The sequence below is a fragment of the Ammospiza caudacuta genome, chromosome 16 (assembly GCF_027887145.1).
Source record: "Ammospiza caudacuta isolate bAmmCau1 chromosome 16, bAmmCau1.pri, whole genome shotgun sequence".
NCBI lineage: Eukaryota > Metazoa > Chordata > Aves > Passeriformes > Passerellidae > Ammospiza > Ammospiza caudacuta.
Genome location: NC_080608.1, coordinates 15243311 through 15473787, shown reverse-complemented (window position 1 = coordinate 15473787; position 230477 = coordinate 15243311). Strand labels below are relative to the sequence as shown.

The window sequence follows — 230477 nt, the reverse complement described above, 5'->3', positions numbered from 1 at the left end:
CCAGGGCCATGGCAGAGCTGGGCCAGCCCTGGGCTCCAGTGCCACCCTGACTGGCAGCGAGGGGCAGTGCCAGGAGCTTGTTTACCCAGCGCTGCTGGTGGAGCAGGGGAAGCTGCAGGGCCGGCATGGCCAAGGACTTCAGCCCCAACCCTGTCAATGAGTGACAGCCAGAGCTGCCAGGGCCTCACTGGGTTAATGATTGTGGGGGCAGCTGGCCAAGAGCCCCTGGGCACGGGGCAAGTGCGGACACCAGGGACACCAGCCCCCGGCACACCGGCTGCACCCCTGGGCAGAAGGGTCCCCAGGCCCTGCGGAGGCAGGACACGTCCCCTGCTGTGCCACCTCCCGGGCATCCAGCTCCATCAGCCTGTGACGCAGTGCAGGTGGCTCAGTGATGCTCCAGCAGTGGCACAGGTGTCCCCAGGCTGTCCCTGAGTGCCCTGCAGTACCCAAGGGATCTTTCCTTTCATTTGCACCTGGCTCATCATGGTAATGAGTTCTGGCAGTGCTTCATCCTGGAGAAACGGAGATGTGGCAACTGAACACCCCTTTGTGCCCACTCCCACGGGCACAGGGCTGGAGGAGCCTTTGGCCACTGTCTGTCCCCTGTGGACATGAGCTTGCTGTGTGTCCTGTGGGTGGATGGAAACTTGGCTGGAGGTGTGTAAGCGGCAGGTAATGATAAACAGGGCCAAGGAGGTGGTGACGGCAGCGCTGGCCTCGCTCCTCTCCTGCTCACCCACTGCACATGCTGGGAGATGTGGTGCCAGGGAAGATGTGGTGCCAGGGAAGATGTGGTGCCAGGGGGATGCAGGCCCTGCCCCACACAGTCCTCAGCCCCACACTGAGCCCGGCTGTGTGCCACCATCACCACCAGTGGCAGAACACGGAGATCAATCACAGTGCTGTTGGCATCAGCCATCTCCAAGGCTCTGGGAGTGAGGCCATTGTGCCCTGGGCAGAGCTGATCCCTCACGACTGATGCTGTGGTGGCACTGAGGTGAGCATGGCCTCACCTCTGGTTTGTGACACCCCAGCAGCACCAGCACCAAGCCCTTCTCCTCCTCCTCCTCCTCCTCTCATGCAGTGGATGAATCACCTGGCACCAAATGATGGAGAGCTGAGGCTCCTCCAGCATCACCTCCTGGGCTCTGGGCCCCAGCAGTGCCTGGCTCTGCTCATCCCCATGGCAGCTGAGCTCACCCCGAGCCCAGGAGTGCCCCGGTACCCCGGGGGCACGTGCCCCATCCCGCCCTGGCTGACCAGGATGTGGTGGGGGTTACCCATTAACTGCAGGAATTTCTGGGGAGGAGGTGAGCAGCCAGCGGAGGCGAGGGGCGACACGGGGCTCCTTAGACTTTGCTCTTGGCCTGTGTATAAAGGGCCGTGGTGCCCCACAGGCCACTTCGCTGGAGGGACGCGTGGATGTGGCATGTGGAAGTGGCACTGCCCTGAGTGCCCGGCCAGCCCCAGGTGAGCCGGGGCCTGGGCAGGAGGAGTCCCCTTCCTGCCTGCCCCGCCTGCCCTGCCTGCCCTGCCTGCCCTTGGGGTGGCACGGCAGCAGCTGGCGGCCCAACTGATGATGGCGTGGTGCTACTCAGCAGTGCCAGCACTGCAGGGATCTGGGGGGACGTGCCAGCTGGTGCAGCACGGCTGTGGTGACACGCAGCCACCTCTGCTCAGCCTCAGCAGGAGCCATGCTGCCCTACCGGACCGAGAGCCCCGTCCTGCCCGGGCGCTGCCCAGTGCGGGGAGGAAGGGTTGTGCACGGGCCACAGTTTGCCTATTGCCCCAGCCCCCAAGGTAGGTGCCCCCAGCCCTCCTCCTCCTCCTCTTCCTCCTCCTCCTCTTCCTCCTCCTCCTCTTCCTCAGCTCTGCTTCTGACCAGGCGCTGTCCCAGGCAGTGCTGGGCCCTGCTCTGCAGGGAGGTAACTGTGCTGTAACACAGCTGCTGTCTCTCCCCAGCCCTGCACCGGCTGCCGGGTGCCCACGGCTGCCCCTTCACGGTCAGCGCCGTGCCCTGCCCTGAGCACGGCTTCCCCTGCCCCGGCTCTCCCGGGCGCCTGCGCGAGGGCCGCGAGCGCTTCGAGCTGGACGCGCTCCCCTGGCAGGGACACTGCCTGGGCTTGGACGAGCTGCAGAGGCCAGGTGAGACCCCAGGGGCATGGGGGTCTCACAGCACCTGGGCTGGGGAACACCCCAGAGATCTGACAGAGGCGCCTGGGGTGCCAGGACTGTGGGGTGCCAGGTTGGGAGGGGAGTGCTGATGGAGACCCTCAGTGTCCTGGGAGGATGTGGGAAGAGCTGAGGGACAATGGGGCAGCTGGCACAAGGCACTCCAGGGTGGGAGGAGATGGAGGGGACCCTGGGCCAGGTGGCATAGCTGGGGACATGAGCCCTGGGCTGCCAGGAGCCATGAGAGTGGCACAAGGCTGTAGGAGCCATGCCACAGCAGGAGTTTAACACTCTCTCTTGTCTTGCACAGAGCTCGGGTGCTGGGCCAGGGTCCAGTCCTTCTGTGTCTCCCTTCTAAAGGTGCCCCTGATGTTTGGGTTCCTGTATCTCTTCGTGTGCTCTCTGGACGTGCTCAGCTCTGCCTTCCAGCTGGCTGGAGGTAGTAGGGTGGCAGGGATGCCCGGGAACCTGGTGCCACTGGCAGAGCCAGCAGCCTGCACTCACATTCCCTTACAGGTAAAGTGGCAGGGGACATCTTCAAGGACAACGCCATCCTCTCCAATCCAGTGGCTGGGCTGGTGGTGGGCATCCTGGTGACCGTGCTGGTGCAGAGCTCCTCCACCTCCACCTCCATCATCGTCAGCATGGTCTCCTCAGGGTGTGAGTGTGCCCACGAGGCTGCTGGGGACCAGAGGCTGAGGGAGAGGATGGCTGGCTGGGCTCACCCTGAGCCGGGCCGTGCAAAGCTAGCAGGTCTGTCTGTCTGTCCGCAGTGCTGGAGGTGCGCTCTGCCATCCCCATCATCATGGGCTCCAACATCGGCACCTCGGTCACCAACACCATCGTGGCCCTCATGCAGGCTGGCGACCGCAGCGAGTTTGAACGGTGAGAGCTGCATGGCTCAGGGGACACTGCTGGGGCTGGGGGCAGCTCCTCAGCACCACCTCACACCCACGAGCCCCGTCATGCTGCACAGGGCCTTCGCTGGTGCCACGGTGCACGACTGCTTCAACTGGCTGTCAGTGCTGGTGCTGCTGCCGCTGGAGGTGGTCAGTGGGTACCTGCACCACGTCACCCGCCTGGTTGTGGCCACCTTCAACATCCGCAGCGGGAAAGATGCCCCTGACCTGCTGAAGATCATCACAGAGCCCTTCACCAAGCTCATCATCCAGGTCTCCTCAGCTGTTATGTATGCCCCAGGCTGGTGGTGATGTCCCCCAGCACTGGTGTCCCTTTGATGGCGGTTGTATCCCAGTGTCCCCAGGCTGGCAGTGGTGTCCCCATGCCAGTGAAGATGTCCCCAGCCTGAGGGTGCTGTTAGCCCCCAGGTGGCCTCTCCAACACGTGTGTTGTTGCAGCTGGACAAGTCTGTGATCACGGGCATCGCCACAGGGGACGAGAGCCTGCGCAACCGGAGCCTCATCCGCGTCTGGTGTGGCCCTGCAACCCCACAGGTGAGGGGCCCGTGGCCTTGCTGGGGCCACCAAACACTCCCACAGATGGATTGGCAAGGGCTGGCAGAGGACACTGTGGAGCCAGCTGTAGCCCACCTTCTCCCTGCAGATGGCCTCTGTGGGGCTTGGGACGCCCCCAAACTGCACATCCCCCGGGCACTGCAGCACTAAGGGCATTGAGGTCCTTCACAACGTCACCAGGAAGAAGTGTGAGTGGCTGTGGAGGGCTTGGGCAGGGCTGGGGCACAGGGCATGGGGCTGGAGAGGTGCAAGTGGGGCTGGGGGTTGTATGTGTGATGGAGAAGTATTGGAGAGGGCTGGGAGATGTTGCACTGGGGTCCAGGTGTGGGGCTGTCTGCGGGGGCAGGTTGTGAGCGGGGCCGGGCCAGCCCCAGCCCCTTGTCCAGCCGTGCTGTGGGGCAGGTGAGCACCTCTTCACCGACACACCACTGCCCGACCTGGCCGTGGGGCTGGTGCTGCTGGCCGGGTCCCTTGTCGTGCTCTGCACCTGCCTCATCCTCCTGGTCAAACTCCTCAACTCCCTGCTCAAGGGGCAGGTGGCCAAAGCCATCCAGAAGGTCATCAACACTGGTGAGTAGGATGGGGACCACATGCCACCCATGGGCCACCCATGCCCATCTCCACCTGCCATCCTCAGACCCGTCCCTGGCTGCCCCTGGCCCCCAGGCCTGATGTGGCCGTGGCCATGTCCCTGTTTGTGTCCATGCCCTGGCCATACCCTGGCAGACCTGCCACACCCGCTCAGCTGGCTCACCGGGTACTTCGCCATGGTGGTGGGTGCTGGGATGACCTTCGTGGTGCAGAGCAGCTCTGTCTTCACCTCGGCCATCACACCCCTGATCGGTGAGTCCCAGACACTCCTCATGCCCTGCCATGTGCCATCCTCTGGCCTGTGGGTGCTAAAGCACTCAGAGGGACAAAAGGAGCTGGGCCTACCTGGGAGAGCATGGGGATGGCACTGCCAGGAGTGACAGGGTGCCTCTCCCACAGGCCTGGGCGTGATCAGCATTGAGCGTGCCTACCCACTGACCCTGGGCTCAAACATTGGCACCACCACCACTGCCATCCTGGCTGCCCTGGCCAGCCCTGGGGACAAGCTGGCCAGCTCCTTCCAGGTACAGTCAGTCCAGGGCTGTGGATGGGCTGGATGGGGCCAGCAGGCAGGGGAGAGGCTGGGGGATGCCCACGTGCCCCACCTGATGGGGATGCCATCCTTGCAGATTGCTCTGTGCCACTTCTTCTTCAACATCTCGGGCATCCTGCTGTGGTACCCGCTGCCCTTCACCCGCCTGCCCATCCGCATGGCCAAGGCGCTGGGCGAGCGCACGGCCAAGTACCGCTGGTTTGCCGTGCTCTACCTCATCATCTGCTTCCTCCTGCTGCCCTCCCTCATCTTCGGCATCTCTATGGCGGGCTGGCGGGCGCTGGTGGGGGTGGGCGCGCCCTTCCTCGCCCTCCTCTTCTTCGTGGGGCTGGTGAACGCGCTGCAGGCGCACAGCCCCGGGCGCCTGCCCAAGTGGCTGCAGACCTGGGACTTCCTCCCGGCCTGGATGCACTCGCTGCAGCCGCTGGACCGTGTCATCACCCAGGCCACGCTGTGCTGCACCGACCGCTGCCGCAGCCCCGAAGGCTGGGAGGAGCCCGAGGGCGCTCCCCGCGACAAGGCCAGGCTGGGGCTGGACAACCCTGCCCTCTCCTACCCCGAGGAGATGCCCAGCCCCAGCACGCGGGTGGGCTCCCCTCGCCCGCTCCCGCACGGTGCCACACGGCTCTAGCTGGCTGTGCTCACCCGGGCTGCTGCTCCTGTGGCCGCTGGTGTCCCCTGTCCCTGCTCAGCTGTGTCTAATAAAGGGGGAGTGCTGACACCCCTGTGTGTGTCTCTTTGGGTCCTCCCTCTGTCACAGGTACCCCTCACACTATCACTGCTCAGCCCAGCTCGTGCTGGGGACACACCAAACACTCATTCTGTGGGGCACATGGTGATGATTCCACAGCTAAACCCCGAGCTCTGTAGCCACCTGTACTGAGCTGTCACAAGCAGCATCTTCTTTCCCCCCACCTTGTCCCCAAAGGGCTGAGCTGGCAGGGTCCAAAGCGCCCCACTCTGTGCCACAGCAGCATATCAGTGATTGAGGCACAGCACGGGACAGCCAAGCAAGGTCCTGGGCTGCTTGGTGCTGCTGAGCTGGGATCAGCAGGATGATGATTCAGGATGGTTGGGTTGCAGTGCCCTTGCACCACCGGGCACCCTGGCACGCGTGGCTGGAGCTCTCCTGCCGTGGTGACCCTGAAGGGAGCCCTTTAAATGGCAATAACAGCTTCTCCCACTGCCCACAGATGTTTGGGTTCCTGCCAGTGATATCGGCCCACCCTTCCCTCCCTCCCTCCTTCCCGCCCGCCCTCCTCCGGACTGGGACCAGCAGAGCCAGTAGCGCTGCCGTGGGAGCCTCTCGGTGCTCCTGACCCCGCCGCTGTCCTGCATGCCCAGCCGGGCAACCACCGGGCCAGGACGACCTCGCCACCAGACCGGGTCAGTGCAGGAGTGGTGGCAGCCAGGAGAACCCCCAGGGACTCAGCGATTCTGGGACTGCGCCCACAGCCGCTCCGGGACCGGTGAGCAGGGTGGGGGAAAGCCCCATGGGGCTTCATCTGCGTGAGGGGCCGGGCCAGCATGGAGCCGGGCAGCGCCCTTCCCAACTCCTCTGGTAACGGCAGCGGCGCCGGCAGTGCCCCACACTCACCTGCAGCCACGGGGCTCATCTTGCTGGCAGCCCTGGCCATCCTGCTGGCCACGCTGCTGGGCAACGCTCTGGTGGTGGTGGCCATCTCCACCAGCCGGGCCCTGCAAGCCCCACAGAACCTCTTCCTCGTGTCCCTGGCCTCGGCAGACATCCTGGTGGCCGTCCTCGTGCTGCCCTTCTCGCTGGCCAACGAGGTGATGGGCTACTGGTACTTTGGCGGGCTGTGGTGCAGCCTGTACCTGGCGCTGGACGTGCTGCTGTGCACGGCATCCATCGGGCACCTCTGCGCCATCAGCCTCGACCGCTACTGGGCCGTGACACGGGCGGCGCGGCTCAACCTGCGCCGGAACCCGCGGCGGGTCAGGGCCATGATCGGGGCGGTGTGGGCGGCAGCGGCCCTGGTGGCACTGCCACCCCTCCTGCGGCCGCGGCCGGGTGGGCGGGAGTGCCAGCTGAGCCAGGAGACCTGGTACGTGCTGGCCTCCTGCGCCGCCTCCTTCTTCGTGCCCTGCCTCGTCATGGTGGCCGTGTACTGCCGCATCTACCGCCTGACCGCCGGGCGCACGGCCGCCCGGCTCGCTGCCCGCTCCCCGTGCCCTGCCAGCGGTGACAGAAAGGTGTCGGGTGTGGGGATGCTGAGATGGCGCCGTCGGAGCCAGCACCAGAGCATGCTGCTGTGCCGCCGGCGGCTGGTGAGGGCGAGGGAGCGGCGCTTCACTGTGGTGCTGGCTGTGGTGATGGGCGCCTTCGTGCTGTGCTGGTTCCCCTTCTTCTTCACCTACAGCCTGGGGGCTCTCTGTGGGCAGGGCTGCCGTGTCTCCAAGCCCCTCTTCAACTTCTTCTTCTGGATCGGCTACTGCAACAGCAGCGTCAACCCTCTCATCTACACCCTCTTCAACCGGGACTTCCGAGCTGCCTTCCGCCGGCTCCTGGCCGTCCCACACCGGCACCGCTCTTAGGGACCCGCTGGGACACTGGGGACGTGGCCCCCAGCCCTGCTCAGCATTCACAGCACCCAGCCACACCACAGGCCCTGGATGGCAGTGCCAGTGTGCAGCTCGAGGTGCTTCTGGAACTGCAGGATTGAATAAAACGGGACCAAATCCTGTGCCTGGGGTTGGCGTCTGCCTGCAGGGAGCCCAGAAAGCAGCACTGACCGCCAGCACCTTTTGTCACCCGCATCACCCCACACAGCAGTGTGGTGACAACTTGCTGAGTGAGCCCTCCCCACTCTCAGATGAATGTCTGTGCCCCCCAGCACTCTCCTTGTGTGGGGGATGGACTCCACAGCTGCTGCGAGGAGACAAAACCTCTCCGTGGCAGTGTCACCGGCTCTGGGCTGAACTGGCTGTGCCACCACAGCAGCCCAGCCCGAGCCCTGTGCCTCTCTGTCCCCTCTGGGACAGCTGTGCTATGCCATGGGGGCTCTGTGAGGGCACACACGTACAGGGTACAAGAACTGCAGGTCTGGCATGGAACACTCCACATCCTGCTCGGGGACTGTTGTGGGATCTTGTTGCAGGAGGGAAAGCAGGAATGACATCCCAGAGCCAGAAAGGCCGTTCTCCCCTGGGAGAGTTTCAGAGATGGGATCGCATGGGAACAGGCTCCAGCACAGCCCGACGTGCAAGAGGCCACAGAGGCAGCTGTGGGGGGAAGACCCAGGGACAACCACATCCCCCTTGGGGGGCAAAAAGCGCCCCACACCCACCCTGCCTGGCTGCCTGCCTCGCTCTGCACAGACACCCGGAGGTCAGGGGCTGCTCCACTTCTTCAGCTTTGCTGCTTAAAATAGAAAATCTCAAAACATTGGACTTTCTCTGGGCTAAAAACAGCTGCTGGCGCCTGGGAGCTGGAGCTCAAGGAACACTGGCCCCTGCCAGCCCTCCCAGCCCCTGTCAGGGTGGGTGCAGCTTAGCTGGGCTCTGCGGGGGCGGGATGGGATGGGATGGGATGGGATGGGATGGGACGGGACGGGATGGGACGGGGGCACTCTCAGCACTGAGGATCCCTGGGCCATCACTGGCCCCATGTGGGGAGGCTCATGGTGTGAGCTTTGGAGTCAGCAGAGGTTCCCAGTGGGATCGGGATGAGATGGGATGGGATGGGATGGGATGGGATGGGATGGGATGGGATGGGATGGGATGGGATGGGATGGGTTCCAGTGCTGACCCTCAGAGGGGTCTGGCCCCGGTGGCTGGAGCTGCTCAGGCACTGCCCACGGAAGGAGCTGCCCTATCACAGCCACCCAGCTTCCCCTCCCGCAGCCGCCCTCCTCCTTCTCACAACCAAACAACATTTTGCTGCTAAAAATACCCAGACGAGGGCAACTAGTGGGGACACGGCCAGGTCAGTTCTCCCGGGGGCACCAGCCCTCTGGCAGCACCCACAGTGCCCTGGCCACACACCCTGGTGCCAAGAGGGTACCAGGCACTGCCCATCCTCCTGGGCGTGAGCACACAGCTCCCCTCCACAGAGCTGAAAAGTAGAGTGGCAGTGCCACACCTGAGCTGCTGCTGGGTCTCTTGGGGACATCAGGATCCTCTGGACACTGGTGCTGCTCCAGCAGCCTCCCATTGTCCATGGGCCTTGTCAGTGATGGGAACGGTACTACAGAATGCCAGGTGGGAGGAAACAGAAAATAGCAACCCAAGGGTTAATGCTGGAAATGGATGGAAACAGAGTCATCTCATTTTAAGTTCAAAATAAACATGCTTTGTAAGGAAAGCAGCTCTAAAAGAGGAGCTCTCACACCATGAGCTCATCCCTCCAGGCAGTGACAGAGAGATTACCCCCAAGGTGTGGCAGGGCAAAGCATCCTCCTCCTCCTAATCGCTGCAGATTCATACCCTGAAGATGTGACATCTGATTCCCAGTGGATGCTGAAGGGCACAGCAGTACTGACTGCAGGGACAGTGAGTGCTTGGAGTAATTTGTGTTATTATCATCCTCACTACAGCTTGAGGACATGAACCCAAATCCTCTCCTGCTGTGGGCCCAGGCTGCCGCTGACAGACACCAGGGGAGGGACGTGCCCATCATCTCCTCCCTGCCCTGGCCAGCACCAGCCCCACACCTGCTGGGAAGGAGACATCTCCTGTGGGCTGGAGCAAGGGACAGAAGCCATGGGAAGGCAGAGGTGATGTCCTCACCTCAAAGCCAGGAGCAGCACAAAGCAGGGCAGACACCACTTGGTGTAAGAAGATTAAGGAGTGGTTTTGTGCTCAGAACAGGCAGGGAGATGGGCAGGTGAGTGACAGGTCATCGAGGGATGCTCGAGCACAGGCCAGCTCTGCAGGGAAACCAGGTGTGTGGGGAATCAGGTGGGAAGAGGTTCCCATAGCACAGCTTTTCTTCAGACAAGGTAACGCTGCTGCTAATTTTGGTATAAGTTTTAAAAAATGGCTTTTAGAGAGAATAATTGGTGTAAAGAATTTGGCGGGAGTTCAAACACCAGAACGGCACATGGGTCAGCTGCGCTGGGGGATGAGAACACCCAAGCCTCCAGGGCAGCGGTGACTGCAGAAACGGGGCACAGCACCGGAGCACATCCCGTGACCGGGATGGACCGAGACACCGGGAAACACGCGAGGCCGCTCGGGCTTTATTGAGGCTGCGAAGGTGGGGAGGCTCCCCTAAACATGTCACTGGTTCGAACAGGACAGACACCGCGGAGACAGCCCCGCCCGAGGGACCGGGACCGGGACCGGGACCGGGACCGGGACCGGGACCGGGACCGGGACCGGGACCGGGACCGGGACCGGGACCTCCCACAAAGTCCAGGAAACCCTCTCGGCTTCCACTGAGCCCCGACGCTTATTTATATTCAACAAATCGGCCCCACCCCATAGATTGACCTATCACGACTCGTCTTGCGGCTGAGTGGCAGCTCCACGCCCAATCAGATGATGTGGAAGGCGGAGCTTCCCGTGTGGGCGTACTTGACTCTCTCCCAATCCGTTCGCGGCGCGCCCTGAGTGACATCTCACCCTCCAATCAGCGCCCGTCCCCTCGTCCCGGCAGCCCTCCGTCGGTGGCCGCCGGATGACGTCACTACTCTAGCCCCGCCCCGTCCGCAGCACCTCGCGGGACCTACTGGAGGGCCGTGGTGGTGCGGAGGGGGCGGGGCTTAATGAAGGGGCGGACCAATGGGAGCGCGGCGCGGGAGGAGCGAGGGCAGGCATTGGCCGGGCGGGGCACCGGGGGCGGGGCGCGGCGGCGGCGGCGGGGGGCGGCGGGCGCGGGCCGAGCGCGGGGAGCGGAGCCGGCGGGAGGCGGCGGCGCCCGCGGGCCCATGGAGCTGGAGAACATCGTCGCCAACACCGTCCTGCTCAAGGCCCGCGAAGGTGAGCGGCGCCGGGCACCGGAGCTGGCGGGGCGGCAGGCCCGGGCTGCGGGCCCCGGTGGTGCCGCCCCGGGGCTCGGCCGGGGCGGTCCCTCCCGGGGCATCGCGGCCTTGGCGGGGAGCGGGGAGGTGGCGGCGCGGGCTGGGCACAGGCATTCGGCTCGCCCGTCCGGTGCTGTGCTCGCTCCGGGGGTGCTGCGCTCCGTCCCGGGCGGCCTCGCCGCCTCCCCGGTGCAGATCGCCCCATCCGCGTCCCGCCGTGCCCGCTCCGGGGCTGCTCCAGCTCCCCCGGCACAGCGGACAGGCAACTTTGGGTGCCGTAGGAGGAAAAAAAAAGTTAATTTCAGTCCGGTAAATGCTGCTTCCCACACACGGGCCGATCCCGAAACTTCGGCGGGGAGCCCCGCCCGTCCCGTCCCGTCCGCCGCCTTCACAGCAGCCCCGGCCCCATTGCGGGGCTCCCGGAGCTCTGCTCAGCCCCAGCGCTCCCGCTGCTCCGGGCCACGCTGAATTCCAGCCCTCCGTGTGGGATGTCCTGAAGATGCAGGGGAGCAGGCCCAGGAGGGGATGGGATGTCTCACACAGGAACCCGGTCCATTGCACAGAAGATCCGCTCCGGCCGGGCATTGATGAGTTCATTAAATCCCATTTATGCCGGAGAAACACGGTCCCCCCTGCCCCGTGGGGTGCAATTGGCCAGACCGAGCCATGCTAGAGCCTGAGAGAGCCGCTGAAATCCAGTTAGAGCGCTTTGGAGATTAGATTTGTGGGAGCAAAAAGCAGCGAAATTAAATTTGCATGGGCAGAAGCACTTCCAAGCTGCTTTAGAACCAGGCTAAGTGTAAGTACTCCTGGCACAGTGACCGTGGTGGACCGTGACGTTCGGGTTCATCATGGCGAGGTTTGGTTCATAACCAAGCAGCAGGGTTTGGTTCAAAACCAGGGCAGGGTTTGGTTCAGGAAGCAGCAGGGTTTGTGACCTCCAGGCATGGGGCCAGCTCCATACGGAGTGACCCAGAGAGAGACCGGCTCCTGTGGTGCCCTTGGGGAGTGGAGTTTTGGCACTGATGCAGCACGAGGTGCTGGCCGGCTGCTGCTCCTGTTTGCAGTCTGCAGGCAGGAACAGCCCAGTGTCACCCTTGTGCCAGGTGGTTCTGGGGCCGTGAGAGCCACAGGTGGCCGTGCTGCCTGTCCGTGGTGGCCACTGGGGTAAGCTCAGACAGCTCCTGTCACAGGACAGAGCTGCTTTGCAGGCCAGAACCAACAGGGCTGGGTTCTTAGCTCCAGCCCAGCCTTTTTGGAGCTTCCTAGGTTGGTGTGGGAGTGCAGAGCTGAGCTGGAGTGTGCTATGGGGCTGCTGACAACCGACCACGGCATGACCGTGCCCTGTGTTTGGTGTTGCCCAGGGAATTGGAGGATCCCTGTCCCCCTTGCCCTGACAGAGGGACAACAGACCAGTTCTCATCCACCACCCAGCCCTGAAGCTTGCTCCTGCTGAGCTCTGGGTGGAAGCAGCTCACTCCTTGCCCCATCCCCAGGCCAGGGGTGCTGGAGGTGGCTGTGCAGGAGCCCAGCTCCCCTCTGCAGTGCTGGGAGGGCGGGGGAGAACCACTGGAGCCTCCTTTCAAAGCAAACAACTCAAGGAAAGGCAACCTCCGGGTGCCGTGGGGCTCTGCTCTGCCTTTCCTTGAGCTCTCTTGGGGTGAGGATGGCCTGTCCTCCCCTGCCCTGGTTTCGCTGCCCCCATCCGCCGCATTGTGGCTGACACCAAGGTGTCTGCGCCGCTGGTTTCTTCCAGCCCTGCTCACCCTTGAGTCACTTCCTTCCTGAGTTTGTACAATTGTGCAGCCCAGCTGCTGCTGCTGCTGCTGCTGCTGCTGCGGGGCAGATGCAGTGCAGGGACCCTCGGCGTGCCAGGGGCTCGGACCTGGGGCTGGAACCACCTGGCAATGACCAGGACGGCCCCATCCCACCTGGTTCTCCGTGTCGTGTCTAGGGTTTGGGGCTGAACTGCATCTGCAGTGGAGGAAAGTGTTATGAGTGTGTTTCTCAAGAGCTGATAAATTATGTTCAACCCCCGTGTAATTTCAGAAGGCCGGGCCTTGAGCCCAACTCTTGGCCCGACCATTTTGGCAGGGTGATTTAATGAATTTCCAAACAGAGGTGGGAAATTGTGTGTGTTGGCACTGGGAGAGCAATCCCTGGAGGTTGGCTGATCCCAGCAATCGGTACTGAGTGCTTGCTATGATGTAAATTTTTTGGTCTATCTAGAAGCTTTCCCACCACTGGGCATTGACTCCAGCAGCTGAAGCTGAGGTAATACCTGGTTCTTGGATCTGGATTTTCTGAGGCTGGCTTATCTCTGGAGAGAGGTGGGAGTGTCCCCACTTCAGAGGTGGGAAACTGAAGCGATGAGCCCCAGGCAATGTAGCGAGTTGTCTGTGGAGGCAGGATTAGAGCAGGAATTCCTGTCTCCCAGCTTCATGTCCTCCATGTGAGAGCCCCTCCCTGGAGTAGGCAATCAGTCTGGAATGAGTAGGTGGCCTTACAGCAGCACGAAGAGTTTCACACCAAGCAAGGCATGGCCTGGAGGGGTGATTGGCTATGCAGAGGTGCTGGGGACAGGCCTGGGAGCCAGGAACTGCTGTGGCTGTGGACACTGGTGGGATTGTCCCATCATGAAAAGTCTTCAGGTTCTTGTTTGGGATTTGTTCAGCAGCCAGAGGTTGGTCTGTCCATTTCCAACCGAGGCTCCAACACTTTGGTCCCACGAGGAGATGGTGTCACCACGTCATTCTTGTTTTCCTTGCCTGGACTTGGAGGCAAGGCTAGGGTGCAGCCAGACACCTTTGCTTCCTGACTCATGGTATTGATTTTGTGTGCCCTGCAGGTGGTGGAGGAAACAGGAAAGGCAAGAGCAAGAAATGGCGCCAGATGCTGCAGTTCCCCCACATCAGCCTCTGCGAGGACCTTCGGCAGAGCCTGGGTGAGATGCAGGGCTGGGTGGGAGGTGTGCACCCCAAGCTGAGTGTCAGGGACGTACAACAGGGCAAATCCCAGCCAGGATTACTTGGAGTGCAGAGTGTAGGGAGGAAATAATGGTTGGGTAAGTGGCTGATGATGTAGCCATACATCTGCAAGGCTGCGATGAGCTTCTCTAGGGGAACATCACCTTCTGTGTCAAACAGACCTGTTCCATGCTGCAGGGTTTTGGAGTGTCACTCTGGGGTGCCTTTGCAAAAATAACAAAAGTCCTGCTAACATTCTCTGTTCTCCCTGGCTGGATTCAGCTCAGCTCCATAGACCTCAGCTTCTAACGTTCAAGCAGTAAACATGGGTTCTTGCTGTGTGGAGTGGATGAGAACTGGCGTTGAGCAGGGCTTGGCCTGTCATTTTCAGTCTGTACTTTGTACTCTTCATGGTTTTAATGTTGTTTGTGCAGCAGGCTTGGTCCTGAGATCATGTGAAATTGTTTTGGGGCACAGAGGGTGCAAGCTGGAGAGTGGCACAGCGCTGGCCTTGTTTCAGAGCCAGTGCCACTGAAACAAATGGGTTTGGGAGGTTTCTGCAGCTCAAATTCCCAGTTCTACCCTGCCCAGGTTTTCCAGTCCTGGCAGTCCTTTGGGCCCCATGGAACTGTGGTGCTTGGAGAACCTCAACCTCACTCATCCACACTGTAACCCTCAAGTTCACAGCAGCCCAGTGCAGGCTGTCCCCACCTCCCTCTGCCACACAACCTGTGCACCATCTCTTGGAGCTGGCTTCACGGTCAGAGTGACTGTGTGGTGACTCCAGCCTTGGATTTGCTGCCTCTCTGGAGCAAGGTCTCAGTTCTGAACAGGGCTCAGGCTTGGGCTCTCCTTGCAGCTCCCATCTTGACCATCCAAATCCCTTCTTTGACTTGCAGAACTTTCCCTGAGCTTTGGTGCACCCTGTGCCTGCAGCCACCCTTCCTGTGGCTGTCACGATGTTTTCCAGCCTTGAACTTAACCCATTTGCCAGCGCTGAGTGCTGGTGGTCTGTGTGTGCTGTCCTGCTATCTGGGACAGTGACCTTGTGAAAATTTGGGAAGCAAGTCCCTCTCAGCCAGTGGCTGTCACCACCAGTGTCTCACTTCCCCTCAGAGAGGCACGTGAGAAGTGCTCTGACCCAGGTGCCAGCAGTTTCTCTTGGTTTTCCCATGGTAGAGATGACCCTCTTCCTTGTGCTTGGGCACTCTTTGGCTGGGGTGTCATTCTTTCCACCTCACAGTCTCTGGAAAGGCGTTTCTTTCCTATTCCGGAGTCTTGGCAGGACTGTGGGCACAGTGGGCTGGTTGCCCATTGCAGAATTAAGCTTTTTGTGCCCTGACCACAGGGAGTAACCTCGTGTGAGCCTGGGCAGCGAGCAGGGCAGCTGAAAGCTTCTGATCTCGCCGACAGCAGATTCAGGTCCTCCCCAGCTGAGGGGAACTCCTTCCCCTGCAGACACAAGGAAACCGGCTGGTGCTGTGGAGCTGGTGAGGCCACCTCCTCCCCCAGCACAGCCTGCCTGGCTCTGCACTCTCCTGCACCCTCAGGAAGCTGCAGCTTCCTCGGGAGAAACTGCTGCACAGGGAGGGGAGGGCTGGGAGTACCCAGCGCTGGGATCCCCTGGGCAGCTGCACATCTGCTCTGCAGGCAGCCCTGGTGGCAGTGGCTGTCACAGAAATGAGTTCTGGCCTGGGATCAGACGTCTCTTGAGTGGAAGGAGAGGAAGAAAGCAGAGAACTGGAAGTGCTCTGGATAGTCAAAGGCATTTATGCGTGGGCTGCCAGAGTTCAGAGAGGGGTAGGAGGAATCCTCCAGAGTTGATGTACGAGCAAGTGGCTGTCCCATGGAGAGGGGAGTTCTGACTGCTGTGTGCACATCAGCAAGGCATCTGTGGGAATGGTGCCTCCCATTTTGATGCTGCTGCTTCCAGCAGGGCCTTTGGGAACACAAGTGGTTTGAAGGAGCCATCAGAACAACTCTTGGCTTGGAAGATCCGCCTTGAGATAAGCTTGGTGTGCTCTTCATGTTCCAAGGAAAGTTGTGTGGCTGGAGTAGTTGGTTGATCTCTATGGAGAGAGGAGAGAGCTGATCAGCTGATCAGAGGCAAGCAGCTGATATGGAGGTCCTTTGGTAGGAACAAGAGGTTCAGGCTGAACAGAGCACAAGGTCAATCCTCTTTCAGGGAAGAGCATCTTCCATAGGGGAACATAAAACCTCAGCAGTGTCCCTTGTCCCACTGGATGCGCTTCACTCTCCTGGGAGTCTCAGGCTGGTGGCACCTGTCAGCAGCCCAGCTGAGGAGTCACAGTACCCCCAGCACTGCCTGGGCTGGGACTGCTCCTTTGGGGTTTGTTGGGGTAACCTTGCCCTCGTTTGCAGAGCGGGACTACCAGAGCCTGTGCGAGAAGCAGCCCATCGGGCACATGCTGTTCCGGCAGTTCTGCGAGACGCGCCCCGAGCTCGCGCGCTGCGTCAAGTTCCTGGATGCTGTGGTAAGAGCAGAGCCCATCAGGCTTCACTGGGGGAGGCAGGGATGTTCCTGACACCCTGGGCATGAACTGGTTGGCTGGGTACTCCTGGGCAGTAGGATTTTCTTGTAAGAAGAGCCCATGAGTCAGAGCCCAGATAGGGCTGGGCCTTTTGCTTTGAGAGATGTTTGCTAGAGATCTGGTTTTCAAGGAAAGTATGGGAAACTTTGAGCAGAGAGTGTAGCTGCTCCACAGCTGTTGCCCAGTAGCAAGGCTGGAACTGCCCCTCACACTGCTCTCTCCAGGCAGGGTACGAAGTGGCTCCAGATGAGAAGAGGAAGGAATGTGGGCAGCACCTGATTGAAAAGTACTTGAAGCCGAACGTGAGTAAGAGGGTTGTGTTTGCTGCCTGTGAGGGTAGAACAGTTGGAAAGCCAACAGCTGACATTGCCCATGTCCTGCCACAGCCAGCGTGCTGAGCCACCCCACCACCTCAGAAGCTGCCACACTGCTTTGCCCACTGACCCTTAAGCAGGACCCTTGTGCTCTGCTCCCTATGTCTGACTCCATCCCTTTGTCCCCAGAGTGAGGACCACGTGCCTGAAGTTCCCTCACAACTGGTGGATGCCTGTTGTGAGAGGCTGGAGCAGGAACCTTCCAAGGAGCTCTTCAAGGAATGCACTAAGTAAGTTGGAGGGCTGGGCTGTGCCTGCAGGTCACACATGGCACGGGGATGATCTGCAGCTGACTCACCTTGTGCCCCTGGTCCCTTGCTCCTGGAGAGTGAGAGCTGCTGCTGAGGCTGGGGCCTGGGGAGTTTTGGACCAGCAGTTTGCAGCCCAGCTCCAGGAAAGCAAGCACAAGGATATCTTGTGCTCTGGGAATCACAAGCTGCTGCAGAAACCTCTGTCAGTCTTCCCAGCTGGAGCTGCCATTTGGGAAGACCCTGTACCAATGCTATGCCCAGTGTTGTGCCAGAATCTTGTAGGCTCCTGCTGAGCTGAGCCCATAGCTGCAGTGTGAGCCAGCTGTCCTGTCCTGCCTGTGCAGCAGTGGCTGGTGTGGTTGGGTCACTCTGGCTCTTCTGCAGGGCTCTAAGGTCACCTCTGTTCCCATCACAGAGGCAGTGGCCGAGGTCCCGGCTCCGGGTGTGAAGCGGAAGCTCTTGGGCAAGCCAGGCTTGCAGCTCACCCCTCCCTGCACAGTAGCTGGAGTTGTTGCCTCACTGAGAGCAGGGCTGTGGCAACACGTTTGCTGCAGTCTTCTGGGGAGCGTTAGCTCGGTGTGTGGTAACCAGTGCCGTGTCTGAATGCAGAGCCTCCGGGCTGGGCCCTGCCTGCTCTTGGCAGGCTCTGAAAGGGGAGAGCCCATCCGCTCTCCTTGATGCGTGCTCCCAGGCTAGACACTGTGTCTAAGGCTCCTCACTCCGCTGGGCAGCCCTGGCACAGCTCTCCAAGGCAGTTAGCTCGTTGGAGCAGGATCCCCTGTGGCCTTTTGTGCTGGATACTCACTGATAGTGAACAGCTCAGCGCCTGCTGCTGAATGTTGCTGGCAGCTGATTACAGCCGGTGTGCACGTTTGCCCTGTGAGCAGGGGGGCAGTGCCAGGGTCCCGTTGTACCCCTTTGTCCTGCAGCCCTGGCTGATGCCAAGAGGCCACAATTAGCAGTGCCAGCAGGGTCCCAGGGTGCTGCATTTGTCACAGTGGTACCTCCCACGCACCTCCCTTTGCACCAGGCTCGGCATGGAGCGGGGCTGTGTGGGTGATTCTGCACCAGGCTGGGTGAGGGATGGCAGAGTCTTTTGGGGCTGTTCACCTCCTCTTTCCTGGGGCTGCTGGCTGTTTCGAGGGCTGTGACCAGCTCTCAGGAACCATGCTGGCTCTGCTCTCTCCTAGGCTTATCCACGACTACCTGAGCGTGGCTCCCTTTGCCGACTACCTCGACAGCTTGTACTTCAACCGCTTCCTGCAGTGGAAATGGCTGGAAAGGTAACGCTGCCCTCCCCTCTGGGGAACCTGCACCCTCCTCACACAGCCTCCCTGAGGGCTCCCTAGGGCTCCTTCCCATGCTGGGCCCTGGCAGGAGCCAAGAGCCTGGCCTTTACTGGCACCAGCAGCAGCCCCAGCCTCGTGGGGAGGCAAGGCTGGGTTGGGCAGGGGTTTGGGGTGAGACACAGTCTGTCAGGCCAGGGCATGGAGCCCTCTCACTGCCACATCTCACTCTGGTTTCCTTTCCCTCACAGGCAGCCAGTGACCAAAAACACTTTCCGCCAGTACCGCGTGCTGGGTAAGGGCGGTTTTGGGGAGGTGAGTAACCACTGCTTCCTCTGCACTCAGGGCACCAGGCAGCCCCATTGCCTGATCCAGAGGCACATCTGGGCTGGCCATCAGGGTGCCACCAGCTGCTCCAGCACCTGGAGGCAGCTGCTGCTGGCTGTGGGGCTCTGTGCTGGGCTGTGTTTTGGGCCTTGTGTGACCTGTCAGCCCTCTCTGAGAAGCAGGAGCTCACCTCTGTCCAGCTGCTGGAGGTGTGGGAGGTGCTGGGTGGGGTTGATAGCACAAGCCCTGTGGTGCCTACTGCTAACTGGGCAGTCAGGTAGGTCAGTTCCCTGTGTCTCAATAGGGCAAACTGCACTCCTGAAAACTTCCTGCAGGCTTCCTTCTGTTTATGGAGTGGCCTTCTGCCTTCCTATGCACCAGCCATGGTGCTGCTAAAGGTGTTTGAGGCATTAGAGCTGGCTCTTGCTTCTCTGTAACATCTGGAGCAGCTGTCACTGTCACTTTGCTTTGACAATGAGCTTCTTTGCCTTCCTGTGCCCCTTCCTGAGAGCAGAACCTCTGGAAAAGGGAGGATGCTGAGCCTTGTCCTCCCTCCAGGTGTGTGCCTGCCAGGTGCGTGCCACAGGGAAGATGTATGCCTGCAAGAAACTGGAGAAGAAAAGGATCAAAAAGAGGAAGGGAGAAGCCATGGCCCTGAATGAAAAACAGATCCTGGAAAAAGTGAACAGTAGGTTTGTAGTAAGTACATAGGAATTGCTCTCACTTCGCTGCAATGCTGGATTCTTCCTCCAACCAGCCGGCCTGGCCCCTCTGTGCTCCTCACCTGCTGTGGAGAGGCAGGAGCAGGCTCTGCCCACGGTGCAGGGTCCTGGTGGCTGCACATCTCTCACAAGGCTGGGGTGTGGCAGGACCTTTACTGCCTCCATAACATGCTGTGAATGCCCCCACAGTCAGCCCCAAACACCCATCTGGGTTACAGGCACCTTTGTGACTTTTGGGGCACAAGTAAACAGTGAGAACTGCCTCTCCAGACAGTGATCTGGGGAGAAGCCCAGCCCTGAGCTGTGTGATTGGGAGCTCTGCCTTGGTGCACTGAGGTGTGGAAAGCTGAGCCTCCCTTTGCAGAGGGTTCATCAGATGAACACCAGTGTTGCTGTTGAGTGCTGCCTGCCCATGGGGAAAAGCAGCTTTGTCTTGGGGAAAGTGTCCTACCTGAGGAGAGCTGGGGGTGTGCTGGGACTGCTGGGTGCTGCCATGTCCTCCCTGGGTTTGCACAGTTCCTCCTCTGCTGGCAAAGGCCCAGCCCTGAGCCTGTGAGTGGCTGCTTGGGTGGCAAAGTGTCTGTGGCAGTGTGGGCACCTCCCTGTTCCAGCTGTGTCTTCTAACAGCCTTTCTGCCCTGAATTGCAGGTGAGCTTAGCCTATGCATATGAAACTAAAGATGCTCTCTGCCTAGTGCTGACCCTCATGAATGGAGGGGACCTCAAGTTCCATATCTACCACATGGGAGAGGCTGGTTTCGAGGAGCCCAGGGCAGCTTTCTATGCTGCTGAGATCTGCTGTGGCCTGGAGGACTTGCACCAGGAGAGGATTGTGTACAGGTGCGTGCTGCCTGCCCCTGCTGGGAGAGCTTGTAGGGCCTGCAGCAGCAAGAGGGTTCCTGCTGCTCTCACCAGCCCAGTTGGGTCAACAAAATAACCTCAGGCTTGAAAGCAGCACAGAACTGAGTGAGAGGAATCGGGAACAGAAAGCTAATCTTATGGGAGAAAGGGAGACCTTAGCTTGGCTTCCTTGTGCTGGTAAATGATCGCCAAGAACAGGATGTGATCGTGCTGTGAATGGCTCAGGGCAGGCACTGAGCTCCCTGGGCAGTATTGACACTAGAACAAAGGAGGGTAGGCTGCCCCAACGTGCTCAAGAGCTGGGGAGGAGGGAAAACAAGTGGACTCACAGGGGCGTGATGCAGTGTTAGGATAGCATGGCTAAACACGGCCAGGAAGTCCCTTCTGGTCCTTCCTTGCCCTGGGGCAGGATAAGCAGAGAAGCCTCTGCTCCATACTGAGTTCTGCACCTGCAAAGAGGGAACCATCCTCAGGCTCAGTGCAGAGGGTTGAAGGTTGTTGTGTTCCACCTCTCTGGCCAGGAGGGGAGAGCTTGCAGGGTCAGCTCTGGGACAGAGGGTGAGGGGAAGGTTATCTGTGTGCCTGAGGCAGGGGCATTGCATCCTGAAGTTGCTTATCCTTATCTGTGACTTGTTGAGATGTGGCTGTTGCTCGTGTCCTTTGCTTTGACAACAGGCTTCTTGCTAATCAAGTCCCTTCCGTCCTAGGGACCTGAAGCCAGAGAACATATTACTGGATGACCATGGTGAGTGCAGGGGCAAGAGGAGCTGTGAGCCTGAGGTTTTCTTACTCTGCTTGAACCAGGGTTTCCCTGTGTTTTTGGCAGCTTCAAACACTGCCCCATGGCTTTCTCCTGTTAACTTGTCCCCTCCTCTGTGCAGGGCACATCCGTATCTCAGACCTGGGACTGGCTGTGCATGTGCCAGAGGGCCAAACAATCAAGGGCCGGGTGGGGACAGTTGGCTACATGGGTAAGTGACGCTGCTTTAACCAAAAAGTGGTTCCAAAGCTGTGCTGTCCCTGCCCTCACCCATCCCTCACCCATCCCGCACCCATCCCTCACCCATCCCTCACCCTGCTCCACAGCTCCGGAGGTGGTGAAGAACGAGCGCTACACGTTCAGCCCGGACTGGTGGGCTCTGGGCTGCCTGGTGTACGAGATGATCGAGGGCCAGTCCCCCTTCCAGCAGCGCAAGAAAAAGATCAAGAGGGAGGAGGTGGAGCGCCTGGTGAAGGAGGTGCAGGAGGAGTACTCGGAGAAGTTCTCGCCCTGCGCCCGCTCCCTCTGCACCATGGTATGTATGGCTGTGCAGCCCTGTCCCCTTCCCTCTGCACCATGGTATGTATGGCTGTGCAGCCCTGTCCCTTCACTGCACCATGGTGTGGCTGTGCAGCCCTGTCCCTTCACTGCACCATGGTGTGGCTGTGCAGCCCTGTCCCTTCACTGCACCATGGTGTGGCTGTGCAGCCCTGTCCCTTCCTTCTGCACCATGGTATGTATGGCTGTGCAGCCCTGTCCCTTCCTTCTGCACCATGGTGTGGCTGTGCAGCCCTGTTCCTTCACTCCCTCTGCACCATGGTGTTTCTGTGCAGCCCTGTCCCTTCACCCTGCACCATGTATGGCTGTGCAGCCCTGTCACTCCTTTTGCATCATGGTGTGGCTGTGCAGCTCTGTCCCTTCCTTCTGCACCATGCAGCCCTGTCACTCCCTCTGCACCATGGTATGGCTGTGCAGCCCTGTCCCTTCACTCCCACCACTCCTGTGCATGCAGCAGCAAGACATTGGGGCTTCTCCCTCCAGCAGCTTCCCTTGGTTCTGATGAGGCAGCACAGGAGGATTCAAAGTGCCTTCGTTCCTTGCCCAGCTGCCAGGCAGGCCTGTGCTCTCCCTAGAGCACACTGCAGGAACCCAGGGCTGCTCCTGCACAGAGCACCCTTCACCCTGAACAATGATTTCCTTTGTGTCACAGCTCCTGTGCAAGGACCCCTTGGAGCGCCTGGGGTGCCGAGGAGCTGGGGCCAAGGAGGTGAAGGAACACCCTCTCTTCAAGCACCTCAACTTCAGGAGGCTGGAAGCTGGCATGCTGGACCCTCCCTTCAAGCCAGATGTAAGTGCCCATCTGTTCCTGACCTTGTCAAGGGAGGAGGGAGCCCTGGCATGGGGAGATGGGGCCCATCCCCTTCCCTGGAGCTGGCAGAACAGGGGTCCAGCAAGCTCTGGGCTGCAGGGAGAGGTGGCCTTGGCTTAGCCATGAGCAGCAGTTGGAGGTGGTGGCATCAAGGTGGAGCCTGGCATTAGAGCAATCTTTGTGCTGCATAGCCCCAGGCCATCTACTGCAAGGATGTGCTGGACATCGAGCAGTTCTCCACGGTGAAAGGGGTGGAGCTGGAGCCCACAGACAACGACTTTTACCAGAAGTTTGCTACAGGGAGTGTGCCCATTCCTTGGCAGAACGAGGTGGGTCTTTGCTCCTGCTTGCGCCCACCATGGCCAAGGACAGTGTCCCTGTGCTGTCCCCACTGCTCTCATGCTCTTCTGGGCCCTCGGTGATGGGCTCCATGTGGCAGTTGCTGCAGCCTCCTTTTCCCTCTTCCAGATGATCGAGACAGAGTGTTTTAAGGAGCTGAATGTCTTTAGCACAGATGGCACAGTGCCCCCAGACCTGGACTGGAAAGGACAGCCTTCTCCACAGCCCAAAAAAGGGTTACTCCAGCGCTTGTTCAGCAGACAGGTAAGGGTTTGCCCAGCATTTCCTCCCCAGCCAGTATCTCAGCAACAGTGATCCTGCTCCTGCCTGTGCCAGGCAGGGCTGGCAGGGAGGTGGGCATGAGAGGGCAGTGAGCAGTCTCCCCTAGTGCTGGGTGGCCAGAGCCCAGAGCTTTCAGGGGCACCTGTGCAAGGAGCCCTTGTCTGGCTGGCACTCCCTGTGCTGGGGGAGTCAAGGGGGCTGGAAAGGAGTGTGCTGGCTAAACATGCTGGAGTCACCTAGGCAGAGAGATGCTGAAGACTATAAAATATTTAATCATCTCCCTTCTGACATGAATAATACCATCCCTGAACAAGTCCTTGCTCTTGGAATGGGCTGTCTGGGCTCCCCAGAGCACTTTGCCAGATCTTGAGCCAGGCAGAGAGCAGCTCTTTTGAGGGATGAGGAGAACAGAAACATCTTGCAGCTGCTGTGGGCTTGTTTGTCTGCCTGGGACAGTCTTTGCCTTCTTTCCAGGCCTGGCAAAGCCTGGGCTGCTGCCTCAGCAGCTGTGTGCAGCTGTAGGACTCCAGCATGGTTGGCTCTGGATGCACTCAGCCACCTGGTGCTGACTCCTGCTCCTTGGCAAGCTCCGAGTTGTGCTTTGCAGTTCAGTGGGCTGCCCTAGCCGGAGCCAGCTCTGGGGATACCCAGCCCTTCCCCAGGCAGCCAGGACCTGCTAGAGGATGGGCAGCTGTTTGTAGAAGGGGTTGAGCTGTGATTTCCCACGTGTTTTCTCTTTCCAGAGGTGAGCAGTCACTCCTGGCTGCTCTGCTCAGGGAAATACCCGGTGGCCCACGGACATGGCAAGATCTGGGAAAGAGGAGTGTTATCCTTCAGTGCCTTTTCCCTTCCCCTGGCAGAGCACAACCTGCTTGTTGTTGTAACTGCCCCCTGAGCCACTAATCCAGCATCCCTGCTCCTGCTGCCTTTGTGGGGGAGGCCTTGCCCTCAGCTTGAGCCAGAGTTGCCCCCGCACTGCCCCTGCACTGCTCTGCTGGGAGTTCTGCTCCCAGGGGGCTCTGGGAAGTTCCCTTCACTCCTCTCCGGATGTCTGGGACACACAGAAGGGTTGAGAAACTGTGAAGGGTTTGGCATTGCCCCGTGCTCAGACTCCCATTTCAGCAAAAAGGGCTTCAGCTGCTCTCGTGGCCAGCTGAGCCCTGAGCGGGGCCGAGCGTCTGTGCTGGCACTGAGCTTGTGTCCCTGGGTGGCTGCAGTCCCTGGAGCCCAGCTTCTCACAGCTTCTGAGCTAGCCAGCTGTGTGCTCACCGGTCTGCCTGCCAGGGGCTGAACCTCCAGATGCAGCTGGACTGTTCTCTGCAGTCTGGGGGTCCCCTCCTGCCCCTTGCCTCCATGTAACCCTCCTGCACACAGGCTGGGAGGGAACCTGGCCCATCCCTGCCAGAGGGCAGCTGTAGGCTGGGTTGTGTGACCATGCTCACCCTCTGCTTGCTGTGCTCCTCTCTCCCTCCCTCCTCCCTCCCCTTGCCCTTGTGACTTCAGGACTGTTGTGGAAACTGCAGCGACAGCGAGGAAGAGCCCACCCGGCTGTAGAGCACAGCTCATTCTCCAGCCCCCGGGACCCCCCGGCCTCTCCCGAGTGCCCAGCCTGAAGGACACGGTTGCAGTGGCCCCACAAGGTGGATTTGTTTACAGTTTTATACGTCTGCATGTGAAGACTGTGAGGATGATTCCAAGGCTGGCAGCCGCACACGACTCGGGGTTGAGGCGCCTCTGACCGCGGGCGAGCCCCGAGACAAACCCGGACGCTTCCAAATCTGCCCCTTGGGATGGTGCTGGTGCTGCTGCTGCTGCTGCCCCGGGCCCAGGGAGGAGGGAGGGGTGGTGCCAGCGTGGGCCGAGGCCAGGCTGGAGCAGCTCTGCTGACACATTCCACAGTGCCCGAGTGGCACTGCAGGTTGGATGTATATTTATATATGTTGGTCTGTACATATCACATGTTGGTTTTTAGTCTATGGGTGGGGGCCTGCACTGCCCCCACCCTGTCACAGGCACAAATGTCCTCCTATGGGAGGAGTGACTGTCCCAGCTTTGTTCCAGGGAGTCCTGGACAGAGGCCTTCTGTGCCTTGAGGTGTCTAAATCATCTTTCCTGGACCTTTCTGGCCGTGCTGAGGTGTCCTGGCTCCAGCGGAGTCCATTGCTCAGCCTCGAGGCACAGGAAAGGGCTGTGCCAAAGCGTCCCCCATTGTGTCCTGGCAGCGGAGTGTCACTGCCTTGTCCTCGTGTCCCTGTCTGCTGGAGCCTGCTGCCTCCTGCCTTGTCTCACACGTGCTGCCAGCTCCAGGGAGCTGATCCCGAGCCCCTCTCCAGACCACTGGCACAGCTGGACACAGCCACTCCCAGCACCTGCTGCTGCTGTGGCCACAGGGTTGGTCTGATCCTGGCACACTGCAGGGCGGTGGCAGCACTGTTCTACCAGCTCTGTGCATTCCAGAGGTGTGGCCGTCCCCAGGCCCAGCTCAGTGGTGGAGGAGCAGACACATTAAGCACTCTGCTCTCAGGGAGCAAAGCTGTGATAAAGGGAATGTCCCTCCCGGGGTCATGTGAAGCTGTGACCCAACAGTGAGTGGGCTGGGACCAGCTTAGTGTGTGTCCCCAGGGGCTCTGGGCAGCCAGCACAGCTCCTGCACCCACGGGCAGGAGCCCTGTGTGGGGAGCAGCGTGGGGATCAGCCCACCTCTCCATTCAGCTTGTCCTGTCCCCTCTTGTGTACACTTGTCCCAGCTGTGTCCTGAGCAATAACTTGTCCCCTCTGTGTGTGTGTGTGCACACGTGTGTGCGTGTGCTGCTGCCTCTGCTCATTCTGAGCCAGGCCCCCCAGGGGGGCTGAGCACCTACTTGGACCTGTGGTATCATTTGCTTGCCTTGCACTAAAGTTGGAGAGTATTTAAATTTTTAACCTTTTGTTAAGTGTAAAGATTTGCTGTGCCTTGTATTGCTCTCATGTCATGGGGAGGTTGCTCTGGGCCATACAGGGTTGGTGGCTGTAAGAAGGGGAGTGGGGACCTTGTTTCTGGGCTGCCATGGGCTCTGCTGGTTCCAGTCCTGCAGGGAAGGGCTGGAATTGCTCTCCAGGGCAAAAAGGCTGATGCTGGCTGAGCCCTGAGTCGCACAGATGACCCTCAGTGTCTTTGCTGCATATTTTGAGTCAGTGTCAGGGCACGACAGGTATGAGGCCTTGTGCTCTTGGGATGCTGTGGTCCCCTCTGGGACATGTCCATCCCCAGCGCAGCCCCTCCTGGGCTGTCCCAGGTGTGCTGTGGGGCCAGCACAGAGTCCTGCTGCCCTCTGGTCATGCTGAATTACTGCTTCAGGGGGGCCACCATGAATGGGAACGGAGTGCTTCTCCTCAGCCCAAGGAACAGCCCCTCCAAGGGGACACCATGCATGGTGACATGGGGTGAGGGTCACGACGGTCACCAAGGGTGAGGCAGTCAAAGGGGGCAGCCTGGTGGGGGACACAGGGTGGGTTTGGGGTCCGGGGCCGGTGGCAGCGGTGACAGCCTCGTGCGCAGCGCGGGGGGGCCGCACGCAGCTGCACCGGGATGAGAATAGCAAGTGAGGCTGGGTAACCAGGGAACAGTTGCCATGGGAGCGGGCCGAGGAGGAGTTCTCACACTCAGAGGGGGCATCTTGGGGTAAAATCCAGGCATTTGCTGCAGCCGTGGAAGGAAGGAAGGAAGGCAGGCAGGGGGGTGGGAATGCTTGGGATTGCTGTTCCCAACGCACCAGGCAGGATGCTGATGCTGCCCTCCTGGCACAGCCTGGGTCATGGCACCCTGGCACCAAGGTCCTGGGGCCACCAGCGTGTTCGTGTGTCTGTCACATGTTCAGGGTGGCTCTGGGGCAGAGCTGAAGTGTGAACAGAGCTGTGGCGAGCCCTGAGCAGGACAGGGAAGTGGCTCTGCATCTTTCCACCTGCCCAGTGGTGCTCCAGCACTTGGGGGGTGTCTCATCCCCATCCCTGTCCTTGATGGGTGTAGCAGCACGCCGGTGAGGGGATGCTGGTGTGTGTCCAGAGCTGGAGTGGGTGCATCTGGACCCTGTGGACACAGGAGAGCTGTGAGGGTCCTGAGCACTGCCCCGCGCTGTGGGGCTGTGGCAGCAGCTCCGCACACCATTTTCAGGGGTGAAGGATGCTCTCAGCTGTTGCCTGGGCAACGGCTCCTCCTCCAGCCCACCATGTGGCTCGGGGAGCGCTCCCCCGCCTGCCTCCCCCCGCTGCCGAGGGGAGAAGGGAAAGGGGAAGGGGAAGGCAGCTCCCGGCCCCCGGCGCTGGCGGGGCCGGAGGCCCGGCTCCCTTCGCCCGCCCCTGCCCTGCCCTGAGGATGCTCGTGGGCCCCGCCGTGCCCCCCGTCCCTGCGGTCCCCATGCCTGAAGGGACCACCCCGGCCCCCCCGTATGGCCGCAGCCCCCTGCCCGCCCTGGATGCTGCTGGGGCACCCGCACAAGCACCGAGCCGGCAGAGCCCGGCTGCCGTGGCCGCGCTGTGAGGTCGGATCGCAGGAGCTGAGTTCCAGCAAGGTGAGTCGGGGCCAGAGCCGAGGGGCCGGGGGACGCTGCGGCCCTGCTGCGGGCGGGGCGCTCGGGCCGAGCCGGACACCGGAGCCGCCGTGCCCAGCTGCGGTGGAGAGGGCTGCCAGCGCCCGGAGTGCCCGGGTCACCCTGGCCGGGATGGAGGAAATCCTTGCGGGCGGCCCCCGGCGGAACAATGCGCCGTGTGTGCCGCCGCAGCGGGCGCCTGCCACCCTGCCCACGGGAGGAAACGGCGCCGGGGTCACGGCCTGCAGGGGCACCCACACCCATCACCCACCCGCAGCTGGCACATCTCCCCCAAAACCGCTCTGCCTCGCTCCTGGCACGGCCCAGGGCACAGCGAAGGGACGGCGGGACTCGACCCCAAGTTCGGTGCAGCCCGAAGGAGCCAGAGCGGTGTCCCATGGGGGCCACGACCACCGGCCGCAGTTACAGCAGAGAAGAGCTGTGACAAACACCCGATGGCAGTGCCTGGGGGAGCCCTAGCTCAGGGACAATTGCCAGTCCAGGCTGACGAGGGGTCTGCCTGGGGGTATGGCACCCAAGGGTGCGGGGTGACCCCAGGACACCCAGTGCCATTTCGGTCCCTCGCTGTTCTGGGGCCAGGCTGGCGCCGCTGCCCTGCAGAGCCCCGAGTGTCACTGCAGTGCCCAGCTGGGCTGTGCAGGGGCCGTTCAGCTCTTGCCAGCAGCCGTGCTGCCCTCCCCTGCCTGTGGCCCTGCTGTGCTGGCCGTCACCCCGGGAGCACGCCATTGTCACCCCTTGAGGAGGCTGGGGATGGCACTGCGGAAACGGGTGGCAGCACCTCCAGGGCACCTCCAGGGCGAGTGCAGGGCCACCGACCGTGGGAGCCCGTGGCACCACCCCAGCGGGCATCGCAGGGCCCTCACCCCGCCCAGACCAGGAGCCGCTACCCGGGAATCCCCGGCCCGCGCCCGGTGGGGCTCCCGCGGCCACCCCCGGGGATGCCCCGGCCCTCTCGGCACCGGGATCCCGCCGCCGTTCCCCCGGGGCCGGAGCGGGGGGATTCCCTTGGCAGTACGGGAGCCCAGCCGGTGGCCCCCGAGCGGCGGCGGGTCCCGGGGCGGGGGGTGCGGGGAGCCCGCGGATCCCTCCCCGAGCCGAGGGCGGGGCGGAGCGGCGGGGCGGGAGCCCGGGCGGGCGGGGCGGCGCGCGGCGGCGGCGCGGGAGCGCTCACCGGAGACAAAGGCAGCGCCGGGAGGCGGCGGCGGCGCCGCGCACCGGGCGCGCACCGGGCCCCCTCCCCCGCCGCCCGATGGAGCCGCCGCCCGCCGCCTGAGCCACGTGCGCCGCCGCCGCCGGTAACGGGAGCCGCGGAGGGAGCGGGCGCGGCGCCTCCGCCTGTTGCGCGGTGCGGGGGCAGCGGGGCCGGGGCGGGGGCGCGCGGGGCCGTCGCCACCGGGGGCCGCGGCGGGGGCGCGCGGCGCGTACCGGGGCGCGCCTCTCCGGTCCGGCCCCGGCGGGCGCGCGCCCCGGGGGAGGAGGAGGATGATGAGGATGAGGAAGGGGTGCCGCGCCCCGCGCGGGGAGCGGGGAGGTTCCCCGCCGGGGTGTCACCCTCTCCGCGGAGGCAGCGGGCAGCGATGCGGCGCGGGCAGCGGGGCCCAGGCCGCGGCCGGGGGCAGCGGGGCGGCCCGGGGCTACCGGCGGGGCCCGGCTCGGCGGCCGCTCCGCTCTCCGCCCGGCGTGAGTGTCTCCAGCCCGGCCCCGCTCCTCCCCCAGCCCGCACGTCCTCGGCAGCCCCGCTCCCCCCGCACGCCCCAGCTGCGAACGCCCCCGGTCCGCGGCGCCGCCAGCCCGCCCTGCACCGCTTCCCGGTGTTCCCCGGCCGTCATCCCGGGGCTCGACCCGCGGCCCTTCCCGCACGGTACCTCTCCTCCCCGGGGATGCCCGGGCTGCCGGCGCGTAGCCTGTTGCAGCCGATGTGGCGAGCGCTGCTCGAGCCGAGCTGGCCCCAGCCAGGGCACCCCCTCCCCACAGCCCCACATCCCGGCGCTGCCTCAGCCCACGCGTTTGTCTGCTTGATGGAGCAGCCCCCGCTGCCCGCCGGAGCGCGGTCAGGGCCCCCGGCTCCTTCCTTCCCCATCGTTTCTTCCTTCCGCCGGGCTCGGCCCTCCGGCCCCGCCGGCACCCTCAGCCTCGGTGGCCCTGCCGTGATCCCTGGCCGGCAGCGCGGCCCTGCGGGGTGATGGATGGAGCTGCCCACGCCCCTTCGCCCTGCTCCGAGGGAGCGGTGGTGTCACCGTGATCACCCAGCCCTGGACGCTCCTCCAGGCTCACCCTCCTCCCTGCAGCCGAGCCCGTTTTCTCCCACACCCCGATAATGAGAATCCTGACGGGCGCTTATGTGCCTGCCTGTGAGCACCCATGGGTGCTGCTCGCCGCTCGCTGAGGAGCAGACCTGCCCCTGGCCAACACCCTGGACATTTGATGCTTGGCTGGATGTGAGCGAGCTGTCACCCTGCCTAAAGGGCAAAGGTGATGGTTCCCATCGCCACCACGCCTGGCCCTGCATTGCTGTGTTGGGGTGCCGCCATCCCCAGTGCCTGCGAGGCCAGCGATGGCTTCGGTGCACGTGTTCCTGCCAGCGCCACGTGCCGCAGGCACCCGGCACCGCTGCTCGTCCCTCCTGCTCCCCAGGGCACCACCATGTGTGCCAGCACAGGGATGAGCTGCCTGGCTCAGCAGCAATCTAGGGTGCACCGGGTGGGCAGGAGAAGGGGATCCATGGTGGCCCCCCTGAAGCAGTAATTCACCCGTGATCTTCAGATCATGATCTTCAGATGATGCTGTGGTACCACAGCATCCGTCTCCCACCCCAGGGTCCCAGCAGTGCCGTGGGTGATTCTGGGGGTTTGCTTCCATGGGGGTGATGGATGGCGGGGGGTGCACGGGGTGCCAGGCACGGTTCCCCCTGGCTGCGGGCGCTGCGGCGCATGTGGAGCGAGTCACCATGGGAACAGGGCGTCCACGTTTCCGTGTCGCTCACGCTCGCGTCTGTCTCGTTGCAGGGCCCCCACCCCGGCGGTCCCCCCCCAGCGATGGGCAGCGGGACCCCGGCAGCCCCGTCCCCCCGCCGCCCGCCCCGCCGGCCCCCCGCCCCGCCGCCCGCCCGGCGCACCCAGGCCTGACCCGCCCGCTCCGGCCCCCCCCAGCTCCATGGCGAGGACGGACCCCTGACGGCAGGCTCGCCCGCGGGCCACAGGAGACGGCGCCGGGCACGGCCCGGGGAGATGCCCTCGGCGGCCCTGACAGCTTCGGGTCCTCCCTGACCCTGCCGCCGCCCTGAGCATCCCGTCCCCCATCCCGAGGGCAGGGAGAGAGGCGGGGGCCTTCCCCCCGGGGCCGGCTGCCAAGATGGTGATGTCCCAGGGCACCTACACCTTCCTCACCTGCTTCGCGGGCTTCTGGCTCATCTGGGGCCTCATCGTGCTGCTGTGCTGCTTCTGCAGCTACCTGCGGCGGCGGGTGAAGCGGCAGCAGGAGGAGCGGCTGCGGGAGCAGAGCCTGCGCGCGCTGGAGATGGAGCCGCTGCACTACGAGGGTTACGGGGGCAGCCCCCCCGGCATCGCCATTCCCCACCGCCTCCGCCTCGAGCCCCACCATCACCATCACCACCCCCACCACATCCCGCCCCCCCGGCCCTGGAGCTGCCGGCACGGTAAGGAGCAGGGAGGGGCTCTCGCATCCCCGGAGCACGGGCCTCCCCCGGTGTTGGGGGGGATACGACGCGAGAGCCGGGGCGCAGCGCTGACGGCAGCAGGGGTCCGGGGGGGGCTTTGCCTTGCAGAGTCAGACCTGTCAAAGCCGCCGTGCTATGAGGAGGCGCTGCTGATGGCGGAGCCCCCCCCGCCATACAGCGAGGTGCTGATGGACACGCGGGGGCTCTACCGCAAAATCAACGCCCCTTTCCTGAGCCATGAGCGGCTGGAGAAGCAGGAGCAGCCTCCCAGCTACAAACCCCTTTTCCTGGACGCCGGCTACGGGTCAGCGCTGCACCTGCCCCGCTCGGCCAGCCCCGGCCCTGCCTGCCCGGACCTCTACCTGCAGCAGGAATGCTCCCCACGCATGTTTCCCAGCTGGACGGACTCGGAGCTCAGCAGCAGGGACACCTACGAGACGGGACCCTGGCACCTGCCGGTCTCCATGCCCCTCTTCGGCAGGACTACCGCTGTCTAACGGCGGCCGCGGGGGATGCCCGGACCTTGCCGTGCGCCTGGGGGGCGGGGGGGTCTCGGTTGCTCGTGTCACCCCAGGGACACCCGCCCCGGCGCGGGCCATCGCCGCCGGCGCGGAAGGGGCTGGTTCCCCGTCTGGCCCCCGCCGGCCCCCCCATGGCCGGGGGCGCTGGGGACCCGGACTCTGCTCTTGTTTCTTAAATTTTTTGTTTGTTACAGTTTGAGAATAAAAGTTTGTGGCTCGGGTTTGCCTCCTGGCGGGCTGGCATGGTGGGACCGCCCCCTCCCCAACCAAGGCAGCCGTAGCCACCCCCCCCCCCAGCCCCATTCCCAGCCCTCCGTGCCGCCCCAGCAGGCTGCAGCCCCCGTGGGAGACGCTTTATTTATTAACAGACATGAGCACACCGCCGGTACAGAACTTGTGCTTTCCAAAAAGTTTCCGGGGGGAATGGGGGGAGAGGGGCCAAGCAGGGGCCAAGCAGGGGAGGACGGGGCTCCCAGCAAAGAAGGAGTGGGGAAGGGGTAAAAGCCCCCACATCAGCTCCCTGCCGGGGTTTGGGGTGGGGGGGACGCCGCTGGCCGCAGCCTTGCCTCGCTCGGGTCACTTTATTGCCATATTCATTTATTATTATTATTATTTCTTTTTTTTTTTTTTTTTTCCTTGAACTCGTGCAAAGTACTGGGGGGGCTCCCGGGGGGGGCACGAAGAGAACGAGGACCCTGTCCCACAGCCGGGCAGGGGATGCGAGCGTGTGTCGTCCCCCCCAAAAGGGGCGCTGGGGGGGTATCGGGGGGGGGCTGCTAAGGGAGGGCTGGGGGGCTGACACGGCTCCTACCGACAACTTAAAAAAGAGAGGAGGACAAGGGGGGGCTGTAAAAGGCGCCCCGGGGCGGGGCTGCAGCGGGGCGGCCGCCACCTGGAGGCCTCATCCTGCGGGGCCCCGAGGGGTGAGGGGGGCCCGGCCCCCGGCTGCAGCCCCCCCGTGCCCCGCCGGGCCGGGCTGCCCGTGCCGGCAGCGGGGCCCCGCCTTACAGGGCCCCCCCAAAGCTCTCCTCCTCCTCGGGCAGAGGGTCTGCGTCCCAGCACGTGATGTCGATCTCTGCAGGACAGCGAGAGGGGTCAGCACGGCTCGGGGCGCCCCAGAGAGGGACAGGCGCCCCCTCCTCGCTGCCCTCACTCACCTGGGGGCTTGTTGTAGAAGACGGGCTGGGGGGCTTTGGCCGACAGCTCCTCGGTGGGGGGCACCTCCTCCTCCTGGGACTGGCTGAAGTAGCCCTCGCTGGCCTGGGGGGGTGGGGGCAGGTTGTCAGGACCCCCCCAGCCCCCATCACCCCCTGAGCTCTCCCCACAAGTGATGCTCACCTGCTCCCCACGGCCCGGTGTCCCATCCTTGGGGGCCATCTCCCCATTGGTGATGGGGGGCGTCTCTCGGCCCGGGGTGTCCTCTTGGGTGTCTTCCTGGGGCGTGTGCTGGCAGCCCAGATCCTGGGACTGGGGCTCCCCCTCGCCAGCTGCCTCTTCCTCATCCTCCTCCTCCTGCTCCGCGTCGCAGAAGGTGGCAGGGGGCTCGGGCAGCTCGTCCAGGCTCAGCAAGGTCCCCTCCTCGGGCAGCATGGCCGGGGGTGTCTCGGGGACGGGGGCAGCAGGCAGGGGCCAGGCAGCTGGGGGAGCCACCCCGTCGCTGTCGCTCTGCCACAGGTCGATGAGGCTCTCGGGGTTGGGGGCTTCGGGGGCTTCCCCAGTTTGGGGCTCGTCAGCCACGGGTGGCAGGGAGGGCTCGGTGGGCTCCAGGGTCACCAGGTCCCCCAGGGCATCACCCCCCTCTGTCCACACTGGCCTGGGGCTGGGCTCGTCCCCGGGGGGCTCGGTGGCCTTGTCCTCGGGCCCCGGGAAGGGCCAGTGCTGCTCGGGCGTGGCTGGCCCGGGCTCCTGTGCGCTGGGGCTGGGGGACTCTGCAAGGAGGGGACACGAGTCAGTGGGGACAGAAAACCTCGTCCAGGGCTGGGGGTCACCCGGGGACAGGGATGCAGCTCAGGGGGATTTGGAGTCCTTTGGACTGGGCACAGTACGGGGAATGCTGCAGGGATGGGTGGGGTTGGCTGGGCAGGGAGGGGATTGTGGCGTGCACTGGGGAGTGAGGGGACATGGGGAGGGACAAGGTGATCCCCTGGGGAGTGGCAGGGAGGCAGAAAGGGAGGGAACAGGAGAGGTGCCCTGGGAAGATGCAGAAGGGAAAGTGGGATGCACCAGAGGATGCCAAGGGGCCAGTGGGAACGCAACAGGGACACACAGCGACAGCAGCAGAGCTGGCTGGGGTTTCCTGGGGACGCAGTGGGGCAGAGGGGACATCCAGAGGGATTCAGCAGCCCTGGAAAGGGCATAGGGCAGGACGGCGCAGTTTGGGCAGCATCGCCGTGGGGGACCCAGCAGAGACAGCAGGGCTGCACTGGGGGGTGCAGCAGGGGGAATGCACTGGAAGTGGGGGAATGCATGGTGTGGGGTGCAGCAGAGATGCACTGGCATTAGAGAATGCATTGGAGGCGGTGGGGATACAGCAATGATGGTGGGGCTGCGCTGGGGGATGCAGCAGAGGCGGCGGGGATGCAGCGGGGATGCAGCGGCACGGAGCAGCAGGGACGGCGGGGATGAGCTGGGGGCGCAACAGAGGCAGGCGGGATGCGCCGAGGGAGGCAGATGGGGCAGCACAGATGCACCGAGCCATGCAAGGGCAGCTGCGGGTGCTGCAGTAGGGATGCATCCTTGAGCCATGCAAGGGCAGCTGAGGGGCTGCAGCTTAGCCGAGGGGGCTGCAGCAGGGATGGACTGTGGGACACGGCAAGGGCAGGCGGGATGTGCCAAGGGATGTGGGCAGGACAGCGCGGATGCACTGAGCCATGGATGCACCAAGCCATGGATGCACTGAGCCATGGATGCACCAAGCCATGGATGCACCGAGCCAGGGATGCACCAGGCCATGGATGCACCAGGCCATGGATGCAGCGAGCCAGGGATGCAGCGAGCCAGGGATGCAGCGAGCCATGGATGCACCAAGCCAGGGATGCACCGAGCCATGGATGCACCGAGCCATGGATGCACCGAGCCAGGGATGCACCGAGCCAGGGATGCACTGAGCCATGGATGCAGCGAGCTAGGGATGCACCAAGCCAGGGATGCAGCGAGCTAGGGATGCACCAAGCCAGGGATGCAGCGAGCCATGCAAGCACGACTGGCGGGGCTGCAGCAGAGCCCAGGGGCTGCAGTGGGGCTGCTCCCGGCAGCCCAGGCAGGGGGGCAGTGCCAGCCCTGCGCCCACCTTTGGGCGTTGCCGGCGTCGGTTCCGCGGGCGCGCGGGGCCCCGGGGGCGAGGCGGCCGGGCTGGGCTCGCAGGGGCTGCAGCCCGCGGCCGAGGCCTTGCGGAAGGCGTCCGACTGGCTGCCTGCAGACAAGGAGATGGGCTGGCGTGGGGGTCTGCCCGCACTGAGGGGGGAACCAGAGCCCCAGCGCTGCTCCTGCCCCTCACGGACCCAGCCGTGCGCTGCAGAGTGCACGTCACGGTGCACATCGCTGTGTACCTGCCACCACCTCGTCCCCTCTGCGTGGTGGGGTGGAGGCTCCTATGGGTGCAGCAAGCACCATGTGCCCTACAGGTGTCCCCACCATCCCCGTGAGTTTCAGCCCCCACATCTGCTGGGCAAGGGGACAGGCAGCCCCACACCTGCCGTGCTGCACACTGGCTCTGCCCACGTGTCACTCAGCTGCGCCCTGGCACAGCTTTTGTGGGCACAGCTCTGTGCCCTGTCAGCTGTGCCTGTGGGGGCACAGCCCTGCAACCGCCTGGCCCCTTCTGCCCCATTGGCACAGCCGCATACATTCCTGGGCTCAGCCTTTTCCATTCCACGCTGTTTTGTGGACAATCTTGCAGTCCTGCCCATGGCACAGCTGTTCCATGCCCTTCTGCCCCACTGGCACAGCCTCACATGATCCTGGGCACTGCCTTTTCCACACTGCCTAATGCTGCCCCATGGGCACAGACCTGCTTGGTGCAGGGCAGCAGAGGTGTCCCTTTCCCTTCTGCCCCATCAGCACGTGATTCTGGCACGCTGCCTGACCCTGCCCATGAGCACTGCATGGATACAGGGCACAGCTGTCCTACCCTCTGCCGTTCCATGGGCAGAGCTGCCCTGTGCCCACTCTACTCCATAGGCATAGTGCCTCCCATCCCAGTGTGGACCATCACCTCCCCAGGCACAGCTCTACCCTGTCCCCATCTGCCCCATGGGCACAGCCTGCCCTATGTCCCCCCTCCCAGGGGCACAGGGACCAGCATGGGGTCAGCCCCAGCAGGGGCACGGTCCCCTCGGGGTGCCCATTTCCCTCGGGGTGCCCATTCCCCTGGGGGTGCCCATTCCCCTGGGATGCCTGTTCCCCTGGGGTGCCCGTGCTGCCTCCGCTGCCGCTCCGGTGTGCCGTGGGGTGCGTGGGCTGTGGGGCCCCCGGCTCGACCCCCGGAGCTGCGCCCGGGAGCTCCCAGCTACCTACATGGGAAGAAAGAGGAGAGATTTGGAGTGCGGTGGCAGGAGATATAGGGGAAGGGGGTCCGTGGGGGGGAGGAGGAGGAGGAGGAGGAAGATGGTGGCCCACTGTCAGCTGTCTTTATGAAAGGACAGTGCAGACGACCTGTGAGAGAGAGACAGACAGACAGACGGACGGACGGAGAAAGAGAGAGAGAGAGAGCAAAGAGATGGGTCAGTCCCTGCTCAGCGCGGTCGTGGCGGGGCTGGAGCACCAGGGCACCGGGATGGGAGCACAGCAGGGTGGAAGGCAGCATGGTGGGAGAGTGGCAGGACAAGAGGATGGAAAGGCAGCAGGACAGAAGGACGTGAGGCAGCACTGCCTGGCCAGGTGGGGAGAAAGGCCAGGACACGGCTGTGGGACCAACTATCTGCTCAGCCACAGCACAGCCCCACAGCGTGAACCTGTGCACAACCACGGCACAGCCAGAACACACAGACCACAGCACGACCCACAGCACTGCCCCATGGCACAGCACCATGGCACAACCCACAGCACATCCCCATGGCACAGCCCACGGCACAACCCATGGTACAACCCATGGCATGGCACACAAGAACACACGGCACAGGCTCCCTCCCAGCACAGCTCATGGCACAGCTCCCCAGCACAGCACCATGACACGGCCCCATGGCTGGAGGCACCCCCAGGACAGACAGTCCTTCCCTGGATGCACAAAAGGAGTCTCAGCGCTGGATCTCACACTGTGCGCAGCCCAGCTGCTCCATGGGGCTCTCCTTGCCAGCTGGCAGCATGCTGAGCACCCTCATCTCCCTCACTCTCTCCTGTCCTTTTTGGCTGTCACCATGGGATGTATTCCCAAGTCGTCCCCAGACCTCCAGTTGCCCACCCGTACACACCAACCACACTTCCAGCTTGGCTGTGGGCACAGTGCTGTGACAGGCGAGTGGACAACACCCAGCAGGGAGCAGGGTGAGCCCTGTTTTGCTGAAGACAAACCTGACATCCAGCCCCTGACAAGCTGCCCCAGCTGCAGGGGCCACGTGAGGTGCAGTGGCAGTGGCGGTGATGGTGGCAGTGATGGTGGCACAGCAGAGCAGGATGTCCCCTGCCATCCTCATACCCTTGGCACCCAGAACCACAGTGCCAGTGATGGCAGAGGGTACACCCCCTCCCCACATTGCATCCCTGGTCTTTCCATATCCCACTGCAATCTGAGCTGTTGCAGTTCACTCACCTGTGCCCTGGTGTCCTGGTGCCCACCCCTGCGCCCACAGCCCCCCACAGCCCCTCACCTGTCCTGTGGCTGCCTGGTGACACAGCATCACTGCTGCCTGATGCCACCCGCTCCTGCTGCTTGAAGAACTCCCGGGGGTTGTCAGGCCGCTGAGCGATGATGGCAGCAGCCTCCTGTGGGGACAGGGGAGGCTGAGCCCCATTGCTCCGGGGCTGTGGGGCTGTGGGACCACCCTCCCTGCATCCCACAGCTTCATTCATTCCCATCTAGCTGTGGGCACTGCTGAATGGGGAGGGAGGACAGCACCGGGCACGGCCATCGCCACACTCACCTCCACCTCTGACTCCGATTTCCGAAACTGCTGCCTGTCGTCCTCGTCTTGCTGGTCCCCCTGGGAAGAGACACAGCATCACCTCCCAGCCTGGGCACCCAGCTGGGGAAAGCCCTTCCCTGGGGTAATGCCAGTGGCAGCCCTGCCCCTGATCCTGGCACCGGGGGCACTCACAAAGATGGACTGCTCCTTCAGGCGCTGCCGGGCCTCCTCCGCCTCCAAGCTCTGCTGCTTCCTCCTGCAACGGGGAAACGGGAGAGGCGCTGGGCATCGGCTCCTGCCAGCCCCTGTCCCAACCCCAGCCTGTGAGGGACACCCATGTGCCCAGCCAGCCACTCACAGCACAGCAGCCATCCTGTGCCCACATCCCACCCGAACCCAGGTGTGCAGCCATCCCATACCCACATCCCACCCGATCCCAGGTGTGCAGCCATCCCGTACCACATCCTCCTACCTGACCCTAGCTGTGCAGCCATCCCATACCACATCCCACCCAATCCCAGATGTGCAGCCATCCTGTACCACATCCCACCCAACCCCAGCTGTGCATCCACCCCATACCCACATCCCACCCGCCCCCAGCCGTGCCTGTGCTCCTCGATCTGCTCCTCGCGCTCCCGGTAGCGCCGTTCCCGCTCCTCCTGCTCCAGCCGCTCCTGCTCCATCCGCTCCTGCTCGAACCGCAGCCGGGCATCCAGGGCCTTTTTCCTCTCCTCCTCCTTACGCAATTCCTCCTCTTTCTGGTGTGGGGGATCAATGAGGGGGCTGCCCATCAGCAGCTCACCCCTCTCCCTGGGGTGTCCCTCCGTACCCACCTTTGCCTGCTCCCAGAACTGCTCCCGGTTGAGCCGCTTCATCTCCACGGTGGCGTCGGTTTTCTGGTAAGTGGTGCCCTGGATGGAGGAGAGGCGAGGGGATGGAGGGGCTGGGATCAGTGATGGGGATAACAGTAAAGGGGAACATGGGGCTGTGGCACACAGGAGCCCTGGGCAGGAGGGACGCCCCAGCCCCAGCAGCATCCCCAGCGCTGCCGTGGGGACGTTACCACGGGCTCGGCGTTCTCGTCCTCGCGCAGCCGCAGGCGGTGCAGCACCGGGCTGGAGACACGGGCCAGCCCGTTGGAGAGACGCTGCCCGATGGCCCCGGGGTCAATGTCCTCCACGCTGCTGGCATTGACTATGACATCGACACCCTGGGGGGTGCAAGCAGCCATCAGGGTTCAGCATCAGTGCCCTGGCAACATCTTCCCCCTCCCCAGCGTCACCCACCTGGAAGAACTCAGCGATCTTGGCTACGTGGCTGGCGCAGGCGCATTTGCGGGCGTCCGGCACGTCCTCACCCACCTGTGGCAGCCAGGGAGGGACTGAGCTGAGAGGAGCAGCAGGGTGATCCCCACCCCACTGACCTCAGCAGGGCAGCAGGACCGTGGGGCACCCACAGCCCCTGGGCACTGCCAGCTCCCTCACACCCAGCCATGTCCCTGTGGGCACAGCACAGCCCCCCTCAGCAGGGTCCCCAGACTCACCCAGTTGACGAGGACATATTTGGGGAGCACGGCCTGCGGGTCCTTGACGCTGCAGAAGCCATACATCACCTTCTGGATCTCAAAGTGGCCAGAAAGCTCCAGCAAACCTCCACCTGGCACAGCACCATCAGCCCACGTGCACCCAGCACCAGGAACAGGTGACGGGGAAAACACCAGCACAGGTGAGCTGGCAGAGGGGACAGAGGACCTTACCTCCTGATGCTGCCAGCTTCAGGTCATCAGAGCCATCCTCATATGTGTAGAGGGCCCTGGGGAGACACCATGGGTGAGCCAAAGCCAGGAGGAGTGTGGGGCAGCCCCCAGCCTCCCCATCCTGCTTACATTGAGGTCAGAGTATGTGCTGGGACATGGTTGCTTGTCCCAAAACCAGCACACAGCCACAGCAACCCTTGTCCATCATCAGCACCAAGAGCCAGACTGCCAGGCAAGGCAGACAGGATGTGGGGCAGGGCCTATTCCCCAGCCCTTGGTGGCAGCTGTGGGGAAGGGTCCCAGGTTTGGGGACAGAAAGTCACTTGGGCACAGGGCCCCACTGACTGCTGTGCTGCAAGCCAACACAGTCCCACAGCAACTTGCTCACTCATCCCTGTCCCCTCACGACCCTTCCAGCTACTGACCAGGTCTGGGGACAACCCTGTGCCCCAGTAAGGACCCAGGCCCACTCACGTGCCCGGCTGCGTGAGCCACCAGCCCAGCAGGCACCAGGCTGGGGGAGGACGCCGGAGCACCAGCAGCAGCAAATCAATGAGCCGCCAGAGTGTGATGGGGCCGTCATGGAGACTGTTCCTTGGAAACCATTCCCAGCTGATGGGAAACCCCCTGTCGCTCCCAGCGTGCCCTGGCCAGCCCCTCTGGGGGCTCCGCGGGGACCCCCAGCAGCCAGCACCTCCCCAGAGGCACACAGCCAGCCACGGAGGGGGGACCACGCATGCCAAATTGGTCCAGGGCGGGTGGGCGAGGGGATGGATGTCGCTAGGCAACCAGCATCCTCCGTCACCATGGCAACCCCCCCATCCCAGCTGGGATGCAGCTCGCCCCGATGACGAGGTGATTAGTGGAGGGGAGCGGGGGAGGCAGGCAGGCAGCGGGGACCTGCGGGGCCTGGCAGGCACCCAACCCTGCCCGCCACCGTCACGCGCTGCGCCCGGAGCGCCGGGGCCGCCCGTGCTGGATCCCCACGGCCCCGCTCGCCGCGGGTGGGCGGCTCTGCCCAGCAGCTCTCGGCTGCTGCTGCCCGCACGGCGCTTCCCAGAGCCCCAAATCCCCGCTGAGCCGAGCAAAGCCCTCCTCGCTCCAGCCTGCAGCTTCAATCCACAGCCCGGGGAACAGGAATTGAGGGTCCCTGCGGGCAGAGCCGCCCCCTAAACAGGGCCTGGATGGAGCTAAAAAGCAAAGGGAAGGCAGGCAGGTGCCTAAGAGAGAGAGGGCCTCCCTCTGCCTCCCCGAGCCCCTGGCAGGGAGCCGCAGATAATTGCACCAACAAGATTGACTTTAATCCGCACATCCCGATCCCGCTAATCGGCCGCCCCAGCCGGCGCCAACTTCCAGGCCTGGAACAGCTGCAAAGTGCTGCCTGAGATGGCTGTGACAGGGAAGGGTGGCAAATGCAGCCCCTGAGCCCCCCGGAACGGGGGAGGACGGCAGCAGTTTGGGGGAGCCCAGGGCAGCAAGCAGGGAGCTGGCAGGGTGGGATGCAGCTGGCAGCAGGCAGGAGAAAAGAAGTAGGGCAAAGCCACAGCATCAGTGCCTGGGGAGCCCTGTGGGTGCTGGGGGCACCCACTGCCTGCTTTTCCTCCCCAGAACACGGCCATGCCCGGTGGTATCTGGGCACAAGGCTGCTGCTAGGTGCTCCCAGGGCAGATGGGGCTTGCTGTGGACACAGCTCAGCAGCACAGCCTGACTCCATGCCAGGATGGAGGTTTCCATTCCAGGAGACAGGGAAGCCGTGCTGGGGCCAGCAGCGTCCCCAGGGGTGCTCCCAGGGACCCAGAGCCCAACAGCAGCACCACAACCCCTGGCAGTGGGGACCAGCTGTGTCACAGCGGGTGCTGTCAGCATCACGCATTGCTTACCTCACTTCCATGGGTTTTAATCCCTCCACCCAAACCATTCAGCCCTTTCCCACCCCCGGGCTCCAGGTATGTGGGTCACCCGTGGGTGGAGATGCCCCGTGCAGCCCGGGGGGGGCTCCCTGCAGCCGGGGGGCTCCACCGAGGATCCCTCATCACCCCAGCCACAGAGCCCTCAGCCCAGTGCCCTGGCGTGGCCCCGCTGCTCACCGGAGCAGGCGGAGCAGCGTCCCCGGGTGCCAGAGCGGGGCTCCCGCGGCAGCCCACCCCCCATGCCAGGCCAGGGAGGGGTCACATCGCCCCAGCCTCCCGCCCCAGCCCCGGCACATGTGTTTCCAATGTGGCTGGGAGCTCCAGGGAGTCGGCGTGCTCAGAAAGCAGCACCGAATTCCTTTCCGATCGAGTAATGGGCCCCAGCAGCCTTAGCGGGGCCGGGCAGGGGGAGGGGATGCTCGGACCCTCCAAGACCGGGCTGGAGCAGGGGAAATCCCAGACTAAACAGAGGGATCCCGTCCGGACATGAGCGCGGCATTCCCCGGTTCCGGCCCAGGGCCAGGCTCTGGCACAGTGTCCTCCCTAGGTCGGCCAGGCCGGGCCCTCCTCCCCGTGGCACTGTCCCCATCACCTTGCAGCCCCAGCAGCATCACCCCTCGTCCCGCACCCCGCAGCGGGGAGGCTGCTCCCGCAGGCACTGAGTGCCAGGCGCTCCGGTGACAATGGGGCACCGGCTGGGCACGGTGGAGCAGCTGGGGACGATGGAGCAAAGTCAGCCCCACGGGTAGGATTGGCAGGGGATCGCTGCCCGGCCGGGATCAGCGTTGGAGGTGTGCGTGGGGGAGCCGCCACCGGCACTCGCCTTCCCGGGAACCGATTCTGCTGCTCTCAGCAGCTTTGGCAGGGACGGCTCCTTTGCAGCGGATGCCGGGAAGCGAGATGTACCCGGGGCTGACAGCTGCCGCCTGGCCGGCAGCGCACACGGCGCCTGCCCACAGCGCCCCTGGGCTGACAGCGGGACTGTGGGGCCCTCCGGAGACCCCAGGGACTGGCGGGGACCTGCACCTGCCCGGGCCCACACAGCCCTGTCCTGAGAGCAGGGACCTGGTTAGAGATAGACGCGTGACGGGCTGGGCTGTGGGTGCAGCCCAGCTGGGAGGTGGGAGTCCCCGGATGGGTGGTGGGTGTATCCCGGAGGGGCGGCGGATGCCCTGACTGGGTGGTGGGCGCACAGAGCTCCCCTCCGTCCGCCCCCCACCAAAAGCATCATGCACAGCATGCACCCAGCCCTGCCCAGCGCCCCGGCTGTGCCCAGCGCGATGCGCCCCGGCGCGCCGGTAGCGCTCCCACCCAGCACAGAGGCGCCCTGGAGGGCAGGGAGGGGATGGCGGGGCAGATGGTCCCCGCCAGCCTCCGGCACCCGGCTGGGCTGGGAGAGGCGGCTGGGCTGGCAGCGGGTGATGCTCCCTGCAGCGGGCCCGGATCCGGCCGGCCTCGACACCGGGTGCCCCGCAGCGGGGCGCGGGCAGCGCGAGAAGCCGGGGATCCCAGCGGGGAGCGCCGCTCCCCTCCCCGGCTCAACAGCAACCCCGGCCCGGCCCGGCAATCCCGGGCCGACACCACGACCCCCCGGGATGTGGCAGCCCCGGAGCTTGGGGGAATCGGAGGGTAGCGGGAGCGGCGGGAGATGCTCGGTGCCCCCGCGGCTTCAGGCCTCGCTCCGCCGGGCAGAGGGACCGCCCGCTGCCGGGGTACCGGCGGAGCCGGTCGGGAGCAGCACCGGCCGGGAGCGGGGCCGTGCTGCGGGGCCCCGATCCCCTCCCCATCCCCCGTTCCCCGGGCGCCCCTGCCCGCGGCTCCTGCTCCAGACAATGGCGAGGACCCGGTGCCGGGCCCAGCACCGGGGAGCCCCACGGGGCGGGCCCTCCCCGCCGTGCGCGAATTGCCCCGCTCCCCGCTCTCGCTGCCCGGCCGGGGTCGGACCGGGCCGTGCCGGGAGTCCCGGCGCTCGCACGTGCCGGCCCGGCGCAGACAAAGCGGGGACCGCGCCCCGGCCCGGTGCGGCGGGCAGGTGCGGGCACCGGGGGCGGCGAGCCGGGCACACCCCCCGCCGCCCCGCCCGCCTTTGTGTGCCGGGGCTCCCGGGGACGGCGGGGGGCGCAGCTAGGGGAGCGGCCGGTGTTACCGGGCGGCTCCGTGCACAAAGGGCGGCGGCGGCGGCGGGGACAAAGGGGCGGCGGCGGCGGGCGCGCTCACCAGTCGGTGGGGCTGTCCTCGCCGATCACGTCCTGGTAGGAGGCGAGCAGCTCCAGGCGGTGCGCCGCGAAGCCGACGCCAGCCATGGCGGGGCCGGGATGCTGCCGGGGGACCGGAGGGACCGGCCGCCTGCCCGCCTCCGAGACACTGCCGCAGCGGCCGGGCGGAGGGGCGAGCGGCGGGGAGGCTCCGCCCGCCGCCGCGCCCGGTCCTAGCGCCGCGAACGGCGGCCCCCCTCCCCTCCCCTCCGCCCCCCCGCCCGGCCCCCGCCCCCGCCGCGCCCCCAGGGCATCCCGCCGGCCGCGCCGCCCGGCCCGGGCCGGGACCCCGGGGGTGCGGGCAGCAGCATCACCCCCGCCCCGCCGCCCCCGCGCACGGCTCGCCCCCGGGATCCCGCAGCCCGGGCTCCGCTCTGCCCCCGCAGCACCGCGCCCCGGGCCAGCCCCCGCCCCAGGGACACCGAACCCCGGCTCGGCTCCTCCCGGGAACCTGCACGCCGGGGGATTTCGCATCCCGGGCTCTCCTCCGCCCTGGGGTCCCCGCATCCTGTGCTGCCCCTCCTGGGAACTTGCACTCTGGATACCCTCCTGCTGGGTGGTCCTCTCCGTTCCCATATTCTCCCCTTTCCCATGTCCTCTACACCCAGAGGACGTGGCACACCTGGCTTCTGTGCCCTCCGCTACCACACCGGGCCCCCGTGTCCAAGGTTTCCTCTCCAAGGACACGGACACCGCAGGCTTTGCCCTACACACCCTGCCATGCCCTCGCTGCTTGCACAAGGGCTCGGTGGACAGAGCCTCTTTGGGGCCTCTTTGCTGCCCATCTGCTCCTCTATCCCCACCACTCCCAAGCCCCCCGGTCCTTTCAGAGCACCTTTTCCAGGAGTTTTGTCTCAGTGTGAGCCCACAGCTGGTTTTGCACTGACCCGCGCAGGGCTCTGCAGGGGCTCCCAGCCACGTCCTGCAGCGATTCCCTGTCCCCAGCACTGTCCCCAGCCCGGACCAGCCCCGCGCTGGAGGGGTCTCTGTGCCAGAGCAGCAATGGAGAGCGCGCAGGGCCTGATTCCTGCAGGATGGGGATATTGGTGGAGTGGCCCGTCCCAAGACAAGCCCTTCAGGCCCCTGGATGACCCCCGAGGGACACGGGACAGGGGCCGCGGGCCCTGGCGGTGCCGCCCGCTCCCCCCACGCCCTCCTTACACCAGCATTTCCGAGCGAGGCCGGAGCCGGAGCCGCCCTTAGAGGCTCTGAGAGTTTGGGAGCAGCTGTGGAGCAGCTGCCGGGGCCAGCGCGGGGGCTGGGGCCGCGGCAGGCGCCCCACAAGCGGCTCAGATGGCTTTGGGGGTGGATGTGGTGGGACACTGCTCGGGGATGTGGTGGGAGCTCCGAGCCTACCGCCGCCAGGCTTTGTTCTCGGAGCAGCGAGGCTGCAGCCCCTCCCCACGCTCCACCTCCGCAGCCCACCCGAGACCCTCCTTCCGCTGCCTGAGCACAAGCTCCTCACATGGTGCGCAGAGCTGGTGGGCAAGAGATGCCCTTGGCAAGGCTCAGAGGCACCTTGGGTGGTAGAGCCATTGTCAGGATGGCCCAGAGGCAACAGGGAACCAAGCAGAGCCAAGAGCACAGACCTTGCAGCGGCACAGGGGGATGCTTGGCCCTCCCCAGGGCAGAGGCAGGTTGGCTGCAGCACCCTGGCCCTGCTGGACACCTCGGGGCTGATCTGGCAGAACCTGTTCCCAGAGCAGGCTCCGTCCCGCACCACTGCCCGCCCCTGCCCCTTTCCCACCCCCCACTCATGGATTGCTGTCCATCCAAGCCAGGGTTGGATCAGGGGCTGCCCACGTGGGGCCACAGCCGCCTCACCTTCCCCTGTGCTTCCTCTGACCTTGGCTGCCCAGCTGGGACTCACACGGGGCACTCAGCCCTGCTCCTGCCAGCCCTGCCAGGCAGGCACCAGCTGTTTCTGTCCTTTGCTGCACCCGTGTCCTGCTGCTTCTCAGCGTGACCATCCCACTGCTCTCCTGTGCCCCAGCCTGAGCGCCTGGCCCAGCCCCAGCCTGTCTTTATCCCTCGACTTTCCTCACCCCATCTTTGATGTGCTTTTGCACTCCTGGAACTGGCAATGAGAAGACACGGCACCGTAGCCCAGATCTGGGTGATGCCAGGAGGCATTTGGCTCCCCACAGCCGGCTCCTGCCCCCGGCAGAACCTTCCAGTAGATGAGCAAGACAATTTTCCTTACAATTGCTCATCATGGCAAGAGCTGCAATTATTAATGACCGTTCCAGCTGTCAGAGTGGAGAGGGAGGAGAACAGCCACTTCCCCACAGCCGCTGCCCTCTGGCCCGTTCCAGCTGGAGGTGCTGCTGTGGCCTCAGCCCTATCCTTTGGGACAGCAGCTGCAGCACATGAGTGAACGCTTGGCTGCTCCACACTGGAGAACGCCCAGAGCTGGTGCACGTGGCCCATGCGTGCCCCATGGCTCCTCAACCCCTCTACAGTGCTCAGGCACAAGGACACTGCCCCACAAGGGCCCCCAATAAGGTCTGACCCCTTCCCCATCTCTCCTTGCTGCATTTTGCACCCCCAGATTTATTACTGCCTCCATTAGCGGCCCTGCCTGTGACAAGAGGGATGACCCAGCCAACACATGGGGTCAAGCCTGGGCTGACGCGGGCAGAGGAGGAGAAATGTGAGGCAAAGAGTTTCCCTGGAAAGCTGGAGGGAGCTGAGTCAGGCCCCAGAGGGAGCGGGATGAGGGCAGAGCATGACCTTCCCAGCCGGCCGCACCTCGCTCGGCAGAACCACGGCCGGGACACAGGCAGCACTTGCAGAAATGTGTTTATTAAAGGCACTAAAAGCACCGTGGCTACATCAGGGCAGCCCGACCAGAGGGTGTGGTGTGGGGGGAGGACTCGGTGGCCCCAGGATGGCAGTGGCAGAGAGCTCTTTGGTAGGAAGCTGTGCCCAAGCCTTGCAGGAGCAGTCACCTGGCTGGGCTGGCATCAGCACACGCTGCCAGCCCATGGCTGGGGGTGATGCCAGCCCCAGGGGATGCCAGCAGAGTGGGGGGCATGAGGGACAGACACCCCTGGAATGCAGCTGGGGCAGGAAACCACCGCAGCAGTGTGAGGGGTGCCTGGTGGGTTGGCATGGGCAGGGCCCCAGCAGAGGAGCAGGGCTGGGTCTCCAGCCCCAAGCACACAGCAGGGAAGGCTGGGGAGAGTGAGACAGGAGCTGGTCCTCACCCACTCGGGGAGGGATGTGGAAGGAGTGTCCCTGCCCCAGCAATGAGCTACCAGGCAGCAAGGGAGCAGCCCAGCTGTGGCAGACCCTCTCCAATTCCAGCCTCAGCATGGTTGTGCCCACCATGCTGCGTGGCTCAGGGGCAGGAGATCCATGCAGCATCCCATTCCCAGGGCTCCTAGGGCCAGCTGAAAAGCATATAAGAAGCCACCCAGCTATCAAAGGCTGGACCCAGCACTCTATCTGGCTGGAGTTGAGCCAGGAGCTGCTAGGAAGGGGGCAGGAGCAAGGGAAAGGGCCAAGGGCCCAGCCTGGCTCCCTAGGGCCAGCAGGGCAGGGGGAGAGGAGCATGCAGGGCCAGGGGCATGTGTAGACACAGCTGGATTTCCACCCCTCACACATGGGAGAAAGCATGGCTCTTGCACAGAGGCTTGTCCTTCTTGGAGTAGAACGTCTTCCCTTCCAGGTTGGTCTGGCAGATCTGGGGAGGAGAGTGCAGGTGGTCAGGCTGAGGGGCCGAGTCAGCCTCTGGATCCCCCACAGCCGAGCATGGTGTCACACAGGGACCTCCACGTGGGTCTGGGACACTGCCAGGGACCAGAAGGCTCAGAGCAGAATCCCAAGCTCCCAGAATGGAGGCAAGTGGGAAAAATCTTGTGGCAGCAGGTCCCCAGTGCTGCTGGTGTACCCCACCCAGGGCAGGACTGCCAGGGAGAGGCACAGGCCCTGCAGCAGTCGGGGAGGGAGGCACACTGCTCACCGCACAGACAAAGCAAGTGTCGTGCCAGCTGAAGCCCAGCGCCTCCAGGAACCGGTCCCCAGCATCGATCTTGAAGTCACAGCCGCGGCACTTGGTGCCAAACATCTTCTCATAGTCTGTGAGAAAGGCAGAGCACAGGTCAGCACTTCCATGCACTACAGCTGCTCATCCCAGAGGAGCAGGGCTGCAGCTCAGCCAGGATCCCACAGGCACAGCCTGGGGACAGCCCTGCCAGCCCCCATCCAGGTGAGATTATACCCTGAAAGGTGCAGGGTGGTTCGGCCACCACAGGGCTCCAGGGGGAGGAGGAGAACCTCAGCTCCCAGGATGCAGCAGTAGCTTTGATGTACATCCTCCCTCATTGCCATGGCAACACAGGAGCATGGCACTACCCTGCAGCTAGGGAGAACCAGGATGGAGCGCTCAGGGCTGTGGGATTGGGGTCTCTCTGCCCCCCACAGCCCAGGGGGAGCCCCGAGGAGCAGGGCAGCTCACGTCCCCAGTCCTGTGTGCAGCTGCTGAGTCCCAGTGGTGCCCCAGGGCCACATGAGGTGACACATGGGGTCCCCTGGCTCCTACCTCTCTCGCAGTAGGGCTGTCCCTCCTCCATGTAGAAGGCTCGGTTGCGGATGGGAGTTTTGCAGGCGTTGCAGGTGAAGCACTGCACGTGCCAGGTCATCTTCAGTGCGTGCATCACCTCCTGGAGGGGAGCCACTGTCAGCCAGGGGCAGGAGCAGCAAGGGCAGGAAGGGACAAGGAATCCCTTGAGCTGGACCAAGGTGGGCAGGGACAGAGCCAGGCACCCACAGCAGAAGGCAAGGAGGAGATGGAGGGCAGCTGAGGGACACTCACCCCAGTGATCTTCTTCTTGCACTTGGCGCAGGTGGGCGCGTAGCGCGTGTCGTAGCACTTGGGGCAGAAGATGGAGCCTTTCTCCTCAAAGAAGCCGCCCTCATCCAGCACCTTCCTGCACTGGCAGCAGACGAACTCCTCGGGGTGGTAATAATGTCCCAGCGCCACGAGGTACCGTCCCCTGCGGCAGGACAGAGCCACGTCAGCCATGTCCAGGGCCCAGGGCTCAGGACATGCCGTGGCAGTGGTGGCAGCCGGGGCTCACCTGATGACTTTGTTGCATTTGTAGCACAGGGGGGTGCGGCCGGGCCCCTCGGGGGCCTGCTGGGCTGCCTGCACGATGGAGCTGCGGTTCTGCATGGGGGTGGGCGTGGCTGGCTGGCTGTGCTTGCTCACCACCGTGCTCGTCTTGTCCGGGGCGTAGCGCTCGGCAAACGAGGGGTCCACAGCCCAGGGCGGGCGGCTGGTGGGGCTAGGGGTGGCACTGGGGGTCCTGGGGGCTGCACACACACACAAGCCTTAAGGAGAGCGCTCCTGATCCCTCGGCAGCCCCTCCCCAAAACGCCCAGAGATGTTTTGCTCACCCAGTCCTGGCTCCGTCTTCATCGTTGCTCCTGGGGACGGGTCCGGCATGGAGACCTGGCTACAGAACAAGCAGTTAATCCAGCCTGCCCTGCTCGCCCCCACTGCCCAGGGGGTGCAGGCAGGGCTCCCCACCCCAACAAGCAGGAGGGAGCTGGCCAAGCCCCCATGGCCAGCAGTAAGTGGTTTAGTGATGAGGCACTGAGCCAAGGGCCTTCAGTCCTGCCAAGACACAGCACTCCCAGGGTCTCTGGTACCCACTGTGGTGGTCTGGGGAGAGGCAGGAGGGAAGGTTCTGGGCTTCTCCACACTGACCAGGGACCCCAGGGAACACACAGACTTTGGCTGCCTACTAATATGTGATGATCACCCCCAGTCTCATTGGGGTGCAGGGGGACCTGGACGTGGCCTGACACAGGGAGCCCCAGGGTCCAGCTCAGCAGTGCTGGGAACAGGCAGGGCAAGCCAGGGCTAAAGAGGCACAGCCCAATGAAAGAGGGGGGACAGGGAAAGAGGGAGAGCCAGCGGCTCTGTGCTTCTCCAAGACAAATTCAAAAAGGAGATGGCAACAAACCCAACTTTTATTTGAGTCAGAGCAAACTGCGCAGAGCTGGTACTCAAGGGCCACAGCACCAAGGCAGGAGGTTTTACAGACAGGTAAAGGCAAAAAATGGGGTGCTGTCCACCCCCCCGCCTGGCTGCACAGAACAAAGAACAACCCTGACAAACTGGTGACATCCATGACCTCAGCTGCCCCACAGCCCCACGCCAGGCTTGCAGGACACTGTGCCCCAGGTCCAGATGCCACCCAAACATTACAACAACCCGGTGAGATTGGCCAGTGCCATCAGCCACTCCCAACCCGACGTTTCTGGGCCACCACAGCGCAGCTCAGCATTCCCAGCTGAGGGGCAGCAATGCCCAAGGGGTTCTGCCCAGGATGTGCAGCCCCCCAGCTCCTGCTGCCACACACTCCCCTTACCTGGGCTTCCTAACAAACACATCATCATGATCCTCCACTGAGCGCAGCAGGAGAGAAAGGAGGAAACAGTCAGTCCTCACAGACAGAGGCCCCGGAACAACAAGAGGGGAAAGGGGGAAAAGAAGAAAACCAATCTCTCCTCCCACCAGCCTCTGCCCCAAAACAAAGCCCTGCCCAGCCACAGGGCAGACCAAGACCCCAGACCTGTATCACCACCACGAGACCGCGCACAGCCCCACCAGCTCCCCTGACTCAGCCACCCCACAGGGACCACACAGGGCCAAAACCAACACTCCAGTGCCAGTCCAGATTCTGCCGGACCCTGGCAGCCCATGGAGAGCCCAGCAGCCCCAGGCAGTGCCAGGCCCTGTGGGGACTCACTCTCATCTGTGCCCGTCAGCTGGGCCAGCTTGCGGAAGGAGCGGGACTGCGAGGTGCCGGTGCGGGGCTGCCAGTCCTCAGCATCCTCCAACATCCTCAGCTTCCCAGGATTGCATCCGGGGGTGCTGGGGGGCTCCAGAGGCTGTGGGGGCTGTCTGTGAGTGACAGAGGGCAGGAGCTCAGCCAGCACCAAGCACAGACCCTGCTCTGGAACAGGGAAGCACTCCAAAAGGTGCTCTGGCACAGGGCAGCATCTCTGCCACACCCTGGCACTCACCGCTGCTCCACCGTGCCCCAGCTGGACCCACGGGCATCCCTGTGGCAGCAGAAAAAACGGTGGCACAGCAGTCAGTGGCTGATCCATGGCTCAGCCCATGCTTTCCATATGCACCCACAATGTCAGAGATACGAGAACCTCGTGGAAATGCCAACACCATTCACTCCTGGCCAGCCTTGCAGCCATTCCATGACCCCACATGATATCGTGCCCCAGGTACAGTGCCTGCCCTGTGACTCCAAAAATGCCCAGCAAAGTGTTGTGCCACCAGCCATTCCTACACACTCTGCTGCATATTAACCTCCCCAGCTTGGTGCCAGCAGTGCCCAGTGACTTTGCCTGCACACCCATTTGGGGACAAACTGTCTGGCCAGGGGGTGTCCAGGCAGGAACCTCCCAAGGTGAAGGTCAAAGCAGTGGCTGAGCACTGGCAGTGCCTGGTGTGGACTGAGTACAAGGTGGGCTCTGCAGCTCCACCACCACCTCAGCTCTGGCAGAGGACAAAGAGGGAGAGAAGAATCCACAACAGGGCAAAGAGTTTGCCCTGAGTCATGAGAAGTAGTGATGCTGAGGGGAAATGAGCCAGCAGCACTCACCCAGCTCTGCCACACCAGGCTCACAGGAAAATGTGCCCCAGGTGCAGGCACTCCCAGCACCTCCCAACATCCCATAGCCAGGTTTTCCCAGTGCCATCAGCCTCCTCCACTCCTTGTATGCTCAAAAGGCTAAGGTGCAGCTCAGCATCTCCAGCTCAGAGCCAGCAGTGCCCAGACACCTGGGACATGCAGCCTCAGCACATGCTCCCCTTACCTGGGCTTTTTAACAATCTCATCCTCACCATCCTCCACTGCAGCAGGAGAGAAAGGGGGAGATGGCATCAGTCTGCAGTGAATGATGCCCAGGAAAAGCAGGAAAGGAGGAAAACCAACTTCCCCACCCACCATCCCGTCCCTTCTCAGCCCTGCTTGGCCGTGGGGCAGGGCATGGCCCCATGAGGACCACCATGAGCCCACACACAGCCCCGGGCAGCTCCTGCTGGCTCAGCTGCCCCCAAGGGGTGACTTAGGACCAAAATCAAACTCCTGATGCCACATCATCCCACTGCCTCTCCCAGCTTCTGGCTGTGCCAAAACAGCCCCACACCCCCGGGCAGTGCCAGGCCCTGTGGGGACTCACTCTCATCTGTGCCCGTCAGCTGGGCCAGCTTGCGGAAGGAGCGGGACTGCGAGGTGCCGGTGCGGGGCTGCCAGTCCTCAGCATCCTCCAACATCCTCAGCTTCCCAGGATTGCATCCGGGGGTGCTGGGGGGCTCCAGAGGCTGTGGGGGCTGTCTGTGAGTGACAGAGGGCAGGAGCTCAGCCAGCACCAAGCACAGACCCTGCTCTGGAACAGGGAAGCACTCCAAAAGGTGCTCTGGCACAGGGCAGCATCTCTGCCACACCCTGGCACTCACCGCTGCTCCACCGTGCCCCAGCTGGACCCACGGGCATCCCTGTGGCAGCAGAAAAAACGGTGGCACAGCAGTCAGTGGCTGATCCATGGCTCAGCCCATGCTTTCCATATGCACCCACAATGTCAGAGATACGAGAACCTCATGGAAATGCCAACAGCATTCACTCCTGGCCAGCCTTGCAGCCATTCCATGACCCCACATGATATCGTGCCCCAGGTACAGTGCCTGCCCTGTGACTCCAAAAATGCCCAGCAAAGTGTTGTGCCACCAGCCATCCCTACACACTCTGCTGCATATTAACCTCCCCAGCTTGGTGCCAGCAGTGCCCAGTGACTTTGCCTGCACACCCATTTGGGGACAAACTGTCTGGCCAGGGGGTGTCCAGGCAGGAACCTCCCAAGGTGAAGGTCAAAGCAGTGGCTGAGCACTGGCAGTGCCTGGTGTGGACTGAGTACAAGGTGGGCTCTGCAGCTCCACCACCACCTCAGCTCTGGCAGAGGACAAAGAGGGAGAGAAGAATCCACAACAGGGCAAAGAGTTTGCCCTGAGTCATGAGAAGTAGTGATGCTGAGGGGAAATGAGCCAGCAGCACTCACCCAGCTCTGCCACACCAGGCTCACAGGAAAATGTGCCCCAGGTGCAGGCACTCCCAGCACCTCCCAACATCCCATAGCCAGGTTTTCCCAGGGCCATCAGCCCCCTCCACTCCTTGTATGCTCAAAAGGCTAAGGTGCAGCTCAGCATCTCCAGCTCAGAGCCAGCAGTGCCCAGACACCTGGGATATTCAGCCTCAGCACATGCTCCCCTTACCTGGGCTTTTTAACAATCTCATCCTCACTATCCTCCACTGCAGCAGGAGAGAAAGGGGGAGATGGCATCAGTCCGCAGTGACTGATGCCCAGGAAAAGCAGGACAGGAAAAGAGGAAAACCCACCATCCCCTCAGCCCATCACACAGCCCTGCTTGGCCATGAGGCAGAGCATGGCCCTATGAGCACCCGGGCAGCTCCTGCTGGCTCAGCTGCCCTCAAGGGGTGACTTAGGGCCAAAGTCAAATTTCTGATTCCACATCACCCTACTGCCAGAACAGTCCCACACCCCCGGGCAGTGCCAGGCCCTGTGGGGACTCACTCTCATCTGTGCCCGTCAGCTGGGCCAGCTTGCGGAAGGAGCGGGACTGCGAGGTGCCGGTGCGGGGCTGCCAGCCCTCCGCGTCCTCCATCAGCCGCAGCTTCCCAGGGTCACACCCGGGGGTGCTGGGGGGCTCCAGAGGCTCCCTGTGAGTGTCAGAGGGCAGGAGCTCAGCCAGCACAGAGCACAGACCCTGCCCAACACTGCAACACAGGGCAGTGCTGAAAAACGTGACCTGGAACATGGCAACACCTCTGCTGGACCGTGGCACTCACCGCTGCTCCACTATGCCCCAGATGGACCCATGGGAATCCCTGTGACATTGGAAGAAACAGCAGCACAACAGTCACTGTTTGACCATGCCTGCCATATGCACCCACAGCCCCGTGGAGGCACGAACCACAGGGAAATACTGACCAGCAGCCTTGCAGCTGCTCCACAGCTGCTCAGGATGCAAAGCACCAAGAACAGCTGCTGCCCAGCACCTCCCAACATCTCCAGCAAGGTGTTGTGATTGCCACCAGCCACCCCTACCCAGGTGGGTGCTTGAGGCAGACCCTCCTGAGGTGATGGTCAGAGCGGTGGCTGAGTGCTGGCAGTGCCCATTGTGCAGCTCTGAAAACACCTCAAGTCTGGGAGAGGGGACAGAGAGGGAGGGGAGAACCCCCAGCAGTGCAAAGAGCACCCCCAGAGTGACTGCAAGCAGCAAGGGTGAAGTGGCTGTGGGGACAGAGCCTGGCATGGGCACCTTGTGGCTCCTGCTGCTGCCCCTTACCTGGGCTTTTTAACGGGCTCATCGTCACCTTCATCCACTGAGGACACCAGGAGAGAGAGGGGGAGATGGAGTCAGTCTGTGACAACTGAGGCCAGAGACAGCAGGAAGGAAGGGGAAGGGAAAGGAAGGAAAAATGTCCTTTCCTCCCACAGCCCCCCTGCCCCAACACACAGCCCTGCCTGGCCACGGGGCAGAGCACAGCTCCAGCTCAGTGACACCACCACGAGCCCACACAGCCCTGGGCAGCTCCTGCTGGTTCAGCTGCCACAGAGGGCCCAAATGGGCCAAAACCAATGCCCTGCTGTATCAACACACCACAGCCTTTAGCAGCTGCCCCAGCACAGCTGGGCACAGCTGGGCAGCCAGGCAGTGCCAGGCCCTGCAGAACTCACTGCTGCTGGCTCCCACCAGCCGGGCCAGTTTGCGGAAGGAGCGGGACTGGGAGGTCCAGGTGTGGGGCTTTGTGTCCACAATGTCCTCTAACATCTTCAGCTTCACAGGGTCACATACACTGTCACTGGGGGGCTCCAGGGGCTGGGGGGGCTGCCTGTGAGTGACAGAGGGCAGGAGCTCAGCACCAGGACTGGACCCTGCTGTGGAACAGGGACGCATCCCCAAAGATGCCCTGGCACATGCCAACACCTCTGCCAGACCCTGGCACTCACCGATGCTGCCCCGTGCCCCAGTTGGACCCATGGGCATCCCTGTGGTATCAGAAAGAATGGTGGCACAGCAGTCAGTGTTTGACCAGCCCATCCCTCCCCATACACATCCACAGCCCCAGAGACGCACGAGCCTTGTGGAAATGCTGACAGTGTTCACTCCTGATCAGCCTTGCAGCCATTCCCTGGCCCCACATGACACTGTGCCCCAGTCTGGTCCCATTTCCTACCCTGCAACTCCCAACACCCCCAGCAAGGTGCTGTCAGTGCCAGCAGCCACCCCTGCCCACTGTGCCCAGCACACTGTGCTGCATCTTGGCCTCCCCAGCTTGGTGCCAGCAGTGCCAAGCATGTCCTGCCTGCACACCCAGCATGAGGACATTCATCTGGGCACAGCCTGCCTGGCTGGTGGGTGTCTGGGCAGGACCCTCCTGAGGTGACAGAGCAGTGGCTGAGCACTGGCAGTGCCTGTTGTGGCGTGAGCCTGTGGCTCTGCCAACAGCTTGGCTCTAGGAAGAAGGAAAGGATAGGACAGAGGGTGGAGGATAAGGAGAGGAAAGAAGAAACAGCAACAGGCAAAGAGCTTCCCCTGAGTGACTGCAAGCAGTGAGAGAGAACAAGCCTTGTGGGCTGAACCCAGGGTGGGCACCCTGTGGCTCCTGCTGTTGCCCTGGCACACGATCCCCTTACCTGGGTTTTTTAATAAATTCATCCTCACCATCCTCCACTGAGTGCAGCAGGAGAGAAAGGGGGAGATGGAGTCAGTCTGCAGCAACCAAGGTCCAGGAAAAGCAGGAAGGCAAAGGAGGAAAACCAACCTCTCCACTCACCTGGCCCCATTGCACAGCCCTGTCTGGCCACAGGGCAGAGCACAACCCCAGACCAGCAGCACCACCATGAGCCCACACACAGCCCTGGGCAGCTCCCGCTGGCTCAGCTGCCCTCAGGGAGTTAACTGGGGCCAAAACCAACACTCCCGGGTGCTACATCACCCCACTGCTCCTCCCAGCTTCTGATTACCCCAAAACAGCCCCACATCCCCAGGCAGTGCCAGGCCCTGTGGGAACTCACTGCCACCTGTGCCTGTCAGCTGGGCCAGCTTGCAGAAGGAGCGGGACTGCGAGGTGCCGGTGCGGGGCTGCCAGCCCTCAGCGTCCTCCAACATCCTCAGCTTCCCAGGGTCACACCCGGGGGTGCTGGGGGGCTGCAGAGGCTGCGGGGGCTGCCTGTGAGCAAAAGAGGGCAGGAACTTCAGCCAGCACCAAGCACAGACCCTGCTTCAGCACAGGGCAGTGCTGCCAAATGTGCCCTCACCAGACCCTGGCACTCACCACTGCTCCACTGTGCCCCAGCTGGACCCATGGGCATCCCTGTGATATTGAAGAGAAGGGTAGCACAACACTCAGTATTTGACCACGGCACAGCCCATCCCTCATAAATGCACTCCAGCAGCAGGAGAAGTCAGAGACACTCAGCCAGCCCTGCCCTGCCACCCCACAGCCCCATGCCAGGCTCACAGCACACTGTCCAGCTGCTGCCTAGCACCTCCCAATACCCCCAAGCAAGGTGTTCTCAGTGCACCAGCCTTCTCCAGATCCCTCTTCCTCAAGGATCAATGGCAGAGCTTGGCCTCCCCAGCTTGGTGCCAGCAGTGCCCAGCAGGTCCTACCCAGCACAGGACACCTTGTCTGGCTGGTGTGTCCTGGCAGGACCCTCCCAAGGTGATGGCCAGAGCAGTGGCTGAGCTCTGGCAGTGCCCACTGTGGGGTGAGTGCAGAACGAGCTCTGCAGCTCCACCAACAGCTCGACTCTTGAAGACAGAGAGAAAAAATAGCCACAGAGCAAAGAGCTTCCCCTGAGTGACTGCAAGCAGCAAGAGAGAACCAGGTGTATAGGCTGAGCCTGGGGTGGGCACATTGTGGCTCCTGCTGCTGCTCCAGCACACACTCCCCTTACCTGGGCTTTTTAACTAGCTCGTCCTCACCATCCTCCACTGAGCACAGCAGGAGAGAAAGGGGGAGATGGAGTCAGTCTGCAGCAACTGAGGCCCAGAGACAGCAGGAAGGGAAAGGAACAGAAAAGGGAAAAGGCCCTCTCCTCCCACTGCCCACCTGTCCCAACACACAGCCCTGGCCACGGGGCAGAGCACGGCCCCAGCCCAGCGGCACCAGCACGAGCCCACACAGCCCGAGGCAGCTCTGCCTGGCCTAACTGCCCCAAATGGGGCCAAAACCAACACTCCACGAGGCACCAGAGCCTTTATCCAGCTCCAGTTTCCCCAGCAAAGCTGGGCAGTGCCAGGCCCTGCAGAACTCACTGGCGTCGGCGCCCACCAGGCGGGACAGTTTGCGGAAGGAGCGGGACTGGGAGGTCCAGCTGGGGGGCTTTGAGTCATCAATGTCCTCTAACATCCTCAGCTTCACAGGGTCACACACAGGGGTGCTGGGGGGCTCCAGCAGCTGGGGGGGCTGCCTGTGAGTGACAGAGCCATCTGTCAAATCTGACAGATCTCCTGGGGCTGTCCCCCCCCTTCCCCAGCACACAATCACAGCACACCGGTACCAGAGACGTCGCACTTTGTCTTCCTCCCCACCCCACAACTGCTCCCTCACAAAGGCTGGGCCTGTGAAGGACTGACTCTGGAATGACCACCACCATTCCTGGCAATTTGAAACTGGCCCCAAGGACCAGAAAGAGAAAGGACAGAGCAAGAATAAGCCAAGGTCAAAAAACACCATCAGGGAAGCTGCACCACAGCCGTCTATGGCAGTGCCACCTGGCCATGGGCCCAGCACAGCCCATCAGCTCTTGCCCAGTACAGCCACATTTTGGGAAACAGGGAATGGATCACACACAAGGACACTCCAGGGCCCCAGCAGCTGGCAGAGACAGGCAGCTGTCCCCTCTACACTGGGGACAGCTTGGTGCCAGCAGTGACCCACCCACATGGGCAGAGTAGTGCCTGGTGCCCATCCCCAGGCTGGCCCTGCCCTGAAGGACAGGGCACTGGCAGGGAAGAGGCATGCAGGGAGAATAGAGAGAGCAGGTAAAAGGCTTACTGACTTGTCAAGGCTCAGCACCTGTAGGGAGAGGGAAAGAGAAAGGGAGGAGAGAAAGAAAGAAAAAGGAAGGTGAAATTAGACCCACAGCACCCAAGAAGTTTCCAGAGCTCACCTATGGCCTGCATTAGCCCCCTATCCCTGAATCACACACCCAGCTCATCCAGGGCTGAGAGCACACTGGGGCACAGGGGCAGATGCCAGTGCACCAGACTGTGCTCCCTCAGCCCCCAGAACAGGCCTGGATGCCCAGAGCAGTCAATGCCACATCCTGCCCCACTGCCCGGCTCCTGGGCACTACAGCAGCTCTGGCCCGAGGAGCAGTGACCAGCAGCTGCTGCACACATGCAGCAGAGCCAGGGAACAGAGTGGCGGGGCTGGAGACCATCACTCTGTCCAGCCCCTTCCAGCAGCCAGGGGAACGGCAGGACTTCCCCAGGCAGGGACCGGCCAGTGGTCACAGCCAGCCACCATTTCCCTGCCACTGCAGATGCCAGCCAGTGTCCTGCTACAGCCACCGTGTCAAGCCTGGCAGGAGCCCCCACAGGCTGACACATCCCTGAGCAAGGGCCTGGCACGAGTGTGGCTGTACCAGTGTGGCTGTGTGTCCCTGTGTGAGACAGCTCTGTTGTGCCAGCCCCCATTTGCTCGGCATGGGCACTGCCACCCGCTCCCACCCAGGGTGCCTGGCATGCAAGGCGCAGCAGGGCGGGGCAGCAGGCTCCCCCCGATGCTCGGGGAGCAGGAGGGACAGCAACGTACCCGTTGTGCTGGGGGGTGCAGGCGGGCGCCAGGGGCGCGTACGTCACGGGTTTCGTCACCAGCCCGGGCCGCGGGTTCGGAGGTGAGCCGGCCCCGAAGGGCCGGGCTGTTTTGTTGAGGGCGGTGCTGGGAGCGAAGTTATATTTCAGGGGTTCAGAGCAGGGGAGTGAGTCCTGAGCGAGACAAAACACACAGACACGGGCTCACACGTCAAGCAGCATGCAAGGGGCAGCCCTGGGCCAGGCAGCGCAGCAGGCAGCCAGGGAGGGAAGCCGGACAGCACGTGCACCTTGGAGACCAGGCTCTGCCAGGCTGGCACTCGCTCCACCGGGCACCTGGCCAGCGACAGCAGGTCACAAACCCAGCCTGAGGGTCATTTGGAGATTAGTAGGTGCCCCGGACACTCGCTGCTGCCTGTGGCAGGGCGGTGCATGCACACACGCCGACTGCAACCGTCCCACGGCACAAAGCTGAACACATGCAGGTGGCCTCTGCCCAGGAGCCACCAGTCACCAGCCCCAGCCCTGCCTCCCTGTGCCAGGGCACTCCCCAGCACTAGCAAACATGGTGCTGCACCTGCCCAGCCTCCTCCCCTGCGCTGGCCCCTCTGCATCCCTGCCCACACCCAGCACCAGCAGGGGCACAGACACTCTGGGCCCAGGCACCTACTGTGCAGATCGTCCACAGTGCCAGAGCTCAGAGCTGCTCCTCCAGCTGGGCTTTCTAGACCCTCAAACACACCCCAGCCCCCTAAAAGCCCCAAGAGCAAAGTCCATTTGCTTCACTACACTGAGATTCCCTTGCCCTGAGATGAGGCTGAGCTGCCACTGTGGCATCAGGAGCAACACGTACCTTCTGCGGCTTCCCCAGCTGGTTCTGGGCTCTGCAAAAGAGGAGACAGATGGGCAGGTACTGGAGTTGGTCCAGACACCACCAGCATGCTGGTACCCCAGGGATGCGGCACCCAGCCGAGGGGAAACATGGCCAGCTGGCACTGCCCTGTGGCTTGCAGTCAGGTTAAGCCTTATCCAGGCAAGCAGAGCCCTTGGACACAGCCAGGGACTTCCAGGCTCTAAGTAAGGAGCAGTGATGCTGGGAGATGGAGATACCAGGAGGTGGCACTGGGCAGAGGGCCCTGATTACACTCCAGTCATACCAGAACCCCATGTTTGAGGGACCCATGATTCCTACCTGCTCAAGGTGAGGCAGAGCCTGTCCCCACAGGCACGGATCCTGTTCTGGGCCTCGATGTGTGTCATGGCACTGGTGCTCTCCCCGTCGATGTACAGCACCCAGTCGCCCACTCCCACGCCGGCCTGGGCTGCCTTCCCACCCAGAGTCAGCTGCAGGACAGACAGAGTTAGGGACAGCTGGAACAGCCAAGCAGTGACGTGGGAGCAGAGGGACATCCTCATGAGGGCAGGGGCCTTCCAAGGCCCAGGATCCCCAGCCCAGCACAGGAAAAGTGGCAACCCCCAGATTATTCCTCATTTCCCAGTGCGTGAGCCCAGAGCAGCGTCTTCCCCTTGGCAGCAGCAGAAGGCAAAGCACTTCTCCAGGGCACTGCCCAGCCCTTGCCCTGTGGCATGCCTGGGGACCCTGCCAGCACCCCAGGGCCTCATTTCCACGACACCAAACACGGAGGCAGCGCTGCCTCAGCCTCGAAGCCCAGCCACCCCCTGGAGTCACCCCTGTGGTCCCAGGGCAGGAAGAGAGCACAGTGAGTCAGGGCCTGCCGGGCAGCCCTCATCTCACTGCAAACCACAGGCACGTCCAGCCCTTTGCTGGGGCGGGGAAGGACAGGGGAGGCACCCCTGGGGCACTCCCCCAGCCGCCGGCGCTGCCGGCCCGTTCCCACCAGGCACAGACATTACCTCATTCCCACAGAGGAGCAGGAGCCCTGCCGGGGCACGGAGACACCCGCCCCCTCCCTGTCATCCCGCTGGGACAGCCGGGAGCACAGCCACAAGCTTCCCTTCCCCTGGCCACGGTGCCAGGGATGCGCCTTGGCCCTGCTTGGCTCCGTGGCACGGCTGAACGTCAACACCAGGCTGGGAAGTGGAGGCTGCCCTGCACTCCCACCAGGGATGCACAGCCAGAGCAGGGCCCAGAGCACTGCACACAGCTCCCAGGCACTGACAGACAGACAGACAGACGTGGGCAGGCTGCAGCCATTCCTGCTCCTCCAGCATGGAAGAACTCGAGGCGCTTGGACCCAGACCAAGTATTTCCTCAAGTCCTGTCCGACATGAACATAAAAGGAGCGAGCCAGATTCCCAGCACTGTCAGAGGGCTGAAAAATCCTTACCACAGAGTCCTGGCCCCTCCTTACAGAACCCGGCTCACCCTGGAGTCACACATCCCTCCTCTAGGCCAACACCAGCCCTCCATGCAGGCCAAACACCACATATGGACTGGATGTGGCCCAGTTCCACCTGTATCCCACTGCTATTCCCAGCAGGACATGGGTACTCCCACACTGCCCTCCTGTTCCTGCAGCCTGGCACACGACGGTGCCCTCACAGCAGTGATGCCCCCAGCTCCTGGCCACGCTGCTTCAAGCCCCAGCTTGCTGCCCTGGAGGGCTGGGGAAGGCATGGGGTAGCTGCGTGGGCTTGGAGGCAGGAGCAGGAGTTGGGAGAGGTTTTCACACGACTGCCCAGGAAGGGGAGAGCACGTCAGGCTGCGTCACAAAGCCTCACCCAGCCTGGTCAGCACTTCCCGTTCCCCTCCATGCCAATGTGCAGGAAACCCCTGTGACAGGTGCCAGCACAGCCAGGAGCCATGGCAGTGCCAGCCCTCCCACTTCCCACCCTGACTCGCTAACCAGGGCTTCCTTCCTCCCCTCTCCACCCAGCCTTTTGTTCCCTGCACCTCCGTTACCACATCCAGAGGTGCTCACCCACTGCCCTGTCCAGACAGAGCCCCCCTCAGTGCTTTCCTGCCAGTAACACCCAAGTGTCTCTCTTCTTTCCCAGCTGGCAGATGCCAGGATGTGCCACACAGCATCCAGCCATCCAGACTGCAGTCCTTATCCCAGCTCCAGCAGAGCCCCATGCCACAGGAGGTACATGTCACAGGGCCATGGTGGCACCTCTTCTGTGTGATCAGTGAGCTGAAACTGCCTCACTGCTCACCCAGGAGTGCCACAGCAATGGACACAGCTGAAAGCCAAGCCAATGGACACACCAGTGTTGTCCTGTGCTGCCCACCCCTGCAGACCTGCAGAGCAGGGCCCCACTGCAGCCCACAAAGCTGGGGCAGGATGCTTCCTTCCAGCTGCTGTGGCAGGCACAGCTCACAGGAAGCAGTGGCAAGGACAGCAGCATGTTCTGGGTCTGGGGATGCCTCTGGAGTGCAGAGCAGCACAGCCTCACGCTTTCCCATCAGAGCACACCGCCCTGCCATGCAGCCCAGCCTCACCAGAGAGCCCCCAAAGCTGGCTGCATCCCCTGGGAACGTCCCTGCTGCTCCTCCTGCCCTGCCCAGGACTGCAGCACTGCCCAAGCCTCACCAAGAACTGCTTCACGAGGCCCCTGCCCCAGGCTCTGGGAGGCTCCTCCATCCAACCAGACCCTTTGTTAAAAACTGGCTCACAGCCAAGAGAAACATTTTTTAGAGAATAAACTGGCTGAATCTGTCTCTGCGTGCTCAGCAGAGATCAGCAGGCCCCGGGGCAGCGGCACAGGCGACTCCAGCCTCACTCAGTGCCCCAGGGCCCGTGCTCTGTGCTGGGATGCTGTGCACATCTGTGCCCTCTGGGGCAGGTGTGCAGTGCCCGGCTCGTGCCAGGGGCAGGTCCCCACACAGCACTCGATGCCACAAAGCAAAGCTGTCCTTTGAGAAGCAGCGTACATGCCAGCTGCCCCAGCGCCAGCGGCGCAGGCGATGCAGGCACATTCCAAGGCTTATAAGGCAATTGCGTGGCCAAAGCTGTGGCCAGCACCCGCCCAGGGACGGGGACCTGCACACAGCCGGGGTCAAACCCGGGAACATTGCAACGGGAGAGGCTCAAACTAACGGGCACAACCAGCTCTCACTGGAGGAACGGGAGAGTTTAGTGGAGGGAGTCACATCCCTGTGCACGCAGCAGCGCAGCTTCCTCCTCTCCATGCCCATTTCAGGAGTGACCTCAGGCACAGAGCTGGGAGCTGTGCTGTGGAACGGAGGGCAGAAGGGCACTGGCTCAGTCCTGGGATGCCAAGCCCAGTGCTGGGGTGCAGACCAGGAAGCCAGTCCCACATCTCAGAGAGCAGATCCCCTCCTGCTGCGGTGGGAACAGTCCGGAAGGGGCCTCCCCTGCCCCCCTCGGCAGAGGCTGTGCAGAATTTCACGTTTCTGCCTGCAGCTCTCTGCCCGGAACACCCCCGTGCTGGGCTGCAGCTGATAAGGGACCAAGGAGGCTACGTGGAGCCAGGCAGGGCAGGATGCTGCATTCCCGGGGCCCCAGCTCATCTACATCCCCCGTACGGCTCTGCCTCAGCCACTGCGGCCTCCCTCCCACAGAGGCAGGAGGAAGGATGGGTGTCACCAGCCTTGGTTTCTCTTACCCTGGAGATGGAGAGCGGCATGCTGAAATCCTTCCCTCCCTGCAGCCTGAAGCCCCAGGGTGCTGGCCCGTTCAGCATCACCTTGTAGGACTCCATGTCGCCCATCTCTGCAAGGGAAGAGGGTGTGATCCCAGTGTTAGGGAATGTGGAAACAATGCAGGCAGAGCAGGAGAGGAGAGGGCTCAGTGCCTGGCAGGGTAGGACAGGAGGCAGGTCCCGTTTCCAGCTGTAACTCCACCCTGACCATCCTACACTGTGGTTAGAGACGCACCCCAAATCCATCAGCATCTCCTCCAGCAACGTCAGAGCTGAGGGGCCCAGGCTAACACTGACTAGCACCAGGGAGCCAGGCACAGCCCTGCTGCCACCCACAGTGGAGTGTCTGTGGGCTCTGCCCTCTTCCCCAACCTGGGATGTGCTCTCCTTTGCAGCACCCCAGGAACTTCTGCTGCTGAGAGCCAAGGCTGTTCAGAGCACAGAGGAGCAACAGCAGGTACAGAAGGATAGGAACCAGAAGCATTTTTGCCGGATGAATTAGCAGCAGCAGCACAGGAGCTGCGTGATGCCACCCGAGGCGCTGGCACAGCAGCCAGGCTGGCGCTCCGGCAGCCGGCCGAGCAGATGCTCCCTGGGAGCGAGCCCATCTCCGGGGCTTGGGCAGGAGGGAATCCCGGCGCTCCCCTGCCTGACAGCTGTCAGCCGGCCAAGGCTCGGGACAGACGGGCCAGCGCCAGCCTCCTGTCACCTTTTACCTGGAAGGAGCCGCCAGACCCCTGCGAACGGCCCCAGGACCTTCCCCCCGAGGGCGGGCAGGGCCGGCTGCGGGGCTCCCCACGCCTCGCACGGCCCGGCCGCAGGGCCGGGGGCCAGCGTGCCCCCGCTCTCCCCGGGCCGGTGCGGTCTATATAAGGCGTGTAAGACGACACCAGCCCGCTCCCCGCTCGGGAGGGCCGGGGGAAGAGCTGCGTGTCAGGCATTCCCGGCGCCCGGGAGCCGCGCAAGCCCCAGCGAGGCGCCGGGACGGGGCGGCCCGGAGCGGGCGATACCCCCCACCCCTCCCCGGCGGGACGGGGCCCGAGTGCACCGGGGGTCCCCAGCGTGCACAGGCTGGGCAGCAGCTCTGCTTACTGCTGGGAAGCCCCACCCTGACCCGCGGGGGCCACGGGACCCCTCCCCATCCCACACCGCCGCCCCCCTCCAGGGGTCGGAGACGCCGGCTCTGCCCCGCATGGGCCCGACCCTGATCACCCACCTTCCCCTTACGCCAGGCCTCAGCCCTCCACCCCTCACGCCCCCGTGCCCCCCGGCAGAGGACGGAGTCCCCCGCCTCGGCGCGGCTCCCCGGACTCACCCGCGGCCAGCGGGGCCCGGCGGAGCGGGCGCGAGCGGAGCGGTGCGGGCCGACGCGGGACTCGAACCCGGGCACCGCCCCCGCCCGGCACGGCCCCACCATATATAGGATCAGGCGGGGGCGGAGCCAGCGGACGTTTCGGCCAATCACCGTGCGCGCCTCTGCCTGCCGGGGTGGGCACGGCGGCGCCCTCTAGCGGGGAGGCTCGAGCTGCCCCGCCCGCCCCATCACTCCTCACAGCGGCGGCGGAACCGAGTCCGGGAAGGGCCTTTATTGACCGAACGGCACCGACCGGCACCGGCCACATCAAGCCCAGTCCCGCGCTCCGGGACTCTCTCTGCTCAGCAGCCGCACCAGCTTGGCCCGAAGGGTGCTGTGCGGCTTGTGCCCGGAGCGCCCTGACAGCGCCTCCTGCCCTCCGCGCCCCCAGCCCGCGGCGCGGGGGGTCGGTGCCATGGCGGCCCGGTTGTCATAGACGGGCCCCCCCTCACTGCTGTGGCCCTCGGGGGCCTGTCGGCACCCCAGCTCCCACTGCCCTTCCTCCTCCTCTTCCTGGGCCCCGGCTGGACGTGGTTCTGCAGTGAAGATGTTCTCGTAGAGATGCTCAGGGAGCGGCTTCCCCACGGCCCAGGGCTCCCCAGAGCCTGGCTGCCCTGACACAAAGAGGGGCTGCTGGCCCCGGGCGATGGAGGCATAGACGATGGGGCATGAGGCCTCTGGCTCAGGTGGGGTGAAGCAGAGGAGGTTTGCAGGGGGGTGGGAGGCAGGCTGTGTCCCCCCCAGCGCTGAGCTGGGCTGGGGTTCATCATTCCCAGGCCCCCAGGGCTGGGGCTCAAGGCTCTGTGCAAAGAGCTGGGGCTCTGAGACACAGAAGAGTCTGGGCTCCAGAGTGTCCTTGCCCTGCTGCTGGCAGGCAATGGCAGCAGCCACAGCCCGGCAGAGCTCAGGGGCCCGTGGGGTGCTGAAGGTGAAGGTGCCCTCGCCGGAGTCACTGCGGCGGCCAGCCTCGAAGGAGAAGACAGCCTGCAGGGTCAGATGGGAGAGTGAGGGGCTGCCACCCACCCTGGGCAGGCAACAGCCCCAAAAAGGGAGTGGGGGACTCACCTGATCCTGGCCAAACTTGCGAAGGAAGGGGTAGGGCCAGGTGAGCAGGGGCTGGCGGGATTGGGGGTCCTTCAGCGTCAGGCTCTGGGGAAGGGCTGAAAGCAGGTAGTGCCCATGCAGCCCACAGCGGGTGGCCGCGTCTGTCTGAACCACCAGCACCAAGAATTCAGTCACTGTGGGAGCCAAACAAGCCAGGGGTCAGCACTGCAGCACTGAGCTGCAGCCCACCCCAGCCCTCTTCACCACCCATGCACGTACGGTCCTGCCAGGACGAGTAGAGAGAGTTCTCCTCCATGGGGACAGCGGGACTGAGCTGGGTCCTGGCACTACTCGGCACTGTCTCTTTTCCACCCTGAAACAAAGGGATGTGAGTATGACCTGGGACAAGACAGGGGGGAGCACAAATCCCCTGCCTGCCCTGGAGCTTCCCAGCTCACCCAAGTGGGGCTCTTGGCTCTGCCAGACCCCTTGGTACCTGGAAGGCCAGCTGGCAGAGCTGGGTGATCCATTCATCGCGCCGTTCGGCTGCCAGCACATAGCTCTTCTCCGTGGTGGTGAGGTAGAAGGCAGCAGTGGCTTTGGGGCAGCTCTGGGTGCCCGCCGGGCCCACGGAGACGCAGTCAGAGAGGCGGATCACGCGGCGGGCACAGCGCTGCAGGGACACCTTCTCTGGGACTGTGCCATCATCCCGCACGTCAAACTTCTCCATGCGGGCCACGCCGGACGGGCTGGCAGCGAACAGCTGGGCTCGCATCTTCCTCCAGGACCTCTATGCATGGAAAGGGCAAAGGCAGGGAAAAAACAGGTCAGCAGAGCTGGCTGCTGCATCTGGCAGCACTGCCCTCCATACAGGGCATGAGGGGCACAGGGGAGTCCCAGCCCACACCTGCCAGGTGTTGTTGGAGGGCACAGAGAACAGGGACCAGCACAGACCCCTGAACTGTGGGGCAGGGCAGGCCTGAAGCTGGGCTGAGGGGGCCTTGCCCCGAGCGGGCCTGGCATGGCTCAGGGGGTGAGTCACACTCACTCCTGGCTCCCTGAGCACCAGGTCCTGCTCTTTGTTCCCTGCTGCAAGTGCTGGCCTGCCGACCTGCAGCTGAGCTCTCGAGCTGTTCTCAGGACAGACCCTGATGCAAATTAAAGCCATTTTGAGCTGCAAAGGCTCCTGCTGGCAGCTTCACATCTGCTGAGCAGCCTGCTTCCTCCCAGGGGAGCCTCTGCAGCACCGGCACCTTCCCAGTCCGTCATGGGATAGCGGGGGCGCGTGCCACCATGTACCTCAAAAGTGCACAGAGCCTCCGCCCTGCAGGAACCAGATGCAGCCAAGCACCCAAAATACCCACCACCCCCAGTCCACTTGCCTCCTCCATGGCAGGGCACCAGCTGCTCACACACAGCATTGCCTGCTGAGCTTCCAGGGCTTGGTTCTTGTTCAGCAGGGAGGTCAGAGTGAGATTGCAGCCCCACACATCCACTGAGACCCCCACAGGACATGGCCACCCTGCCATGGCGTGACCAGCAGGACCTACTTCGCCAACACCCGACAGCTCTCTGGAGCTGGCCCGACCCCAGGTACTCTCACCGTGTCACCCATACCCTGTGCCAAGGGCTGTGGCACTCAGTGCCCCCTCCAAGGGCATGAAGGAGCAGCCCAAGCCACGAAAGTGTCACTGGATGGTGCTGGCCCCACAGGGCCGGGCGATGGAGGGCACAAGGACATGTCCCACGTGCTGGCCCAGGGCCCCACTCACACACACACCAACGCTGGAGCTGCGCCATATTAACGCGTGTTTATTCTTCCATTGAGACTCACACGGTGACCAAGCAAGAAGAACCCAACACATGGGCGAGCCAGAGTGGGTGCCCACACAGAGTCCCCTCAGCCCCATGGGAAAGCCCCACTTACAGAGCTGCTGAGCCCAGGGCTCCCCCAAGGATAGCTCCAATGGGTCTGGCTCCAGACACCCCTTCCTAGGCTGCTGAGGGCCCAGCCTCATGGCAAATCAAGGAAAACCTTCTACCAACCCCAAATCCACCCTTTACCTTTCCAAATTTGGTGTGCTGCACATAAAGGATCCCATCCTTCACTGGTCTCTCCATAGGCCCAGTTCACCCTGGCAGCCAGCGCAAGGATGAGGGACTCGGGCTACCCGCAACGCAGAAAATGTGACTGCTGCAGTCAAAGGAAAGGCATGGGGCAGACTTCCGTCTCACAGAGACTTCCCCTTTTTGGGGTGTGGGATGGGGGGCAGAGGCTGGGCCACAGGAGGTGTCCGTGTGCCCGCCCTCCCCCTCAGAGCAGGGCAGTGGGGCAGAACGCGGGGGCAGAGCACAGGAAGCACCTCGGGGAGCGCCTGACATGAGCATGGCATGCTCCACCTCACCCTGCCTGCATCCTCCCAGCACGGCTGGGGAGACAGAACAGCCACCAGAGAATGCACAAATCCAGGTGAGGGAGATGGGCCCAGAGAAACTGGGTGGATTTGTGAGGAGCAACACAAGACCTGACCTCACCACTGCACCAGGCTGGCAGAGGCAGCAGAGCAGTCGCCCCACCTGGGGCTTTCTCTTGCCCTGAGGCACTGCTACCTGCTTGCCCAACACACCCTGATGTAATGGGCTGTTGCAGCACAGCTCCATACATTTCCTTCCGGGACAGGAGCTTCATCAGGCTGAGCTGGCAACAGTCCCAGTGACCAAAATTCTGGAAAAGGGCCCACACAAAGCAGTGCAAGACAGGCCCCTGGGCTGACAGGAAACCCAGGCCCATCCAGGGGCAGCACACTGTCCAGGCTAGAAGTCCATAGAGCTGTGGGCCAGGTAGTCCTTGCGGCCGATGTTGCTGACTTGCTTGGTCTGCATGGCCTCCAGCTTGGGGCAGTCGGTGATGCGATGGCCCAGGCCACCACAGAAGGCACAGCCCCGCTCACCTGCAATGAGAGGGATGGGGTCAAAGCCAGGACAGCACAGTGACATGCCAGAACAGTACAGTGCCACACCAGGACAGCAGCTCCCACCCCAGAGCAAAGGGGCTACATCCCCAGTGTCTCCCCAGTGTTGTGGCACTGGGAGCTGGAGGGTCCCTTCCAGAGCCCAGGTTTTGCAGCAGCCCCACAGGGGTCCCTGTGTGAGCCTGGGGTCTCTCACCATTGATGTCCAGCATGGTCTCATCCCCACAGTGCAGCACCTGGAGCACAGGTGGCACCTTCTGCTTCGCCTCCAGGAGCAGAGCCTTCAGGTCCATCAGCACCGACTCATCTGGGGACAGAGACATAGGTCAGGCAAAGCCATCCTACTTGCTCAGGACACCCCCTTAGCACTGCCCAGCTGCCCCCAGCCCCGTGCTGTTCCTCACCACAAGCCTTGTTGATGAAGGTGGTGGCAATGCCAGTGTTGCCTGAACGGCCCGTACGCCCGATGCGGTGAACTGCGGAGACAGGGACAGGATCAGCCCCGGGTGAGCACAGTGTGACAGCCCATCCCTGCCCCAGGACACCGCAGGGACAGGCACAGAGCCTTGCTGGCCTCAGACCCCTCCCACGAGGCCCAGTGCCCACCATAGTTCTCAATCTCCTCTGGCATGTCGTAGTTGATGACGTGCTGGATGGCTGGGAAGTCCAGGCCTTTGGAAGCGACATCAGTGGCAACCAGGACATCCTTCTTCCCATCCCGGAAGGCCTCAATGGCCTTCGTCCGCTCTTCCTGATCTGCAAAGGCCCAGCAGAGAAGATCAGTGAGGGCAGAGCTCCCAGCCCCACCTACTGCAGCAAACACTGTGGCCTCAGAGTCAAGCATTGCTTCCTTGGGCAGCCTTTCTCCCAATGAGGGAGCAGAGGGGTCTCTACATCCCATAGGGAGCTGCTGTGTACAACACGGAGCTCACTCCTCACACGGTCACAGCCCTTCCTCACACCATCAACAACTGCTCCAGGCTGGCACCTCCCATGGCCACACACATTCCTGGCAGGAGTGGGGTCACACAGGAGCCCAGGCCTCTCTGGGACCCTCACTGACCTTTCCCTCCATGGATGGCCACAGCTTCCACACCCTTGAGCAGCAGGTACTCGTGGATTGCATCGACATCTGCCTTCTTCTCTGCGAAGATCAGCACCTGGGGCAGCACAGGCATCATATCAGAGCCCTTTACTGCAGGATGGCACTGCTGGCACCAGCACAGCCCCTGGGGAAGCCCATTCCCTCTTGCTGAGCAGAGCACACAGCACTGCTGATCCCCAGCATGGCTCAGTCACGTGTCCATTCCGCACAGGGGTCCCTCCTCCCAACTCCCCCATGCCCCAGGGTGACCACAATGTCCCCAGCATACTCACAGGTGGAGGGGTCTTCTGCAGGCACTCCAGCAGGTACACCATCTTGGCCTCCTCTTTCACATACTCCACCTCCTAGGAACAAGCAGAGACATGGGTCAGGCAGCAGAGGAATTGCCACTGCTTGGTATCCCTCAGCTGGGAAGGAGGGCCATGAACCCCAGCCCCTGGCAGAGAAAGGAATTAAGTGCCCTCAGGAATGTTTCTGGCCTCCCACACAGGCACAAGGAAGCACCTAAACACCTCACCTGCACAACATCCAGGCTGGCAGCACCCGCTCGCCCAACGTTAATGGTGATGGGCTTCACCAGAGCACTCTTGGCAAAGTTCTGGATCTTCTTGGGCATTGTGGCACTGAAGAGAAGGGTTTGCCGCTGGCCCTGCACAGGGAGGAAGCCTTCAGCACTCACCCAACCTGGCATATGCAGGACTGAGCTTGAGGGTGCTCCTACTGTGGCAGCTCAGTACCTTGAAGTAGGAGAAGATGGTGCGGATGTCCCCCTCAAAGCCCATGTCGATCATCCTGTCAGCCTCATCCAGGGCCAGGTACCTGCAGATGTCCAGGCTCACCATCTTCTTCTGCAGCAGGTCCATCAGGCGCCCGGGGGTTGCCACCATCATGTGCACCCCACTGTGGGGTGAGAGGAGGCTGCATCAGGCCCTTGGCATTCCTGCCCCGTGCAGGACACCTCCCTGGCATACAACTTTCACCCCACGCTCTCCTCAAGCCAGGATGCCACTCCTTAACTCCCTGCCAGTAAAACAGAGCAGCTCCAGCCCCATGGACTCCCCCAGGAGGTCTTACTGTTTGATGGTCTCCATCTGCTCCTTGACAGACATGCCCCCGATGCAGAGGGCGCAGCGCAGCGGGGGCAGCCCATCCTCCTGCAGCAGGCGGCAGTAGTACTCCAGGATGCCGTGGGTCTGCCGGGCCAGCTCCCGCTGCAGAGACAAAACCAGCCTGTTCCTACACCTCTGAGCAGGCAGAACTCAGAACTGCCACTGCAGGTCAATCCCAGCCTCCTCCTGGCACTCACCGAGGGACAGATGATGAGTCCATAGGGTCCCTCTCGCTTAGAGAATGGCAGCCTCTTCTCCTGCTCCAGGCAGAACATGATCACAGGGAGGGTAAACACCAAGGTCTTCCCAGAGCCAGTGAATGCAATGCCAATCATGTCCCTTCCTGAGAGTCTGCCAGAGAAACAGGACTGATGGAGAGGAGGAACACCATGGAACAGCTCAAACCTCCAGGGCTGAGCAGGGTGACAGGGTGCATCTGTCACCCCTGAGTGGGAACAACTGCTCACTACTCTGGGATGGGGACAGAGCACTCACATTGTGGGGATGCCTTGGATCTGTATGGGTGTTGGCTGCTGGATTCCTTTTTTCTTCAAGCCTCTCAGGATAGCTGTCAGAGAACAAGGTTGGCACGTTCATGACCTGAACCATTTCCTCTCTTTTCCCACTCAGGTCCCAGCAGCAGCTCCTCCACCAGTGCCAAACACCCCTCAGGCCAAGAGCCAGGAAAAAGGTGGGATCCCTTCCAGGCTCCACTCTTGACCTACCTGCTGGGAACTTCATCTCCTTGAAGCTCTTGATGGGGGGTGGGATGCCCTCCCCCTCCACCAGGATGTGGTACTTCTTGCGCACGCGCTCGTGCCGCGCCTCCGACATGCCCAGGATGTACCTAGGGGCCCTCCAGCTGTGGAAGCAACACAAACAGGTGCACCATGAGGCCAGGGCTCCAGAACCAGCAGCTCCCATGGAGGAGTTCAGGGGAACTCCCTGTTGGGCTCCAATATCCTCCCAGATAAAAGGGGCAGCCCCAAGAGGCTCCATGGAGTGAGCACAGGAGCAGATCTGAGCCAGTTCCATGAATAACAGCTGAGAACAGCCTGTGGATGGTGGATGGAACATGCCAAAAACACCTGGACACACCTCAACTACCTCTCTGACACTGCCTCGGAATCACTGAAGTTGGAAAAGATCTCTGAGATCAATGAGTCCAATCTTTGATCAATGACCACCTCGACACTGCTGTCTCCAGAGCTGTGTCCCCAGAGCTCCAAAGGCTCCTCCAGACTCTTTCTCTGGCTTGGTGACCTCCCAGACCTGAATACCAACCCTCAGAACTTCTAGTTTAACACAAATGTCCTTTATCAAACCTTATTCTATACAAAACAACACAGTCACATCCAATGTGACTCAAAAGCTGTTTGATTTTACAGATAATAACACAAACCCAGTCACTCAGGCAAGAGGCTGCAGAGCTGCACTGCTCCTGCAAGACTCTGCGGGTTTCAGTCCTCTTCAGCCACCATGAAGTGATGTTTTCAGAAGGACAACTTCTGAGCTGTGCTATGAACTTACCTGGTTTTGATTGGGTCATCATAAGTGATGCCCTTGGCCATCTCCTTCACTGACATCAGAGCTGCAGGAACAAAGAGCATCAGTCAGAGCAAACTCTCCTCATCCACGTCAGCCTCACTGGGCAAACAGCTTGGGAGATCATGTCTGGAGACAGAAGAGGAGGAGCAGCAGCACAGACAGCCCCTCTGGCACAGGAACACTCAGTGCTGCCATGCCCAGAGCCCTGTCACAGCCATGTCTCAGCTAAGGCAGGCAGTGCCAGCTGAGGGCACCCATTGTCACCTCTTGTCACCTCCAGCCCCACCCCTGAGTATGAGCACTCCCAAGGCAGGGAACAGCTCTCCTGCTGCCCTGGGAGCTCTGGGGACACATCTGAGACACAGAGCTCCCACTCACCTCGGCCCTCTGCCACGCTCTCCAGGATCTTCTCTTCCTCCTTCAGCTGCTTCTCCTTGGCTGACTCCTTCCGAGCTGGGGAAATACAAGAAACAATGAGGGAGGGGTTTGCTGTCCCCTGAAAGCCACCCAGTGCCGCCACCAGCCCCTCCCTTACCTTCCGCCTTCTCCTTGAGGTGCTGGTGCTGGTCCAGCAGGCTGATGTTGGACTGGGGTCCCAGCGGGATGTCATCCTCGTCCCCGCGCTGCTCGCTCCCGCTGTCCCGCTGCTCCTCCTCGGACACCACCTTCCGCCGCATCTGCAGCAGCTTCTGCAGCTGGAAGGACGCGGACGGAGGCGGAGTGAGCAGCCCGGCGGCGGGAGGGCCGCTCGGAGCCCTCCCCGGGCAGCCCCGTTACCCCATTACCATCTGCTGCTTGCGCTGCTTGACGGGCACGTAGGGCACGTAGTCCTCATCATCCTCTCCGGACAGGTCGGACGTGTCCGCCGGCTCCTCGCGCTGCCTCTGTGGGGAGACAGGCGGTGAGGGGAGCCCGGGGCGGCACCGGGAGCGCGGAGCGGGCGGTACCGGGGGCCGGACCCGCTCCCACCTTCCGCTCCGCCACGGCCTCCATGGCTCCTTCCCGGAAGGGATACAGGAAGTGACGTCATCGCGCACAGCGCCATCGCCTAGCAACGCGCAGGGGGCGCCACTGGGCGGGAGCGGCGACTCGGCACGACGGGTCCCCGCGGCGGCCAAACTTGCGCATAATGCGTTTTACATCTCTTTCCTGCCCCCCGATTTCCCCGGCGCGGCAGAAAGCAGCAGACACCGGGGTTTAAATAAAATAAAAAATTAAAAAGATCTTTATTGGGTCCAGCACGGTCCTTCCCCGCGGCACAGGGAGCCGCGTGCGCGCGGAGAGGGGGACGGGACGGCCGGGATCACCCCGCGGGGAGGGGCAGGAGGATGGAGGGAGCCCCGGGGGTCCCCGCGGGGCAGGAGAGCACCGGGGCCCCCCGCGAAGGAGGGGATCCCACCAAGGTGAGGCGGGGGGCACAGTGAGGAGAGGCGAGCGGCCGTGGGTGGGTGGGGGTGGCCCCTCCACACCTCACTGGGCTGCGCTGGAAGTGGTTTTCTTCAGGGTGAAGTTGGTCCAGTTCACGGCCACCTTCTGCCGCGTCTGCTTGGCCGAGTCTAGGCAGAACCTGGCAGGGAGAGGACAGCCCCGGTCAGCCTCCAGCCCAGCGGGACCCTCAGCCCCTCTGTGACCCCAGCCCCAGCCAGCTCCCAGCCCCTTCATGCGTAAAGCCCTGCTGGCAGAGCTCAGCCCCACGTAGTTCTCCCCTCACCTTTTGAAATACTCCACTTCTCTGTCAGTCTCATCCATCTCTGCCCCATCCAGGTCCTTGGGCAGGAACACATCATCTGGGAAAGCAGAGCAGAGGGTCAGCACTGCAGGGCAGGGAGGGGCTGCCAGCTGGGCAAGGGGCCACAGAGAGAATGGTGGCGCACAGAAGTGTTCCCAGCACTCACCGATCGAGGTATTGGATTTCTCCACTTTGTTTCGGCTCTTCCTGCTCTTGCCCTTGGGCTGGGGGGAGCCCCCCAGGGTGAGGTGGGTGGCCAGGGCAGGTGGCTGCTGCGGGGCCAGCTCTGGCAGCTCCGCTTTGCCCTCTCCCCTCCGGCCTTTCCACTCGCTGGGTCTCTCCTTGTCCCCCCTGGCAGCGCTGCCGCAGGCCCAGGGCTGCCCCTTGCCGCTCTCCCCGGGCTCGGCGCAGCCGCTGGCCCGCGCTGGCTCTGGGGCACTGGCCTTGGAAGGGTGCTTGGTTCCCAGCACCTGCCCCTTCCCAGCAGGGCTCTCCAGCCGGGCCTGGCCGCTGGGCACGGCCGTGCTTCCCTCTCCTTTCTTTGCCTGCCCGTTCTGCCGCTTGTTCTTCCTCTGCCGGCTCCCCGCGGGCGGCGGCTCCGGCGGCTCCGGCCCCTTGGGCTGTGGCCCCTCCTGGGGCTCCAGGCCCGGCGCGGGGCCCTCCACAGCCGAGTCGGCAGCCTTGGACTGCACCCAGATCATGCGGGACAGGCTGGGCACGGCGCTCAGGCGTTTCACCACGCCGTTCTCGGCCGCCGGGGCTGGCGGGGGCTCCCCGGGCCCCTCGGCCCATCGGGGGCCCGGCTCGCCCCGCAGCAGCGTGTGGTTCTTGGCAGGGCCCAGGCTGAGCGGGGCCAGAGCCAGGTCTATGTCCTGCAGGTCAGAAGACCCGTTGAGGTTGGAGAGCAGGTTCTTCTGCTCCAGGACAGCTGCCTTCTTGGGGAAGTCGTTGACATCCAGGTTGAGGTCGTAGACGCTGAAACTGGCCCGGATGGAGTCCTTGATGGTGTTCTTGATCTCCTGCAGCCGGCTGCTGAGGAAGCTGTTCACCCGCTCCAGCTCCAGCTCCGGCCACTCCAGCAGCTTCTCCTCGGCCGGCTCCCTGGCCTGGCTGGCTGCAGGGGCACACTCTGCCCGCTTCTGGGCCTCTGCCTCCAGCTGGGCTTTCTCCTTCTCCTGCAACACAGGTGCCACGAGGATCATTTGGGCTGGGCCACAGAACCATGGGTGCAGGACACAGAGCTTTGCTCCAGCTTTGACTGACAGCAAACTCAAGTGCAAGTGCTCAGCACAGCTACACCACATCTTCCACAGTCCCTAAACTGTCACATTTCCCCCATGGACACCGCAACAGCTGGACACTGCACACCTGACTATGCTCTGGGCACCAGGCACCAGAAAGAGCCATCATGGCACTGCCTTTTCCTACCAGAGATGCACAGTGTCACAATGTGGCATGGGGCAGACTGGAGAGTGCAGCCCAAAGCACCCAGGAGGGCTGGGCAACCTTCTACAGGAACAGAGGCAGGAAGAGCCCTACATAGGGACAGGGACTGCTGCCACCTTGGGTGAGAGTGACACAGAATTCAAGAACCCAAATGGATGCAAGGGAGAGAAGGAAAAGCCCTGCGAGCAGCACAGCCCTGCCCAGCCCTCCTTCTGCAGCCCCAGCCCCCGCCCAGTCTCACCTTCTTCTTCTGCTTGTGCCGTGCCCGCTTGGCTGCCTTGGCACTGTTCAAGGGCTTGGGTTCTGTGCTGTTGATGTAGTCCAGCAGCTCATCCACATTGCGGTGGTCCACAGCGGGCTCCCCTGAGCTGCTGTTGTGCCCCAGTTTCTGTGGCAGCTCCTCTTTTCTCTTGGTGAGGCGAGAGCGCAACTTCTCTCGGATCTCAGCGTAGTTGCGGCTTGTGGGCGCGGCCGGGGGCTGTGGAAGGGGAATGCTGTCAGCCAGACATGAGGGGCAGGCAGCCCCAGCTCCCCCAACAGCCCCCTGTGACCTTCCAGCCACTCCCTTCCCTGCAGTCTCAGTAAGACAAGTCAGCACAGCCCTACTGAGCTCTTCCACCGTGAAGCCACAGGGCTTGGCCGGCTGCTCCGAGCCCTGGGGCCGGGCAGGTGGCTGCGAGTCGGGAGCAAGGGACCAGCAGGCTGATGAGCAGGGTGGAAAGGAAGTGGGGGATGTACGTGCCTACAGGGAACAGCTGTGGCCAGACCTGCCCACCTCCCACTCTGGGCACAGGGGCCGAGTGATGTCTCCCCATCAAAGCAAGGACCAGGAGTGGCTGCGGACCAGCACCTCACTCACCGCGTTGTGGCCGAAGAACTCACAGTAGCAGCAGTCACAGAACTTCCCATCTTTCTGGTTGGTGGAGGAGGAGGTGCAGGAACTGCGCTCGGAGCTGCTGTCCTCATCCTCCCCGAGCCCCTCGTCTGCCTCGCAGGGCTGTGGTGGGTGGCAGCTGGTACCGTTTGGGAATTTGTGCCCTTTGCAAGAGGGGTCCCTGAGGAGAAGGGGAGAAGGGTGAGAGGTGAGCAGGTTCCAGGATATCTCAAAAATTGCCCCATGCTATGCATGAAGGAACAGCCCTCCTGGGGAAGCTTGTGCCCAAGCAGAAGGATTTGCAGGACAAACCCCCTCCCCTGCATTCTCCTCTTCTGGAGAAGATGCCCAAGGAGCCCAGAGGAGCAGCATCTGTCTCTCCCAGCCCTCAGGGCCTCTGGCCAGCAGGAGGCTGGTGCAGCAGAGCCCCAGTGAGCCAGGCCCTGGGCTGGGAGCAAAGCAGAGCACAGTACTCACTGGGGGTATTGGGTAGCACAGGTGAGGAACACTGGGACTGTGCAGCTGCCAGACATCTCCATGTGAGGCTGGCCCAGTTCACAAAGGCACAGGCTACCCAACTCAGAGACAGGGAGGTCAGGGCACAGCCCACAGTGTCATTCCTCAAGATCCAGCTCAGGACCCAAGTGGCTCTCCACAGAGAGAGCTAATTAGCAGAGAGAAAGCAATGTGCTCTCTTCCAGGGCACAGGCAGCCCAGAGAGGGCTGGAGGAACAGGTGAGCAGAACAAGTCCACAGGCTTCATCTTCTCAAGGACCTTTGCTCAGTGCCACAGCTGCCTGACAGGCCTCACTGACATAGATCCTGTTGGCCAACTGCAGGTTGATCAGGGTGTTCCTTTGGGTATTTAGCTGGAGGAGAAGCACAGCCTCTTCTGCACCACAGACCCAAAGGACAACAGCAGGAGGAACACACGCTGGGAAAGAGCTTCGCCTTCGGCCTGCAGCAGTGGAACTGGCCCACAAAGACAGCAGCTTCCTGCACCACCGTGCCAGGGTGGTCAGTCCCTCCACAGGGAGAAGTGCATGGTCAGGGATGGGAGAAAAGGCCCGTGGCCCCACAAGGAGAGGATGGAAGCAGACAAGGCTCCCCTACTCACCTGTTCGTGCTGGGCAGCTGGTGGGAGGCAGGAGGAGGGATGAGTGCAGTGCTGCAGTGCCCGTTGCAGGGATGAGCACAGCCCGACAGCGGCGGCGGCATCTTCAGCAGGGGCACGTTGGCGGGGGGCAGGTGAGGGCTCTTGCACGGCCCTGGGCTGTGGGAGGCCGCGCTGGCCGGAGGGGACTCGGACACCGGCTTGGGGGCGGCCGCCTGCGCGCTGGGCACGGGGAAGAGCCCGGCCTGCGACGAGGGGCCCAGCGGGATGTGCGGCGCGGAGCTGAAGGGCCCCGCGTGGGGAGGCGTCTGCTTGGAGGGGATCAGCGCCGGGGGCTGCGAGGGGAGGCCCGTGGGACTGTTGGGAGGAGCAGTGAGGTCGGAGTGCTGATGATGCTCTGAGGAGTGGAAGGCCTCACCTGCAGAGAGACAATCAGACAATGGCTGTGCTGCACGGACCAAGGCCATGCTCAGAGCCACCCACCACCTTTGCACTGGCTGTTTCTCCTCACAGCTTGGGATAGAAGCCATCTCTGCTCACACAGGGCCTTGGGGTCAGTGTGGCCCCCACAGGATGCAGCCCTGCCCCACGGAGAACAGGGCAAGAGGAAAGGCTCTGGAGCAGCAGGGAGGGAGGGGATGGCTGGTGCCGTCCCTGGGCAGGTACCTGGCGGGGTGGCCCTCCGGCACAAGCTTTTGAACTGCTTCGGCAGCGTCTTGCAGAAGTCGAGTGAGGTAGGCAGAGGCGAGCCCGGCGTGGCAGTGCTGGAGGTGGCAGAGGCCGTGTGGCTGTAGGGACAGGCCTTCAGCCCCGGCGCCATGGCCGACAGCTGGCTGGCGCACTCCGGAGACAGAGCAAGGCTGGGGTGCTTGTCACCTGGAAGAAGACCAGAGCTGGGGCTGAATCCCAGCACCATCTGCCTTTTTCACCCAATGTGCTGCTGGTACTGAGATTCAGAGGCCCAGCCCTACCCAGCCCTGCCCACGAGGAAACCAGCTAAGCCAAGAACTGACCAGAAAGCTCTGCTCAACCCCACAGCCAGCTTCAGCTCACCTAGTGCAGCTGGGGGAGTCCCAAGGGGGCTGCCCTGCACGGTCCCGTTGGTGTGCTGCGAGTTCCAGAGGCCCGAGAGCTTGTGAGCAGACAAAAACGAGCTGGGGTCCCAGTCCCCTGAGTTCCCGTGGCACGAGGAGGAAGAAGATGAGGAGGAGGAGGAAGAGGAGTGTGAGCCACCCCCACAAGACTGCGACTTGCAGGATGTGTGGGATAAGGAGACCTATCAAAGGAAACACAGAATGAAGTGGCTGAGGGGACACCTTGGCCCCCAGGTGTCAGCACTGACCCTCTCCATTGCAGCAGGGGCTCAGCTCGTGAACCATTTTTATTACTGTCTTGGGAGTGACAAACACCCCCTCCATCCACACCAACACAGCCTGGCTCACAGAGGCTGGGCCATGCCAAGGGCCACACACCTGTGCTGTGTCCCTGTGCTGGTCCCACTCACACCAGGGCAGAGTTAAATAAAGCCAGTCAGGAGCCAGCTCCTCTACCCAAACCCCACGCACAGGCAGGCACTTGCCCTGGCAGCCACTGCCTCTCTCTGCGTCATGAAGGGAGCAGCCCCGGGGCTAGGGGACGCGGCACAACGTGCAGCAGAGGAAAGCAGTGGCACTGCCAGCCTTGCCAGCCTGGCACTCCAAGCTGCTGGATGAGCCTCCACAGCACCACACACTGCCCCAACAGGGCCTGTCCCTGCTGAGCCAGAGGCAGCCCTGGCAGGGAAGTGAAGGCTGGGATGTCTGAGACACTCAGCTCAGAGTGAGGATGGGACCCACACACGCAGTCAGTGCCACAGGGTGGTCAGTGCCCTGTCCCTACAGCCACAGCCCTGCCTTCCAAACCCCAGCCCCGTGAGCGCGTACCGCCAGGGCCTGCTCCTGCACCGCCCGCCGCTCTTCCTCCTCCACACTCTTGCGGCAGCTCTGGCAGATCCACAGGGGCATTTCTCCCAGGAGGTTCTGCACGAGCGTTGGCACGAAGTCGGGTGGCAGCCTCTCGCCCGGGGAAACCAGCCCATTGTGGGACGGCCCTCCCCAGTCCTTGCGCTCCCGGTGACAGAGCAGGCAGCAGGTCTGCACGGACTGGTTGGCGGTGGGCAGCACCTGGGGAAGGACACACAGACCGTGAGTCACCCAGGTGTGATCTGGCGCAGATGTGGGGCAGTGAAGGAGGCCTCAGGACGCTGACACCAAACCAAGGAAATTCTTACAGGCTACATGTGGTATTGCACCTTCTCCCAGTGGAGCAGAGCAGCCTCAGGCTGACCAGCTGCTGCCAACCTGCCATGTGCCAGCTTGGGAGTGTTTGGACTTCTGGGAAGATCACAGCCTGCCAAAGAGCCAGCCTTGCCACCAGCGAGGCTGGGAAGCCATCAGCAACTCCCATCATCACCTCTGGTACAGTGAGACTGAGGGTACTTGCATGGCAAAGCAAGACCCACAGAAATCCCACACAGGGATATGAAGGGTGGGTCTGACAGCCTCAGCTCTCCCTCCTCGCCCATCAAAGATGCCCCCACTGTGTCACCCAAGAGCCCCAAGCCCTCTCTCCTGCCTCTTTGTTCTGCACAGCCAGCGGTGCTGATGCGCCAGGGTGGGGTGCAGCCCCCCGTGCTTCTTCACGCTCTCCCTGCACAGGCACAGCCAGGTTGGGGCTTCCCTGCAGGAGCCGGGCTGCATCCCTCGGGCTTGCCGGAGCCCTGACAGCCGTGACGAGCCCGGCGTGGCGCGGGCGAGGGGGCCCCCATTGTCTGCCGGCGCAGCGGGGCCCTGCCACAATGAGCCGTGCATTGAACTGCTGCTGCCAAACAGATGGCGTCTGCAGGCTCAAGGTGAAGCAAAGGTCAGAGGCCAAGGAGAGCAGAGTGGGGGCACAGCCCCCCTGCCCACCCACGGCGAGGGGGGAGCAACGGGGCCACCCCGTGTCCCAGCTGACACCGCCACCATGGCGGGTGACACCACGGCTGGTGACACCGCGGCTGTCCCTAATGCACCCAGCACATCCACACCCGGCGCCGAGCCCCGCCTCGCTGCCCACAGCCCGGAGCAGGTGGCGGCAGCCAGGTGTGTCCAGCAGGGAGAAGCGCGCTGAATGAGGATGCTGGAGCCACCTGCCATCGCCCAGCGTCGGGGCTGCGCGGGGCCGTGCGGGGCCGTGCCGGGCTGGGCCCGCCCGCGGGGCGCTCTGGGAGCGCTCCCGGCCCCATCCGCAGGGATGCTCCGAGCCGGGGGTCGGGGCGGGGATGGGCAGGGCCCGGGGGGGATGGGGTGCGAGGGGCAGGGCCCCGTCCCCGCCCAGGCGGAACCCCCCTCGGAGCCAGCCCCGTGCCCGCCGCAGCGCTACCCCGGTACCTGCGCGCTGCCTCTGCCCGACTCCCCGCCGCTGCCCGCCGCCGCCGCCACCTCAGGCGGGGCGGGCGGTTCCGGTGGTGGTGGCGGCGGGGGAGGCCCGACGTCGGGACCCGCCATCCTGTCACGGCGAGGCCCGGAGCCACCTGCCGCCGCTGCCGTCGCCGTTGCCGCCGTTGCCGCCTTGTTCCGCCGGCGAGTCATGGCGAGCCCGCCGCAGCCAGGACAACAGCCAATATGGCGGCGCGGCCCGTCCGGCCCCTGCCCGCGGGAAGGAGGGAGGGAGGGAGGGGGGAAACGCTCGGGGACGTGAAGCCGCCGCCGCCATCTTGGGTGAGGGCAGCGTTGCGCCCTCTGGCGGGCAGGGGGAGCGGCGGCAGCTCCGCGGGTTCGAATCCGCCCCGAGGCTCCCGCGGGTCATAAAGGGAAACCGGGGGTGCATCGCGATCGAGTCCCCAGGTGCATCATCAGAGTGCAGATCCTCGGGTTCCAACTGAAAGAGAGCAGGATTAGGTTAGATATTAGGAAAAAATTCTTCCCTGCGAGGGTGGGGAGACACCCAGGCTGCCCAGAGAAGCTGTGGCTGCCCAATGTCTGGAGGTGTTCAAGGCCGGGCTGGACGGGGTTTGGAGCGACCTGGGATAGTGAAAGGTGTCCCTGCTATGGCTGTGGGATGGAACGAGATGATCTTTAAGGTAATTTCCAAACTTCTCTATGATTCTGTGATTCCTGGCCCTGCACAGCACCCATGAATCTCACCCTGTGCCTGAGAGCATTGTCCAAATGCTCCGGGAGCTCTGTCAGCCTTGGGGCCATGATCACTTCCCTGGGGAGCTTGTTCAGTGCCTGCCCACCCTCTGGGCAAAGAACCTTTTCCTAATATCCAAATTAATCTTCCCCTGACACAGCTCTAGCCATTCCCTGGGTCCTGTTACTACCACAGAGAGCAGAGATTGGAGCTGCCCTCGGCTGCCCCTCCTGAGGCAGCTGCAGCCCATAATGAGGTCTCTCCTCAGTCTCCTCTCCTCCAGACTGAACAGACCAAGGGACTTCAGCAGCTTTTTATGTGACTTCCCCTCTAGACTCTTTGCAGCCTCCTTTGGACACTCTCTAATAGCTTTATTCTTCTTTTATTGTGGTTCCCAGATTTGTGAGGACCTGTAGGACAAGCAGGGCTCCAATCTCACTGTGTGCTCAGGGATCCCCATCCAGGGGAACCAGGACATGGCTGAAAACAGAGCCGGGGTCTGAGGGGTACACAGGGAGCCCCAAGAGCAGGGCCAGTCCCACACCTGCACCCATCCAGCACAGCCGGGGCTCTGCCATGACTCAGGGACTTTCTGAAGCCGAGGAGGTGCCACTGCCGTGTTTGTTCAACCATCCTCCACGGATTCTTTACCCATGATTCCACCCCATTAGGCTTCCAGCCACCTGAATTATCGGCACCCACATCCTGTGGTCAGCAGTGCCAGGTCTGGAGCAAACACGTCCTTTGGCACAGCCGGGGTGGTTGGCTGTGGTCAACACCCCGAATATCCCCCGGCACCTCTTCTTGGCCACTTGGTTCCTCTTTGTCCCACCGAGGGGCCACTTTACCCCCTTCCCACTGCATTACCCCGCTCCGCACCCCGTGGTGCCTGCGGGTGCTTCTCCCGGTGCTCCCCATCACCCCGGGAATGCTGTGGGAAGCGCTGAGGTGTCCCTGTCCCCAGATTGTTGGGCTGCGTGGAGAGAGGAACCGGGGGAGGATAGCCGGGGCTGCAGTCGGGAATTTGAGACGGGAACCAAGACCGGGAAGGAAAGCCGGCGGTGAAACCCATCCCGCCCCACGGCAGACGCGCCCTCACCCTTCCCATCACAGAGAACCGGTTCGTCGAGGAGCGGACGGGTCGTCCCGGTGCCGGGACTGGGCGGACCCGCTCCGATCCGCCCCGCGGGCGGTGCCCGGTGCCGACCCGCCCCGTCGGCGAGCGGCGGGCGCGGGGAGCCGGGCGGCGGTAGAGCTGCGGGACGCGCCATGCTGCCCGCTGTCCTCCGCCGATGGCTCCGCCGACCCAAGGTGAGACCGGGGGGGTCGGACCGGGCCGCCCTCCCTGCGCCCGGGACCGGCGGAGCCCCCGAACGAGCCCGTCGGGGCGATCCCGGAGCTGCGGGGATCCCGGGAGCAGCGGGGGCGGCCGGGGTCCCTCGTGGTGGAGGAGGAGGAGGAAGCGGGGGGACTCCGGGGGGCCTTTCCCGGTGTTTACAGGCACGCACGGATCGGTGCCAAAGCTGCCGGGATGCGGCTGAGCTTGTTCATCCTGCTCTGCCCCCGGGGAAACTGAGGCACGGGTGGGTGGGGAGGGCGGCGCTCCCCGGGAGGAGCCTGAGCTGCCGTGGGAGGTCCCACGTACCTGCCCCGATAGGTGTTTGTGGATCCGAGGGGTCCGATCCCCCCGCGAGTGTGGGAACGGGAGTTTGGGATCCCGCTGGAGCAGCACATGGAGATGTGGGGTGTCCCCGCCATCAATCACCGCTCTGCCCTTCCCGCAGCGCTCCGACCCACGCCTGCTCTCCCAGTTCTTCTTTGCCGACGAGAGGGTGGCCCGCGTGGTGGCCGAGATCAACGGGCTGGACGCCGAGCTGGACCCGCAGCAGTACCTGGTGCTCCTCAACCAGCTCCACCTCAGCCAGGTACGGGGCCAGCCCGGAGCCCGCTGTCACTCGGTCCCCCCGAGGCCGCGGTGACACCCCTGCCGTCCCCAGGCTCACCTGCTGGCCGTCCTGGAGCGCATCATGGACGAGTGCATCCCCACGCAGCGCCACAGCCGGGACTACCTGGTCAAGTTCCCCGAGGAGCTCTTGGTGGACAACCTGGGGAACCACATGCTGTTTGCTGCCGAGGTGAGCCCGGGGCCATGGACACCCCACCGGGAGCTGACCCTGGGGTCAGGCATTGACAGTCCCTGTCCCGGCAGTGTCTCCTGGCTGGGACCTTCCTGGAGATGGAGGAGTCAGACGGGGCCCAGCTGCGGCCCCAGGCCAGGAATCTGCTCTGCAGCCTGGAGCTGGTCCGGACAGTGCTGCGGGAGCAGAGCCTGAGCCAGCCCAACTCCTACCCAGAGCCTGTCCGGGCTGTGCTCATCCAATTCGACCGGCTCTTTGCAGAGTTTGAGCTGAGGTAAGGGGCAGGGTTAGGCTGCTGGGGTCCTGGTGGGCTGTGCCAGGGCTGTAGGGGCCTCACAGTCTCCCCATCTCTCCAGCTACGTGTCCTCGCTGGTGGCAGTGAAGTCTCCTGATGAGATCTACAGGCAGCAGGAGATCATTGTGCTCTTCTGTGAGACCGTGGAGAGGTGAGTGAGGGTTGCTATGTGTGGGGTCTGCAGGGACTCCAGCCCCAAGGATGGGCACCATCCCTAGGCTCAGATCTCTGTAAGGGTGTCTGTGTGTCCCCAGAGCCCTGCACCTGGGCTACCTGACCCAGGAGATGATTGATGGCTATGAGCCACTGCTGATGTTCACCATCCCTCGCCTGGCCATTATCAGGTGGGTGCAGCAGCCCCTGGAGAAGGGGGTATGTTCCCTGCCCTGTACCAGCCCCTTCTCTTCATGGGGACTTGGGCTCCCAGGCAACTCCTGACATGAGCTGGGCTCTGTTCCCTCACAGTGGTCTCCTCATCTACCCCGAGGGACCCCTCAGCCTAGAGCGGAGCCCTGAGGAGATGTCCCGGGTCTTCAGCCCCTTCTACAACCTCCTGAAGAAGATCAGGTGTGCAATGGGGGGGCACTGGGCAGGGCTGTGGGGCAGCAGTGGGGCCTGACATGGGGCTGATGCCAACCCCTCGCTGCAGGGACCTGTTGCGGGTGCTGTCAGCAGAGGAGCTCTGCGTGCTGGAGAGGAGCCTGTGCACAGCTGAACAGGAGGAGCCCTGCAGTCCAGAGACCCCCCCAGTCTGGGGGGCAGCTGTGCCCAGTGTGGACCCTCCTGCTCCCTTCAGTCTTCTGGAGGTCCCTAATGCCACCCAACCACTCCCCACCTGCATGACACAAGTGGGACCCCCCAGTGCAGTGGATGATCTGGGCACTGACTGGCAGCAGGGGTGTGCAGAGGGCCAAGATGGCAAATCCCTGTCCACTGGGACAGGGGTATCTCACACCATCCCTGGTGTAATGGTCACCTCCCCCCTGCGCAGCCCCCAGCCCCTGGGGAGCAGCCCAGGGGTGGGGGTCAGTGCCAGCCCCGGTGCCCGCTGCTCGGAGCTGCGCTCCCGCTACAGCAGCACCAAGGACATGCTGCACACCCTCTTCGTCTGCATCTCGGGTGAGTGACCCCCAAGCCAGCCCCCAGCACCCCGATCCCCCAGCACCCCGATCCCCCAGCACCCTGATCCCCCAGCACCCTGATCCCCCCAGCACCCTCATACCTCGAGCACCCTGATTCCCTCCAGCACCCTGATCCCCCAGCACCCTGATCCTCCCCAGCACCCTGACCCCCCCCATCCTCCTGGTGCAGGGGTGGCCGATCAGCTCCAGACCAACTTTGCCAGTGACATGCGAAGCATCTTGAAAACGGTCTTCAAGATCGTGTGCTCGCAGGCGGAGCCCTCAGAGGAGCAGAGTTACAACAGTGAGTAATCCCCAGGGACATGTGGTACTGCTTCTCTGCCCTGCCCATTGCCCATCCCTGGTGAGACAAGGCCACAGCCCTAGGCTTGGGAAAAACGTGGCCATTGTGCCAGCCCAGCTTCTGCTTGGCTGGACCACAACCTTTGTTCCCACAGAGGGGAAAGATAGTGACTCCCGTGTGACAGATGCTCCTCGTGTGGCTGACTGCCCGCTGTGCTCCAGCCCTGCAGAGGCTGCCAGGCTCCGGAGGGCAGGTGAGGAGCTGCCCAGGTGCTGTGCCTCTGGGGCAGGGTGTGAGGCTGGGCTGATCCTGCCCCATCCTGCCTTAGGGGGTCTGGCTGTGAGGGGAGCCAGGCTGAGGGGGTTTTATTGATGTGTTTTGCCCAGCAGGTGCCCGGCCACTGCCCGAGTGGGTGCCGGACAGCACATGCAGCCAGTGCTCTGCCTGCCGCTCGCCCTTCACGCTGCTGCGCCGCCGGCACCACTGCCGCAGCTGTGGGAGGGTAGGACAGGGCTGGGATGGGGCATTTGGGGCTCCTGAGGGACTCAGCTCTGCTCAGCCCCTCTCTGGCCTCTCTGCAGATCTTCTGTGCCCGCTGCTCACCGAACACCGCCGTGCTGCCCTACTACAGCCAGAGCAAACCCGTCCGTGTCTGCACCCACTGCTACAGCACGCACCTCCCGCCCGCGTCCCGCTGTGCCCGGAGCCAGTGAGAGCCCCTGTGCCCGATCTGCACCGCGGGAGCCGCACAGCTGGGTGCCCAGGGCCGCTCCGGGGCTGCCGGGCAGCGCCTCGGCCCGTGGCTCTGCTCAGAGCTCGGTGGGCATGGCGGCAGGACCCCCCCACCTGGCGTTGGGCTCCCCCCGGTGCACAGGGGCAGGACCCCACGCACGGCAGCAGCCCGTGCGGAGTGATGGTGGGCGCAGGACCGCCTCTCCTGGAGCACCTGGCCTGCCCTGCTTTGGGTGAGCTGCCGTGCACCTGCCCCCCGGCTGGAAATGTGCTTCGTGGTGGTTTTTTTTCAGGTGAACTTTGGCTGCTGTTGGGCCCGGGGCAGAGTCTGCCCCCCGGGGCCTGGCCTGAGAAGGTGCAAACAGCCCTCACATGACAGCGGGTGCCCCGGGGCCGCCCGTGCCGTGCCGTGCAGTGCCCGGGAGCTGGGCCCGGCGCTCCCCTTCCCTCCCTATCGCCTCCACCCCATGGATTTTAATAAAGAGATAATAAACCCGTCTGTCTGGGCCGTGTGCCGCTGGGCCGCGGCGATCCCGGGCGCGCTGGTGGGCGCGGCCGGTGTGGGGACACCCGTGGGCTCGGTGGGGCGGGGGACGAGGGGCTGTGGGCAGCGGGGCGGGCGCGCTCCCGCACGGGCGGACACGGGCGGGAGCGCCCCGCGCGTCACCGGGCGCGCACGTGGGCGGGCGCACCTTTCCGGGGGCGTGGCCTTTGGGGGGCGTGGCCATAGGGGTGACAATTGCTTAAACACCAACATGGGCGTGGCCCAGGCGTGGGGGGCGTGGCCCGCGCCCTCCCCTCCCGCCGATTCAAATTTGAAGCACGCGCTTTCCCGCCTGAATTTGTTTGCCCGCCGAGGTGACGTCAGCGGCGCGGGGCGCCCCGCAGCCAATGAGCGCGCGGCGCGCGGCCCCCCCAGCGTCCCGCCATGGAGCCCGCGGGCAGCCGCATCCAGGTGCTGCTGCAGGCGGCCGAGTTCCTGGAGCACCGCGAGCACCGGCACCCGCTCGGCCTGGCCGGGGCCGAGCACGGCTACGCCGCTCTCTGCCCCGCGCCGCCGCGCCGGGCCGTGGGCAGCGTCAGGTAAGCGGTGCATGGGTAGGTGGGTGGGTGGCAGCGGGCGGTGGCGGCGGTGCTGATCAGCCGGGTCTCTCCCGCAGGTCGGTGCACAACGCGCTGGAGAAGCACAGGTACGGGGGCGTGGGGGGAGAGCGGCGGGGCAGGGGGTGGTAGGGCCCGTTCCTCTCCCCTGGCTGACCCCCGTGTCGTTCCCGCCGTGCCCGTTGGCAGGAGAGCCCAGCTCCGGTGCTGCCTGGAGCGGCTGAAGCAGCAGGTGCCGCTGGGCGTGGGGCCGGCCCGCTCCACCACGCTGAGCCTCCTGCACCGTGCCCGGCTCCACATCCAGGTGAGCGGGGTGGTGACACCGGCAGCGCTCGGGAGGTCCTGGGGGACAACAGGGCCGCCCAGCTCGGTCCCCGCTCACGGCTCACCGGGCCCCACAGAGGCTGGAGGAGCAGGAACTGAGGGCACGAAGGGCCAAGGACCGGCTGCGGGACCGGCAGCGGAGCCTGCAGCGGCGGCTGGAGTCGCTGCTCTTGCCCGCTGATGGGGAACGGGCACGGGCTGACAGCCTGGACTCCTCCCGGCTATCAGAGCTCTCCGAGGAAGGTAAGGGAAAGAAAGGGGAGAGAAAGAACGAGGGTGGGCAGGGAGGGAAAGCAGCCAAGGGCCTGACCCGGCCTTCCCCACGCGCAGAGGATGCCGAGGTAGAGGTGGATGGTGTGGTGTTCAGCGGGGACCTGCTGCCCGGCTTTGGCACCGGGAGGGAGCACAGCTACTCCAGCCCGCACAGCCCCGCCTCCTGACGGCGCCCGCTGCCTTCCCTGCGCTGCCTGCCCGCCTCCTTCCTGCTGGAAACCCGGCCCCGGCCAGCCTCGGCACAGCTGCCGGGCTAAGGGGCCACAGATGGGGGCCAGAGTCCGGCCCTACTCCCGCACGGCTGGGTGGCACTGGCTGTGGCACTGGGTGCGTGGGGCTGGCACTGTGCTGTGGCACCTGCTGTGCACCACAAGGCACTGGAAGAGGTGCTGGAAGAAGGCCCAGCTGTCACTGAGGACACTCTCCTGCCTCCCCCTGTGCACCCACGGGCAGCCTGGGGACTGCCTGGTGTGGGCATGGGGCGGTGCTGCCCACTGCAGACATGACTACAGAAAAGCTCTCCTGCCCCCGGAGCGCCAGGAGGGGGAAATGAGTGCATTAAGGAACCTGCCTTCCTGCTCCTGCAGCCACCCCGCTCTCTTGTACAGACCCGACACTTTTATAGTAAAGGCACTTGGTAAAACCCTGGGCTGTGTCTTTCCTGCAGAGAGCTGCACCCCCAAAGTGCAGAGCAGCCCGGGGCTCTGCTCTAGCCAGGCCAGCCTCAGCCAAATCAGAGGTGGGAGGAGATTCTTTAATGATAATTACATCTCAGAAAGGGTCAAGCAGCAGCTGATTGTCAGACTTATACAGTTTCTTTAAAAATATAAAATCTAAGGAGTCTCCTATCTGTCCTGGTGCAACTGGCCCCTCACACGTACTGCTTCTTCTTGGTGGCTGCCTTGCTCGCCAGGTCCTTGGCTTTCTCCGTAGCAGCCAGAGCTGTTTCCTTGGCTTTCTCGGTCGCTTCCTTGGCTGTCTCCACCAGTGTTTTGGATGGAGCTTCTCCTACAACATGGAAGCCATTAACCCCCCAGGAGTGCCGGCCAGACCGGCCCCACCACCCCGGCACTTCCCCACGCGGGGAGGAAGATGAGCCCGGCGCTCCTGCCCCCAGCGGGTCAGGGCACGTCCAAAGGGGAACCGCAGGGGTGTGACTGTCACCACGTTCCACCCCCTCCTGCCTGCACAACACCCGTGCCCGGCCCTGCAATCACTGCTGGCCTGATCCACTCAGGGAAGAGCAGGCTGTGCCAAGACACAGGGCAAAGGCAAGGGGTGAGAATTTCACAGTCAGATTAGTTCAAGCAGCAACCTGCCCATGGACTGGAGTGTTCCCAGTGTGACCTCTAACTCCAAGAGACCCATCCCGGTCAGCCCCAGCCTGCCCTTGGTGCCCACCTTGCATTTTTGCTAGCACATATTCAAATCCCTTAGTGCTCTTGGTCACGTTGCTTTTGAACCTGGCCAGACCAAACTCCTGCAAGAGAAAAGTCAGTGAAGGTGTGAGCCCTGTCACACGCACAGTCCCTGGGGCTTTATCCTAGCTTGGAAAAATCACAGTGACTTTCATAGTGATGGTTCTGGGTGCCTCAAGAGCTCATGAGGATAGGGGGGAACAACGGGAAAGGGTGTAAAACCAGCACAAGGGAAGGGTAGAGCAGGGGCGAGCAGCAACTTTAGTGCTTGAGCTCACCTGGATGGCCCGCGAGACGCCGAAAAGGCTGGAGGATACCCAGGCTTCCCGCTTGACCTCGGTCCAGTTGCTGTTCTCGGGGTTCACCCGGTACTCGCAGCGCTCCTCCACCACCTGCGGGAGGCACAGCCCGGCCATGGGCACTGCTGGGTCCCCTCCACCCCACACACACCGCCCAGCCCAGCACCTACCATGAGACGAGCGTGGTTGATGTTCCAGGTGAATGTGGTCATGGTTCGGTTCTTGGGGTCCACGATAGAGTCCTCCAGGATGTAGACGGAGTGGGCGACATTGGCTGGGAAGAAGCGCTCTGCCCAGCGCGGCATCCGGTTGGTCTTGGTCAGGAGCCGCCGAGAGAGCAGCTTGTGGTCCGGCGTCACCTCCCGGTGCACGATGTCTTCGGTCAGGACATGTTTGCTAAAATGGGGAAGGAAACATCACGCCCTGCTCCTCGCCGGCTCCCCCCGGGGCTGGCAATCGCCAGGAACGGAACGATTAATGCAGGGAGGGCACCGGGGGTGCGGGACACCCATCCCCGCCGGCCGGAGCCCGCGGGACCCCCGGGGAACGGGCTGGGCTGGGGACCGGGCGTGGCACCGATCCCGGGTGGGACCGAGCGGCGGAAGGAGGCGGGGATCGAGGAGGGCCCCGGCGCACCTGTAGGGGTTGGGGTAGCGCTGCCAGAAGGCGGCGAACACCTGGTCCCAGGGCCCCTTGAGGACGCCCAGGCTGGCGCAGTATTTCCCCATCGGGGCCGCCGCTCAGGCCCGCGCCTGCTGGGCGGCCGCCATGCGGCCCGCGCGCCCCGCCCCGCCCCGCCCCGCCCCGCCGCGCGCTTCCGCCCCGCACTGCGCACTTCCGGCACGCCCCGCCCGGTTCCGGTCCCGCCCCGCCCGGTTCCGGCCCCGCCCCGCCCGGTGCGGCCCCGCCCCGCGGCGGCGGCGGCGCGAGGATGAGCGGGAGGCGGGTGGACGCCAAGGTGGTGCTGCTGGGGCAGGAGGGCGTGGGCAAGAGCAGCCTCGTGGAGCGCTGCGCCCACGGCCGCTTCCGCGCCGGGCCCTACCAGAACGTGAGTGACACCCGGCACCGCGCGGCCCCGGCGTGGCGCCCCCGCGTCTCCCTCGCCTCCCCGGGATGAGCCCCTCGCGTGGCCCCCCCTCGTCCTGCCCGTGGTCCCCCCGTTTCCGCGCCGTGTCCCCGGGATGCTGCCACCCACGTCTGTGGGACGGCGTCCCCTCGCGTTGTCCCCGCCGTGTCCGGGCTGGGACCCGCCACATCCCTCCCGCCGCCGCGGGTCGGTCCCCGCGTGTCTCAGCCTCTTTCCGCATGCTTCGGGTGAATTCCCCCGTGTCCCTGCCCCGGTTTCCACCGTGTTGCCAGGACAGGTGCCCCCGCATGCCCGGGCCGGTTCCCACCGCTCCTCTTGCTTCGCTTGCAGACGATCGGAGCCGCTTTTGTGGCCAAGGTGATGACTGTGGGGGACCAGACCGTGACCCTGGGCATATGGGTAAGTGCAGGGCTGTGCCAGTGCCCCGCTGACATCCCTTGCCACCCCTGGTGAGGGACCCGAGACCCTCCGAGCCTGTCACCTGCCTGTCGCCCGCAGGACACGGCGGGCTCGGAGCGCTATGAGGCCATGAGCCGCATCTACTACCGGGGAGCCCGGGCTGCCGTGGTCTGCTACGGTAAGGGCACGGGGAATGGAAGGGGAAGGAGCTGGAGGGGGCAAAGGGCCCGGGCTGGGGTGGTGGTGGTGACACCGGTGGGTCGGGCACTGAGGGGCAGTGTCACCAGACCCGATTGCTCCCCCCAGATCTCACCGACAGTGGCAGTTTCCAGCGAGCCAAGTTCTGGGTGAACGAGCTGCAGAACTGTGAGGAGGTACGGGGGTCTGGGGGCTGTGAGGACAAGGGGGGCTGGTGGTGGGGACCATCCCTCCCATCCCTGTTCCTGCCGCAGGGCTGCCGGATCTACCTGTGTGGCACCAAGAGCGACCTGCTGGAGGAGGACAGGAGGAAGAGGGGGGTTGACTTCCACGACGCGCAGGACTACGCTGATGGTACGGGCCGTGCTGGCCCTTCCCGGGCCCAGGAGCTTTGAGTGGGTGGGGAGTGAGGGAGGATTGAGCTGCTCTTCCCACACGAGGAGCTCTGCCCTTGCCGTGGGCCCGCAGCAGGTCCAATGGCACTGGGGCTCCCTGTATGGTGAGGCACGGGCTCTGCCAGGGACCTCCCTGGGCACAGCGTGTCCTGACAGGGGCAGGCTCGTGGCCAGCTGGGCCAAGGGGCCGGGAGCCCTGCCCTGTGTCCCTGCCAGCCTGCTGTCAGCAGCTGTGCCCAAGGGGTGACTCTGGGGCAGACGTGCCCATGGAGCTGTATCTGCTGAACCTGCAGCAAGTGCCAACCTGGGCCCTCATTTCAGAAATCAAAGCAGACCTCTTTGAGACCTCCAGTAAAACGGGCCAGAGCGTGGGTGAGTACCTCTTTGCTGGGGCTGTGTCCTGGCTGAGCAGGGCTGGGGGCTCTGCCTGCCAGGGGGGCACCCACACGTGCCATGCCTCCTCTGCCCCCAGATGAGCTGTTCCAAAAGGTGGCCGAGGACTACGTCAACTTCTCCGCCTTTCAGGTGATGACAGGTGAGTAGGAGGGACCTGGCCCTCCCCTGGCACCCTTCCCTGTGCCTCTGGGTGCAGAGCATGAGCTCTGGGGGTCTGGCACTGCTTCCCTTGGGGCTGCTGTGGCTCCATGCCAGGGATTGTCTCACAGAGTTTGAGTTCTATCACAGCATCCTCCTGCCTGCTCAGGCCGGGCTCAGCACATCCACCCAGCTGGCTCATGGTGGCCTTTGGGAGCCAGGAGCCTTGCTGGGCTGCAGGACCAGGCCTGCCCAGGCATGCTCAGCCTGGCTGTGCCTCCTGCCCTGGGCTGGGCCGTGCTGTGTGAGCCATGCCATGACCCTGAACCTCAGCACTTCTCTATGGGGCACCAAACCCTCCCCAGGGCACCTGCCCACAGCTGGGACCAGCAGCTTTGGTGGCGTGGACGTGCCAGCAGCCCACCGCTCACGCTCTCTTCCAGAGGACAAGGGTGTCAACCTGAGCCAGAGGAACAGTCCCTACTTCTACAGCTGCTGCCACCACTGAGCCCCCGTGCCAAAAGGGAATTGCTGCTGCAGACGGGCAGCTGGCGCTCACCGGACTGCTCCGGGTTTTTACCTGCTGTGTTTTAGCTGTTGGGCCTGGCTCCAGCCCAGCCTCCGGACTGCTCTCCTGGCACACAGAGCGGCACAGCTCTGCCGTGCCCTCCCAGGAACCATGGACTGTCACTCTGGGCACCCCCTCCCTGCCACCTGTGGTGTTTGTGGGAGCCGTGGTGGCCCAGCGGTGGCCAGTAACTTATTCTCTCAGAGATGCTCGATTCTTTGCAGATTTATTTAAGCGTCTTCTCTCGAGGTGTACAATGTAAATAAAACGCGTTGTGGTCTGAGCCATACCCCCCTGCGCGCCAGGCCCTCAGGGCTCTCCCTTCCCTGCCTCCCCCCACTCAGCAAGACAAACCACAAGAGGACATCGAGAGTAAAGTTAAACTTTACTTTACAGTAATTTTTCTTCTATATACAAAGAATTACAGTACATGTTCTGGGAGCACCTGGGCAGGGCAACCCTCTTTTCATGATAAGTTTCACATACACAGCCAACAGTCTAAGGGGAGCAAAATGAAAGTAATCAATGGTCCAAGACTCTCCCCTCTCCCTCTTCTAAAAATAATATACATGCTGGAAATATGTAGTTTACTCTCACCTGCTCTGGCATTCCTTCTTACAACTGACAGATGACTCCAGGCCAGGGCTGAGCACCCCTTTGTGCCCCCTGCAGTGCTCTGGCACTGGCCTCTGCCTTGGCTGGGATCCTCGACTCCTGATGTGTTTCCCTCTGCCTGAGCCTGCAGAACAGGACCCTGTGGGGGACCCCCATTCACCACCACCCTGTGGGCAGCAGACCTCGGAGGGGAAGGAAGGCAGCATGGGGCTGCTCACACCGAGGTTCTTCCCACAAGCAAACCTCTCATGGCTCCAGCACAAATTACACTGCTGCCATGAGTGTCCCGCCATGTCCCCAGGCAGTGAGGAAGGGGCAGTGGGCAGCCCCCTTCCCCAGGGCCGTCGGCCAGCTGGCAGCCAGGTCCCCAGCTGTGAGCACACAGTGCTGGAGGGTGGCAGGGGACATTACCAGCGAGGCACGGTGCCCAGCATGGTCAGTGTCTCGGGGGCGAGCAGGCTGGTGGGGCAGTGAGCTCAGCACCACGGATATGAAGGGCTGGGAGCGCCACTGCTGAAAGGCTTCCAGGGCCCCTCCAGCCTGCCCCCCTGCTGCCAACACATCTCACATCTCACCTCCCACCCACACCAGCCGGGGCCACCAGCTCCAGCCACGCTCCACCTTGAGCCTCCCGGTGCTTGCTGCTTTTCCTTTCAACAAGTTCCCAGTGTCTACAAAAAATACACAAAACCCAGTTCCTTGAAGTCAACAACTCGGAAACATCAGAAAAAGAAACAAAAACTGAAACCAGCTCAGTACCAAACGGACACGAAGAACATGCAGTAGCAGATGCCTGCTTGCTTCACGTGGCTCCACGGGCTCCCCAGGGGCTCAGTGGCACACTGGTTTAGTCTCAACACCACCATAAACTGAAGGAACCAAGTCACTCCTTGCCCTGTTTCAGTCACAAGGAGTGCTGAAGCCCGGCCCCAGCTCCAGGGGGATGGGATCAGCTGGCCAAGAAGCCCCAGCCCATGGGCCAGGAGCCGTGAGTCCAGCCCTACTGTGCTAAGCTGCCAACGGTTTACAATAGCACCACAATAGCCCAAGGGCTTTGCCAAGGGCAAACATGATTAAAACTTTACCTTGAAATAGGCCATAGCAACACCCATTTCTCAGATTTCCCTAGGAGGTAGATTCAGTGCTGTAGGGACTGTCCATCACTGCTGCTCCTCCAGCCCGAGCTCACACAACCTGTCCTGTTCCCCTGGCACCAAACTTTGCTCACATCACTTTTGTAGGACCCGGAGCAGGAATCTTGCACCCTCCCATCTCCTGCTAAACAAGGGCACTGCCACCCCACAGGTGAGACTCCTGCTGAAGCCAGGCGTGTGGCAGAGCAGTCCCCAAGCTCCAGTGTCCCGTGTCCCAGGCCCTGGGAGCCCCAAGCACCCATCAGCCCAGCTGTGCTGCTGCAGGAGGAGCAGCCTTGGCTGCAAATGCTGCCACCAGCGTTATCACTATCACAGGAGGGTGGGTAATAGCACGGGCAAAGCCTGGGAGATCAAACACAGCATCCCCCCCATACTTTCAGAGTAGCTGCACGATTTGCCACTTTGCTTTAACACTCACTGGCTAGCAAAGGCAAAAAAGCCTCATCAGTAATTTAGGGCAAAGCACATTACAAGCAGGTTACAATTATGGTTATTCCAAACATCAAGCAAAGTCAGAAGTTAAGGCTGAAATTAAAAATAAACAGAAGGTCTTGAAGGTCTGAAGTTTCTCAAACTCCCCTTGCCCTGTCACAACACTGGTTGTGGTGTCCAGATACGAGCTGGGCACACCCAGAGCATGCTCAGGGCGAACACACTGCCAAGAGCATCAAGGTTAGGGCTGCTTTTTCTTTCTCATCCGTTTTTGTTTTCTGTGAAACTAAGCTGAAGCTTTTCCAGCAGATGCACTGTCTCACCTTAGTTCTTTAATGTCCTTTACATTCAATCATCTCTCTTATCTCCTGAACTCTAACACCAGCCACGCCTTCAGAGCCTCTGCCTGCAGGGGTTTAACCCTGAATTAACACGTGCTCCCACAGTACCACCCAGATGCTTTGTGTATTGAAGTGACTCTGGTTCCTGTGGAGCTTTTTTTTGTTAAATAGGAAAAGTTTAACTGGAGAACAGCAATAAAGCAAGCTACCATGAGCTAATTTGCATCTGCAGACGTGCAGTAGGTGAGTTGATTATTCCTTACAGTGATAACTCTCCTGCTAGATTCACCAGAGCCCTGGTTGACTGTGGGCACTGGGGAAGATGGGACAAGCCCTGCAGAACAGTGGCCTGTGCCTGCTCCCCTCATCCTGCCCACACATCCCACACACCCCGTGCTGGCTCCTCCTCTGTAACCCTCATCCCCACAGGGCACAAGGCCTTGACCTTGCTGTTACCCCTCATCAGGGCTCCTCTGTCACAAAGGACACCTGGGACTCTCCTGCCCACTAAAGTGGGTCCTCCAGTGGGGTGGAGGCCACAGCCCACTGCTCTGAGCAGGGCCAGCAGGGATGGTGACCAACAAAGTGTTCGCACAGGAGCAGAGCCTGCATCCCCTTCAGAAATGGGAAGAGTGAGCTACTCCTACCAGGAATGAGTCTGGAAAATTCCTGTGAGCCATCGTGGGACACCAAGGAAGGGACAGAGATAATTACACCCTTGATTCTCCCTCTACAGTGCTCCACAGCAGTGAATCAACACAGGAGTCACCTCTCACCCACCTGGGGTGCAATTAGGGCTGACCCAGGACTAAGTGACCAGGTGCTTGGATCCCTCCAACCCAGCAAGAGCATCACAGCCTTGGCATGGAGCTGTTGCACAGGTCTGAGCCCAGCACGAGGCTGCAGCAGTGTCTCCCACAGAGTCTGCCAGGGGAATGGGTTACTTTGCCTCTACCCTCTACTTTTAAAAGCCCTCGTGATTCAAACTGGCTGAATTCTGAAGGCAGCAACAAATGGCAGCAAACAAACCCAACTGCTTCAAAACAGACATGTCCCTCTCCTCCTCCAAGGCAGTGCTGCCAGCTGCCACCACAGTGAGTCACCTGTAACCTCGAGTACAGAAGATGCCCACATTTCCTTCACAAGGGTTTTGCTGCCTGAAGCTGTTCCCCAGCTCCTGCTCCCTGATGAGGGCAGGCTGGACAAGGGCAGAGCTGCTGGGACCTCTCTCTACAGCTGGTCAAGCCTTGTCTACGTGACCCAGAAAAGCCCAGACTCCCCAAAGCACCACAACTCCCTCCTGATCTGACAGAGCATCACCCAAGGCTCCAGCAAGAGCAAAGAGGGAAGAGCAGCTTCCTGGCTTCCTCCTTCAATCAAGTTCCTCAACACCAGTTTAGCCAAGCAGCCTCCGAGCTAAGCTGAACTCAACTTCCCAACAGCAGCTGCAAGATAAGAAGCCAGAAACCTGGATCCTTGTGGAAAAGGGAGACAAGAAGAGAGACAGGGTACAGTAGCTGCAATAAAGTAGGCTGTGGAAAATGCCATGCAAAGGTTTAATCCACGTTCACTGCTCCAAAAAAGCTTTTGGGAAAGCACCTGCTGGCATGAAGGGTGGCTGCTGCCATGAGCCTCACCCTGCCACGTGAGCCCGCGATTTATAGAAGTGATTTTTTTTTCAAACCTGCTCTTGTGAGAATTCACTGAGAACTTCTCCATTTTACAGATTTAAAAAAGCCTGCACCAAAAATATTCACAGTTTATTTTTTCATGAAACAAGTAACTAGTTAACACGTGACAATGCGAAGCGGAGGTGGACAGAGCAGTGCAGAGACCTCTCTGGTTACAGTGGGAGCTAGCTGGGCGCTGGCACTGAGGAAACCCTACTTACACAATCTACATGACTATGTCCAGCTCATGGGAAGGTTTATAAATGTAAATTCAAGATTTATTTTCCTTCTCACACATGATAAATACTTAATATACTGAACGCCTTTTTTTTTTTTTTATTTTTGTTTAAAAACCTTAATGAATGCCCTTAAGGTAATCTTCTCTCTCAATGGATCTGAGTTGTCCTGATTCCCTTTGTGGAGGAGTCACACAGAAATGCAAGCTGCTTGCATTTCCCTAGTTTCAGCAGCAAGCAGGAACTGACCTGCCAGTCTTCCCGGAAAAAAAACATTAAACAAGTAAGTTTCCATAAGTCATAAAGCTTTTCCAAGTTGTGAGCTATTCTACAAAGATCTGAAATGATTCGGACTAGAGAAGAGATAGCACTGGTAATGTCCCCTTGTGCCCAGCACGCCCGGCCTCTACAGCAGGACGTTGTCTCAGGGTGCACACATCAGGAAATGAGAACGGATCAGGATTTGTCTTGGTACAGGTGTCTGCCTCCCTTCATAGAAAACTGCAAAGCTCATGACTGTCTGCTCTGGGAGCAGCAGGCACTTGCAAGCCAGGTGGGAACAAGGACCTGCTCCCATGCTGGAGGAAGGAGGTCAGCAGGGGGCTGAACTCTCCCTTCCTGGGGAGGGGCTGTGGATCTGCCTGGAAGGAGAAGGAGAAGGACACACACACTGGAGCTGCGCAAGGGTCTGGCGGCGGCACGGAGATCCGAGGCTGCGGCCCCAGATCGGTGGAGCTCAGGTAATTACAGAGGTAATGTGTTGTGAGAGTGGGAAAAAGCTGGTCAGCAGCGTTTCCTTGGCAGGACACCAACCCTATCCAGGCCAGGCAGTGCCACCAAAGGAGGCCTGTCCTCCTCCTGCCTGCGAGGGTGCTGGTGGTCACGAGTTGCTGCAGGTCCCTGGGACTCTACTGCCTGCCCCACGAGCACCACAGCCACACCAACTTCTGCCTCAACGCTTGAGTGAGCGGCTTTCAGCAGGCCTAGTCTGGACACCAGCTCGATGACCACCAGGTACTAAACATCGCCTTCACTGTAAAAGGGAGAAGAGAAAAACAGAAAGCCAGGCAGCTGCTGGAGCCCACCGTGTTCCAGTGTGAGAACTACAATTCAGTTGGATGGACGCACACGCGCACACACACATGCACACCAACACAGTCCAGTTAATTCAAGTCTCCTTTGGTTGTAGAAGAGTTAAGCCAGAAGCTACACAAGGGGAAAGTGTTGAGATGGGTCCCGATCCAGCTAGGGCACCCTTGCCTCTGTGCAGTGAGCAGGACAGGCTTGGCTTGCTGCTGGCAACACCAGGTGTGATGGGAACGTGTTCTGAACACATCTGAGGCAAAGGGAGAAAGGACTGCTCAGTCCGCTGGCTCACGCTGACAACACAGGTCTAGAAGAGACTGGATGGAAATTGGAAAGGGAGCGCTGTGCCCCTGGCAGGGCAGTGCTCAGCACCTCCAGGAACCCACTCTGCTCTGCTATTGCTACTTTATGGGTCACTACGTTGTCAAGTGCAGGAAAACACTCCGTGTGTCCTGTGCTAAAGGATTAAGACACAAGAATGAAAAGACTCCCAGATGACTTCTTCCAAGATCTCTTTTCCCTGACTTCCTCCAGATTTCCCACTTCTTGGGCCTGGACAAAAAGCTCTGTAAAAAAGGAGCCTGAATGGATACTGCCTATTGGCCTATTGCTGGAGAAAACTGCACTGAGCAAGTGCAGGAGCTCCTGTCCCATCTCACTGGAGACGATCCCTGTCCTTGAGCAAACCACACACACAGCATGTCCCAGTAAACACACGGACAAACCTCATAAAGCAACGCCCTGCAGGGACAGAGACCTGGGCAGGTGACATAAAATCCCTTCCCTGCTTCTGGAGTCTGGCAAGGATACACACCTGACTGCTCACCAGATGATCCCTGAAACATCTCCAGTGCCAGGGCAGCCTGACTGATCCATTTTCTTTAAATGCAGTAACAAGAGCAAGGCCCTGGCTGTGCCTAGGAACCCACCTACGAATCAAACCTGGAGCTTGAACACGCTGGATCAGTAATGTGACCATTTCAATGGAATTGGGAGATTTTTACCCAGAGTGGACTCTTTATTTCAGCTTTACCATTTGTAAAAGGAAGAGGAAAAGGTCACAGATGCTCTCTCCCTTTGACTGGGCCAGATTCAGATTTAAGAGAATGTCCTTGCTCATGTCACAAGAGAATATGGATGGGATGTGCATGGGTTAGGGGCTGGGCTCAGGGAAGTGAATAAAAAAAACAAAACAAAGATTCCCCCTCCCTAAACATTAAACGACTGAAACCTGCCTCCCATATTCACCAACCTCACTTTGGCTCTGAGTCAGCCAACTCACGACAGACAGAATCCTGGTTACGGGCTAGCGCTGTGTTTTGTTCAGGCAAAGGGTCCTGCCCCCGAGGAGTCTGTGCTTTTCCACTCAGCCAAGCAATCTGATCGATTGCCTGAACGTTCGTGACGAGCCACTGCATCTGCTCCGGGGGAGCTTCCCTGGCTGGCCGAGGGGTCTGCTCGAATGCACACAATCTCTCTGATGTCCACGGGCTCTGCTCCGAGGGGGCTGAGGCCACTTCCCAGCTGGGCTGAAGGCTTGGCTCTGGTAGTTTCTCTGCTGTCCGGGAAGGCTGCTCCGCAGGCGTCAGCGTTTTCGTGGTGGACCAGTGGCTTTGCTCGTGCGTCTGTAGTTTCTCTGTAGGCCAAGGTACTTGTCCGACCTGTGTCACCACCTTCCCAGCAGACCAAGAGATTTGCTCCCCAGCTAACATGGTCCTCTCTTTCTGCTGGGGACTCGGCTCCATGGCTGGGGCTCCTCTCTCCTTCAGCTGAGCGTTCTGGTCGACGGGACGCAGCGCCTTCTCCGACAGCAACAGCCTCGGAGCTGATGCAGCCAGAGGCTTGTCCGAGGCCTGAGGCCGAGGAGCCACAGCAGGAGCCAGCTTATCTGATGCCTGAGGCCACGGGGCTGTAAGAGTGAGAGGCCTCTCCAAGAGCTGAGGCCGAGACACCCCAGAGCTGAGAGCCTTTTCCAAAGGAAGAACTCGCAGGGCCCCGGAGTCAGCAGCCTTCTCTGCAGGAAGGGGCCGCAGCACCCCGGAGGACAGAGACTTCTGTGTGAGCGGGAGCCGAAGGGCCCCTGAGCTGTGACCCTTCTCCGTGGGGAGGACGTGCGGTGACCGGGAGCCAGGGGCCTTCTCTGGAGACAGGGGCCATGGCAGCCCTGAGCTGGGAGCCTTCTCTGTGGGCAGGATCTGAGGCACACCCGAATCAGCAGCCTTCTCTGGAGGCAGGGGACGGGGTGACCCAGAGCTGGGAGACTTCTCTGTGTCTGGGACCCGCACTGCCCCAGAGAAGGAAGCCTTTTCTAGAGTTGGGGATTGTGGTACTGCTGATCCAGGAGCCTTCTCTGAGGGCAGGATCCGTGAGACTGGGGAGTCTGGGACTTTTTCAACAGAAACAGACCACAGCACCTCAGGACTGGAAGCCATCTCCAATTCTGGGACCTGCGGCACCACAGAGCTGGAAGCCTCTTGCACAGCCTGTGGCTGCGGACTCTGGGCAGAGGAATCATCCAGGGGCTGGAGCTGATCGGCCTCAGGAGGCTCATCCTGGGACTGCAGCATCCCCACGGTGGCCAGGAGTCTGTCAGACAGTGGAGGAGGCAGGCATTTCACAGGGAACTCATCCAGCAGCTCGGGCTGCTGCACCCTGCTGTCAATGAGGGACTCGTCCGATAACTCCAAAACCTCGGGGGCATCAGGAGTCTCATCTGCCAGCTGGAGCTGCAGGTCAGCAGCAGTGACAAGTGACTCATCCAGCGGGGACTGAGGTGATCCTGGAGGAGATTTGCTGGGCAGCTGAGGCTGCGAGGCGTCGCTGGAGGCCTCGTCCAGCGGCCAGAGCACGGCGTTGCTGGCAGGTTTGTCGGGCTGCTGGGGCCGCAGCGCTACAATGATGGGCTGCTTCTCTGACTGCAGCCTCAGGGACAGGGCGGCCTGTGGCTTGTCTGAGGGCTGCAGGCGGAGCGACAGCGTGGTGGGAGGTTTGTCCGAAGGCTGAAGCCGCAGCGAGAGGGTGGTGGAGGGTTTGTTGGATGGCTTCAGCCTCAGTGACAAGGTGGCGGGGGGTTTATTTGACGGCGGCAGTCTCAGAGCCAGGGTGGCAGGCGGTTTGTCTGGTGAAGGTAGCCTGAGGGCCAGAGTGGTAGGGGGTTTGTTTGATGGCTGCAACCTCAGGGCAAGGGTGGTGGGGGGCTTGTCTGAAGAAGGCAGCCTCAGCGCTAGGGTAGCAGGGGGCTTTTCTGGTGACTGCAGTCTGAGGGCCACAGACTGAGGTAGGCTGTCCAGGGGCTGAACACTCAGGTCTGTGTCTGCCTCTGTTTCTGCAGGCACCTGCTCTGGTGGCTGGGTGTCCTCGCCGTTAGTCAGGCCTTCTATGGGAGGTGCATACTCACGAATTTCTCCTGGCTCTAGAGGGTGAGGCCCACAGGGATCATGCTCTGTGCAGCATAATCGTCCATCCAGCTTGGAGATGAAGAGCATTCCTTCCCGGTGCTGCTTGCAGAAGGACCTGGGGCACATCTCGCAGAACGAAGCTGCTTCCTTACCACACACGTCACATTGATGCCACGGGCACTCCCACTTTCCTGCAGCACAGACACGGGAGAAAAGACACACCTTAGAAGTGGGACAGGGGCAAGAGACAAAGGCTGCTGCAAAGGGAGTTCAGGGGAAAGTGAGAACACTCCTGTAATACCCACATACAATTCTACATGTCCTCTTCAGTTTCTGCCTTAGCTCAACATGCAATTAACACAAATCTGCATCCTCAGAAGCAGCAAGGGCAGTGATAATCATGACAAACACAAGCCACATCAGCTCAGACCTGATGTGGCTTGTGCTCCTGCACAGCACTAACCAACAGAGGTGTCTAGAGAGGAGCAGACATCCTCAGTTTGCACATCTCTGTAGCTCTGACTTCCACAGAAAACAGCAGCAGCTATCTGTGCACTACACCCAAAGGACTTTTTAAGCTAACATGTCAGATTCATCTTTTAATTCTGGGTCAAAAACCTCCCTTCCTGTTTTTCAGAAAGAAGAAGTGAGAGAGCAGTGATCACAAGGGCTATGTTTCTATTGTCTCTGAACCCAAAGGAACATCCTTAACCTCTGGCCATGTATGGCCACGATAAAACAAAGCTGCTCCCCCAGCAGTTCCATCTTCACACAACCTACTGACCATCAGGACCAACACCACCAGCAGGCAAAACACAACATGACACTTCAGAGACTGCAGCTTTCCTCACTTGCAGATGACCTCACTGGCTCAGCCTCCTGCTCCCGCAGCCAAGGCTGTGTCTGGCTCCACCAAATGCTTCCACAGTTCATGGACACAACCAGGTACACGCTGAGCTCCTGACCACAGGATGAGCAAAGATGTTTTTCCAAATACCCCTCCTGCGTCTGTGCTCTCCCAGCACCCCACATTCCCCATCTCTCCTGCTCCCTGCCTTGCTGTGGGGAGCAGCTCCTTGCAGAGCAGCCCTGACACTGAGCTCTGAGCTAGAGGGCAATCACAGCCACCAGCCAGGCCAGAGCACTTGCCAGCCTGCCTGAACCAAGCCCACAGACCTGTGGCTGTAGGGAGCAGCTCCTTTTCATGGAGGCTGGCTCCTGCAGCACAGCACTGAGCAGCTGTGGGCTTTGCTCCCTAGCCTTGTGCAACAGCAGCTCTCCACTCCCCTCTCTCACGCTGCTTCTCCCCTGGGGCTGAAGGCAACACAGAGTAAGTTTTTCCCCTCCTTTGAAGCCCGTCCAAGGCTTCTGTTCCAGTCTCCGAATATGCACGCTGCTCTTATGTGTCTTTCCCAATTTTTCAGCATTTTTTTCCAAGTGAGGATGTTTAACACTTCCCATGGTCTCCCCTGCTCCTGGCTCATGGTGCTGCAGCACAGGCTGTCACTGCTCCCCCTGCACCAGCAGCATCCCAGAGAGCCCCACAACACTGCAAAGACCCTGGGACCGTTCTTATAGAGGTCATTTGTACAGATGGAAAGTAAAAGAAGTCAAAACCTGCTCCTTTGTTGCAGAAAGGATAAATCCTTTCAAACCACTCTAATGGTCTTTGACAGGATAAAATGGTCTAATGAATAAGCACCCTCTCCAGGGACAGCCCAGAGCTCTTGGAAGTAAGATCACACAATTAGCAAACATGCAAACAAGCAGGAAATTCCAATTACTTGACAGCAATGCCCATGGCAGAGGAAACATTTGAAGCCGAAAGTGCTGAACCTTTCATGTCCTGAATCATACTCCGAGGAGCAGGCTATGAAAATCATTGCCTATGTGTAAAAAGAGTAAAATTGCTACAACTGACTGAAAATCATTCTCTAAAAACAGTTATTAATGGTCTTGTGGCAAACTGAAAAGGCATTTCAAATTACACCCTTCAGGAATGTATTTAATGTGTACAATAATTTAAATTTCTGAAAGCAGAACAGCAAATCCTCTTACACATACAGGTAGATAACATCGAGCCTGTAAGGGACTGCAAAAATCCAGTTGGACAGGCTCAGAATTTAAAGTGGACAAATGCTCTTGCACCAACAAGGTGTAATTAAATAAACACAGGTGAAAAACAGGATTGCAAAAGGAAGAAATAAATATGAGAAAAGGATCAAGATGAAAACTCAAGAAGGATAAAGCAAACCATCAACATTCCACCAGTATAAGTTATTTTTGCAAAACAAGTAAAACATCATTTCTGAAGGAATTTTATGCAAAAAACAAAATATAATTATTCTCTTCTGTCAAGAGTAAGCAAGGCCTTGGCTACAGTGCTGTTAAAATACTTGATTCCAGTTTTAAAAAAATGTTTAGGCAAGTGGGACACAGTCCAGAGTAGATCAAGAATAAAAACTTGAGGCTATGTTTGTACAAGCCGGAAAAGGACTGGGACAACAATCTTCCACTATGTAAAAAAATTAGTATCAGAGAGCTGGCAATCCTTAGTGTTTTAAAGTCCGGCTGTTAGGAGAGACTTTGCAAATGGAAAGAAGGGGAACAGGCTGGAGGGCTGGACTGTACTTTTTGAGTATTTTTTATTTCAAATTTTTACCCTCATTTCTCTACAAACTAGAATATGCTTTGGTACTGTTCTCTTATGTGTGAGCTAATGGCTGTTCAGACATTTAAGAGATTCTTTTCTAACTCCTATTTTCCAGCATTGCTTTTCCTTCTCCTCACCAGTGATCTCACAACTGTCTTCAACTTTGGGAAAACAGCCAGTGTGATGACCAATACCTCAGCTATTGCTGGGATTATGCTCTGCCATGCCCCAAGAATGGGGTCAGTTCACAAGCACCATCTCTTAGGCCAGGACCAACTCCCCCTTCAGCAACTTTTTGCAGTCACAGTGCGGTGCAAACCAGGGGTGGGGGTGGCTGGGCAACAACATCTGCTTAATTGAGAAAGATTTCTCTAAATGTTAAGAAGCTGTGAATAGAGTGCAAGGTCACGAGCAGCACCCAGGACACCCAGAGCCAACACTGTGAGCCAAGCAGAGCCCAGCTGTGCAGAGCACTGACCTGCAGGTCTCTTGGTCAGGTTGAGGCAGTCAGCATGGTACACCTTGGGGCAGCCTGACTTCTTACAGGAGACCAGCTGCCCTCCGTCCCCGCAGCTGAAGCACTCGTCCTCCCGCTCCTTCATCACCTCCGCCTGCGACCTGCGCTTCATCTGCGGCCGCCTCTTGAGCTTCTTGGACTTCTCCTCGCTCAGGCTGGGCTGGCTCTGGGGGTGAACAGATGTTGATTAACACAGGGCTTTGCCTCATCCACCTGCTCCCTTGCTGCTGCAAACCCTGCTGACACAAATCCCACTGCCAGCTATACTGAGAGCTGTGCAGCATCTTTAGTGCTGCTCGGTATCTGGAGCCAAGTTACTACAGCAAATTGCTCCCAGGTATTCTGAAACAGCCTGGAAATCATGTAGCAAAGCTTGACTGGACATGGGATTTATATGACTAGCAACAGCAGAATGAGGAGCTGGGGCTGCCTGGTGTCACTGAGCTTGTGCCACCTCTCCCAGACTCTCCAGGTCAAAGCAGTCAGGTCTCCTGGCACACATGACTCATGAGGAGTCTATTCAGGGCCTTCCTGCATTTTTCACATTCACCACTTCCCTCTCCGTTTTCAGTCTGAATTTATCTGTCGTCAGTTTAGACCTATTTGTTCTTGTGTCAATGCTGCCCTTCTGCACCAGAATCACAGAATTTTTACAGTTGGAAAAGACCTCCAAGATCATTAAGTTCAACATCTGAAGCTTTTCTATCTCCCTGAAGAAACCCCTGGGACACACTCTCCTGCTTGCAAACTGAAACGTTCACAGTCTGCACACTCAAGTCTTCCCAGTGGCTTTTCTCTGCCCTTATTGAGTATGTTTATCCCAAAGAAAAGTTACAGAATTACACATGCTACCTCACATAACACCTCTCATACAAAGACATCAACACTTAGCCAAAAGAACAGGAAATTCCCCCAAAGCACTGCCCTCATTTGCCTTTTCCACAACTGTGTCACACCACAGCTCAGTGCTGTGGCAGCTGAGCTGCACAGTGGCTCCTTCTCCACCACGACTGCCCAGCCATGACCTTCTCATGGTGGATTTGTTTCTGCTGTTAACCTCTCCAGGTGTGTACTGTGGAATATCCAATCTCCATTCCCCCTACACTCAGTTATTCCTTTGCAACTGCCCCATCCTCTCACTCTCCCATGGCAATGACAACCAAACTCTGCATCATGAGCGCAGTTAAATTATTCGTGAAGTAACTACAGATGGACCCAGGACAGGCAACTAAATGGTTCAAGTGCTCTCTTCTCTGGCCTAAGGCTTCCTCCAACCCTGCTCTTCCAACTCCCCCTCCAGCCAGGATGAGCCTCCCATTGTGTGGAACACTCAGCTCCACAAAGATGATGCTTCTTGACCCAGTCCTGACCTTATCAAAGCACCATCACTTTAGTTTATCTAAGGAGACATGAGCTAAATTCTGTGCCATTTTCTACATCTCTTTGTGCTCAAATCTGTGTTCTCCATGCAGGATATCTCTGTGTGCTGAGACAACGCCTGTGAAGCAATTTTTACAGCCTTTATTTTACCAAAATATTGTGCATAATATTTTCATCATCAAAACATTTAAAAGCCTTGGTCTCCAGACCTACAATTTCAGAACTCTGCAGTTGGCTATCCAGCTTTCCTGTCACCAAGGAGTTACATCTCTTGATTGTTTCCTTCCCCTTCACACGTGGAAGTTTCTGCTTTCATACCATCATTCCCCCTGACAATGGGGACAAGCCAGGCCTTTCTTATCACTGAAAATGCAGGCACTGAAATGCTTCCATCTAAACTATGCCACCGATTTTCAACCATCTAATTACAAAGAGAACAAGAAAATCCCTTCACAGCTAATTTGAATGTCTAAGAGAGGTCTAACAGCTGGACTAAGCGATTCCCACTTGCTCCCTGCAGTACCATAGACTCCCAAACATTCCTCCACACTCCCAGTTAGAAGGCATTTTTAAGAATGAACTTGAGTATAATCAGTTTTGTCTTGCTGTATCTTCAGCAAGCTTAAAAATGCATCTATTGTGAGAATTTTTTTTAAAAACCACCCCAAGGTATTGTTGTCTTGGTACTGTTTCTTAGCCCATCTCATCAAGATGCAATGAGTCGCCTCAGATATCACAATGGAACATGAATGCCAACTAAAGGGCACCTTTCTCTCATTTCCATCGTGCAACCTGCAATTTCAAGGCAAAAATGACAGTCAAACCATGTATAACACAGGGGCAGCACAAAATCGATTGAACTTTAAATTGCAACCCAAAAACGAGCTAAATACATCAGATGTGCCACTCCCCCATCTGTCAGCTTCTCAAGACATCCATTTTTTATTTTTGTAAGTTAATTTTTTCTGAAGAACTAAATCACTGGAGAATTTATAAAACCTTCTCTATATATTGATGGGGCTCAACAACTGTTGCTGCTGGAGGTTTTTAACCCTTAACAGTGGGCATGGCAGGATCCACCTGCCAGAGCAGAGGGATTACAGGCTGATTTGGTGAAGCACTTGTAACAAACCAACAGCTGAGACATAGATTTAGCGGGTGACAGCTGGGAACTCGGCCAACTGCTCCTGTTATTTCCTTTTCCCACTGAGAACCAGCTCACACAAGGAGGTAATTGAAATCAATTCCTGTTTCTGCAACATTACAGTTACAAATCGAAGCCCTCAAAAAGTCAGTGAGTTCTAAAAGCTGGTGGTTTTTCAACTACAGATATGGCAGATTTCTCATGTCTGTCTCATGTGTAAAAATCAGTCATTTCATTAAAACCAGAATAAAACCAAGAACTTTACTGCAGAATAGATGGTGAGGTAGCAGCCTTCTGGCTCTAAAGCAACTTCAGTGTGAAGGAATGCGAGTTTGCTGGCCTTCCATGCATGCTCATAATTTACTTTGGGAGCCTTTACTTTGGGAAACGGGCTGAGTTGTGTTTTCTTGGTTATCTAATGAAGTCTTTCCCATGCCTGTCCTTTGCTCCTCTAGTGCTATGGAAAATGTCATGATAAGAAGCAGAATTAAAAAAAAAAAATTAAAAAAACCCCACCCTCTTTCTTTTATTCTTCCAGTGTAAAATAAAGCTTCCTGTTATTATTTATAGCAACTCTGATAACTGAAGACTAAGACTTGCTTTCAGAATGAAAACTCGAATATTTAACTCATTTCAAGCACTGTTCCCATGGCCACACTTAAATGATCTCTTCAACCAGAAACCTTTGCAACCAATGACTGATACACATCTATGCAAAGAGGCAATTTGGAGGAACAAAAGCTTAAAGGATGCATCATACCTTCGGCCTTACTCCAAGGAAGCCACTGCAGTTTGGGGCACCACATTTACAAACAGTCTTTCCATTTCCCAAACACTCCAGATTGTAGTTGAAAGTCAGCTCAGTCCCTGGCACAAAAGCAGATCAAAACCAAGCAAATTGTTAATGAATTATAGAGTAGAATGTTTTACTGCTAAAATAAAAGCACTTTTAAAATACAATGTCACAAATGACTGCCACCACTACACAAGGACACCAAACAATTAATCTCCCCAAAGATCTGTGTAGATTGAAAATTCAGTACAAACCCTCTCCCCTACCAGATTCTACAGCTAAAAAGGGCATTGATCCTGTAGCAGGGCCCTGTATCAACCTCCACTGATACCATGTGTGTGTTTCATTATGTTAGTGCTGCTGTTCAGCCTCATGAATACCACAATGAAAATAAAAATTAAATCCCCTTCCAGAGAGCTACAAACCCTCCCTTTTCCTTACAGATCCCCCGAGGCTACAGCAGGCATTGACGGTGCCGTTCCTTACCAGCTTTGATATTTACAAGTGCGAAGAGCCCGACCCGAGTGTCACCATTCACACACCATTTCTGAGTCTCACAGTTGGGCTGGCAGCAGTGGTTCATGAACCGAGCATAGTTACCCTTTGGCCCAGCATCAATGATTCGATCCTGGAATCGCAAAAAAACCCCCCAGAAAACCACATTTCAATCATCTGTCATCAGCTGCAATCAGCCAGCTCTGATGCCTCTGGCCAGGGCTGGCAGATCACATCAGTACAGCCTCCTGCACATCATCCTCCTCCTCAAAGACACAGCACTTTCAAGGGACAAAGACACTCTCCCAAACAGCCAGGACAGTGCCACTGTGGCTTTCTGGGAAATAAAGTCTCCCTGTGGCATCAGTGCTGGATAAACACCACCCCAGCACACTTCCAAGGCAGTGCTTGTGGTTCCAGGCCCCAATTTCTGCTTAAAAGCAAAACCAGCAGTTCCTATTTCTTACATGTCAGTGTATAGAAGGAAAACAGGAAGAGTGTGCAAGCTGAGGTACACTGGTGCACAGCTTGCAATGGGGCTGGAGAGGAGAGGAAAGCTGCAACTGAGATTTGCTTTTGTAGCAATGAGGAGATATTAACATTTGGGTGTGCCCCATCAGCCATACAAGGAGAACACGATATGGTCAGTGTGAACTTGCAGCAGGATGAGGGGAAAGACAAAGCAGTCACTGTTATCCTGTCCCCCACTCTACAGTTTCCTCCCCATGTCTGTTTTCATGGTTTCTTTCTCATCTTTCCATGGCTGAGTGACAAAGTGGGGAAAGCAGCTGACACAATCACTTAAACCTCTAAAAATCAGGAGTTCATAGCACCAACCTGGCCTGCAGGACCCACTGGGAACCCTCTGGCTGTAACTAAATCCATCAGTCTACTGAGAACAGCAAGACCTGAGATCTGAACTCAGATGAAGGTCTTGCTGTGCCTATAACTTACTTATGCCTCTTCTGGCACACACCAACCCTGTTCTGGGCTCTCCAAAGTTCAGCTGCTGGGAAGGATCCCCATGTTCCCAAATTCAGCCTCTTATGCTGAAGTAGGATCTGCAGTTCCTCAGACAGCTGTCCTCACCTCTTCTGAACAAACTCAGGCAATGCCTGTTCAGACTTTCCTCCTAACCCTGAAATCCAGCCTGAAGCTCCTCTATTACACATTAATTAATTTTGTCATTTCACAGGAAATGCTGACCAGCTCATCAGCAATGCTTAGCACCTTTTTGCTACATGAAGCATCATGCCTTCCTTCCCATCTTTTTATTTCTGTTCAGGATGCTGGCAGGACATTCCTTGCACATACCTTATCCAGTGTCAACATGTAGAAATTGGTAATGTCGTGCTCCTGAGCATAGCGGATTCGGGCTCGGCACTCCTCCTCATCAATTAGCTCCCCAACATACTCATTAACAAATTCACCCTGCCAGACACAAAACAAGCTGATAAGACAAGACAAATTATCTGCAGGATGGAAGGACGTCCACCTTTATGCTAGAACTCAGCTCCTGTTTCCTTCCTAAAAATCTCTCCCTGTGCTCTGCAGCCAGTTTGGCCTATAACCTTCACCAAGAGCTCTGAACCATACATCTGTTTCACATGCTCAAACAACTCAAATTAAATTAAATAAAGAACTGTGACCATCAGGTTATTCTTTGTGCCAAAGAAAGAATTAGCATCCAGGGAGAGCACAGAAGTTAACCACAAGAACAGCACTTTGCTGCAAAGCTCAAAGCACTGCCCTAATTGCATTCCAGCTGAAAACAATATCCCTTTGGGGACCAACCACATGGAGCAGCAGGATGCACCTGGAGCACCTGCTCCTGCAGTGAGTGCAGTTCTCTTGCAGTAAGTACTGCAGAGACTACTCCAGTCACTAAGGAGAACCCAGCTCTGCTCCAGTGGGGCTAATTGGTTCCCCCACTAAATAACTGATTGTTTCTGTTTCCAGACTGTCTGCTGAAAGTGAAACAAGCACATGGAATGGCAGAAATATCCTTTAACTTAGGGCACAGCAGACAGCAAAGTTTTCAACAGGACAGACTCACATTTTGCCTCTTCTATCAAGACCTCCCTCTTATCATGTCATCACTACTCCCTTTTCAGACATTCTTCTCTTACTATGATAACAGTCCTGTTTCACTTTATCTTTTATTAGCTTTGGGGTTCTTTTGGATTTAACATTCCTCCTTCTTCGTTCAGCACAGATGTGTGTCCAAAGAATTGCTCTTCTTTGCATTTAAAAAACAGATACGAGTGTTTTAGGTGGAGATAATCAGTTTCAGCAGCAAAAACAGCCATGTCCAAGACACTGCCCTTTTTTAAGATCCAAGCCCTGGTTTCTATTTCTAACACAAGATTCTCATGCTGGATAAGCCTGGTTAGTCAAGAATAGGAGGGAGGAATAATCACTGTTCCCCATCTGGAAATCCTGAGCACCATCCCATTGTTCTTACAAGCAGACTGACCAATCACCTTTCTTACCCTGTGGGACATGCAAATAATTTTCCCGGTCAGCTGAACCAAAACACTCTTGTCAAGTCTGTAAAGATTAAATTCAATTTTTTTTCTAAATGGCATTGTACAGCAAGAAACCCAGTTTTCAAACCCAGAGTGATCAAGAGAGAAACAATAAGAGAAAACGACACAGAAAGAGCGCAGGTACCTTCCTGATGTCAGTCTTGGCCTGCAGGCCCCAGCCCCGTGCCAGCGTGCGGAAGATCTGCACCTCGGGGTACTGGCGCTTGGAGAAGCACTGGTTCTGGCAGCGCTCCCCGGCGGGGCACACCAGGGGGTGGCACTCGTAGAGCAGCATGCGGTTGATGCACTCCGAGTCCAGGCCACAGGGGTTCTCGTCCGTGGGTTTGCAGTTGCAGCGCGGGATCTCGGACAGGTCGGCAGTGAAGATCTGCACCTTCCCAACGGGCCGGTTCACCTTCAATGCACACGAGGGACATGAGCTCTTGGGAGCTACAGGTTAGCCTGACAGGCACTTTGTACTCCACCCTTGCCTACGGGCTGCAGTGACATAGTGACAGCGAGGGGTAGAAGGACACAAGTACAGGCACAGCTGTACTCCTGGGAATGCTATTTGGAGAGGCAGAAGGTTAGAGGAAAGAGCTCAGGAGGATGCAGGTTCCCCGTTAGCATCACCTGGTGCAGTGTGCAGTGTGTATTCTGTGACCCTGGAAAGGTGAGAGGCTGCCAAGTGTCCCCCTCCCATCATCACTGAGGCCACATTCAGCTCAGTGCTCCTGCTGGGCACAGAGCATCCCTGTGATCAGCACCAAACCCCTTTGTGCATCAAACTACACCTTTTCCAGTCTGAGTGTCAGGTGCTTTTCCTCAGCTTTCCCTTACTGCCCTGCTTTTTGAATGTTACCTTCAAGCTGCTTTGTGCTCTCAGCTGTCACACCTGTGACAGAAGGCCTACCATGCAGTTACCTCCCTACCCAACTGTCCTGCAGATGTAAATGGAAGCCAAACCAGACAAGGCTGGGGTTGGAAGGCCCAAAGAGGAGCTCAGAGTTAAGGCAAGGAGCTCTCTAAAAACCACTCCAGGAGGAAGCAGAGTGCAGCACCAGGTGGAGAAGCGACTGACGTGTCTGTGGCATGAGCTGGGTCCTTGGGGTTTGGTTAAAGGCAGCAAACGCTGAAAAGCAGGCAACAGAGAGTCAGGACTTTGGAGAGAGACACTGAAGAAAAGCTCCTGGTTGCTCTTTCCCTGGGTGAACCATTGTCTCACTTTCCTCTCCCAGAACGTGAAAGGAAGGGATTTTAGCAAGACTATTCTAGCCCCCATATAAGTTACCTAGTCCCACCCCCAGAGTTCCACACTAACAGCCTGTCTGAGGCTGGCCCAGTCCTGATCCCCCTTTGTTTAAACACAAACCCTGCAGAAACCCTTCATTAATCACTTCAACACAGCCTCCCCCACTTTCCTCCTAGAACTGTGCCCCACCTCCAGCCTTCCTTGTCACTCAGGTTCTCCACTGCTGTTTCCCATCTCACTAAGAGTGGCAAGACTCACAGGATTTGGTCAATCCTCTACTGGTACAGCTCTAGCACTGCCACTGCACACCACATATACCCAGCACACACCTGCCCTATTCTCTGAGACACTGCTGGGAAAAAACCAAAACAGGGCAATGCTTGGACTCATCACAAGCCTGATGTGATGAAGGATCCCAAGTACATTTTGCAGCAGCCTCTCACGTGGACGTTCCTTGGGATGGACTTGAAATGCAGATCTCCTTAGAAGGAGTGGACACAAACAGCTTCAGCCATTCCATCCTGAAGCCCTCTCCAGTTCACCATCTGCTCCTGCAAACTGCTTTGCTTTCAGAGACAAACAGCTTGCACCCAGACCTCAGAAGAGCTGCCATGACTAATGACCACAACCGTCATTATTTATATGAAAGGGTATTTCAAAGGCTCTAAACTGCTTCCAAAGTTCCTTCATGTTGTGGCCAGAGAGTCCTAAAAATAGCTATAATGAGAAACTACTTCCTCCACTGAAGCTGCCAGGCCCATACTGCTGCCACAGCATTCAGCTGTGCCCTTTACACCACAGAGTAACTCATGCAGGATATACCTGCCTGCCTAAAAATCCTAGCTAGATACAAGAAGTGCCAGAAATCAGTTAAGCTTTCATATTTTGCCACATAAAAAGGGAAGGAGCAGACAGAAAAAAAGAACACAGTCCCTGAGTCAATGGGTTTCTGGTCAGTTGGGATCCACTTCTCAGACACAGGCACATGCTTGGTCCCAGCTCTCCTCTCAAGTCACCTCCATTCTGTAGCTAGTGCTGCTCCAATTCTAACTCTATAATAACAATAATATTTAACAGCCCTTAATGTGAATAGATCCCCAAAACTGAGGAAAAGGGCTGATATTGCAGCCTGTACACCTGCTTCAGTATTTCTGTTCAGTCACCAACTGATACAGAAAGAGATATAAAACAATAGCAGATGATAGAAGATACTGTGTGTTACCACACCCTCCACACAGCCTTGCTGCACTGCACCACGACCACCTCCTGTCCTGGTTTGTTCACCTTGCCACCAGCAGAATGGAGCATTTGACCACACTGAGCATTACCAGCCCTCTCCCCTGAGTTCTCAAGGTACAGAAACACTTCCTTCAGACCACACAACTGACACAGACAGCACAGACATGATCAGATCTGTTCCAGCAAACCAGAGCACCTCTGTTACTGCAGCCCAGCTTGCTGAGGATAGAAAGAGGATCAAAGGCACCTTCAAGAACAGCAAGACATCCAAACATCAGAAATGTTTCTGTATACCTGTAAATCGCCTGCACCGAGAGCTCAAGGCTTCTCTTCCACACCTGCCCCCCACCACCTCCCCTCACCTTGATGTGTTTGTAGGGAGGAGGTTTCTTGTCATTCTTTTTGTCTTCCTGAAGTTGTCTCAGTTCTTTCTGTGCTTTCAATTCTTCAAATCTCACAGCAGCTTCCTGAAGAGCTAAGTGAGAGAACAGGCTCTGTTGTGAGGAACTCCCCCTGCTCACACAGAGCTGGGCAGCCACTGTCCACCCTGTGTTCACAAGGTTCAACAGAGGAGGGTGAAGAAAAGGCCAATGCAGCAGGGAAGTGCAGAAATTACAGTCAAGGGCCTGCTCATGGGTGAGGAAGCATCCCATCTGTTGGCTATCTTTGCCTGCTCTCTTGGGCAGAGATGCCAGACAGCTACATCCACAACTCTCAAGTGCATGCTAATATCAAGATAATGACTGTATTGCACAGAGGGAAGCTGACCCAGCAGCAGCTCACTTGAATTTTGAAATGCTATGTCAGAACTGGACAAAGATTTGAGATCTGCACACCCTTCTCCCTCTGTGGGAGTCAAACAAACACTCTGAGCATGCTGGATGTTACATAAGCAGCAGCTTATTCTACACATTTAATTTCACTTCAGTTATAAGAAGACATGTTTCACTGCTGCATGAATGGCACTTTTCCAAAGAGGAATGAAGAAGGTAAGACCATGTACTTCCCTGGATGAAGGCAAGTTACCTTTTTTGTATATGCCATCAACACCTTTCCCCATCTTGTCTTTGCTGCTGACATCACCTTCCATGTAAGGGAACACACGAGCCTGGTGGGTCCACAGGTAGTCCTTGGAGCCAAAGAACAGCACAGGGAACTCACCAATGTCATGTTTCATTTTCTGGATGTTGACAGGAATTGTCCTAGGATGGCAAATCTCAGCTGGCCACCACCTGCAACACAGGGAAGGGCAGATGAAACCTCTGGCTTCCCCATTTCCAGACACCTCAAAAGTATGTTACTGCATGGAGGCATGGGAAAAAGTGTGTGAGGGCTTACCAGCAAGGCTGGTGGGGAGAAAAGAGGCTACTGGAGGAGAAAAGCTCACATTTTATGAGCAATGTGCATGCAAAAAAATGCAGAGGCCTGCTGCAATGAACCCTGCAGAGAGGAGCAGCTCCTCACCTCCACCACCATGAGCACTGCATGAAGGAGGAACGGGGACAAGTCTGTTCTATCTTCACCTACCTGTAGCGCCCAACTTTCACCCAGACTACTTCTTTGTAGTGTGGCTTTTTGCCTGCCTTGCAATCATTACAATACCAGCTTCCCTCTGGCATCTCAATGTTTAGACACTCACGGTGAAACGCAGCCGGGCACGACTCGCAGCATAAAAGGCTGCCCCCTGCAAAGAGAAAGAGGAGAAATTTATCAGTCACTGTGCAGAAGCCCTGCACTCCCCATTTCCAGACAGACATGGAAAAAGGGAATGATGGTCTAGTGCAAGCCCTTTTCAAAAGCTGGGCCCTATTCATGGTAAAAAAAGAACCTTCTAAGAATGCAGAAATCAAAAAAAAAATTGTAATCTGAAGCTGGACTTAAATGTGGAAAGCTAGGGAGGCAGTCTGCTCTCTACAGTTCCCATTGGGAATGGGAAAAGCTCTTCCCTCTTGTAATGAACTCTGGGCAGGGCATTCCCTGGGGCCAGGGGAGCTCACCTTCCGAGCAGACAAAGCACCAGCTGACGTTGACGTGCTCGTGGTTGCGGCAGCCCCGGCGGGCAGTGAAGTGGTTGGGGCAGATGATGCTGTTGGAGGCCAGGACCACGGAGCCGGCGGCCAGGCAGAAGTCGTTGGAGTGATACGCGACCGGACACCGCACGCAGCGCATCAGGCGACCTGGCACGGCAGCCACACAGTCAGCCCCTGCAGGAACACCCCTCCTTCCTGCTCAAACTAGACTCAACTCCTACCTAAGCTCCAAATGACCTCTGGAGAAGGAAGATGATCTTTAATTTTTATAGATCACCCATGATATACTCACTGGATTTCTATTAAGTTATTTAATGTAACTAAATATATATATAAAATTTAAAAATCTGTAATACCTATACCATAGATAAAATTGCATTATTTAGAAGTGAAAAATATCCTCCACGCTGTGTAGAAACAGTTCAAGAGTTCACAGACTGGGACTGCTTCCTATCATATACAAATAATTACTAAATCAGCTCCGACAGTAATTACAGATGGGGTGTTCCAAGTGCTTAGCTGCACATAATGAAATCAATCCATGTAGCTTCTGAAAACACAAGCACTTGCCTCTTGTTTATCAGATTTTACCCTGAAATTCCAGAACTTCCAGGCAATTCAGACTTCCCTACAGGCCTAGTTTATGTGAGGTTTTGGAGCTCAGTTTTCAGTTCCTCACAGGAGACTATAAACAGGAAGAAGAGGTGGGAGATGAGGAGTAAATGTGACCATTGAGAAGCAGCAGCCAGTCAACAAATGTTCAGTGGGGAAGTGGCTGGCTGTGGTGTTGTTTTGGCCTTGGTGTTGTTTTCTACACCAAATACTGATAAATGGGGGCAGAAAAGCCAACTTTGACACAGACTCTGAGGATAAAAATAGAGCTAGTCTTATTGTCACCCATCTTAAGACACCAAGGATTAAAGAAGGCAGCCTCAGAAGCAAACATACACAGCAATCACAAAAGTTTTAAGTTTGATCATGTGAGATAAAGGTCAAGGTATTGCTGCAAACAGCTCAAACAAATGTTTGCTTAGGAAGCTTAGCCCAAGGGTGTCTCCTCTACAAGATGAGAGTTTACATAGAAAAAAATGGATTAGTAGAACAATATCGTAGTTTGCCCTGTGCTGCTCTTGATGCTGCTGTGTTGACAGCCCGTGCTGCTAAGCAAGGCGCCATCTGCAGCACTGGCACAGTGAGGAGCAGGTGGGAGAAACACAAGTGTGTCTGTACAGCTCCAGAGATTTACTCAGAAACCCACTGAGGCCTGAGGCAAGGCTGGGCATGCAGGAATCCCAGCCTGGGGACAGCCTGAGAACATTCCAGCTGCCATGGCCCACCATGGGGAGTGCTGCTGAGCCTCACTCTCTGACACCACCCCTTCCACTCCCCTGGGAGCAGCTACTCCTCAGCAAACACAGCCAGTGCCGTGTGTGGCAAGGACACAAAGGCAACAGTGCAAAGAACCAGGTGGACACGAAACAAAGAAAAACCAGGTGACTGCACCCCCCAGACCACCCTGGAGGACTGGGTACCTTTAGAGGCAGAGATGTTTGCTGGGTTAGCAGCATGGCAGGTCATGCAGATGTGCAGGGAGCAGCGGAAGCCCTTGTTCTGCATGACTGTGGGCGGGTATTTCTGGATGCAGGCTTCGTGGTAATACTTCCCACAGAGGGGCAGCAAGCACCGCTTCACATCCTCCCCGCAGCTCTTGCACACAAAGCAGGTGTGGACCCCTGCAGAAAGAGCAAGGCACTGGTCACACAGGAGGGCTAAAGGAGGGCCTGATGCTGTCACCGGGCTGTCTAACAGCACAGCACAACTTCCCAGCCTGCTGCACCCATCCCAGAGCAGCTTCAGGCTGCTTTGGCCTGAAGCTGCAATAGAACTCCACATCAAAATAAATATTATTACAGCTGGGACTTCAGGCCAGGGAAAAAAGAAAATTTTTTAAAAAATCACTAACCCTACTTTGAGATTTCCTCCTTTCCAGCCTGAAAAAGGCTTCTCCTCCCCACCAGACCCCTTTCCAGAGTCCCAGGTAACAATTTATCTCTTTCCCAGCAGATCATGGACATTCATTTTGTACACCAAGTCTGAATCAACAGTAAGGCTGGTAAATATTTGAAGTCATTATTAGTGGCTTCAAATCAACAAAGAGCAGATTAAACATTAGGAAAAAATGACGGTGGTGAGGCCCTAGCACAGAAGAAGCTATGGATGCCTCTTTTCTGTAAGTCTTCAAGCCTAGGTTGGACAGGGCTTGGAGTACCCTGTTCTAGTGGAAGGTGCTCCTGCCCATGGCAGGGGGGTGGAATTTGATGACCTTTAAGGTCCCTTCCAACCCAAATCACCCTGTGATTCTAATTAGAAAGTCATCAGAAAGTTATCAGACATCAAACCAATAATGTGAGGACTGAGAGCTACTCAGCAGCCCTAGAGCAGGCACATCACTCCAGCCAAGGCAGCACCAGGAAAGCCCACAGTCCTGCCCTACCTGTGGAACACTCATTGCAGATGAATTTGCCCTTTGGCATCTCGGAGAGCCCAAGGCACTGCAGGTGGAAAGCACCACAGCACTGCGCCTCACACAGCAACAGCTCCCCCGGCTTCTCACAGATCTGTGCGAGAGAAACACAGTATCAGCTTGAGCAATTTTCCTCCCAGCACCATCCCACACAGCAGCAACAACCCCCCGTGCTGGCCAGAACTGCCAGCAGAGACCCCCGCCGGGGAAAAATGCTACATTTTCCTTGTGTCAGTTAATTCTGGTGGTTTGTGTGTAACCACTGTTATTTACCATCCAACTCCCTGATACCCTACATTGGTAAAATGTAGTTTACACTGGTCACTTCTCCCTAACCTCTGGGAACTTTAAGAGGAAGAAAGGATATTGTAGGAGAAATGCTTGATACAGAGCACAAAAAAATGGTTAGTTCTACAATAATTGGAGCACTTGGAAGTTACCTGGGCTTACCTAGGGCACCAAGGTATCTCAGAACTCACACAAAAATACTTTACAGTGGGATAGTTTCAAAGAGATTACTTCAAGAACATTACCTGACACACATTCTCCTTGAGAGCTGCTCCTCCTCCACGCTCCCCCTGTATCTTTTTGGACGAAGGCACTCCATGGTCATTCTCTGACCCCTCCTCATGACCCTCCTTGGGGCTTGCTGCAGCCCCATGAACCGAGGTCTCCCCCTTTAAAGAGAAAACTAGAATTAGGATTGTCAGTAGCACCTTTCTGACTTGGAAACTACAAATTCAGTCACTGAGCACGTAATGGGTTTGGCAGGTGTTACCCACCCTGGAGAGAACATCCCCCTTTACAGTTCCTCCAAAAGATTTACAGGAAAGGAAAGAGCTCTTAGTTTACTAAATGATTAAAAATACACACTCAGCACAATTATCTTTCTGTGCATAACCCCTCTCTGATCAAGGAGTGAGCCCTGAATGGAAGCAAATCAGGTAGAAAAAGTCAGAAGCACTCCAGTATCTACTTGCACTAGAAACAGTAATGAAAAACCTCAATCTTCAGAGCACCTATCACACACTAAATGAACTACATTTTTCCTCTACACTCATCTCAGCTTGTTCTAAGCCACGTAAAATAGACTCAAAGGTACACAAGCCCTGTGTTAGTATGAGATCAGCCAGTCCCAAAAGGAGAGCACAGCAGGGCATTCACAGCCCATCCTGACTCTCCCACTGTCCTGTACAAGTGTACAGCACTGCCCATAACACCCACTGGTAAAAACCATCCTGGGGGAAGGATGGGTTTCAAATTATAAAGGTCCAACCACACACTCACAGGGCAAGTTAAGGATCCTGCCACAAGGCTTCCCAGTGTCCATGGCACCTGCCCAGGCAGTCAGGAGGAAAGAATAGCAGGTATCCTAGAGACATTTGTTTCTAGCACAAAATACGGCTGTCCTGCAGCTAAATCCTGCAGCAGTGCCACAGATTTTGTCAGGACAGGCCAATGAGGGCTAGAAAACACCATCCTGCCAGCTTCCAGCCCACTTGGGAGGTCTAGGGAACACTTCAGTGGCCTCAGCAGCTCCAGCTGCCACTCCAGAGCAGGGACAATTTAAGGACATTAATTCTGCACTAAAATGATGCCTTTAGCTCCGTGCTTTGAGGCAGAACATTTTAAGGACTCTGCCACTTTTAAATAAGGCAGCTGAGTGATCTCAAAGCACAGCTGCCAGCTCCTCCCTGGGTCAGCAAGCTGTAGCCACTGTACACCCAGGCACAAATAGTACACCTGAGAGACCTTGTGAGAATTCAAAGTGCTGGCAGAAGCAGCAGCCATCACTCCCACACCTCCAGCCCTGCTTGGTGCAAGCCTGTCCAGCTAACAATCACGAGAGGGAGCTTTGCACCACCTTCTGTATGGGAAAGTCTGAGCTGTGGTGCTACTAAAGCTTGTAAGCTGAATTGAATGCCTTTTGAACACATTCTGAATCTGGGCAAAAAAAGGACAAAGGACATAAAGACTTTCTAAAGTTTAAAGCTGGAAGAACCTGGAGCTAGTATTCTGCTCAGATAATGATGCTTTCTTTGCCTGAACTGTTGGTTTTTCCCCTATTCCCTGAATGGAGCAGTATGAGTTTATTTGGGGACACTTTAAAGCCATGTGCCTTCTGTGAAGCAATGATGCACAGATGCAGTGAAGGTATATTGAAGCATACATTACAAAGATGAATGGTATAAACTGACTTTATTGAGAGAAAAAAAAAAAAAAAAGAAAAAAAGCAAAGTCCCAACTACAGGCTACTGCCAGTCCAACACACCTTACAGAGTACAGCCTTGTTCTAACACTGCTTCCAGAACTGCCCAGGGAAGGGATGGCAGAGCTAGACAGGATGAGCAAGGCCCATCCTTTGTAAACATGGAAAAAGGCATTGCCACTCAAGGATCTGCCACTGTGTCCCCTCCTTCCTCTGCCCAGCACAAGCACTGCAACACTCCATACCTCCTGCAGAAAGAAAGGCTCATCCCAGGTCTTCTTCCAGAACCATCCCTGCTGCTGTGTCTGGCACAATCCCAAAGCCTGACCTGTTCTTTGGCACAGCCTGACCTTGGCTCACAACCTTGACAAGCATTTCAACAGCATTTTCCATCTCATTCTGTCAGTCTCTTACTGCCCTGATGTTGTAAATTTGCACTCCTGGCTCCACAGACGGGCAAGGTCAGAGAAAGCTGCTTAGCTCAGCCCAGGCCGACAAGCTTTCCTCTGCCCTCTTTCCCTTGGAAGGCTTCACTGGGCTGTAGCATCAAACCATGTATTTTTTCTAGCAAAGTGGAGTTCCTTGCCCAGTGTGTGCAGCCACTGAGGGAGCAGCATGGTTTGAATTCCACATGAAAGCACAACTGCATCCCCACAGCATCCCAATACTCACCTAAGCCAGGGGATGAACACCCACCACAGCAGCTGAAGAGACACAATTACATAATAAGGAAGGCTGGCAAAGGTGCCAAGCATTGACCTTTTTTTTGTTTGGCATAGTTTACACCATACCTGCCTTCTGATACTCAACACAAATGTCTATATCTAGAGGCAGTTAAGACTGGGTTTCCTGTGCAGTGAGTAGTGAGTACAGGATTCAGAGCCATGGCCTAGAACTTTGCTGCTCTGAGCTGCCTCTCTTTTCACAGAGAATTTGCTGTCTCTTAGTGGGTAGAGCAGAAAATGTTAACTGGCCATGCCCAGCACTGGCAAAGGTATTTGTACAGGCTGTTTTAAAACATTAGTCCAGTTGTGCACACTTCAAAAAAGAACACCAACACCAGCACAGGAAAGCTTACATGCACCAAGGGTATTACCCCAATTTATCAACTTTATCACAAACGCCCTTTCCAAAATGCAACAGGATGGCTGGAACTGTTTAAAGCGGTGTAAGGTTTGTGTTCTCCTGTAAACTGTGGTTACAACAACAAATATAACAATATTGATCTATAATTGGCTCCTGAAATACATACTGACTATCCTGCCTGCTGCTGAACCTGGGCCACTGGAAGTGAGAGGCGATGGCGAGAGGCCCAGAGGTGTCCTGCCTCTCCCAGGAAGTCTTGCTTCCCCTACACTTGCTGATAACTGGCTCATTCCTAAAAGGCAAAATGTGCTTGTCAGAGATATTTGTACACTGACCTGCTAATATGAAGCAGAGGGAATTGCCCCAGTTATCCCTTTCTGCTGAATGGCAGAATGCAACCAGAGGCTCTTGTGAGCAGTCACACAGTCCCTCCCAGCCCCTCCAATGGGGTTCTTGGCTCAGTCTGGTGTTCCAGTGCAAGCAGAAGGGGCTGAAGTCCAGTCTAGTGCCTGTGCTTCAAACTAGTTTGTAAAAGGACAGGAGACCCACCCCCAGAGAAGACCTTTTACAGCAGTTTGATTTTCTGAGGTGCAAAGCAAGATGCCAGGTAAAACCTGGTTCCATGAATTCAGAACAGCCTCTCTCACAGAGAATTAGCTGAGTAGCAGTTTGAAAACAGAGCCTGAGTTAAGCATCATCATAAAATAGCAACTAGATCAAGGCAGTATCTTCAGCCTAACCCCAGCTCATGCAGCTGCATCAGTGGGACAAATTCTCAAATGACAGGCCCAAAGATGCCTCTGGCTTAGGCTCTGCCAAGTACCCTGGGAAGCAGCAAACAGGTTACAGGGATGAGAGCACGAAGATCCAACAGTACCTCAGAGTGTGGGGTCTCCCCCAGCCCCTCCTCATTCTTCTCCTTCTTGGAATGGACTGCAGCAGAGGTGTGGCGCTGCCTCTTCCGCTTCCGCTGCTTCTCCAAGAGCTTTTCAGAAGCTGCAACAGAAAAACCATTCAAGGAAAATGCAGAAAGAATTCTTTTGCTGCAGGTGACACCAGTAAGTTCTGCAGCCTGAGAGCTTCAGGCTGGGTCCTGTATTCTCTGAGGGCCTAAGGGCTGGGGCAATACCATCCTCCAGGCACTTAGCCCTCTGCCCTGCAGCCACCACACAAACGCCAACTCAAACTGGTTAAAGCAACTTTTGCTGGGCTGCTGAACCCAGAGCACCAAGCACTTACACACACACAGTTCCACAGGCACTGATCCCAATATCCCAACAGTCTGCCCTGCTATCCCTGCCTTCACTTACCTTCTCCCACGTCCTGGAAGTGAGCTGGTGAGTAGAGCTCAGAGCTGTCACTCTCTGAAGGGCCAGTACCCTACAAACAGGAGAGAGAGTCAAGTCACCAGATGAAAACAGAGGCACACTCTCCTCAGCTGTGAAACCTTTTGGAATGACTGCAATACCTAATTTACCATCCAGTTCATGAATTCATCAGAAATTTTACAAGAAAATATTTGGTTTGTGTGTGTGATAAAACACACATGTAAAAGTCTGTCTCTGTGAAGGGAGGAATGTGGAATCTGATGTGTCTTGTGCTCATCAACACCATTCACTGCTTCCTATGCTCTCCCAAAAAGGCTGCTAATACTCTGCAAGGTGATGGGAGAAGACATTCTCTTCTGAGTTTACACTTTTACACACCTTAAGACTGAAATACACTGGCCTCTACATTACTGCAACAGAGATAACTGTACCTCACAGAGAAAGAAAAAGGACAGAAGTGTTATTAGTCAACTTTAGGAACAGTGGCAACAAGTTCTGTGCAGGCACATGATCTGAAATAAATAAGTTGCATTTTTCCAAACCACATCACTGAATTTTGAGTATTCACTGGAGAAGAGCAGCATTTTCTTTAAAAATCTGAACCAAACAAGGTATCCTACATATCATTCACCTCAAGCCTCCATCCTGCTTCAAGCTCTGCACTTACATGCATTTACCAGCTCACTTGGGAAGGTAACAAAGAAAATACTGCTCAGAGGAAATCTGATGGAAAAGGACAAAGCCTTGAGTTCAAGTTCAAGCTACATTGTAACGTGACAGAAAGCCACTGTGCAGAACATTTCTGCTCATACCTTTTCAGCCAGCATCCAGATGACTCCTTTTCCATATAAATCAATTTTAAAAAGAAGATTTTAAACCAAAACTACCCAATCCCCCTTTACAAGTGGAGAGGGGTGGGGGACAGTGGATTATTTCATCATAACACAGCAACCAGCACCTTTGGGAAGGGTGGACCTTTGCTCCTGGGCTGCAGCCAACAAAAAACCACATCCCATTGCATTGTGTCCTGTTTAGCAGGATCTGCTGTCTGGGCCTGCTTTCTATCTAGTTTTCAAAAGAGCTGGAAGGGAAGTACCTTCTTTTGGGGAGTCCATTCCTCCTTCTTTGGCATAAAGGCAGTGTCCAAGTCATTGGATTCCAAGAGCTTTTTAGTGGGCTTCCTTTGACGCTTGCTTTCGAAGTTTCCTGCAATGAAACCCTTCACATCAGACAAACAGGGGTTTTCTTGTCTTCCATCAGATTGAGGCCATTAAGTAAATATCAGCCAACAGTTCAAAATAATCTGCTTCACCCTGTCTTTGAGATCATAAGCTCCTAGGGCAGAGATGCCAATTACCTGCTTCTGTACAACTTCAATAAAAACAGACCTCAGTCTGTCATGACCTTCAGGCTCACCTCAATATGTAATATAAAAATCCACCCACAGAAGAGAGGCTGGGAACTCACTGCCAGCAAGTAACACATGCTGGCAGCCCAATTCACATCATAATTTCCCAAACACTTTGATCTGCATAAGCCAGTCCTACCACTGACACAGCCCTGCCTACACTCCCACACCCCTCACATCAGTGTTCATGCTGCTGCAGTAAACAGGCTGAAGATCACAATCCTGGTTAAAACTACTTTAGAAAAGATAACCCAACAAAACTATTTCCTCCTCAAGCTTTATCCTGGCCCTCAGGAGGTAGCAAGTTGCTAGACCTGGGTTCCTTCACTAATTTTGGCAACAGTATAAACTTAGAACCAGGAAATGCTGATGCTGAGTGCAGACACTCTGCAGACACAGCCTGTTACCCATCCCACCCCATTCATCCGCTGCCTTCGACAGTCTCAGCTGTGCCCTTTGACACCTCTGCAGGCACAGCTCATCCACCACACTCCTAACCCTCAAGACAAGCTTCTGCCCACTCTGTGTGCTTCAGCAAAAGGTGAGGGGAAATGACTGAAAAGAGCTACACAACCTCTGCAGACTGGAGGTTTGCTCCCACTGCTGCAGCCTGTTGTGTTCTCCTGCCTCTCCAATCTTGGGTTTGCATTCTCAGTTTTCCTCCTTTAATCCTCTCCAACTTCCCTTCCTTGTGACACCCACAAGTCTCCAGAGGCAATTCCTCTTCCCTCACACATGAGAGGCTAACTGACCTCCCACTGACCAAAAATCTGCTGACTTGGTTTATTTTCTTTGACTGCAAGTCCTTTAGGAACAGTGTTCCCTCCAAGCCAGCACAGCCAGAACACCAGGGCTTTAACTCTGGACACGTCTTTAGATGCTATCAGAGAATAAACACACTGAAAGGAATCTCTGGGACTGACACTGCTGGAAAGGGAAAAGGCCCCTCAGACCACACTCCTTCTACACTGTGCCTTACTGAAGACCAAGAACCTGGCTTGCTGCTCACACAAATCCCCAAAAATTTCTACAGATGCTTAGAACCAATTAAGTAGGAAGTTCTTCCAGAGGGAATTTTGTGCTACAGCTCCCTGAGCTCTCTAGGACAGCAAAGATCACTCCATGAAGCTCAGACTTTGTGCATCACCCTCAGCACAGCAATGTCCATCCAAAGGGGTTTACAGCAACAAGAAACTGTCAGGCTGAAGGAATGTCACTGCTTGGAAGCACAGACAGAAAGGACTCAGAGAAGGAGTTGTGGCCTCTTTTATATGGACAAAAGAAGCATTCTGCGCAAGGATCTAAGAAGGACCACCACAGTCTATAGGAAGCCAACAGTACCAGGTCACTGGACACCCTTGCACCTGCCCTCTCTCTCTTCTCAACACAGTAACAGTCAGTGAGTGAAGAAGGCAAGAACAAACAGTGGCAACAGCCACTGATCTTTTCATGCTGTCCCAAGAATGATTTTTCACGGAACTTGAGTTACTTTCACTTACAAAAGCAGCATCACACCACCTGCCACTTACCTGATTTCAGGAATCCCTCTTCTGCATCTGGAGAAGCAGAAACTTCAGAAACATCCGAGGAAGACAGAACCACCACCTCTGGAAAATCTGAAGATCCTCCTTGAGCTTGACTAGGGGGATCAGTGGAGTGGGATCCTAGTTCTGAGAAGGAACACTCTGCTTCAAGGACAGGAGGGGACTCTTTGGTTGAAGATGGAGTTGAAACCAAAGAACTTGGCCCCCGCTGGGTCTCTCTGTCAGGACTGCATTGTGCAGGAGCACCTCCTTCACATTCAGACCTCGCCACAGAATTCACCTGCCATGGTGAAATATGTTGGTGAAAACATTCACTCTGCATGGCACTGCACACAGCAAGAACACTCAACCACAAAGAACATAAACACACACAGACCAGAGCCCTGGAGAAATAACCACAAAGAGCTCGTTAGCCTTCACCCACCTTTTGTGATTGCTCCTGGCCCTTCTTTGATTTTTTCTTGGGTGCAAACAAGTGATCATATTCTTCTGCATATTCCAGAAGCCGTTTACTCGGCTTTCTAAGGCGCTTCCTCTCTGAATGTGCTAAGAAAAAGGAAAGCAGCTTCAAGACTGTGTTTCTGAGATGATCACAAGACATCTGTGGATAATAGCTGTTCCTGCCTTCTCTTCCAGAGGTTCCATGTGGGAAGAGCTGATAATTCTCTCTCAGAGACAGCCCAAAGAATTTTTGAGTCTCCTATTTTCCAAAATCCCAACTTAGCAGGGGGGAATTTTTAAAGACTTCATGCAGTTCAGGTAAGAAATCAAAACACATCAGACTGAGAGACTCCTGAAATTTCACCCAACATGTCCCTACAAGCTACATCTAACTTGCCTGCAGTACTTCTACCAGAACCAAAGGTCATTAGCAACTCGTTACACTTTTGCTGTTTACTCAAACTCTTTTGGTTTTAGTGCAGGGGCACAGGAAAATACTGCTTTCCTATAACACAGTTCAGTCACTAGTTTCACTAGGAACACATAAGCTTAATTCCTTCCCTTCTCCTCCTCCCTGGCATTTTTTTATATACTACAAATTCCCCATCTGCTGCTGTGAGCCCATTTATTGCTTTGTTTGTTCCACAGTGAAATCAGGGAGCCAGTGACTGCAGCACTTCTTGTCTCTGCACAGTGTGGTGGCATTGCAAGGTAAAAGGTGTTTCCTCACCACAACCCTAACCACACCACCTCGACACAACAACACAAGGCAAGCTCCAAAAAACTCATCCCTGACACTAGAACAACTCTTCTTAGCAAGCTGCAAAAGCAAGGTGATGCACATTTATGTCTTTTTCTCACTTCTCAGAATACCTCTGAATATCTCTGACTTTTCTCCTTTTTACCATTCAAAGTCATTAAATAATACTGCCCAAAGATTTCCCCTAGTCAGGAATATACCTGCATCTCCTGGAAGTTTTGGAACAAACAATAAATATTCTCTTTGCTTCATTTCATTTGTAGGAGGTGGCTTTTTCTTCTTTAAAACGGAAGCATTTTATAACAAAGCATTTCAATGCAATGCTTCAGAACAGGGATGTTGGACAAGATTGCTACATTTTATTGTGGCTTTGTGGTTAAACAAGCATGAAAATGTCAAACTTGGCCAAAAGAGAAGAAAGAAACAACTTTCTCAAACACAGCTATTTTCAGCCTCTATTAACACTCCGCACAGGTGTCAGAGTGAAACACATATTTCAGCACATAAGCAGTTATGGGATGAATATCCTCACCAGGCAACTATTTAGAGCTCCAAAACTGTGCAGCAGAATACACAGCACTGTGCCAGAAGGGCTGGTTTAACTGCTTTTTGTTCCCAAAAGGAATCCCATACAAGAATCCCAAATGCAGATTGACAGTGGCAAATCACAGACCTGATGAAACTATTATTTATAAAATTGGCTTACATCAGCCAAATCCACCAATCTTCACATCTGCCTTATTTGCTCTAAACCACTGTACAAGGTTTGTGGCAAAATTATGCCCAATGCTGCCATTTAACTATGATGAAGACTTTATGCAGTTTGAGCTTAGTGGAAATGGGACAGTTGTGACTGCAATCTGTTTTCTCTTACACTGAAGCTGCTTGCTGTGGGCAAGGATTGCTCACATCTCAAAGCACTGCAGTCAGTCCAGTTTCCAGCATCAGCTTCTTTGCTTTCTAGACCTTGCCCACCATAAAGGAATGGTCTCAACAGAGCATTAGAGGTTGACTCAGCCCCACCTGCACTGGGGATGTCACAGCAGCCCTGCCAGTGGCACTGGTGCCTCCCCACAGCACATCTGTACAAAGGGGGTGGGTGGGTACAGAGCCCACGTGCTGTGTAGGGCAGGGGAATTAGTTTATGCTGCAGCTGTTGATCTGGCACTTTTGTCAGCAAACCCAGGCCCTGCCTGCTGCTGCATCCCTGTACAGTCCTCACACTGCTGCCACCTCCCCAGAGCCTGCTGCCTTCCTCTGGCACTGCCCTCCCAACTTTACTGCCTCTCAGCACCTCCTCTTCCCTAGCTCACTCTGCACACCTTCATCTTCACCTCACACAGCATCACAGAGGAATGCTTCAACTGCCAAACCACCATGAGGCTGTAAGAACCTGCCAGGATCTCAGTGTGAAGGAAGAACCCCCAGAACGTGCATCCTCTCACCTGCTCTACAGAGACCTCAGTCCTCAAAAACACACAGACCCAGCCAGAGTCAGTGAATGATTAAGCTGGTCATGACTGAAAACCAGAACTTCTACCCCAGGTGTTACACCCTATAGGCTTGTTTTCTGTGCCTGCTGCAACTTGCCTTGGGCAGGTCCCACAACCACCAAGCCAAGAGCTGTCTTTGCCACAATTGTAACAGAAGTGCAGGCTGCCTCCAGCAACCACAAAAAGCAAAATACACACATCAAAATCTGCACTGAGAGAACACATAAGTGACAGAATGCACACAGGCTCAAAATAATGATAAGTTGTATCATTTTATGATATCACAATTAGATTAGAGCAATTAGTGTGGTGAAACCTATGCAAAAACCTAATTTTATTGGTTTTATTAAGGTGTGTTTCCCCAGATTCCCTGCAGAAGCCAGAAGATGGTACATGTTGAATAAGGTTCTGTTCGCCCTATTCTTCCACACACTCTTTTATTTCTTCCATTGGCTTTAACCAAATGTCCCCACCTCTGTGGGAGAGGCCCTCAGAAGCCTCCTCCTGCTTGGATCATTTCCCTTCCAGTGCTGCTGCCTTACTTCTGCCTGCCATATTCCAGACCCACCTCCAGCTCAGCCTCCCTCTCTTCTGTTCTCTCTCACCCATCAAGCAGCCACATCAGAACTGTAAATTAGGAAATCTGTAGGGCTCCACAAGTCACTATGAGCAGCTAATAAAATTCCACACTAAGAACTAAAAACCTCCCAACACATTGTCTTGAGGAAATCCTACAGAACCAACTGAAGACAAACTATGTCAAAGAGGACTATGAAAGATAAAGAACAGAGCAGCCATTGAGGCTCAGTTTTCTGGAACTTTCTAGCATTGACCTACCCCACTAACATCAAATTTGTGGCTCTAAGGAACACATTATGAAGGCATAAGTTAAAAAAAAAATCCCAGGGTCAGAAGGATTCTTATTTTACCTTTCACTGTGGAAGAACTAAAGATTTTTAATGTGTGCAAAATTTTCTGACCAATAACCTGAGTACAAACTCATAATGACTCTGCCTCCTTTGTCCTCCATGCTTACAGAACTCAAACCAAGGTCCCACACTTTCTTCTGCTCAGATGTAGATATCTTCACATTGTCAGCCACAAGTTCTGTAACTTATCCTTTAAATGAAAAAGTGTAAAATGTATACAAATACTCTGGCGCAAGTCCAGCTCCCTTACCTTGTGCAGAGAATTCAGACTGGGGAGCAAAGTTGCCAAGCTCTGTTTCTGAGTCCATCACACTGGTGTTTGGCTTACCACATACATTCAAACGTTTATCAACTAAGTCTAAACGATTCTCAAAGTCCTGAACTGCCAAGTCTCCCTCAAGCACCTTTGAATGAGGGGAATGCCTACGTCCCAAGCACTCATTTCCCTTCAGTGAAAAGCCACGAGAATTCAGGCCAAAGGCACTCTCCAAGTTTCCTTGTTCCCTAGATCTACTGGTGTGCTTATTAGATCTAGCACTGCTTTGGTTAAAACGCTGCCATCGCTTTTTGGGTGCTACGTGATTGGTATCATTAGACTCATCACCAAGAGAGCTCTCACTATTTGCCTCTGAATCCAAGTCTGGACTCTCCCCATTTTCAGTAGAATTGCAGCTCTCTTTTTTTCTACCAGCTTCAGGTCTCCTTCCAATACGACCTAAATTGTCATCAGATAAACAGGCAGAGTCTTCATCAGTTGAATGCTCTGTTAAATCAATACACTCCTTCCTCTCAGTATCTTCTGCCTCATTCCCTAGAGGACTGGTAACCGAACTGTGCCCACGGAATGAACGTTCTCCTGAATCTCTGGGTAACCGACTTAGCAACTTACTTGGCCCTCCTGGTTTTAAGTCCTTTCTGTTTGAAACTGTTTTATCTCCAAGCTTTGATGACTGCTTAGATTTTGAACAGTTGCGTTTGGACAGGCAATTTGTGCCGTTTGTCCCAGAAACAGCAGCACTCGCAGGCTCCCTTTTACCAGTACCAATCCCTGTCAACTTGGTTGGAGGACCACGTGAAAATGAGGAGTTGCTTAGAGCAGAGTTTGGAGTTACTGTTTCCTGGACACAATCTCCATTTTTTTCTATTTTATATGGGGGACCTACAATGGACAAAGACTTGAGACCACTTGCAGAATTGCTTCCAGAACCATCACTTGTGCTGGTATTTCGAAATGGGACTATATTTTGACCAGTCATCAGTTGCTGCTCTTTTGTCTTACTGTCATGCATATCCTTCAACATCATTAACAAGGTGCTGAATTTGTAATCTGGTTCAATGGGCAAACGACCAGAAGCAGAAGAGAAAAGCAAAGGTACTGTGGCCTTTGGAGCGCCAGAGTCACTGGCATCATCATTCATGGACCGATAGGACAGTTCCTTCAGCTCTGACAGAACGTGCTTCACCACGGCTGTTTCAATTTCAGCAGAATCCCTGGGTTTCTCATGCATGTTGTTTAACAGTTTCTGACCATCAACTTTTCCACTTCTCTGAAGAGAATCTCTTGAAAGGCCAGAGAAACCTTTGGTATCTGAAGAACAGTGATTCACACCACCCTCCTCTTCCGCAAGAGAAGGCTCCAACCCAGCAACCTTTTCTTTATGTTTACATTTTATACTTCTGCTTCCGGGTAATTTCACGCTTTTTGATTTCAAGACTGCTTGATTTGTAACAGCAGGCCAGGAGCCATCCTTGGAAACACTTTGGGGGGTAGTGTGCTTGTTTGCTAGGGAAAGATTGTAATTTCTCACATCTGAAGAGCACTCGAGAGGTGTCAATGGCATCTCAGCATCAGACAAACCTACTTCAAGCTCCCCATCCACAAATTCAGCATCAAGTCTGTTGGTTACCGAACCTCCCAGAGCTTTGTGATCTCTGTGTGACTTCTTCCTGGCCCTTCTGCTGCTCTTCTGAGAAAGATACATGGAAAGTTTAATGTTTCCACTTGATGTCATAGCAAAGTCCTTCTCCACTTTATCTGAAGAATCACTAACTTCAAGAGCACTAGAGGCTCTCTCTGAACTTTGGTCCATGGTATCTACATCGCTGTTCCCACCATCAGAGAGGGAAGAGGATGAATCTGATTCAGTTTGTTTTTTCTCAACACCACCATCAGATGCAGAATAGTGTATTTGTAACTTGGAACTGCACAAAATGCCCAGAGAGCTCTTCTCTCTCTCAAAAGATGGGCTGGAAAACAAATCTCCTTGGAGGGTGCTTTTCAGAGTGTCACTTTTACGATTCTCATAGTCTGGTTTTAGAGGTGTCTTTTCAAAGCGTCTTTCTCCAAAGGAGGACAGCAAATGGTTTTCCCTGGTGCTGCTGGCTGCTGTCAGGCTGTTGGCAATGCGCCGAAGCTCGTGAGATGCGTGCTTCTCTGGTAGGTCCCCAACAATCACGTTTCTAACTACGCTCTCTGGTGTTTTGTCTTTGATTTCTTCCCTCGATGTTTCCCCTCTGGCGCCACTCTTTTTTACTCTAGTCCTTTTTCTGCTTTCAGAGGTTGTTTTCACCTGTGGCTTGATGTGCAATTTTCCTTTTTCACTGGCCACGTGTCTGGAGTCAAAAGCCAAGGATTTTAAGCAGCCGTTCAGTTGCGTGTCCCTTTCTGCCCCAGGGCCATTGCTGTAGTATTCCAGCTGCACGTCCTTCTCGCTGTCCGGCTCACTCGAGCTCTGGCTGCACTTCTGATCCTCTGGACCCCCAAGAAGAATGTCTTCTGCCTGTCCAACACTGACTTCCCATTTAGCTCTAAATTTCTGAGGAACCTTAAAAGTTGGAGACAAAAAGAAGACAAAATTTGAGTAGGTACTTAAAGAGGTAAAAGCAAGGAGCACAAGGCACGGAGAGACATTCCTGCATTTTGCATCTTTAAGACAATTCCCTGGGACTGTGTCTGGCAGACACAGGAAGTACTGCTCCTGGGTAAGCACCCTGCATTCCAGCTGAGCCCTGTGCATTCCCAGAACAGTAAAAAGGTCCCTGGAAAGTAAAGGTCTCTGAAGAATCGGATGTCTTGGCATGCCAACACACCCTGAACACAACAGCCTGTAAAGGGCAATGAATATGGTATGGATCCCTGGCACAGAAATGCAAAGCTACAGCCAGCAAGCCTCACAAGGCAAATGCAGCACGGTTTTCCTCAAAATATCTGAGCTGCTTGCTGTCCTCATTGTTGATTCTTCCTGCATCCCCTGAATTCAGAGCACGATCTGCCCTCTCCATCAACTCACCTCGGGACTAACATGAGCTCCACACACATCTAAGATGTGCTCTATCAAGTTCACAATGTTCATTCCTGGGAATTCTCCCAGTATAACTCTGTATCTGTAGGAAAACCAGAAAGCTCTCTGCATACTTAACAGGAACCTCTGCTAACACTCAAAATCAATAAGAAACTTGTTTCTTATCTGCATGTATAGTTTTTGGCTGCACAACAGCAAACCAAGAGCTTCACAATTGCTCCTAAAATCAAAACCAAGTCCAAGGCAGGAGGAACAATTCACATTGCTGACACTTTTTTCCTAAAGAAAAACCCAAACCAACAAAGTCTCATCTCAGCAGATTCAAGAAAACCTGATAGCAATCCAGCCAAATACTCTCAGCTTTGCATCAATTTTGGCTTCCAGGGGTGCAAACCTGGACATTTATGTGAGTAACAAATGTTTGATTCCCTCAACTGCAGGCATGCTGGCACTCCATTTACATTTAGAATGAGATTTCAGCCACGCAGCACTTCTAGGACCAGAGAAGTTACTTGGGAGCAAGTCACTAGTTGTTGAGAGCACAAGGAGAGAAGTCCTTTAAGAAGATACTGAACATGCCCTTGGAAAAGAAAAACCAAATAAGGCCACTGCCCCCAGGGACTCACATCTGCAAGAGCACATTCAATCTGATGGTTCTGCACTAACACAGGTTATAAAGCTTTAGAGTAGGAAAAAAAAAGAAAAACCAGATACCATTGCCTAGTGTAACTATTTGCTCTCTCACAGCAACACAGTAGCCTCTGCAGTTCCTCACTTCAGCTATTCCAACGAGTTAATTTCTGCAGTCACCTTCCTAAAGACATAGACCAGACCCCTGTGTCACATTACATTAACTGGCTACAACTGCTCAGGGCTGTTATGTTTGGAAACGGAGATGGTGCGATGAGCCACAAAACTCATTCCCACAGGCTCACTGACAAAGCATTTTCCAAGTCAAATTATAAGTCCTAACAGGTTTCTATAAAGAGAATTACCGAAGCAGTGCTAAAAACCCCACTGCTTTATCTCAGCCAGTGATCTAGTGAAGCATGCAACTCCACCTCTGATTGAGAGCAGCCAAAGGAGGCTGCCAGAGAGCATGGAAGTTTTTTAGCAGTGCTGCAATCCACAGCAGGAGAGGGCTGTGCTGCTAAACAGATCCCACACCAACAGAGCCCAGATTCCTCTGCCTTCCAGAGCTGTCCAGGGCAATAGAAGCAGCAGGCCACACCCCAGCATAGAAGAGAGCCTGGAAACTCCTGGCAGTTTATAAACTATGCTGCTGTAAGGACACAAAGAATCCTTTCCCTGACTTGCTGCAGTCAGTCTCACAGAAGCTGTCAAAGTACAAATTCAGGCATAAAGGAATATTTTGTACTGTGCAGATTCAAAGAAATAAAAACATATTACACAAAACAGCTCTTTCACCTTGTGTTTGTATCCTTTTTCCTTTTGCTTTCCTCTTTTCCGGAGAACAGGCAGCTCTTCAAACTGATGTCTCCCTTCAAAGAGGACAACAGCTTTCCCAGGAACCCAGGTTTTCTCTGAAGGTTCTCCTAAGGCTTCCACATAATACTCTCGGTATGGTCTCCCACTGGAAACTATTTCAAGAAATTTAACAGAATTATCCCTTGTATGTAACAGAATAAAGACACAAAAAGAGACACAGAAAACAGTAACTATTGGAGAAGTAATTTTCAATTAAATTTTGCTTAACAACATTCCCACATAAATGCCAGTTCTGGAGATTTCTACTCACAACTAAGGCAGATCCCTTTGTTTGCTACTGTCTATATTTAGACTCTACATTACTATTCTATTTTTAAATTGTTTGGGCTTTTTTTGGTTTTTACAAACAATTGATTAACACGCCTATGATTGGTCATCTTCCTACAGCAAAGATTGCTTGCATAAAAAGAGAAGGTAAAAATATCTATTTTTTTTTTTCCTTGAGAGACACAACACACCAGGCAGAACATTTTTTCCTGCTACTCCCTGATTAATGATTAAACAGTCCAGAGCACTTGACCGTTGGGAAAACACAACAGTGCTGGGAACACCCAGAACTGACATCCTTCTGGATAGGATTTACTCACACAGGTTGAGCCTCCCCCATCACAACACATCCCATCCTCTTCCATGTTTTAATACCAAACAAAGTCTTATTTGGAACATAAAACATGAACAGCAGGATTTAAGCAAACACGTGCACACACACTGAAAATATTAGGTGCAATATGACACAACATTAGTTGCAGTAAGTTTCTCCATACTTCAGACACAAGAGGTGCAGAGAAAGAGAAGAAATTCAATCATAGGGGCGCATCCAAAGATGCTTTAAAGGTACTTTCTATGCAAGAAAATTGAACACACATGGTACAAATAAAGACTGAATCAGTACTGGGTTTAAAAGGACAGGTCACAAGCATTGGAACAGAGCAAACAACACTTATGGGATACAAACTTCTCCCTACAGTCTGCTGCAATGCATTAACCTTCTCCTGGAAACACCTTCACCCTCTGAACAGGCAGACTACACTCCCAGCCCATTTGGTTTGTGCTGCCTCTTCCAGGGTGCCAGCACAGTGTGGCAGCCTGGCCTTAAGTGATGTTGAAACTGAGATTCTAACCAAGACCACTGAGAGGATGACAAACAACCACCAGAACAACATCAAACCAAGTGCAAAGATCACAGGCTGCATCCACCCCATTCACAGTTCTGGGACTCAAGCCACTGAGCCTACACCTTCCAGCTTCAAAAATCTTCCAAGCCAAGAGCTTGCTGAGAAAAGGTAAACTGCCTTTAACTAAACACCGTTCCTGAAATCCCAAGAGAAGAGCTTTCAGCACAAGAGACAAGGTTGAAGCGACCTGCCTTGTTTTGAAGGGCTTGTTCCCTTGGCAACAGGAGAGCCAAGGCAGTAGGACTGAGCTTCCTGCAGTGCACACAGAGCCCAGCTCCTCCTGCCCAAAAGTGCCCGAGCTCTGATCCATCTGCTTTGCCACCTTGGCATTGGGAAGGGAGGACAAGCAGATTACATACAGCCACAGCTGGAAAATATAATTTTCCCATGAGCTCCACTGGTTTGAACACAGATAAAACAATGGTGGGAGAGTCCCTCATGTGGCTGGAGATCAGGCCTTCCTGGAACTTGCTGACAGAGCTTTTCCTCCCTGCAGAATTCCTTTATTGTCAATCCTCATGCACAGGCTGAGAGGGGAATACTGGACAGCTATGTACATTAAATCCTGCCCAAAACTTCATGAGGAGGGATGTTGGGAGACAATATATATCAGCATATCTTCTGGAAACATCTCTGACAGGATTTTGAGAGCTGGAAACAGACTATTTAAAATAGCACATTCACTATTCTCTAGAATCAGGATAAATGCCTCCCCAAAGGATGAAGGGGGAGGTGAAGAAAGAAGACTTCAGCAAGCAGGCTTGGGGATTATGTGAGCATCACGTAGGAAAAGCTACTTCATGTCTAGAGAAACAGCCGTGGCTCTGAGCCGATGGCCACTCAAAAAGAACTCCACTCATGCACAGCACTTGTGCTTAGGCTGGCAAGGGCCACAAAACCTGGACACAAAACCAGTAGTGAGTGGCAATCTCACCAGTCTAGAGCTGTCAGTGGCAGAGGACACCTGTTCAAGGGGTTTCGAGTTGCCCAGAGAACAGAAAGAATCAGAAGGGGAAACCAGGAACAAATAATAAGCCTTTCTGTTTGTGGCAGTCTCCCCGTGGCATCTGGTATGATAGTAAAAGCAAACAATTCCTCATTTCCCTTCTGTTCTCTCCATCACTCACCTATCTCTGCCTTGATCTTTCAAGACTCTTTTTCTCCCTTCCTGGCTCTCTCCTGTGGCCAAGCACACACAGCTCTGTTGTTTATGCCCATCTCTCCTCCTCACACTCAGCTCACTCACACTATACCCTGAACAGTCACATACATGGCTCCATCTCTTGGTTTTTCCAGAATTTCCTGTCAACAACCCCTTACTTTTTTGTGCCAAATAAGACCCAAAAATTTCACTTCCATGCACGTGTTCCCATCACACCCTCAGGCACTTAGCAGCTACACTGCACTACCCCACACTCCACTCCTCAGCCTCTCCAGCCTCCCATTCTCCAACAACAACTCTGTGTCCTCACACACTCCGATCTTCCCAGCTCTGCTTCCTCACCTGTTCCACTGCTCTGATCCATCTCCTTCTTCTCTGCATAACTTTTCTGAGAGGTTGCTTTTTCTTCTGCACTGCCCTGAGCTTAGCCCAGCTATCTGTCCTTCCTACAGTCTGGGAAGAACAGCCTAAATGCCCCACAGATATCTGTGCCACTTCATCACCCCCAGCCCCTTCTTCTTCCTGCCACCTCCCTCATTTAGCTCTACTTTATGGACCCAGGTCTTGTTTTCCACAGCAGAGTCTATTTCTTCACACCTTTCAAAGGCCAGAAATGCTTTTAAAATTAATTAAAAACTGCAGCATCCTGCCATACACAACACCTCCACTTTGTGGTCTGAGTAGATACAGTACCTTTCATTTTTGAGTGACAGTCCAGCACTGGGTCATGACAAATTGTGCATGGCCACCATGGGCGTCTGTTGAACTTGGCCCAAACAAGATCCCCAACTTCATACTTCACTGGAGGATTCTTCTTGACTCGGATCTTTGGGGAAAAACCAGAACACAAGAAATCACTAAAGCTCCAGATGCTTTTGAAGAGATTTGCCTCCCCCCCTGTGTGCAGATTACACGGGACAGCAGAGACATTTACATTAAAAAGCAAGTCCTGATTTTACTTAGTGGCTCCTACACCTTCAAAGAACACAATGGTTCTCCCCATTCTTCTGCAAGAACAAAACAATAAGAGGATTTGAGAAGGTTTTTTGTTATTTTTTTTTTAGTAAATATCGTGACCTCTGGTAAATTACTGCACTCAAACTTCACACATTTGAACAGGTAAATATTTGGAGTCACTACTAGACCCCATTATTTCACCACCACTAGTTTGTTAATTTCGAAGGTGGCAACATACTGAAAAAGTAACAGTAAGAGACAGTGAAATTTTCCTGACTGAAACATGATAAAACAGCAAGTGTTTATCAGTTAGGGAAAAAAAAAAAAAAAAGGTTGGTATGTACAAGTTAGTAACTTTCCTGCTTCTCATATGTGCTCAGGAAAAAGCTTCACCAGAAAATATTTGAAACCAAAGGCAGACACAATCACAAAAAAATGTATATTCTGATGTTTAGCTTGTATGAGCAGATCTGGTGTTGCTTTGCTCCATAACTACAGAGCAGAAAGGGAGTGTAACAGCAGGCACCCCCCTCCAGGACACACACACAACACTGACCTTGCCTGTCTCCAAAAGCTGCTCACAACTATCAACTCTGCACACACAGTCACCCAAATCCACTCAGCTTCTCAGGGCTGCGCAGCAGCCACAAGAACACCGAAATCTTTCAATACACAAACCCTAGAGTGTTTAATGCCATTTCTGTGTCACTGCCCAGGAGCTGAGAGCAGATCCCGAGCTGTTTGTGAAGCACGAAGCCTCTCTGGCTGCATGTGCAGGACCTGTGCCAAGGAGAGGATCCAGGAGCTTTGGTGTTGTGAATAACTGAGCCAAGATGAGATACAATAGGTTTTCACAGGATACAAGAGTCCCTATACCCAGCTGTGGGGTATCCTGTCTTTTTAGCAGCACCCACCAACATGTCCCAGGTGGGTTCAGCATTTTAAGAGCTCCAAGAAGCACCCCAGGTATTTTTCCTGCCAGTAATGCTCCTCATTAAAGTTGTCAGAGCACAAACACACACCTTTCTGCTTCTCTTCTCCATCCTGCTAACCACCCTGCTCCAGGCACGTCTCTTGCCATACCCAGTTCAACATCCCAGCAACTAAAACACAACAGACCTCTCTAATAAAAGGTATATTCCGTTTCTCATTGAGTTTTATGGCTCTTCTTCATGTGGTTAAAGAAAACACAAAAGAATAAACCCTGTCACATGAAAAAAGGCACGTAATGATGTTACACACTACATTATTGAAATTCTTCTCACTCACTCATCAAAAGCCACACAATAACTTATTGCTGAGCAGGAGTTCAGGAACAGGGAATGTGAACAGCACGGGGCAGGGGCTGCAGCCCCTCTCTGCCACTGCCCTGCTGCACCCTCTGTGTCTGCAGCTGGATCTGTGAGCACAGGACCAGAGGTGCTGCCTCAGCTGTTCCTTTAAAATGCAGATGCACTTTCAGATGCAAACCCCTTGCCTGAGCTCTTGTAAATGCCACTTTGGCCTAAAATTTTTTTTACAGATTTCCAGCCTGGGTTTTGAGGGATACAGGTATATTCCAGCTGATTATCTCCAATGCTGTGCATACACATACAATGGATGTGCATCCTACTGACAACTGTAACCTGAGCACAGGCACTGGACAGAGCAGTAAAACCTCACTGGAGGTTTGCCAGAGCCATTCACATTGATCCACCTGAACGACACCCGCAGCCCCTGCCCTTAGGCAAGTCTGCATTTAAATCAACTCTTTGTCAACCTCCAACACCCCAGCCGAGTGAAAAGGTGGCTTTCAAGAAACTATTCAGACAATGCCTAAACCTCTTTCTAAGAAGTCAGCAGCTATTCTCATTCCTGCCCAGTTTCCTCTCTCATTTCCCCAGCATTAGCAGTCAGGTGTTGGACTCACCATCACCCACCACAAAGTCCCCACCAGTGGGGCACAGAGGCAGATCAGGAAGCATCATGTCCTGAGGGAAGCCTCGTGACAGGATGCACTGCAGCAGGTCACTGTCTTGCATATTTTTCCTCTCCAGTCTCCCTAAATCCTACCAACCTGCCAGAGATGCCTTAACACTTTTTTTCTTTACAGGAGAAAAAAATCTGCTAGACTTTCAAAAGGTGTAACACTGAATAGCCAAGAGCAGAGGAGCAAAAGCAGCAATTATTGTCCTTCCCAGGTACAGTTAAGTCGCTTCCTTTAAACTCTGCAGCATGATAGAAAAATTATAGCCCCAAAGCAGTGATCTGCAGTCATTGGAGCCCTGCACACTCCCAATTCTGACCTGCTTTGGAAAGCCATCATGGAAATACTTGGCCAAGAATGCCCTATTACAGTTTATTCCTGACTTAATTATAAACAATGTTACTCAATGAAGCCAGGGACAGAACATGTTTTGCAGAAAGGCTGGGGCAGCAAAAACCACTGTGTGTAAAGGATGATGAAGTAAAGCAAGAAAGAAGCCACTGATCCCCCAAAAATAATGGAGGAAGATTCTGCCAAGCCTGTTTCAGGCACGAACTGAAGAGAATCAAAGCCAAGGATGAACATAAAAGGAGGTGGCCACATCCAAAGGGTAATTAACCAATAGAGTGTAAACAATGACACTAATAATCTTTTCCTCTGAGTGTACAGCAGATACCTGCCCAGGGCCCTGCAGCAGCAGCATGGCACGGGGATATCTCCTGAGCAGATCTCACCACACTGGTAGCTGCAGGTAAGTCACACCCCACACATGAGCTGGCCCAAACATCACTGCCAGGGGCACAAACAGCAACAACTCTGCCCCACAAACTTCCAGTGCTCTCTTCAAACGTCTCATTCCCAGGCCAGCAACTCTTGTGCTTCTCTCTGCATTCCATCTATGTCCAGGACAAATTTGTTCCCAATACCTATTTCTTATTAGTTACAACTGGAAGCTTGCTGAGGATCAGTCCACAGCCTGCCCCCATCACCACCTCTTATGCCTTGAAGTTTGGTGATCATTATTTTTTCTTAACAGGATGAGATGATAAGAAGCCCATCCAATTCCTGTGAGCCAGATATGGCTGAACTGGCTGAAGATCACCAGCTTTTTTACCAGAAATAAACCCTACCAAAGTGAACTTGAGGGAAAGACATTTGAAGGCACCTGGATAGCCTGGGCCTGACAGTCTGCTGCAGAGGGACTTAGAATGACACAGAGTGACAGGACAAGGGGGAATGGCCATAACCTGTGAGTAGGTTTAGATTAAATGTGAGGAAGAAATTCTTCCCTGTGAAGGTAGTGAGACCCTGGTACAGGTAGCCAGAGATGCTGCGGCTGCCCCTGGACCCCTGGAAGTGTTCAAGGCCAGGCTGGATGGAGCTCTGAGCAATCTCATCTAACAGAAGGTGTCCTTTCCCATGGCAGGGCATTGGAACTGCATTGCCTTTAAGGCCCCTTCAAACCCAAACCATTCTGTGATTCTATACAGAAGTTACCCACTGACACAACCAACCCCACAGTGGTGTCACAGGTGCCCTGTGCCTAGGACAGGCCACTCCCAGCTCCTGCCATTTCAGCAGAACAGGTTATTCACCCTCTGCCCTCACAAAGGAGAGGCAGCAACTGGGGCAAGTTTTTCCTATTAAAATAATTCCAGAACAAGCCTGGAAGGGCATTGCTAAAGCTACCCCAAGAGTCTTCAGGAGATGGAACTTCCCTTCAGCTACAGCACATCGTCACTGAGTTAGCAGAGTTTAATACAAAGCAGAGCAGTTATAACCTCAGCACTGAGCTGTCCATACAGCTCCTGTCCCAGGGGATCCACATCCTTTAACTCTGCTCATAGAAACCAAGCAGCAATGGATGCAACTCCCATGCAGTGACTGCTGCTGACAGATAGTTAAAAGGTCAACTCCCACCTCTGCACTGCTCTTAATGAAGGGAGAATGGAAAGAAGTCTGAGTGATCCATGGTTCATTACTTCATTCAGCCCCAGCACTCCGGCACTGAGAAATGAACAGACACAGAGAGAAGGAGAGGAATTGGGAAATAACCTTTGCTTGGGAATGCTGCATGGAAAGGTAAAAAGGAGGAGACTAAGAACAACAACAAAGCAAAATTAGTAACTCCTTGTGATGGAAGCTAGAAATAATAATTCTCATTAGCAAAGATTCACGTTTTAAAGAACATTTTCTGAAATCCAACCCAAACTGATTAAAAAAAAACCACCAAAAATTGAAAGATAATTAAATAGTATGTGCCTGATAGCTTAAGAGATATTTGAAACAAAGCAAGAGATCACCAAAGTTTCCTCCATACCAAGTACCATTACCAAGCACAGGAGCTTTAAGCCTTTACAGAGAGAGCTGCAATGCTGACCCTGCACTCCCTGTGACAAAACTTCCAGGAATTGATCCCTGCACAGGGAAAGGGGCAGGCCCAACTGGAGCCCACATGGACAAAACCTCCACCCAAACCACAGCACACAATGGCATATCTGAAGAAACCAGAGTAATAATCACACTGGCACTTCATGGCAAGCTTCAAATCAAACAGAGCAGCTGGAGAAGCCTGCTGGAAGCCCATGGGCAGCCTGTGCTGCTGGGACCTGGGGACATGCTCTTCATCCCAACTGCTCCAGTCTTCTTCAGCCTCAGCACTGCAGCAGAAAGCAAACAGGCGTCTGACCTACATTCATGTCTGAGAATGACACCACCTCTTATCTGGGATCATTATCATCCAGAAGCGTTAAATACTCACTAATCAAATATTCACCAGCAAAAAATACAGCAAAAATTATGATACAGACCAAACTTCTGTTATCAACATGCTTGCAGGTTATTTGCTGTCTTTGGCCAGTTTTTACTACCATCTTCCAGGGTACTGAAGTTTTTCAGGGTCCATATGTAGCTATGAACCATCCTGAAAGGTTAAAATCAAGAGAGCAGATTGGACTACTTTGAGTAATTCCTACAGCCTGAAACATTCCTATCAAGTTCAGGAGTTATCCACGTACAGATATTAAATAAAGAATGTACTGAGGAGAGAACACAAAGTTTCAGTCTCCAAGATAACTGGGTAACAGCATCCCTGTTTCATTCAGTGGAAATAGTTTTCCTTACAGATTGGATGGAAGAGCAGTGCAAGAGAAAGCTCTGGCACTTCAGCACCCCAACTACCAGAAATGCACCTGACAGCAAGGTTTGAGAGAGGCAGGAGGAGGAAGGGGGAGAGAAGGGATGTGAACTCATCCAGATCCCAGTGGAGAGAAATCCACTCACACACAGAAGACTTCAGACCACTTCCAGGAGCCTGAAGCAGAGGACAGACTCTCACACTTGCTTATCTGCACACATTTTAAATTATAAACCACATTCTCTTTAAATCTGGCTCTTTTAATCAGCACTAATTGTTTCAGTGAGAGAGGAACCGCTGGCATTACCAAAAGTTTGCAAATTCTCACAAAGAACAATTACCCACAAATATCTTCTTGTGTCAGAGAACAAACAAAAAAACCACAAACTGAAACCAGGTCATCAGATTTTCCCCCTTTTCAGCCTTACTTTTGTGCTCCTCTATGTATTATCAAATTGCTCACAAGCAAGACACTGGTTAAACACAGCACCCATTTTTCAGACATGAAGTTTCTAAATCTATAAAATGAAAAACAGATTCAAACTGTGCAAAATGAAACTTGGCTATTCTCAAACTTGGCTATTCTCATTTATATATGTATGTTCTATTCATTACAGCTTAAGCTGTAACCAGAATGAAGCAGAACTAGAGAACAACATGTACAGTGCAAAGAGTGAATACTGTAATAAAACCTCAAGAGCTAGAAAGTGTGAGTTTGGGCTGATTTAAATAAAATGAACTGGCTTGTTGCTTGGTTTGGTTGTTGATGCTGTTTGGGTTTAAGTCCATGGGATTCTTTAAAAGCAACAAACATTTAAGGAGGGGCTTACAAATCTCATTTTCTGCAGAAGTTTTTATTTACCCACAGGAAAGAAGGGATGATCCCACTTTGCTAGTCCAAATAAAAAGATATGCCTCTTACACATAACCATAACCTCCTGAAAATGAGATGGCATTCAGCATGTAAGTCCCCCTACCCAAAACCACCATTTTTCCAAAAGAAACAAAATTTCTATTCATACAAAATTAAGTTTGAATCTGCACTTATAACTTCGACTGCTTTTTCTGAACTCCTACTAATATTGAAATCAGAATTTTTGAACACTAACAGGGCAACAAATTTATCTGGTGCTTATTTATTTCTTTACATCCACACTCAAAGCCATGACCTGGGGAAGGTTCATGCTTCAGGCACCAGGTACTACAAACTTATGCTTCCAAACCTTTCTGTGATGAATCCAGCTTCCTAAACATGGTGAACACTGTGAGAGGACTGCCAACCACAATCAAGAGGAACCTGACTTGTTTTACTGCTGTTATTTAGGAATCTGCGGGCAGTCACATTAGCCAGAACAGTAGGAAGTCTGAACAGGTGCTTGGGGAAAATCAAACAACAGAGTAACATCAGGGCAAGGGGAGGAACTATTAAAAGGGTGATAACCACTCTGCTCCTCACCCTTCTTGTGAGGCAACAGCAGGTTTCTATCTTTCCATCAACAATGGGAGGGGAAAGTCATGAACACACTCCTCCAAAACAAGTGGAACATGGAAGCTTCAAGCAGGGCTGAGGGTGAGAGCCTCCCTGCACACTCAACACTGCAGGCACTACAGGAGCTGAAAAAGAAACTGGCAGTTTCCAGTGTGCTGAGATACTACTGTGCAGGAAATTCACTGTTCACTTTTTCCTAAAGAATACCTCACCAAAAGGCATTCCATCCTCTGGCTTGGATGCAACACTTGAATTGCTCCACCCAACTCAACACTTCTGGTGTCTCACATGCAAAAGTCAATGCCTGAAAATATAAAAGGAGTCCCAGTGCGTTATTTCTGATGAGTGTCTGAAGGTTAAAACAAATTACTCTGCTATTTTATTGTATAATTATTTTACTGTAAAGCTGTTTTTCCTGAAGAGCCCAGCAGTGGGATGAGCTATCTCCAGCAGCATCCACAGCTGTCCCAATGACTGCACGTGACCAACAGAACAAATTCCCTACCAAGAACTCACTCAAATCTTTTCTTGCCAACCCTTCCTACCCCGGTGGCGTACTCCGTGGGGAGGAGGATGGGAGAACACAGGGGAAGCCTCCAGGACTAGAGATGTGCTGCCCTTTCCCTGTGATTCAGCCACCAACAGAGCTCCCAAAACTCTCCCCTCCCTGATGGCACTCGAGTGGTGTCCCTTCCACTGCAGCCTTGCTCTCCACCCAGAACCCCAGCAGCACCTCAGCCCCACAGAGACAGCAAGGAATGCTGCTGGAAAAGCACAGAATCCACCTGTGGATTGTGCAGCTCCATCACTGCCAAGGCTACAACCAGTGCAGGCAATGAGCTGGGACAACTCAGCACAACCCTTCTGCTCTGGTTGTGCTAGAGACAGCAGTGAAGGCACCCAGCCAGGACCAGCCTGTCCTTGAGAGGGAAACAAGTGATACACAAGGTGACTTTTCTCCCAACTTCTCTGCCATTTTTCCAAAGAACTGTGTGAGATAAATCTTAATGATAACCAAGAAGAGGCAGCACGTCAATTTTAACAAGTGCTTTACCATCCTTCAGTAGAGGCAAGACACACTGCTGAAATTCCTCTGGGCTTCATCAATGCTTTTGGACACAAAAGAGATGGATGCACACCCAGGCCATCTTTATCTCTGTCACACATTTAATCACTGCTGTGAGCAGCCACACTGGAACCAGATTTCTAATGCAACAAGAACAGAGCACCTCAGCTGGCACCTGCTCCAGCACAGGGCAGCATCTTCCCCTGTCCTTGGCACTGGGTTCAGGAGCACCCACTCAGACCAGCCAAAGCAATGCCTGAGCTCCTAGCCAGGACTGAACCACTGGGGCTCCAAACTCTGCACCTCTGCTTTCCTCAGCATGGCACCACAGCTCTGCAGCCAAGACAAACTCCCCCGTGTTACCATTCTTCACCAGATGGCTCTGTGCAGACAGAACAAACACAGGTCATCGTTTTTTGGTCTTAAAAGTGGCATTCACCTAAGCTGTTGAGTTTTTTAACTCCTAGGACAACTCCCTGATTTCTTCTTTCTGATGCTTCTATTCCCTTTGCCTTTCTAAATGCCAGAGCAAATAATTGAAAAGCAATCAAAATTACTATACATAAGCTGGCACTCGCAGGCAAGAAAAGCAGAAGTATATTCCAAGCAACTGCACTGAAAATTGACCATCATCTATAACACAAATTTCTGAGTTACAAATATACTTTTAATACCATCTCAATTATATCTTAGAGAACACTGCTTTTTTCTTAGGGCTAAAGTAACTTGACATATTTAGAGTTCACCTCTTGAGTGAGCTACAGATTTGTTCAGTTAACTTGGGAAAAATTAAAAAAAAAACCACTTAATAATTGTACATCACACAGTTTAACCCCACTTCTGGGAACAAGAGTGTAATAAGGTACAACAAGAAGCTGCTACATTGCAAGAGGCAATAAACAAATCCATGACTTCATGCAGAATATGCTGCTCTGAGGTCAAAGGTTACTGCTACAGCATCAAACTGAGCCACTATCATTGATTTTAATTTTACCAAGGCTTGAGGAGGAGTTGTAACAGTAAAACTTGAATGACTACCCTCAACAACCTAAGACTCATTAGGAAGAAAAGGTTCAAGTTGTGGGAGACACACTCTTCCAAAAGAAATCCCCAGCACATATAGGCATTTTGCAGGGTCTGAGAGGCAGCATCCAGCCCAAAAATACACCTGCAAAAGCCAATTTAATTGCTACTATTGCCAGACTCACAACTGCAAATAGGATATTAACCAGGACATTGCTTGAACAGCTTCTCTCCTGCTCAAGTTTTAAAAGTAAGTTTTAAATTTGGTAAGCAGAAATTACACAGAGGCTTCTGTCATTAAATGCAGTAAAACATCACTTTCAAAACTGTCCCATCTGCAAGAACATACCTCTGGTTTTGCTATTTGCAAACAGACAGGTTCAGCTTTAGAGCATGAACTGCAAAGGCATCAGTCATTCAAATTTCACACAGCACACCAGGTATTTTCTAGAGAAACCAAGTCATTTCCTGTAAAACCACGTACACAGATATTTCACACCTAATCAGCAATCAGAAAACAAATACAATAAAACAAGAAGAGGAAGGGCAATCTCAGCCAAATGCTATGATAAAACTTCCAGGATCCAACAGGCTGTGCAAGAGAGCTCTGGATCCTGCAGACTGTTCAAAACCCTCAGAAGGAGCTGCTCTCACACACTGCAGGTCCTGCTGTGACAGCTCCTAACACCCCCTCACTCACACCTCCCCATGACCAAGGGGCAATGCAGCATCACCACACCGTGAAAGAATAAAGTCATTAAGGACCTTGAAAATTTATTCTCAAGCAATAACACAGGCAAGGACAGGGCCCTCACGGTGGCAATTGCCAATCTTCTGGACACTCACCATGGCTGAAGTCCTTTATAGGTGAGTTTAGAGCTATTTGAAACAGGAATGCCCCTCAGTACAAGGCCCGGTGGGTGCCATCAGGCTGCACAGCAAGGCAAGATCCAGCTACAAGCTCTTTTCTGTGAAATAATGCCATCTTCCAAACAGTGTAAATCCTAGTGGCAAAGGGGGATGTGTGCCAGATCACAGGCGTGGGGACAGTAGCACACAAAGACCCCGTTCTCTCCAGATGCACAGAGCAGGAGATGATGCTTGCAGGAATCACTGAGAGCCAAACAGAATTCATCTCCTCACCAGGAAGATGTCAATTGACCAAGGAAATTTATGTTCCCTGCTAAAACAAACCACTGCCATATCTGCTGTATCTCAGGGATATAATGTTATCAGTAGTTAGTTACACCTGGGAGCAACAGTCTGTAGTAGGAGATTCTTTCAGAAATGTTTACAGGAGTAGGGAGGATCACGTGGCTTTAGTTCCTTCATTTTATTTTTAGCAGAGAGAGAAATGGCACCAGACACATCAGTTAATAGACCAAGCACCAGAGTAACTCTCACACAGGCAACACCAACACTTTATAATAAAAGTACCCTCCCACAGCTGCAGATTAGAACACAACTCAAGGTCATAATGGATTAATTCTAGAGAGAACTCTGCTGGCCTTCAGTACTTCTAACACAGTGCAAACAGTGTGATTCTGGTAAAGCAAAAACCTTCCTGGAACCTTACAAACATGCCTCACTCATTCCTCACACCCAGCCTCTGGAAGCAGCAATTCTTAGGGACAAAACATCTGGCTCTAAATTTCCCTGTACCTCACTTCCTCACTATCATTACCCGAACATCACAGTCCTGCATCGTGGGAATGGACAAGGAAATGATAATGAAAGCAACACTGAGCCTCATGCAAGCCTCTGCACATCCTGAAGTCTGAAACCATCAGGGTCTCATGGAGAAAACAGCTTGAGAATGCAAAATGTATGCACAGCAGGAGTGGCCCAGATGTACCTGAATCCAAGAACTCTCTGCTTCCTCGAACGCTCAATTCTGCAAATCGAATTATTCAAACATACTTTGTGTGTACTAGCTAAAAGCCAACAAGCCAACAAACTGAAGCATTAAGGCATCAAAAGTTACATTAGAAGAGCAAAATTTTCAGGTGACAGTTCTGCAAGAAACAAGCCCACCTTGCTCCAATTCCTCAGCATCTAAATTCAAGCAATATCTATGGCACTCAGAGTTTCACCTTCCCCAGCACTGGAGTCTGGTCTCACGTACATAATGCTGCCCAGGGCCCCTGCAACTTGGAAATGCCAGGAGAGCACCACAGACAAACTCACATCAGGATGGTAAAGAACAGAGATACCAAGAACAACCACCCATTTAAATTTAAATGGCCATCGCCCAACATGTGCACAAGGCACCAAGCCAGCAGCTGCCAGCAGTCACTGTTTCACCACCTCTGGAGAACATGACCCAAGAATTGATGCTATAATTTCCTTCTCCACAACACAAAATCTGTCAGGAGCGGCTGGAAAGTTCAGACACCCTTAAGGGAAGATTAAGGTGGCACTTAAAATAGTTTTAGTTCAGAATATGCACATCCCTCTTTACAACTGAATGGCACCTGAGCAACGTCCCCTGTTTGGGGAAATGTCTGAGAGCAGCAGGTGCCAGGGCTATTAACAAATCCCCGTGCAAAACAATACCTGTCACCACCCCTCCTGCCCAGAGGCATTACTTAAATGCTGTATTTTGCATCTCACTTAAGACTAAACCAAATTCTGGCCCTTCTGCTCCGAGCACTCTTGACATTTGTGCCTTTTCAAGGCAAGCATCAATTCTTACAAGGGGCAGACACAGACATGGGAAATACACACACACACTTCCCTCTTGGCAAAACAGGAAGTTTGAGCAGCAGTGGCACACTCAGAGCCATGAGCTTCAAAAATGAAAGCTCTGAGACAGTCATGCTGTAAGGTGGAGACCCATCAAGAAGCAGCATAAAGCTGATACCTGTTAAGAGTAGCCCAGCTATGACAGACAGCTGTGCAGAACTCCCAGGGATTCGTGATGCCCTTTTTGGGGTGGGTTTTTGTTTCAAGTTTTAGCAAGTTCTCAAAAAAAAAAAAAAAATCATTCCAGTTACCAAACACAGATGAGACTGGCATTGAATACCTAAATGAATACATGACCTGAAGAGCAAACCTGGATATTTCTAGCTACTATGTCATGTTCAACCATTAAAAGATTTAAATTGCCTCAGAGGTAACTTGGCACTTGGCCCTGTCTTTTCCCATTCCACAAGCAGTGGGACTAAATGAAGGACTACTGCATTTACTCACTGAAGAAAGAATGCAAGACTTAGGAAAAGCAGGACCCCAGGCTGCCTAAAAAATGCTTTTCTTATTTGCATTTTTTTAGGAATGCAGCTGTGCTCTCAAGTCACCAGAACAACTCAGCAAGGCTAACTACAGCACACAGGTAAGGCAGTTTCACTGAAAAGTCAACCCTCGTTGCATATTCAAATAACAGGCTCCCGTCACTGGGACGGTTTTGTCACTCTACCAGCTGCAGTTCTGTGGAGCACGTTGTAAAGGCAAGTGTTGTGAAAGTACCTCTGCGAGCTTCTGTTTACAAAGTGAGACCCTCCCACAACTGCATCACCGAGCACATGTCTGCGAGAGATTCCCCGCTTTCCTCTGCAAAACAAAGCTGAAGAGATGCTCAAACCTCAGACCCACAGCAGCCTCTCACCACCAGAGACAGAGGGATTCTTCCCAAGGAACGCTGAAGAGTAAAAACTGTTCCACAAACAAATTCAGCTGCTGTCAGCATCTTCCTGGAATCGCCCCTTGCACGGGCACTCTGTGACAAGGGCTGCCCACCTCCCAGAGCAGGCAGCAGGAACACGGAGTGTTCCCAAAGGAACACAATCCTGCCTCCCACAGCATGATCTGTCCGGCATCAGCGGCTCTACTGAAATTAAGAGAGCAAGATGGTTTCGGTATTAGTCCTAGTCAAAGGAGCTAATCTTCAAACCCTGCATCAATACTTTAAAGTCCAGAGTATCCTCCCGCAGGGAACCTTGAGGTTGAAAAACATATTGAAGAAATAAACAAGGAAAACCCCACACAACCGAAAACTGAAGGAAATATACATATATGGCTGCAAATGAAAGGTTACACTGAGAAACATCTCTTATACTTGGATTCAAAAGCAAATTACACAAAAAAATTACTAAATGCATCTATCTCCTTTCAGAACTCCTACTACAGTTCCATCAGTTCTGCTTCTTATTAATTATATTATAATTAAAGGAATTTGTGAGTGTAGAGAGGAATTAAAAGAAACAAACAAAAAAGTCCGCCTGAATAAGAGGCAAGGTCTGCTGCCCGTGAGGTCTGTCAGGCCATGACACGGCCTCTCCCCGGCCACCGCCAAGGTCTCACAGCTCGGGAACCTCAGGCCTGGCCAGACAAAGAGCCTCTGACAGCGTTCAGCCGGAGCGGCAGGAGATGGGAACGCTCCCTCCTGCCCTCCTCATCTGCACCGCGCTCAAAAAAACCCCTTCCAACGGGGAAAAAACTCCACCGAACTCCGCAGCGAGTCGCTGGGCAGAAGGATGATGCCTCTTATTCCTGACGGGAGAAAAAGCGGTGGGGGGAGCGCGGGCGGCCGCGCCGGGACACAGGTGCGCGGTGAGCGCGGTGACAGCCCGCGCCGGCCCCGGCAGGCTCCCCTCGCTCGGTAAGATGGCTCCCATCCTCCGGGGTGCCGGGGCGAGGGAGGCAGCGCGGCCGGCCCGGCCCGGCCCTGCCGCACCGCAAAATGGCAGCGGCCGCGGCCCCCCCGCCCGCGCCCCGACAGTGCTTACGAGTTGCAGGGCGGCCGAGGACTCCGGCTGCTCCCCGGGGCCGCCGTCCGGCACGGACTCGGCCGGCTGCAGGCGGCTGTCGGGGCCCCGCTGCGGAGCTGAGCGGCCGCGGCTCCGCGGGCCGGGCTCTGTCGCCGCCTCCTCCTCGTCGTCGTCCTCGTCCTCTTCTTCGTAGTCGTCGTCGTCGTAGTCGTCGTCGTCGTCGTCCTCCTCCTCCTCCTCCTCCGGAGTCTCGGCGCCCTCCTCCTCCTCCTCCAACGCCTCCTCTGCACCGTCCCGCAGGAGCAGGGGGAAGGCCCGGGCCCCGCGGGGCATCTCGGCCGCAGGGTCCTGCGCCGCGGGCAGGCGGGGCCCCGGCGAGCCAGGGTCGGGCAGGGCCTCAGCGCCGTCGGCGGCACCGCCGAGGTACTCGGCGTTGATCATGGAAGCCAAGTCCTGCAGCCGGCGCAGCGGGATGTAGCAGGACGACGGGTCCTGGCCGTAGCCGGGCTTGGCGGCCGCCAGCTGCATGGCGGGCGGCTCGGGGCCGCGGGCCTCGCCGAAGGGGCCGCCCTTGGGCTCGGCGGCCGACAGCGAGGTGCCGAAGGGGACGAGGCAGCTGCGGCGGCTCACTTCGCAGGCCTGCTCCATGCCGAGCGGCGGGCATCCACCTGCGGGCACAGCACAATGGGGTCAGCCCAGCCTGCACCGCAAAATGGCAGCCGCACCCGGGGGCCGCGTTGGGCTCCGCCGGCCCCGCTCCGCCACTGCCGGATTACAGGCCCCAGGCCGCGGCCCGGCCACCCCGGCTCGGCTCGGCACGGCCGGCGCCGGGGTCGCTCCCCCTACTGAACGCTGCCGCAGGGCCGCCGCTCACCTGCGGGTGCCGCGGGCGGCTCGGCGCCTGCCCCCGGAGCAGGCGGATGGGGAGACGCTCCGACCCGGCCCGGCCAGGCCCCGCCGCCGCTCCGCCGCCTCCCTCCTCCTCCCTCCCCCGCATGCGCGCGCCCGACGCCGCCACCGCCGCCGCCATCCCGCGAGGGCGCGCGCCCGCCCCGCGCGCCCCCGCTCTTGGGGTTCGGCGGCGGCGGCCAATCAGCGCGCGCGCGCCCGCGCGGGCCTGCCCCCCCCCCTTCCACCCCCCCCGCACGAGCAACCCCCCCCATGCCCCCCCCCCATCTCGGGAGGGGGAGGTGGGGAGGGGGCGCTCAGTGCTGCCCCCCCCCGGCGCGCCCCGGCCCGGCCCGGCCTGCCCCGCTCCCCGCATCCCCCCGCCCGGCACCGCGGCCTCGGGGCCGCCGCCCGCACCTCCATCGCAGGCAGCGGCAGGGGGCACCGGCCGGGACGGGACGGGGCGGCCCCGCAGTGTCTCCCCCGCCGCTCCCCCCCGCCTCCCCCCCACGCCGGGCAGGCCGCGGGCCTGCGAACGGCGGCAGAGCGGGCGCCAACAAAATGGAGTCCGCCAGGCCCTGCGCCCCGGCGGGGCACCCGGGCGGAGCCGGTCCCCGTGCACCGCTCGGCACCGCTCCCGGCCCCGGTGCCCGCGGGCGGTCAGCGGGGCGGGTGGCGCGGGTCGCCGCCCGCCCCCGCTGGGCTCGGGTTACCCCCTGCCATTGTCCGCCGCGCCCCGCGGGCCGGCCCGGCGCCCTCGCCGCGCTCCCCCGCCGCCCTCCCGCGCACCGGCGGGCCGGGCCGTCGCCGTCCGCGGGGCTGCCGTGCAGAGCCGTGCGAGCCTTGCCGAGCCTCGCCCGCCGGGGAGCGGCGCCGGGTGCCCGCGGCCTGGCTGTCCTCGCCGGGCTCCGCCGCTCCCGGACAGCCGCGCTCCCACCCGCCCTCCCGCCGCCGAGCGGCGCGCACCGGCCCCGCGCCCGCCCGTTCCGCCGGGACGGGCTGCCACCGCCGCCCCCCGCAACCGGCCCGCGGCGGGCGGCGGCTCCGTCGCTACCTCCGCTGCGGGCCGGGGTCTCCGCCGCCAGCCGCACGGGTCCGGGCGCCGCGCCGCGCCGCCGCCGCACCGGCACGGCTGGGCAGGCACGGGGCGGGGGGCAGCCGGGGCAGCGCGGGGATGTGGCACCGGGGCGGTGCTGCCCGGGCCGCGCGGGGGGCAGGGCCGCGCTGCCGCCCCCCGGGGTGCCGCCGCGGGGCTCGACGCGGCGCTGCCCGGGCGGACCCGCTCCCCCCGCCGCCAACGCTGCCCTTTGTTTCGCCCCCCGCTCCGACGTCCCGGCCGTGCGGGAGCCCCCGGCCGTGCTGGCGCCGCGCTCCCCCCGCCGGGCTGGGCCCCGGAGCAGCCGCTCTGCGCACCCAGGCAGGGAGCGCCCGCTGCCCGGGCCTCGCTGCCCCGCAGGCGCAGCTTTTCCCCGCTGAAATGCTGTCCTGGAGCGGCTGCGGGCTGGCACCTCAGCGGGGCACTGAAGACTTGCCTCCTCCCTGCCTGCGCACCTTGGCAGCCCCACTGAGGGCACCTGCCTTCCTGGTGCCCCTGCCGTCTTGCCCATGCACTCCTTCTGCCCTGTCTGTGGCTGGTAATGGAGCAACCATTTCTCCTGAGGAGCCACACCAAGGTCCCCGACCCACTGTCACCCCACTGGTGTGCTGCAGCCAAGGAGAGACTGCCATGTTCAGCTCATGCCACTCCAGCACACCCACGGAGGGTGGGGTGGCTCGGCAGGAAGCTCGTGACATGTTTGTGCCTTCGAGGTCCCAGCCTAGGGCTCAGCTGGTGCCACCTGACCTATTTTAGGCCCTTTCCCTCCATGCTCATGTGCCATGGTGACATGTGGGAGCTGGGGCCACGCTGTGAATGAACTTGGCACTGAGTTCCAGTATCGACACAGGTCTTCCCACCTTCAGAGAACTGGGGCATCACCCAGTGTGCCTGGATCCCTTGGTTTACACCTGAATGGGGGAAATATATTGTCCATCTCTCAGGGATCAACTGGCAGCCACAGCCTGGCACACCTGGGAGAGGCCCCAACAGCCAAGTTTCCTCCTTTCTCATTGGAGCCACCTGCCACGCACGTTTCTGCCACGTTCCCAAAATGAAGCTAGTGGTTTATTTATACCCCCCAGGGGCAGGCAGGGCGTGTGAAGAGCAGGAATGCCTGGTGTCTTTCCAGAGCCTGGTATCTGAGGCCCAGTGAGCAACCTGGGGAGATGTTTAGGGCTCTTCCAAGCAGAGGAACTGTACCCTGGGCACGGTCACCAGCTGCCCTTCTTCTGCACAAGTGCCCCCTCTTAGGCTGAGGGGGGAGAGCCAGGGCCACCATCAGGACACGTCCCAGCCTGGTTTCCCCCGGTGAGCCCTTGGTCCGTGGGCACAGGGCACAGCACACCCCGATGGGACACTGGTGTGCAGGGGCTGTCCTGCTTGGGCAGCGATGCCCGGGCAGCTCCGCACACCCGAGGCACGTCCACACCCCGCTGTCCCAGCGGGGCCCCGCAGCGATCCACCTGCAGCCCTGTGGGTATTGGGAAGAGCAGGGCAGCGGTGGCGGGGTGCCCTCAGACGCACTTCCCATCTGCTGTGTCACCTCTGCCCGTGCCACGGCCAGGCCCGCAGGAAGGGCCCTGCTCCGGCCCGTCTCTTCCGGCGGAGAACAGGGAAATGGCATCCCGGCCGCTGCCGCCCGCTCCCGCCCGGATGTGCGGCACGCCGGGCAGCGTGGCCGGCCCCGCCGCCTCAGGGCTTTGTCTGCGGGCTGCAGCGAGGGGCGCGGGGGCTGCGGCCGCCCCACCGCGGGGTTCGCCCTCAGCCCCCACCCCGCCATCGTGCTCACCCCCAGCCCAGCCCCGCGCCCAGCGCTATGGCCGGTCAGGCCGGCAGCCACGGAACCGCCGGTACTGCGGGCTCCCTCTGCAGGCCCCGGTGCCCGCGCACAGATCGCATCCCGGCGCCCCCACGGGAACGGCCCGGTGCCCCCGCGCCCGGCGGGAATGCATCCCCGGCTCCCGTCATGGCCGCTCCGCCCCCGCGGGGATGCCGGAGGCACCGCGGCCCCGCACCGGGGGCTCCCCCGCGGTTTCCCCGAGGGAGATGAGGAGCGGGGAGCCCCACACCCCAGCGCGGAGGGAGCCGTGGCCCGTGCGGATCCCGCGGGAGCCGCGGGCAGGATGGGCTGGTTGCGAGTCGCCTCCGGCCGCGGATGTTCGCCGGGGCGGGGCCTGGGGGGAGCGCGGACCCCGGGGGCAGCACCGGGACCCTGCACAAAGGGCCGGGGGCGGTGGCTGGAATCCGTGGCCGTGGGGCTGGATCGCGGCCGGGAGCGTGGGCGAAAGGGTTAAGGAGTCGCGGCGGGCAGGGGGAGGGCTGGCCCGGCCAAGGGAGAGGAAGGAAGCAGAGGAGGAGAGGAGCGGAGAGCATCCTGCCCGGAGGGTTTGCCTGGGGCCCCCTTTCCCCCAGGAAGCGGCTTGCGTGGCTTGAAACCGCAGGGATGGAGCGGCTGGAGCCGGGGCCATGGGTGGGGCTCAGCCCGGCTCCGTGCCCGCAGGCGCGGCTGCACCGGCCCGGTGTCCCCGGCTCGGGGGCTTCTCCTCCTGCCGGGGTGACCTCTGATTCCCAGGTCCCTCACCTCGCAGTCCCCCTGCCCAGGTGCTTCCATAGCCCCCCGAAACCTTGCGGGGGCAGCCCAGATACACACAAGGGCGGTGGGTGCGGGCAGGACCGCTGGCAGGAGCTGCAGGGGACAGGAGCCATCACTGCTGAGCAAATCCGCCCGGCGCGGAAGAGCTGTCGCTGCACTGTCACCTGGAGGCTGCTCTCTGCAGCAGCCATATGCAGCATGGGGATAATCCCGAGGGGCCGAGGCCCAGGGAGCCCGTCTGGGTGCTGCAGCTGCTCTCGGGACTGCCCTGCTTCCCCAGCCCTCGGGTTGCCCCCCATCCTCAAGCTTAGGGGGTGCGCAGGGCTCTCAGCCGCGAGCAAGGAGGCTGAGCTCACGCTGGGCTTTGATCCATCCATCCATCCCAGGTAGAGCCAGGTTCACCAGGCTCGAGTGCCCATGGGCTGCCCTCCCCACACTGCTCCTGTCACCTGGAAGGATACAAAGAGATGCACATTGGGACACAGCTCTGGAGCCCAAGCCCCTGCCCTGCCCCGCTCTCAGCCCCATCCATCGGTGCGGGTGATGGAGAGCAGAGCCAGGATTCATCCCCATGCCGCAGACCGTTTTTCCCACTTGCGTTTGTCATCCTTCCAACACAGTCCCGTGCCTGTCCTGCCGCGAAGGCCACTGTCACCAGCCAAATACGGGGGATGTGCGACAGGAGAGCCGCTCACCCGCTCCGCTCTGCCCGCCCCGCGCAGCTCCTCCCGCCGGCCGGGAGATGGGGCTGAGAGTCCGCGGCTTCCCGCAGCACCGGCGGGTCCGGGCGGCGGGCGGGGGGTCCGCAGCATGGGACCACCGCCCTCGCCGGCACCCCCAGCCTGGCCTGTCCGGATGGGGCTGGGGGTCCGATGTGGGGCTGGGGGTCCGCAGTAGCGCTGGAGCCTCGGCTCTGCCGCTGGGGGTGCATGAAGGGAGGTGCAGAGGTGCGTGTGTGTGTGTGTGTGTGTGTGTGTGTGCGTGTGCGTGTGTGTGTGTGGACAGGGATTGTGCTGTACATGTGTGTGCGTGCAAGTGGGTGCATGCAGATGTGTGAGGATGCATGGGGATTTTGTGGGGGATGTAGTGTATGTGCGTAGCTGGAAGTGGATGCACGCATGGGGAGATGTTCCTGGAGGTGTGCCTGAGGTGAGTGTGCACACATGGAAGTGAGTGTGCACACATGGAGGTGAGTGTGCAGGTGCTTCTCTATGGATATGGGGGCCGGGTGCATGCCTACATCTCTGCGTGTGCCTACATCAGTGTGTGAGGTGTCCCTGGCGGGATCCAATGTTTGGATTCCTCCACAGGAGAGATGGGGCCGTGCCTCAGCCTCTACTCCGATGTGTGGGGGCTCATGGGCCCCTTTTCTCTGCCCGCTGGCCCATGGGGGCTCTTCCCTCCCGTCGCTGCCTGGGCACACGGGGCACAGGCATGGGACAATGACAGCAGGTCGGGGAGCAGGGCTAGGGCAGGCAGGAGCAGCCAGAGGGGCAGTGCCAGCTCCTCCTGCTGTGGGGCAGACGGCAGCCTGGTGCCTTTCCACCCTGCCAGCCTCACCCTCTCCTGCCCGGGGGCAGAGGCTTTCTGCATCTCACAGAAACCAGATTCTCCCCAGAGATAAAATCCTGTCGCCTTTGTTTTGTGGAGAAAAGACAACATCAGCTCCCGGCCAAACAACAGAGTCGTTAAGCAAAGGCATCTCCGGGCAGGGGCTGGGAGCCACATCCCGGAGCTGGAATGAGGAACCAGCTGGTGTCCTGGCCCCTGGGGTGCTGTCTCCCCCAGGGCTCAGCATTCCTTCCAGGACCAGAACCAGATCCAGCACTCAGCATCTCCCCAAGGACTACAGCAGCTCCCCCAGGACCCAGCATCTTCCCTGCACACACCCTTCCCCTACCCCAGACCAGAACCACCTTCCCTAGGGCTCAGCATTTCCCGGGGATCACAGCATCTGCTCCAGGAGCACAGCACCCCTCCAGAACCACTGTACTCCCCACAGGGGACCCGACATCCCATGAAGGACCAGCAGTGTAGTGGGGTGGCTGTGAAGCTTAGCCCCACCAACACCCCACATCCCATAAGGACTCACAGACATATCCCAGAAACACACAAGGGGAATCTGCAGCCCCGGAGCGGCAGATTCTGGGGGAGCAGCAGGTACATGGCCCCAGAACTTGGGCAGACGGGATGCCTGTGGGCATGGCCGGGCAGGGATCTGTGCCAGGGCCCAGGGGCTGGGAGCAGGCACAAGGGGGGCTGTAATGGTGGGGGTGTGGGAACGCTGCCTCAGGAAACCAGCAGGATTTACTGGGCTACACACTAAATCCCCCTCACAAAAGGGGCCTGTTCGTGCGGACAGGATGCTGGTGGCTCAGCCACACTTGTTTGGCCAGCAGAGCCTGGCGGATTAAGGACAATTGGTTCAGCCCTGACAGAAAATACCAGGAATGTTAAACAATAAAAACTGCCTCCAGTTGTCGTGGGGCTGCTTCCCTGCCCAGCCGTGGCCTCGGCTGCCCTGTGCCTGGCAGAGCTGGCTCGGGCACAGCCCATGTGCCCACTGCCCCATCCTTTGGGGGCTCAATGGGGGATGTGGTGGTGCCTGGGGATGTGCTGAGGGCCATTCCCCCAAGTTGGGGCAGGCAGGTGGGCACAGTGCTGGGCACAGCCAGGACCCTGTGGGCTGCACTGGTGTGGGTTGTTGGGCTCTGGGTAGCAGGCAATGCCTGCACCTGTGGCAAGACTTTTAAATGTGCAGGGAGTGAGTGAGGTTTGGCAGGGGATGGCAGGTCCCTGCTCACAATGTCCCCTTCTGCCCCACTCCTTCCCTTTAGTATTAAGCGTTAGCAAACCCACCTATGCCTCCCCCTGAACCCAGGGAAAGGGCAGTGCAAGGTGAGCAAGAACTGCCTGCCCTGTGTGCTGCCCTCAGCACAGAAACCCCGGTCTGGAGTGAGGTGGGGACAAGTTGGGCACAGCCCCTCCCCGTGTTCAGTCTCAGTCCCAGCCGGGATCTGGGCTGCCCCTGTGGGCAGCTTGGGCAATTTGCCCTTCAGCGTGTGAATGCCCCATTCAGGGCTGTGCGAAATGCATTGGTTCTGGCACATTAGAGGACAGCTGGGATCCTTCCCGGGCAGGCAGGCTGCCGGCACAGGCAGGTTTCACACCTGCCAGGGGGCTGTCTGCCCCCACCCGCCCTGGGGAATGGGGGGCTCCTCCCAGCAGAGAGGGGAGCTGGGCTGGACATGGAGGCTGCAAGCGTGACACTGGAATGGGACACCCACAGCAGCCCTGTGAGGGGCTGTGAAAAGGAAGGGACACCAGGATGGCTCTGAAAGCTGTTGGGCTCCCAGCACATAGAATTCACAACACCCAGGGCTGTGTCAAGTCCCAAGTTCTGTGTCTCCTGTGACTCCAGACCTGGGCACTACCACAGCAGCAGCCAGGATTGAGGGACTCCTTTTCCAGCTGCCCTGGGCCCATGTCCTGCCCCACAGCACCTGGCAGCCCCCATCACCTTGGCTGTTTTGGGGCAGGCTGTGCCACAGAGCCAGCTTCCATGCTGGAAGAGGCAGCTTCCAGGCGGGGGGCTGTGAGTGCAGCTGGGAGCTGAAGGAGGAAACCAGATCCTGGGACTAACGGCCGGCAAAGCCTGGGCCTGGATGAAACCCTAGAACCAGGGAGCAGGCTGGCAGGAGGGGGTGAGACAGCTGCAGCCCTCCTTGCCCACGCTGCCGTCATTGCTGGGCACCACAGGGCAAGGGGGCCAACACAGGCATCAGAGAGCAGGGGCTGGAGACCCCCAACCTGTGCTCCCATGGGCTTTGGGGAGACAGAGCCCATAACTCACTTTAATCTGGAGTGCTGGGCCGGCCTGGGCAGGAGGGTGCGGGGGGTCCCCAGTGCGTGGGGCTGGGCCCCAGAGCACTTTCCCAGCCTGGGAGCCCGTGGCAGTTGGGGGATCAGTTTCAGGGCAGTGCTGGTAGCGCAGTTCACGGTGGCTTAGTGCAGCAGTGGCTAATGGGGAACAGATGCAAGGGTGCTTTGTGCTGGAGCAGGCCTGGAGGCACAGAAGTGGGGACATCACTTCCTGCACCTGTGGCACTGTCTCTGTGTCCCCCTGGAGTGATTGCAGCCCCTGAACTGGCTAGAGCAAGGAGGCAGCGAGGAGGCACACCCTGACCTGCCCTCCAAGCTTAGGTGAGCCCTTTGTGCTCCAGAGCAGCCCAGAAACTGCACCAGGGTGTATTCCAAAAAAATAATTTATCAGGTTGAAATTTCATGTACATAAATATTCATCTCTGTGGCTATGTACAGATGCAGCAGGAGCCTGGCAGCAGTGGGGCTCCTGCCCAGAGACACTTCCACTGAAGCACTGGCCAAAGCCCATCTCCCTGGGCTATGCCACGGGCATCCCAGGCAGTGCCCACATGGAGAGGCTCTGGCTCCTGCTGCCCCACAATACCAGGCACATCTCAGCCAGGGCTGATGGCTCAGTGCCCAAAAGGAGCCTGGGGAGAGGGACACCCTGCCCTGGTGCTGTGGCTCAGAGCCCTGCCCACCCACTGCTCAGCCCGGACAAAGCAGGCACCTTTGGTAACTCGGACCCCCTCCCTGCAAGGGCAGAGGTGGCTTCAGCATCACCCTTCCCTGCCCTCCCTTAAGTCCTCACGCTGGGGTAGGAGAAGAGGTGAGGAGCCAGCGGCAGCGGGTCGTGGGTGAAGACGGAGTCGTCAGAGGAGCAGGAGCTGGCAGTGTCCTCACAGGAGGGCGAGTACTGCTCAAAGGGCATGGAGAGGTCCAGGTACTGCAAGGAGGGATGGTGCCATGACTACCAGTGCTGTCAATGCCCACACTGCCCACCCCTCACCCACCAGACTCCCCTCCTCTCACCTCCTCTGAAACAGCTGCCAGGATCTTGTCCAGCCCCTCCACGAGCTGCTTGAAGGTGGGGCGCTGGGAGGGCACGGCGTGCCAGCACTCCCTCATCAGCATGTACCTGGGGATAAGGGGGTGTTAGCAGGGTCTCACCATGCCCCCTGCCCACCCCCTGGCTGGTACTCACAGCTCGTGGGTGCAGTTGGATGGCCGGTCCATGCGGTGCCCCTCCTTCAGCAGCTTGAACAGCTCCTCCACAGGGATGCCAGGGTATGGGGAGCCCCCCAGCGTGAAGATCTCCCACATCAGGATCCCAAAGGACCACCTAGGATCACAGATAGCAAAGGGGGGTCAATACAGGCTCTCCCCCAGCCTGGCCCACTGCACCCTGCACTGTTCCCACAGAGTATCCCCATTCTGCTACGGGGACCCTCCAGCACATGCATAACCCCACAGTGCTGCCTTGTCCCACACCAACAGCATCTTCAACCCACAGCCAACAGACCCCCATTCCCCCAAGGACTCACACATCGCTCTGGTGGGTGTAGACACGGTCAAACAGGGCTTCAGGGGCCATCCACTTCACTGGCAGGCGACCCTAGGAGAGCAACCCCTGCTCAGCTCAGCCCTGGTGGGGGTCCCTGTGCCCCTGTCCCAGGAGCCCCACTCACGTTGCTGGTTTTCTTGTAGTAGTCGATGTCGTGAACGTCCCTGGCCAAGCCAAAGTCAGCGATTTTCATCACGCTCTCCGCTGTCACCAGCACATTGCGGGCAGCCAGGTCACGGTGGATGCACTGCCAGGGAGGGCAACACCCACAGGGGTGTGACATGGTGACTCCAGCTCCACATGTCCCCTTCAACACTGAAATCACTGTTTCCCTCCCACACACCCCCCAGCACCTCTGCAGTGGTGGGGCCATCCCATCACCGGGCTGGCTGCAGTGACAGGCACAGTGGGGCAGCCACATACACTTCCCCAGGAGGTGGGCCAGGCTTTGAGTCCCATATTTTTGGGGAGGTACTGCCTTGAGCTTTGCTGGATGGGGCTGGGAGGTTCTGGAGAGCCCATGGGAATTGGCTGGGCTCCCTTTCCACAGGGACAGTGGGGTCGGCGGGGATACACAGCTCCTCTGTCACTGCCATGCCCTCCCCTGCTGTGCCCAGCACAGGTAGCCATGCAGGCCATGCCAGCCATACCCGTTTGGACTCCAGGTACTCCATGCCACGGGCCACCTGGTAGACGCAGGAGACCAGATCCTTGAAAGACAGCTGCTCCTCAGGCATTGCCATGACATCAAAAGCGTAGTCAGGTGTCGGGGGGCGGCGGGCACGGAGGTACTCACGCAGGTTGCCCTTCGCAGCAAACTCCACAATCACGTACAGTGGTCCTGGGAAGGGTGGCCACTTGTTCAGCTCCTGCCCTGCCTTGTCCCTTCCCAGTTAGCCACCGACCCCAGTGCCTGCATCCCCAGTTCTGCTCCATGCCCATGCCCTGCCCAAACCCTGCCTGCACAGCCCCCTCACCATCCTGTGTGCAGACTCCCAGGAGGTTGATTATGTTCTTGTGTTTGTCCATGAGCTTCATCATCTCCATCTCAGATATGAGGTCAGCCAGGTCCTTGTCAGTGGCATTGTCTAGGGAAGGAAGGCTGTGTCACGATGCCAGCTGGGTGGCACCCCTGCCCAGTGCTGATGCCACCTCTGCTCCCAGGACACTGGCACAGGAGCCATTACCTTTCAGCATTTTGACAGCCACGGTGACAGCTCTGTCTGGCCGGTCTCTGTCTATGCCGTAAGCCTCTGCCCGCACCACCTGGCCAAAGCAGCCTTCCCCCAGGGGCTTCCCCAGCACCAGCCTGGCAGGGACAAGCAGAGCCATGAGAGATCACAGGGATGGCCTGATGGTGGCCAGAGGCCTCCCCATCCATGACCTGCATGCTGCAGCCCGTGTCCCTGCCCTGTAGAACCGTACTTGTCCCGGGGGAACTCCCACTTGGCATCAAGGGGCAGGTCCAGCTCCATGACACCAGCCAGCATTGGGGCACAGCTGGAGGAGAGACGAGTGACCCGCATCAGGGACGTGCTGGACTTCCCAGAAGAGCTGGAATCCAGGGAGAACTGTGGAGAGAGACACAGCTCCTCAGCCATCCATCCCATCTCATCCCATGATCCAGGGCCCAACAAAGATGCAACAGAAAAGCAGAGATCTCACTTGGAGCAATGGGGTGAGAGAGCTGCAGGGGGAAGTGGGAAGGGCAGCTCCAAGGCTGGCAGCAGGGTAAGGTGTGACTGGCACAAGTGGCACTCCTGGAGCCCATTGGTCACCAAGGTCCCCTAGCTGCATTACTAGGGCTCAAGTTTGGTACGCACCTGTCGGATGAGCGGGAATTTGGAGAGCTTGTGGACTGCCATAGGCTCCAGGTGCTGCTTGCTGGACTGAGTCTGCATCCGGCACAGCACCACAATAATGATGGCCATGGCCACGGCCAGTGAGCCTGAGGTGTAGATGATGATGTCCGTGTACTTGGTCTCAGGGGCCTCAGCTTCCCGCACCAGCTCCTCTTCTGCAGGGAGTGAGTGAGTTGGCCTGAGGCATGGCCTCTGCGTGCTGGGGATCCCAGACCCCACACCAGGACCCCACCCCTACCTGGCAGGACGGTGAGCCAGGCAGACTGGTAGGAGAGGCCGATGGAGTTCCCTGCCAGGCAGGTGTACTCGCCAGCATCCTCCATGGACACATTGCGCAGGTACAGCACCTCCACCTCAGAGCTGTTGATATCTGCAGTCTGTCAGAGAGGGATGGAGGTCAGTATCCCTCTTCCTCAGGGAGCTCTGTGCACCCCTGTCACCACTTTAGCGTGGGTATCTGGGACCTGAGTGCTTCCAGCCCTTGTTACCTTTAACACTTGCACATAGGGAACCCCGTCGGGGCCGTAATTGCTGCCGTTCACTTCAATGTGCTTCAGCCACTGAATGTGGGGCTGGGCATCACTGTAGACCTTGCAGAAGAACTCCACATCGCTGCCCACCAGGGCTGTGGTGTTGGCAGGCAGCCCAGCCTGCAAGATGGGCCTGTGCGGGGACCTCTCTGTGCACGGGGAGCAGAGCAGTGTCACTGACATGGTGGCCCAGAGCACAGGCTCCTTTCTCCCTCCTCCTCCACCCACCAAGGAGCCCTTCCCGAGCCCTAAAAGAAACCAGTGCAACCCAAGCCTGGTCTCCATGCCATGTCCCTGGGTTGTGAGGGACATGTGAGTTACACCAGTGGATAGACCACAAACAGAGGCTCCTGCACCCCTTTTCCTGACTCTGCCAGGCATAGGGAAGCCCAGATCAGCACCAAGCTGAGGAGCCCTCACCCAGCACGTCCAGGAGGTAGCTGTAGCGGATGCTGCCAAACCTGTTTTCCACCAGGCAAGTGTAGTTGCCGCGGTCAGAGGGCACCACGCTCTCCATGACCAGGCTCCAGTGCTGGTGCCGGAGCTGCAGAGGGGCAGGAAAGGCAGTGAGGTGAGCTGGGGAGGATGGCTCCTGGGAGGGAAGCTGTGGTGGGAGGAGCTGGCCTGTACCCGGATGCCCCCGATGCGGTGCTCCCCTCGGAACTCGCGCCCGTTCTTGAACCAGCGGATGCTGGGGCTGGGGCTGCCCGAGGCCGGGCAGCGGAACTTCACCGTGTTCCCCGCAGGGACTGCGTACAGCTTCTTGTCCATCCGGTGCGGGTGAGTCCAGTAAGGAGCTGGGGACATGCAGGATGTCAGTGGGAGGGGCTGTGCAGGGAGCAGCAGTGCCCCCTGCCCCTGGTTCTGCCCCACCTGCCCTCTCCTGTAGTGCCCCGGCGTGGCACTGACCTCTGTGCACATAGACTGACTCCTCATTTCGGTCTCCGTGGCGACCGTCCCCATCGCTATCTTCATCATCATCACCTGACGCCAGGGAGTCTGCGAAGGGAACCGGGTTGGGAGGGACATCCCTGCCTGCAGGGCTGGGCGGGCAGGGGCTGCCTCGCTGCCCCGGGGGTAGCTGGGTGCTGCTGGGCTCCTACCCACGACAGAGATGGTGAAGTTGCGCAGGACCTCTCCAGTTCCCCGTGCCCGGCACACGTAGAGCCCTGAGTCCTTGTAGGTGACCTCTGAGATCTCCAGCAGGCCCTGATGGAGATGGATGCGACCCCCGGAGAGGAGTGGCCGGGACTCCTTGTACCAGACCACACTGGCACCACTCTGGTTGGCATCACAGTACAGCTTCAATGTGTTGCCGGGGTCCAGGAGGAGATGTTCATCTTCTGACTCCAGTAAGGGTCTCTCAAATAGCTCTGGAGAGATGTGGTGAGCATCCACCCCAGTGCTCACCCCTCCCTGACAGCAGGACCCCTCCATATGCCCATCTTAGAGCAGAGCATGTGGTGTGACACAGCCCAGAGCCTGGCTCTGCCACCCCAGAAGCGGGTAAGGGCTGGACTCTGCCCTGAACACAGGGACACGGTTTCCCCAATGGCATGTCCCCGTCCAAGGCCACACATGCCACTGTCTTCCACCACTCCCAGTGGCACAGGGTGCTCCGGCTTGCTCTGCCTTACTGAAGGAGGTTAACAAACCCCTCCAGACACCCAAAGTCAGACCTCTACATGCCCCAAGCATGTACAGCCGGGTTGTCCCTGGTAGTGGAGCCCAGCTTGCCGACGGCCAGCAGCAGCATGTGCACTTGGAGGGCAGAAACAACCTGGCCGCCAGCACAGCAATCCCACGGCAGCCCGACTGCCCACGGGAAGGAGCCCGGAGCGCACGAGTGTGTCTCCAGCCCAGGTCATGGCCAGCACAGGAGGGATGTGGGGGAGCTGGTCTCTGGTCCCAGGGGACGCTTCTCCCGCACCCACCACCTCGAGGCACAGAGTGCCCGCATTTCGCCAGGAGTCACACACAGCAGCCACAGCCCACAGCGGTCTCGCAACCCCTCTCTGCCACGCGTGTCCACCGAGCGAGCCAAGCCCCCGCAGCACAGGGACAGCCCGGCTGGAGCCACCCTGCCCCTGTCAGTGATGGAAACGCCGGTCCCTATGCCGTGTCCTCAGCTCCCGCCAGCCCTGCCCTGCAGGCAGAGCGGTGGGGCTGCGTGCCCAGGGCAAGCACCCGCATCCCAGCCGTGGGGTCGCCGCCCCAGAAAGCACAAACCCACTCCCGCCGCCCCCCGGCTCCGCTTCGCCCCCCGCAGCCGTACCTGGCTCCATTGCTCTGCCCCGTGCAGCCGCCGCCAGCAGCAGCCCCGCCACGACCTGCAAGAGGGGCCGCATCTTCCAGGCCCCCCCAGCGCGGGGGTCCCACCCTGCGGGACAGGCAGGGTCGGGTGAGCGGATCCGGGCGGGCAGCCCCCTCCTCTCCCGAGGCACCGGGGAGAAGCAGTGCGAGGTCCCCAGGTCACCGCGAGGGTGGGCGGGCATGGAAGGGAGGCAGAGCACGGGGGTCCCTGGGCAGGAATGGGAGGGGGCACGGGATGGGAACACCCCGTTTGGGTGCCGGGAATCCGACCTCTCAGCCAGCGGCAGCCTGGGCAGGGCGCTCGGGGAGGCTAACCGGGGGCGGGGGACGGCGGGGGATCCCAGGGAGGGGGAAGAGTGTCCCGGAACGGGGGGGCCCGAACGGCACCGGGGGCGAGGGTCGCGGTCGGCGAGGTTACCGGCGGTGACGGGGTCCCGCGGTGGAGCCGCCTGCGCTGCGCGGGCCGGGGCAAAGTCCGGGGACAGCGGGCTCAGCGCCGCCGAGCCCCACACCGCGGCCCCATGGCGGCAGGGCCGGGGACGGCTCCGGCTGCGGGCTCGGGACGGCTCCGGCTGCGGGCAGGGCTGGGGCTCGCTCCGGGCTGGCTCCGGCCCCGCTCTGCCGCCGCCTCGGGGGCGCGGGCACTTTGTAGGGACGCGCTCGGGTTACAGCGGCCCCGCCCGGAGCGCTGGGGAGGCGGGAGGGGGGGACGGGGACCGGCCCCGCTTCTCCGGCATCTCTGCAAACCGACCTGCCGCCGAGCTGGACGGGGGAAGCGGGGGGGGAGCACCGGCCTTCCCCCCCCAGCAGCGAGATGCGGCCCCGGCCCCTCCATCCCGGCTCCGGCGGTGCAGCCTCCCGTCGCGGGTGGGGCACGCAGGGGGGTGCAAAACACCCGGGGGCTCCCCTGTGCTGTCCTCCAGGCGTGGGGAGCAGCAGATGGAACAGGGGGCAAGGCCACCCCCGTTTCCCCCCGATTGCTGGCAGGAGGAGCACTCCAGCCTCAAGCAGGTGTGGTGGCCCAGGCTGGGCGCTGAGCGTTGCTGGGTGCCCAGCAGCCCACACGCTAATTGTGCCATAATTAGTTGTAGCGTTATCGCTGTCAGTGCCATAAAGTGGCTGTGACCCTCATTAGGAGCCCATAACGGAGTGCCATAAAACGTGGCTAAGGTGCAAGCCAGCGTTGGAGTGGCCTAATCCAACCCATAAACACTTTGCCCTCACCTTCCCTGTGCTGTTGCCTCGGCTGGGGCAGGCAGACCCCACCATGCCCTGGCCTTGCTGCTCGTTGGGCCATGCAAGACCCCTGGGCACTGGGGCAAGCCTGGCCTCAGACACTCTGAGCTGGTGTGATCCCAAAGAACAATGTCCCCTGAGCATCCTGCTGCCATCAAAAGGGGTCAGTGTCCCCCAGTACATGGCCAGGGTCTGGCCCTAGAGCTGCTCTCCTTTCCTGTATCACTGTCTGCTTCGCCACCTGCTTTCCAGCAAGATCTTCCAGGGCTGAGCTGAGCCCCACACACAGCCTTGCCCATGTCTGGTGTGGATCCTGAGGCCCTGTGAGTGAGGTACACTGTCACTGTCACCCCTCATTTTGTAGGGCCACACTGTGAGTCCTGGGCACAGCCTTGTTCATGCTATGCTGTGCCAAACCATCCAGCATGACGCGGTTTCACTGTGAGGTCTGGTTGGTGCTACAATCTCCCATAGCACCATCCACTCTGTGCTGCCCCCCATCTGGAGTACTGGTGTCCCCTTGGGGTGCAGAGGTGCACAGAGCAGTCCCGGGGGCCAGCAGCCCCCAGCAGCTGTTCATTCCTGCTGACGCGTGAAGCGGACGAGAACATCAATTTCATGGAGCAGCAGCCGCCCCTGCAGAGTTCACAGCGTGCCGGAAGCACAGAAAAATGTTGGGTTCATCTCAATTCGAACCAAAACCAAATTAAAACCAGAGAGAAGGGGATGTTCCCAGTACTGGGAACACGAGGGAGAGCTGGGACTCTGGGGAGTCTGTGGGAGCCACAGCCTGGGATGAACATGGAAAGATTCCCTGTATCCCAGGGCTCCCCAATGCTGAGTGGAAGAAGGGCAAGCAGACCAGTGTGGGCACATTGCCCAGTGTCACACTGAACATCCCCACTGGGCCAGGACAATGCCAGGCACAGTCCAGGGCTTGGTGAGGCTCTGCTGTAGGCGGCTGGGAACTGGTCACCTCCCTGCCGTGGGGCAGTGCAGGGCTGGGGCTGGGCTGCCTGGCTTGATTTATAGCAGCAACTGACGGCAAACAAAAAGCCCTTCACAGCAGCCCAGCCCCACCGCCTGCCACCCGCTGCCGGCAGCACCACAGCGGCCTCTGCCACGCCAGCAGCTCAACAAGGGGGGATTGTGCCAGCACAGCACTGTGCTGTGGGTGCACCCCTGCCCCAGCACCCTCCTCTGGTGCCCCTGTGTCCCCCAGCTCATGAGCTGCCCCCATCACTGTGGCACAAGCGATGTGTGACCCGTGGTTACTTAGCTCAGACACAGCGGGGTGCCCAGAGATGAAGTGTGTTCTCAGAACTCCACAGATGGTGCAGAAGGATCCCTCTTGCCCCATGTCCCCTTGGGAGAGTCGACGACCCCCTGGCCAGACCCTTGGCCTTGGTTATGTGTGCGGGGCCCCGCGGCAGCGAGCACGCACAAGGGGCCGGGCGCCGGCGTGCTGGGGCTCCATCCTCCCGCCCCTGCCCCTTCCCCCAGGCAGTAAATCATCCCCATTCTCCTCATGAAAGGCCCATGTATGTGCTGCCGGTGCAGGGAGCCTGCCTGGTGCCAACAATATTGCTCTTGGAAGGCAGCCGGAGCTGCGGGAACACAGCCGCCCCTTGTGCCTGGCCCCAGCACTTGCCGCCACTCCCGCTGTGGTGGCACCTGCGGCCAGCCAGAGCCCGCGCAGCACGGTGGCTCCTGTGGGGGCCGGAGCCTGGGGGGCTCTTTCCTCCTGGAAGTTTCTCTTGGCCTCCCCTGAACGGCTCTTGTTTGGGGCACAGAAGCCCCAGCTCACAGTACCCTGTACGTGCATAGGATCTGAGGCTGAGCAGGCTCATTCCATGGGCTGGGGTGATGTGAACCTTCTGGCACTGAGGGAGTGGGTCAGCCCTGGAGCAAGGGGTGAGCGCCAGCACAAGGGCTTCCAGCTCCATGCAGTCCTACGGGCTTCAACGTGGTAGCTTCCAGCCCAGCCACAACCTGCTGCCCTCATATCAGTGGGCACCTGCTGAGGAAGGCAGGGGGCAAGCTGGGCAGGCAGGCAGCTGCTCCAGACTGGGCACGGTGCTCTGCAGGGGCTGGGTCCTGCCCTGGAGGCAAGCAGCCAGGTTTGGGGCAGTGCGTCCCACCAGGCCCTGGTCCTGCCTGCCCATCCTTATCTCAGCTGGGAGGGACTCATGGAGCAACCCAGCTCGGTTAAGGTTTAACCAGGCAGAACTTGGCAAACATAAACCTGCTGCTCCCTCTGGGGAGCCAAGAATGTGGGGCCCAGTGCAGGGGCTGCAGGACAGGGACACCAGGGGCCCAGGCTCCTTCTAGCCTCCAGCATGGCACAGGAGCATCCACAAATCTGGGCAGTAAAGGCTGGGCAGGGAACATACAAGTTGAGGGTGATATGGCAGGAGGGTGGGCAGCGTCATGCCTTGTCCTGCTGCAGCCCAGCCACCTCTTCCTGCTCTGTGTGGGGAAGTGCTGCGGTCACAGCTGGCACAGGGAATGAGGTGCATGGGGCCAGCATGTCCTGCTCCCCATGGGGACATGGCACACACCATGTGCTGGGTTGGGCACCACAGTGCTGATCTATGGGCCAAGAAAGCAGGAGCTTTGCTCACCAGCCCTGTCCCCTGCACAACATTGGGGGCTCAGCCCAGTGAAGCAGCAGCCATGGCAAGGAACTGAAAAGGAAGAACAGGGCCATCCCAAACTTCCCAGCCCCTAATTGTAAGCAGGCACCCGGTCCTGACTCCACATCTGCACTTGATTTACTCAATGGAGCCTGAGGGGCCACGAGGGATGGCAGTGGCTGGGGCTGTGGCCAGGACTGAGCTTCTCCTGGCTGAGGCAGGGACCCTGGGTGTGCTCCTGCAGGAGCAACTGGCTCCACAGAGCTGGCTGTGGCCTGGGCAGGGGATTGTGGTGTTTTTGTGGAGGATGTGGCTGGTGGGTGGCTCTATCCTCTGCCAGCCCAGAAGGCAATGGAGTTCAGACTGGCAAGGCAGCCAGAGCCCTGGCCCAGGGCAGGGAGGAGCAGAGCTGGGTCAACAGCACCAACACCAGGGCACACCTAGGGACAAGGGCCATACCCCATCCTCAGCCTCCTGGCCATGTGGGTGGCTCTGGTCCCACAGCCAGGCTCGAGGTCCCCTCTTGTCATGCCTGGGAGTGCCCATGGGTGCTGGTGTCCCTCTGAGAGCAGCCCAGCAGCAGAATGGGCAGCCCCCCAGAGGGGACAGGGAGAAGGTGCCACTACCAGCTTGCTGCCAAACCCTCCTTACACCAGATAGACACTTCCTCTTACACCGCACCCACCTTCACAGGAAGCAATTACACAATGAAAACTACTCTAAGGGAGTGAAGTATTTGCTGTCTAGCAAGTCTCTTCCAGCTGGATCCTTTTCCTGACAGATTCAGTCCCCGTTCTGCTCAACGGGTGTATACAGGAGGGTAGGGCTTTGCTTATCCAGAGGGATAATGAAACCATTGTGGGCTGGCAAAGGATGTGCGTTCTGGGGCCACCAACAACTCCAAGAATAGCGCTGCAACTTGCTCTAGAGGTCTTGGCTGAAGTAACTGTAGCCTCCTGGGCCAGTTGACTCTTCCCGGACATACTGTTGTGGCGGGAACGGTCCGACAACCGGCACTGCTCCTGGCATCCTGCACATTGAAGGGAGCAAGAGAAAGGAAAAAAAGGAGACAATGTCACAAATGCTCTGAAATGTGCCAGCTGCAATCACTGCTCAGCAGGCAAGGCTGTCAGCAGAGCAACAGCCTACTGCAGCCAAGGCAATAACTTGCCAGAAAATCTTCCAAGTGAATCCTTGCTCTCTGTGCCTGTGTGTAAACAGACACCTTTAGCATGGCAGAATTAGCTGCGGCAGAGCTCAAGGGCTGCTAAAGAGCTCCCATTACAAAGCAAGCATCCTGCCTCTCTGCAGGCTGCAGAAGCTGGAACAGGACTGCACAGCTGAATCCAGAGCAGCATTCTGAAAGGGAGTTGTGTGGCTGCAACAGCTCTGACAGCAGCAGTGTCCTTAAAGAGAACATTAATGTGTGTGTTGGGAACATGTTTTCTCTCTAGAATGGGATACTTCCTATACACTGATCTAACTGCGCTGTTTGAGAGCTGGAACTTCCCTGGGATGAAAGACATCTTCCCATCAAGTACTCCCCAGAGCTCAGGGACCAGGAGGCTGTTATTCCACAGACATGCAACAAGAGATTCCAGTTTTCTTCCTATCCCTTCTGGGGAATTTGGCTAGGAGCCTGCTCTCCCTTCAGGTAGGATTTCCTAATACTTCTTCCTTTTAAAAAGCTTTCTAACCAACCCAGGCTCATTACCCAGGCTCTTTAAGTGAAGGCTCTTAAATTAAAGATTGGCAGTTTCCAGAACAAGTATTTTTGGTATTAATCATCTGGCAGCATAATTTTTTTCAATTAATAATATATGCAGGGGATGCCATTATTTAACTTGCCAGCTGCAAGAGTGAGTTCAGCAATACAGTCCAGGTTTCTGGAGCGTGCTGACTATATGCCAAATTTTAAAACAAGCAATCCCAAAGGGGATTAGAATTGCAAGCAGATCTCCACTGAGCCAGTCCTTAATTAAATTAAAAGCTCAGTTGTTAAGAGAAACTGTGTTTAATAGGTGTCAGGTTCACTGCAAAGGTCTGTGCTGAGCTGAACTATTAGGAACCAAAAGCAACTGGAGGCACTTCTACCTCGGCAGCACGACTGGGCTGTCTGCAGAGGGAGCTCCTGGAGCAGCGTCAGGACACAGAGAGCCTGCACAGACCCTGCTGCTCTGTTTGGAAGTCAGCTGGAAACACGTGCTCAAAACTGCATTTTAGGTTATATTTAGGCCATCGATTTGAACAGCAAGGCTGGAAACACACTTAGACAAGAACATTACTTACTGATTCTTGTGTTTGAAGCCGCTGATGTGAGCTTGGTACTGCTCTATGGAGTTCAGCACTATGTTACATGTGTTGCAGGGGTAGCCCTTCCCAGCTGAAACAGACAGCAATGTTAACACACACAGAAGCCAATCCCCGAGCCTGAGCTAGAAACAAGCAAGATACTCCATCACCTGATTTATTAAACCCTAAACAAACACAAATAACAGTCAACAATCTGACCAGGCAGGGAGACCACAGAATCCTACTACCTCACCGTGTATGAGCCAGTTATTGCAAGGGAATCACTAAAAAAGCTTTCCTGATCAGAACACAGTTTGTTCATCGCTAAAAAACACACACATGTTCCCTGCAAACAGTTCATAGCATCAGGCATAGTAAAAGTTTCAGATTTGGACCCCAAACCCCAAAGGCTATACTGCCTTTGCAACTCCATTTCTCTCCCATATTCCCACTTCTGCTCATCTGGACAACTCAAAACAGAAAATAAAGCTATACTGAACTTGTAAGCTTATAACATTTCAATAAAAAAGGCAGCCAGAGGAGATTACACCCACTGTCCAGCTCCACAATGCAGCATTTTGCTAAGCCTTGCTGAGGTGCCAGCTGAGGATATTAAGCTCTGTCCTCAAGCAGTTTGGTTACAGTCAGTGGATCAGTTAACTGCCAGGGAAAAAAACGTTTCCAACAATAGTGGTACTTGACAGGATCATTGGTTTTGTGTAACATGACAACTCCAGCTGGACTGAAAGTTCAGGAGGTCACAGATACCAAACAGGCAAGTACTGCAGCACAGGAGTCTCAAACAGGGAAAAATCCTGGCAGTTGTCCTCAAGACAGTAAGCACTCCTAAATTTTGGGTCACTGGGGAAGGGCTCTGGTTGGGACTCTCACAAGGAAAACATTTCCTTAAGGTGAAAGAGAGATGGACTCCAGGAGTGCAGAGCAGTAAATCATTGGGAAGCTCAACTCTGGATGCAGCAGACACTTTGCCATGTGGCTGCTGCACCTCAGATATGTCAGAATCCAGTGGGACACTCAGCTCTCAAAATGGAGCTGGATCTGGGCAGTAAAGGTCAGAGGAGCTGATACAGCCTTCAGGTCTGCTTCCCTGCACCATCAATGTCAAGGTTTCTCTGTTGCAAACCCATCCAACAGGCACATGAACAAAGTTGTCTAAACTCCACTCCTCAACTCCAAACCACTTTTTCCCAAAGAACTTTAAGCAGGCAACCACCTCAGTGTTGCATTTGCAAAGAACACATCTTTATCTGCTACAAGTCAGGTCTCAGCAGAGAGTTTAGGGACAACTGTGGCTGTTGGCACAGAGACACAGGCAATGAGAGAAGGACAAAACATCCCTGACTGCAGCCCATCTCATCTGAGAAGCCCCTGATAATAGCCCAGCTCTGAAACCTTTGCTGAAGAGCTGAAGTGCCCTGGAGATGTGACTGTACACACTCCCATTCTGCAGGCACTTCTTGGGACACATCAATCACACAGGAAAGGGCACTGCCCACCTACCCAGGCAAAAACACTGCCCACCTACCCAGCCTGCCTGGGCTGGGGCTCCTGCCCCTGTCAGCACCTGAGTCACACTCAAGTGGAACCATTCATCAGACCCCACTAATTAGGTGCAGAGCAGATGGGTAACGTGAGATACTGAGCACCTTTTCCATCTCCCACACGGCCACGCAATGTGGGAGAGAACATTACTTGGCTAATTGAGCCTCATTTGTCATAAGTGCTACCGGTATCTAAAGGTGGCCTGCAAAGAATTAGAATAATTAATCTTCTGCTTGTGTGGGTTTTTATGACAGAGAAAGAAGCTCTTGATGAAGATTTTAAGATGATCTGTCTGCTTATTATTTACCTCAAGTATCCAGCAGGTACTAAGACTTCCTGGCCCAACAGAAGGCTGCTGGGAGGAACAAAGGAGTTTTCTGTGAGCGCCTAATGCTTTCACTGGACTCAGAGGGCTTTCATCACGTACAAGTGCTCATAAGCAGCAGATCATAAACCAAAAGAGTTTTAACTGTCTGCCTAAAGTTCCTCCTTAATAGCTCTGGGGCTTTTTTTTCCACATTCCTGCTTGCTCCAGAGAGAGCTGCATTAGTTCATCAGATGGAAGTGCCCACACAGAGGCAGAAAGGCATTCAGGGAGAAATCTTTCTGGCTTTCATGTGCTTTGAAGCAGCAGGTGCAGTTAAACCTATTCCTTCCATCTCTGGCTAGTCCCCTCAAAGACGACTTTTAAGCATCAAATGCCACTTTTATCTTTCCATTTTGGATGCAATCACCTAACTAGAAACAGTACTGGCCAAAATCCCTGGATTATCCGCACAGAGAATAAAAAGGACACGTCCCCGATTAAACAGCACCGCACAACACAACCCAAAGCCTGTCACGAGTAGCTACAGTCTAAAACATCTGCTGCTGGGGGTTACAACATCAACCAAATCAATCTTAGGGTGTATCATCAAGTTCCTCATCACAAGCAATACTCCCCTGCTCCCTCCCCACACACTCTCTTGTCCAAAGGCCTGTCAGACATTCTGCTCCTCTCCCACTCTGCTCTTCAGCTGGTTATCAACCTCCCTGTTGAGAACTCACCCATGAAGGATGATGCTGGTGCATCAGGGGTTCGTCCATAGTGTGCCATCAGCTTGTGTTTGGTCTCCTGCTTTCTGTGCTTCTTGCCTACATAGTGCTGTTTTGCCATAAGGGGGTTGTTGAAAGTGGCATGGCAGAGGCTACAGAACTTGTCCGGGTCAGTAATGTCCTTGTTCTCTTCATTAGAGGATGCAGTAGAGGTGGGGAGGGCAGCAGGGTGTTTCTGTGGGGGCACCGTTTCTGTAGGGTGAATCCAAACCCCTGGTCAGTCACAGAACTCGCAGGTAAAAACTACTTTATTTCACCCAAACCCACATTAAAACCAGTAACACACTATATCTAAACCCCAAACCTAGCCAATGTAAAATATCTCAATCAATTAATGATTTTGCTAGCTCTTCCCTTAATGCTGCAGAATTTAAAGATGTGGTAACATAACTCAGAGTATGCCAGGAAAACTTTCAGGGTTTAAAAAATCCAACAGATTTGCATATTTCTCCTTAACATAAGCATGACTCTATTCAAGAAACACTGGGTATGAATGAGCTTCCACCTGCTGTTATCATCTCCCAGACAGAACATGGGCACAAGCCCTTGCACAGCAAAGGCATTCTGGAAAGGATTCTGGAAGCACCGTGCAGCAACAGGACCTGATCCTGAATTCATAAGGAGTTTTGTCTTATGAGACACAGCACAAATGGGACTAGGTCTGACACAGGGAATCCACAGAGGGAAGCAGCTCTTCTGTGTGGTGGAGAAACCTGCACCCTCTCACTCCAGGGTGCCAAACAGCAGAGTGAGTAACCTGCTAGGGATCAGACAGTTCCTCTCACCAAATGAACACACCAGACTGCTCAGTGAACATCTTCCTGCAGGCTCCTATCATACCTAAAAGCAAGAGCTCCAAAGAACAAGAAGATCCTGGAGGTGGGCTTTGCTGTGCACACATTTTAGCAAAGTCATGAAGACATGCTGGGACAGACATCTGCCTGGAAGATCCCAGGAGTCGGGAGTCTGGGTGACTCACAAGTCCCCAGCTTGGAATTAGCACAAGCTGCCATCTCAGGTGCACTCAAGGGCTGTGTTTTCCTTCTGTCCTGGCCAGCTGAAGCCCCCCTGGCCCATGGCCACCCCTGCCTGCCCTGGACAGAGGGTGTCACTCCTCACCCACCAGGCCTTTCTGGCTGCTGGCAAAGGGATGGGACACACAGGCAGCTGTGTGGGGGCAGACAAGGTCAGAACAAGCACATACTGATGTGTCCCCAGCTGTATTCTCCCCAGCAATCTGCAGCTCCTGAGTCTGTGAACCTCAGAGGCCACATTGTTGTAGCTGAGCAGCCCTGGGGAATTTGCCAGATCAGAGTTTCACCAGTCACTTCAGTCTCTAACATTTAATGAGCATCACACCCTGTGGCAGACAGTGCTACATCTTAACATCACACACCTGGTCCCTGCATACAGGGATGGGTACAGTGCCTGCTGCCACCTGCATTTCCCCCAAACAAAGCAAAAAAAAAAACCCCACACAACCTCTTGCCAATCCCAGTCCATTGAGCAGGCCGGCACAGCCAGTTCTCTGGAGGTGCACTGCTGGCTTAATCTGTTTCATGGCAAAGAGCACACACTCTTACAAGAGCTCACACTTGGGGTTCAACAACCATCTCAACAGCCCTTTGGGACAACGTGAAGGTGCTGCAGACACTCATACCTTCTGCTTTGGGGGCCTGCTGCTTCATGTTCTTGGCATGAGTCTTGCCCAGGTAGTGAGAAGTTGCCACGGCCGGAGAGGAGAAGGTCATGTTGCAGATGGGACAACACTTGTTCCTGTCTTCCCCATTGCTGCCTTCCTGCTTGCTGTCCTGTGCACAGAGAAACACTGAGCTGCAGAGGCTGGGAAGGACCTCTGCAGGTCATCCCATCCAGCCTCCTGGTTTTGAGGAGAAACACTACAGTTTGGGGGTCTAAATAAAAATCACCAAAGACATCTGGGTGTTAAGTCGATGAAGCGTGACTAGGCAGAACTTCCATGATGCAGCATCACCCTCTCCCTCCCTGGAGAGTGTTCTTACACCAGATTGCTGGTTTTAACCTGTTGGCAAACACTCCAGGCAGAGAGGCAGCTCTGGCCTGTTTGGGTTAAGGACAAGGTTAAGCCTGTGGCTGCCGAAATTGGACCACACAGCCTCATCCCCTGCAAGACGCGAACTGAGCAGCACAAACATCACTATCAGCTGGGTCATCTGCAACACAACACCAGCTGAGGAGGCAGCAGCAGGCAGTTCTCAGCCTGACACTATGTGCAAAGGCATCTGCTGTTATCCCCCAGCTCCCCGCAAATGCCAGAGCTGGGGATTACAGCTGAAGCAATCATAAAGTAGAATCTGTTCCCCAAGGGAGTCACGGGGCAGACAGATGGCTGAACGGAACGTGGGGCCTTCACTGACCAACAGGCTCCAGCTACCAGCTGAAGGAACCTAAATAAGTAAAATAAAGAACGCTCTGGGAAGAGAATTCCTGTGGATGATGAACCCAATGTGCTCTGCATGATATACAACGATTCTCCTGACAAGCTGTTGCTCCTGTTTTTTCTCTGTCATTTCGAGCAAGACTATCAAAAAGAGGAACATGCATTTGTTTAAATGGGGAGAACAGGCTCAAAGAGCAGAGAGGGAAGCAGGAACTGGGACATGGCCTGGTGAAACACCTGCCATTGAGCTTCTCAGTTCTCACAAAGCCCTTTCTGAGAGCATTTTCCTTGTTAACTCACAAGGCTGTGCAACTGCCTTGAGCCCTGCAGGTCCCACAGAGCTGTATTTAGCCCTGGTGGATCCCGTGCTCACAGAACACAAGGATGGATCAGGCTGGAAGGGACCACAGTGGCCCACCTGGTCCAACCTCTCTGCTCAAGCAGGGTCATCTCAGCACTTTGCACAGGATTGTATCCAAACGGTTCTGGAATATCCCCAGTAAGAGGGACCTCACATTTCTGGAACATCCCCATCAGTTGCTCTTCACAGGACTTACCCTCTAGACCTTAAGACACTATAGACATTACTTATAGACACTGATCAGCTCTCCTCTCACCTGCTTCACCTCCAGCTTCATCTTCTTCCCGTGGGCACCCTCCTCGCCGCCGTGGATGGACAGGTAGCGTCTCACCTTGTTGGCGTGTTTCTTGCTCTGGGGAAAGCAGAGAAAGCCCCGCTCGGTGCCTGGCCGAGCCCGGGGCTGGGCTGGGGGGGAGGCGAGGGGCTCCCCATTCCTTACCTGATAGTGAGCCAGCCGCTGGGACTCGGAGATGAGCAGGGCGCTGCACACCTTGCACTGCGCCTCGGTGAAAATGTGTCCGTTCTCCCGGATCAGCCGCTCCACTGTGGGGTGAGAGGGGTCAGACACAAAACGGGGGCGTCAGCGGCCCGGTGGGACCCCGCGAGGTGCGGGCCGTCCTTGTTCGGGATGCCCGCACCTCGCAGGATCCAACCGGGCTAGAGGGCACCACGTGGGGCCCGAGCACCCGCCCGCTCCCGGTGCCGCCGCCTCACCCGCCTCTTTGCCCACCAGCGGCCCCGCAGCGTCCCCGTTGCTACCGGCCCCGTCCGCCATGGCCGCCGTCGCCGCCTCACGCTGTTCTCGCGAGAAGCCGCCCGCGCGCCCCCTCCGCGCCTAGCAACGGCGGGGCGGATCCCGCGAGAGCACCGCGCCCTCCAAGGGAGGTGGCGGCGGACATGTTGGTTATGGGCACAGGGGTATTGCGGCAGCCCCGTGGCGGCTCGTTTGTGTGGGTGTTTAAGCGACGCAGCGCATCCTTCTCTTGAGGAAGCGGCGTCCGGGATGATATAAGGGCGAGACCACGAGCACCTTAGATGTATCTGGGCCTGCTGTCCGCCAGCCACGGACATGGCGCTGCCCGCTTCAGCTCCCCGATGCCCACGTGAAACGCAGCGAAGCCGCTGCCGCCATCTTGGTTGAGGGCAATGAGGCCTCCGCCGCCAACTTGAGCGCGGGTGCGGGGCCCGCCGACCGGGGCCGGTGCGGGCGACCAGGCGGGGAGGCCGCGGGCAACGGGGCGGCCCGGGCCCGGTGAGTACCTTGTGCCCTGCGGGGCATGCCGCTGCTGGGTCCCGGGCGAGCCGCGGGGCTCCCGGGGCTGCCAGGGAAACCCCTTCCCTCGCCCGGGGCCATTCTCCGGTCCCTGCCCCCGGGCTGACCTCCCCCAGGTATGACCTCCGGTCCCCGCCCGCGGCGGCCCGGGACTGGCCCCCAGCGCTGTCCCCTGGGGAAAGGACACCTTGCGTCTCCCTCTAGGGGCACTTCCTCTGTCTTTTGCCTGGAGGGATCTCAGGTGCTGTCCCTGGGGATGCCCTGGAACTCCTCCTGGACCGTCCCCTGGGGAGAGGACCAGAAAACCGGAGCTCTGCCTTGATCGCATCCCCTAAGATCGAGGTGCTTCTGCCTCTCCTGTTCCTCTTGCCAGGCTCGGCTCCCTCCCCTTTTTCTGGGCATCCTCTGCACGCTCCCTTCCCTTAGGTTTGCCCACCTGTGGCCGATCCCCTTCCCCAGAGCTCACGCCTCTCCCGCCGGGGATCCCCCATGCTTCTCCCCAGCCTGTCGAGTATCCCTGACCCCATCCTTGTAAATTTCCACGCAGTGCCCGAAGGCAGCGGGTAAAGGGAAAGGACCGTAGGTGGGTTCTGGGGTGAGGGTCGCTTTTCCTCCATGTACAGGGACGAAAACATTTTCCTCCCCTGCCCTTGGAGGAGGGAGATGCTGCGGGCTGACTCGAGGGCGCTGGAGCAGGGAGCATCTCCCGAGAGCTCAGCAGCCTGCGCGGATGCGCCCGGCCATGCGTGGCCTCTGCAGTGCCCTGTCCCCTCTGTGCAGAGCCAGCTCTTTAAATGGATCAATCCTCTCAACAATTTCTCTCTCCCCGGGGCGCTGCCAGCCCTCGTGTCCTGCTCACGGAGCAGCAGCTGGGCCCTGCGTGCGGGGTCGAGCCGAGGGTCTGGGGATGGTATTTCCATGGAAGCGGGTGGTGCTGACCCTCCTGAGCGCGGGGAGCGTCGTGCCTCTGCTTCCCGAGGTGGGGGGAGTTGTTTACAAAGCGACAGCCTGTGTCTCCAACCACTCAGGAACTCATCCGGGGATGAGAGTCATTCATTTTTTTTGGCTTGGTTTTTTCGAGCATTTTTCAAGCTGTCACAGCTTGGCAGGTCTGTAGCTGCAGTGTCAAGATTTAGAATTATTCTGTCGGTAATTGCTTTCTGATTCATCAAAATGATAGATGAGAGGGAAAATGACAAATAATCACAAGTTGGGGATCTTCAAGGATATCCCTAAAAATGTGACTGGAGAAGCGTGGCATGTGCGAGTTCCTTGTCAGGAGGTCACCTTTGCTGTCAGAGCGTTTACAAAGAAATTCTCTTAAATTCAGAGTTGGAAAAAAATCTGGATAACTGCAAAATGAGTCTGCAGACTGGACTGCAAAGGTAATTTTAGATAATTCAGTCTCTGGCCTTTTTCTCTTTTTTTGCTGGGTCTGAAAGCAGGTACCTTCCCCTCAGGCACTCACAACTATCCTTTCCAAGAGTGCTAAAAGCAAAATATGCTCAACTTCGCTTCCTGAAGAGGAGGTCTGTGCTCTGATGCGTGTTGTCTTCCCTCAGCTACAGCAGCTTGTCTAATAAAAGCTATTACTGCTCTCCTACTCACAGCTTCAGACTAGCACAGCTACCAGTGATCTCTTACTTGTCTTGTTCCCTTAGTTACATTTTCAGAGACTCTCTTTGCCACAAGTCCCTTCATTTTCAGAAGCACTGTGGGAGTTGTGTGGTTACATCTCTTACATCTCCTCTTTTCTCTCCTTTAAATGTTGAAGGTAGGTGACTCATCATAACTTCAGCTGATATTTCTCAGTGATCTCTTATTTAGCACAGAGCACAGAGGAGAAGATGTATCGCAGAGTCAGAGGAGCGATGGTGATACCAGCATGGATTGAAAACAAAAACAAAAAAAAAAAGAGGCAGCGCAGCAGTTGTTTTTTGCTGTTGCTTTTGTTGTGGGGGTAAGAAGGTTTATAGGCTGCCTCTCCAAAGCCTCAGTGACCCTGTGTCGGCCCTTCTGTGCTCCTCATGGCTTATGAGTGAGTGGTTTTCCAAAGATAAGGGAACATTCTCCACCACCATGGATGCATTTCGTGGAGGCAGCTTACAGCAGCTGGGTGTGAGGCTTGGCTCATCTCCCTGAGCAGGGAGGGCAAAGAGACCATTTGTAGCAAAAGAGAAAAAAATGGAGAGCATATAGTGAGGATATTCCGACAGCACTGGAGTTCAGCTTAGCTGGAACTGAACAGCTTTGTTTTTCAAGAGCCAGTGCTTCACCAAAAGCTGAGCTTGTTTTTATTTTCCCTTCCTTTAATGGCTCCAAATCCTGACAGAAGGCAGGATTAAATTAGATATTAGGAAGAAATTCTTCCCTGTGAGAGTGGTGAGACACTGGCACGGGTTGTCCAGAGAAGCTGTGGCTTCCCCATCCCTGGGAGCAACCAAGACCAGGTTGGACAGGGCTTGGAGCAACCTGGGATAGTGGAAGATGTCTTAGAAAGGGTTTGGAATGAGATGATCTTTAAGGTCCCTTTCAACCCAAACCATTCTATCATTCCTCAACAGACAAGCACTGGAGGACTGCAGAGGTCCTTGCAGTCACTTTGGCGCCATGACTGCCCATTTGTGCAACCTTCTGCTTTCAGAGGGCTCAGCAAACCTTTGGTGCAAATCATGACTCACCAGGATAATCACCTTTTGTCTCTGGGCGTGTGTGTGCATGTATTCGCAGAAGGAAGGCTGCAGATAGGGAGAGTGGTTATTCCTCACCTTGCTGCTCGGACTGTAGATGGAGCAATGCACTGCTGTTCTCGGTGCTGATGAGGATTTTGGCCTCCCTTAGTGTTTCTCTACGTCGTGGCTGTTTGCAATTTTGTGGTGTTACAGAGAAGGGTTTGGCTCTATCCTGGGTGATGCAGGGTTTCTATTGCATCTTCTCTGACTCTTATTTTAGATCGCTGCACAGATCTGAGCTATTTCAGTGATCTTGAAGGAAGGCAGAGTGATTCTGGGGAAGGACACTGGTCTGGGAACTGGCCAGCTTGACTTGCATTTCCAGCTCTGCTGTTCCCTGATGTGGAACCAGGGGCTTGTTGTTCAACCTCTGTCTGCTCATGTTTAATTGAACTTCAGCAGAGCTGGTCATGCTCAGCCTGCTTTGTAAGGCTCTTTTACATCACAGTTCAAGAAGCACTGAATGTTATTGTTGAACTACCAGGCAAAGAGCAAGCATAGGCAGGAAAGGGTGATTTAACTCTGTGCCATCCTGCTGCTCTCCTTTACTGAGATCTCTTCCCAATCCTCGCCTCTGAGCTCTTATGGATCCAGACAGCTAATGCTTGCTGTGCATCCCTCTCCATCAGTCTGTGGGCTGCTAAGGGAAGGGATGCTGAAGTACCAGTTTGCATTGTGTGGGCACCTGCTCTCAATTGTTCCATGCACTCAGGTTTGCACTAATAACACTCAGCAGGTTGCTCGCTGCTCTTTAAGTGCCTTCGTTAATGCGGATGGTTCGGGCATGTCTGGATGGAGTTCTTCCGGAGGCTGCTGCTGCTCATTGAGAAATCCACACTGCCAGATAAACCTGTTGTCTTGTTTCCAGCCTGCCTGCTGCCATTGTCTGTGTTTTCCCTGTCTGTAGTGCTGGAGCAGCCATGCACTGAGCTGTGCAGACAGCAGGACAGCATCCTTGAACGCACAATGCCTTTCCCCCTGATTTTGTCAAATACAAAAGCTGACAAAGGGCTGTGCTGTGGTGGTTTCTTGGTCTGGTGTGCAAATGTCAGCTTGATTCACTGCCGCAGCCTGGTTTGTTTTGGTCAAGATGTGGGGCTGAGGTGGGGAGGTTGTGTTGGAGGGTGGCAGACCCGCTGTGAAGTGATGCTGTGGAGGAGTTTGCTGATGGGCTTTTAGAGGAAAGCCTCATTGCTCTGGAACAAGGCATTCAGAGTGGCTTTGGTCTGTGTTGCTGTTCCCCTGAAACCCCTTTTTAGCAATCAGCTGTAATAAAGTGTTCTTAACTAGATGAGTGGTGACTGGTGCATGTGGCTCCCAGTAACACTAAATCCACCATGCTTTGTAATAAGGTTTCAGTGCCTGGGGTCTTTTGCCTAAATATAGCAAAAAAAAAAAAAAGTGCTAGGGGAAATCTAAATCAGAAGGAAACAAATGGCTTTTAATCTTTCCCTCTGTTTCAGAGTGAAGGATGCCGAGGAGGAAGAAGCCTGCAGAGGGCCTGGAGTCTCGAGGTCAGGATGAGGAGGAAGAGGAGGAAGAGAAGAAGAACTCAGCCAATGCCAGGAAGAAGCGCAGTTTTGTGGATGCATTTATTGTTATATCCGACAGTGATGGAGAGGTCAGTGATGGGTTGGGGTGCCCAGAGCCTGGGCTGGGCCCTGCTGCTGCAGGACAGTGCCAGAGCAGCCCTTGCTGTCGTGCTGGGGTCAGGCTTTGCACAGAGGGTCCTGTGCTGTTCCTTTTCTTACATATGAGATGAATTAAATCCTATTTGACTAGGAAATGAATGGTGTGCTTCATGAGGGTGAGTTATGAGTCTGGGATTTGATAACCAAATCCTCTCAGAACTGAATCTGAAATGTAATTTAAAAGTAACCTTTCCTCAATCCCTTTACAAATCTTTTTTTTCATAATTTTTGTTTGATTGATTTCCAGCTAAACCTTAGCAACATGATTCTGTATTATGTGCAAATAGATAAGAAAATGATTCAGAACTCAGGCTGTGAGTAGCTCAGAGACAGGCAGTGCCTGGTAAACTGATTCTGAATTACAGGAGCCTGAGTTTGTAACCCAGCTCCAAAGGATGTAAAGGTGAATGTGGTGTGGGAGTGCCTGGCTAAGGCATCAAGGCTCAGATCGCTGATCCCCAGCGTCAGCTTATGCACATCAGCATTACCCTCAAGATTGAAATGTCTGTGTTGGTTACACGGCATGAGCATGGGAACTCCTGCCTGGGGGAAACCCAGAGCCCTCAGAACCTGTGCCTGACTGAGTGAGGCTCACCAGAGGAAATTATTACAATCAGTTTTTTATGTGTGACTCGTACAGCTTTGCTCTGTCTTGCTGGTGATTGGGGATCCTAAGCTGCTTTTTGTAATTCCACCATTTTCAAAAGCATTTCAGTTCACTCTCAAGCTGTAGATCTTAAATCAGGTCCCTTTTGCTCCCACATCTGCAGTGTGCTGCTCTCCAATAAGGCGATTATCATGTGAGGAGGGGAAAATCACTAGAAATAAACAGTAAGAAGCTGTAGGGCAAACGATATTGGATGTTTTTTCTTCACATTGTCTGAGTTCTTTCCCATTGGGAAATTCCCTGAAAGAAATGGAACATATGGCAGTAATAGTTCAGTGGGGTTAAACCCTTAGCTCTGCAATATGCTAAGTTAACTTCAGATGTCTGCTGCATCACTGGCCTTTATTGTGAAACCTATAAGGAAAAAAGAAATCAGCAGCTATAAGAGCTGCTGCAGTACATAAAAGATCAGGACCTGTTATTGTCTGCAATTATTCATCTCAATGTGCACGTATCTGAAAAAGAGGAAACAAACGTCTCTTAAAACACATCTATAAAAAGGTTAGGCTCCCTCACTGTTCTCTAAGTTTGTCTATAAACAATAAATTCTGATGGCATAATCGGTCATATTACAGAAAAGGATATGCTCAGAGAGGCCGTTAAAGAGCCAATTAGGTTGTGTTTAAGTGACAACAGTTCAGTCAGTTGAATGAGTGGATTTATTCAGTTCACTCTCTTTCTGTGAGTCATCAGCTTCCAGATCCAGTGCCACAGTCTCTTGTCGTGTTGTTTTCTGCAAAATCAAACGCAATACTGATTTACTTGGGATCTCAAAAAAATAACTGTCTGCCTTCTGTAACTGTCTCAGTTCTTCTGTGTACATCAAGTTGAATTTCAATTTTGGACGTTGTAACTGTTGTTCTTGCACTGGTAAGACCTTGTTGTGTGTTCAAAAAGAGGTGTGGGAAGCTCAGATCAATAGCAATTTTAGAGAACAATATATTCTCAATTAATCTTGCATCTGTTAGGACATGGTTCCTTATGAATCAAAAGCTACAAGGACAATTTGGGCATCATTGATTCGATGGCTTTCTTCCTTGGCAGTCTCTTGGCAGGTATCTATAGAACAAGTCCCTAGTTCTGCTTCCAGACCAGCAGATCTTGTAGCAGCTGCACCTGGAAAGCCTCCAGCTTCTCACTTTTGATGATCTTTGGCAGACTGCCTCTCCCAGGAATTTTTCAGTCATACTGGATTATCAAGCTCATCCATGTTATTTTGCCAAGTTCCCTTTCTTTGCTCATGTCTATGCTGTGGCATCTGCAGAGCTGCATCAGAAAAAAGTTTTCTGGACGTGAGGCTTTCTGATATCTGCTATATATAATCCTGGATTCGGGGAACACTTCTCTTCTTTTGGAAAGGGTCAGACAAAATAAGAACAGTCTCTCTGGCTCTGTGGAATCCAGAGGAGATGACCTTCTTTGTGCAGACTGTGTCTCTGAAAATGCAGACATGCAGAATGAGTAGAGTGGTTCCCATCTCCCTTGGCTGTTTAATCCCACTGGGAATTGGTTGTCTGTGCCAGAAGATGGATGTTCATTCACAAACACACAATATTTCAAGTAGTGCCCAACAATGCTCTCTGAGCATGACCGTTCCTGGTCTCCTGAACCTCATGCTTGCATTGGGCTGTTGGTTTGACCCCTGAAGCCATGTCTGAATGATGATTGTTCCTCAGCACAGAGCCTGGCCAAGCATGAACTCTGAGCACAGCCCAAAAGTTGTGCTGACCTGTTAGACTGATCTGCAGCCTTTAGTGCAGTTGATCCTCACATGCTGCTGAACTGGTCTGGGACCTTTTGGAAGGGTCTTTTGCCAGGATAGATCCTTTGGGAGCTTTGAGAGTACCTGCCTGCACTTAGAAAGTTGGCATCAAGTCTCACAAGCTCTTTCTGCCAGATCCATCATCTCTGCCAGCCCTCAGGGAACATATGACAAGACTCCAGGGTGATGGTGCCATCTATTTCTGCATGGCCTGTCTTCCCTTCAGTGTGGAACATCCCTTTGCCTGAGTGTTCCTGTGTTTGGAGATGCTCACAGTCGGGGTAATCAGCAGCATGTGTTGGTGTTCCAGATCAGATTTTGGCTGTTTAGGCATTGGCTAATACCCAACCACTGCCCTGTTTCCATCATCTGTGACAGTGGACACTCACCTCAGGACCAGGCATGGCCTGAGGGAGATCTTGCTATGGAAAGGGTGGCACTGGAAATGTCACAGCCAGGATGGCAGTGCCCACCTGTCATAGTTGAATCCCATCCAGCAGCTAAGTACCAGGCAGCTGCTTGCTCACTCCCACCCCATGGCAAGGAAGAGAATCGTGGGGAAAAAAGTAAATCTCGTGGGTTGAGATAAGAACAGCTTAATAATTGAAACAAGATAAAATATAATAATACTATTAATAATCCTAATGATAATATCAAGAATAATTGTAATGAAAAGAAGGGAGAGAGGAACTGCTTTTCATCAGGAACTGTAGTGATAGGACAAGGAGGAATGGGTTCAGACTGAAAGGGGAGAAATTTAGGTTAGATATATGGAAGAAATTCCTCACTGTGAGGGTTGTGCAGCACTAGAAGAGGATGCCCAGAGAGGCTGTGGATGCCTCATCCCTGGCAGTGTTCAAGGCCAGGCAGTGAGCAACCCAGTCTTGTGGGAAGTGTGCAGGACAGGAGGGTTGGAATGAGATAATCTTTAAGGTTCCTTCCAACCCAAACCTTTCCATGATTCTCTGAGTAAAACCCAAAAGAAACCAGTGCCACAATGCAGTTGCTCACCACACACTGACCAGTGCCCACCCAGTCCCTGAGCAGCAGTCGGTGTCTCCCAGCCAATCCCCCCTGTTCATACTCTGGCCATGAGGTTCTGTGCTGTGGAATTTCCCTTTGCCCAGTTCCCCCAGCTCCTTGTGCACCTGCTCACTGTCAGAGCACAGGAAACTGAACAGTCCTTGATTTAGAGCAGGCACTGCCTGGCACCAAATAAACCATTGGTGTGCCATCAACATTAGTCTTGTACTAAATCCAAAACACAGCACTGCACCAGCTCTTGGAATAAAAATAACTTAATCCCAGGACACCACCTCACACCACTGACCATTGGAGCAAAGCAGAGCCACACAGGAGTTTGCTGCAGTGCCCTGCTGTCTCCGTGGGCTCTGCTGCTGCCAAGGGACCCAGTGCCTCCATCTCCCAGGGGAGAATGCAATGTGAGTTGGTTCTGGAGGAGGCTTCATGGCTCTGCTGAGCTCACTTGTTGAAAATCAGATTGATGTGAATCCAGGCTCCTCACAGCCCAGTAAAAGCCCTTTTTCCTACAGAGTCCTCTCTCCCTGTGTCAGGAACTGCATATCCTGGCATGAGCCCCGTTGTGTCTTGTTGTTCATCTCCACTTCCAGCAGGTTTGTTCTAATGAGCTGAAAGAGCAAAGCTGAAACAGATTCTGAACTGAAGTCAGAGACTAATAAAGTAGGGTGTGATATTAATTTCAGCAGCAGCCTTGGCAAGAGCCAAACATGGTAATTCCAACATCTAATTGGCTTTTAAAAATAAATTAGTCTGGTTTTCATCTGCATATTTCCCATGCAGGATGTGTGCTGTTTGGCTGTGCCCTATTGTTAGATGGTCCCAACTGCTGTTGAGCAGTAAAATTACCCAGACCTTTTGACTTTGCAGTCTGCACTGTTAGGGGTGGAGACATTCTGCTGTAGCCTTTTCTTCCCTGAGTCAGTAGAAGCTGATTTCTGTGGTTTATCATGTGGATTTGAGGGAGCAGGATGTGGGATTCTGGCTACTGGCTTCCATTTATGGGCTTTTAGAAATTACTGGAGCTGTATCTGTTTCTGCTGGCAGAATCAGGTTCTCTTAAGTATGTGCAAAAGCATTTTTAAAATGGGAATTTGATTTCCTGCTGTCTGGTGAAACCAAGCAGGTTACAAAAACAAGGAAGAATAATAGTGGCTGCCTTCCACTAAATGTGTGGAAGACTTTGGAAACCTGTCTATTTCTTCATCTGTGTACAATGCTGACAGTGAAATTGCTCATAAGAGAGCATCATAAATTAAAGTGCAGAGCCTGACACACAGGAAGAGAATTTGGGTTCCTTCTGGCCGTTCTGCCTTGAATTGACAGCAGAGGAGGAGGGGTGATCTCCTGTCTGGCACTGAGCAGAGGTGTGCAGTCCCTACCTTGCTTCCACTACAATAATTAGTTTCCCTTGGAAGATATGTGTATTGGAGATGACCTTGTAACTGAGAGTATTGGCTGCAGTTTGGGAATATTTTAATTGATTAAGATTATTTTTGGACTAGTGATCTTATTAGAAAGGCAGTTGGTTGAGAGGCCCCTTGAGTTCCTATTATCCTTGTAGATAGATGAGCGTTAAAAGGTTGGGTCAGGAGGAGCAGGCCCTGTTGTCTTCTCTGAATTTTCTTGGCCCCTTCTGTTTCTACCATCCCCGCCTGCATTTATGCAGAGCACTCTGGGGCCTGTGGGGCTCTCTCCCAGCAGAGGTACAAACAGCCATAAATCCTAATTAAAAGGTATGTTTTATTTTCTGAGTTTAAAACTAAAAAAGATTTGAGAATTCTTGGAATTGAGATGTGTGTATATATTTTGGCCCATCAGGATTAATTGGATTTGCTTCAGCGGTTCACTGTAGCGTGAACGCTGCTGAGCAATTTAAACATCCTTCTCGAATGTATGAGGTTCCTACAACAACGTGTCCTGCAATAATTTTGCTCCTGCCACTGATGTAAATGTTGAGATTGTTCAGGAGCAGCACAGGGAAGCGAGGCACGTACTTGGCTGTGCTGTGGGTGCGGGCAGTGTGTCCTGTGCTCTGCTCCCCTCAGGAGCCCTGGAGGTGCTGGAGCCCCACGTTGTGCCCTGGTGTGAGTTGTGAGTGTGTCTCTGTGCACAGAGCAGGCACTCCCAGCCATGCAAAGTTTGGTGTGCTCATAAATCACATCCGTGCCCTGCAAGAGAGCTGCAGATGAGAGTGTCAGGGTTGACCTTCCAGCAAGTGCAGGAGTGATGAGGGGAAGATTGATGCCTAGAGAGAAGAGCTGGGGATTTACAGAGCCTGTTAGGATTAAATTGCCCCTGCTTTAAGCTGGGCTGGGTTTGGCATTGTTAGGCAGGGTTTTGGGGGAGGGCAGGAGAGCTATTGCTGAACCTCCTCCAGTGTATAATACTAGTGCAGTCCTGGTGTTATCCCACGGGCTGTTCCCCATCCCCTGAGGTGGGAGCAGCCCACGAGGTCAGCATGGAGCTGTTGCTGCAGACCAAGGCAGGGCAGTTTGGGGTGGGACATCCCATGGTTTATGGAAAGCTGTGGAGAGGGGCACTATGCCAGGAAGAGAGAGGATTTCACCTCCTGAGCAGGAGCTTGGGATCCATCTCCTAGGAAGAGAGACTCTGTATGTGAAGCAACCTTTTGGAGACACAGTGGCAGATCTTGGAAAGGGGGTGCCTAAACCAGTCTGTGTGGGGAAGAGAAGAAATCACTCACAGAATAAAACCCTTAGGCACAAGCATGAGTGTGTGTGGGCTTGCCAAGCATGATTGCTGCTGTGTTGTGAGGTGATTCTTAAGTCAGTGGAAGTGAGGAATGGTGTAGGTATTAGGGCATGCAAAAGCTGTAATGTATTAAGGTTTCAGGAAACCACCTAATAGTATGTCTTGCAAAATCTTAGTTAGATAAATAATTTAATTTGGTCTAGATAGCAGCATTCCTGGATTGAAATGCTGCTAAAAGACTGTCAGCAAGAGCTGCTGATGAACAAAGGAGAGGCTCATCTGGGGGAGATGTAAAGCTGAGGCCAAGAGGATCAATATTAGGTCTGTGTGTCTTTTAACATCCTCATTAATGATCTGTAAGAGGGAGCAAGTGGTGTATATAGATTAATAAAATCTACAGATAACACTAAAGCCAGAGATGTCTTCAACAAAACTCAGCACACAGATGCAGTCTGAAAGACTTCACAGGTTCAGAAACATGGGCAAAGGACAAAAGAAATGGATGACACTCAAAAATAATCACTACATCTGTTTGTGTTAAAGTAGCCCAAGCCATGTGCCCCTCCCTGAACCCTTCTCTTGGCACAGGAGGTGGAGTGAGGCACAAGCATGTGGCCCATGTGTCTCCTGGGCAGCAAAACTCAATGTAGCTGCAGAGGAAGCAGTGCAGAGCCCATCCTGGCCAAGCATGGGTCTCTGCCTGAAACATTGGATTTGATTCTAATCCTACCTGATTTAGAGACACAAATTGGAAGGGGTCCAGTGCCAGCCTTGGGTAATGTGTGTGCCCTTGCCTAAGCCATTAGGACAGCAACTTGCAGAAATGTGTGTCATTTAAGCCTGTGCCCATTTGTGCTGCAATCCTTGTGCTTAAAGCAGCACACATTTAAGTTGTTCGTGGGAGTATTGTTCCAGGGAGCCTCGAGACAACAAGTTTCTCAAGTATTCAAATTTCAAAAATGAAAAACTTTTGGCAATACTGCCCAAAGAAGATGTGGATGCCCCTCAAAGTGTTCAAGGCCAGGTTGGATTGGGCTCTGAGCACCCTGATCTCGTGGAAGGTGCCCTTGCCCATGGCCGAATTGAAATTAGATAATCTTTAAAGTCTCTTCCAACTCAAACCATTCTTTGATTCTATAAATACAATGAGAGAATAGCATGAGGAAGAAATACAGCTGGCCCTCCTGCCCTCAGGCTGCATTGGTGTGGGTCTCCAAAAGTGGCCAGGGCTTCTGGTTTGGACCACCTAAGATTGTCTGGGCATAGTACTAGAGGCTGCATTGCAGGAAACAGCCCTGGCTTGCAGGTGTGTGATGCTCAGTTATAAAAAGGTTCTGTTTTTGTCTTTTGAGTGCTTACAAATATCAATGTTTTAGCAAGGCCAAACAAATTCTCTGTAAAATCATGGGTAGCAGGTGCAGTGCATGGTGGTGACTGGCATGAAGTCTATTGTCTCTCCTACTTCTCTGTTTATGTCAGTCTGTAACTCTTTTTGCTCGTTATGCTTATCACACAGCTTTTAATAGTTACAGAATGTGTTTGAATTACGTTTGAAATTCAAATTTCACTCAAATAGACGCTTGTTCTTGAACCAGTGTTTGTGTCTGAGTAGTTTGGGGGAGGGGGCTGGTAGTATTTCTTACATATTGCATGCACTCACCATGTTCTTTTCCATTGCAGCAGGAGTCAAAGGAAGAGAGTGGCTTGCAAAAGAAGAGAACAAAGCAGCTGGATCGAACAAAGTTTGCTGCTAAAAGAAAAATTGCACGTACGTCTCGACTGTGGGGCTGGGGAAGTTGTCTGGTGCTGAGCAGCTTCTGCTCTTTGTGTAAGAGATTATTTCCCTTGCAGAAAGGCTGTGACATGGCTGGGGATGCAGAAAAGACCCTTCACAGGGCTAAATTTTGCACTTCCAAAATCAGTGTGCGAGGGTGTTGGTACCTCACCGGGTTCAAAGCTGTCTGAGGCTGATGTGAAAGCGCCGTCAGTCACAAACTGCTTTCCTGTCCAGGCCCCTCTGCTCCTGTCTGTCCCTGAAACATCACCATGCTCTGACCCGACAGCTGCCGCTCAGGAAGGATCTGAGTCGCAGCTGACAGTTCTCTGAAATCATCAGCTCACAGTGTGGGGGCAGCCAGAGCACCAGCAGCGCTGGGCATCATAAGGAAGGGTGTTAAGGGATTTGGTTGATGTAATTTTGCTGTTACATAAAGTGTTGGTGCACCCTTGTCACAGTGCTGTGTGCAGTGCTGGCCTCTGCATAGCAAGGACACAGTGGTGCATCCAGAGAAGGGCAGCCCAAGTCATGGAGGGGTAGAAAAGCTGCCTGGTGAAGAGAGTCTGGGAAGATTGGGGCTGCTTTGTTAGGAGAGAATGGTAGGATCAAAGTTCCCATTGGGAAGGCAACGCCTCAGCTGAGCTCAGAGCTGTTGTTTACCAGCTCCTGGGGTGTATCAGTGGAAACAGCAAAAAATAGATGGGTTTAAAATGGGTGAAGGACACTCATGCTTCACACAGCATGGGGTGAACTCCTGGAAGTTTGTGTCACAGGAGGTTATGGAGAGGTCAGCATCAACAGCTTTAATAAGGGATTAAATGCATTCATGAACAATAAATCTGTGAACAGATGCTAAAGGCTGGGATGTTCCTGCTCATATTCTGATGTACAGGCAGAAGGGCCCACTGAGCATGGCCACCATACCTCTGCTCCCTGTACTGCCCCACATATTACAGCAGCCAGGCCCCAGAGGGTCCCCACTCATGATCCTGTGCTCTGTGAGGCAGTGGTCCATCCAGCACATAAAATTCAGGACTTTTTTAGAATGGGAAGGATGTTGCCTCCTGCAAAACCCAAAGCAATCACTGAACAAAATGGAGCACGCCAGTGCTCCGCAAGCAGCGGCAGTTGGGCTTGTCAGTCCTCACAGGGCTTGTGTGAATTAAATTGTTTTTAATAGAGGCCTAAGGCCATAGCACAGAACAGCCCAGCTCTTTGTAGGAGCTGCAACCCACTGTGCATGTCAGTGTTGAGCAAGTAAGATAGCAAAGTCAGAGATGGGAAAAGAGTTCTTTTTCTCATTCTTCTTTTTCTCCCAAAGGAAACAGAGCACCAAATTAAAGCTGAAACCCCCCCTTGGAGATGCCACTAAAATGTGACCAAGCATATGGTGCTAAGAGCAGGGATCTGCTGAAGTTGGATGTCCTCGTTGCATCATTGAGCATGTAGGGTTTCAGGAGCTGGTGCTGTGCAAAAGGTGTTCAGTGTGCTCCAGAAAATCCACAGGAGACAGGGCCGGCTCTCCAGACGTTGTGTAAAAAAAGGAGTTTTGCTGTGTTTCTAGATGTTGAAATTATTAATAATAGTTTTTCTTTTCCTGGGGCACAAGCTGTCTTTTTTTGTTGCTTAGTGTGCTTGTCTGAGTTTTGGGGTGCTTGGCACCACACAGTCGGCGAGCAGGGGCTTATTTAAGCACGTGTGATGGTGGGGCTGTTCTCATTTGTGGGAAGCTATAATTAGACTTTTGGTGTTTGCTTTTAGGCAAATTAAGACTTGAAGTAGTAATTATTTTTCCCAGTGTCTTTAAATAAATTCTTTGAATTGCGAGGCAAATTGGTCTTTTGTAAAGATTGGGTGCTTCTGGGTAGAGCAAGTTCTTTCTCCTCAAAACTGGAAAATTTCAGATATTGGCAGGCACTCGTTATAAAGCGTATCCTCCCTTTTTTGCTTTGTTGTGGTTTTATTCATTTTAACCTAGAGCCATAACTAAAATATATCTGTGACGTTTCATCCTGACAGGATAAATGGAAATACAAAACCTAAAGAAGTCTCTCTCTATTTCCAGAGGAAGTCAGTGCTTTAAAGCACATTTGAATGTTTTTACTGTAATTGCGCTTTGGATATGTAAAAATACTGAGATCCCGCATTTCTGTTATTTTTGAGTAAATCTCTTATTAGTAAGTGTTATAACTACAACTAGTGGGGTTTTGCATCTAATTCACTTTGCAAATGTCAAAATGGAACATAAATCGCTTTGCAAATTGCCGTATTAGCATTTAAAAAGGCTCTGAAACGGTTTAATTTGTTTAGGGCTGCAGTATCTTAAAAACAGTTTCTCTCTGACCCCTCCTTGCCATCTGCGGGTCTCCTGGATGCCCCGGTCCCCAGAGGGGCGCTGGGATTTCCTGCCGCGCTGGGATGGACCTGTGACACGAGAGGATTTTGGAGTGTGAGATTCCCAGTGCCGGTGCTTCCCCCGGGATGGGCTCCTGCAAGGCAGGCGAGTGATGAGTGTGAGCTGAGCATCGCTCCAGATGGAGAGGGCTCGTTTCTCCTGGGATCTGTGGAGCCCCCACCACACGCTCTGAGCTCTCTCCCCAGCTCTGTTTGCACACAGTGGTCGGGGGCTAACGCAGCACTCTGGGTTTCTAATCATCATAAATTATGACGGCTGCAATCAGCATCAAGTTTAATAAAACACACGGTGCTGAGAAGTGATCAGTCCTGGAGCATGAAATACTGTCAGCTTCACTTAAAGCAGGTCAGGTCTGCTGGAAGGCACGAGCAGAGCTGCTCTTTGCTCTCCCCACAGTAATGCCAGGTGGATTTTAAACTCGAGTTTTCCCCATCTCCAGAGCACCTACTCAACTGGAACGTGCACTAAGCGCATCTTGTTTGTCACTGGTTTCTTTGCCAGAGGCAGCATTTGTCTGGCACATTCCCTGTCCCCAGAGGGGAAATTGCTGTGCCAGGGAGGGAGAAGAAAACAAAATGTACAGCAGTAACTCGCCAAAAAATGTTTCTTTTTATTAAGCTTCATGGATGTTGATAGCCTGAACTGGCAAATGTTCAGGCCCCTGTTGAAGCACGTGGAAAGTCGTGTGTTGCAGGGTGCTGATCATGTGCACGAGTTTTCCTGCACATGTCTGAGTTTACAGGTTCTAGCCTGGTTGCTGCCATGGTTTAGGTAGGAAAACAAATCAGCACACACTTTCTGAATGCTCAGAAGGTGTTTGGTGTTATGGGAATAAAAAAGACTGTAGGTAGCACTAAGGGCTATGGTCTGGATGACACGGTGGTGATTGGTCAAAGGTTGGACTCAATCTCAGTGGTGTTTTCCAACCTAATTGACTCTGTGATATGCTGTTTAATGCTGCTGTTCTTGGGGCTGGGAGCTTTCTCCATACGCTGGACTGTGCTTTCCATTAAAGAATGGTTGTTTTTTTTTTTTTTTTTGCCCTGGTCCCTCCTGGCTGTAACATCATTGAGTGACTTTGTCCAAGGACAAAAGATCCCCACGAGCCCTGAAAGCGCTGCAGTCTGCTTTCCCTTCAACCCCTTTCCTAATTTTCAAATAAATTACCCCCCCCACCCCACCCCAAACCAACAACCTGAAGCTATGTGCTGTTGTAGTAGGACACATAAAGGAATCTGAAGGTAATCAGTCCAAAAACGCTTCAGACCCTGCTTGGGTGGGGGAGCAGGAGGCTGCCACCATCCAGGAGCTGGGGGAAGGGCAGAGCTGTGCTCTGTGGATGCTCCTGCTTGCAGCAGTGCTGTCATGGACAGGCTGCAGCACGGCCAGAGCGCGGCTGCACTGCTGTGTTGGGGAGAGCATGGGATGGAAAATGGGAGCCTGCAACTTGTGAATGCAGCTTTATCCAGGGAAATGCCTGTCTCTGGAGCTGGCTGCAGTGAGGGCATGTTGTGTGCCTGGGCAGCCTCCCTGTTCAAATGGCATGTCTTAAAGATGTTGTAGCCGTCGGAGAGCGCGAGCCTTTGGTTCATGCATGAGATGGCGCGTGCAGGATTCTGCCTGGAGGAGGGAGCGGGTTCTGAAGGAAATCTGTCAATTTGTTTCAAGTGAGAAGATGTATTTTTTCAGCTCCTGAGAGTGCTGTTGAGTTGTTTTTCAAGCTGCACTCCATTCTGCAGGCATTGTATATTTTAAACAGAGTGAAAGTGTTGGATTGAATCTCAGTAAATAAGTGTTTTCCAAAGTAACTAACTGCTTTGTTTCTACATAGCCAGTCTAGACTTTTGGTTTGATTGGAGTGAGGAATATTTCAGGAATAAATTTTCTGCTGAAATAGCAGTTACAACTGTAGGAAACCTGTTTCCCATGCATGACTGACTTAGTGATGCAGTAGAGTGGTGATGTGAGCAGAAGGGGGTTGTATGCATGTGAAATATCCTCTATAATACCATCAAGCAAGTAACATTATCCTCCATAGAGCTTTCCACCTGAGGCTCGGGTGAAAAACATGTAGCTCTTTTTCTCTTGATAGGTCTCCTGTGGTATTGCAGGTATCTGTGTCAGAAGACAATGAGGTGTGCTGCTCAGTTAGTAAAAAAGTATCTTAAAGATGTGTTGTTTATCCTGCTTTGCTGCTGAGCCTAGCCAATACAAAAATGAGCACACTTCAGAAATCTGTCCTTTTCCTCTCTCCTTGAACATGCATTCTGCAGCTGCAGTGTGTGTTGTTTGATGGCAAATAAAATGTCATGTTGCAGTTAATATACTCGGGGAATGGGAGCTTAGATTGCTGTAGAAACCTGAGGTGAAGTTCCTGACCTGAGTTACCTTTCTCATTTAGTGTTGCCTGCTCCAGTTTTGTTGACACCTTTCCAGGACAGCTGAGGTTTAGATGATTTTCTCTGCATTCCTCCTGGGAAGGTGGGGCTCTCACCCATTTCTCCCTACATGCTGGATGTTCACTGAGTGTTTACATACACCTGCAGCTGTGACTTGACATTATCCTGTTTCTTCTGCTGTAGAGATGACTGAAGAGGAACAATTTGCACTGGCCCTGAAAATGAGTGAGCAAGAGGCTAGACAAGTGAACTGTCAGGAAGAGGAAGAGGAGGAGCTCTTGAGGAAGGCCATTGCTGAGAGCCTTAGTGTAAGTGCACTTCTGTGAAGAGGCTCACTAGGGTTCTTAGCAACATTGCTGTCTCTGCTTGCTTTACCATGCTGCAAAAGAAAGTTTTACTGGGGGACATAGATATTCCCAGCACAAACTGGAATGACGGCAGCTGCAGAGTTGCTTTATACTGTTCCTCGTGAGAGGAACATGAAGTCTAACCCCAGCTGTCCCTGTTTTGGGGTACTGAGTTCTGATTTGGGATAGGGGGATCTGCAGTCCAGTGTGCTGGGGTAGCCCTTGGTTGTGCTGTGCTGATAGGGAACACATCTGTAGGAGAGTGAACCTTTTGTTTTTCAGAGCTGTCAGCCCTCAGACTCATCGACTGCATCTCCTCATCTGTCAGTGGAAGCACTGGATTCACAGGGCCCAAGCCAGCCTGCTGAGAGAGAAGGCTCTGAGCTCCTGGGAGACCTGGCATTCTGCCCTGACACCCCTCCCTCTGACTGCAGCTCCCACTCACAGAGCTCCAGAGCTGATGGGAATGGACAGATGGATGTCGCCCGGAGCCCCTTGGTAGTGTTGAGGAGGTTGAGCCAGGAAATCGTTGAAAGCTCACTAGTATCCAGCATAATCGTGTCTCCGGGGAAGGGCCAGCCTGTGACAAGGTCAAGTGAAAAGTCTTCCTCACCAGCAGAAAGTGATTCCAGTAACATGTTACCCAGCACTCTGGGAGGGGACTTCATGTCTTTGAGTCCCACCTTTGGCAAGGTGTCTTCAGGAGGCTCCTGGCGACTCACACCTCGGAGACTGTTCAGCAGCCCCTCCAGCTCTTCTGAAGCAGCAGGCCATGAACCAAAAGAGCAGCTCCTGCCATGCACTGGCCATTCTGCAGGAGAAGCTGGTGCTGGGAGCTCAGCCACTCCACTCTGGAAGAGTAGGACCACAGAACAGTGTGACAGCCCCAGGAGGAGTGTTGGAGGAGCAGGTACCAAACACAGCTCACAGCCTGGGCACACTGCCAAGGTCTGTGTTTCCACAGAGCAAGCAGAGCAGAGTGAGGGGTCTGGCAGTACCCCAGATCTTTCCATGCTGACTGTGGAGGAAAAGCACAAACAGGAGGAGGCAAGAAACACAGTGCACTATTACTGGGGCATCCCCTTCTGCCCCAAAGGGGTGGACCCCAACCAGTACACCAAAGTCATCTTGTGTCAGCTGGAGGTTTACCAGAAGAGCCTGAAGCAGGCTCAGAGGCAGCTGTTGCATAAGAAGGAGTTTGGTAACCCGGTTGTGCCCAGTCCTTCCTTAAGCCAAAACGAGCTTGGGAAAGGAGAAGAGATAGGCAGGGAGAATGGGGTTGCTGATGGTACAGAAGATGGAGACACAGAAGGACAAGAGTCTGAAAACATCACCTGGCTCCACCCTTCAAAGAGGAGGGAGGCAGAGATTCCAGGGCACAGCATGGAAGAAGAGAAGAACTCCACTTCTGATGATGAACCGACCACCAGCTACTGCCAGGTAAGAGCTTTGTCACTGAGCAGAGGTTGAGCAGCCATGCCCTTCTGTCCTTTTTATGGTTCAGTCCCTTCTGCAAAGCAGGCACTGCTATTTAATGCCCCTCTTAAATTTAGGGACTTCCTTCCCCAGCCACACAGGTTGTGTGGAAAGGAGAGAAGTGTACAGGCTGACACCCAGTTCTCACAAGACAGGGGCCTTTGAGCAGCGTGGCAGTCATCATTAATGCTGCAGAAAGCAACACATCCAGCTGATCCTTCTTTGAAAGGTGCAGCCTGGCAGTGTGCCAAGGCAGAGGACACAGAGGTGATGCTGACCACCACCAGCTCTGGTTTATAAACCTGTGGCTGTGTGGGGAGCTTTTGGTTTCCCTTTGCAGACAGATGTGGGTTTGTCCTTGCAGCACAGCCTTTCTTGTTTGCTCCTCCATGCTTATCTGCATCCATAAGTGCTTCACTTTGGAAGTGCTCTTCTCCCTCGTGGCTGGGAGAGGCTCTGTGTGGTCACAGGCATCTTCTGCCTGCCCTGGTGATCTGTCAGCACGGTGGTGCTCCCTGTCCTTGTGCTGGTGTTGGGCACCAGGCTCGGGTGTGTTAGACACTAGGTGTCAGCCTCTGTCTCTGTCAGGGCTCTCCTGCTGGAGCGGAAGGCAGCTTTCTGTCACTGCTAAGTTTAAACAGATTGCTAGTCAGATGAAGTATTTATTACTGCTGTATTTTAGGTTTGTGTCAGCCTTTTCCAACCCTCATTTTTCATAATGACTTCACTCCCGGATCATTGTATAACTTTATCTTCTCTATGACTGAAGCCTTGGCTCTGTTGTTCCTGTTTTCAAGTGTATTTGATCATTTACCCTGGTGTTAGAAAGATACTTAACTTGTTTTGTGATATTTATATTCTGTCTTGTAATATTGAACACTTAGGAAAAACGTCATGTCTGCATTTTCTGGTTGCAGAAAAAGAGCAGAGCAGCCTGTGCTGAGATGTGACTTTTCATGACAGTGCTTTGGCTCGGGTTTAGCAGATGGAGATTTAAACAAGCCTTAGAGGTGATCTGCAGAGGAAAGGAACTGACTTGTGCCCTTTTTCATTTCCTCAGGATAGATACAAAAGACCTGAGAGGTTCTTAAAGCAAACTGCACTTTTTTTCTGTAGCTTTTCCTCTGGAAATGAAGGTGTCATTATGCTGGAAGATTGGGGTGACTAGAGGTCTTTGGATGTGTACTCTAAAGCCTTGGGAAGCTACAGCAGCTGGGAAGGGCATGAACTTTTAATCAGTACTGAAAATTGTGTGGTATTTTTTAAAATATTATCTGTTTAATGCTAATACCTAATTAATTCTTGGGGAGAAAAGAGGTTTTAGTGGTGCTGAGTGGTAACTTGTAACCTACTCCTCTTGACCATGGGAGCTGTCTCAGAGCCACAGCCCAGAGATGTAGCCTTTCTGATATTTTCAAGGTGCAAAAATAAAGGAGGGGGAGCAGATTTTACAATTTCAACCATAGCCTAAAATTTGCCAGTCTTTTATTTACACGAGAGAAAATATTTTCTAAATGCCTTTTCATCTGCTTTATCACACCCAGCATGAGAGGCAGCTCCTTTCTCTCGCCTCTCTGTGCAGTCGCACACTGAGGCCAGAGCAGGTGATTTACTTGCAAAATCAATATGTTTGATGTTTGCTTGTGCCTTGTCTCCATTTTTTTTTCCCTCTATCAAATACAATTCCACTGGCAGTGACAAAGGAGGGGCTCAGAGCTGTCATGTCTCCACCTTGCTGCGTCTCTTGGAGACCCTTTGCTGCCTGTGCTGCCCTGGGGCTCCCCCAGTGCCACCAGGGCTGCTCTGCTGGTGGGGCTGGTGGGAGATACTGGGCTGTGCTGAGTGTAGAAACCATCCTTGAGGACTCAAAACCGTCCTTGAAAAAGGACATGGCCTCATGCCATGTGTGAAATGAAGGTGCAAATGATGTGCTTGAGGAGGCTGCCTCTACTCCTGCCCTGAAACCTTCACCTGCAATGGGCACAGACCTTCCACCCTGGCAGCAGTCAACTCCTGCCACTGCCTCCCACAGCCAGGGGTTGTTTGCACAGAGCAAATCCTGGTTGTCAGGAGATCTCACAGCCTGTGAACCTGCACTAACAAACTTCAGTGCTAATAGAATCAATTTTTTTTCAGAGCCTTTCATATAAGGTTAGGGAACTCTCGGTGTTTAAAAGATTCAGAGGGAAAAGATCCAATTCTGGAGATTTAGAGTCTGGTGACCTGAATTAGTGCCATATTTTATAACAGATGTACAAGGAAAAACAGAAACATGGATGAGTGTTCATGACCAGGGCAGAGGTATTTTTAAGAAATGCACAATATGGGACAAAGACAAATAAAAATAAAAGAGGAGGTGTGGTATTTTATGTTAATGATGAGCTAGGCTGTAAAGAAGTAAAGAAAGTGTAGATAAAATGGGATATTTGGGGGTTGGAGTCATGTTAGGGAAATTTGACAGGAGAGGCCTTGATTTGGAACTTGCTAGGGAAGCATCTCCAGGGGTGGAGCTGATCGAAGTTGAAACCTTTGGTGGAAATCAAGCTCACAGCATTTGATAGACTCAAGGAAGGGGGAGGAAAACTCCTTGGGTTTCTTTGAGACCTAGCATGAGAAATTGTAGGCCTGACTGCAAGGACTGCTAATAAACCGTTGTAATTCCACCTGATTAGAGGATGGCAAGTGTAGCGTGTACACTGCAGAAGAAGAAAGGGATCTGGGTAATGGCTGGCATGTTAGCCTGACCTCAGCAGTGCATGAGGCTTTTGAACAAATTTTAAAGGAAAGAATAAGTGGAGTCGTAGAGCTAAATGAAAAACTGGATAAAATGCACACAGATTTTCCAGCTGTAGATTGTGCAGGTTAATCTATTCCCCTCCTTAGATGGGACAGCTGATTTCCCAGGCAAGAAAAATGCAACAGATTTTATCTCTAGGAAATTTCAGAAAAGTGCTTCTCATGGTCAGGCATCAGCTGTACCAGTTGATCAGGTCATTCTGGCTTAGGAAAATAAATTTTGAAGTGGAGTAGGTGAGGGCTGCTAGGGTACCTGGGGGAATGTAGGGGACACTAAAAACTTTGGGTTGTTTCAAGCTCAGCACAGGTAGAGGTGGAGAAAAGCTATGATTGCTGCTTACAAACACATTGAGGTGGATGCTGAGAACAGGCAGAGAGCATGGAAGATGATGGGCAATGTTGGGAGGAGTGGATGGGCATGGGCTGTCCAGGAACATGTCTAGGCAGCAAGGTAACAAAAAGTACTGCCAGGCTTTATTGCAGGGAGCACCTTGCCAAAAGCAGGGATGGAGAGAAAAAGCTGACTCGTTCGGATGGATACTGAGCCATTTTCAGATAAAAATATGGAGCAGACTGGCTGCAGTGTCATGGACAGAGCCCAATGACCCAGCAGACCCCAGTCAGCTGTGCACATTGTTTTATGTAACACCAGAATTTCCCTTTCCAGCCCTCCCAGGTACTGCCTGCAGAGGATGTGCCTGAAGATGGGGAACCCATGCAAATTGCGCAGAGGTGAGTAGGGTGATCAGAGTGTGGGGCTCACAGGTTCTCTCTTGTGATATGGGCTCTTCCACTCTCCCTGGAGTGTTTTGGGGTGCAGTCCTCCCACAGCCTGATGGAAAGGCTGGCTGCACTCCCTGCTGTTAAGTATCCCTGGAAATAGATGCCTTTGGAGCAGCAAGGGAGAGGAGGGGCACAGCTGAGGAGAAGGGATCATTTGCTGTTGTTACTTGATAAGATGTGCAAGGTGCCTTATTGTACAAGTTGAAGGAGTTGCTCCTTGCCCTCTGAAGCTCCGGTGACGTGGTGCAGTAAGGCCATGGGGAGCTGGAGGTGAGTTACAGCCGTGCCATCGCTTGTCTGTCGGGGAAGGCAGCATGGGGAAGGGTTTACTGGATTTCTGTGTGTATTTTTATGTTCTTGCCTTGCTGCTGAAGAGGAAAGCAGGGAGGAGGAAGCCAGACGGCACTGCCTATCAGCCAAAGATAGAGTGCAGTGCTCCAGAAAAGCCACTTCAGCAGATGACAGGTGTGGGGCAAGTCAACATGCTTTTCTTCAGATTTAAGCCTACTCCTCTTTTCCTTTTTTTCCCCCTCTCCTTCCTGTGGGATGCAATTCTGCATCAAAGGCTATGGAGAAGAAGGACAAATGGGAGAGGATTCAGGGAGCAAGTTACAAGAAAGGCCAGATAATGTTATGTTTTTAATTTGTTGGGTTTTATAATTTAAACCTGCTTTGGAACAAAACTGCCAGGTTTCCTCTGATCTAACAGCATTTGGCCTGAGCAGTTAATATCAATATGCAGACTATGAAAATCCCTCTTGCTTGCACCTTTCTAACAAGCTTAAAACCTGCCTTGGGGAGCAGGAGGAACCTGCAGCTGCTGCTCAGGCTGAGGCTGATGAGCCTGTGCCAGCTGAGGTCTGAGCTTGCGTGGAAGGCAGCGAGGTGTGTGCTCTGCAGCGCTGGCCTCCCGCCTGCTTGGGGCCTGAGAGCCCAGGGTGGGGAGGATAGGAAGGGACAGGAACGTCTTTTCTCTGGTGGAGCTGGTGGGGTTAGTCTGGGACACTCCCCAAGCTGCCCAGGAGCTCCTGGCTGCCTGCTTTGGGGTGGGATGCACCTGGATGTGTTGGCCCCTCCTCGAGCAGCTGGAACATCAGCAAGGCAAGAAATGGCTGCAGTCTTTGCAGTTTTGTGCACATTAAGTGTTGCCATCTGGCTCCTGGTAATTTGCCAGCGCAGGCCTCTCTTGGGTATGGCTCAGGCACCCCAACTGGCTGGCCTCAGCAGCTCTTAATAGGAAAACATGGCTCTGAGCTGTCTGGAGGGAGTGGAGCAGTTCAGGAAGTGCCAGTCCTGTGAAGAAATTGCTTTGCTTTCTGTGGGCTGCTCTCCCCGCTTGTTCCACGCTTTGTACAGAGCATGGAAGATTGGGGTTTTAATAAATGATTATAGGCTTTGTTACCAGGAGATAGTTGGTGTAGCAAGAAATGTGGTTTGACTTCAAATTGATTAGCCCATTTTATAAATGTCATAGCAAGTTGTTTTGTGTGAGTTCTTTTGAAGAGAGCCCTGATGTTAGACACAGAGTAAAACACGCTCAGCCTGGATTCATAACAAATGCTTTGAGATGCTTTATTTAGAGAGAAAAGCCACTTGTGATTTCCTATCAGAATTTTGTTATTTATCATAAATCAGCAGTGGCTGTTCTCTCTTCTCTAAGGCCTGTGGTTGAGCTTAATAAATCTTGTGTTTGTCAGTGTGGGGATTCATGTTTTTAAAGTGTGTTCTTGCATACTTGATCAGACTAATCAGAGAGCCACGCAAGGCGCAGAGTGTGTCAGCATGGGTGCCAGACTTACTCAGCAATGCCTGTCTGTGTCAGAAAGACACTGTGCAGTGAGGTGGGAGAAAAAAAAAAAGGATTGTGCAGTGAGGTGGGAGAAAAAAAATAAAAAAGGAGGAATCCGAAGGTCGAAATGAGAGGAGCAGTGCTGGGTGCTGCTCCGAGGAACCACCACACTAATGCTGTAAGGGCTTTGCAGCAGGAAAATGCCTTGTGTCACATCCATGCTGCTGCTGGCCGCACAGGGATAAGGGAGAAAATGAGCAGTGTGAGGAGGGAGAGGATAATGTGGGATAAAGCAGGTCTGTCTTTCCTCTGTGAGGATTTCCTTCCCCAGCCAGAAAGAGGCACAGTGCTGGTACCTGCACTTCTCCCACAGAGAGTCCCACAATTGTGAGCAGGTATTTTTACTCCCTTGAGGAGAGATAATGACCCTTTCTGCCTTTCTAGAAGAAAATAATGTTCCCTTTTGGGTTTTTGCTTACGATGGCATTTTAGACCCATATTTTGCTGCTATTCTGGTCATTTCTGGCTGTCAGATATTGACCACTTGGAAATTATGGCATCATCTGCTGTTCTGAACTGTGTGAGAATGGCAGGTGTGGCACTCACTCCTACTGGGTTGGAGACTCATGTTATATTTATGTTTTGAACAGCATCTCCACAATGACCCAACTTGGCAGTAAAAGGAACCCAGATACTGCCACAGAAAACTCAGCTGAAGAAGAGATCTCTGTTTGCCCAGGTAAGAGGCACTTGAGACTGTTATGAATTTTGTACCGCAAGTTACACGCTTAGGAAATTCAGAGAAAAGAGAATTTTCAAGTTATTTCAACAAAATGAGATTTCTTTCCCCTCTCCATTTTTCAAGGCTAAAATTATTCAGATAATTTAGTTTGAGCTCCTAGTTTTGGACCCATTTCCTCTAAGGCAGTTCTGTGACAGGGATTGCTGGAGACTTGCTCAAGAGACACCTGGATGTGCATTGGGCATGGAGGGATCACTCAAAACAAGGTGTCTCTGCAATGCAATCAAATTTTCAGATTTTTCAGTGTGAAGATAATGTGCAAAGCATGAGAGCTGAAATAATTTTTGTTTATATTAATTAAGCATGTTTGGGACTAAGGAGTTTTTCTTCCTTGGTCTCTCCTACCGTGTCTGAGATTTTCTGGTCCAGGGTTTTAAGGGAGAAAAATAATGAAGAGGCTGCTCCTGTTCACAAGCAGCTGTAGCAGGATAGATCATGGTGGTGCTTGGAGGCATATTTTGTTGCTAACAAAGATGTGGAGGTCTGAAGAAGGTGTGACTGCGAGACAGAGCATGGAATGGGAGCTGTGCTTGTCTTGATGTGAAAGCAGCTCTATTCTTGCTTTGTCTCCATCCCAGCAAGTGTCCCACACACATTCCCTGTGTCTAATCTCACTCCCCATGAAGCTGCAGAGCTGCAGTGCCTTTATCCTCACACTACCATGCTGTGACTTTAACCCCTCATCTGGCTGTGTTGTTGCACTTTGTCTGATAACATTTGTGACAGGTCTAAAGAATGTCTTGAAACTGTGAAAACTCTAAAAAAGCGTTAAGGACTAAGCTACATTAACAAGTGAAGAGATAGTTGGGGGCTGCAAACCTTTGCTCATGGAGCTGTTTTTCTGCAGAGACACAGCCAAGCCCACTGGAAGCTGTTGAGGAGAGAGAAGAGCTCTGTTCAGACAGCAGAGGTGCACCAATGCAGGTAAAAGAGCTTAAAATTGAAGAGTTCTGTTTCCAATCCTACCTTTTAGACCTTGGTTCAGCTGAGCTCTGCTGGCATTTCCCTTTGGGTAGCTGGAAGCTTGGACTTCTGCTGTTTGGATCCTCACAATCAGTTCCCTCTTTGCTTTTCTCTGCTGCTTCATATCTCCAGTCCCTTTTGGCTGGGGACTGCATGCAGCTGCTTCTGAAGCCTTTCAGTCCTATAGCTGGAGAGCTGCTATCAATTCCAGCCTGTTCTTTTATATCCCAGTGCTGCTGAGCTGGAGGATGCCATCAGCGTGGGCGGCAGTGCTGTGCTTGCCCATGCTCAGGGGCACAAGCTGTGATGCTCAGCAATGCACAGAGACCCCAGGAGCTCTGAGGGGAGTCCAAGTAAACCTCAGTCACTTGTGCTGTCACCTGCTTTTTCATGTTACAGTGCTCTGAACCCCAGTTTGCTCTCCACAGACTATATCCAAGAGGCTAAGAGGAGAGCTTCACCCAGAGGTCAGACTGGTGTAAAGATGTGCTTGAAGTGTTGAGGGCTGGTGGTAGTTTTCAGGCCAAGCAGAGTGTCCTGAGTCTGGAAATCTTGAGTTTTGTGCAGTAATAGTTAATAGCAAGTCAGTGGCAGGGCCATCCTCTTACCTCTTGCTGCAGATGTTGCTGTGTGCAGCCCCTTTCCCCATGTTGTCACACCTGCACAGCAATTGCTTTGCAGCTGTCACTGTACCAACATCTGACTTCAGTTCCTGCTTCTGATAAAACTCCCTTTGTCTATTAATTTAGAGAGCGATATCAAAGGGGTTGCCAAGTACTCCTCTGGTGCAGGGTACATGAATACAGAATCATACAGCTCTTGACAAGAGGATTCATTTGTGGAAAGCTCATTCTGGGAGTTTGCAGCTTGTACAGCACGTCTGCAGTTCCAATGTCTCATTCTCAGAGGCCTCTTAATAAACCATCTTCTGCTCTCGTGTGCCTTTCATTCTGCAGGTATCTCCAAGCACTGCTCAGTCAATTAGGGACTGCAGCAAGGAGAGAGGCAGTCCTGAGCTGGCCACCAAAGCACATTTGTGACCCATTTGGCTGTGGCCAGGACACTGCCCTGTCCCTTTGTGCATTGCAGAGGGTGCCCTGTGTCTCACACCTCGGCCTGGGTGGGGTGGGGAGCAGGTTCCTAGGGATTGTTTGACATCATTATGGCTGGCAGCAGGTCCCAGACCAGAGCCTGCAGCCTTTCAGGAAACAGCAGAAACAGCTACCATGGCATCAGTGGTTTGCAGGAGCCAAGCAGAGAGCACTGGGACTGACTTCTTCCTAGCAGATGCTGAGCCAGGACACAGGAGTCTTGTTGAGCTCAGCCTCTAGCATTGCTCTTGGCTGGCTCTTGGCTGCAAGTACTATGTCTTGTAGGCAATTTCCTCTGCTAAAAAGCAGAGGCAACTGTCTCTGGCTCTGACAGGGGTGATTGGTTCTGCAGTTGAGGTTTTCCAGACTGTTACAGCAAGGTTTTGTACAAGCAGTCTTTTGTTACAGAATGTTGCATTTCCATTTAAAATTAGTAATTTACCGCTGAATGTAGGCGGGCAGGGTGTGCAGAATTGGTGATCTCCTAAGATTGCTTTAAGAAAGGCAGCTAGAAGGAGCAGTGCCTGCTGCTTTTCCCATCATATTTTTATGTGTGTTGTCTGTGTAGCACAGGTTTGATCTGATCATTCATATTTGACACGTCTTGTGTTTTATGGCTCTTGAGTGTGATGCCCCACAGTGAGGACTTCACAAGATGTAATGACACTGAGATGTGAGAGAGGGGTACGAGTGTTAATGCTGTAAGTGATGTACTTCAGCAGCCTGTGTTTGGCTGGAGGAACTCTTGTGGCAACTCCTCTGCAGAAATTCAGGGCAGAGAGCCTCCCTGGGAATGAGGGATGTTCCTGGGGCTCGCCATTGTAGCCTTTCACTGGTATTGGGGAGAAATGCATTTTGAGAGTCAGAATCTCAGTTTGAATCCCAGAACTGCAATTTTTGTCTTACCTCCTGAGTCAACAAAGCACCCTCCTTCCCTTTAGGGCATAAAAATCAGGATCAGATCCTCATTTGGGAAAGGAAGTAATAAAGCGAGTAATACAGCAAAGCGCTCCAGTGGCACGGGGCATCTTGGCTGACCCCAATTACTGCTTCCCTGAAATGATACTGTTGGAGGGAAGCAGACAGCAGTTTTGCTGCGCACTGTCCACATGTCACTGCTTAGCTCTAAGGACAGAAACCTCTCCCATATTATTTTTCTATAGGTTTCTCTACGTGGTTAATATTTAAATAGCTTTTCTTAATCATCGTGGGGAAGGGAAGGTTTTTTCCTTAAATGTGGTAAAATCTTACAGCAAGCCTGACTAGGCAGAGATGCAGTTCTGAGTGAGATGGCTGCAGTCTGCTGCATTTGGGAATGTCAGTGGCATAGGGAGCAGGCTGGGTCTCTGTGGGTTGTAGTGGAGCACCTTTGCAGCTGTGTCACCAATGCAAAAAGAGAGTGTCCATAAGTGGTAGTGGCACCCTGAGAACGTACACGAGCTGTGACATTCTGCCCTGGCGAAAAGCCTCTGCTAGTAATTCTGTGTGACGCGGATTTTTAATGGTATTCCCTCTCTCCTTGATCGGTGTCCCCTCTCATGACTGCTCCAGTCACCTCCTCTGTAAAGGAGGAGCTTCAAGTGATCTCTCCAGGGTTCCTAACACCACAGCAGCCTCCTTTCATCCTGGGGGAAGCTGTGTTCCCAGACAATGCTGCCTGTGTAGCATGGATCATGTCCAGAAACTGATGAGCACAAGTCAGGTGTTGAACTCTTGCTTTGCCCCATGAATTTTCCATCAGTTTCGCTTCTGAGATTTCCTGATTAATGGAAGCTTTGCCGTTTTTCCACTTTAGTGCAGGTGATGTTTGCCTTAAATGGTGTGCATGGCTGTGCAGGGAGTTTCACCATGATTCAGAAGGACATGTTGCCTTTGCAAGAAAAATTAGTTATTAGTGCAGTGTAGTTCATTTAGCCAGTGGTGTTATTTCTGAGCACTAGGTGATGAAGGAAGAGTAAAAGTTATCAAGAAAATCTGAGTCTGTGTGAAGGTGAGCGGCTACCAGACAGCATGGAGCTCTGCAGCTAAGCAAAGTAAAATAAACTCCTCTGTCTGGCTAATTTTTCTTCTTCTTCCTTAGGTTGGTGGGGATGAAGACGCTGGCAGGGCTATGTCTGAGTGCAGTCCTGCAGCTGGTGGCCCTGTGTCGTGCCCTCTGTGTGACCACAGCTTCCCAGCTGAGGAGATCGAGGTGCACGCCATGTACTGCGACGGCGCGGCGCGACCGCAGCCTGCCCAGGACGCTCCAGGTCTGCCACGTGCTGCTTCCACGGCTTTGCTCCTCATGCTCACCCCCTTCCCTGTTGGTACTTGGCAGGCAGGTGCTGCAGGCTTGTCTCTCTCAGGATATTTGGAGTGTTGGGAGGTTTGTTCACTCTGCCTTGTTCCATCTCCACGCTACCCAGGAGCGTTGTTGGAGGCTCTGGTATTTCCAGCATCTCCTGCACAGAGATGGCATTTCCGATTGACTTCACACAATAATTCACCACATTATCAGCTCCTGAATATTATTACCCCTGGATCTAGTCCTGGATGCTTCAAGCAGTACTTGTAAGATTTGTCTATTGTGTGCTTTGTTGAGGACCTGCAGAGAATGTGGCAGTGGTAGAAAATGGAAGGCTTGAGCCATGTAGGCAGTCGTCCTTCAGGGCTGTTGAGAGGGGAAAATGTTCTGTACTACTGCAAGAATGGCCTGTGCTCTGCATGGAGTCTGACATTTGTTTGTGCAAAAAGGGCCTGTTTGGGTGGCAGAGACTGCAGAAAAGTTTCCCTCTTGTTTCACTAAAATTGCAAAATGATAACTATCAGTCTAGAGGTGTGGATTTTTCTCCTTCATGTGAAGAATGAGGCATAGAAGCACTGTCAGAATGCCCATAGTAATCCTCTTTTTATTCTTTTTCATATCAGTTTTCCATAGCCAACCTTTGTAGAGCTTAAGTGAACAAATACACTGGTTGGTTATCAACATATTCAGTAAGTTATGTTTTAGCTGCTGCTTGAAATGTAAAATCTGTGTTAGCACAATGTCAGGTAATATCAAAGTAGTAGCTTGTAATAAGATTAACTTTTCAGGCTGTGAATATATAATTTTCAGTTACATACTGGCTTGTTAAATGCAGCCTAAATCTATGATGTTTGAGCAAATCATAGCTAGTACAAGAACTGTAACTTCTGCATTCCTCTAGCAGGAGGAAGTTTCACCATGTAATCTTAATGCAGAGTTGATGTAGTTTAAAAATAAAAGGTTCCTGCTATACTAAATCTTTGGGAATGTGACATGGGTCCTGTCAAGATAACTGGAGCCAGAGTAAAGGCTGATGCTTGCTGGTGCTTAATTTTGGTGGAAGGTTGTCTCTGCAGGCACAGCCCAGCTACTGATGCAAAGCATTTGGCTCAGGCAAATCACAAATTATCACAGTTCCTCTCCCATCCTCGAGACTGATAAAGGTCTTATTTGTGTTAAAAAATGGAGCAGAATTTCTAGTGTGCCTTTTAGCAGGAATGTTTTTGGCCTTGTGGTATTCTGGTCCCTGGTGTGGCTGGACTGAGAGTGTATCCATTGATCCTGGGGAATCCCGACTGTGATCAGGAAAAGGCTTTGAAGTCTTTGGCAGTGCAAGGGAATTTGTTCTTTTCTTTGGCATTGGCTTTCAGCAGGACAGAGTTTAAGGCTGGCCTCTCCATTCTGCTTCCAGGCTGGTCTCCTTGGGGATGTTTGTAAGGGTTATTATTTTGGAATTGCTACTCTGCTGTTCTGGCTTGTTCAGAACAATCCTCCTGTAAGGAAACCAGCCTGGAATAAAAGGAATTTTGCTCTGTAATAATGGCTGTAAGCAGAGCAATGGGCCTGGGACAAAAATCACAGTAATTTGAGTTTTCTATTGCCAGTTATTCTAGTATTTTCCCTGTAGAGACCAGGCTCTATTAGCCATAACAGTCTAAGCCACCTGTGTTGTTTGCACCCAGGCTCTTTGCAGTACCATGGGCTTCCCAGGCTTGGGCAGAATCCTGCCTGCCTGTGGGGCTCTGGCTCGTGGGGCACTTCAGGCCAGTTTCCAACAGCTGTTGGAAGGCAAATGCACCCAGAGGGGCTCTCAGCTGCTGGGCTAGTCTGTGGGATTTGGGTTGAATAGGCAGAGATGATGTTCAGCTCTGAGCAGAGGCCAGACAGTAGCCTGGCACAGCTGTGCAGGTACAAAAGGACTCTGTTTCCAGGGCTGTTGCCTTGGCATCCACCACTAGCACAACATCCACAGGTAAAGCTAATGCATGGGGAGAAAAAAGATGTGAGAGAATTGTCTTCTGAATCAAATGCCAGCTCCTGTGTGGGTCCAGAAGCTGTTCTCTAGTGCTGCAGCCCTGTGTGCTCTTGGCTGGCTGCTGGCTTCCTCGGGAGCACAGCAGCAGCCTTGTGTGAGAGGAAGTCAGAGTTCTGCCCTCTAAGCCATGCCCTGATCTGTTAAGAAAAAAATAGCTTCAGTTTTCCTTTGGTGCACTGGATCAGGGGTTCTTAGTCTGTCTTCAGATTTATTAATTAGCCTTTCTCCTGATGTCTCTGGAATTGCAGCCCTACAAACTATAGCTGTCAGTGGTTTTCATTTTAATACTACAAAAGGATGGGGTCTTGCTGGTTTTACTTCTCTTCTTCCTTCTTATAATCATGCACCAAAGTCTCTCAGTCTTAGGTCTCAGGAGCCCAGTCAGTCTGGCTGATATCTAAGGGCAAGTTTTCAAATGAGCAGCTGGGCAAGATGAGCTACAGTTGCTTCCCCTACGTACATGGTCAACCTGGCTGGATGCCCAGACCGCCACGTACCTGGGCAGCATGAAAATCTTATCATGAATTTCCACTTTCCTGTGATCTGAGTAAATAAAAAGAAGAGCCTGATGTTGTGTTAGCCACTGTACCAGGCTGGGGAGGGCTGAGGCCCTGGGTTTCCAGCTCAGTGACTGGTGTTAATTCCAAGTGAATGAGTGGAGCTGTGGAATTTCTGTGCCAGCTCCCTCTTTCTTCATGCACTCAACTGAAGGGGCTCACTTGTGTGAGAGGGCTCTGCTGGAGTCACCACATCCATCTCCCACTGCTGCTGCCAGTGCAGGGATCTGCTGGTCTCAGTCTGGAAGGGAGTCTTGGCTGCAGCTGAGTACAGCAAATACTCCTGGGCTTTGTGACATACTCAATGCCTCTCACCCTTCATCTACATCCATCCAGCATTCTCAGTTCCCAAGCGAGCCCAGGAAATGAGGATTTGGTATATCCCTTCCTCCCAAAGGCTCAAATGCAGTCTTGATGCAGCTGTCAGTCTTCAGCAGCAGCACTGATGCTGTTAAAAAGCTCTTCACATCAGTAGAAGTGGCACTGATACAGCAGAAAGAGTAATGAAATGGGTGCAGAGGAAAACTGTGTGGCTTCTGAGAGGGGAGAAGATGCCATGAGCCAGACACTGATGGATCCTGCAGGGAGGTGGCACAGAGAGCACAGGGAGCTGGTGGATCAGACTGCAGGTGGGCTGAGCAGGGAGGTGAGGAGCTCAGTGGCTCTGACCTCACTGCTCCACATGCCAGCCAGAGCTGGCAGCCTCAGGAGGTGCCCAGGCTGAGTGTGTTGATAGCAGGGCCATACTGGGCAGGGTTTGCTGCTCTTCCCCAGAGTGAATGCTGGAGCCAAACAGGCCAAGAATGACTTGTCAACCAGAATTATTGCCGAGCGAGGGAAAAGGTTGTTCTTGGGCCATGGAGTATGTCTGACCCAGCAAAGAGCATTGCATTTGGGAGGGTTACAAGGCTCCTGTCACACAAGCAGGTCAGCACTGCTCTGTGGTGGAGATTTTGCCTGTGGCAAGTCTTTTCCTGTGTTCAGAACCCCCTTCTTGGGGGCAGGGGTTGTTCCACCAGCTGGCCCTGTTCTCTCTCCTCTGATGCTTCTTTCAGCATTGCAGCTGAGGGTCTCCTCCTGGGCAGCTGCAGAGCTAGTCCCAGACATCTCTAATGGGCCCATTATGCCAGATGTGTTCACTGCTTTTGGAAGAAAATAGAAGTGATTAACACCTGAGCTGGTGCACAAGGCTCGTTAAAGAATATTAACGAGCACACGCTGATTTGGAGAGCAGTTCTCACCACGCTGTCAAACACACGTGTTGGTTGGCTTCTTGGGAGGCTGGATGGCCTGGGGGGTGGCCATTGTTACCAGTCATCCTAGTCAGGCTGCCACTTCAAATCTGGGCCAGGCTATATTGAAGAGAGGCGTTTGCTTTAGTTCCTGTGAGCGATGAGCTGTTGGTATCAGTCATCGCCTAGGAGACAATACCCACATCCCAGGAAGCCTTGAGCTTGTTTCTTCAGCATGGTTGTCTCCCATCAGCCCCACCAGCTCTGAGCACTTCACAGCACATTGCTGGTTGTAGCTGCAGATCAGTGATTGCTGCTGAAAGAAAGGCTGTGCTGCATTGTGGATAGATATTGGGGTTGCCCAACATTCTAGAAATGGAGTTTTGCTAAAACTCGGGAGAATTCTCTTTGTTCCGCACAGAATTTTGTGCTTCGCTTTCTTTATCACAGATGATGTGCTAACAATAACAGGTTTGTTGTGTCTATACCTTGGAGTCAGACTTTTGTCCTCATGAGTATGGGAAGCAGCATCACCAAGCCGTAAAACAGCTCCCTGCATTGTCCCCTTAGCCAGCATGCCTGAGAGCGCTCACTGTGACATCTGTTTTGGAGCTGGAGTCTTGAACGTCCCTGGTGAAGCAAGCTAAGCTATCTGAAATGTTCCCTGAGGATCTTTGCTGGTGGTATGTCAACAGGAATACGCTGAGAGGAATTCAACTGAAAGGGACAACACTCCAACGTGCTCCCTGCAGATGCCTGCAGAGCCAGTGGGGAAAGGCTGCTGGGGCTTGCTGGGGGAGCAGAAATGGTTGGGCCCGTCATCAGCTGCTCAGCTGGGATCTCACTGGCTGCTCATGTGTTGGAGCTTCTGGAGAGCAGCACTGCTCCTGCTGGAGATCTTCATCCAAGGGACTGCCAGGGCTGTCTGTGACAACAGCACCACAGTTCACGTGGGCAGTGGGAAAGCAGTGAGTGTGGGCTAATGTTGTAACTTCCCTTTCCAGTGTGAGCTGTGTCCCTTCCCAGCCAGGCTCTCCATCAAAGGTCTGGTGCCTCTGCAGAGCCCTTGCCTCGGCTCTGCACTCCCCTGAGCCCACAGCTGGCACTGTCCCATCCTGCAGCAGGCACGGGAGCCTGGCTTGGCAGGGAGCTGGGCTGTGCTGCCAGAGCAGCTGGGTAACGCTGCTCTCAGGCTATCACACTGCTGTCAGCAGCTCTGAAATTCCTGTAAACTACAGACTGCCAATCCAGCTGTTTCTGGCAAATTAGGTGTGAAGTGGTCAGCTGGCTCTCCAGTCTGGGAAAGGTAAATTTTTCAGTATCCCCCCAGGAAAAAAGGACACTTGTCCAGCAACCTCTTCTGTAGGAAAGAAAACCCTGCTTGTCCCAGTCCACTGCTTCTTCACCTCTGCCATCACTACTGCTGCAGCTTTGAGTGGAAGTGATTGAAACTTGGTGCATTTGAGCATGATGTAGGGATGATTTGGGGTGAATGGTAGTAACCCTTTTTGTTAACCCTTTCTGTTTTTCTCCAGTGCTCACCCGGCGTCAGAGAGAGGCAAGAAATAAAGCTGCCAGTGGTAAAAGTAGCCCACCATCCTCAGACATTGACAAGTAAGTAGGTATGCCTGCTCCTCCAAGATTATCTCTGTGCTTCTGCACTAGCTTGGCTATGGATGTCTTTATTCCTGTACGTATGCTGGCCGTTGGCCTTATAACAGTGTTTCCCTAAGAAATTGCTTTTCCTCAGTGCCTCTTGTTGCAGTGCTGGCTATATTTAAACAGAAGCAAGAGGAATTTGCTGTTCTCAGATTGTTTATTTTTGCACTGATTTCCTTTCAGCCCAATCCATGACGGGTCAGGGGCACATGGCTTCTGGGGGGGAGCTGTAGCTAAAATGGTGCTAACTCAGCCAGTTTCTGATGGGAGGTTTGAGCTTGGTAACCCCTGCAAAAGAAGAGGCCAGGACATGGAGGATGTCAACATGGCACCTGTAGTGATATTCTTAATTAAATTAGACTTTCAGAATAGCAGTGGCTTTGTTTAATCTCTCTCCATGCAGCCCCTCCTCCTGCCACCCACACAAAGCATCATAAGAGAGGATCTGACAGTAAAATCCCTGCTATGGAAGCAATTTTGCTGTTACAAACAGTGGATGGCAACATCACTAATGGAATTAGGCTAATTATAGAGAGGACAGCTTCTGTTTAGACACATTATCTGGGTAATCAGCACTGACTGGAAAGAAAATACGGGAAAAAGTGCTGCAGAGTTTTGCTCGATGGGGGCTCTCCATATGCATTTTAGAGCCTGGGGTGTTTCACTCAGAGAGTACCACTATCAAACTGAACACAATGTAGCTGGGGCCGGTCCCTGGGGGCTTTGTCTCTTCCTGGAGATAGTCCATTCCTGAATGCAGCTTCCCTCCTGAACAGCCAGTGTCCTCTTCTGCAGGGTTCAGTCCCTGCTGAGAGCTGGTGTGGAAGTGAGTGTAGCTGTGTAAATCTATGCCTGACCTTCATCTCCTTTCACCCAGAATAATCTTCTTCCCAAGAACACTCAGTTGTCCTGCATGAGCCTGAGCATCTTCCACCCCTAACGAGGGGGTTTGAGAAACAAGCTGAGCCAACCCCCCAGCAGGAGCATGTGCTCTGCAATTCCTCTCCCTGCATGGCACGATGTAAAATGGAGACAGTGCAGAGAAAGGCTTGATTTACTAGTCAGACAAGTTCATCCAGCCCTGGTAAAATGTCTCTCTGATTTAACACACTTGGTTTGCTTTTCAGGCAGAATTTAACTCCCCTTTGCAAAGCCCTTGCACTTGATTTCTGTAGATTTTGACAGGGTGCTTTATGTCTGGGGAAAAATCAGTGGTGTTTGAGATAGTTAGATGAGCAGATTTGATTACTGTCCCGCTGCTGCAGCAGCAGGACACAGAGGAGCAGGGAGGGAGAACTGATAATCACTCAGTCCTTGAGATTGGTGCCGGCCTGACCCCACTGGGTGAGACTGGATTTGGTGACACGTCTTCTCCACAGCATGGCCTGGGGGAGAGGAGTCACTGCTGGTGTCTGGGAGCCCGGTGCAGGGTGAATCCTAATGCAGTGCTCTGTCCTTTGCTGCCTGGCAGGTGTGAGAAGTGCTACCTCTGTAAGTCACTGGTGCCACTGCTGCTGTATCAGAGGCACGTGGACAGCTGCCTTCAGGCTGCTAGGCAAGCTCAGGGAACCAGGAGGCTGCGAAGAGCCAAGGTGAGGGGCGCCCCTGCACACCATCTCCTTTGCTTTGTGCTGCCTGTGGGGCCGGGCTGGCAGCAGGAGCTGCTTGCCTGGCTGGCAGGGATGAGCTGACCTGGTGCAGGATTGCCTGTCCCTGTGGGCTGCTGTGGACAGAGAACTCATTGCCCTCCTTCCCACGACGGTCTGTGGGAGCACGGAGCGGTCCCAGGGGTGAGCTAATCCAGCAGAGCTGCCAGCAGCCTCTCCAGTGGGCAGGCAGCCAGGGCTGTCCTGCTGCCAGCCAGCACAGCCTCAGTCCTGCAGCCTTCTTCTGCTGAATGTCGATGGAGGGGAGGCCAGCGTCAGCATGACAAACCTCTCTGGATATCCACAGGCCCATTCCCTTGGGGAAGGCTTTGGAGCCAGAGCAGGGGAAATGCTCAGTGCTGGGAGCGAGCAGCAGCAATGTCCCAGGGGAGTTGTGGGGGAGTGAGTGTGCTGGAGTGGAGGTGTGCTGGGTGTGGGGAATGTGCCTCACTAGAGTAGAGGAGGTGGGAGGCAGGAGCGTGGGTGGCAGCTGCCTCACAGTCACTCGCCAGGTGTTAGCCCCCACCGTGTTTTTTCCTGCTCGTGGCAGTCCCAGGGGAGCACAGAGGGTCCTTCCAGGCCTTCCTGCTGGCTCCTGCAGGCAAAAGCCTCGTGCTGCGGCTTTGCCTGCGCTCAGAAATGTGATTCACGGCATGAAGATGCAACATGATGTCTTAGTTTTGTATAATCCCTTAAATCCATCACAGACCTCAGCCCTTTGGGGATTCAGATGCAAATGATGAGATTTCTGGTTGATGATTTTGGCTGGGATACAGCCAAGCACTGTGTGGTTCAGAGTACTGCAGGGCATGGCTGCTCCTGCATGTGACCAGCTCTGTGGGGGCTCTGATTCTGTCCCTGTGCCCCACAGCTGGCTGGTGTGTGTGGGTCCTGCAAGCAGGCACAGGGGATGGGGGAAAGATGCTGAAGCCAGGGGGCTCTTTGAGAAGGTTCAGCAAGGCTGTTACCTCTGGCTTTGTCTTTTACTGCAGTGGCAGCTCACTGGGGAAGCCTGGATGTTGGCTGGGCCATTGCAAAGCTTCCTAATGGCACAGTTAGGCTTGCAGCTTCCTGCAGTGGCCCATTTTGGGGGGATTTGCAACTCCAACACCACAGCTGGGATGCCAGTGCCTTCCAGAGCAGTTCTGGGGGCAGGGAGCAGCCAGGAGGGGGGATTCTGCTGGGCCAGTGAGGCTCAAAGCAGTCAGGCCAAGTGATCTTCCCCTAGCATGTGTGACCAGCATGGCTGCATCTTCCCAGGGGCAGAGAGAGGGCACAAGGTGTGTTCCCTGTCTGGCTGTGCCCTGAAGGAACACCCTTCCCTCCAGCACCAAGCACCAATACCCGTGGACAGAGTGGGCTGAGTCTGCCCTTGGACATGCAGTGCTGGGGGATGTGTTCCAGTGGTGTCAGAGCCCCTGATGCCCCCTTTTATCACAGCCCTGTGCTTGCTGGCTGGGCTTGGGGGTGGCATCCTGTACCCTGGCCTCCCTCTTCACCAGGTTCTGCTTGATTACTGCTCTCTGCTGCCTCTGCTTGAGCACTGGTTGGGCTGGGCACAGAGCAGTACCCTTCCCTTGGGTGGCAGCAGTCCCTCTTGTGCCCAGCCTGACCCTGCGGGCTGGGGGCACCATCCTGGCTAAGGGGTCCCTCGTGGCAGTGCTGTGATGGTTGTTCTCCTCTCCTTGGCAGGACACTGGAAGGCAGGAGAGAGGACTCCTCAGGATGCTGGAGCTCTCGGAGAGCAAATTTGAAGGTGGAAAAACTTCCTATTCCAGCCTGGCTGGGTTGTTGCTGCTTTTCCCAGCTCTCCCCTTTTGGTCCTGGCTCAGCCTGGGCTGTTCTGGGAGAGTAAATTCCCCTTGGAAGGGTCTGTTCTTTCTGAGCAGAGCAGGGGGCTGTGGGCTTAGCTGGCTGTCAGCATTCCCCAGCTGGCTGCACACATTCCTGCCAGTACCCACTGGGTGTGTGCCCACTGGACCCACACCAGAGCCCTTGCAGGAGTAGGGGGGTCCTCTGAACCATTGCCCCAAGACATGTCCAGCTTCCTGGGGCATGTGGGAGACTTCTGCTGTCCCTGTCTGTGCACCAGTGCTTCCCTCCATGGATCCAAGGACAGGAGGAGAAGAGGGGGGAGAGGTGCTTTGGCAGCACCCGTGGTTCACACAGGAGGGCTGATGTGTGCTTTTGTTGCAGGTGCTGACGCGGGGACTCCCCTCACTGGATTAGGAGACCAGCACTCCTCTCCCACACTCTCAGCCGCCGATGGGGAGCCGTCAGCAGACAGCCCCATCTCCCTTCAGCACCTCCCTTTCCATGGCTCCCCCGCCAAACCCGGCATCTCCTTGGAAGCCATGGATGGCGTGGTGGACTCGGAGCCATGCACGGCTCTCCGTGCAGGCAGCCAGCACCGGCCCAGAGGCTGCCGCCGGAGAAGGCACAAGTTCTGAGGGTGGCAATGCTGCAGGGACCCCCAGCTGCTCCCTGTGCCCCAGCGAGGGTCTCCTTGGCACTGTACCCCTGCTTCACCTGCAGCCTTTGTCTCCTGCGCCCCTTTTATATGTTTTATACGACCTGTGCTGGGAGCGCTGGGTGGAGAAGTGACTGTGTGTTTTATAGGTGCCTGTGCAGCTTTGCTCTCTCTTACAGAAATGGAAATATATTTATGTATGTTTTTATGAAACTGCAGCACCACGGCAGAGCTGTGCTGGCTTTCTCTGGGGAATGGGAGGGCACGGGAGGGAGGAGAGAAGAAGCAGCGGGCAATGGGTCACCAATCCCACTGCCAGGGAGCTGGGGTTGGTGGGGAGGCCTCGGGGCAGAGGCTGCAGTGTCCTGTGCTCTGTGCAGCAGCACAGCACTGACGCTCCCAGCCGGGAGGGGCAGAGGGCACCTTGGTGCCAGCTGACAGCCGCAGTCAGCGGATGCAAGGACCGGAGGAGCCACGGCCGCGGTGTCCCCGTGTCCTTGGTGCTTTCCCTGTCCCCTGTCGCTCCCCGGGGCTTTGCCTGTCTCGCACCGGGCCTTAGAGGGATCTGCTCCCCGAGAGCATCCTCACGAGGAACGGGGGAGGGCGACCCGTGGCTAATTAATGGCACGAGCTGGTGCCGAGCTCATTAAACCCGGGCTTTAAACGGCGCTGCCGCGCGGCCGGGAGCGCGGAGCGGGGAGCGGCCCCTCACGAGGGTGGGGCCCGGAGCGGCGCCGCCCATTGGCCGCGGCGGGGCCGGCTCGCGGCGGGCCGACCAATGGCGAGCCTGGGCGCGGCTGTTGCCAGGGTGACGGCGGCGGCAACGGCCCCGCTCTCGCCGGCACGGGTGCCGGCCCCATAACGGCCCCTCACAGCGGCCGCGGCCACCGCCGGCCCCGCACGCCGCCCCGGCCACCACCGGGCCCTACACCGGCCCCGGCCACCATCGGCCCCTACACCGGCCCCGGCCACGGCCACCGCCGGCCCCGGCCCCGGCCCCACACCGGCTCCAAACACCGGCCCCCACCATCGGCCCCTGCCTCGCCGCCATGGGCAGTCGCAGCACCCGGCCCACATCCCAAAATGGCCGGCCCGGCGGGGCGGATAGAGCAGACCAAGGCCTGGGCGCGCACGAGCAGGACAGCCGGTACGTGGGCCGGTGAGCGGCTCCTGCCCTGCGGAGAGCGCTGTGGGGCCCGGGAGGGGCCGCTAGGTTCCCCGGATCCCTCAGGCTGTTGCAGGGGACAAACATCAGCCTCTGGCCTCTTGCAGGTCGTGGGGACCCTCTGCTTCCTCCGCCCCCACACTCAGCCCTATGACCGTGACGGGGCAGAGCCTTCTCCTCCACGACCGCAGAGGCAGTGGGAAGGTACCGCACAAGGACGACCATATGGACCCCTCAATGGCCATGGACATAGACAGCAGGTGGGAGCAGAGCTGGGTACAGGCCCCCCAGCCCCACTGTGTGCCTGGGCAAGGGCAGGCATTTGTCCTGTCCTGCAGGCCAGAGCTCAGTGGGTGACATGCCACCTCCCTCCATGCAGGTCAGGGGGCAATCCTGATAGTTCCCACAGCACACCGGTAAGGCCTGTACCTGCTCCTGTCGTAAGTTCCCTGCCCTTAGTTTCTGCACCTCTGCCCTAATGCACCATCCCCAGATACAACGAGCCCTGCGATCACTCAGCATCCCACTGGAGAGGCTGCATGTTATGAAGGGCCACATGATACAGGACATGTGCAAGGGGCTGAGCCGCCAGACACATGCACACGCCAAAGTGCGGATGCTGCCCACCTACATCTGCTCCACTCCCAACGGCACTGGTAAGGCAGCCCAGCCTGAGGATGAACTGTTCTGCTACCGGCAGCCCTGCACACCTCACTGGAGTTGACCTGGGGATGCTGGGAGGGGTAAACCACTCTTGGATGAGTTATAGGGTCCATAAGCTTCTCTGCCACTCCCCAGTGCAGGGGCAGTAGCCAGAGGCTTGTTTCCTTGGCCCCTCTTAGAGTCTCAGGATCTCAGGATCTTCCTCCCTGGGTCAGTGACTATCCCTGGGAGAGGGCAAGGAGCAGATTTTGGGAGATCTGCCACAGGAAAGGTCTCTGCCTGACACTGTCTCTGTTTCCCCATAGAGAAGGGCAACTTTCTGGTGGTGGAGCTGTGCCAGACCCAGGTTCGGACCCTGCTGGTGACCCTCTACGGAGATGGAAACTTGAGTCCCCAAATGATGTACAAGATCTACGACCTGCCAGAGGGCATCACACAGGGCGAGGGGCAAGCGGTATGAGGAGGTCATGGCAAAGGGTGGCTGGTGCTGGGCTGCCCAGCATCACGGAGGCTCGGCAGGGCACCGGGCTGGTTGGAGCTCAAGGCTGCCTTTCAAAGCCTGGGTACTGAGAAAAGCAAGCAGCCCTTACCCCCAGTCATAACTTTGCAGCTCTTTAACTTCATTGCACAATGCGTGACCCAGTTCCTGTCTGAGACCACCAGCCCTGACACCAACTCTGAGCAATACCTTCCCTTGGGCTTTGTGTTCCCCTTCACTTGCCGACAGACACAGCTGAACAAGGTGAGGGGGAGAGCCCTGCCCCAGGCTGTGACCACAGCACAGCAGCAGTGGGGAGAGGAACCGTCCTGGTGCCGGAGGTCAATGGCTCTGCTACATTTTCTCCACAGGCAGAACTCCTCTCCTGGTCCAAGGGCTTCAACTGCAGTGGCGTGGTGGGGAAGGACGTGGTGGAAATGCTGCAGACAGCCATCGATAAGCACGCTTGGCCAGATAAGGAGGGGGAGCCCAGTGGGGGAGGCGGTTGGTTTAAGGGCAGGAAATCTTCTCAATCTGCTCCTAGCCAGTCCCGCCATGTGGAAGTCGTTGCCCTGATGAATGACACTGTGGGCACCATGATGACCTGCAGCATGGAGGGGAGAGCCTGTGAGGTCGCCATGGTTGCAGGTGAGACCTGGGCACGGCATGTGCCGTGGTGGTGGGGGGGCTGTGCTGGTGCTCAGCCCCATCACTCCTGCAGACAAGGGCTCCAACTGTTGCTTCATGGCCGAGGCGTACCTGGTGGAAACAACAGAGGAGACCAGCGGGCGGATGTGTGTCAACACTGAGTGGGGCTGCTTTGGGGATGATGGTGCCCTGAAAGACCTCGTCACACCCTTCGATCAAGCTGTGGATGAGGAATCTTCCAACCCTGGGGAAAAGAGGTGCTATTTCTTCCCGAGAAAAGACAGGCTCCCTATCTATCCCTGAGCATGTCAGGCCCCACCAAGAGGAGCACTCATTCCCCTGCAATGCTCCTGGGTGCTCTTAAAGGGCCAAGAGGTGCTGCTAGGGAGGCATGACTGACTCCCATGGTGACTCAAACTCACACAGGTTTGAGAAGATGGTGGGCACCCTGTACCTGGGGGAGATTGTCAGGCACGTGCTGATTGCCCTGACTGCTGAGAAAGCTATGTTCACTGGGACTGATACTGCTGTCCTGAAGGAGAAGGGAGTGTTCACAATGCAACATCTTCAAGAGATTGTCAAGTGAGTGTCTGAGGACCAGGAGCTGCCGGGGGTGGGAGGATGGGGGGTGATGGATGGGTGTTCCTGGCTGCGGGCTGGTGAACCTGCAGATTGCTGCAAGGCTGTGATCTGCCTTCTAGCAACGAGGACAGCATAACTGAAGTTAAGAGGATTCTGGAGGCGGTGGGGCTACAGCCCAGCGAGCGGGATTGCGGCCGGATGCAGCAGATCTGCCGGGCAGTGATGGGGCGTGCTGCCACATTCCACGCCACTGGGCTGGCTGCCATCCTCAGCTACATGTGCCAGACCCGGGATTTGGAGTCGCTGATGGTCAACGTGGGGGTGGAAGGAGAATTGTTCGCGGGCTACTCCAGGTGATGAGGAACAGAGGGCTCCCAGTGGGGTGCTACCCCAGTGGGATGCCTCACACCCAGCCCATGCTATCCTTTTCATCCTGGGCAGGTTTGAGGAGATCGTGGTGAGTGTGTCAAGGCTACTGGCCCCTGAGTGCATGGCCACCATCCTGGCCTCAAGAGATGGCTCTGGGCGGGGGGCAGCCATGGTGACAGCAGTGGCTTTGCGCCTGGCAGCCCAGCGCCGTGCAGTGAATGAGGTGCTGGGCCCGCTGCGGCTCAGCCGCGATGACCTGGTGAAAGTCCAGACACTGATGAGGCAGGAGATGGATCGGGGCCTGGGTAAGGAGACCAATCCCAGTGCCTCTGTCCGCATGCTGCCCACCTACGTTACTCACACACCTGATGGCACTGGTAAGGAACGGGGACACTGGCAGTGGGGTGCTGAGGAGGCTGTGGCCCTGCTAATGCACTGTGCTGGCTCCCCGCAGAGAAAGGTGACTTCCTGGCGCTGGACCTGGGGGGAACCAATTTCCGTGTGCTGGTGGTACGCATTGCAGAGGCTGGCATCACCATGGCCAGCGAGATCTACGTCATCCCAGTTGGCGTCATGCAGGGCAGTGGCGAGGAGGTGAGACTGAGGACCTGTGACCCAGTGGCTGGGGCGAGGGTGTGGGCATTGCCTCCCTACTTGCTCTCCATGGGGCCATGATGGGGCTGGGAGAGGCCCCCCAGCATTGCCCCAGCCTAGGCCATGCTCACCATGCTCACTCTCCACAGCTTTTCGACCACATCATCGACTGCATCATAGACTTCCAGACGAAGCAGAACCTGGTGGCACAGATGCTGCCTCTTGGCTTCACCTTCTCTTTCCCCTGCCAGCAAGTGGGCCTGGATAAGGTGAGGGGGTGGCTCCAGCACCAGGATGGTGGGAAGGACCCCAGGATGTGTGCTGCCCTGGCTCCTGATCTGGCCACTGTTGCAGGCATTGCTGCTGACCTGGACCAAAGGCTTCAGCGCCTCAGGCTGCGTCGGACAGGATGTTGTCCAGCTGCTGCGGGATGCTGCCAAGCGCAAACGGGTAGGGAATGTCTGGTGGCCTGTCCCTGTCTTTAGGGTAGGGGGACCTGCATCCAGACAGTGTCCGCCCCAGGAGGTGTCTGGATGCCACTAGACCACGTGTCTCCATCTCCTATTTGGCAGCACTTAGGGATGCAGGTGGTGGCTCTGGTCAACGACACAGTGGGAACCATGATGGCCTGTGGTTATGATGACCCCAAATGTGAAATTGGCCTCATTGTGGGTGAGGAGCATCTCTGCATCCAGGAAGTTCCCCATCTCCTCACCACCCCTCTACCCCCCACGGCATGGCCACATGCCTCTACCAGACCTGCTATGGGGGTGACACCAGCATGGGGCCTGCAGGGACAGGGACCAATGCCTGTTACATGGAGGAGATGAAGAACGTGGGCACTGTGGAGGGGGACCAGGGCCGCATGTGCATCAACATGGAGTGGGGGGCCTTTGGGGACAACGGCTGCCTAGACCATCTCTTCACCCACTTCGACCTGGTGGTGGATGAAACCACCATCAACCCGGGCAAGCAGAGGTGGGTGAGGGCCCTGGGGCAGAGAGGGTGGGAGCGGGTGGCTGTGCCTAGCTGAGGCTGTGCGTTGGATAGGTTTGAGAAGCTCATCAGCGGCATGTACCTGGGCGAGATCGTGCGTCAGATCCTGGTGGTAATGACAGAGAAAGAGCTCTTGTTCCAAGGGAAACCCAGCCCCAAACTGCAGACCAAGGACATCTTCAAGACCAAATTCCTCTCTACCATCGAGCTGTGAGTGTTGGGTTCCTATGGGTTCCCTGAACCCAGGGTGGGGGTGTCAGAACACCAGGTGAGGAGCCAGGCTACATGATGTGGCACAGACAGGGTGATGGGGACAGTGATGGGGATGGGGACTCTGCTGCTAACAATGGCATTGGTCTGGACAGCAATGGGCTGGCCCTGCGTCAGATCCGGACCATCCTGAACGAACTGGAGCTTGATGCCAGCTTTGAGGACTGCGTGCTGATGCGGGAGGTGTGCCAGACCGTGTCCCTGCGCGCGGCCCAGCTCTGCGCTGCTGGCTTGGCTGCTGTGGTGGAGAAGATGCGGGAGAGCCGAGGCGTGGACCAACTGTCTGTCACTGTTGGGGTGGATGGCACCTTGTACAAGCTGCACCCATGGTGAGTGGGGCCAGGGGCAGCAGGCACCCATGGGGCATCCTTGTCCAATGAAGAGATCTGTGGTGGGAGGCATGGTGTGCATAGGGTGGGAGCATCAGTCCTCACCGTCCCCTTCCATCCTGCCTAGCTTTTCCAACAACCTCCAGATGACGCTGAAGGACCTGGCACCCAAGTGTAATGTGACCTTCATGCTATCAGAGGATGGCTCAGGGAAAGGGGCCGCGCTCGTAGCAGCTGTGGCCGATCGCGCTGCCAAAGCCAAGGAATAGTCACCATTCCAATAAAGCTCTCTGGTCTGCATCTCCAGCTTCTGGGGGGATCATGAGGGGCGTGGGGCAGCGCATGGCCGGGGACAGCCCCACGTAGCAATATATATCGAATTTATTTACATTCACGTCCGGCAGACCCCCCGCCCGCGGCACCGCTATGTACATAAGGCCAAGTGTAAATACTTGAATGCACTTAATACAGAATTAAAAAAACGGGCTTTACACAACACGGCACGGGGCCCGGGGCCGCCTGGCCCCACACGCAGACACCACGACGGCACCGCACGCACGACGCACACCCTGTGCCCCCCCAGTCCCCCACCATGGGGCTCTGGGACCCCAGGGCTGGGCTGAGTCCCGATGCCACAGTGCTGGAGGGGCCTGACTGCCATGGGGCAGGGGCATCCTGCCCTCCCAAGGGGGCCAGGTAGCCCTCCTTGTGCGCTGTGGGGCAGTAGGAGCCTGGTGGGCCAGCCAGGGCCCCCCTTAGCCCCATGGTGGTGGTCCCCTGGGACCCACCATGCTCAGCACTCAGCCTCCGAGAAGAGGGCACCGTCCTGCTTGCCGACCTCGGCCACGGCGGCAGCCAGCTGGGAGAGGTTGCCATTGGGGAAGTGCCGTGCTTCCCACAAGTTGAGGATCATGGCTGTAGGGCTGGCCTTCGAGGCGAAGAAGCTGAGATGGCTGGAAGTGGACAGAAGGACCATGTCAGGGCACAGGGATGGCTCCACATGCCATTATCAGCCCCGTGCTAGCCTCACCTTGTTCAGCAGCCCTTTGCTGGGATCCCACAGCATTCCAGCATCCATCCATAGGTGCAGGATGAGGCCAGAACCCCTGCCCCCATCCAGCATACCACCCATGCCCAGAACTCTCCTCAGTCTGCATTACCTGTCAAGGTTGAGCTTTTGTGCCAGTGTCCTCCAGTCAGCTCCCCGTGTGCCCGGCGGGTCCAGGCTGCTGATGATCTTTTGGCGGATGAGGAAGGGGATCTTGAAGGCACTGGGGCCCACCAGAGCCGGCGTGCCCACCTCGTCAGGGACCAGCCAGTCTGAAAACCTTGTGTCCTAGGGGAGAGCATGAGCAGGGAGGGAAGGGGATGTGAGGCAATGCTATGGCCACCCCAAGGAGTGGCCCAGTCCTGCCCTCACCTTGGCGATGTTGAAGTTGACAGTGAAGCTCTGCCCATCTCCCTCCACCTGCCAGACCCAGATCTTGCAGGCCAGCTCACAAGTGCTGGTGCTCAAGCGCTCCAGGGTGAAGGTGCAGTGCAGGAAGGGTTGCAGCCCGCTCCAGATGTGGTAGAAGGGGATCTCCTGCAGTGGGGCGACAGAGCTGGGGGGTGTCAGAGTTGAAGGGACACCTCCCTACACCTCTATCCAGATCCCCACACACCGGCCAGACTCCTCACCTGGTAGCTGGCGAGGAGCTTGCTCTTCCAGAGGGAGCTGGGCATATCGTGGATGGAGAGGCGCAGGTTGTGGTAGCTGTCCTTGAAGTGCAGCACCCGGGGGGCTCCGATCAGCTGCCCTCCCAGCTGCTTCTCCAGCTGGATCACCTCCTGCCAGCACAAGCAGCGGTCAGGCAGGAGATGCCGCACACCAGGAGCGCAGCTCTCGCTCCAAGCCGGGACGGGCAGGTTGGGGACCCTGTACCTTGAGGACGTCCTGGGTGTCACTGAGGCAGTAGACACGGATGTTGTACTCGAGCGAGGGGCAGGCGGCCGGCGCGAACAGGACCAGCTTGAGGCGCTTGGAGGCCGCCATGCTAAGGGACTCCCCGACCAGGGCAAAGCGCCCCAGCTGCTCCGTGAACACGTAGCAAGCCTGCGCTTCCAGCTGGCAGTAGTACAGCTCTGTGCACGGCTCAGCGCCCAGCTGCAGCACGTCCTACCGGGCAGAGATGCACCTCAGCCCTGCCTGTCCCTCCTCCATCCCTGAAACCCCTCGCCCCTGCTCACCTCCCACGTGCCCTCGCACGACTGCTTCTTCAGCCGGATGCTCCAGTTCTCAGCACTGGCTTCCACGCAGTGCCCCATGGCCAGGATGGCGGGGCGGGTGAGGAGGACCCCGGGGGGGCCACAGCTGACAATGGGGCTCAGCAGCGTCTGGCAGCCAGCCAGGGGCAGCCTGGGGCAGCGATGGGGGCAGCTGAGTGAGGACAGAACCCCGTCCAACAGCCCCGTGCCCCAGCAGCCCCAGCACCTACCTCACCTCCTCCTGCTTGTGCAGGGTCAGGTAGACCTCATAGATCTTCCCCCGTGGGATGGCATCGGGTGGGATGAGCAGGCTGATCCCTGGGTGGGAAGAGGGGTGCAGGCAGGGGGTGAGCCCCATGAGGACCCTGCCTGGCCTGGGCAGTGCTCTGGAACCCCCACCCCGCTGTACCTGTGTTGGGGATCATGAGCCTTCCCCCCAGGAAGTTGAAGGTGCCATAGGCCATGTTGTTGGTGCCACGGGGCAGGGAGCGGAAGTAGCTCTGCGTGGAGAGCCGCGCCACGAAGTCAGCACCCTCGGCGGCGGGCGAGCTGTGGTGCAGCGTGTGCCGTCCAGCACCCAGCGGGCTCAGCAGGTGCCCGTTGGGCAGCTGGAGCTTGGCAGGGCCGTCCTGGCGTGGGCAGAGCGAGCCCTGGTAGGTCATGGTGGTGGTGCTGAGGTCTGGCTGGATGGTGAGCAGGCTGGGGTTGTCTGCAGCACAGAGCAAGCGACTGTGGTGCCAGGGCAAGGAGGAAACAGGGGGTTTCCAGCAATGATACACAGGCACAATCAGATTGAGAGGGCATGGGGCACACAATCTCTGCCCCATAGTGAGGACCCCATAGGGCACAGCCACCACCCCTGAAGATCTGACCCTATGTGGCATAGAGCACTGATCCCACAGTCAGGGACTCTAAGATGCAGAGTTCCCATCCCTAGGTCAGGATACCCCATATGGTGAAGAGTCAACTCAAGATCAGGGACCCACAGGGCACAGACTCCCACCTACGGGGGATGCCCTGTAGCAGACAGGCCCTGCCCAGAGACCCCCTGGCAGGTATGGCCACCTGCAGGTCCAAGGGACACCACGTCCCAGTGTGGGTGCACTGTCCTTGCAACTCTCACTCACCAGCCTTGCTGGGTTTGATGCTGACGGGCTGGAAGCCGGCGGTGAGGATGGAGGAATCAGCCACATCAGCGTCCAGGCCCCCTTTCTTGCGGCAGTACACCAGCACCCCCACCAGCAGCAGCAGCACCAGGCACACGGCCACGGCCACCAGCCCCACGTACAGCGCTACGTCCTCTGCGCCGGGGGCAGCTGTGTGGGGCAGGGCATCAGCACACATGGTCACCCCCTGGTCCCCTCTGCCAGGGGATAACCCTGCCATCCCCGTCGTGCTCACCATGGGTGCAGAGCTCAGAGGTGCAGTTACGGGTGTCCAGCTCGGGGCCATGACAATCCCGGCCTCCGTTGCGCGGCGCTGGCTCCGAGCACTCGCGGCTGCGCCAGTGGGTGCATTCAGCCCCACACTCCGACCATTTGCTCCACTCCGACCAGGCGCCATCCACTGCAGGCACAGCCTGGGGTCAGCGCCCTGCTGCCACCCCCCTTCCCTGCCCCGGGGCTGGCAGAGACGGACACATAGGGGAATTGGAGGACAAGACACCTGGTGGGGATGGGGACTGCAATGGGCGCAGTGGGGAGTGCAGCATCGGCACGACGGGGCGGTGGCGGTGCCCCGAGCAGGGCAGGTACCTGGGCAGAGGGTGGTGCAGGCAGTTTTCTGCACGTTTTGGCCCTCACAGAAAGCACCCCCATTGAGGGGTGTGGGGTTGGTGCACGTCCGGCTCCGCTTCTGCCAGCCCCGTCCACAGCTGGTGCTGCAGCCTGACCACTGCGTCCACGTCGACCAGCCGCCGTTCACTGGGTGGAGAGGGACCCGTCAGCGCCCTGCCGCTAAGGGGACGCAGGGAGGGACAGGACAGGGAGAGTGACACCAGGGCAGCGTGGTGGGGACTGGCGTGGAGGGGCCATACCGTAGACAGTGATGGCAGCGGAGGCGCTGCGGCGACGGGCCACGATGTTTTTGGCCACGCAGGTGTAGTTGGCGGTGTCGGCCAGGCGGGCCTGACGCAGCACCAGGCTGTGCTCTGGTGTCACATAGACATTGGCATCCAGTTCTGGGTCCACCAGCTCCTCGTTGCGGAGCCACTCCACCTGTAGGGCACAGGGATGTCACTGGGTGCCTGCCTGGGATCACACACATCATCGCCCTGGGTGAGGGGTATCCCCAGCCACAGCCTGTCCTGCCCAGCTGCAGGGACCCACCTCGGCCGGGGGGATGCCCTCGGGAGGGCGGCATGGCAGCACGATGCCCTGCTCAATGGAGACCTCCCTGGCTGTCGGCTCCTGCTCGAAGTTCTTGCGCAGATCTGGGGAGGCACAGGGGTGAGATGGGGGGCTGGGGCCGGTGCCCCACAGAGTCCAGACACCCGCAGACACTCACAGGCGATGCGCACAAAGGCCTTCTGGCTCTTGGTGGTGCCGGAGGAGCTCCAGGCCACGCACTGGCACCAGTACTCCTCCAGCCCAAAGATCTTCTCCACTTGTTGACGGGTGACCTCGATGCGCACTTCCATCACTGGCAGCCCTGGGACCGGACAGTGGCACGTCACACTGGCATGCCAGGAGCTGTCCCCGATGCCCCAGCCCCAGCAAGCCCTGCCAAATGTGGCTCCGCAGGAGTGGGGCTGGCACCGCCGCTCCTGCTGGCGCTCACCGGTGCTGCGGTCGGTGCTGTGCTGCGTAACGTGGTCACCTTGGTGCACCCACTCGCCATTGCACTTGAAGTAGATCTGCGTGGCAGGGGTGGCACGGCAGGCCAGGCTCACTGCCTTGTTCTTCACAATGTAGACATCCTCCGGCTCCAGTTGGAAGTGTGGCAGCAGGTCCGAGGATGCGCCAGACGCCGGGTTGGCCACGGTCGCGCTTTGCTGAGCACCTGTGGGGAGATGGGGCTCGGCCACCTCCACGTGCCCTGGCTGGGACATCACCCACGCTGGCACAGCCACGTGCCAGTGGCCCTGTGCCTCCCCAGTGTCCCTTCCACCAGCAGTGCGGCAGCCCTGTCCCACCCTGCCATCCATCAGGGAAAGCAGCCACGCAGTGGCCGTGCCCGCTGAACCCTTGCCGATCCCTCATGTCCACACTTAGCACTAATGAAAAGGAAATGTAGTGTGACCAACAAGGGCCATCGCTCACGCCTCCGGGGCGCCTGCCACCCCCTTCTCCAGCACACTGAGAGACACTGACCAGCCACATCCTGCCCTGCTGCACCCCAGAGTGGCACAGGGATGCTGGGCAAGTGGTGGTGACACAGCAGGGTGGCACAGCAGTGTGCCCTATCCTGTGGCCCTGACACCCAGCACATGGGGGCTGGCTGTCACCAGGGTGGTGAGGATGGCTCAGTGCTGGACACACATGCCCCCATGGGGACAGCAGTGCTGGGGACACGACACATGGCACACTCCCATGATATCCACATCCCCCAACCCAGACAAGGCCAGGTGTCTCTACTCCCCCCACCCCGCCGGTGCCTGCTGTGGAAAGAGTTAATAAACCAGGGCCCTAAATAAGCATTTGATTAAGAAACGATAAAATAGCGATTGTGTCACTGAATGAAGCTGTAATTGCTGCTGCTAATTGGCTGGTTAGGATTTAATAAGCAATTAAATGGGATGGAATGCGCAGTAATTAAGTACCTTCGTTTGGCAACCACCAGCCACTCCCCATGTGCCCGTGGGACCCCACTGCCTGTGCCCACCCCGGCTGGCTCCCGCCCGGCACGGCCGCCTGTGTGACGGGAACGGGAGCGACACGGGGGTCCCTTGGGCCCTGCCTGAGCCCCCAGGGAGGCTCCAGGCCCTGCCGCTCCCCCCGGCCGGCTCAGGCCCCTCGGAGCCGGGCAGCGGGTGCGGACGAGCCCGCCGCGATGCCCGCCGGGACGGGCAAGGTGCGGCAGCTAATTTACGCGGGGAAGATAAACGGCGACCATAACGCGCCGGTTATTACCCCATCAGCACTTTTACAATGTCACTGGCAATTAATTTAATTAAAACTCCTGTCGGGGATATACAGGCATTTCATATTTCACCGGTTTAACGACCCCCCCCAGCCGCAGCCTGAGGCCGGCCCGGGGGTCACGGCACGGACAGGCGCTGCGGTGCCCGGCGCTGCGGTGCCCGGCGCTGCGGTGCCCGGCGCTGCGGTGCTGTCCCTGCCGCATCACCCACCGCTGTGCCTGCTGCTCGGGTACCCCGGGTGCCCACACTGCGCTGCCCGTGCTGGCATGTGGGCTCCGGGTAAATAAACCCAATTTATTTATGAAATGCCATGTTTGCTGCTGCACAGCGTCGCGGCTGCCTCCCGCCCGGCAGACGCGCCGGGTGAACTGTGCTGCGGGACCGGCTTTTTAATCACACGTGAAATGAGTACAGCGATTGCCGAGCTGCGT

The 230477-nt window shown here is 56.5% G+C and overlaps 21 protein-coding genes across 28 annotated transcripts; 11 read left to right on the top strand and 10 right to left on the bottom strand.

Moving 5' to 3' along the window:
• The first annotated feature begins 1427 nt into the window (after positions 1-1427).
• Positions 1428-5467, top strand: SLC34A1 (solute carrier family 34 member 1). Its single transcript, XM_058815330.1, has 13 exons — positions 1428-1473; positions 1684-1803; positions 1966-2148; positions 2486-2614; positions 2692-2835; positions 2949-3060; positions 3152-3347; positions 3534-3629; positions 3739-3838; positions 4053-4220; positions 4377-4493; positions 4641-4765; positions 4871-5467. Exons 2-13 carry the CDS (start codon positions 1698-1700, stop codon positions 5423-5425), a joined length of 2031 nt encoding a protein of 676 aa, XP_058671313.1. The 5' UTR covers positions 1428-1473; positions 1684-1697; the 3' UTR covers positions 5426-5467.
• Positions 5468-6321: 854 nt separating this feature from the next.
• On the top strand, positions 6322-7350 carry LOC131564864 (alpha-2Da adrenergic receptor-like). The gene has a single exon (XM_058815477.1). The coding sequence runs from the start codon at positions 6322-6324 to the stop codon at positions 7348-7350; it is 1029 nt and encodes a 342-aa protein (XP_058671460.1).
• A 3299-nt stretch (positions 7351-10649) lies between these two features.
• Positions 10650-25659, top strand: GRK6 (G protein-coupled receptor kinase 6). Its single transcript, XM_058815655.1, has 16 exons — positions 10650-10737; positions 13627-13722; positions 16127-16239; positions 16521-16598; positions 16800-16900; positions 18112-18204; positions 18459-18522; positions 19093-19233; positions 19905-20095; positions 20824-20861; positions 20998-21087; positions 21203-21411; positions 22087-22224; positions 22437-22574; positions 22714-22848; positions 24370-25659. The coding sequence occupies exons 1-16, from the start codon at positions 10686-10688 to the stop codon at positions 24418-24420; spliced, it is 1728 nt and encodes a 575-aa protein (XP_058671638.1). The 5' UTR covers positions 10650-10685; the 3' UTR covers positions 24421-25659.
• A 1519-nt stretch (positions 25660-27178) lies between these two features.
• Positions 27179-31801, top strand: PRR7 (proline rich 7, synaptic). 3 transcript variants are annotated; one of them, XM_058815658.1, is made up of 3 exons: positions 27179-27413; positions 30458-31107; positions 31237-31801. In XM_058815658.1, the coding sequence occupies exons 2-3, from the start codon at positions 30804-30806 to the stop codon at positions 31623-31625; spliced, it is 693 nt and encodes a 230-aa protein (XP_058671641.1). In that variant the 5' UTR covers positions 27179-27413; positions 30458-30803; the 3' UTR covers positions 31626-31801. The 3 variants fall into 3 exon arrangements, with proteins under 3 accessions (XP_058671641.1, XP_058671640.1, XP_058671639.1); XM_058815657.1 differs by having other exon boundaries at positions 31210-31801; XM_058815656.1 differs by having other exon boundaries at positions 30458-31801.
• Positions 28203-30718, top strand: LOC131564625 (basic proline-rich protein-like). The gene is made up of 6 exons (XM_058815141.1): positions 28203-28516; positions 28708-29631; positions 29990-30152; positions 30230-30287; positions 30458-30537; positions 30602-30718. Exons 1-6 carry the CDS (start codon positions 28203-28205, stop codon positions 30716-30718), a joined length of 1656 nt encoding a protein of 551 aa, XP_058671124.1.
• Positions 31802-32030: 229 nt separating the features above from the next.
• Positions 32031-43821, bottom strand: DBN1 (drebrin 1). Of its 2 annotated transcripts, XM_058815253.1 has the most exons (15): positions 43592-43821; positions 39465-39520; positions 39252-39364; positions 38995-39069; positions 38772-38918; positions 38542-38619; positions 38315-38466; positions 37901-37964; positions 37727-37786; positions 37454-37568; positions 36165-36302; positions 34939-35061; positions 32988-33577; positions 32807-32909; positions 32031-32724 (listed from the first exon to the last, which is right to left on the bottom strand). In XM_058815253.1, the coding sequence occupies exons 1-15, from the start codon at positions 43675-43677 to the stop codon at positions 32654-32656; spliced, it is 1971 nt and encodes a 656-aa protein (XP_058671236.1). In that variant the 5' UTR covers positions 43678-43821; the 3' UTR covers positions 32031-32653. The 2 variants fall into 2 exon arrangements, with proteins under 2 accessions (XP_058671236.1, XP_058671237.1); XM_058815254.1 differs by lacking the exon at positions 36165-36302 and having other exon boundaries at positions 43592-43818.
• A 2593-nt stretch (positions 43822-46414) lies between these two features.
• On the bottom strand, positions 46415-64470 carry PDLIM7 (PDZ and LIM domain 7). Its single transcript, XM_058815212.1, is given in 30 exon segments — positions 46415-47317; positions 47597-47712; positions 48176-48296; positions 48449-48629; positions 48714-48948; positions 49033-49091; positions 50013-50049; positions 50394-50548; positions 50671-50709; positions 51481-51517; positions 53254-53399; positions 53529-53567; positions 53788-53809; positions 53812-53885; positions 54029-54065; positions 54421-54575; positions 54694-54732; positions 55381-55417; positions 55762-55916; positions 56022-56060; positions 56171-56250; positions 56252-56387; positions 56389-56553; positions 56647-56683; positions 57008-57162; positions 57754-57770; positions 59364-59394; positions 59703-59854; positions 63062-63168; positions 64413-64470. Coding segments are annotated over 29 exon segments (2688 nt in total). The 5' UTR covers positions 63167-63168; positions 64413-64470; the 3' UTR covers positions 46415-47230.
• A 248-nt stretch (positions 64471-64718) lies between these two features.
• Positions 64719-67667, bottom strand: DOK3 (docking protein 3). The gene is made up of 5 exons (XM_058815171.1): positions 67560-67667; positions 65992-66285; positions 65775-65868; positions 65517-65689; positions 64719-65435 (listed from the first exon to the last, which is right to left on the bottom strand). The coding sequence occupies exons 1-5, from the start codon at positions 67614-67616 to the stop codon at positions 64719-64721; spliced, it is 1335 nt and encodes a 444-aa protein (XP_058671154.1). The 5' UTR covers positions 67617-67667.
• On the bottom strand, positions 67325-73226 carry DDX41 (DEAD-box helicase 41). The gene is made up of 17 exons (XM_058815170.1): positions 73199-73226; positions 73015-73113; positions 72765-72924; positions 72608-72682; positions 72212-72272; positions 71407-71543; positions 71177-71249; positions 70879-71032; positions 70647-70783; positions 70310-70472; positions 70090-70221; positions 69845-69916; positions 69531-69627; positions 69074-69223; positions 68872-68943; positions 68664-68774; positions 67325-68446 (listed from the first exon to the last, which is right to left on the bottom strand). The coding sequence occupies exons 1-17, from the start codon at positions 73220-73222 to the stop codon at positions 68310-68312; spliced, it is 1854 nt and encodes a 617-aa protein (XP_058671153.1). The 5' UTR covers positions 73223-73226; the 3' UTR covers positions 67325-68309.
• Positions 73227-73459: 233 nt separating this feature from the next.
• Positions 73460-81127, bottom strand: FAM193B (family with sequence similarity 193 member B). Its single transcript, XM_058815419.1, is given in 11 exon segments — positions 73460-73796; positions 73941-74016; positions 74125-75133; positions 75646-75882; positions 76264-76459; positions 77396-77810; positions 78059-78268; positions 78446-78668; positions 79315-79554; positions 80803-81096; positions 81098-81127. Coding segments are annotated over 11 exon segments (3027 nt in total). The 3' UTR covers positions 73460-73699.
• Positions 81128-82747: 1620 nt separating this feature from the next.
• On the top strand, positions 82748-86135 carry LOC131564624 (lateral signaling target protein 2 homolog). Its single transcript, XM_058815140.1, has 12 exons — positions 82748-82858; positions 83332-83472; positions 83545-83682; positions 83757-83959; positions 84042-84131; positions 84235-84324; positions 84446-84547; positions 84630-85099; positions 85292-85405; positions 85560-85658; positions 85795-85907; positions 85987-86135. Exons 1-12 carry the CDS (start codon positions 82817-82819, stop codon positions 86116-86118), a joined length of 1734 nt encoding a protein of 577 aa, XP_058671123.1. The 5' UTR covers positions 82748-82816; the 3' UTR covers positions 86119-86135.
• A 930-nt stretch (positions 86136-87065) lies between these two features.
• MXD3 (MAX dimerization protein 3) lies at positions 87066-88444 on the top strand. Of its 2 annotated transcripts, none has more exons than XM_058815479.1 (5): positions 87066-87206; positions 87281-87327; positions 87428-87542; positions 87640-87805; positions 87893-88444. In XM_058815479.1, exons 1-5 carry the CDS (start codon positions 87066-87068, stop codon positions 88000-88002), a joined length of 579 nt encoding a protein of 192 aa, XP_058671462.1. In that variant the 3' UTR covers positions 88003-88444. The 2 variants fall into 2 exon arrangements, with proteins under 2 accessions (XP_058671462.1, XP_058671461.1); XM_058815478.1 differs by having other exon boundaries at positions 87066-87220; positions 87298-87327.
• A 136-nt stretch (positions 88445-88580) lies between these two features.
• On the bottom strand, positions 88581-90350 carry PRELID1 (PRELI domain containing 1). The gene is made up of 5 exons (XM_058815428.1): positions 90189-90350; positions 89723-89948; positions 89532-89645; positions 89237-89315; positions 88581-88843 (listed from the first exon to the last, which is right to left on the bottom strand). The coding sequence occupies exons 1-5, from the start codon at positions 90278-90280 to the stop codon at positions 88707-88709; spliced, it is 648 nt and encodes a 215-aa protein (XP_058671411.1). The 5' UTR covers positions 90281-90350; the 3' UTR covers positions 88581-88706.
• Positions 90351-90453: 103 nt separating this feature from the next.
• RAB24 (RAB24, member RAS oncogene family) lies at positions 90454-93188 on the top strand. Its single transcript, XM_058815609.1, has 8 exons — positions 90454-90600; positions 90970-91038; positions 91138-91216; positions 91345-91412; positions 91491-91590; positions 91953-92003; positions 92104-92166; positions 92609-93188. Exons 1-8 carry the CDS (start codon positions 90484-90486, stop codon positions 92671-92673), a joined length of 612 nt encoding a protein of 203 aa, XP_058671592.1. The 5' UTR covers positions 90454-90483; the 3' UTR covers positions 92674-93188.
• NSD1 (nuclear receptor binding SET domain protein 1) lies at positions 92975-151557 on the bottom strand. Its single transcript, XM_058815610.1, has 22 exons — positions 150928-151557; positions 137260-137392; positions 134149-134321; positions 129669-132243; positions 126220-126341; positions 125781-126075; positions 123940-124049; positions 122826-122895; positions 122393-122511; positions 118754-118897; positions 118191-118314; positions 117229-117429; positions 115664-115843; positions 115194-115350; positions 114693-114898; positions 114029-114141; positions 111321-111590; positions 109962-110078; positions 108639-108780; positions 108120-108226; positions 104797-105001; positions 92975-101856 (listed from the first exon to the last, which is right to left on the bottom strand). Exons 1-22 carry the CDS (start codon positions 151555-151557, stop codon positions 99521-99523), a joined length of 8529 nt encoding a protein of 2842 aa, XP_058671593.1. The 3' UTR covers positions 92975-99520.
• Positions 151558-151621: 64 nt separating this feature from the next.
• On the top strand, positions 151622-155329 carry LOC131564623 (basic proline-rich protein-like). Its single transcript, XM_058815139.1, has 2 exons — positions 151622-153431; positions 154230-155329. Exons 1-2 carry the CDS (start codon positions 151622-151624, stop codon positions 155327-155329), a joined length of 2910 nt encoding a protein of 969 aa, XP_058671122.1.
• A 4823-nt stretch (positions 155330-160152) lies between these two features.
• On the bottom strand, positions 160153-165657 carry FGFR4 (fibroblast growth factor receptor 4). Its single transcript, XM_058815606.1, has 17 exons — positions 165585-165657; positions 164413-164682; positions 164219-164308; positions 163940-164106; positions 163730-163853; positions 163268-163458; positions 163018-163156; positions 162741-162934; positions 162343-162488; positions 162105-162226; positions 161895-162005; positions 161568-161758; positions 161042-161164; positions 160898-160968; positions 160558-160695; positions 160386-160491; positions 160153-160299 (listed from the first exon to the last, which is right to left on the bottom strand). Exons 1-17 carry the CDS (start codon positions 165655-165657, stop codon positions 160153-160155), a joined length of 2403 nt encoding a protein of 800 aa, XP_058671589.1.
• Positions 165658-170222: 4565 nt separating this feature from the next.
• ZNF346 (zinc finger protein 346) lies at positions 170223-178006 on the bottom strand. Its single transcript, XM_058815366.1, has 7 exons — positions 177939-178006; positions 177664-177767; positions 177481-177576; positions 176105-176255; positions 174397-174636; positions 171784-171877; positions 170223-170524 (listed from the first exon to the last, which is right to left on the bottom strand). The coding sequence occupies exons 1-7, from the start codon at positions 177997-177999 to the stop codon at positions 170419-170421; spliced, it is 852 nt and encodes a 283-aa protein (XP_058671349.1). The 5' UTR covers positions 178000-178006; the 3' UTR covers positions 170223-170418.
• Positions 178007-178339: 333 nt separating this feature from the next.
• UIMC1 (ubiquitin interaction motif containing 1) lies at positions 178340-217772 on the top strand. Of its 4 annotated transcripts, XM_058815345.1 has the most exons (14): positions 178385-178476; positions 179828-179882; positions 182693-182850; positions 190783-190870; positions 195878-196002; positions 196324-197481; positions 200981-201045; positions 203536-203624; positions 204535-204611; positions 207822-207990; positions 213385-213463; positions 214980-215100; positions 216847-216910; positions 217351-217772. In XM_058815345.1, exons 3-14 carry the CDS (start codon positions 182701-182703, stop codon positions 217602-217604), a joined length of 2439 nt encoding a protein of 812 aa, XP_058671328.1. In that variant the 5' UTR covers positions 178385-178476; positions 179828-179882; positions 182693-182700; the 3' UTR covers positions 217605-217772. The 4 variants fall into 4 exon arrangements, with proteins under 4 accessions (XP_058671329.1, XP_058671327.1, XP_058671330.1 ...); XM_058815346.1 differs by lacking the exon at positions 179828-179882 and having other exon boundaries at positions 178340-178476; positions 190786-190870; XM_058815344.1 differs by lacking the exon at positions 179828-179882 and having other exon boundaries at positions 178340-178476.
• Positions 217773-218673: 901 nt separating this feature from the next.
• HK3 (hexokinase 3) lies at positions 218674-223987 on the top strand. Its single transcript, XM_058815614.1, has 19 exons — positions 218674-218771; positions 218897-219049; positions 219169-219205; positions 219283-219445; positions 219758-219906; positions 220063-220194; positions 220302-220578; positions 220652-220835; positions 221005-221160; positions 221280-221513; positions 221602-221906; positions 221984-222123; positions 222273-222392; positions 222478-222573; positions 222696-222795; positions 222918-223101; positions 223174-223329; positions 223485-223718; positions 223846-223987. Exons 1-19 carry the CDS (start codon positions 218674-218676, stop codon positions 223985-223987), a joined length of 3060 nt encoding a protein of 1019 aa, XP_058671597.1.
• Positions 223988-224434: 447 nt separating this feature from the next.
• Positions 224435-229165, bottom strand: UNC5A (unc-5 netrin receptor A). Its single transcript, XM_058815138.1, has 16 exons — positions 229099-229165; positions 228744-228965; positions 228471-228614; positions 228293-228396; positions 228001-228181; positions 227720-227887; positions 227367-227531; positions 227093-227281; positions 226375-226674; positions 226196-226283; positions 225948-226116; positions 225643-225876; positions 225399-225548; positions 225139-225303; positions 224879-225054; positions 224435-224671 (listed from the first exon to the last, which is right to left on the bottom strand). The coding sequence occupies exons 1-16, from the start codon at positions 229163-229165 to the stop codon at positions 224512-224514; spliced, it is 2682 nt and encodes an 893-aa protein (XP_058671121.1). The 3' UTR covers positions 224435-224511.
• Between the last annotated feature and the right edge of the window lie 1312 nt (positions 229166-230477).

What these genes read in the sequence shown, in the direction of transcription:
- LOC131564624 (XM_058815140.1), top strand. Translation starts at nt 82,817, where the DNA reads ATGCTGCCCGCTGTCCTCCGCCGATGGCTCCGCCGACCCAAG. An exon ending in ACCAGCTCCACCTCAGCCAG is followed by an intron (nt 83,473 to 83,544) that starts GTACGGGGCCAG and finishes TGCCGTCCCCAG; the next exon opens with GCTCACCTGCTGGCCGTCCT. An exon ending in ACTGCCGCAGCTGTGGGAGG is followed by an intron (nt 85,908 to 85,986) that starts GTAGGACAGGGC and finishes GCCTCTCTGCAG; the next exon opens with ATCTTCTGTGCCCGCTGCTC.
- NSD1 (XM_058815610.1), bottom strand. Translation starts at nt 151,557, where the DNA reads ATGGAGCAGGCCTGCGAAGTGAGCCGCCGCAGCTGCCTCGTCCCCTTC. An exon ending in GTGCTTTGTCTGCTCGGAAG is followed by an intron (nt 115,351 to 115,663) that starts GTGAGCTCCCCT and finishes TTCTCTTTGCAG; the next exon opens with GGGGCAGCCTTTTATGCTGC. An exon ending in GTGAAAGTTGGGCGCTACAG is followed by an intron (nt 114,899 to 115,193) that starts GTAGGTGAAGAT and finishes CCTGTGTTGCAG; the next exon opens with GTGGTGGCCAGCTGAGATTT.
- LOC131564625 (XM_058815141.1), top strand. Translation starts at nt 28,203, where the DNA reads ATGGCACTGCGGAAACGGGTGGCAGCACCTCCAGGGCACCTCCAGGGC. An exon ending in AGCAATCTAGGGTGCACCGG is followed by an intron (nt 30,153 to 30,229) that starts GTGGGCAGGAGA and finishes CATGATCTTCAG; the next exon opens with ATGATGCTGTGGTACCACAG. An exon ending in GGGTCCCAGCAGTGCCGTGG is followed by an intron (nt 30,288 to 30,457) that starts GTGATTCTGGGG and finishes GTCTCGTTGCAG; the next exon opens with GGCCCCCACCCCGGCGGTCC.
- HK3 (XM_058815614.1), top strand. Translation starts at nt 218,674, where the DNA reads ATGGGCAGTCGCAGCACCCGGCCCACATCCCAAAATGGCCGGCCCGGC. An exon ending in GACAGACACAGCTGAACAAG is followed by an intron (nt 220,195 to 220,301) that starts GTGAGGGGGAGA and finishes TTTTCTCCACAG; the next exon opens with GCAGAACTCCTCTCCTGGTC. An exon ending in ATCAACCCGGGCAAGCAGAG is followed by an intron (nt 223,102 to 223,173) that starts GTGGGTGAGGGC and finishes TGCGTTGGATAG; the next exon opens with GTTTGAGAAGCTCATCAGCG.
- DDX41 (XM_058815170.1), bottom strand. Translation starts at nt 73,222, where the DNA reads ATGGAGGCCGTGGCGGAGCGGAAG. An exon ending in AGGCCGTGGCGGAGCGGAAG is followed by an intron (nt 73,114 to 73,198) that starts GTGGGAGCGGGT and finishes GTCTCCCCACAG; the next exon opens with AGGCAGCGCGAGGAGCCGGC. An exon ending in GACCATGCTGGACATCAATG is followed by an intron (nt 68,447 to 68,663) that starts GTGAGAGACCCC and finishes CTCTCATTGCAG; the next exon opens with GTGAGCGGGGCTGTGCCTTC.
- RAB24 (XM_058815609.1), top strand. Translation starts at nt 90,484, where the DNA reads ATGAGCGGGAGGCGGGTGGACGCCAAGGTGGTGCTGCTGGGGCAGGAG. An exon ending in AGCTGCAGAACTGTGAGGAG is followed by an intron (nt 91,413 to 91,490) that starts GTACGGGGGTCT and finishes TTCCTGCCGCAG; the next exon opens with GGCTGCCGGATCTACCTGTG. An exon ending in TAAAACGGGCCAGAGCGTGG is followed by an intron (nt 92,004 to 92,103) that starts GTGAGTACCTCT and finishes CTCTGCCCCCAG; the next exon opens with ATGAGCTGTTCCAAAAGGTG.
- GRK6 (XM_058815655.1), top strand. Translation starts at nt 10,686, where the DNA reads ATGGAGCTGGAGAACATCGTCGCCAACACCGTCCTGCTCAAGGCCCGC. An exon ending in CCTGCTCAAGGCCCGCGAAG is followed by an intron (nt 10,738 to 13,626) that starts GTGAGCGGCGCC and finishes TGTGCCCTGCAG; the next exon opens with GTGGTGGAGGAAACAGGAAA. An exon ending in CATATTACTGGATGACCATG is followed by an intron (nt 20,862 to 20,997) that starts GTGAGTGCAGGG and finishes TCCTCTGTGCAG; the next exon opens with GGCACATCCGTATCTCAGAC.
- LOC131564623 (XM_058815139.1), top strand. Translation starts at nt 151,622, where the DNA reads ATGGCAGCCGCACCCGGGGGCCGCGTTGGGCTCCGCCGGCCCCGCTCC. An exon ending in TTCTGCCCTGTCTGTGGCTG is followed by an intron (nt 153,432 to 154,229) that starts GTAATGGAGCAA and finishes CCGTGGGCACAG; the next exon opens with GGCACAGCACACCCCGATGG.
- ZNF346 (XM_058815366.1), bottom strand. Translation starts at nt 177,999, where the DNA reads ATGGCGGACGGGGCCGGTAGCAACGGGGACGCTGCGGGGCCGCTGGTG. An exon ending in GCTGGTGGGCAAAGAGGCGG is followed by an intron (nt 177,768 to 177,938) that starts GTGAGGCGGCGG and finishes CTCACCCCACAG; the next exon opens with TGGAGCGGCTGATCCGGGAG. An exon ending in ACCAGCATCATCCTTCATGG is followed by an intron (nt 171,878 to 174,396) that starts GTGAGTTCTCAA and finishes TGTCTGTTTCAG; the next exon opens with CTGGGAAGGGCTACCCCTGC.
- PRELID1 (XM_058815428.1), bottom strand. Translation starts at nt 90,280, where the DNA reads ATGGGGAAATACTGCGCCAGCCTGGGCGTCCTCAAGGGGCCCTGGGAC. An exon ending in TCAACCACGCTCGTCTCATG is followed by an intron (nt 89,646 to 89,722) that starts GTAGGTGCTGGG and finishes TGCCTCCCGCAG; the next exon opens with GTGGTGGAGGAGCGCTGCGA. An exon ending in TGTGCTAGCAAAAATGCAAG is followed by an intron (nt 88,844 to 89,236) that starts GTGGGCACCAAG and finishes TCCATGTTGTAG; the next exon opens with GAGAAGCTCCATCCAAAACA.
- DOK3 (XM_058815171.1), bottom strand. Translation starts at nt 67,616, where the DNA reads ATGGAGAGACCAGTGAAGGATGGGATCCTTTATGTGCAGCACACCAAA. An exon ending in AGCACACCAAATTTGGAAAG is followed by an intron (nt 66,286 to 67,559) that starts GTAAAGGGTGGA and finishes TTCCATGCATAG; the next exon opens with AGGTCCTGGAGGAAGATGCG. An exon ending in TCTGCCAGCTGGCCTTCCAG is followed by an intron (nt 65,869 to 65,991) that starts GTACCAAGGGGT and finishes CCTTTGTTTCAG; the next exon opens with GGTGGAAAAGAGACAGTGCC.
- SLC34A1 (XM_058815330.1), top strand. Translation starts at nt 1,698, where the DNA reads ATGCTGCCCTACCGGACCGAGAGCCCCGTCCTGCCCGGGCGCTGCCCA. An exon ending in CAGCATGGTCTCCTCAGGGT is followed by an intron (nt 2,836 to 2,948) that starts GTGAGTGTGCCC and finishes GTCTGTCCGCAG; the next exon opens with TGCTGGAGGTGCGCTCTGCC. An exon ending in TCACCAAGCTCATCATCCAG is followed by an intron (nt 3,348 to 3,533) that starts GTCTCCTCAGCT and finishes GTGTTGTTGCAG; the next exon opens with CTGGACAAGTCTGTGATCAC.
- PRR7 (XM_058815656.1), top strand. Translation starts at nt 30,804, where the DNA reads ATGGTGATGTCCCAGGGCACCTACACCTTCCTCACCTGCTTCGCGGGC.
- UIMC1 (XM_058815344.1), top strand. Translation starts at nt 182,701, where the DNA reads ATGCCGAGGAGGAAGAAGCCTGCAGAGGGCCTGGAGTCTCGAGGTCAG. An exon ending in TATCCGACAGTGATGGAGAG is followed by an intron (nt 182,851 to 190,782) that starts GTCAGTGATGGG and finishes TTTCCATTGCAG; the next exon opens with CAGGAGTCAAAGGAAGAGAG. An exon ending in TGCTAAAAGAAAAATTGCAC is followed by an intron (nt 190,871 to 195,877) that starts GTACGTCTCGAC and finishes CTTCTGCTGTAG; the next exon opens with AGATGACTGAAGAGGAACAA.
- MXD3 (XM_058815479.1), top strand. Translation starts at nt 87,066, where the DNA reads ATGGAGCCCGCGGGCAGCCGCATCCAGGTGCTGCTGCAGGCGGCCGAG. An exon ending in CCGCGCCGCCGCGCCGGGCC is followed by an intron (nt 87,207 to 87,280) that starts GTGGGCAGCGTC and finishes GGTGCTGATCAG; the next exon opens with CCGGGTCTCTCCCGCAGGTC. An exon ending in AACGCGCTGGAGAAGCACAG is followed by an intron (nt 87,328 to 87,427) that starts GTACGGGGGCGT and finishes GCCCGTTGGCAG; the next exon opens with GAGAGCCCAGCTCCGGTGCT.
- FGFR4 (XM_058815606.1), bottom strand. Translation starts at nt 165,657, where the DNA reads ATGCGGCCCCTCTTGCAGGTCGTGGCGGGGCTGCTGCTGGCGGCGGCT. An exon ending in TACACCCACCAGAGCGATGT is followed by an intron (nt 160,696 to 160,897) that starts GTGAGTCCTTGG and finishes CTGTGATCCTAG; the next exon opens with GTGGTCCTTTGGGATCCTGA. An exon ending in TCCAACTGCACCCACGAGCT is followed by an intron (nt 160,492 to 160,557) that starts GTGAGTACCAGC and finishes CCTTATCCCCAG; the next exon opens with GTACATGCTGATGAGGGAGT.
- DBN1 (XM_058815253.1), bottom strand. Translation starts at nt 43,677, where the DNA reads ATGGCTGGCGTCGGCTTCGCGGCGCACCGCCTGGAGCTGCTCGCCTCC. An exon ending in AATCGGAGTCAGAGGTGGAG is followed by an intron (nt 37,569 to 37,726) that starts GTGAGTGTGGCG and finishes CTGTCCCCACAG; the next exon opens with GAGGCTGCTGCCATCATCGC. An exon ending in ACCAGGCAGCCACAGGACAG is followed by an intron (nt 36,303 to 37,453) that starts GTGAGGGGCTGT and finishes TCTCTCTCACAG; the next exon opens with GTCGTCTGCACTGTCCTTTC.
- LOC131564864 (XM_058815477.1), top strand. Translation starts at nt 6,322, where the DNA reads ATGGAGCCGGGCAGCGCCCTTCCCAACTCCTCTGGTAACGGCAGCGGC.
- UNC5A (XM_058815138.1), bottom strand. Translation starts at nt 229,165, where the DNA reads ATGAGGGATCGGCAAGGGTTCAGCGGGCACGGCCACTGCGTGGCTGCT. An exon ending in CTGCACCACCCTCTGCCCAG is followed by an intron (nt 227,532 to 227,719) that starts GTACCTGCCCTG and finishes CTGTGCCTGCAG; the next exon opens with TGGATGGCGCCTGGTCGGAG. An exon ending in CGTGCGAGGGCACGTGGGAG is followed by an intron (nt 225,877 to 225,947) that starts GTGAGCAGGGGC and finishes TCTGCCCGGTAG; the next exon opens with GACGTGCTGCAGCTGGGCGC.